This window comes from Microtus pennsylvanicus, chromosome 8 (genome assembly GCF_037038515.1).
Source record: "Microtus pennsylvanicus isolate mMicPen1 chromosome 8, mMicPen1.hap1, whole genome shotgun sequence".
Taxonomy (NCBI): domain Eukaryota; kingdom Metazoa; phylum Chordata; class Mammalia; order Rodentia; family Cricetidae; genus Microtus; species Microtus pennsylvanicus.
In genome coordinates this window covers 142,183-430,540 of record NC_134586.1, presented here as the reverse complement: position 1 = coordinate 430,540, position 288,358 = coordinate 142,183, and the positions used below count along the sequence as shown (strand labels likewise).

Below are 288,358 nucleotides of genomic sequence, written 5' to 3'. Positions count from 1 at the left end.
ATGGGGGTACAATATCGAGGCAGCTGGGGGTGACACTATAGCTGCATGGGTGTACACCAAAGTACAAAAAAAGGGGAGTAAATGAGAGAACCCCTTCCCATCCTATCATAATAAAAGACCCCCGTTCCAGCCTGTATCAAGGTTCAACTTAAGTCACCTACATAAGCTTAGAAAAACAAATTTTATAGAACCAAGAGGGGCTCTGCTGCGCTGAACAGGATATCTGTGGTCAGCTAGCTCTGTAGAAACTGGGCCGACAGGAAGTTAACCATTGTGACAGTCTGTCAAAATAACCAGAGAGCTGAATTTAGCTTTATCTAGATCTTACAGTTTCTTTTTATGAACCTGCAGAGGGACAAACAGCCCTGTCCTAAGCTCGACCCTAGCCCACCCAGCATATAGGAACCAATGAAATGCTTTTCGCTAGGCAGTCTCTTATGTAACTCCTGAACCCCCTATAAATGCATGATGTATTCTCAATCTGGTATGCTCATTCAGCTAGCTGCTCATCCAGCTGAGTTGGGTGAAGCATCCGCAGGTACCTGTGTGAATATTAAACTGCCTCTTGGGGGCTGGAGAGATGGCTCAGAGGTTAAGAGCATGGCTTACTCTACCAAAGGTCCTGAGTTCAATTCCCAGCAACCACATGGTGGCTCACAACCATCTGTAATGGGGTCTGGTGCCCTCTTCTGGCCTGCAGGCATAGACACAGACAGAATATTGCATACATAATAAATAAATAAATATTTTTTTTAAAAAATAAACTGCCTCTTGCTTTTGCATCCAGTGGACTGGTCTCGGTTCTTGGGTAAGGGGATTCCCAAGGTGTGAGACACCCTTTTAGGGGATCTTTCAGTACCATGGGATGACACTGGGGAGAACTCTGGGGAGACATTGAGGTGGGGGGGGAACCAGTCAGCTGGGAGGAACATGGAGCAGTGGGTAGGGGGCATGAGGTAGTCAGGGGGATGTCTAATAATCAAGAATAATGGGGAGACACTGAGGCATAGGAAATACACGCAGACAGCTAGGGGTGAGATATCGATGCAGCTTGAGGGGCCCAGAAGCAGTCCGACTCATTGTGTCCCATTCACCCCCCTATCACCTCAATTGTTTGTGGTCTCTCAGTTTACCTCAGGGGCCTCCTCTCCCAATGCTCACAACGTTGGGGAACCCTGAGGCAACAAGGGGAACACCCAGGCAGTTTGGAAAACACCAAAGTAGCTGGGGTGGGGGCATGGAGGCACCTGCAAGGGTTCACTGAGGCTGCATGTGGGATTCTTAGGCAGCGAGTGGCACACTGAGGTACTCAGGAGGAATACTGAACAGCCATGAGGGGACACTGAGGCAGCCCTGGGGGAAACTGTAGCAGCCATGGAAGACACTAAGGTGTTGAAGAACTTTTCTAAGAAGCCTGGATTCAGTCTGTAAAGAGTGCACCATTTCTAAATATGCCTCATTCTTAGCCCTATTGTCAAACCATATTTTTAAGAAGAAAATATTGAGGACAAGACTAAGCACTAGAAATAAAAATAGTGATGTAGAATGAAAGACCCCAGCTTAGCTGCTGTAATGCCATTTTGCAAAGCCTTCACACAAATAAATGTAAGTTCAAGGTAAAGTCAGTACTCCTAGGTGGTCAAACAGGATATCTGTGGTCAGATACCAGGCCTAGGAGGGGAACAAACAGTTCTGGGAAAAACTACATGTACCCTAGATAGGGCCAAGTCTGTTATTATTATCAGACCTTCATGTTTCCATGGAACTTATCCCCTAAATGAACCCATTGCCTCATTCGAACTGACCAATGAGATCCCTGTAACCATGCATTGCTTCTGTATGCCTGCTTTTGCTACCCTTTTCCTATAAAAAGACCTTCTCCCAGCCTGCAGGTGTGCAAGTCCTCCGAAAGGACTTTGCTGCCCACAGGTACCTGTGCCCACCCAATAAACCTCTTGCTAATTACAGCCTGTGGTCTTGACTGTTCCCTGGGTTAGGGGTCTCCTCCTGAGGGAAGGACCACTCTGAGGATCTTTCAAGAATAAGTATCATATACATCTTGTAAAACCTCACACATGGTGTAAGTGAAGAAGCTATTGAAACCTTGGACTGATGTGGGAGTGTCATATATCAATCTGTTGATTTCATTGGCTAAGCAATAAAGAAACTGCTAGGCCCATTTGATAACCCCACCCTTAGGTGGGTGGAGTAAACAGAACGGAAGGCTGGAAAAAAGAAGCTGAGTCAGTGAGTCGCCATGATTCTTCTATCCCAGGCAGATGCAGGTTAAGATCATTCCTGGTAAGCCAGCTCGTGGGCTATAGCAGATTATTAGAAATGGGCTAGTCCAGGTGCGAGAGCTAACCTAGAAGAGGCTATATAGAAACGGGCCAAGCGGTGTTTAAAAGAATACAGTTTCCGTGTAATTATTTTGGGTAAAGCTAGCCGTGGGGGCGGCCGGGTGCTGGGGACGCAGCCCTGCTGCTCCTATTTCAGCATTGGACGGTTAGATTGTCTGATATTCTGCTGTTGTGATCTAGCTGCCCTCACTTCCCCTGACCGACAGGGGAACTTCCTTGTGGTCTGTAACTGACAAGGATGTTTGTGTTCTTTCTGGCCAGTGGTTTTCCACAGAAGCAGTAAAGGTATAAAAGGCTTTTAGCTCAGGGCAAAATAAAGGTTGCTATTCTTCCACCCGAAAAGAAGCCTCTGTGTATCAATCCCGGTACCCTCCCAGGCTGCGCCACCAGTGCGGCAATTGCCCTTTTAAATCAGTAACTTATGAATTATATTTAGAATAATAAATCTCACCTGTGATTTAATTAGCTGGAGTAGGTGCAATAACCATTACCTGCCAGTAGGTGTCACTGTGCACTTGGAGCCACATGCTTGGTTTAAATCTGATTTTAGGTTAAATGATGAAAGATATGCTTAAATTAAGAAGTTGTTTAGTATAAATCACAGACTGTGTGGTCTGTGAAGTTCCTTGACTGTTCAACAGCCCCACAAGACAGTTGGCAGAGGGAGGCAGTGCTCCTGCTCAGGATAGAGGGCACATTGTCCAAGGCACTGGCGGAGATGGGCTGGGTGCAAGCTCCTCAGCTTTTTCTGCCCTGGCCTCCCGCATCTCTCTGCCTGCACTTCCTGAGCTACCGCTAGCGCAGAAAAAAACGGACCCCAAAGTCAACCAGTAGCTGCTAATCAGGGCCACTGTGAGGGAATTCTATGCCCTGTGGCTGACCAGGGCCACCAGAGACTCAAGTGGCCCCACAAACCAGGCGCCAGCTGTAGAAGTTAACTCAATTTGGGAAATAACCAGGCCTGCTTAAAGATAAACAATTATATTTTTACTTATTATAAGGGGAAACTCATGCCACAAGAATGGGAAGCCCAAGTTCCACTGTGTCCCACAGGAAACACCCAGAGAGAGCGAGCACCTGGTCTGCCCCAGTTTTTCTTCCTGGGCTCCTGGTAGCCATGCCTTAACTAGGTTCCACTTCTTAAAGATGATTGGTTAACAAAGCATCCCCCATCACAGTGGGGGAAACACGAAGGCAACTGAGGGGTAGGGAAGCTGGTACTGAGGCATTTGGTATGGAACACTGGCATCTGGTGAGACGTGGAGGTTCCCAGGAGGCACTGAGGCAGCATCAGGGACTCAGGAATCCTGCAGTACACTGAGGGACTTGGGAGAAATGCCAAAGTAGCCTGTGGTCTGCTAAAGAGGGTCACTGGGGCACAGTAAGGCAGCCTGGAGGAAAATACGGCAACTAGGGAAGACACCAAGTCAGTGGAGTGTAACACCAAGACAACCTGGGAGACACCGAGGTAGCCAGGAGAATACCAGGGGAGATGACAGGCACTGAAGTAGTCTCAGGGACACTAATGCATCTGGGAGAGACAAGAGGGAGCTGGGGGGGCACCAACGTGGCTGGGGTGGGGGAAACTGAGGTAGCTGGCAGAGGCACTAGGCAGCCTGGGGGACTACACGGGGGACACCAAAGCAGCATGGTGCTTACTGAGGCACTCAGGGGTGGGACATTTTTTCATCAAGGGGAGTACCATAGCAGCATTGGGGAACAGTTAGGCAGCCAGAGGGGACTCCCATGCAGCCTGAGGTAGACTGTTGCAGGTGGAGGAGTGCTGAGGCAAGGGTAGGAATGGGCTTGGGTCACTGAGGCAGACAGGGGAGGGAAACTGAGGCAGCCTGGAGGACATTGAGGTAGCCATGGGGCAGGAAATGTGGTAAGAGTCTAGCAGAGTCACTGTATAAAGGGTAAACATCAGAACAGTTTGGAGCAGGGAATTTTGGCACACACCTTTAATGTCAGCACTCTGGAGAAAAGAAGATCCTGAGTTGGTGTTCAGCCTGGTCTTCAAATTGAGTGCCAGTACAGTCAGGGCTGCAAAGAGAAAACCTGTCTTGAAAAACTGAAAACAAGGATAGCCTTGGAGAAAGGGCCAGAGCAGTGAATGTCCAGGGGCCCAGTCATTACATCAATGACCTCTGTTGAATGACCAGTTTACCATGAAAAGACACCTTCCACTGTTGAATGAGCTGTGGGCTGCATTTCTGCCACCCATCTCCCAGCTGCCTGGCTAGCTTATGCCCCAAAATAACACACAAACTGTATTCATATAAACACTGCTTGGCCCATTTCTATTACTGTGTGTAGCACCACGAGGTGGTGACTTATCTTGCCTAACCCATATTTAGTAATCTGTTAAGCACCAGTCTTACCGGGAAAGATTGAGCATGTCTGACCTGGTGGCTTGCTTCATCGCATCTGCCCTGGAGAGCAGAAGCATGGCGTCTGAGCTCACTTCCTCTTCCTCCCAGCATTCTGTTCTGTTTACTCCACCCACCTATGTTCTAACCTATCAGGCCAAGCAGTTTCTTTATTAATTAACCAATGACCTTTCTCCATCATTCAACCTTGGTGAAGCCAATGTACAATAAAGGTAACAGAACAAGTTATTTAAACAAACAAACAAACATACATACATACATATAAGCACAAAACCTTCCTGGGGTTAAAGAAAAAAAGAAAGTCTGGTGAAGCAGTGGATATTTTTTTTCATTCCAAGACAATTATATTTTTGTGTGTTTATGTATAATTATTTAATTTTACTTTTACATTTCCTCTCCTATTTTGTTTTTTTCTGACAAGGTTTCACTATGTAGTCCTGGCTGTCCTAGAACTTGCTCTGTAGATCAGGTTGGCCTGTAACTCAAAGAGACCCACCCACCTCTGCCTTCCAAGTGCTGGGATTAAAAGTGTACTTCACCACCACCTAGCTACATTTACTTTTCCTATCTATCTATCTATCTATCTATCTATCTATCTATCTATCTATCTATCTATCTATCCGTCTGTTTGTCCATCCATTCAACCATCTATCCATCCACCTATATCTATCATCTATATATCTGTTTGTATGTCTGTCTATATACATCTATCTGCCTATCTATATCTATCTATCTGTCTGTCTGTCTGTCTATCTATCTATCCACATATCTGTCTGTCTATTTATCTATCATCTATCTATTTATCATCTATCTGCCTGTCTATCTATCCATCTATTTATCGTCTATCTATCTATCTATCTATCTATCTATCTATCTATCTATCTATCTTTACTTATTTATTTATTCATTCATTCATCTATTATTTCCTCCCAACTCTGGCCTCCATACACAATTAAAAACATTAACCTGACATTAAAAAATAATAGATAGATAGATGATAGATAGATAGAGGATAGATAGATGATAGATGGATAGATAGATGAGAGAGAGAAACAGAGAGACAGAGAGATACAAGCAAAGGGGCTGGGGATGGAATGAAGCTTCAGGTGTTAGGTTGAAAAGCTGAGCTAATTTAGAGTTCTGTTCTCAGCAGTGTGTGTGTACACTGGGGTGCACACTTTTATTTCCAGTACACAGAACAAAGCAAGTTCTGGTGGTTGTTGGGACTTGGGGCAGCATGAGAAGAAGCCTAGATGCTGATTGCAAAGTGAGTATTTCTTTTTCTTTTTTAATAAATAAGATTAAAAAAGAGACTTGAATGGCATGAAGCTGCCTGGATACCAGGGCTTGGGGGTACCCTAGACCAGGGCTTATCCCTTCCTTCATAAGTGAGATCCCAAGCACGTGTCTCTTGTTTGTTTTATTCCAAGTTAATTATATTCATGTGTGTACTTATCTATTTTATTTTAACTGTATTATTTATCTTTATTTATCTATGCCTGTCCACTCCAATATCTCTGGCCTCTCTCAAGGTGCCTACCCTATTTTTGTGTTACAGAGAGATATTTACTTATTTATTTCTTGTACCTAGACTTGTGTGGGTTCTTGGATACCATACCTGAATAAACCTTTTTGTGGGGTGTGTCAGAGAAATGAGCATTAGAAACACTGGATTCAGCACAGTAGAGCACATATTGAATGCTGGGGTCATCTTCCAACAGCTGCTGTGGGGTGGGGTGGGAAGCTGGTCCTCCATTTCTAGCTCCTGAATGCTGGGATTACAGGCATGGGCCAGCACATCCAGTTTTTGCAGTACTGAGAGGATAGAATCCAGGGCTCCAGACACCCTAGTTTATATGCCAGATTCATAGGACTGCTGTCTCTCACTTGTTATTTTTATTCCAAGTCAATTAAATTTATGTTTTTTTAGATTAATTTCTTTTCATGTGCATTGCTGTTTTGACTGTGTGAAGGTGTCATGTCCCTTGAAACTGGAGAACAATCCACAGGGCTTGCTGGCTACTAGATAAAATGAAATCTAAATTAAAGAGTGAAGTAAAATCAAGTAAGCTAAAAAGACACATGAGCATGGAGTTGCCTCAGAAAGCTGAAAAGAACTGACTTTGGAAAGCAGCATGGAAGGAAGCAGCTTCTCCCCACCCCATCTGCTTATTTCCAGTGCCTGAGTGTTGGGGGTTGCAGATATTGACCAGCACACCAAGTTTTATGCAGTACAGATGACAGGACCAAGAACTTTGGGCACTTAGGCCAGGGCTCCCTCCTTCCCAATAAGCCAGGCCCCCAGTACTGCCTTCCTTTGTTTGTTTGATTCCAGGTTTATAGATTTTTTTTATTCAGTGAATTAGTTAGGACCAGGACCTATCTACATGGCCTGGGAAATTACTAGCTGGATCAGACCAGCCTCCAGTTCACAGAGGTCCACCTGCCTCTGTCTCCTGAATGATGGGATTCAAGGTGTACCACCACATCAGGCTTCCTTTTATTTCTGTAACTCCAGGAAGGTTTTCCACTCTGTTTTTAATTTCTTGTTCTGTTACTTTATTATACATTTAGTTAGTTGTTTGTTTTTGTTTGTATTTTGGTTTTTCAAGACAGGGTCTCTCTGTGTCACCCTGGCTGTTTTGGAACTCACTCAACACCAGGCTGGCCTGGAGTTCACAGAGATCCCCCTGGCTCTGTCTCCCAAGTGCTGGGATTAAAGGCACACACCACTGCCACCCGGCAAGAAATGTGGATTTACAGACAGGAAAAAACCAGCAGAACACAAAACAAAACCAAACAAAAAAACAGGAGGTCATGGGGACCGTATGGCAGAGCACCAACTGATTCCCTAGTTTAGCCACTGGTGATCACTCAGACCTGTGTTCTCCACATTCTGGAGGCTGAGGCCGAGTGTTGGAGGGCTACAGAGTGAGTTCTAGGATGGCCAGGGCTAAATAGAGAAATCCTGAGAAAAGAAGACAGACAGACAGACAGACTTTCGTTCAGTACCTAGGCTTCTTCTCATTCTACCCCTACCCCCACGGCTTTGTTCTGCGTGCTGTGGCAACACCACAGTTTATGCACTGCTGAGGCTAGAAGTTCTAGGGTCGCCCTAGACAAGCTCAGTTCTGGACCCAACACCACTGGATGCCTCATAACACTCCCAGTAGTTTTCCTTTGCTTTTATTTACTTTTTAAATGCCACGTTAACTGATCGTTTTAATTTTTATTATTTTTAATTCTGTGGGTAGCTTCACTCACATAAGTACAGGGGCCCAGAGAGGCAGAGCCATTGGGTTTTCTAGAGTGGGCAGGCATAAAAGAGAAAGAAAGAAAGAGACGTAGAATTAAAAAAAAACAAATATAATTAATTTGGAATAAAACAAACAAACAAACAAAAAACAACAACAAACAAAAAAAGCCAAGGTACAGCAGTACTGGAGACCTGACTTATGAGCGTAAGGGGAAGCCCTGGGTTACATTTTTAGTGCTGCATAATTGGGGTGTGCTGCTCCATTCCTGTAATCCTAGCACTCAGAAGCTGTGAGGAGAACCTAACCTTTTCCATACTGATAACTGTGGTTATCAGTACCAACGCCAATGTGGACCTTGATGATAATGTTCTTGAGTTACCCTGTGCTCTCTGTGCAACGTTGTCTGATTAGCCTCCTTCTGAATTTGTATTCTTCCTTTTAAAACTGAATTCAATTATTTACATTAGCCAGAGACCTACTGTTGAATTTGGCATAGATCTCCAGCCAATCTGGGACGGAGGGAAACCCCCTGCATTGTGTTCCTTCAGCTCACTGGGTCCAGTCATTCATTCTTCACTAGCCAATCAGAACCTTCCATGGACTGTCAGAAAGGAGGATTCTTCAGGGCTCCAGGCTCTAATCCTTTGCTGAGGGAGTCGGAAGTTGTCTGGTGTGCTAAACTGTGGGCTTCCCTGTGGGAGAGCGCAGGTCAGCTTGGCAACCGCGCCACGGTGAGTGAGCAGCTGCTGTCCCCAGACTGGAAGGAGTGGGAAGAGTGGCCGGCCATGGTGAATGAGTGGCCGCTTCCCCCAGAGTGGATAGAGTGGCCTGCTGCACTGCGGTAGCCGGTTTGACGGGTCCTTCCCCACCTGGGTGGGAATAAGTGGCCAGGCGCAGAATTCGGCATGTTTCTGCGTGGTCCGTCCCAGGGAATGGCCAGCAGCCTGTTTACCTTCACTCCACGGGCTGCATCTGTGTAGGGCATTGGGAGCAGCGGGACTGCGCTTAGGAAAAGTTTTGTTGATGTCATTGAAATGCCGGTGCCTGTGCTATTTGTATTGTTCCTAAGGGAGGCAGATTCGCCAAACTCGGAGAGCCCTGGTCTCTCTAGTATCTTCCAGAAGTTCTACATTTTTAACATCTAGGTTTAGGATCTGTCTGGAGTTAATTCTATGGAACTTGTAAACAGTGTCTCCTGTGTAGAGTAGCACTCCACTGCTAAACTGTGATGTGAAACAGTAGAATTGATGGTAATAAAATTAATGGTATAAGAATTCACCAATTCTTAGGAGCCAGTACGTCAAAACTAGAAGTAAATTAAGGGAGTGCTGCATCCCAAATACCCCAAAGTAGTATTCTAACCATGTCTGTTAGAGTTTAGTATGATAAGATGTGTTTGTTCACCAGAATTAGCTGGCCATCAGGAAATGATTCCCATAACAACAAGATAAACCGGATTTACAACCAGCTAAAAAGCCCACCTCTCCATCAAAGGCTTCTAACATGGTGCTTAAAGGGCCATTAAACAGTCACAACCAACATTAAGTCCCATGTGCCATGAAGATATATTAATTCTAGAAGAGCTGCGATTCCAAATGTTTTCTTGAAAAGTGGTTTTGAGTCAGTTTCCTATGTAGATTGAGGTGGACTTGAACCCTTTCTGGAACCCTTTAAATTCTTGGTTTGTAGCACCACACAGTTCTAAAATTACCAGTTTGAGTCACATAGTGGACTGTTCATTGCAGTAACAGGGAAAGGATTTGCATGTGGAGCATGGCTTCTCCCTTCAGACCAGAAGAGGAGGTACAGTGTACTGTGTACACCACAAGGGGAAACAGACTAGGTGATAGCTAGTTAGCTCACAGACAGTGAGCTAAAGAGGTCTCCATCATAAAGAAGGGTCTGATAGGGCAGGGTGAGTGACTTTCTGTGTAATTTAATGTAGGGTTAAGCCAGCCCCTTAGGGGCGGGCTTGCCTCGGGCAAATGTTTACTGATAAATGGGCTTGCAGGAGCCTGGTGTCCCTTTTCCTGCTTCCTGTGCTATGTGGGAACCTCGGTTCTGTAAGTTTATTTCTTCATTAAAGCTGTATATATTTCTTTACAATCTGCCTGCATTTATTTACGCCGCTACAATTTAATTCTTTGTATTAATTGCTTCCATGTTCATGAAGACAGACAAAATTGGTAGGTGTACAATTTAGGGGGGATAGCTTGCTTGAACTACTGAGTATTCACTTTTCAGTTAGGGAACTCTTCTACGCAGATATGTGCAGTCCTGGTTGACACAGACAAGTCAGCTCAGAGGTGGAGACTCAGGTCATTGCATTGGTGTTTCAGTTTACAGCAGGAAGCAGCTGACAGTTCCATACAGGACAAAGTCATATAATGTCTTACTAATAGCATTTTCTCTACCAAAGAAGTGCTTAGTCTTTTTCAAAGTCAGTATAGGTAAGTGTAATTCTCGTTATTTTATTATTTTAAAAAGTCAATTATTAGTATCATTTTTAAAATTTCATTTTCTTTAATGCATTACTGCTCTAATTTCTGTTTCCCAGTGTTTCCTGGTCATTAAGATTTTTATTCCATTTTTTCTTTAGTGCTATCTATTTATTTATTTGTATCACTTTAGAGCAGTGGTTCTTAACATGGGGGGGCTAAGGCTCCCTTTGAGGGATCAAATGACCTATCAAATGAATTACTTAAGACTATTGAAAAGCATAGATATTTATATTACAATTCATAACAGTAGCAAAATTACAGTTATAAAGTAACAGTGAAAACAATTTTATAGTTGGGGTGTGGTCACCACAACATGAGGAACTATATTAAAGGATCAAAGCATTCGGAAGGTTGAGGACAACTGGTTTAGATCATTGTCTCCTATATCTCAGGTTTGCCTTACACTTATTGAGAATTGCTTTGAACATTTAATCCTTCCTCTACTACACAGGCCTGGAAAGACAGTTCTTCATCTCCTTCCAGTCTGGGCCTTGACTGGTCTGTACAAAGGAAATATAGACCAATGAGTGAGTGTCCTCCAACTTCTCTGGCTTTTTGGGGAAGCTTAACAAACGAAAAGAGACATGTGTAAGAATTGAGTTCACTGACAAACTATAAAGCAGGTATAGTCATAGCACAGAAAGGGAGAGGCAAGAAGGAGGGTGAAAGTTTTCCTGCTTTGAAAGTAGTTGATATTAGCTATAGTGATATTTCTTTTTTTTTTCTTTTTTCTTTTTGGTTTTTCGAGATAGGCTTTCTCTGTGGTTTTGGAGCCTGTCCTGGAACTAGCTCTTGTAGACCAGGCTGGTCTCGAACTCACTGTAGTGATATTTCATTTGTATTTCAATAAATAGATAAAGCTTGTCTGAAGATCAGAAAGTAAAACAGCCCCACTGGCCTACCTTACCGACTAGCCAGTGGTAACACACACCTTTAATCCCAGTAACCACACTAGTTGCCATAGAATCAGGTTGGTGCATGCCTTTAATCCCAGTGGTGCACACCTTTAATCCCAGAACTAGAGAGGAATATAAAATGGGAGGAAATAGATCCCACGCAGTCTCATTCTGAGATTCATGGAGTCAGGATTTCCATTTTGAACTGAAGTAGAGGTAGGAGCTAGTAGCTGCCTATTTTACTTTTCTGACCTTCAGGTTGAGCCCCAATTTCTGTTCCTGGGTTTTTATTAACCATACAACAATTAGCAATGAGCAGTGAGGTAGTCAATTTTAAATGATCAATAAAAGTCCTGACTGGCCATTTCTCAGGTTCACAGAACAGACAAGCAAGAATCTGGATAAAGAACTGAACTTTTGTGAAAACGAATAACTGTAGTTACGCTAGTTCAATCAAAATAGAACTGGATAAAATGGTGTGCATTGCCTAACATGACTGTTTTCCCAGTTTAAGATGTATAACCTGAGAAATGGTATGAGCGTTACTTGGTGTGCTTTAATACAAATCCATTGTCTCTGGAGCACGTGGCTGTAAAGCCCGATTCAACTTTTTATCGTAATTTTTGGGATTATAGTTACATCATTTCTACTACTTTTCCTGCATCCAAGCCTTCCCATGGGCACTTCATTGTTTTCTAATCCATGGCCTCCTTTTGTTGAACAACAGGTACTGTTTGGATATGACTTGTGTTTGGCTGTAGGACCTCCCAGCTATGAAGCAAAGGGTTGGCTGGTCTGGACATTGAGTGTGTAATTAGATGTGAACACAAAGGACCCTGTGTCTTAGAAAAGGAACAGGATGTTCTCTGGGAGAATGGAAGATTCTACTAAGCTACACATTTCCCAGACTAGGTCCCTGTGTGACTTCGGGTAGAAGGGAAGAGCTGTGATGGCATGTGCTGTCTGAGGCATTTGATTCCTGTTCACCCAGTATGGTAAATGGTTAATGTCTGTAGCCCCAGTTGGGTAGTTCTAACTCTGGGAATGCTGAGCAATCAGGAGCACCAGTGGGGGGTAGCTTGAAGGTTCTTTCCAGGATTCTCCTTTATAAGATTCAACTGTTCTGCTGTAGAGAGCCTTAAGGAAAACCACAATCCATGCCATGGTGAGTATGGGGGCCTTTGACCCCAGATTAGGACCACTGACCCCAGAGCAAGTCTGCTGAGCTGTTAGAGCTGCTGGGAATGGGATGAACCATGGGCCAGACTGTGGTTCTCTTGGTCCATGTGTTGACCTGGGCAGTGACCCTGGACTTATGAGCCTTGCTGAGTGTAAATTATCTGAGTAGTGGGAGGCTCTGTTGTCCTGGCATGAGAGGCTAAGATGCTGGTAATATCACTGTCCAATGTGCATATCCAGGCACTGATTTTGGAGTGCAGTGGGAAGATAGATTGGAAAGTTGGAGGTCTGGTTTCTACAAATCTTGAACATTGCATTTGTCTTATAAATGTTACAGATAGTTTAGAAAGTGGTAGTAAGGAGGTGATGGGGACCATCCTTTAGCAATATATGATTAGAATGCTCTTAACTTTCTGCTACCACAGCCACAGATGGTGTGATTCAGGAAGTTCAGTTCCAGTGCCCAAAGGGAGTTTCTGAGCTGCAGAGGTTTCTCAGGTTAGCATGATGATGGGCAGGTGGTTAGGGCAGATGCCACATTTTGTGCCATAATCCATGTGGCAGAAAGCAGACATTAAATTACTTTCTATATTGTTTTGTGACTGGGTACCATTGGGGCTGGGTTTTCCTGAAACCATGGAGTGTAAGGGGCTGTAGAGCTATAGTAGGCTCTAGGGAAAATCACTTCCATTTGCAGAGAGGACTCTAGAGATCGGGCCTTTCTGTTTGGAAGAAATATCAATAACTGGAGGGTAAGAAATATAATAGTCTAAAGGTCACTTTGAGTTAATTTTGTGGGAGTTGTGAAGTGTGTGCTCATTAAATTTCTATATACATAGTATCATAGATAGCTAGGTAACATTGGTTACGATCACAGTTTTCCTGGGCGAGTTTCTGTAGAAGGGAGCTGTGGGCTGCGTTCCTGCCACCCGGCTCCCGGTCGCCTGGCTAGCTTATGCCCTGAAATAACAACACATAAATTGTATTTATTTAAGCACTGCCTGGCCCATTATATCTAGCCTCTTCTTGGCTAACTCTCATATCTTGCTTTTACCCATATCTAATAATCTGTGTAGCACCATGAGGTGGTGTCTTACCAGGAAGATTCTAGCCTACGTCCATCTTGGGTTGGAGCTTCATCAAGTCTGCTTCAGAGAGGAGAGGCATGGCGATTGCTTCACTTCCTCTCAGCATTCTTTTCTGTTTACTCTGCCTACCTAATTTTCTGTCCTATCAAGGGCCAAGGCAGTTTCTTCATTAACCAACAACATCAACTCAAAACAGAAGACTCCCATATCAAGAGTTCTTTAATCTTTTGATTAAAAGTAGACTGTATTTTTCTGCTTTTGTTCTTGGCTTGTTCTCTCTACCCCCTTAATTCTTTTATAAATATTGTACACATTCTTAACTATTATAGCTTTTGTGGTAAATATAGAAATCACATTTTGTCAATGTGTATACTATTTTTTAACAATCCCATTGAGCATCCTAAGTGTTTTCACTTTACATGCAGCTTTGGAATCAGATTTTCTGATATAAATGGCATTATATTCAATTTATGGTCCAAATTGAACATATATGAAATATCTAGAGGTCTTTACTTTAGACAAAAGGCAGTTTAGCCCAATGGTCAGCACTCGGCAGTCAAAGCGAAATGCAGAAGGACGTTGTTCTGCACGTGTCTGTCTTCTGTCTTCTTTGGAGGGAGCAGAGAGCAGCTGCTAGGAGCCAACCTGTCTCTATTGTTCTTGTGAAAATTTTTAATAATCAAATATTTAAATATCACATTCCCCAGATCTCTGAGCAGTTGAGGGCAAAAAACTGCTTATAATATAAGGTTAGTGGTGGAACTGACAATGGTAGAGAACATCTTAAGGGACTTAAAGGTACATAGCAGTTTAAAAGATATGTATTATTATGTATAGAAAGAGTGAACAGGAATTGGGCAATGTGGACGACTCTGATGGGCCCTATCAGAGACATGCCATTGCTCAAAACACATGTAACAAAGTTAACAGGAGGATTTTAGTGAAAACCGGGTGAGGAGGCAGGGTAAGACTGGGAGTAAAACTGGGAGAGTGTGGTCACGTGACCTGGCCCTCAGCCAAGATGGCAAAAAAGTCACCTGACCCATCTGGCCCTCAGCCAAGATGGCAACTGCCCCATGTTGTCTGCTCTATTGGTGAGCTGCCATGCCATAACAAAAGCCGCAGAGGGGAGGGGCAAAAGGCTGGAACCCCAAAAAACGGCCATTTAAAAATTTTTTAAGGTAGTTGGGGCCATTTTGGACAGAGACTGATAAGTGTGAGGCATTTAAAGCATGAGGCCAGAGTGATAGGTCTGGATGGCTTGGCTCCCATGGTCAAGGCTGTGAAAACACCCGCAAAAACCGTGGCACCTCAAGCCTACAATGAGAACGGCTCCCCGTTAAGGCAAGATGCAGATGGCATGAACACCCAGGCCCTGTGAACAGGCATCTGAGCTCACGGGGGAGGGGTGTGCTATAACCTGGCTGAATCGACTCCAGTCTCCTATGGGAGAGGGATTCCCAGGCAGGAGGGATTCATCCAAGGTCAGGCCGCACTGTAGAGGATGAACACCCAGACCCTGTGAACAGGCGTCTGAGCTGGCTAAGGCCAGCCGTCTCAGGAACAGGCTTAGCACAGGAGACAAGCTGAACTGAATGCCAGGGAAGGGAACAACCAAAACCCTGAAAACCAGCGGTTGGAGGTCTCCCATCCCTAGAAACCGCAAAGGGTTGCTGGGAGCTCAAAGGTCAATCCCTTGGGTTAAAAGAGATGGTTAAGCTGGCCAAGATGGAGACACTCACGATTAGTTGATTTGTTGTTTGGAGGAGCTGCATCCAGGCAGATGGAACACATGGGTCATTGTAGAGAAGGTTCTCAGGTCCTGATTCTGCCCCAGGAGGGAGCTCAGAGTCCCGGATGGCACCTAAAGCAGGAACCCCGGGTAGAAGTCCAGGGCACGTGATTACGTGACCACACTCTCCTGGTTTTACCCTGCCTCTTCACTCGGTTTTCACTAAACTCCTCATGCTAACTCTGTTAAATGTGTTTTGAGCAATGGTCAAATGTTTTGATAGGGCCCGTCAGAGGCGTCCGTATTGCCCAATTCTTGTTCACTCTCTCTATGTATAATAATTGTTCATTACATCTCATTTCAGACTACAAAACATAAGTCTTATATTTTAAACTGGTATGTACCTTTAAGTCTCTTAAGCTGTTCTCTACCATTGTCAGTTCTGCCACTAACCTTATATTACGAGCAGTTCTTTCCCTCTCTCTGCATTTTTACAAATGTGAATCTTACCTGTTGAGAGCCAGTGTGGTAAAGCTCAGACCCAACTTTCCAAACAAATTCTATACTATAGTTATACCTGATAAACAGCCCTCAACTGCTCAGAGAACTGGGGAATGTGATATTTAAGTATTTAATTATTAAAAACTTTTCACAACAACAAAAAAGAAACAGGTTGGCTCCTAGCAGCAGCTCTCTGCTCCCTCCAAAGAAGACAGAAGACAGACATGTGCAGAACAACGTCCTTCTGCATTTCGCTTTGACTGCCGAGTGCTGACCATTGGGCTAAACTGCCTTTTGTCTAAAGTAAAGACCTCTAGACGTGGACAGAATCGCTGGAATCGAAAGCCTAGCTGCTCAGGTCAAGGTAGGCCTGTCTTCCTACAGATTTCTTAGCCCACTTAGCTCTCTTCTGGAGCCTGGCAGGCCCTGCACTAAACAGCAAGGCTCAAGTGCAAACTTCAGTGACCATGGAGGACCCAAAAAAGAGTAGCTCTGGGTGCCAACCAAGTATGTTCTCTGTCATTTTTTAATCAGTAACTCAAGTAAAATCTTAGACTTCTCAAAGATCTCTGACAGTCTGACAGCTGAGAGGTTTTGTCAGGTTGAGGTTTTGCAAGGTGACCTCACCAAACAAATTTCAAATCAAATTTATCTCTTATGCCACAGTCATTATACGTCTAAACCTTCTGTTTTCACAAACCCAAGGAGTCCGCGTGAGTTCCAGGGAGCCAAATTAAGAAATCCACCTCAAACAGGTCAGATACATCCCCCTCAATTCCCTGGTCCTAACTTTTTTTTTCCTTAATTTAACTTTGTTCTTTGTTCTGCCAATACCTTAAACAGGATAAGAGATACCAGACATTCTCATGCCACAGACATCGGTCAGAAACAAAGAGACCAGCTATGCCAGGATGTTCCCAGCACCCAACCTTCTCTCGTGCCCCCCCCAAGACGACACCCACAATCAACTGGAAGCAGTCTTGACAGTTCGCTGCCCCAGTTCCTTTGGGCTGTGGTGCCTGGTCTCCTGCTTTTTATTATAAGGAAGAGCTGGGAATGTTGTGCTTTCCTGTCGCTTTAAGGGACAAGCCACGTCCACTCCCATTACCTCTGACCTGCCTGCCCACCATCTTGGGCCCTTCCTTTTCTGCTTCCTTGACTTGCGTGCTTTTTATTATAAGGAAGACCTGGGAATGTTATGGTTTTGGTCCCTTCAAGAGACAAGCCACACCCATTCTCCTCCCCATCCGCTGAGGCAGGCTGATCTTCAGCTTCCGGCCTGAGCTCGTCTTCTTTTCCATCTTCCTCTCAGAGAGGCAGCTTTGCTTCTGCCTCTCTCCCCACTTCTCTGCTTCTCTGTCTCTTCTCCTCTTCTCTCTCTCTCTCTCTCTCTCTCTCTCTCTCTCTCTCTCTCTCTCTCCCTCCCTCTCTCTCTGTCCCCCTTTTCACCCTTCCTCCTCCATAACCCCCTGAATAAACATTCAACCTCACCCTACATGTCGTATCTATGCATGTTTCTGTTTTCTGCCCGCCCGCCACGTGTCTCCCTGCCTGGAACCAGCCATTGCTCAGGGACCAGAAGCCGTCTCTGCCTGGGGCCCACTGCCTGCTGCCACATGGCCCGCCACCACTGCTCTGGGACCAGCAGCTGTCTCTGCCTGGGACTGGCTGCTCCCAGGGCCTGCTGTCTGCCGCCACATGGCCCGCCACCGCCACCGCTCAGGCCACCGCTCTGGGACCGGCAGCCATTTCTGCCTGGGACTGGCTGCTCCCAGAGCCCGCTGTCTGCCACCACATGGCCCACTACCACCATTTGGGACCTACAGCATTTCTGCTGCCTACTGCCATGGGGATCCTGCAGCATTTTTAAAAAAAGAATAACAGAAGGAACCTCAGATTCTTCCTTCATGTCTCTGTTATCAGTTGTCCACCAATGTGAGAATAAGTCAAAAGCTTTGCTTTATGTACTGTGGCTTCCTTTGAAGCCTTGAAGAATTCTTTCCTGCAGGGAGCCAGACAGAATCGCCATTACAAGACGGCGCTGACATCCTGTCTTGTTGGAAATAAACAATTCCATATATGGCTATGCCTTTGGGAGCTACATGTCCCCTGTTTCCTGCATGCGCGGTGTTGTAGAATCCTTGCGCCTATCCTGACACAGTCTAGTGTCAGCTGATGATGGCAGCCAATCACAGGGCGACCCGTGTGCCTACTCCCTATATAAGCAGCTGCTTTAGTGCTCTCGGGACCCCTCACTTCCTGCTCTCCCTCAACCAAGAGGCACTCCAATAAAGCGTGATCTGAGAAGAATCCTCGTGTGGTGGTTGTTCTTCCAAACTTCGGTCGCCGAGCAAGGGGCCGAAGAGGATTCAGAACTCAACATGCAGAGTGGTGACGTCGGTAAGTCTCTCCAAGTATGCTGAATGCGGGAGTTGATCCTTGAGTGTTTTGTCTTGTGTTCTTGGCGTTTGTGGTGTTTGTACTAGCCTGCTGTTTTTGGGTGTGCTGCCATCAGCCCTGCTGCAGCCTCAAGGAGGGAAACAATGTGGACATTCTGAGAGAGGGGTGGAGAGACCTGATTAAACACCAGGACAGTCTTTCAGAATCAGATTCAAAGGGAGAAGACTTGGATAGGCCTAAAAGAAAAAGGGAAACGGTAAAAAAAAAAAAGGATCCTGATGCAGTCCTCCCTAAAGGGGAGGCAAATGAAAAGGGGGGAGGTCCCCTCTATCTGGCGCTGGAGGAATTTGTGGGCCTGGATTTGTCAGATGAGGAGTTAGATCCTCAGGAGTAAGAAGAATCAAAAGAAACCGCTGCTAGTTATATGGGCAGCGGCGACCCCCAGCATATAATGTTTCAACAGGAGTAGGTGTGGGGCCATCAGCACCTTTGGGGCCTCATCCTCCCCCTGTGCCTCCTTCCTACTCGCAAGCGGGAGAAGGATGTAAAGAAAGTAGGGGATCTTTCAAGAGTTAAAGTTCTTATCATACAAGTTTTTCCATTTGTATGGCCTGCTCTTGCATGGGAGTCATATTGTTTCAGCTTGAGGTCCTTTCCTGATGCTAGGTGTGGCTTCAGGATGGCCTGCTGAGACTCAGGCCTCTTAATTAAGTTTATCAAGGGCCAGAGTTATACTCTAACAAGTGATAATGATTCACAGGCAGAGATGACGGGACTCAAACTTCTGTCCTGCTTGCTTAAAGTTACTCCAAGATATTTTGTGGTATTCACAGATATTTAAAAGGATGATGTCTCATTTATCCTAGGTGTAAAAGAGGTACATCTGGGTTATTTTCAGATTCTGGCTGTGATAGGGTGGTTCTGCTCTGGACAAGGCTGAGCACATGTCCTTGTGGTTTGGTTAAACAACTTTGTATTTAGGTCCAAAAGGAGTATTGCTGAGTTTTGAGGTAAATATTTGCCTAATTTTAAAAAATAGAATGAGGGTCCCTCGGTGCTGGGGAGACTCTCACTTGGGTCTCGGGATGGCGCGGCTCCCCCATAGCTCGCTGAAGGCCACCCTTGCTGAGGTTGCGTGCATGTGGCCTTGGTTGGCAGGGGAGGAGTTTGACCCCGAGTGACAGGGAGAAAGAATTTTTGAGGAAAGGGGCCACAGCCCAGTGGTCCAGGAGGGTCGTAAATTCCAAAAATCCTGTGGTGGTAGCAGGACAGCTCCAAGCCTCGGGACCACTCCCAAGGTCGTAATCAGCTAGTTCCTAAAACAGTAGTACCTGCAGGGGGAAACTCCCTGTTTCTCAAGATTATTCTCAAGATATGGTCTGGCTTTCTCCTGGGATTGTTCCTAAAATAGTGATAATCACAGTGGGGAGGCTCCCTGTTTCTCGGGATTGTTATCAAGATTGCAGTCTGGTTTTGTCTTAGGCTAGTTCCTGGTGCAGGGTTGCTGAACAGGCTAGTCCTGGATTTTTGGTTCTTCTCTTCCTGCTGGGAGAGTCTGATTTATCCAGGTTTTTCAATACTATGTGTGATCCAAAGGTGACTGTCGGTTTACACTTCCAGCAATGGAGTTTTTCCTTTACCCACATTTACTTAAGCATAAATTGTTAGCAGTAATTTTTAATCTTGGTCATTTTTACAAGAATAAGGTAAAATCTCAGAGTTTTGGTTTGCATTTCTCTGATGGCTAAAGGATGTTATATTTAAACATTTTTTAAGTGTCTCAGTCATGTTAAGTTTGTCTGTTGAGAGTTTTCAGTTTAGGTCTATAACAAATATTTTTATTGGATTAATTTTTAATAACTAATTTTCTGAGTTCTTCATATATTTTTGGAAGGGATTTATGATAAATAAAGATCTTTCCCCACTCTATAGTCTTATTATACAAAAAGTTTCTCAATTCAGGAGATATAATTTATGGTTTCTCACAATGTTTATGCCACTGAGGCTGTGTTTAAGATGTGGCAAAGTGTATTTCAAAAATTTTTCTCTGTGAGGTTCAACATAATTTTTATATGCTGTGGCCTTTGGTTCATTTAAACTTGAGTTTTGTACATGGAGATGGATATGGATCTATTTTCATTCTTCTACATGTTGGTGTCTAATGAGGCCAGCATTATTAGTCAAAATGCTTCCTTTTTCCATTTTTCTATCTGCAAGGCAGACTTAAAACTTAAAGAGGAGGATAGCTTACAAACTTTTGGTTGGATGTCCTATGGTTAAAGGCCTAGTTATGATATTCTTATGAGGGACCTTGAGCCGATAGATAAAATTCTTACAAAAAACAATGAGCCAGTTTCCAATAGAGAGCTTAAAACAGCTGCCTAACAGGTACTCAAGCAGGTAAAATATAAATCAACAGGTGAAGTATACAATAATCAACAAATACAATATATTAATTATGATTCAGCTATGGCAAGTATGTGTATTAAATGTAAAACTTATTCTACAACAGTTTTATAAAAAATGCTGTTTGTGGCTAAACCTTCCCAGTTTTGCCAGTTAAGATATTAAACTCTTAATTTAAAACAGTAGCCTGTCTGGTACAAAAGGGCAGGATAAAAGCTGGAAGATGGTTTGACAAAATATTGACTATGATCAATGTTTCTTATACTAAATAATAGATTCATTGATAATTTTAAGACTGATTCCTGGACAATTGCCTTTGCTCAATTCAAAGGCAAAAACAATAGTTTTTTCCCAGATGCTACAATTCACACAACTGTATTTTACTAATGTTATAGCAAAAAAATCCCTTAAAGGATTTTATGCTAAATTTTACAAATGGCTCTTCCAATGGAAGAACTGCATATATGGCTAATAAAAAAAATATATTGTGGAGCATAACAAGGCTCCTTGAAAGCAACCCATAAAAATTACAAACAGATCCTGATACAAATGGATCTGGCGTGATAACACCAAGCTGACCTTTGCTAGGGCAAGGTGGAAAAACCCTTGCAATGCATTATGAAAAAACCCGACCTATATATATTTGGGGTCAAGGATATGTTTATGCTTTTTTCACAGAAAGAATATAAAATCTGGGCCTGATGACTTCATGGCTGCGGACGTCCACAGAGGAGTTCCAGAGGCGACTGGGGAGAGGTCCTTGGTCAGGCCTTTCCTGCCCCCAAGGAAAGGAATGCCTGATAACAGAACCTGCTACTCGACTCTGCAGGGTGTTGTTCTGCCTCCAGAGTCCAGGGAGACCCACCTGAGATAATTGTTAGGATGTGCTTCAGATAGCTGAATCCAGCTCACCTCACTCAGGAATCCCACCTGCCCTAAAGCACAAATGCTAAACTGCCTCTGCAGTTTAAATTCTGGTTTGCTTTGGAGCTAAGGTGCAGACTAAACATCAGACTGCTGTAATCCTTGGGACACAAAACTCATTTTAATTAAAATATTAACCCCTCTTTACTTAAGAAAGGGGAAGATTGGGGTTCCTGTCACTGTTACCCAGAGACTGGAACTAGTGGTATTTGATGACAACAATGTCTGTCATTGTGCTCTTACTGAAACTGACCTAATGATATTTAGAACTGCTTATAGATGTTGGAAAAGGTTTGACACAAGCTATAAAGTGTTTGGGTTTAATGCATATGCTAAAACATTTTAGATTTTGATCCCTTTTACACTGCCCTAATGTTTGGCAGGCAGCACTCGTAATCTTATTGTGGAGTAGGCATTTAGGAAGGAGGATGTACCTTAGGCCACACTAAAAGGTGAATACTGGGTTTGGAAAATGCCCTTTCTTCTTGTCTGGAGATGGAGTTATTGGTGCCCAAATTATATCATAATATCTTTTATTTGAGGAGCTCCTCATAGTTTTTTCATTAATGATAGACACAGGGGCCCAATGACGGGAGTTAGTGTGGACCCTCACCTGAACAGCACACCATACAGAGGTTGTAGAAACCGGCTCAACATGGCATGGTGCCAGGCATGAGGAGTGCCCTCCACATGGCCTAAGACAGGGTGCCCTGTGGTCAAAGGCCTGCTTACTTTAGGTCTTGCTAGATACCTTTTATTTGAGGAGCTCCAAGGATGGGTGACTTGTGACAGGACATCCCCCAACCTAAGACAGGGTCCTGGGAATCCTAGGATGGGTAGGGGGAAAAAGACCTGGTCCCCACTCGACCTAAGAATCATAAGGTACCCCTCTGTTCCCAGGAGAGGTAAATTGTTTCACCATTTGAGAGGAGGGTCTCTCCTTGTCCCAGTCCCTTCTCCTTTAGATCTGACACCATGGTTGGACTCTGACCTGGTGCTCTCCACTTAACAGCTGCCTGTCTTTTATAAAAGGAAGAGGGATCTGTCAGAAGACATTTCCTCCTAAAATCATTACAGGAACCATCACCCTGGGGAGTCTGCAGATCTGTCAGGAGCCGTTTCCTCCTATTTTAATTGGTCCCAAGCCTGCCTTTCATCTAATAAGACAATAGTTAATAGAACAATATATGATACAGCCCCTGTATGTGTGTACCCTCCCTTTTTGTTTATTCTTTCTAATTCTTCCTTTTCTAATTACACCAATAAAACCTGCTGGATGTCTCAATGCTGGGACGCTGCTAGATATTCTAGAGCCTTAGTTGCCCATGTCCCTCGATGGGTGCCGGTCCCCATGGAAGTTCTGAGTACCATGACCCTATTTCGATCCAGAAGGGATTTTGGTATCACTGCAGCAATTATAGTTGCCATTTCTGCTAGTGCTGCTGCCACTACCATGGCAGGCTTAGCAATGGCAGCCTCGGTGCAAACGGGTACAGCACTTAACCAGCTCTCTGCTTCAGTGGCCCAGGCCTTGGATAACCAAGTATCCATGAATGCTCAATTGAAAGGAGGATTAACGGTGGTCAATCAGCGTATTGACCTGGTACAAGAACAAGTTGATGTCTTGTGGCAATTAGCACAATTGGGCTGTAAATGGAAGATGGCTGCCCTGTATGTTACCAGTGTTCAATACCATAATTTTACTAAAGCCCTGTCTAGTTATCTTTCAGGAAATTGTTCTGGACGACTTGATGCTACCTTGGAAGAATTGAGGAGGGCCGTGATAACCATCAATTCCACCCAAGTGGATCTCAGCATGGCAGAAGGAATGGCATCATGGATCGCCTCTGCTGTTTCCCATTTTAAGGAGTGGGTGGGCGTGAGCATGTTTTTGGCAAGCTGCCTGGGTAGCTGTGTGTTGTGTCTGTGGTTGGTTTGCCACCTTTGAGCCCAAACCAATAGGGACAAGATTGTTATCTCCCAGGCATTAGCTGACCTGGAATGTGGTTCCTCCCCTCAGATTTGGCTGTCGGCACTAAGAGACACTTAGGACTTCCATTATGCACAGCCTATGCACCCCATGGGATCTGTTGATCCATTGCACTTGGGTAGGTGTGTGGATGTAGGTTCCTGTGACACAGCCTTTGCACCCCTGGGGTTCCTTGAATACCCATTGCACAGGGGAAGGTGTGTCTATGAAGAATATCTTCCATCCTCGATCGACCAACACATCATGAGTTGGGGGTCAGATTGGATGACATTGGTCCTGCGCTCAGTGCTCACAAACAAAAAGGGGGAACTGCAGGGAGCCGGACAGAATCACCATTACAAGATGGCGCTGACATCCTGTCTTGTTGGAAATAAACAACTCCATATATGGCTATGTCTTTGGGAGCTACGTGTCCCCTGTTTCCCGCATGTGCAGTGTTTTAGAGTCCTTGCGCCTATCATGACGCAGTCTAGTGTCAGCTGATGATGGCAGCCAATCACAGGGCGACCCGTGTGCCTACTCCCTATATAAGCAGCTGCTTTAGTGCTCTCGGGCCCCTTGCTTCCTGCTCTCCCTCAACCAAGAGGCACTCCAATAAAGCGTGATCTGAGAAGAATCCTCGTGTGGTGGTTGTTCTTCCTCGCTGGTTGAGAATTTGGCCGCACTTTCCCACATTGATCCTCCTTTTGTACACTTGATAATGATTCCAATTCCTTGATTGGGTTCTCCATGGCCTCCATGAACAGGACAATAAATGATCAATAAATAGCCTTTGTTCCTATGAACCTCACTGATCTTGTATAGAAATGAGAGAAATATTCCGCCTTTTGGTCCCTGTAATGACATTAGAATAGCTTCTAAGAATGATTATTAAACACCTAGAAGATCAGTTTTATACTCGTTTTGTACTTTTAACTACATTATAATATTTCAAGAGTCAGACACAACTCAATAAACTTTCTTTGGCATACCTTTCAACCACTCCTTGAAGAAGTTGGAATCTGACCTTGCAAACTTTAATAAATAAATGATTCCTAAGTCTCATCCTTATGTACCTTAAACAACTTACTCAAACCTTCATAGCTTGTAAAACCTTTCCAGTCTTCTTTATCCTGGAGCTATCTAGTCATAATCATGTTCATAATCTAAGTCCTTTTTTACTATTGTCATTTACATATTTATATTTTTCTAACATGTTCTTTTATGGACTGCTTTCTTTTTGCTAATATCATAATAAGTAGGAACATTAACAAATATGTTTGTGATCTGTTGTGAGAATTTTCTCCCCCATGGAAGGGGCAGAAGCAATTTCTATCCCATAACCATAATTCCCAATGAAGATACAAAGTACAATTTCACCAAAGTCCATCCTGGGGAACCAACCAGTGAGTTTATTGAGCTTACTTACTGAGCATGGTTGAAAAGGTACATACAAGGGTTTTGATTCTGTGGTTGTTTGAATCAAAATGACCCCCAAAGTCCCATGGAGAGGCACTATTAGGAGGTGTGGCCTTGTTGAACTATGTCATAGTCACATTCTGCTGCCTGCTGATCTGGATGTAGAACACTCAGCTCTTTCTCCAGCACCATTTCTGCTTACATCCACCATGCTTTCTGCCATGAAGATAATGGACTAAATCCTCTGAAACTCTAAGCTAGCCTCAATCAAATGTTTTCCTTTATAAGTGTTGCTGTGGTCATGGTGTCTCTTCACAGCAATAGAAGCTCTAACTAAGATACCCAAAAGCAGTTACACAGGCACCTCTCCATCCAGTATGTACAATGGCTCTCCCATAGCTGCATATGTGGAGCTTACCTTTTCTCTACACTTCCACTGCCCATATATTCTCCCTGACACTACATTTCTCAGTGAACATATTAAGCCTGATAGCACTCAAGGTAAATTCCCACTTTCAAAGATGGCTTTCTCATAGGTGTATACACAGAATGTACATCCTCCCAAGTCTTTCCCAGGCTATGTACTCTAGTTCATCCCTAAAACCAGAAGGGCGCATGTCATTAGGGATGAATTGCATATAGTTGCCTGGAAAAGAGGCTGTGTACTCAGATGGAGGGGATACTTTCTTTCATGATGGAATATTAGCAATCAGTGAACCCGGTGGTGGTCATCCTTTGTAAGCAGTCACAGGTGATCACAGGAAGGTACCAATTGTTTGTCTTCAGATAGTGCTGAGTAACAACAAAAGAAAACTGAATAGAAACTGTATATGATAATGTAATAAATTAGTATTTCCTAGGTAGAAACTGTTCAACTAAACCTTAGATAAAACACAATACATTATTCATATGATACATGGCATTACTACTGAAAGACCTCCAGTGCTGGGGAGACTCTCACTCAAGTCTTGGGATAACATGACCCCCCCCACCCCAGTAACTCATGAGGGACCATCCTTGCTGCAATTACAGGAGGCTTTAATCGATGAGACAGGAACCAGTGCACTGGGGCTGAGACTCATAACCCACGCAGGGGAGGAGTTCGACCCTGAGTGACCGGGAGAAGAAGTTTTTAAGGGAAGAAACCACAGCCCCGTAATCCAAAATGGTCATAGAAAATTTTGAAAATCCAGTGATGGTCACAAGGGGGCAACTCCCTGCCTCTCAAGATCACTCTCAAGATTACAATCTAACTTTATCTTCAGCTAGTTCCTGAAACACAGTCACTGAACTGGCTAATCCTAGATTCCTGATTCTTCTCTTCCTGCTTAGATTTTTGGCTATTTTCTTCCTGCTGGGAGGGTCTGGATTTATCCAGGTATTTCACTACTATAATCATGCTTTTGGGTTTTAATGTATGTAGTTGATACCAAATACATAACAAAATATCATGGAATTGATCCAGTCCAGCACAACTAAGAAATCCCTCTTAAAACTGTGATGCTCCAGCTTACTCTAGATAGTTACACAGGCAGATTCTCTATCCTTTCTATGGGTGAGCATTTCATTTGCTTTTTTCACTACAGACATGTATACACAAAAGTTAAATAAACATTTACATCTTTGGATCAAAATCTCTAATAGTCCTGATTAACATACTACTTGTCTTTGGGTGTATTTCAGAGCTAGCCCTCCCTCAGCTAATTTCTATATTGTGTGGCTTACTCTCTAAGGATTGGTCAATCCTTTATATCACCAATTCTAGTCTTCTACATTGCGACTGAGTAGTGGAGTACTCAGTCCCCATGAGTACAGTACATGAGACCCCATTTACAACTTCCACAAATTAACTACAAATGGGCCTTACACCTAAATGTCAAGTGCTAAGTGCAGAACTTCTAGAAAATACTTGAAACTAGGCCTCTCTGACTTTGGCAACCTGCCTAGGCTTTGGGAGGTTTCTCTAAGGCAATGATGTATAGAGCAACAGCAGAGCTCTGTTTCTAATCTCAGGAATATGCTTGGGAGAGCTGGTAAAGATGTGGGGCCAGGGCCTTTGGAAAAGGGTTGTTTCAGATCCTCAGAACCCAAGACTTCACAGAAGGGTGAAAGCTGTGGTTATCAGTTCCAACACCACTGTGAACTTTGTTTATAATGTTCTTTGGTTTACCCAATGTTCTTCTTGTGCAACATTGTCTGATTGTATACTTCCTTTTAAAACCAAACCCATTGATTTAGATTAGCAAGAGACTTGCTGTTGAACTTGACTTAGATCTCCAGCCAATCTGGGATTTGTCTTTCTGTAGATTAGCAGCTAGTGCTGGGAATGCTGTGCTGTGTCCCTTCTGCTCATTTGGTTCTGTCACTCAGACCTCACTAGCCAATCAGATCCTCGACCAGTCAAATGGGAGGATCTTCCGGGAGCCAGGCTTCCGGTTTGGTGCTTCCTGAAGAAATCACAGTCTCTCTCATGCACTGTACCTTGTGATCCCTTGTGGGGATAAAGTTTGTCAGCTAGGCAGCTGCACCATGGTGAGTGAGTGGTTGCTCTCCAAAATGGGAGGAGAGGTGGGCCAAGGAGAGTAAGGGGCCAAAGTCCCCAGGTTGGGAGGATATGCCAGCCTTGGAGCACCTGGCTGCTCTTCCCACGTGGGGAGGAGTGGCTGGGCTTGGCGGGTGAGGTGCTGCTGTCCCCAATCTAGGTGGAGTGGCCTGCTGAGGCTTGTGACCAATGTGGTGAATTTTTCCCTGGCTGGGTGGGAGCCAGTGGACAAACAGAGTTTAGTGTATTCCTGTCTCATCCTAAGTAGTCCTAAGTGATCCTTGCAACTCCCGTGGCATCCTCTGAATAACTTCACTGCCTGGGTTGTGTCTGCACAGAGCAGAGCTTTGGGAGCTGCAAATGGTGGTGCCTGTAGTGCTTATGTTGTCGCATGTGGAGAGATATAACCAAATTTTCCAAACTCGGAGCCTACTGGTGTCTCCAGTCTCTTCAGAAGTTCTGCACTTTTATTTAGCATTTAGGTTTAGGATCCATCTGGAGTTAATTTTGTGGAGCTCGTAAATGGTTTCTCCTTTGTAGAGTATCACTCCACTGCTAAACTGTGAAGTAGGAGAGCATAATTGATAATAATAAGTGTTCAATTATTTTTTATTATTTTAAGAAGTCAATTAATGGTTGTCATATTTTAGATTTCATTTTCTTCAAAGTCATAACTGCTATAATCTTTGTTTGTATTTTCTAATGTTTCCCAGGTTTTGAATTTCATTTTATTTTAAGAGCTGTTTATTTATTCTTCTTTTTATTTATATCAGATTAGAGCAGTGATTCTCAACCTAGTGGGTCATGACTCATTTTGGTGGATCAAATGAACCTATCACAGGACAGGCCTAAGACCATCAAAAAGTACAGATATTTATATTATAATTCATAACAGCAAAATATAGTTATGAAGTATTAGTGAAAATCCTTTTACATGTGGGGAGATCACTGCATCTTGAGTAACTGTATTAAAGAGGCACAGCACTAGGAAGATTGAGAAAACTGGTTTAGATTAATGTCCCCTATAGCTCAGGATTACATCATACTATGTAAGTGAGAATTGCTGTGAAAACCTAATCCTGCCTTTGCTACATAGTGCTGCAAAAACAGTCCTGCAACTCCTACCAGGCTGGATCTTGACTGGTCTGTGTGAAGGAGAAATAGATCAGTGAATGAGTATCCTCCAACTTCTCTAGATTTTATTGTGAATTTACAAGTGAAGTGAGACCTGTGTAAGAATTGAGTTCACTGGTCAACTGTAAAGCCAGTGTAGTCACAACAGACAAAGGATGGGCAAGAAGGAGGATAAAAGCTTTCCTCCTATGACAGTAGTTGACATTAGCAGTGAGTAGTGAGGTAATCAATTTTAAATGTTCTATAAATGTGCTGACTTGCCATTCCGTGGGTCCACAGACCATGCATACAGGAATTTATATAAAGAGCTTAACTTATCATTAAACCAAATTCCTGTAGTTACAGTAGTTCAAGTAAAATAGAAGAGCTGCATAAAATGGTGTGGCCCTGTCTACCATAATTTATTTTCCAGGTTAAAATGTATACTCTGAGAGAAATGATGTGAGTAGTACTTGGTGAGCTCTAATACAAATCCCTGGTCTCTGGAGCACATGACCATAAAATCTGTTTCAACTTTTTAACAAAATTTTTCAGGATTATAAATACATTATTTCCACTATCTTTTTCTTGCCTCTAAGCCCTCCCATAGACCCTTTGTTGTGTTCTAATTCTCATGGCTTCTTTTTGTTTAACAACAATTACTGTTTTTGACCTGTGTTTGTTTGCAAGACCTCCCAGCTATGAAGTAAGGGGTTGGCTACTCTGGACCTTGAGTGTGTAATGGAAAGTGTACACATAGGACCATGTGCCTTGGAGGAGGAACAGGAAGTGCTCTTGGAAAATGGAAGATTTTACTAAACCACAAAATTTCCAGATTAGGATCTTGTCTGACCATAGTGTGGAAGGACAAACTTGGATGATTTTTGCTTTCTAAGACATTTGATTTCTGCTCACCCAGTAGGGTAACTGCCAATGTCTTGAAGCCCAGCTGGGTGGGCCTAGCTAATGAGGGACTCTGGTTGACAATTAGGAGCACCAGCAGGAGATAGTTTACAGGTTCTTTCCAGTATTGTATCCACATTCTCGTTCCTGTTCCCAAACCCTACCACAATATAATCCCTCAGTGTCTTCTAATTCATGGCACACTTTTCATTAAAGCAGTTGTAAATGTGACCTGTGTTTGGCTGCAAGATTTCCCAGGTATGAGGTGATTGGTTGACTGCAGTGCACTTTGAGTGTGTAATAGGATGTGCACACAAAGGGACCCTGTGGAAGGACAGAACAGGAAGTACTGTGCTATCTGAGTCATTTGATCTTTGATCACCCAGTAGTTGAGCTGACATTATTCTAAGGCCAAGTTGGGTGGCCCTACCCAAGGAGGAGTTCTGGAAAGTCTTAGCAATCAGGAACAATAGTGACAGGTAGCTTGCAGATTCTTTTCAGGATTCTTTTCTACTTTTATTGTAGTGAGTTTTTTTAAACTATACTGTTCTGTTTTTTAATGATTTATTTATTTTTATTGTGCATACAAAATTCTACCTCCATGTATGCCCACATGTCAAAAGAGGGCACCGGATCTCATTACAGTGTGAGCCACCATGTGGTTGCTGGGAATTGAACTCAGGACCTCTGGAAAAGCAGTCAGTGCTCTTAACCACTGAGACATCTCTCCAGCCCTAGGAATACCACAAGCTATGCCATGGTGAGTGTAGGGTGTTCAGAGAAGATCTGTTGAACTGTCATTTCTGCTGGGATTTGGATGGACCATGAACCAGGCTATGGTTTTGTTGCCCTATGTAATGACCTGGGCAGTGGTCTTTATCATCTGTGCCTCTCTGTATATGGATTTCCTGGGAAGAGTGACACTCTGCAGCCCTGGCATGGTAGAATATTATACTTGTAATATCACTGTCCAGTGTCCACACAGAGTCATGCTTTTGGTGTGCAGTGGGAAGACAGATTTGAAAACTGATAGTCTTATTTCTAGAAGTTCTGAATATTACATTCTACTTTCAAGTTTGTCTTATAAGTAATTTTAAATTTTAAAATATAAATATTTTAAATAATTTAAAAGCTGGTAGAACTATGGTGATGTTGATTGTCTTTTAGCAATACATGATTAGAATGCTTCTAACTTGTCTGCTACCACTAGCCACAACGATGTCGTTCAGTGATATTTAGTTCCAGGTGATAAAAAGAGTTTTTGAGCTGCAGAGGTTTCTTAGGTGTGTATGGTGTTGGGCAGGTAGATAGGGCAGAATCTGTATCTTGTGCTATAATCCATGTGACAGGAAGCAGAAATTATTCTATATTACTTTGGTATTGGGCATCAGTGGGGCTGGGTTTACCTGAAAACACAAGACCAAAGGGGCTTCAGAGCAGGAGGTCATCTCTTTTTACAGAGAGGGTTCTAGAGCATGGAGCCTCTCTGTTTGGAAGAAATACCAGTAGCTGTAGGGTCAGAAACAACAGTTTAATGGTCACTTTGAGGTAATTTTGTGAATGTTGTTAAGTCTTTATTTATTTAATTTCTCTACACATAGGTAGCTGGCTAACATTGTTCAAGGTCACATGTTTTCTAAGTTTCCTTTGATCTTTTGATTAATAGTTAATGATATTTTCCTGCCTATGTTCTTGTCTTTTTCTCTCTATGCTCTTTATTCTTTCTCAAATATTGTACACATTCTTGATTGTTGTAGCTTTGTGGTAATTTTTTCTCCCAAGATAGGGTTTCTCTGTAGCTTTGGAGCCTGTCCTGGAACTTGCTCTGTAGACCATCTGACTTGGATCTCACAGAGATCCACGTTTCTCTGCTGCCTGAGTGCTGAGATTAAAGTGTGCATCACCACAACCCAGCAAGAAGTCTTATTATGTCAATCTGTGTACTATTTTTTCATAATCCCACTGATTACTCTGGGTGTTTCCACTACGAGTATAGCTTTGTAATCAGTTTTCCTGTTATAAATTGTTGGGCATTATCATTGTAATGTATTCATTTATGATGCAAATTTCCCATACACACCGCTGCATCATGTTTCCAAGGGTCATTTATTTACTTCTTTATTTATTTTGGTTTTGTTGCTGTTATTGTTAATCTGAGAGACTTTTGGTTTATTTGATAAAAGGCATTATGGATGTTGGCAGATGGCTCATCACATATTCATTTTGGAGATGACCTATGTTCAGATACCTAACTCAAGTTGTTAGGCTCATAACTCTACGATTTCAGATCCAAAGCCATCTGAACCCTTCTTTTTGTATGTCACCTGCATACATATGGAAGATATTCTAATTCATGTACAAATATATACAAAAAATAACAATAAACTTGTTTTCAAAAGTACTTTGACTTATAAAGCAATTAGAGTAAAACAAGTTGCTTTAGGTGTACACTGATTCTTTAAAAAATCTGTTACCTTGCATTTTGTTTAAAAATGTTTTCATTTCCTCACTCTGCAGACTTACAGGCAATTATCAATCATGGGAAACAAATGGTGTCTACGTGGCCCTAGGATACATCCTATTCTTTACTATAAGATAATGAGATCCTTTTAGTAGTCAAAACTATTTACTATGAAGTTAAGACATGAGAAGGTTTCAAGTGAATCTCTCCAATTTTGGTGGAACATCCCTCCTCACCCAAGCCATTTTCTGTTATTGTTAAAGGAGAGAGAACTGAAGTCTATAGAATGAGTGCTGGTCAGTGATTTTTTAGAGTTCGATTTTGGTTGAAATCTTGTAGTTTTTATTTAAGAAAGCATAATATGTCTTTGTCATCTATGTTATTGATTTTATTAATTTAAGAATATTGTTCATTTTCTGGAAAATAATGGTCTCACTAACTTTGTATTCAAAAAATTTCTCATGTTATTAGTTCCTTGAGTTTTTATTGGTTTGGGAAGTTTCTGTGGAGAGACAGTTTTAGTTTTTTTCTTCTTTATCTTGTATGTTTGCCATTTTCCATTCTCTGGCATATCTACCTTCTTGTTTGTGTTTTTGCTGGTCAAGTGACTGATGTTATTAGTACATTGCCTTTAGATCTTTAACATATTTTTGTATATTATTGTCTTTTTCTCTTAATTAGCCTCAGCTATCAGCATGCCATAGCTTAGAGTAATCTGAGAAAACACCAATTGAGGGTATTCCTAGATCAGAATGTCTGATTAAGTTGTCTGAGAGAGATTGTGTTGGTTTTGATTGATATGGGAAGGTTTTTCCACTGTGTTGGCAATATCTCTGAGCAAGCAGCTCTGGGATAGATAGGAGAGCTAGCTAAGCACAAGACAGTGACAAAAGAAGAGAGAAAGTTAGAAAATAATGGTTTCACATGTTTTGCCTTTAGCTATTATTTTTAGCTTGAGTATCTGTTTTAAGCTCCCATAAGTAAGAATTGTGAAATAGGGTTAACAACCAAATAAACTTACTGAGTTTTGCTTTTGATTAGATAATTTAATAGCAGCAACAGAACAGAAATTTGGAACAAAAATGGGACTCAAGTGCTGCAAAGGACCTGGGAATGTTGACTGTTATAAGAATGCTAAAGATATCAGAAAACTGGACAAAAAGTCTAATCAGCTGTTCTTTTGGGACCTGGAAGATGGAAATGTTGAGAGTAATGGCAGAGAGTGGAGATCAAAGTCATAAAATTTTTGTGGGCTGTAAGCTCTGCAGGGAACCATGGAGTTGGCCTGACCTAACTTCCTTGAGAGACCTGTGTCATAGGTGTTTCAGGTTAAAGTCCATGGTTCCTGGGTCACAATATACCTCCCAGTTCCTGCCCTCAGACAGTGAAACATTCAGGCTGATTTGTGCTTCTTTGTATGATCCCTTAGTAGTCAAGGAATCATGAAAGTTTAACAGGACAATTCAATTTAAACATTAATCTTGTGTACACTGTATAGCTTGCAAATTTTATTATATCCTGGTATATACAGAGGCTGCTTGTTCATTTAACAAATGCCCAGACCTGCAATAAATATAAAAAATTATTTTAATTACAAGACTCCTTAGCCAATAGCTTAGGCTTTTTATTAAGTAACTCTTACATCTAAAATTAACCTATTTCTATTAATCTTTGTGTCATCACATGACTGTGGCCTACCAGTAAGTTTCCATCCAGCATCTGTCTCCTTCAGCAGCTACATGGCATCTCCCTGACTCTGTCTTCTTTTCTCCTTTATTTCTGCTTGGAATTTCTACTTGTTTTATTCTGTGAAGCCATAAGCCCAAAGTAGCTTCTTTATTAACTAATGGTAATAAAACATCTTCATAGCATACAGGGGGAATCCCACATCACCTCCTATTTTATGTCTAAATAAAAAGGAAGAGCCGGGCGGTGGTGGCGCACGCCTTTAATCCCAGCACTCGGGAGGCAGAGGCAGGCGGATCTCTGTGAGTTCGAGACCAGCCTGGTCTGGTCTACAGAGCTAGTTCCAGGACAGGCTCCAAAGCCACAGAGAAACCCTGTCTCGAAAAACCAAAAAAAAAAAAAACAAAAAAACCAAAAACCAAAAACAAAAAAATAAATAAAAAGGAAGGTTTCAATTTTGACATAGCAAGATTACATATAATGAAACCATTATCCAGCAAGAATTAGACTTGCAATATTTAGTCCCTTTACACTTGGCAAGTTAAGGAAAATACTATATCATCTATTCCATCTTTTCGAGTCTAAGGTTTTATGTCTAATTTTTTTTTTCGAGACAGGGTTTCTCTGTGGCTTTGGAGCCTGTCCTGGAACTAGCTCTGTAGACTAGGCTGGTCTCGAACTCACAGAGATCCACCTGCCTCTGCCTCCCGAGTGCTGAGATTAAAGGTGTGCGCCATCATCGCCCGGCTTCTAATCTTTTTTTTTATAATTATAAAACTGTCTCTTTCTTCAACTTCATCAAAGACTCCAGAAGGATATACTACTACCTAAGTAAACAGGAAGTACATTATAAGCAACTTCCAAAACTCTAGAATTGACAAAGACATCTTGCTGCCTGGACAGTCACCCAAAGTTCTTCTGTAACATTGGGGCATCCATCTCCAGCCTATAGGCCCATAGTGTATGGTAGACTTTTCCATGAAGCAGGAAATTTCAAAGACAGTTCTGCCTATATTGGCAGTTTGTTAGTCACCTTTTTTGTGGGTCCTGCAGAATGTCGGGCAGACTCTTGCATGGAGCAGGAACTTTGAATGACTTTCTCACCTTCTTTAGGCAACTTTAGCAATGATTTTTCTGTGGGTCCTGGATGTCTAGTTTATAAAACATACCATGAAGCAATTCCAGCAGAAGTTTCTTGCCCAAATGGCTAGTCACGTTGAAGGCAAATTCCATAATGAGATTCTTTAATGCCCATCAACCTCTCTGAAATAATAGGTGCTGCCAGAGGCAGACGTGGCTCACTGTCATGAAAAGTCCTAAGTTTTTAAAACATTTTAAATGCCATATTCTGTATGTCTTTGAAAGATTTAAAAATATCCATCCATCTGAAATATATCCCTATACTTCTAGAAAGCCTAACATGACTAAAAGTTTAACTGTTATAAAAGACTATTAATTTGTATTTCTTTTTATGTATTTATTTATTTTATTGAAAAATTTCTGCCTCCTCCCCACCTACAATTTCCTTCCCCCTACTCCATCTCCTCTCCCCTCCTTCTCCAGTCCAAAGAGAAGTCAGGGTTCTCTGCCCTGTGAAAAGTCCAAGGTCCTCTCCCCTCCATCCAGGTCTAGGAAGGTGAACATCCAAACAGTCTAGGCTCCCACACGGCCAGTTCATGCAGTAGGATCAAAACCCAGTGCCATTGTCCTTGGCTTCTCATCAGCCCTCATTGTCTGTCATGTTCAGAGAGTCCAGTTTTATTCCATGCTTATTCAGTCCCAGTCCAGCTGGCCTTGCTGAGCTCCCAGTAGATCAGCCTCACTGTCACAGTGGGTGGGTGCACCCCTTGCGGTCCTGACTCCTTGCTCATGCTCTCTCTCCTTCTGTTCCTCATTTGGACTTTGAGAGCTCAGTCCGGCTCCAGTGTGGGTCTCTTTCTCTATCTCCATCCATTGCCAGATGAAGGTTCTATGGTTATATGCAAGATATTCATCAGTATGGCTATAGGATAGGGCCATTTCAGGTTCTCTCTCCTCAGTTGCCAAAGGAACTAACTGGGGACATCTCCCTGGACACCTGCAAGCCCCTCTAGAGTCAAGTCTCTTGCCAACCCTAAGATGGCTCCCTTAATTAGGATATATACTTCCCTGCTCCCATATCCACCCTTCCTTTATCCCAACCATCCCATTCCTCCAAGCTCCCCCCATCCTCTGCTTCTCACTTTTCTCTCCCCATTTCCCCTTACCCCCATCCCACTCCACCCCCAAGTTCCCAATTTTTGCCCGGCAATCTTGTCTACTTCCGATACCCAGGAGGATGACTATATGTTTTTCTTTGGGTTCACCTTCTTATTTAGCTTCTCTAGGATCACAAATTATAGGCTCAACGTTCTTTATTTATGGCTAGAAACCAATTATGAGGGAGTACATCCCATGTTCATTGTTTTGGGTTTGGGTTACCTCACTAAGGATAGTGTTTTCTATTTCCATCCATTTGTATGCAAAATTTAAGATGTCATTGTTTTTTACTGCTAAGTAGTACTCTAATATGTATATATTCTACAATTTCGTCATCCATTCTTCCATTGAAGGGTATCTAGGTTGTTTCCAGGTTCTGGCTATTACAAATAATGCTGCTATGAACATAGTTGAACAAATACTTTTGCAATTTGATAGGGCATCTCTTGGGTATATTCCCAAGAGTGGTATTGCTGGGTCCAGGGGTAGGTTGATCCCGAATTTCCTGAGAAACTGCCACACTGCTTTTCAAAGTGGTTGCACAAGTTTGCATTCTCACCAGCAATGGATGAGTGTACCCCTTACTCCACAACCTCTCCAGCAAAGGCTATCATTGGTGTTTTTGATTTTAGCCATTCTGACAGGTGTAAGATGTTATCTCAGAGTTGTTTTGATTTGCATTTCGCTGATTGCTAAGGAGGTTAATTAAGCATGACCTTAAGTGCCTTTTGGCTATTTGAATTTCTTCTGTTGAATATTCTCTCTTCAGTTCAGTGCCCTATTTTAAAGTCTAGTTTCTTGAGTTTTTTATATATTTTGGAGATCAGACCTTTGTCTGTTGCAGTGTGGGTGAAGATCTTCTCCCTGTCAGTAGGTTGCCTTTTTGTCTTAGTGACAGTGTCCTTTGCTTTCCAGAGCTTCTCAGTTTCAGCAGGTCCCATTTATTCAATGTTGCCCTTAATGTCTGTGCTGCTGGGGTTATACTTAGGAAGTGATCTCCGGTGCCCATATGTTGTAGAGTACTTCCCACTTTCTCTTCTATCAGGTTCAGTGTGTTCAGATTGATATTGAGGTCTTTGATCCATTTGGACTTGAGTTTTGTGCATGGTGATAGATATGGAACTATTTTCATTCTTCTACAGGTTGACATCCAGTTATGCCAGCACCATTTGTTGAAGATGCTTTCTTTCTCCCATTTTGTACTTTCAGCTCCTTTATTGAAAATCAGGTATTCATAGGATTGAGGGTTAAAATCCAGGTCTTCTATTCAATTCCATTGGTCGACTTCTCTGTTTTTATGCCAATACCAAGCTGTTTTCAATACTGTTGCTCTGTAATAGAGTTTGAAGTCAGGGATTTTATTGCCACCGGAAGTTCCTTTATTGTATAAGATTGTTTTGGCTATCCTGGGTTTTTTGTTTTTCCATATAAAGTTGATTATTGTCCTCTCAAGATCTGTGAAGAATTTTGATGGGACCTTGATGGGGATTGCATTGAATCTATAAATTGCCTTTGGTAGAATTGCCATTTTTACTATGTTGATCCTCCCAATCCAAGAGCAAGTGAGAGCCTTCCATTTTCTGGTACCCTCTTCAATTTCTTTTTTCAAAGACTTAAAGTTCTTGTCAAATAGATCCTTCACTTCCTTGGTTAGAGTTACCCCAAGATATTTTATGTTATTTGTGGCTATCATGAAAGGTGAAGCTTCTCCGATTTCCCTCTCTGCTTCCTTATCTTTTGTGTATAGGAGGAGAACTGATTTTTTGGAGTTGATTTTGTATCCTGCCACATTACTAAAGGTGTTTATCAGCTGTAGGAGTTCTTTGGTGGAGTTTTTGGGGTTGCTTATGTAAACTATCATATCATCTGCAAATAACGAAAGTTTAACTTCTTCCTTTCCAATTCGAATTCCCTTGATCCCCTTATGTTGTCTTATTGCTCTTGCTAGAACTTCAAACACTATATTGAAGAGGCATGGAGAGAGTGGACAGCGTTGTCATGTTCCTGATTTTAGTGGGATGGTTTGAGTTTCTCTCCGTTTAATTTGAAGTTAGCTGTTGGCTTGCTGTAAATCGCTTTTATCATATTTAGGTATGACCCTTGTATCCCTAATCTCTCTAAGACCTTTATCATAAAGGCATGTTAAATTTTGTCAAATGCTTTTTCAGCATCTAATGAAATGATCATATGGTTTTTTTTCTTTCAGTTTATTTGTATGATGGATTACATTGATAGATTTTTGTATGCTGAACCAGTCCTGCATACCTGGGATGAAGCCTACTTGATCATAATGGATAATTTTTCTAATGTGTTCTTGGATTCGGTTTGCCAGTATTTTGTTGGCAATTGCTCTTCTGTTTCTATATTGTGACAAACATTAAAGAGTATAGGTATTAGGTCTTCTTGGAAGTTCTGGTAGAATTCTGCATTGAAACCATCTGGACCTGGACTTTTTTTTGGAAGGGAGGTTTTTGATAACAGCTTCTAATTCTTTGCAACTAACAGGTCTCTTTAGATTGTTCACCTGGTCCTGGTTTAACTTTGGTATATGGTACTTATTTAAAAACATGTCCATTTCTTTTACATTTTCCAATTTTGTGGCATACATGCTTTTGTAGTAAGATCTAATGATTCTCAGAATTTCCTCTGCGTCTGTAGTTATGTCCCCCTTTTCATTTCTGATCTTGTTAATTTGCATATTCTCATTCTGCCCTTTGATTAGTTTGGATAGGGGTTTATCAATCTTGTTGATTTTTCTCTAAGAACCTGCTTTTTGTTTCATTAATTTTTTGTATTGTTTTCTGTGTTTCTATTTTGTTGATTTCAGCCCTCAGTGTGATTATTTCCAGTCTTCTACTCCTCCTAGGTGAGTCTGTTTCTTTTTTTCCAGAGCTTTCACGTGGGCTGTTAAGTCTCCAATGTGTGCTCTCTCCATTTTTTCTAAGTGGGTACTTAGTTCTATGAACTTTCTTCTTAGCACTGATTTCATAGTGTCCCATAGGTTTGAGTATGTTGAGTATCTTCATTGAATTCAAGAAAGACTTTAATTTCTTTCTTTATTTCTTCCTTGATCCAGGTATGGTTCAGTAGTTGACTGTTCAGTTTCCATGAGTTTGTAGGCTTTCTGCGGGTAACATTGTTGTTGAAGTCTAACTTTAATCCATGGTGATCCGATAAGTCACAGTTGGTTACTAATATTTTTTTTGTAACTGTGTAAGTTTGCTTTGTTACCGAGTATGTGGTCAATTTTCGAGAAGGTTCCATGAGCTGCAGAGAAGAAGGAATATTCTTTCCTATTTGGGTGGAATGTTCTATAGATGTCTAAGTCCATTTGATTTATTACCTCCATTAATTCTCTTATTTCTCTGTTAGATTTCTGTCTGATTGCCCTGTCCATTGGTGAGAGAGGAGTGTTGAAGTCTCCTACTATTAGTGAGTGTGGTTTGATGACTGCCTTGAGTTTTAGTAATGTTTCTTTTACATAAGTGGGTGCTTTTATATTAGGGGCATAGATATTCAGGATTGAGACTTTATCCTGATGAATTGTTTCTGTTATGAGTGTTAAATGTTCTTCTCCATCTCTTCTGATTGATTTTAGTTTGAAGTCAACTTTGTTAGAAATTAGTATGGCCACATCTGCTTGTTTCTTAGGTCCATTTGCTTGATAAACCTTTTTTCCAGCCCTTTACTCTGAGTAGATGTCTGTCTTTGTGGTTGAGGTGTGTTTCTTGTAAACAGCAGAATTTTGGATCTTGTTTTCGTATCCAATCTCTTAGCCTGTGCCTTTTTGTAGGTGAGTTGAGCCCATTGATGTTAAGTGATATTAATGACCAGTGGTTGTTGACTCCGGTTATTGTTATTGTTTTTGGTAGTAGAGTTTGTGTGTTTCCCTTCTTTGAGTTGTGCTGGTCTCTAGATGTCTGAGTTATTGTGAGCAGTGTTGGCAATGCTGGATTCTTTGGGTTGTGATTTTCCTTCTATTACTTTCTGTAAGACTGGATTTGTGGCTACGTATTGTTTAAATTTGTTTTTATCCTGGAAAATTTTGTTTTCTCCATTTATAGTGAATGATAGCTTGGCTGGGTATAGTAGTCTGGGCTTGCATCCATGGTCTCTTAGTTTCTGCAGTACATCTATCCAGGACCTTCTGGCTTTCATGGTTTCCATAGAGAAGTCAGGTATAAGTCTGATAGGTTTACTTTCATAAGTAAGTTGACCTTTTTCCTTTGCAGCTCTTAATATTCTTTCTTTATTCTGTATGCTTTGTGTTTTGATTATTATATGGTGAGGAGATGTTTTTTTTTTTTGATCCAGTGTGTTCGGTGTTCTGTATGCTTTTTGAACTTTCATAGAAATGTTTTTCTTTAGGTTGGGAAAGTTTTCTTCTATAATTTTATTTATTTATTTATTTATTTATTTATTTATTTTTGGTTTTTCGGGACAGGGTTTCTCTGTGGTTTTGGAGCCTGTCCTGGAACTAGCTCTTGTAGACCAGGCTGGTCTCAAACTCACAGAGATCTGCCTGCCTCTACCTCCCAAGTGCTGGGATTAAATTTGTGCGCCACCACCGCCAGGCTTATAATTTTATTAAATATATTTTCTGGACCATTGATCTGTACTTTTCCTTCTTCTACCCCTATTATTCTTAGGTTTGGTCATTTTATTGTGTCCCAGATTTCCTGAATGTTTTGTGATGAGCATTTGTTGGATTTGCTGTTTTCTTTGATGAGTGCGTCCATTTTCTCTATGGTATCTTCAGTGTCTGAGATTCTTTCTTCTATCTCTTGTATTCTGTTGGTAATACTTGTCTCTGTAGTTCCTATTTCTTTACCCAGATTTTCCTTCTCCATCCTTCCCTTGGTTTGTGTTTTCTTCATTACCTCCATTTCATTCTTCAAGTCTTGAACTGTTTTCCTTACTTGTTTGATTGCTTTTTCTTGTTTCTCTTGTTTTTCTTGGGTATCTTTGAGAGGTTTATTCATTTCCTCTACCTTTTTGTTTGTCCATCTCTATTTCTTCATGGCAGTTTTTCACCTCCTGTTTAAGATCCTCTATTATTTTCATATAGTTCCATTTAAAGTTGATTTCTTCTATTTCTTCTGGAGTAGGGTGTTCGATTCTTCTTGTTTTCCGATCCCTAGATTCTGGTGATGTCATGTTGCCTTTCAGGTTGTTGCAGGAATTCTTGCATTGGCACCTGCCCATCACTTCCTTCAAATGAAGCCAGGAGAGGCCTGGTATCTTTGTCTAGTCTTTGCTGTGACTGATTCTCTGGGTGGATCTCCTCAGTGTAGAAGCAGGAACTGTTCCTGTCTGTATGGAACTCCTCAGCACCATCCAGATGGAACTCCTCAGCACTGAAACAGGGACGCCTGGTAGCCTAAGGGCCTGCGGACAAAAGGGCTAAGGTGGGGAACAAGGCGGTGTCGAGTATAACACAGGAAACCCTGCATCACAAGCTGAAGGTGCCCACACTTCCTTGCTGGGGACCTTCAGGCCTGCCTGGTAGGCAGGCACTCACCCCTCTGGGTGGGTAGCCTTGGTGCAGGAGCAGGAAACTGTTCCTGAGCCAAGGACCTTGCAGACAACAGGGCAGGTTTGGGGGGTCTAATTTGTATTTCTTAACTATACATTGCATCTTTAAATGAGCTGCACAAATATAATACCTTAAACAAGAACACACACACACATATATATGTATATATATATATAAAACAGTTGACTTTAAATTTTTATCATTAGGTCAAAATCTATACAAATCCAATGTATTATTATCTTTGTATCATGGCTCCTTTAAATGTAAACAAATGTTTATAAGCAATATTTGGGAATTTGGTAGTAGTTCTCTCCATACTGCTTCCTACTTTTTGTTTGTAGGGATCTCTGCATGGGCTTGCATCAGCCCCTGGAAGAAGCCTCTTTAATAACAAGTAGGCTAAACAGCAATCTATGATAATAGCAGAAAATAGTTATGAATCATTTCATTGATATTTTTTTCTTGGTCAACTGTATTTGGTTCTACCCCTGTTCTGAGCCATTCAATTTCTGGTTCCTGGCCATCTAGGCAGTGTCAGTTATGGACTTCCTCTCACAGTATGAGTTTCAAGTTAGACCAGTCATTTATTGGCCACTAAGAAAGCTCTAAGCCACCAGTGTCCCAGCATATCTTGCAGGTAGCACAAGTGTGGGTTGAATGTTTTGTGGCTGGCTTGGTGTCGCAGTTCCACTGGGAACCTTATGTGGTTACAGAAGATGGCTAGTTCAGCCTCCTCTTGAGTACTAGGAGTCCTCACTAGGGTTACCTTTATAGGTTCAGGAAAGTTTTCACTATACTGTTTCTACATCCCCTGTTAAAAGTTCCCCTATTCCAGTTATCTCTCCCTGTCTTCTCCCCAGCTGTCTTTTCTTCACTCACCTGATCCTTCCTGTTCCCATCCCCACCTGCCTCCACTGCACCCGTAAAATCTGTTTTATTTCTTCTTACCAATGAGATGCATTCATCTCCTGTAGAGCTGTTCTTGTTACTTAGCCGCTCTGTGTCTATGGATTGTACTGTGATTAACTGTGATTACTGTGATTATACTTTACTTAACTGGTAATATCCATCTATAAGTAAATACATACCATGTTTATCTATGTGATTCTGTGTTTCCTCACCTAGTATATTAAAGAACTGAAAAAACTAGACAACAACAAACCAAATAATCCAATTATAATGGGGAACACCTCTAAACAGAATTCTCAGTAAAGGAATCTAAAGTGAGTGAGAAACACCTGAAGACATGTTCTACATCCTTAGCCATTAGGGAAATGAATATCAAAACTACTTTGAGATTTCATCTTACAAGTCTTAGAACTGATAAGATCCATAACACAAGTGACAGCTAATGCTGGCAAGGACATATAGCAAGGGGATTCATTGCTGTCACAAGTGCAAACTTGTACAGCCAATGTAGAAATTAATATGCAGTCCTCAGGAAATTGGGAGTCAATCTACCTCAAGACAAATGTATACCACTCTTGAACATATACCCAAAAGATACTACCACAAGGACATTTGGTCAACTGTGTTCATAGTGGCTTTGTTCATAAAAGCCATAAACTGCTATATCTGGGAGAGATTGTGTTGATTGATGATTGATGTGTGATGGCTCCTCCACTTTGAGTGGCAATATCTCTAAGAAAGTGTGCTTGGGATACAAAAGGCACCAATCTGACTAGGCAAGAGAGAAAGCCATGAAACACTCCTTGTCCATGTATTTTTGCCTTCAACTATTAGCTTGCTTTTCTATCCTAAGCTCCCAAAATGATGAAGCCAAATTACCCCCACTCATTGTCTGAGCTGCTTTTCATTAAAAGATTTAATTGGAGATATATAAATGCAAGTTAGAACAAAAAATGGAGAACCAAAAGTAATATTGTTGCTAGACAGAACCTGGGAATGATGTCTCTTGGAAGAGTATAGAAGATATCAAAACTTTAAGTGGCAAAAAAAATTAGAAAGTAGTACACAGAATTAATTAGCTGTTCTTGTAGGATCAGAAAGATGGAAATGTTAAGAGAAATGACAGAAAGTGGAGATTGAAATCATAGAATTTCAGTTGAAATTGATTAAGCTAGAGGTTATTTGTGTGATATTTTGGCTCCAAAATATTTCTTTTTCTGCCTCTGACCTGGAAATTTAGTAAAGCAGAATTTAAAAATATGAGCTAATTCCTTAAATGGAATATTGAATGTGGTGGATGGTTATTACTGATGATTCATTCAAGACTACAGTAAAAAAAAACACCAAGTGGGGCAGAAATAAATGAAAATGAAAAGGCAGTTTATTATGGTAGTCAATTACTGGAACAGGCAGGGATTTTCAAGGATTTTATCACCATTATAGAGAAGGCCCTTGCTATAGAATGGAAGCCTAGCAAGGTGCTCTAAGGGTAAGACTCCATTCACATAAGCATTCAACTTATGGAAGGAGTAAGCACAGTGATTCTTAACCATAACCCTAAACGCATTTTTCTTCATTGGTTACCATGAGCCTATTGTGACCCAGGTCAGAATGTAATTGATTGAATGAAAACCTCTCATATAGGAAGATGTATTTGAGCATGTCCCTCTTCTTGTCAACTTTCATTTGATTGCTTGTGAATCCAGTAGGAGGAGGAGCCTTTCTGGATGAAATTCCTCATTAGACATGTGATATGAGTTTCTATAGCCTCAACCTATTCCCTGTTCTTTGTGCCTGCTATGTTGTGGTTGAAACTAATCAGTCAGCTTTCTTCTTTTGCTGTCATGACTTCCCTACCATTATAAACTCTATCACCAAATCACATAAGATTCAGCAAAATTAACTGCTATTTGATCCTAAGACAGTTTGGTAGCCTACAGTTTTCATTTTTGTTTGTTTATTTCTGAATACAAGATTTGTCTGTATAGCCCTAGTTGTCCTGCAAGTTGTTGTGTATACCAGGCTGGCTTCAAACTCAGAGATTCCCTGACCCTGATTCCCAAGTACTGGGATTAAAAGTGGGCCTTGATTTTTTTTTGTTTTTATATTGTTGTATGATGGTTTTGTTCCTATCAAGCATATACTGAGCTTCACCCATATCTTGAATTTTAAAATTTGACAGAGGGTATCATTATGTTTCCCAGGATGGCATGTATTCATGACATTGATACTGGTTGTGCTTTTTGAGTCATTGGATTGCAGGTGCATCACCTTCTTCCTTCCTGTTTTGTTTTGTTTGAATTTTTATTTTAATATGAGTATTTACTTGTACATGGATATGTACCATGTGAGTGCCTGATCCTTACATTGATTAAAAGATGGAACTAGGAACCCTGAACTTGGAATAATGAATAGTTGTGATCCCCCCATGTAATTCCTTGAGTCAGACCAGGAGTACTCTTTACTGTTGAAACATCTTTCCTGCTCAGTGTTGATTATTTGTAATCAACATATATATTTGATGCTTTCATTTGTCCAATTATAACTTTTTAAACATCCAGTGCCTTTTAGTAAAATCTTATTTATGTTGCAGTTTAAATTGAGACACTTCAGGTTTCTCATAGATGAATAAAGAGCTGGAGTAAATAGATAACTCTTTTCAGGAACTACAGCAAAACCTCTGAGTTCTTTCTATCTTTTATGTTTGTTTGATTGACTTTTAAATGGAAACAGATCCTTAATATATATTTATGGCTGTCCTAGAAGTGATTGCATGGACTAGGCCATTCAACTCAGAGGCAGATAGATATATGCCTCTGCCTTCTGAGTGCAAGGATTAAAGGCATGATTCAATACACCCAGCTTGCCTATCTTATTTTTCTTTTTTTGTTAGAAATTAATCATCCATACAATTTCTCTCATGTATACTCTGTACTGTTGATCTGTTTACTTATCTTTTATTGTTTGTTAATAGGCATTTCAAAGGGTTCATAAATTATAGAGGTGAATCTTCCATTCAGTTTGTTTCTAAAGTGACTTGGTAATTAAATTATGTCTATTTCATAGAAATAAGTATGGGGAGCACCAAAGTTATATGACTATACTGTCAAAGAAGTATACATTTGCAGTGTTGTCAAAGTCATGATTTCTGTTGTACAAATGTATGGAATATTTTAGAATGCAGTGACCTATGATGATGTACATATCGACTTCACTTTGGAAGAATGGACTTTGCTGGATCCTACCCAGAGGAGTCTCTACAAAGATGTGATGTTGGAAACCTACAGAAACCTTACTAGTATAGGTAAGACTGAATTATATTTCATGTTTTAAAATAAGGGGACAATTGTTCATTGGTAACTGGTGCTCTTTTGTAATATGATTGAGGAAGAAGAAGAATGAAATGAATAAATCAGGCACGGTTGTAAGGTTCAATGCAAATGGTAACTAATTTTTTTTACACATTTCAATATATAACATACATATTCTGGCATTATATTTTAGGATACAGTTGGGAAGACCATAATATTGAAGAACATTGTCAAAGTTCTAGAAGACATGAAAGGTAATTTTCATGTGTAAGCTGATAGAATTGTATCTCTGAAGAATTTGTAATGCATCCTATAAGCTTTAAACAAAAGCAGCAGTGTAAATACTAAAGTGCATTGATGATTTTTAAATTCTCACAAAATCATATACCTTAATTTCAGATAAGTGAACTGCATTTGCAAGCCATTCTTTTAAGAAGGAAGATAAGGAAACAATGTCTTAACCTATATTAAAATTTGAGTCATAATATGATGAGAGCTATATTGTAGAATTATCAATCCATTTATTTCATGTATATATATATATATAAAATATATACATATTGAAAAGGTGATAAGTATCTCTCTAAAACTCTATTATACTAATAGTCCATAGAAAAGGTAGTTTAACTCATATACTTGTGATTGTGCAAAGTTTAGTGAGGGGGCAGTTAAAGTCAACAGTCAAGGGGCAGCTGTTATGGAGAGGCCCTAATCTATACACCACAAGTCTATGAACATAAAGTCAAACTGTGTGAACTCAATGTGGAACCCTTATATTTGTTATTTTTCTTTTACTAGGTATATCATATGTTACTCTGGATACAAGCCACATGAGCATAGGGATGTGAAAATATATAACATACCTTTTTCTCAGAACAGTTAGAAGATATGGAGCAGTCCCCATGTTGAATATACTTGTTGAATTTGTTGGACAAGTATATAAGTAATTGGTTTTCTAGCCTCATTGTTAATATATCAGTAAGCTCACATCTCAGAAAAGCATCATGAGTACTAGGACTGTGTAAGTACTTCTGTTTGTCATAGTTCACTTACCAAATGTAGTATCACTCACAATATAGGAAACTTTATGAATGCAACAAGGGTGGTGAAGCTCTGAGATTTTTCAGTTCTCTTCAAATATGTAAAAATTCTCATATAGAAAAAAGATTCTGTAAATGTGAACCATGTAATAAAGGCTGTTATCTATTGTCTTCAGAGATGCAAAACAAGCCCTAATGAAGGGGAACAACAAGATTGTAAACATGGTGATAAATCCTTAAGATGTAATTTCTCTTTAAAATTGGACCAAATTGTAAAATTAATTCATACAGATAAACATATTCAACAATGAATGTGCTAATTCTTTCACATGTACCACTATCATTACAGGCATGAAAAAAGTCAATCAAGAGAGAAAACTTCTGTATATACTCAATGTGTTAAAGCCTTCACATGTGACAGTCATCTACACAGGCTTGAAAGAACACATACTAGATTGAAACCCTATAAACAAAACGAATGTGGTAAAGCGTTTTTACATCACAGTCCTCTTCAGATACATAAAAGAACAAATACTGGAGAGAAGGCCTGTGAATGTAATCAGTGTTGTAAAGTCTTTGCACATCACAGTCATCGACAAGTACATAAAAGAACACATACTGGAGAGAAACCCTATGAATGTAATCAGTGTGGAAAAGCCTTTTCACACCATTGTCATCTACAAGTACATAAAAGAACACATACTGGAGAGAAACCCTATGAATGTAATCAGTGTGGAAAAGCCTTTGCACGTCACAGTTATCTCCGAAAACATGAAAGAACCCATACTGGAGAGAAGCCCTATGAATGTAATCAATGTGGAAAAGCCTTTGCATGGCACGGTCATCTACAAGAACATAAAAGAACACATACTGGAGAGAAGCCCTATGAATGTAATCAGTGTGGAAAAGCCTTTGCATGTCACAGTTATCTCCGAAAACATAAAAGAAGCCATACTGGAGAGAAGCCCTATGAATGTAATCAGTGTGGAAAAGCCTTTGCACAACACAGCCATCTTCAATGTCATGAAAGAAGCCATACTGGAGAGAAGCCCTATGAATGTAATCAGTGTGGAAAAGCCTTTGCACAACACAGCCATCTTCAACGTCATGAAAGAAGCCATACTGGGAATAAGCCCTATGAATGTAATCAGCGTGGAAAAGCATTTTTACACCATGGTCATCTACAAGAACATAAAAGAACACATACTGGAGCGAAGCCCTATGAATGTAATCAGTGTGGAAAAGCCTTTGCACGACACAGCCATCTTCAACGTCATGAAAGAAGCCATACTGGAGAGAAGCCCTATGAATGTAATCAGTGTGGAAAAGCCTTTGCATGTCACAGTTATCTCCGAAAACATAAAAGAAGCCATACTGGAGAGAAGCCCTATGAATGTAATCAGTGTGGAAAAGCCTTTGTATGGCACAGTCATCTCCAAATACATGAAAGAAGTCATACTGGAGCGAAGCCCTATGAATGTAATCAGTGTGGAAAAGCCTTTGCACGACACAGCCATCTTCAACATCATGAAAGAACCCATACTGGATTGAAGCCCTATGAATGTAATCAGTGTGGAAAAGCCTTTGCACAACACAGCCATCTTCAATGTCATGAAAGAAGCCATACTGGAGAGAAGCCCTATAAATGTAATCAGTGTGGAAAAGCCTTTGCATGTCACAGTTATCTCCGACAACATGAAAGAACCCATACTGGAGAGAAGCCCTATGAATGTAATCAATGTGGAAAAGCCTTTGCATATCACAGTTATCTCCGAAAACATGAAAGAACCCACACTGGAGAGAAGCCCTATGAATGTAATCAGTGTGGAAAAGCCTTTGCATTGCACAGCAATCTTCAACGTCATGAAAGAAGCCATACTGGAGAGAAGCCCTATGAATGTAATCAGTGTGGAAAAGCCTTTGCACGTCACAGTCATCTCCAAATACATGAAAGAAGACATACTTGAGAGAAGCCCTATGAATGTAATCAATGTGGAAAAGCCTTTGCATGGCATGGTCATCTACAAGAACATAAAAGAAGCCATACTGGAGAGAAGCCGTATGAATGTAATCAGTGTGGAAAAGCCTTTGCATGGCACAGTTATCTCCGAAAACATGAAAGAAGCCATATTGGAGAGAAGCCCTATAAATGTAATCAGTGTGGAAAAGCCTTTGCATGGCACAGCCATCTTCAACGTCATGAAAGAAGCCATACTGGAGAGAAGCCCTATGAATGTAATCAGTGTGGAAAAGCCTTTGCATGTCACCGTAATCTCCGAATACATGAAAGAAGCCATATTGGAGAGAAATCTAATGAATGTAATTAGTGCGATAAAGCCTTTGCTTATAGCATAGTTATTTTGAAGGTGCCTCAATGCCTGTGTTATAGGAATGAATGCTTATAAGAGAGAAACTTTCATGTGTGAAAAAGTGTTTGTTTAAAGAGTTGTTTTAATTGTAATTGTGTGATGTCATTATATGTTTGTGTGAGTATGTAAAGTTTTCATGTTTGCTTCTGAGAATGTTTGACCCTCGGATCTTCTTGTAGCAAGAATTACAGGAAGTTGTCAAAAATTAGGCCTTGGTCCTAGGAATGAATATTTCTTAATTGCCCAGCTGTGTTTCTAGTGCTGTAAATATTTTAAAGCCTGTTTGTATCATGTTGAAGTCAAGAAATAGGGATAAACACATATGAGAGAAAAACTCTATTTCTGAACATGATTTTGTAAAGACGTTGGACATCACAGTTGTCTTCAGCTTCAAGAAAAAAAAACATTTTTCATTTATTTTTTGTAATATCCTTGAAGGAAGTCAATTAGAACCATGTTCACTGAAGACTGATGTTAGAGATCACTTCATTGTGGTTTCTACTTTGAAACATTTGAGGTAGATACTAAAATGTGCTTCATGTGTGACAAATTCATTTCTTGCCTCTAAGACTTTCCAGAAATTAGAAAAATCACAAATCTTGCTTTATTAAGAGTTGCTGTTTGAGTGTAGCCTTTGTTTGGCTTCAGAATATGTGAACTATGAGGGAAAGGGTACTGGAACATGCACACAAGGGACACCATATTTTGGAAGAGGAACAAGAAGTGCTCTGAGAGACTGGAAAAGTTTCTACTAAAATACCAATTTTTCAAACTAGAGCCCTGTGTTTCCCTAGGGTGTAATGGCAGAGCTGGGAAGGGCTGTGCTGGCTTAGTAATTTGATTTCTGCTCATCTAGTAAGGGAACTGCTACTGTCTTGAGGCTCAGCTGGGCAATTCTAGCTCTTGAGGGACTCTGGGCAAGCCTAGCAATCAGGAGCAACAGTGGGAAAGTAGATTGTGATCTATGAGAGAGCCAATAGGGAGCCATGTGAGTTGTTTTTCTTTTTCCCTAAATTGTATATTTGAGTTCTACCTCCAGTTCTTATCCCACTTTCCTCTGAAGAGGTAATACTAACTACCATTATGGGATTGGGGGAATGACTGTTCTGGTTTGTTTCAGCTGAATTTTTTTTAAATTTATTTATTATGTATACAGTATTTTCAGTATTCTGTCTGCATGTATTCATACAGGCCAGAAGAGCGCACCAGATCTCACAACAGATGGTTGTGAGCCACCATGTGGTTGCTGGGAATTGAACTCAGGACCTTTGGAAGAGCAGGCAGTGCTCTTAACCACTGAGCCATCTCTCCAGCCCCTCAGCTGAATTTTTTTTGGCATCAGGTGGTAGTATTATGGTACCCTTCCATAGAGCCTCTCATAAAGACCAAAGTCTCAGATGTAGACAGGAGTTGTCTGGGAAGCACTAACATATCCAAAGTCCATAAGACATTCTTGACGGACTCACAATAGCTTCTATCTGTTAGAGGTTTCCATTTAACTTCTACAGTTGGACTGAAGTGTGATGAGCCCACAACCAACTGTCACACCATTTTATACCTGTTTCATCAGCCAAAAGTCAGCATGATGCCCTCCCCATGTGACTTGTGGATAGGGAGAAGAGAGGTATTTAGTATCATTTAATTTGGAGGTTAAAACAAGCCTGAGCCTGTCCTTCTTTGCTGTGTGCAGGTGCTCTAGGAGCCAAGGTCTGATGTCTCACATCCGTACAGAATCTTTTTATCAAGAAAATATTACTGAGATTTGCTATCTAATTAATATCTCATGTAGACTTACATCTAATGTCTGTGGAGTGTGAACCGTTGTGTTGTTAGCAATCCTCTTTTCCTTTGATTAAAATTTCTTCTTGAGTACTGAAGGCCGATGCAGGTGTCGAAAATTAATCTTTCTTTCTGTGTTGTCAATGCCAGTTGAGCATCTACTCTTTAGAGGTCACTTGTGCTTGGAAGGAACCTCAGATTCTTCATGTCTCTCTGTTATCAGTTGTCCATCAATGTGAGGATAAGTCAAAAGCTTTTCTTTATGTACCGTGGCTGCCTGTGAAGCCTTGAAGAAATCTTTCCCACATTGATCCTCCTTTTGTACACTTGATAATGATTCCAATTCATTGATTGGGTTCTCCATGGCCTCCATGAACAGGACAATAAATGATCAATAAATAGCCTTTGTTCCTATGGACCTCACTGATCTTGTATAGAAATGAGAGAAATATTTCCCCTTTTGGTCCCTGTAATGATATTAGAATAGCCTCTAAGAATGATTATTTAACACTAGAAGATCAGTTTTATACTAGTTTTGTACTTTTAACTACTTTATAATACTTCAGGAGTCAGACACAACTCAATAAACTTTCTTTGGCATACCTTTCAACCACTCCTTGAAATAGTTGGAATCTGACCTTGCAAACTTTAATAAATAAATGATTCCTAAGTCTCATCCTTATGTACCTTAAACAACTTACTCAGACCTTCATAGCTTGTAAAACCTTTCCAGTCTTCTTTATCCTGGAGCCATCTAGTCTTAATCTTGTTCATACATCTAAGTTCGTTTTTACTATGGTCATTTACATATTTATGTTCTTCTAACATGTTCTTTTATGTACTTCTTCCTTTTTGCTAATATCATAATAAGTAGGAACATTAACAAATATGTTTGTGATCTGTTGTGAGAATTTTCTCCCCCATGGAAGGGGCAGAAGCAATTTCTATCCCATAACCATAATTCCCAATGAAGATACAAAGTACAATTTCACCAAAGTCCATCCTGGGGACCAACCAGTGAGTTTATTGAGCTTACTTACTGAGCATGGTTGAAAAGGTACATACAAGGGTTTTGATTCTGTGGTTGTTTGAATCAAAATGACCCCCAAAATCCCATGGAGAGGCACTATTAGGAGGTGTGGCCTTGTTGAACTATGCCATAATCACTTTCTGCTGCCTGCTGATCTGGATGTAGAACACTCAGCTCTTTCTCCATGCTTTCTGCCATGATGATAATGGACTAAATCCTCTGAAACTGCAAGCCAGGCCAAATCAAATATTTTCCCTTATAAGTGTTGCTGTGCTCATGGTGTCTCTTCACAGCAATAGAAGCTCTAACTAAGATACACAGAAGCAGCACAAGGCATGTCTCCATCCAGTATGTACAATGGCTCTCCCATAGCTGCATATGTGGAGCTTACCTTCTCTCTACACTTCCACTGCCCATATACTCTCCATTACAATATTTTTCTCAGTGGACATATGATGTAAGCCTTATAGCACTCAAGGTAAATTCCCACATTTTTTTTTTTTTTTGGTTTTTCGAGACAGGGTTTCTCTGTGGTTTTGGAGCCTGTCCTGGAACTAGCTCTTGTAGACCAGGCTGATCTTGAACTCACAAAGATCTGCCTGCCTCTGCCTCCCAAGTGCTGGGATTAAAGGCATGCGCCACCACCGCCCGGCTTAAATTCCCACTTTCAAAGATGGATTTCTCATAGGTGCTAACACAGAATCAAGATCCACTCAAATGGTTCCCTGGCTACATACTCTAGCTCATTCTTAAAACCACAAGGTCCCATGTCATTAGGGATGATTTGCATATAGTTGCCTGGAAAAGAGGCTGTGTACTAAGATCAAATGGGATGCTATTTTCTTGATGGAATATCAACATTCAGCAAAACTGATGGTGGTCATTCTTTGTAAGCAGCCATGGGTGATCATGGGAAGATACCAAACGTTTGTCTTAAGATAGTGCTGAGAAACAACAAATGAAAGAAAGCTGAATAGAAAGTGTATATGATAATGTAATAAATTTGTTTTTCCTCGGTATAAACTGTTCAACTAAACATTAGATAAACACAAGGTGTTATTCATATGATCCATGGCATCACTACTATAACCATGCTTTTGGGTTTTAAGGTAAGTATGTAGTTGATTCCAAGAAACAGCAAATACATAAGAAAATATCATGTAATTGATGTTTACAGCATCCAGTACAACTCAACTAAGAAATCCCTCTTAAAACTTTGATGCTCCAGCTTACTCTAGAGAGTTACACAGGCAGCCTCTTTATCCATTCTATGGGTGAGTATCTCATTTGCTCTTTTCACTACAGACATGAATAAATAAAAGTTAAATAAATATTTACATTTGAGCATCCAAATCTTTAATTGTCCTGATTAACATACTTCTTGTCTTTGGGGTATTTCTGAGGCAGCCCTACCTAAGCTAAATTCTACTTGGTGTGACTAACTCTCTCCTAAGCATTGGTCAATCCTTTATATCACCAATTCTAGTCTTCTACATTGTGACTTAGTACTGGAGTACTGCTCAGTACATGAGATGCCATTTACAACTTCCACAAATTAACTCCAAATGGACCTTACACTTAAATGTCAAGTGCTAAGTGCAGAACTTATAGAAAATACTTGAAACTAGGCCTCTCTGTCTTTGGCAACCTGCCTAGGCTTTGGGAGGTTTCTCTAAGGCAATGATGTATAGAGCAACAGCAGAGCTCTTTCTCTAATATCAGGAATATGCTTGGGAGAGCTGGTAAAGATGTGGGGCCAGGGCCTTTGGAAAAGGGTTGTTTCAGATCCTCAGAACCCTAGACTTTTCACAGAAGGATGGAAACTGTGGTTATCAGTTCCAGCACCTCTGTGGACTTTGTTTATAATGTTCTTGATTTACCCAATATTCCTCTTGTGCAACATTGCCTGATTAGCCTCTTTCTGAATTTGTATACTTCCTTTTAAAACCAAACCCATTGATTTACCTTTGCAAGAGACTTGCTGTTGAATTTGATGTAAATCTCCAGCCAATCTGAGATATGCCTGTCTTTATATTTGCAGCCAGTGCTGGGAATTCTGTGCTGTTTCCCTTCTGCTCACATGGTTCTGATACTAGACCTCACTAACTAATCAGAGCCTCTAGCAGACCCGACAGTCAAATGGGAGGGTTCTTGGAGCCAGCCTTCCAGTTTAGCCCTTCCTGAAGAAATCAGTCTCTTTCATGCACTGCGCCTTGGGCTCCCATGTGGGGAGAGAAGGTGTCAGCTCAGCAGCTTCTCCATGGTGAGTGTGGGGTTGCTTTCCACATAGGGGAGGTGTGGTGGCCCGAGATGTGTAAGAAGCTGCTGTCACCACGTGTGGAGGACTGACTGGGCTTGGTGAGTGAGGGGCCCGCTGTCCTCAAACTAAGTAGAGCAGCCTGCTGAGGCTTGTGGGTGGTGTGGTGGGGTGTGGTGGGTCCTTCCCTGGCTAGGTGGGAGGCAGTGGACAAACCCAGAGTTTAGTGTGTTCCTGCCTCATCCTAAGTAGCCCTAAGTGATCCTTGCAACTCCCCGCTGTCAGTCTCTAAAACTTCACTGCCTGGGCTGTGTCTGCACAGAGCAGAGCTTTGGGATCCACAAATGGTGGTGCCTGTAGTGCTTATGTTGTTGCATGTGGAGCCAAATTTTTCAAATTCGGAGACTACTGGTCTCTCCAGTCTCTTCAGAAGTTCTGCACTTTTAACATTTATGTTTAGGATCCATCTGTAGTTAATTTCGTGGAGCTCATAAATGGTTTCTCCTTTGTAGAGTATCACTCCACTGCTAAACTGTGAAGTAGGAGAGCATAATTGATAATTAAATTAATGGTATAAGAATTTACCAGTTCTTAGGAGACATTAAGTCACACAAAGTAGAATTTGAGTGAGGGAGGGCTGCATCCCAAATTCCCCAAAGATAAGTAGTATGCTAACCATGCCTGTTAGAGATTATTTTCATGAGATGCAAATGTTTGTTCACCAGGATTAATAAGCCAGTAAGGTACATTCCTTACATAACAAATGAAAGAACCATGATTTACAACCAGCCAAAAGACCTACTTCCCCATCAAAGACCTCTAACATGCTACTCAAGGGGCCATTACAGGCTCAGAACCTGTGTGCCATGAAAGTATAATAATTCTAGTACAGCTTCATTTTTCAGTTTTTAAAAAAGCAGTGTACAGTCAATGTCCCCTATACAGATTGAGGTGGACTTGAATTCTGTTTGTAACCCCACAGAGCATTGCCCTTGCTATCCTCTTGGTTAACCGCCATAAATTTTTGGATTACAAAAATGCTGCACCACAGAGTTCTAAAATTACCAGTTTGATTCATATTTGGGGTGTCCATTGCAATAACAATAAAAGGATTTGTGTGTGGATCATGGCTTCTCTCTTTAGACCAGAAGAGTAGGAACAGTGTACTGTGTACACTGGAAGGGGGAAAAACTGGACAATAACTAGATCACAGAATGAAGTTTAAGGGAGTGAGCTTCAGGGTTATCCATTACAAAGAAGGACCTGATTGGGCAGAGTGTGTGACTTTCTGTGTAATTTCCCATCATACATTATTTCTTGCACATGAATGAAGACAGACACTCGTGGGTGTATAGTTTAGGGAGGATAGCTTGAACTACCACATGTTTAGTTTCCAATTAGTGAACTCTCCCATGCAGATATGTTCACTCCTGGTTGACACAGTTAAGTCAGCTCAGATGTTTGAGACACAGGCCATTGGCTAACATTTTACATGGGACAAAGTCATGCATTCTCTTATTAATGGCATTCTCCCTATCAGGGAAGTGCCTACTCTGTTTCAAAGTCAGTATAACTAAGTGTTCAATTATTTTTTTTTATCATTTTAAGAAGTCAATTATTGGTTATCATATTTTAGATTTCATTTTATTCAAAGGCATTATTGCTATAATTTCTTTGTTTCTATTTTCCAATGTTTCCCAGTTTTTGAATTTCATTCTATTTTTAAGTGCTGTTTATTTATTCATCTATTTATATCAACCTGGTGGGCCATGGCTCTTTTTAGGGGGATCAAATGAACCTATCAGTACTGGCCTAAGACCATCAGAAAGTACAGATATTTATATTATAATTCATAACAGCAAAATATAGTTATGAAGTAGCAGCAAAAATAATTTTATAGGTGGGGGTCACTACATCATGAGTAACTGTATTAAAGAGTCACAGCACTAGGAAGATTAAAAAAACTGGTTTAGATCAATGTCTCCTATAGCTCAGGCTTACATCATACTATGTAACTGAGAATTGCTGTGAACACCTAATCCTGCCTTTGGTTCCTAGTGCTGCAAAAACAGTCCTGCAACTCCTACCAGGCTGGACCTTGACTGGTCTGTGTGAAGGAGGAATAGATCAGTGAATGAGTATCCTCCAACTTCTCTAGATTTTACTTGTGAATTTACAAGTGAAGTGGGATCTGTGTAAGACTTGAGTTCACTGACCAGTTGTAAAGCCAGTGTAGTCACAACAGGCAAAGGATTGGCAAGAAGAAGGGTAAAAACTTTCCTGCTGTGACAGTAGTTGACATTAGCAGTGAGTAGTGAGGTAATCAATTTTAAATGCTCCATAAATGTGCTTACTTGCCATTTCGTGGGTCCACAGACCATGCATACAAGAATCTATATAAAGAACTGAACTTACCATTAAACTTAATTACTATAGTGACAGTAGTTAAAGTAAAATAGAAGAGCTGGATAAAATGATATGGCCCTGCCTACTATGATTTATTTTCCAGGTTTTAGATGTATGCTCTGAGATAAATGATGTGAATAGTAGTTGTTCTGCTCTAATACAAATCCCAAGTCTCTGGAGCACATGGCCATAAAATCTGTTTCAACTTTTGAACAGAATTTTTCAGGATTATAAATACATTATTTCCACTATCTCTCTTCTGCCTCTAAGCCCTCCCATAGACCCTTTGTTGTGTTCTAGTTCTCATGGCTTCTTTTTGTTTAACAACAATTACTGTTTGAATGTGACCTGTGTTTGGTTGAAGGATCTCCCAGCTATGAAGTAAATGGTTGGATACACTGAACCTTGAGTGTGTAATGGAATATATACACAAAGGACTCTGTGCCTTGGAAGAGGAACAGGAAGTGTTCTGAGAGAATGGAAGGTTTTACTAAAGTACAAATTTTCCATATTAGGATCTTGTCTGACTATAATGTGGAAGGACAAACCTGGAGGATTTTTGCTTTCTAAGACATTTGATCTCTGCTCACCCAATAGGATAACTACTAATGACTTGAAGCCCACCTGGGTAGTCCTAGCTAATAAGGGACTCTGGTTAATTAGGAGCACCAATAGGAAGTAGTTTACAGGTTCTTTCCAGTAGTCTCTTGTTCTGCTCTAGAGAGTTGTAAGGAGAACCACAAGCCATTTCATGGTGAATGTAGGAGCCACTGTCCCCAGACCAGGAAGAGCAGGTTAACTGAGCTGTCAGAGCTTCTTGGACAGGGATGAGCCATGAGCCAGACAGGTTCTGTTTTCTTTGTGGTGACCTGGGTAGTGGTCCTTGGCCTCTGAACTTTGTTGAGTGTTGATTCCCAGGCGAGGAGGAGGCTCTGCCATCCTGGCATGGGAGACTATGAGCTTGTAATATTGTTTTAATCAGTGTGGTAAAGCCTTTGCATGGTACAGTCATCTTCAAAGTCATGAAAGAGGCCATACTAGAGAGAAAACCCTATGAAAATAATCAATGTGTTTAAAGCCTTTGCCTTTCATAGTAATCTCTGAAAACTTAAAAGAACCCATAATGTAGAGAAATATTATGTATGTAATTAGTGTGGTAAAGGTTTTGTTTAACATATTCATCTTCAAAAACATGAACTAACAAATGCTGGAGCTTCAGTCATAGCCAGACTTCTCAACAGTCAGGATTTCTTTCTCCTCAGCTGTAGATATCAGGAGACTTTCCCTCTACAGCTTCAGTTATAGCCAGACTTCTCAACAGTCAGGATTCCTTTCTTCTCATAGCTTTAGGAATCCAGGATATCTTTTCTCCACAGCTTCAGGAATAGCCTGACTTAATAACAGTCAGGGTAGCTTTACTAGCAGATGTAGATATCCAGGATTGCAGTTGAAGACTGCTTAGGCAGTGTCCCTAGCCATCTAGACCCAAAAAGTCACACTGAAAATATTCTAATGATAACACTGGCATGTTAGAATGGCTCAGAATAGCTATTGATTTAAGAACATAGTATGGATAGCTGACTTTCCCATAACATTTTTAAAATTTGTGTTCTATGTCCTTTGTATGTTAGAGGATTGTGGCATCAATACATGTTGTAATAGGAGCGGCGGGCTATGTTCCTGGCACCTGGCCGCCCACACGGCTAGCTTTATACCCGAAATAATTACACGGAAACTGTATTCTTTTAAACAATGCCTGGCCCATTAGCTTTAGCCTCTTACTGGCTAGTTCTCACATCTTGCTTTAACCCATTTCTAATAATGTGGGTAGCCCCACGAGGTGTGGCTTATCAGGAAAGATCTTAACTTGCATCTGTCTGGAGTGGGAGAATCATGGCTACTGACTGACTCAGCTTCTTTCTCCCAGCATTCTGTTCTGTTTACTCTGCCTATCTAAATTCTACCCTATCAGAGGGCCAAGCAGTTTCTTTATTAATTAACCAATGAAAGCAGCAAATAGATATAAGACCCACCTCCATTAAATACATCTTTTAAATGTATCTTTTAGATCATATATTAAGATCTATTTATCTTTTAAATCATACATTATAATATATTTTTAATTTGATACAAATGCATGATCTAAAAGATAGTTTTGTTCTGTAAATCTCCATCTGCCTAAGTGTCTATACTTGCATTCTCCTGTCCCTATTTAAACTGTTCAATGTATAACCTCAGGCAGGCCTGAACCCCAAAAAAGACTTAAGGATGGCAGCGTATGTGGAATGCAAAATCTGGGCCAGGTTGTCTCCCTTTTTAACATTAACCACCACTGATTGCATACTTTTATTAAAGGAATTTATGTCTCTTAAACTATAAGTGTGTGAATGATTTATCCCTGGGAAGGCATATTAATTCTAGAATAGCAGAACCTTCAGCATTGTAGAAAAATGTTTCTGAGACAAACATTTTTATGTTAGATCAGGTAGCCTTGATCCCACCCCATTGCTCCCCAGAGCAATGACCTGTTGTCCTTGTTATTAAACTAACAAAATTCTTAGATTAAAGAACTCAACCATCACTGAGCTTTAAAATTAAAAATTTGAGTCATGTAGTCAAATGTCCGTTTCAGTAACAGGGAAAGGATTTGTATGTGGAGCCTGGGTTCCACCTTCAGACCAGAATAGGAGGAATAGTTTATTGCATACATAGTAGGTACGCAAACAGCTGCTGGAGTCACCATTATGAAATAGGACTCGATTGTGACAGAATTAGTGATTTTTGTAATTTCTCAGCATGTGTTAATCTATGTTATGCATATGAATGCAGGCTAGATTTTGGGTATAGAATTCTGGAAGGTTGGCTTGAGTCAATAAATATTGACTTTCTAACAAGGGAACTCTCCTACGCTTATATGTCCAATCCTGCCTGTCATGATTATATCCATTAGCTGTAGCTGTGTGTTTCAGGTCACAGGTCTCAGCAGCTAACATTGCACATAGGGGAATGGTGAAGTAATACCTTTTTAATGTCAGTCTCTCTGCCAGGGAATGTTTTTCTCTTGTTCAAAGTCAGTATAACTTTGTGCTTTTAAATTATATTTATGTTTTTAAAAAAGATAATTGCTATTTTTACTTTTTAAATTTTATTTACTTTAAATGCATCACTGCTCTAATTTATTTGTTTCTATTCCTTATTGTTTTCAGCTCATTAAGAATTTCTTTCCATTTTTCTCAAATGCTGTTGATTATTTATTTCTGTCTCCTGTAGCTTTGGCTTACCTCACACTACGTAGTTGAGAATTGCTTTGAACACCTAATCCTGCTTCTGCTGTCCAGAAAGCAAGTTCTGCAAGTGTTTCAAGACTGGGCCTTAACCTCTCAGTGAGAAGGATAATATATGAGTAAATGAGTATCCTCCAGCGTCTCTGGATTTTATTGTGAACTTGCAAATAAAGAGGGACCCATGTAAGAATTGAGTTCACTGACAAACTGTAAAGCAGGTGTAGTACCAGCACAGAAAGGGATGGGCAAGAAGGAACATGAAAGTTTTCCTTCTCTAGACCATAGCTTACGTTAGAAATAAGCAGTGAGGTAATCAATTTTAGATGATTATTAAATGTTATGACTGGCCATTTCTTGCATCAACAGAGCAAGGAATCAAGAATCTGGATAAAGAACAGAACCCTAACCCTAACCCTATGTCCAGGTCTTATCCCACCTCCCTCTGAAGCAGTAACACTAACTGCCATTGTGTAATTGGGGCAGTGACTGATCTGGATTTCCTAGCTGGATTTGGGTTATCAGGTGACAATATTGTGATACCCTTCCAGAGAGACTCTTGTAAAGACCAAACTCCCATATGGAGACAGAAAAGGAATTCCTTTACTATTGTCTGGGAAGAACTAAAATGTCCAAAGTCCATAAGACATTCTTGATGTGCTCACATAGTCCCCCCGTCTATTAGATGTTTCCCTTTAACCTCTACAGCTGGTTTCCAGAGTGATGAACCCACAATCAACTTTCACATCCTTTTATAGCTGTTTTATCAGCCAAAAGTCAGCATGATGCCCTTCCCATGTAGTTTCTGAATAGAGAGAGAAAAGGTATTTAGCATCATTTAATTTGAATGTTAAAACAATAAATGCCCTATCCTTCTCTGCTGTGGGAAGGTGTTTCAGGAGCCAAGGTCTGATGTCTCACATCTGGACAACATCTTTTTATCAAGAAGAAAATATCGGTGAGATTTATTACTTAAATAACATCTCATGTAGACTTACATCTAATGTCTGTGGAGTGCAATCCCTTGTGTTGTTACCAATTCTCTTAGTCTTTGATTAAATTTTCTTCTTCAGTACTAAAGAACAATGCTGGTTGCCAAAATTAATCTTTCTCTGTTGTCAAGGCCAGTGGAGCAACTAACCTCAGAGGTCACTTGGGCTTGGAAGGAATCTCAGACTCTTCAAGTCTCTCTTTTATCATTTGTCCATCAATGTGAGAATAATGCAAAGACTTTGCTTTATGTACTGTGGCTTCCTTTGAAGCCTTGAGGAAATACTTCCCACATTGATCCTCATTTTGTAGACCTGATAATGTTTCAGATTCATTGAGTGGGTTTTTCATGGCCTTCATGGACTGGACAATAAGTGATCAATGGCCTTTGTTCCTAGGGACCTCATTGACCTTGTATGGAAAGGGGAGAAATAGTCCCCCTTTTGGACCCTCTTATGACATTAGAATAGTCTCTAAGAATGATTATTAAACACCTAGAAGATCAGTTTTACACCATTTTTGTACTATTAACTACTGTATAATATTTCAATAGCCAGATACAACCTAATAAATTTTGTTTGACATACATTTTAGCCAGTCCTTGAAATAGTTGATATCTGACCTTGCCAACTTTAATAAATAGATGATCTCTAAATCTCATTCATTATATACCTTAAACAACTTACTCAGACCCTCATAGCTTGCAAAAACCTTTTCAGTCTTGTTTATTCTGGAGCCACCCAATCATCATTATCTTCATATATTTAAGTCCTTTTTTTTCATTAAGGGCATTTACACATTTATGGTCTTCTAACATATTCTTTTATGTACTGCTTCCTTTTTCTAATATCATGAGAAATAGAAACATTGACAAATGTGTCTATGATCTGTCATGAGATTTTTATCCCCTGTGGAGGGGGAGGAAGCAATGTCTATCCCAGCTGTAAGTCCCAATGAAATTGCAAAGTACAATTTCACCAAAGTCCATTCTGGGGAACCAAGGAGTTTATTGAGCTTACTTACTGAACATGCTTGAAAAGATACTTAGAAGGATTTTGATACTGTAGTGGTTTTAGTCAAAATAACCCCCAATGCTGCATGAAGAGTGGCACTATTAGGAGGTCTGGCCTTGTTGGAGGAAGTATGTCATAGTCACTTTCTGCTGCCTGTTGATGTAGAACTCTAAGCTCTTTCTCCAGCACTGTGTCGGCCTGTATCCACCATGCTTCCTGCCATGATGATAATGCACTAAACCCTCTGAAACTGTAAGCCAGCCTCAATCAAATATTTTCCTTTATAATTTTTGCTGTGGTCATGGTGTCTCTTCACAGCAATAGAAACTCTAACTAAGATACCCAAAAGCAGCCACACAGGGATGGCTCTCTCATAGCTGTCATATGTGTAACTTATCTTCTCTCTACTCTTCTATGCCCATATACTCTCTATTATATTACTTTTCTCAGTGGATGTAGGAAGTAAGCATGATAGCACTTAAGGTAATTTTCCACTTTTAAAGATGGCTTTCCCATAGGTGCATACATGGAATCTATATCCTTCCAAGTCTTTGCCAGGCTGTTTATTCTCGTTCACCCTGATTACCACAAGGTAACATGTCATTAGTGATGAATTGCTTGCCTGGAAAAGAGGCTGTGTGTGCAGATGGAGAGGATACTTTCTTTCATGATGGAATATCCAGCAAACCTGGAGGTGGTCATCCTTTGTAAGCAGGCACAGCTGATCACAGGAAGGTGCCAACTGTTTGTCTTCAGATAGTGCTGAGCAACAAATAAATGAAAGCTGAATAGAAACTCTATAAGATAATGTAATAAATTAATAATTTCCTAGTTATAAACTGTTCAACTAAACCTTAGATAAAACACAAGACATTCTTCATATGATACATGGCATCACTACTATAACCGTGCTCTTGGATTTTAATGCGAGTAAGTAGTTGATACCAAGAAACAGCAAATACATTACATAACATCATCGAATGATGTTTACAGCATCCAGCACACCATAACTAAGAAATCCCTCTTAAAACTATGATGCTCCAGCTTACTCTAGAGAGTTCTTTACACAGGGGTCTATCCTCTCTATGGATGAGCATCTCATTTGTTGTTTTCACTACAGAGGTAAATAAACATTTACACCTTAGCATCCAAATCTCTAATAGTCCTGATTAACATACTACTTGTCTTTGGGGTATTTCAGAGGCAGCCTTCCCTCAGCTAAATTCTACTTGGTGTGACTCACTATCTCCTAAGCATTGGTCAATCCTTTATATCACTAATTCTACTCTTCTACATTGCGACTGAGTAGTGGAGTACTACGTAGTACATAAGATGCCATTTACAACTTCCACATATTAACTCCAAACAGACCTTAGTCCTAAACATCAAATGCTAAGTGCAGAACTACTAGAAGACACTTATGACTAGGTCTCTCTGAGTTTGGCAACCTGCCCAGGCTTTGGGAAGTTTCTCTAAGGCCCTGATGTATAGAGCAATAACAGACTTCCGTCTCTAATCTCAGGAATGGGTTTGGGAGAGCTGGTAAAGATGTAGGGCCAAGGCCTATGGAAAAGAGTTGTTTCCTATCCTCAGATCCTAGGACTTTTCACAGAAGGGTGGAAACTGTGGATATTGTTTATGATGTTCTTGGTTTATCCAATGCTCCTCTTGTGCAACATTGTCTGATTAGCCTCTTTCTGAATTTGTATACTTCCTTTAAAAATCAATTTACATTAACAAGAGACTTGCTGTTGAATTATAATTAGCCTCCAGTGCTGGGAATGCTGCCCTGTGTCCCTTCTGCTCACCTGGTTCTGTCATTCATACCTCACTATCCAATCAGAGCCTCCAGCAGACCCACCACTCAAATGGGAGGGTTCTTCTGGTAGCCAGGCTTCCCGTTTAGCACTTCTCTCCACAGACAGGAGAAGTAAGGGACCAATGTTTCCTGGCCGCGAGGTGTTTCCAGCTTTAGTATGAGGGAGTGGGGATGGGGTTGCTGTCCCCACATGCAGAGGATTGGCTGGGCTTGGCTGGTAAGGGGTCGCTGTCCCGAAACTAGAAGGAGCAGCCTGGTGAGGCTCGCTGCTGGTGTGGTGGGTCCTCTCTTGCCTGCGTGGGAGCCAGCGGACAGACAGTTTACTGTGTTCCTGCCTCGTCCTTCCTCATCCTATGTAGTTCTAAGTGATCCCTGCTGGCAGCTTCTGAATAACTTCAAGGTCTGGGCTGTGTCTGCACAGAGCAGAGCTTTGGGAGCCGCAAATGGTGGTGCCTGTAGTGCTTATATTGTCACATGTGGAGAGATATCACCAAATATTCCAAACTCGGAGACTCCTGGTCTCTTCTGGCTCTTCAGAAGTTATGCACTTTTAACATTTAGGTTTAGGATCCATCTGTAGTTAATTTTGTGGGGCTTGTAAAAGGTTTCTCCTGTGTAGAGTAGCATTCCGCTGCTAAACTGTGATGTAGAATAGTAGAATTGATTATAGAATTAATGGTATAAGGATTTACCAGTTCTTAGGAGACATTAAGTCACACAAAGTAGAATTTAAGTGAGGGAGGGCTGTTATTCTTTTTTAAAAAATACTGCTAGATCCCTGCAGCAGTAGGCAGCAGAAATGCTGTAGGTCCCAAATGGTGGTGGCGGGCCATGTGGTGGCAGGCAGCGGGCCCTAGGAACAGCCAGTCCCAGGCAGAGACAGCTGCTGGTCCCAGAGCAGTGGTGGTGGGCCATGTGGCAGCAGGCAGTGGGCCCCAGGCAGAGACGGCTGCTGATCCCAGAGCAATGGCTGGCTCCAGGCAGGGAGACACATGGCGGGCGGGCAGAAGACAGAAGCATGGATAGACACAACATGCAGGGTGAAGTTGAATGTTTATTCAGGGAGTTATGGAGGAGGAAGGGTGAAGGGGGGGACAGAGAGAGAGAGGGAGAGAGAGAGAAGAGGAGAAAGAGACAGAGAAGGGGGAAGCAGAGAAGTAGGGAGAGAGGCAGAAGCGAAGCTGCCTCTCCGAAAGGAAGATGGAAAAGAGAACGAGCTCAGGCTGGAAGCTGAAGATCAGCCTGCCTCAGCAGATGGGGAGGGGAATGGGTGTGGCTTGTCTCTTAAAGGGACCAAAACCATAACAAGGGCTGCATCCCAAATTCCCCAAAGATAAGTAGTACGCTAACCATGCCTAGTAAAGATTATTTTCATGAGATGCAATCGTTTGTTCACCAGGATTAATAAGCCAGTAAGGTACATTCCTATAACAAATGAGACAACCAGGATTTACAACCAGCCAAAAGACTCACTTCCCCATCAAAGACCTCTAACATGCTGCTGAAGGGGCCATTACAGGGTCACAACCTATGCGCCATGGAAGTATAATAATTCTAGAACAGCTGCATTTTTCAGCTTTTAGAAAAGCAATTTAGAGTCAATGTCCCCTATACTTATTTAGGTGGACCTGTATCCTGTCTGTAGCCACAAATGGCATTACCCTTGGTGCACCACAGAGCTCTAAAATTACCAATTTGAATCATATCGTGGTGCGTCCATTGCAATAACGATAAAAGGATTTGTGTGTGGAGCATGGCTTCTCCCTTCAGACCAGAAGAATAGGAACAGTGTACTCTGTACACTGAAAGGGGGAAAAACTAGACAATAACTAGATCACAGAATGAAGTTGAAGGGACTGAGCTTCAGGGTTATCCATTACAAAGAAGGACCTGATGGGGTACAGTGTGTGACTTTCTGTGTAATTTCCCATCATACATAATTTTTTTTCATGTGAGTGAAGACAGACACCAGTGGGTGTACAGTTTAGGGAGGAGAACTTGAACTCCTAAGTATCCATTTTCCAATTAGTGAACTCTCCCATGCATACATGTTCAATCTTGGTTGACACAGTTAATCAGCTCAGATGTTTGAGACACAGGCCATTGACTGTAACTCCATGTGTCAGCTTAGAGCACTCAGCAGCTAACATTTTACATGGGACAAAGTCACATTCTTTTATTAATGGCATTCTCCCTACCAGGGAAGTGCCTACTCTGTTTCAAAGTCAGTATAACTAAGTGTTCCATTATTTTTAATGTTTTTAGAAGTCAGCTATTGTTTTTCAGTTTTTAGATTTCATTTTCTTCAAAGGCATTATTGCTATAATCTCTTTGTTTCTATTTTCCAATGTTTCCCAGTTTTTGAATTATCAGTTTAGAGCACTGATTCTCAACCTGGTGGGTCATGACTCCTTTTGGAGTGATCAAATGTGCCTATCACAGGACTGGCCTAAGATCATCAGAAAGTACAGATATTTATATTATAATTCATAACAGTAGCAAAAAGAGAGTTACAAAGTAGCAGCAAAAATAATTTTATAGGTGGGGGTTCACTACATCATGAATAAATGTATTAAAGGGTCATAGCACTAGGAAGACTGAGAACAATTGGTTTAGATTAATGTCTCCTGTAGCTCAGGATTACATCATACTATGTAACTGAGAATTGCTGTGAACACCTAATCCTGCCTCTGCTACCCTGTGCTGCAAAGACAGTCCTGCAACTCCTACCAGGCTGGACCTTGACTGGTCTGTGTGAAGGAGGAATAGATCAGTGAATGAATATCCTCCAATTTCTGTAGATTTTATTGTGAATTTACAAGTGAAGTGGGACCTGTGTAAGACTTGAGTTCACTGACCAGTTGTAAAGCCAGTGTAGTCACATCAGAAGAAGGGATGGGCCAGAAAGAGGGTAAAAGCTTTCCTACTGTGACAATAGTTGACATTAGAGTAGTGAGGTAATCAATTTTAGATGTTCCATAAATGTTCTGTCTGGCCATTTTTTTGGTCAACAGACCATGTATTCATGAATCTATATAAAGAACTGAACTTATCATTAAACCAAATTACTATACTTACAGTAGTTCAGTAAAATAGAAGAGCCAGATAAAATGGTGTGGCCCTGCCTACCATGATTTATTTTCCAGGTTTTAGATGTATGCTCTGAGAGAAATGATGTGAATAGTACTTGGTCTGCTCTAATACAAAACCCTAGTCTCTGGAGCACATGACCATAGAGACTGTTTCAACTTTTGAACAGAAATTTTCAGGATTATAAATACATTATTCCCACTATCTCTTTCCTTCTTCTAAGCCCTCCCATAGACCCTTCACTGTGTTCTAATCCATGGCCTCTTTTTAACAATTACTGTTTGAATGTGATCTGTGTTTGGTTACAGGACCTCCCAGCTAGGAAGTAAATGGTTGGCTACACTGGACAATGAGTGTATAATTTAATGTGTACACATATGACTCTGTCCCTTGGTGGAAGAACAGGAAGTACTCTGAGTGAATAGAAGATTTTACTAAACTACAAATTAGGGTCTTGTCTCACCATAGTGTGGAAGGACAAACCTGGAGGACTTTTGCTCTCTGAGACATTTGATCTCTGTTCACCCAGTAGGTTAACTGCTAATGTCTTGAAGCCCAAATGGTTGATCCTAGCTAATGAAGGACTCAACTTGGTAATCAGGAGCACCAGTAGCTTACAGGTTCTTTAAAGTATTCTCTTTTTCTGCTGAAGGGAGCACTAGGAAGAGCAGGTTGGCTGAGCTATTAGCTGCTCAGAAAGCAATGGACCATGAGCCAGACAGCTTCTGTTAGTTTGTGTGGTGACCTGGGTAGTGGCCCTTGGCCTTTGAGCTTTGTTGAGTGTGAATTTCCTGGGGGATGGGGAGGCTTTGCCATACTGGCATGGGAGACTATGAACTTATAATGTTGTTGCCTTGTGCTATGTAATTTAAAATTGCTTTAAAAACCTAATCCTGCCTCTGCTGCCAATGCTGGGTAGGTAGTCCTGCAACTCCTTCAGGACTGGGCCTTGACTGGTCTGTGAAAAAGATAAATAGACCAGCTAATGAGTGACCTCCAGTAACTCTGTCTTTTAGTGTTGCTTATAAATGAAGAAGAATCTGTGCAAGAACTGAGTACATAGATCAAGTTTGAAGTTGGTAGATTCACAGTGCAGAAAGGGAGAGACAGGACAGTGGTTAAGAATTTTCCTACTTCAACAGTAGTTGAGATTAGCAGTGTTTAGCTATGTACTAATTACCTAATTAGGAATTAGGTAATAAACTTTAGATGCTCCATAAATGTTCCGGGTGGCCATTTCTTATTGTCCACAGGCCAGGGCAATCAAGAGTCTGGATAAAGATCTGACCTTGTCATAAAGCCAGATTGCTATAGTTACATTAGTTCAACCAAAATAGATCGGAGTAAAATATGGCCCTGCCTAACAGGATCGTTATTTTACTGGTTTTAAATATACACCCTGAGATAAAAGGGCTTTCCTGCTGTGGGGAACTGGCCCGGGCAGAAATTCCAACATGCAGGCCCCCCTCATGTTATAGAATGGGATCCACGTGGATAACTGCATCCACAGAAAGCCCGAGAAAGCTTGGGAAAGAATATAGTTAAGCATGTTTTCCTGGTAGCAGCAATTTCTCAGGTCTGCTTCCTAGAGGCAAGCAAGTACTGTCATCTAAGCGAGGCTTCCTGACTCAGCTTTAGCTGCAAAACCCTGCAGCTCTTTAAGAGGTCCTGCCATGAAACACTTAAACAGTGTTGATGAAAAGCTGAACAGATGCTTTGTGGTTTTCAGTCTTAGCAGAAAAAAAATTGCGCAGTTTTAAAATGTCAGCTTTCTGGGACGTCCTGCCAGGGCAAACTCTGATTCTTTCAGGCAGGCAGTCCGACTAAGAAAGCACTTGAGTATGGTCTGAGAACAGAATTCTGCAGCTTGTTTGCTGGCAGGGACCTTGAAACACTGTGGAGTTGTGGCAATGAACAAGGCTCTGGCTGGTTCCTCAGCCACAAGGCTGGAATCACAGAAAGCTAAGGAATGGGCTAGATCCAGCCATCAAAACCACGGCTTTAATCCTCTCCATAAAGACTCATGTGGTCAGAAAAAGAGAGATGTACAGTAAAGACAGATTCAAAGATGAAGAAATCCTCTAAATGGTTTACAGTGTGTTTAAAATATATGCAAGGTAAAGGTTAACGTTTTTAAAGTGGAAAAAAGAGAGTAGTTGGTTGTGGTAGTACACACCTCTAATCCCAACACGGGTGCCTGAGGTAGATTGATCTCTGTGACTTCAAGGTGTGGCAGGACACACCTTTAATTCCAATGCCTGGGAGGCAGGGGAAGACAGATCTCTGTGAGTTCAAGCACAGCCTGGTGTACAGAGTTATTCCAGGACAAAGATATACAGAGAACCTGTCTCAAAAAGTAAATATAAAAATAAAAGAAATAGAGGTTAAGTAAAGCCACATAAAGATGGAAAATACACAGAAAATATTGATACTGTATGTTATTATGTTCTCTTTGAATTGTTTTAATACTGGCCCTTCATGTTACAAAGCAGCATTACAAATATTATGGTTTCTGTGTGATTAGTTCAGGTCTGAACAGCTGGAAAGAAGCAAGCAGCCACTCATCCATTCTTTAGAGAAGGTAAGGCACATTGCTTTGTGGAAAGTCCAAGGCCCTCCCTAATATATCTAGGCTGATATTTAAGTTCTCAATTTTAGGGGGTCCCTTTATTTATTGTCGCTCTCAGTGTCTATGCTACTGGTGTTATATTAAAAAAGTAGTGTCTTCTGCCCATGCAATGAAGGCTACTTCACACTATCTCTTTGATCAGGTTTAGGGTAGTCAGATTTATATTGAGGTCTTTAATCCATTTGGACTTAAGTTTTGTGCATGGGTATAGATATGTATCTATTTTTATTCTTCCACATGTTGCCATCCAGTTATGCCAACACTATTTGATGATGATGCTTTTTTCCCATTGTATAATTTTAGCTTCTTTGGCAAAAATCAGGTGTTTATAGGTGTGTGGAGCAGTATCTGGGTCTTCGATTTGATTTCAGTGGTCAACGTCTCTGTTTTTATGCGAATACCAAGCTGTTTTCATTACTGTAGCTCTGTAATGGAGGTTGATGGATTGTGATACCTCCGGAAGTTCCTTTCCTATACAGGATTTTTTTTGGCTATCCTCGGTTTTTAATTTTTCCATATTAAGTTGATTATTGTTCTTTAAATGTCCATGATGAATTGTTTTGGTATTTTGATGTGAATTGCATTGAATATATAGAATGCTTTTGTTAAGATTGACATTTTTATTATGTTAATCTTATCTATCCAAGTACATGGGAGATTGATGGAGGAAGGTCATTGGCTAATAAAGGAACTGCGTTGGCCCATTTTATTGGTTAGAACATAGGTAGGTGGAGTAAACAGAACAGAATGCTGGGAGGAAGAGGAAGTGAGCTCAGACTCCACAGCTCTCCTCTCGGGAGCAGACTCCTCAGACAGACGCCATGCTCCCCTTGCCAGGCCAGACGCATGCAATGAAGCTCTGACCCAGGATGGACGTAGGCTAGAATCTTCCCGGTAAGTGCACCTAGGGGCGCTACACAGATGATCAGAAATGGGCTAGTCCAGGTGCGAGAATTAGCCTAGAAGAGGCTCGATAGTAATGGGCCAAGCAGTGTTTAAATGAATACAGTTTGTGTGTTGTTATTTTGGGCATAAGCTAGCCATGTGGGTAGCCGGGTGCCAGGGACACAGCCCTGCCGCTCCTATTACTACAGATGGTGCCCAGACGTGTGGATAACTGAGTCCACAGAAAGCCTGAGAAAGCTTGGAAAATAATAGAGTAAAGCATGTTTCTTGTGGCAATTTCTTGGGTCTGCTCTGCTTGCTAGAGGCAAGCAAGCATTCTCATCTAAGAGAGGCTTTCCTGACTTAGCTTTAGCTGCAAAACCCAGCTCACTAAGAGGTCCTGCCACGAAACACTTAAATGGTCTTGACGAAAAGCTGAATGCATGCTTTTCGGTTTTCAGCCATAACAGGAAAAAAGCTGCGCCGTTTAAAAATGCTGGCTTTCTGGGCTGTCCTGCCAGGGCAAAACCTGACTCTTTTACACAGGCGGTTTGTGTGGTTTGCAAGCACAGGCTGCTGAAGCTCACTTGCTGGCAGGGACCTTGAAATGCCGTAGAGTTGTGGCAGTAAACATGGCTACAGCCAGTACCTCAGCCACGAGGTTGGAAAGCTAAGGAATGGACTGGATCTAGCTGGCAAAGCCACGGCTTTAGTCCTACTGATATTGCTTAGTAAATTAAAGACTCATGTGGTCAGAAAAAGAGAGATATACAGTAAAGAGAGATTCAAAGACAAATAAAATTTCTAAATGGTTTACAGTGTGTTAAAAATATATACAGGCTAAAAGTTGAAGTTCTTAAAGTAACAAACAAAAAAGAGGAAGAGAGTTGTTGTGTGTGGTAGTACACACCTTTAATCCCAACACTTGGGAGGCAGAGGGAGATTGACCTCTGTGACTTCAAGGTGTGGTAGTACACGCCTTTAATCCCAGTGCCTAGAAGGCGGAGACAAACAGATCTCTGTGAGTTCAAGGTGTAGTAGAGGTACACCTTTAATCCCAATGCCTGGGAGGCAGAGACAGCCAGATCTCTGAGAGTTCAAGGACAGCCTGGTCTACAGAGTTACTTCAGGTCAAAAATACAGAGAACCTGTCTCAAAAAGCAAAAATTTAAAAGTAAAAATAAAAGAAATAGAAGTTAAAACAAAGCTGCACAAAGATGGAAAATACACAGAGAATCTTGATACTGTATGCTATTGTGCTCTGTTTGAATTGTTTGAATGCTGAGGAAGGAGCAACAGCTGCTAAAAGATATTTGCTTATAAATGCTGCTGAACTAATCCAACATAGATACTTTGAAAATTTGACTTTGAAATTTGGATCTAAGGACATGATGCTTTGGAAAGAAGTTTCTTATTTTGTTTTCACAGAGGATGAGACCCTGTTCATTTCTTCTATTCTGATTTGGTATGATGGAACACGCTCTCCTGAAGGGTTGGTGTGAACATCTTCAGAAAATTGCTTCGCTCAGCTGCCAACTGAGATGAAACTAGCACACAGGTTATACCATGAAAGACCTAATTAACGACGCCCCCATTCAGCAGGAAGCAGTTTGGAGAGAAAAAACTGTGCCCATGTTCCCAAATATGGTTTATAAACGTTCTTTAACACTTAAAGGGGGATATGATATAGATATGAATAATTTGTATTAGTAAAGTTTTTGCTTTATTGATAGAGATTTAAGGTCAATTTTGTTATATGTATATGTATTTCTGATCTTTATTAAGGTATTGTGATTGCGTAGTTCATTTAAAAATGTAATGTATATAGGTAGTTAATAGATAATCATAATAGTCAAGTTTGTAGTCATGTTAGTTAAGATTTTCTAGATGTGCATATATATATGTATATATATATATATATTAGATAGGCATTCTTCATATTTTTCAAAGATTATAGAATATGGCATTTTAAATGTTTTAATAACTTAGGACTTTTCATTTCAATGAGACACTCTGCTCCTGGCCGCACCAATCTACTTCAAGAGGAAGATGGGCATCGAAGAGGCTCGTTATGGAGTTTGATAGCCATTTGGGCAAGAAACTGCTCTTGCCTGGACTATTGCATAAACTGAATACAGAGAACCCACAGAGAGAGGACTGCTCAACTTGCCTAAAGGTGAGATGGTCTTTCAGGGGTTCCTGATTCATGAAAGAGTCTGCTAGACATTCTTCAGGACAAGCAGATAGTGACTGCCTTTGAAATTTCCTGCTTATGTGCTCCTTATGTAGCCTGTTAGCCATGTGGGCAAGAAACTGCTATGGAACCTGGATTGCTTGGTGGTATGTTGTATGAACTGGGCATTCAGATCCCATAGACAAATGACTGCTGAACTTGCCTAAACGTAAAACAGTCTTTCATTAAAATTTATACTAGACATTCTGCAGGACACAGAAGAAAGTGACTGACATGTTGCCAATATAGGAAGGACTGTCTTTGAAACTTCCTTCTTCATGAAACGTTTGTCTGATACTATGGGCCTCTATGCTTTTCAGTTTTTAGCCATAGCAGGAAAAAAGCTGCACCATTTTAAAATGCTGGCTTTCTGGGCCATCCTGCCAGGGCAAATTCTGACTCTTTCAGGCAGGCAGTCCAACTGAGTGTGGTATATGAGTGGAATATTGCAGCTTGCTTGCTGGCAGGGACCTTGAAATGGCATAGAGTTATGGCAATAAAAATGGCTATAGTTAATAACTCAGCCACGAGGCTCGAAAGCTAAGGAATGGGCTTGATCCAGCCATCAAAGCCATGGTTTTTGTCCTCTCCATAAAGACTCATGTGGTCAGAAAGAGAGAGAGAGATACAATAAAGAGAGATTCAAAGACAAAAAATATACCTCTAAATGTTTTACAGTGTGTTACAAATATATGCAGGCTAAAAGTTAAAGTTCTTAAAGTAAAAAAAAGATAGTAGTTGGGTGTGGTAGTACACACTTTTAATCCCAACATTAGGGAGGCAGAGGTAGATTGACCTGTAAGAGATGTAAAGGCCCACAAGCCATGCTATGGTGAATGTAGGAGCTACTGTCCTCAGACCAGGAAGAACAGGTTGGCTGAGCTGTCAGAGCTGCTTGGACAGGGATGAACCATGAGCCAGATAGATTCTTTTGTTCTTTGTGGTGACCTGGGTAGTGGCCCTTGGCCTCTGATATATGTTGAGTGTGGGGGAAGCACTGCCATCCTGTCATGGGAAACTATGAGCTTGTAATTTTGTTGCCTTATGCCATGTAATTGAGAATTTCTTTAAACACCTAATCCTGCCTCTGCTGCCCAGTGCCGGGTAGATTTCAGGACTGGGCTTTTAGTAGTCAGTGAGAAAGAAAAGTAAACCAGCTAATGAGTGACCTCCAGTCTCTCTGAATTTTAGTGTGTTATTATAGATGAAGAGGTATCTGTGTAAGAATTGAGTGCATAGACAAAGCTTGAAGCTGGTAGATTCACAGTACAGAAAGGGAGAGACAGGACAGTGGTTGAGAACTTTCCTACTTCAACAGTAGCTGAGATTAGCAATGTGAAACTAGGTAATCAGTTTTAGATGCTCCATAAATGTCCTGATGGTCATTTCTTGGTGTCCACAGACTAGGCAATCAAGAATCTTGACTGACCTCATTATGAAACCAAATTGCTACAGTGACAATAGATAAACCAAAATAGATCAGAGTGAAATGTTGTGGCCCTGCCTAACAGGACTGTTACTGGTTTTAGATATATACCCTCAGTTAAAAGTTTGAGATATCTTTGATGTGCTCTAATACAAATCCCTAGTTTTTGGAGCACATGGCCATAAATCCCGTTTCACCTTTTCAAATAATTTCTTGAGATTATAACTATATCATATCCACATTCTCTTTTCTGTCCCCAAGCCCTACCATGACCTGTCAGTGTTTTCCAACTGAGAGACTGCAATTTTAAAATACACTGATCTTGAAATTTAACCATCATTTTACTCTCACAGGATCCTTCAGAAAGAACATCGCCCCCATGACAACTGGAAGTAATTTTAGAGGATGATGTCCCCTCTCTCAAGAAAGTTGGTGCTCGGATTTAGGGACAATACTTAGGGGTTGCTTATAAATAGTATACAGTTGAGGGTTGGGAGAGGAATTTTATAAGCTCAGGGATCTTTTTTTAAAAAAAGAGGGAAAATTGGATAGATAATAACGGTATTTGTGAGTTATTGTTTATAGATAATTACATTGGTATAGATTTTTTGCATATGGACACAAAGTTAAATCATATTGAATATTGTATGCATGCTTGTAATATCATTGTCAAGTTACCAGCTCTATATGTTTAGAAATATGATTTAGTATATCCCTGAGCCCCATACTCTCAGACCCTGTTCAGTTTTCTTGATAGTCCCTATTTGATAGTTATTTTTCATCATTCAGTATTCAAACATCCAGGGTCGCCGGGTGATGGTGGTGCACGCCTTTAATCCCAGCACTGGGGAGGCAGAGGCAGGCAGATCTCTGTGAGTTCAAGACCAGCCTGGTCTACAGAGCTAGTTCCAGGACAGGCTCCAAAGCCACAGAGAAACCCTGTCTCGAAAAACAAACAAAACAAACAAACAAACAAAAGTACCAAAAAAATGAAACATCCAGGGTCCCTTGAATTTTTCAAAGATGAGTGTTTTCCTGTGGAGATAAGAACAGAACCCTGCCCCCATTGTTTTTTTCTTACCACCTGTATGATTATCATCATTGTGGATGCTGTCATTTCTCCTTTCCAATCTGTCATATCTCTTCTTCAAATCTAACCTTTATTAATTTTGATGGTACCCACAATTTTTCTTCTCCAAGGGAAATAAGAGCAAAACCCCATCCCCAATGTAGCACATCTCCTGGCTTCCATTGAGAGGTCAGCACATCCTTAATAAACTGGTTGATTTAGTTCAGCAGACTTTTCCATTATCCAATGTCTTCCTGAGGCTGTTGTTCCTTTCTCATTAGTGTTAAGAAAATTCAAGGTTAATAAGGCATTATGCAATCTATTTCTTGTGTCATTTCCCATGCCTTTCTGTTTATTTAACATATCGTTTATAGTTCTATTTGATCTTTCTATGACTGTTTGACCTGTAGGGTTGTATGGTATGAATCAATGAGTGTATTCTGAATTTGTAGTTATTTCCCAATTTTATTCTCATTATATTCTTGAGAGATTGTCTCAATAGTTATTTTACACTATCTTAAAATTAGAAAATAGAACCAATGAAATTAGCAATTGAGTACAAAATCAAAGAGTTAAAAAAGAGCAGTCAAATGTACATTTCATGTTATTTTTATATTTTTATTATTTTTTCTTTAAATTCTTGATTCACATTCTATATTGTTTTAATATGTGTACTTTAATTATTTTTATTTAATCTTTTTATCATGGCCCAAATAATACTACTATTTTAAAGTAAATTTGTGTGGAACATAGTATCCAATGCACACAATGACATTTTTCTACTCCCAAGTATTAAGAAAGTTGTGTTACTGTATTTAGTGACAGAGTCTTGGAATTTGGTCTTTTTCATGGTCACACTCACCTTTACTTTACTATAATTATGAAATGAAGGCTTTAAGATTGTTCTTCAAAATGCTGAACACCATCCAACAGTAGCTATAAGGATATTAATTTTAGAACCCCAACTTCAGATTAGAATCCTAGTTCTTCCATATGCAATTTCTTTTATCTTAGGTGCATTTCTTGGAATCTTATGCTCTTATTTCCTCACCTATGAGGTGAAAATATTAAGATACATTTTATAGATTTTTATCAGAATTATTGCAAGGAATATATAGGAAAACATAACACAATCAAACTAGAACAATACTATAAAAAGTATTTAGCCACTTGATAAACTCATGGAGAGTCATTACCAATATTACTCTTCAAGAGACCATAAACTCATGTTATCTATAGCAGTAATCCCAGGAAGGGTTTTCTATGTGCATGGACTAAACCTTTGATAATTTATGTATTTAAATCTTCCATGCATATGGAGTATACGGAAACTTTTTTTATAATTTGTCTGGATATTTTTCATTTGGTATTCCATAGCAAAAGCATGGTCTTTGATTTCAAAATCCTGTGTCCTACAAATTCTTTAAGAATTTAAACTTCAATTACAATGTGAGAGAAGTTTAATGCTTAAATGTCATAGACTTAAAATGAGAACGAAAAATAATATATAAATGTATTTGAAAAGCATTTAAAAATAATTATCATCATATGAGGAAAGTAAGAATCTTTTCTAGTTATCAATCCCACTATGAAACTTACCTTGTTCATCTTAGATGATTCTAATGTCTGGGAATATCCAAACACAATGTTATTTTCAAACTGAACTTCCATTGGAATAATTAACTTTAATGTGAAACATATGCCACAGTTAGAAAAAAAATCACTTAGATAACTTGATGTGAAATCAAATGTTGAGTCTTTGTTAATCAAAATCTTCTCTTCTAAAGTCTCAAAACAATGTTATACAAAATTCGATATTTGAATTTTAATATATTTATATAGAGAAATGATATTCAGTGCAAAACTGTTGTTCCCAAAGGGAAGAAGGCAGATAGTGTGGATGAAATAAATTAGACAGATCACTCTTTTCATGATGAATCCTGACCTAGAGAGATTAACAGCAAAAGCTTTTTACATCTTGAACTATACTGATATTTAAAGAGGACCAACAAAGATGCAGAGGCATTGACTTGTAACTGTTTCACCTGGGATTAATTATATCTTTTAATGGACAGGATTTGTCTTGGAAGCAGATATTCTGGAGAGAAATCATTGGAAAAAAATGTTGAGTAGGGAATTGTATTCACTGAGTTAGAATGAAAGCTTGTGACATCACTTTCTTATGTTATCTCAGATTAAGAAATCAAAATGCTGTATTGGTATCAAAGTGGCATAACTTCAAGTTGGAAAACTGTTCTAATTTTTATGAGTAACATCACAGAACCAGTTTCAATTTTCATATAAGTGTTAAAATTTCTCTGAAAATTAACTCTTTCTTGTTAAAGTAATGAGGCTATTAATGGAGCCTTAAAAGTACTTTTTTCCAAATGTTGGTTTTCTTTCAATCTATATCTTAATATATTTTATTAAAGTAGTCTAATTTAAGATTTACTAATTAATCTTCTTTTATATGTTCACAATATATCATAATGACAACAAGCACACTTAATAATAAATTTAGCATTCTGGCTAACTGCTTTTTTTATAATAAGAAACACCTACCCTCATGGCAAATTTCAAGTATGTGATATAGAATCATTAAGTACAGTCACTTGACTGTGCAGTCTCCAGAATTCATCTATCTTAAGTTCTTGGCAATTACCTTTCTACTCATATCATTGGCATGACTGTTTTCAGCACCTCTATATAAGTGAGAAACAATATTTGTATTTTACTTGATTTCTTTCACTTAACTTAATGCCCTCCAGGTCAACCAGTGTTAACTCAAATGGCGGTTTCCTTCATTTTAAAGATGGAACGGCATCACACACACACACACACACACACACACACACACACACACACACACACATCTGGAATCTTCTCTCTGCCACTCCATTCATACTTTGATGGACAATTAAACTGATTCCATATTTCATCAATTATAAATAGTGCTGAAACGATCATTTTCCAGATGGTTAAGCATGTTTAACACCTTCTTCAAATATTTATTTGTATTTATAACCCTTTTTTGAGAACAGCCTATTCAGTTCATTGATACATTTATTGATTAGGTAACTTTTCAATTTTGCATTTTTATATATTCTATATATTAGTCCTCTGATGCACAGTTTGCTGTAGGCTCTCTCTTCACTGTGCTGATAGTTTATCTTGCTTTGTGGAATTTTTTCTCTTTTTTTATTATTAATTTTTTAAAAAAAAATTATTGAGAAAAAGGAAAAAAAAGTTTCTGCCTCCTCCCAGCCTCCCATTTCCCTCCCCCTCCTCCCACTCTTCTCCCCCTCCCCCCACTCCTCTCCCCCTCCCTCTCCAGTCCAAAGAGCAGTCAGGGTTCCCTGCCCTGTGGAAATTAAAAATTTCTGCCTCCTCCCCGCCTCCTTTTTCCCTCCCCCTCCACCCAGTCCCCACGTCCCACTCCTCTCCTCCCTCTGTCTCCAGTCCAAAGAGCAGTCAGGGTTCCCTGCCCTGTGGGCAGTCCAAGGTCCTCCCACCTCCATCCAGGTCTAGGAAGGTGAGCATCCCAACTTCCTAGGCTCCCACAAAGCCTGTACATGCAGTAGGGTCAAAACTCAGTGCCATTGTCCTTGGCTTCTCAGCAGCCCTCATTGTCCACCATATTCAGTGAGTCTGGTTTTATCCCATGCATTTTCAGTCCCAGTCCAGCTGGCCTTGGTGATCTCCTAATAGATCAGCCCTACCGTCTCAGTGGGTGGATGCCCCCCTTGCAATCTTGACTTCCTTGCTCACGTTCTCCCTTCTTCTGTTCCTCATTTGGACTATGGGAGCTCAGTCTGGTGCTCCAATGTGGGTCTCTGTCTCTATCTCCATCCATCGCCAGATGAAGGTTCTATGGTGATATGCAAGATATTCATTAGTATGGCTATTGGATGGTTTATAATAAGGTGAATATGCTTAATGGCACCAAATAAACTTTGTAATTGAATTTGTTAAATATAGAGAGGACCATGAATGAGATTGGTGGTAAACAAAGGCACCAAAAGTTGACTTTTAACAATACAGTTGGAAGATTTGTTTTGCTTCATTGGTCTTTGAATTCAGAAGCATATTGCTGTTGTTTAAATTCAGAGACTGATAACATCAACAGAAATATGACTACATGTGATGGTTCAGTGAGTTTGACATCATCTCAGCAGCTACTGGAACCTTTTTTTTAATAGAGTTATTCTCTTCCATAACTCTGTTCATATATTCATACATAAATCTTTGGAGTGTGACTTTCTCAATTTCTACTTATTGAGAATACGGCACCTATCTTTAAGAATCAGTATCCTTTCTTTTTGTAGTGAAGATAAAATTTTCATGCTTCTCAGTTACACAGGACACCATGTGAGGTAGGCAATCATAATGATGAAAAACGGTGTCTCTGACTTTTAAAAAAATTCCTGTCCGGTAGCTAAGTGTCCTGTTTCATCTTGTTGACTAAATGGGCCATTAATGAAAATATCAAAATCCCTAATTCCTGGGTACTGTCATTTCAATCTTTAAGTAACAGTATCCTTTACCCTAATCACATTTTTTTTTGTGATAAGTCCACTCTCTGAATTATAAACTATACTTAAAACTACTCCGTAAACTAGGCCAGCATCAATGAAGCTATAATTAGCAAGAGAAATTTACAAAATTTTAATAAAGGGGCTTTCAAAAGTATAGCACTCAGGTCTTATCTTAAACTTCAATATACATACCAATTTAACACCCACCCAAGTGCGTTCCTAAAATAAGTCACTGCTAATGAAGTTTGTGGGCACCAAGAGGAAGTGTGCAGATGAACTTGACTCTGTTTCGGCAAGTATTTCAACAGAAACAATTATTAGTCCTTTGGGTACTTGAGAGGCCAAAACATTATCAGATCCTATATTATATCTGGAAGTCTATTTAAACAGTTGTTTAGAATCATGGAAGAAGGAATTCCACAGGTTTTGTGAGCCAATGATTAGAGACGTGATAACAAGATTTGTTTAAGAAACACTGCTTGTTCTCAGTGAGTTTATGCAAAGGTAACTTATAGGAAAACTTGAGTTAGGATTGAAAGAAATTCTCTCTACACAATGTTCAAAGGCTACTAAGAAGCAAAGCAGGTGCCTAGAGTGGTAAAGGAAATCAGATCCTTTCTAGCTATTCTATGCACTTACACATTTTATAATGCAATACACAAATGCTTTCTGCTTTAAAATATTTGGCCTTATTTCAAGTACTTTTAACTTGAAGTATATTTACATATTATAGAAACACATATGTTTATAAATATATCCCAGGAATAGCTTGTTTCAGAGTCTATTGTGACAATGGTAATAAAAATGAATGAAAATATGCACACTGGAGAACTGTCTAGAGAGATGTCAGTTCACAGAGTCTGTGGATAATTGTGCTGCATATATTCAAAGGAGAAGAAACAATAATTACACTAAAATTCAAACAAGGAAATCTCTATATTAAACTACACTGCATCGTTTCTTTACATACTTTAAGGTGATTCACTTGATTTGAACAATTTATTCTTACTGAAGTGGAACTTGTAATCTTATTGTGGATCCAAAACATAATATTTTGCTATGAAAATGAAAACATGAAACACAGTAACATTAAGTAATCTATAGGAATAATCAAGTAGGTGATACTGAGAATGGTTGAAGTCACTTTTAAATTACTATGCTCAGTAACGTCATTAAATAATCTGATTCTAAAGTCTTGTTTGTAACATCTTGAGGACTTTTCACCTTTTCCATTTTCCACACTGATAGTTTGAAGTTAGAACTTTAAGTTAAATACATTAAGAATGATTAATGACATAGTCCTCATATACAAGTCCAAAGAATAAAAGGGAACCACTCAGAGACTAAGCTTCTCTGAAAATCTAATGTATTTTCCTCACTCATATTGTGATTGAGGGACCTTGATACTGACCTCTCCATCCAGAATGTGGATGTTATGGGAAGGAAATTATGTCGCTTGTTTTTTGGCGGGTGTTGTGGAAAGGGGCAGAAAAGAGAAGAGAAAGAATAAAACCTCTCCTCTTTTGTAGAAACACTGCTATGCTAGTGAAAGTCCACGTGTATAAAAATTAAAAGAAAACATTTTTGGATAACATCAACATTTCCACCAGTTATCAATGAAAACTTTAAATTCACTGGTTTGATTGGGTGTATACCAAAAACAGAAAATCTATTTTCTTAGGCAGCCCTCTCCTAGACATGCTCACCTCGTGTAACTCTATTACAAACAGTGAGTGCCCAGCAAAATTTTACCTAATCCTGAACATAATCCTAAATGAGGAAATAGTTCAACATCTGGGAAAAATTTATGGAATACTGTGAAGACACAGAAGGACTTTGGAGCCTTTACATGTATACAAAGAGTGGGATCATGAAAGAAGGGATGTTGGAAGTCCGGCAGAAAAGCTGCTGTTCTAGAATTAATTATACTCAGTGAGCTGTAAAAAGATGTTCATTTGTCATCCAGAAAATAACTCTCCCTGCAGTTCTGTCTGTCCCTGGTTCCTGTACCTCATATAGTACAGAGGAATCATACAGGTGTCTTACATCCATTGAGGTGTTTGTTCTTTAGTGTCCCAATAAATTTCATGCACAGTGTGTTCCTAGATTTTAACATTCACAATCATGTGCAAATGTAGTTTCAAATAACTTGAGATTCATATTTTCCCACAAGAAAAAAAATAGTGAAGAAAGTCAAGTTTGAGATTATTCCTAGGGTTATTTTTTTAAGGTTGACACCTAACCTTCAGCCAGCAAGCATAATAAGATTTTGTTTGGTTGTGGTGTTATAATAAAGTATTAGTAGTAAGCTAACCTATTTCCCATCTTCAAAATTCTCTGCAAAGTGATATTAAGTATAAAAGTAAATGTAGCTTTTCTATTTCAGCAGTTACAACAATGAGATAACAAAGTATTTCAGTTTAGTTTTACAATAACATTAATGGGACACTATCTTTTTTTCAGATGACCATATGGCCACAGCCTGTACTAAACCAAAGAAAGGATGAACAATGTCACAGAATTCGTCCTCCTGGGCTTGACTCAAGATCCAGATCTGCAGAAACTCTTATTTATTGTGTGCTTAGTAATCTATGTGATTACACTGCCAGGTAACACGCTCATCTCAGTCACCATCTTCATCAGCCCGGCCCTGGCTACTCCCATGTACTTTTTTCTGTCCTACTTGTCCATCATAGATGGTTTCTACTCTTCTTCTATAGCACCTAAAATGATTTATGACCTGATCTCTGAGAAGAGCAGCATATTCTTCAATGGCTGCATGACTCAGCTTTTTGCTGAGCATTTTTTTGCTGCAGCTAAAATCATCTTGCTAATTTTCATGGCCTATGATTGCTATGTAGCCATTTGTAAGCCTTTGCATTACATAACCATCATGAGCCGACCTGTGTGTATATTCCTGGTGAGGGCTGCTGTAATCCTGGGATTCATCCATGGAGGAATACAGATTTTATTTATGGCCCAATTACCATTCTGTGGCCCAAATATCATTGACCACTTTATGTGTGATTTAATACCACTCCTCGAGTTGGCCTGCACTGACACTCACACTCTTGGGCCCCTGATTGCTGCCAACAGTGGGTCACTCTGTTTGCTCATTTTCTCTATGCTGGTTGCTTCCTATATAGCCATCCTTCACTCCCTGAGGAATCACAGTTCAGAAGGTCGTCGCAAGGCCCTGTCTACCTGTGCTTCTCATGTAACTGTCGTTGTCTTATTCTTTGTACCTTGTTCATACCTGTACCTAAGGCCTATGACGTCCTTCCCCACTGACAAAGCCGTGACTGTATTTTGTACCCTGGTGACACCTTTGTTGAACCCTTTAATCTATACCCTCAGAAATGAGGAGATTAAAAAGGCTATGAAGAAGCTCTGGGGTAAATGTGTAAAGCTGGAGATGCATAAATCTGGGGATTTGTGTGTTTAAAAATATCTAGAGCTGTTTTATGGACACTTGCTCTCCTTCTTAAATGATTAAAATGATGACAATGAATTATATCCTATCTGCACCAAATTTTCATTGAATAGTAATTATATCTCTGAATGGAGTTCAGTGTGACAATCCATGTAGATAAAATATATGTGAAATTATGGTGATAAACATTTCTATCCCATTCGATGACCACGGCTTCTTTGTGCTGTAAATCTTTAAACTCCTCTCTAGTTCTTTATAAAACATATAATAAATTGTTGTGAACCATGTTCAGCCCAGTGTTTAGTATGTCTTCCTCTGATATACATGTAGTTTGGTTTCTGTTATCCAACCTTACAATATTCCTTTGTTTTCTGTTCTCCTAGTATCTATGAGCACTATTCTGCTCTCAACTCTAATGGGATAAAACTTTATGGCTTTTGCATTCGAGCAAGAACTTCCAGCATTTGGCTTTCTGTGCTTGACTATTTCCCTTATATCACATCATCCATGGATAAATACAGATTTTATTCCTGGCTCAGTTACTATTTTTGGCCCAAATGTTATTGATCACTTTATATGTGATTTTATGCCACTTCAGGAATTGGCCTGCCCTGAAACTTCCTTGGACCACTGACTGCTGCCTATAGTGGGTCACTGTATTTACTCACTTTTTGTATGCTTATTGTGTCTTCTGTGGTCAATCTTCATTCCTTGTTCATTTTTTGAGGAATTACAGTTCTGAAGGGCATCACAAAACCCTCTCTACCTGCGTTTATCATGTCTCTGTTGTTGTCTTATTCTTTATACTTTGCTCATATTTGTTTGCAAGACCAGTGACCTCCTTTCCCATTGACAAAGTTGTGAGTGTGTTTTCCATACTAGTGATAACTCTGTTGAATCCTTTAAATTTTTTAAAATATTCATTTATTTATTATGTATACAATATTCTGTCTGTAGGCCAGAAGAGGGCACCAAACCTCATTACAGATGGTTGTGAGCCACCATGTGGTTGCTGGGAATTAAACTGATGACCTTTGGAAGAGCCGGCAATGCTATTAACCACTGAGCCATCTCTCCAGCCCGAATCCTTTAATTTTTATTCTCAAAAATGAATTCTCAACAGAAGAAGTTAAAATGGCCAAAAGACACTTAAGGTCATGCTCAACTTCCTTAGTGATCAGGGAAATGCAAATCAAGACAACTTTAAGATACCATCTTACACCTGTCAGAATGGCTAAAATCAAAAACACCAATGATAGCCTTTGCTGGAAAGTTTGTGGAGAAAGGGGTACACTCATCCATTGCTGGTGGGAATGCAAACTTGTGCAACCACTTTGAAAAGCAGTGTGGCGGTTTCTCAGGAAATTCGGGATCAACCTACCCCTGTTCCCAGCAATACCACTCTTGGGAATATACCCAAGAGATGCCCTATCATATTGCAAAAGCATTTGTTCAATTATGTTCATAGCAGCATTGTTTGTAATAGCCAGAACCTGGAAACAACCTAGATGCCCTTCAATGGAAGAATGGATGAAGAAAGTATGGAATATATACATATCAGAGTACTACTCAGCAGTAAAAAACAAGGACTTCTTGAATTTTGCTTGCAAATGGACGGAAATAGAAAACACTATTCTGAGTGAGGTAAGCCAGACCCAAAAAGAGGAATATGGGATGTACTCACTCATATTTGGTTTCTAACCATAAAGGACAATGAGCCTATAATTCATGATCCTAGAGAAGCTAAATAATAAGAAGGTGAACCCAAAGAAAAACATATAGGCATCCTCCTGAATATTAACCTCTATCAGGCAATGAAAGGAGACAGAGACAGAGACCCACATTGGAACACCGGACTGAAATCTCAAGCTCCAAATCAGGAGCAGAAGGAGAGAGAGCACGAGCAAGGAACTCAGGACAGCGAGGGGTGCACCCACACACTGAGTCAATGGGATGTTCTATCAGGAACTCACCAAGGCCAGCTGGCCTGGGTCTGGCATGGTATAAAACTGGACTCGCTGAACATAGCGGACAATGAGGACTACTGAGAACTCAAGAACAATGGCAATGGGTTTTTGATCCTACTGCACGTACTGGCTTTGTGGGAACCTAGGCAGTTTGGATGCTCACCTTACTAGACCTGGATGGAGGTGGGTGGTCCTTGGACTTCCCACAGGGCAGGGAACCCTGATTGGTCTTAGGGGTGACGAGGGAGGGGGACTTGATTGGGAGAGGGGGAGGGAAATGGGAGGTGGTGGCGGGGAGGAGGCAGAAATCTTTAATAAATAAATTAATAAAAATAAAAATAAATAAATAAATAAAGCAGAGATAATAGAAACCTAAAAAAAAAGAAGTCAAGAAGGTTGTTATGAATCTTCTTAGTCAAATAAGGTCAAACATTGGTTAAAGAAATCTAGTGATTTTCTGTGACATTTTATGTAGGTTTCTTTTCCACAAGTAATTTAAATTGACATAGTCAATTATACTCTGCACCAGAATTAGAGTATGGATAATTTACATATTAATGCAGTAGATGCAATGTAATAACACATTTTATAATAGGTATGATCATATCAGTATGATAAGAATTTCTATGGCATTATAGATTCCTCAATTTTTGGTGCTTAGAATTCTGATCTAGTTTTTTGTAATATATGAAATAAGTTATTATAAACTGTGATGACCTTAGTCTGTTTAGAATGTATTTCTTCTATTGAAACATATTTTGGAATTATTTTTAACCCAGATCTCTCTGTTCCTCCTCTTACTCACCCTTTCTAACCTGCCGTGACCTTTACTCTACTTTCAATTTCTATGAGATAAATGACAATTAATGTTGACCAGGATCCAGATTAAAGGGATCCCTTATTCACCTCGGTGGAATGGTAAACTAATATAGGCACTATAGAAATCATTTAGGGTTTGTAAAAAAAAAGATAAAACTAGAACAATATGAACTCCTGGACATTTACTCAAAGGACTCTAACCTACAACAGAGATATCTGTACATTGCTAAGAAATGGAATTCTCCAATGTGTTTATTGATTGGTAAATAAATATATATTAGAATTTTATTCCATGATGAAAAGATGAAACTAAACAATTTTTATAGAAATGGATGAATCTAGACTGAGGTAGGTAACCCAAGTCCAGAATGACAAATTTGATATGTTCTATCTTCTATGTGGATCCTAGCTTTAAATTTTCATATTTCTGTTATAATCCGTTTAGGGCCCTGAGCAAGAGAGGAATCAGACAAGGTGTGAAAAAGAAAGGGGCTTGGCGAGGAGGATACACAAAACACATATTATGTGAAAGCATGGGTACACATAGTAGGAACTGAAATGTTTAAATGGGGATTGGAGCAGGGATGAGGGAAAGTAGGAGAGGTGGGGAGGGATAAACAGACACTAAGAATGAGGAAAAATGATAGGAAACCTATGACTTTATGAACTAAATAAAAGGGACAAGTATATACCTGGGTCAAAGCCACTATTATTTTATTTTTTTCTTAATTTTATTTTCATTTTTGTTTGCTTTTTAAAAAAATTACTCATTTTATTATTTGAGATCATAACTATACCATTTCCTCCTTTCCTTTTATCACTTTAAACCCTCCCATATAATCTCCCTTCTCTCTTTCAAACTCACAACCTCTTTTTTTGTTATTAATTGCTGTTACATACATACATTCATATATAAACACATACATGTACATATATATTCCTAAATAAATACAAATTGTTCAATCTATGTAATGATTAGTGAACAGAAAGATTAGTAAGAACCAAAGAAAGAACAATAATGAAGGGTCACCGACATGACTGCCTAGTAATGTGCTGAACAAGGTCAATATCAATAGACAAATTCATGTGGACAGGGGAAGGCCCAGAGGACCCAGCCCTATACAAAAAACAACAGGCAATGAAGAAATACTTAAAACAGGAGAAATGGTATTCTCCAGGTGAGAGCACAACAATTCATTATCCAATACCAAATTATCAGTCTTGAAATAATACATACAAGTAACATAACTTTTAAACAACTTAAAAAGTAGATAACGCTGCTCTCAGAAGCCGTAGTTTGCTATACAAATTTCAGGACTCCATCAGTCTAGAGGGAACCAACACTATTGCTCTACTGAAGGAACATAGAAACAAAAATAATTCCAAATGATATTCTGATATAACTATAGATTTGTGCCTCACCTGTCATAAGAGAAGTTTCCTCCTGCAATAGGTGGTAATTAACACAGAGGCCAACAATTGAGCAACATACAGAGAATGAGAGACCTTAGAACACCCAGTCCTAAATGTGATGTCTTTAGGATTCAGAGAACTACATTACACAAGGGCAGGAAGATTGTTAGAGTTAAAGGGTTGAATAATATCAAAGAAGCAGTGTATTTTCAGATATAATAGTGCATATAACATACGAACACACAGAGACTGTGATAATACACACAGGTCCAACACAAGTACAAACCAGACAGAATCTCAGCACTCAGATGGGGAAGTCGGTATGAGCTCCCATTCACTACCTAGAAGATATTTCCAAATAATAACTGCTCATGAAATATTAGTTATTTCATGGGATTCCCACTGAGTACACAAAACACGTTTGAAAGAAGATTCCATGCTCAGCAGTAGACAATGAACTCAATGGTATTTTTGGAGATTATTTTTATTTCATTTTGCTTTTGGGGGGCATTATTTTATTAACCTTTATTGACATTTGCTTGTATATAATTGCTTTCAAAATTACGTCTTTATATGTGTTTGCCTCTGTACACACTTCTTGTGTTTCTGATTCCTTTTCTCTTTATTAACTATTTTTGTTTGTTAGTTCTTTTCTTAATCATTGTTTTTCTTTATTTACCTATTTGTTTTCTTGAAAGAAAGAAGGTATGATATTGGAAGGGTAGGAAAGTGGGGGAGGATCTGGGAGTAAAATATGTGATCAGAATATCTGTATAAGGACAACTTTATTTTCAATAAGAAAATAAGAACATCTGAAAAATGCTGGCAAGGATATGAAAAAATGGTGAACACCCATTAGCTGTTGGTGGAATTAAAAACTTCTGAAGTCAATTAGAAATTGGTGGGGAATATCTTTAAAAATTTAAAAGTAAGCCGGGTTGTGGTGGCGCACACTTTTAATCCCAGCACTCACTCGGGAAGCAGAGGCAGGCAGATCTCTGTGAGTTTGAGGCCAGCCTGGTCTACAAGAGCTAGTTCCATGTCAGGCTCCAAAGCCACAGAGAAACTCTGTCTCGAAAAACCAAAAAAAAAAAAAAAAAGAAAAAGAAAACATTTAAAAGTATATCTACCATGTGACTTAGCTATACCACTCTTTGGCATATATCCAAAGAACTCAATAGCCCATTTTCACAGATATCTGTTCAGCCTTGTTCATTGCTGTTTTGTTTATTTAACTAGAAAATGGAAACAATCTAAATTTTCTTCAACTCTTGGATTGGTAATAAATTTTATTCACATATGCACAATTTAATTCTATTCATCTTTAAAGAAAAATGCAATAATGGAATTTGTAGGTAAACATATGAAACTAGAAAATATCATATCAAGTGAGATAATCCTGACTCAGAAAGTCAATATCACATGGTCTCTTCTCTTCTTTGTGTATCTTAGCTCTGAATCTTTAGATATGACTGTATAGACTGGAGTATAAGAAGAAACCAGGGAAGTCAAAAGGGATCATGCAGAAGAGGGAGAGAAGGAACTTTAGAGAAGGGGATTTGAGTTATGTATTATGAAGGGAAAAATGGAGTTGGTGACTTAAGTGGGAAGGGGAAAAGAGGACAATGCATAGTGAGAGGTAGAGGGAAGGGTAAATAACATTAAGGTTGTGTGAAAAGCCATAGGAAACAAATTATTTTCTAGTTACTTAAAAAACATATATTATTATGCACACGCATACCTATGTAGTTAGATTGAAACTATGTGCCCTCTCCAGGGACCACAGACAATTTAACAAAAGCTCTAGTGCCAGTGACAGGTATGAGGAACTTCTCCTTGAGTTGTTGGTCAGGGAAAAGAATAGATTTCCCAAATAATACAAGTTATTGCTGTATTGCTGTTGTTCCTCAAATGACTTGAAGGGAAGACCCCATTGCTGAAAGCACCACATACTTTGGACACAGGACTTGGAGGACTCATGCTAGAACAGGAACAGAAGTCCCCTCCCTGGGGACTGGCTCTCAGTGTTTGAAGTTACTATGCAAGATACTGTAAGAGAAAAGTATGATCAGCCTGCCAAGATATTTCATTTGATGTAATAATGGCATTATTGTTTTGGCATATAACCAACAGTTGCCTAATTCAACTTAAGACCCACTCATTAGGAAAGATTTAAAGCTTGGCACTATTATCCTGGACAACTACCCATGGCTGGTAAGGTTATGGACCCTAGAGGAAAGTCTACTGCTTCTACTTTCTTAAACCAGTATAATCTCTAACAGGATTCCAAATAATTTTTAAAAACGTTTTATAGATTCTTTGTAGATGTCACATCATGCATTCTGAACCTATTTACCTCTGGCTCCTTTGCATTTGCCCTCTGCCCTTGCAAACTTCATCCCCCAAACAAAACAAAATTTAAAAGAGAAACCCAAACCAACCAACCAACAAATCAATCAAACAAACAAAAAAATTGCAGTGCAGAAGCTGTAGTATGGCCCAGTGAGTCATGCAGTATACCTTTTAGTCCATACATCTTTACTCGCAAGTGTTCATTGCTATGAGACATTGGTTTGGTTCAAGACTTAAACAGATACCTGTGTAGAAGAAGGGGTGGAAAAATTGTTAGAGTTCAAGGTGGCCAATAACCTCAAGAAGGTAGTGTTTTCCAGACAGGAAAAGGTAGATGCACAACTCACAGAGATTGTGTCAGCATGCTCATAACATCTGCACATACGCTTATGCTAGACAAAATCCCAGCATGGGCAGGGAGAGATGGCTATGAAGCCTCAATCCTCTCTAAAAAGCTACTGGTATTTGATTGCTGCTGGGTAAAGGAAAGTCAGTTTTCTTCAATGGAGTGACACCTGCTATAAGGACTACACTAGGGAAGGACCCATGCTAGGGACCAATACGAACCAAATTACATTTTTTTTTTGTTTATTTGCTTGAGAGAGAGAGAGAGAGAGAGAGAGAGAGAGAGAGAGAGAGAGAGAGAGAGAGGAGAGAGAGAGAGAGGAAGGGAGAGAGAGAGCGAGAGGGAGGAAGGGAGAGAGAATGAGTTGGACTCTTAAAATTAAGTGAGTAAAAAAGTAGGGAGAACCAGGAAGAAGTTGGGGGGAGGGGAATGGATATAATAAAATATATGAAATTGCCAAAGAACAAATAAAGGCTTAGGAGTTGAAGAGATGATTCATAGGTTAAGAACACTTTCTGTTTTTGCAGGGTACCTGAGTCCAGTTTGTGGCTCTCAAATCAGGCAACTTATAGCTGCTTATAACCCTAGTGCCTTGGGAATCATCATTGGTTGGGCTACTACAGGCACCTGCATAGGTGTGATTACACCTAAACTAGGCAGGCACACACACAAATAAAATTAAATCTTTTAAAAAATTAGAGCCTGTGATCTCCCCCTTTCTTGACTATTGTTAGGCATAGTCTTGTGTGGGCCCAGTACAGGTAGCTACATTTAGTGTGAGTTAATAATTGCAATTGTATGGATTCTAGGTAATGGTATTTTGTGCCTCTTTACCCTGTCTTCCAACTCTTAAAAACTTCACCTTTTCTGCAATGTTTTCTGAGCCTTATAGGGGTGATATTAATGCCTGTTTTGTGTTTGACTAAACATATTTGTCACTTACTCTGTGTCTTGAGCAGTCATGGGTGACTGCATTCTCTACCATTCATTGTAAGGTGAAGTTCCTCTGATTGAGACTGGGAACCACTTTTGTCTATGAGTATTTAGGTATTTAGACAGTTTGCTACTGTCATTTTGTTTATGCCTTTTTTATAAGTTTCTCACCTGGGCATGCTACCTCTTAAGATCTGGGCTCTTACCCAGGCTCACAATACCAATCCTTGATCCCCATTCTTCCCTGAGGAGTAAGCCTGGGCTTTAACCAAAGAGCAGTTGGTTACTCACACCACAGTCACTTTTAGCTATTTAAATAACACTCACTAAAGAATAACTTGAGAGGTAAATTCTTCAGACTCTGTTTTCAGGTTGATGATTAGCTCAGTGCTGTAGATGAATTTCTAACCTGTCTTATTCACCTTAAGAAGGATAGTAAGATGATGTGATTAGTGCTTGACATTTTGGCAATGGCTTTTAAAATTAATTGTCCTTCCCTTGTGAAAATGGCACAGGGTGGAGTTACTGCTATTATCAAGTTCATGCATTTATATTCTAAGAATTTAGCCTGAAAGTGCAAGATACTAGGATTTCTGGGCAGAGTCCTCATCAAAGGTAGTGTCTTTCCTCTCAGTCACACTCCACAGTTGCAACTGGAATCTGAGAGGAAGAAGTCTGACGCTCAAGGACCAACTATGCCACTCGGAGCTTCCCATCCATGCTCCAAGATTCTAAGTGAATGCTTGTAAACATTGGCTGCAGGAGGGTTCACACCTAGGGAATGCTTTCTCAGATGCTGGTACCTGGAAATCCATCTTGCTTGCTTTTTTTTTTATGATGACCTAGTTCCTAGTGTCCAGATTGCCAGTATTGGGCAAAGCACTGGATGAAAACTAGTAAACCTTATGATTTCTCTAAGTCTCACAGAGAACTAGGTGAATCAGTGCTGCAGGAACCATTCCTGTGTTTTCAACATCAGAGGCCAAGAATTTGAAGGAGGGTGGGGTGGGGATTTATGGGAGGATTTGGAGTGAGGAAAGGGAGGAAAAATATAAATAAGTTATAATCTCAAGAAATAAAAAATGAAAAACTTGTATTTAAACACAGTATCAGCATATCTACTCTTTGGGACAGTGCATCATTAGCTGAAATGAGAAATCTCAGATCTGCAGGTAACCTAAATATTGGTAAGTAGGATAAACATGGATTTTCTTTTCTTATTTTTAAATTATATTTTATGATTTTCTTTTTCTTATTTTTAAATTATATTTTATGATTTTCTTTTACATAAACACTGTTTTTAATAGTAAATTAACATGACAATTGTTCTGGTTGCACAAATTTTTCAATGAGGCAAATTCTGAAAGAGTCTATTTTAAGTATTGTTGCATTTATGGTAAGGGTATAGTTTTCAACTTTGTATGGAATCATGCGAACTGAGCCCTCTCCCTTGATAGTCTGTAAGAATGACCAAAGATATTTGTTTGTCGGTGTTTTCTTCTGTTCTTGTTGGGTGTGGGAAGACCTTTTGTATATGTATTGTTTTTGTTGATTAATGAATAAAGAAGTTCTTGGGCCTGAGGCAGGGCAGAATTGAGTTAGGCAGGAAAACTATACTGAATACTGGGAGAAAATAGGTGGAGTCAGAGAGACACCATGTTGCTGTGGAGACAGATGCCCAGTTTACTGATAAACAACAAGCCCCGTGGTAAAATACAAAACAATGGAAATGGGATAATTTAAGATATAAGATCTAACTAACAATATGCTTAAGTGCTTGACCAAGCAGTATTGTAATTAATATAATTTCTGTGTGATTATTTCAGATCTGGGTGACCGGGAACGAACAAGCAGCCTCTACCAACAGTTGTTAATCCTAAGGGCTATAATTATCAGATAATTCTATGTCCATTATCTCCAAATTTTCCTCTTTATTTTTTCTTGTTTCCTATCAGTTTTTTATTTCCCTATTTTCTTTCTTCTTTCTTGTTCTCATTTGTTCTGTTTTTCCGTTCCCCTATCCATACACATTACTTGCATTATCTTCAAGTATTTTACAGATTCTAGGCCAGCTCTGTAGTTACAAACACAAACTAAGCATTTATCTGTTTAATAAACTTGGTTTAATGTTTCTTCCAAGGTGGAAGAAAGGCTTTATCTATGGATTGGCATATGACTTTAACAAATGAATCCAGAAATGCATAACTTCAACGTAACTAAGAAAAACAATCAAATATGTTTTGTTGTGAAGGATGTTTTTGTTCTTCCTTTTAACAAGATGAACTTCCCTTTTGAAATTCATTCTTTTGTTTTTTTTTTTGTTTTTTTTTTGTTTTTATTTTTGGTTTTTCGAGACAGGGTTTTCTGTCTTTTTCAGAAAATCGAGGATTAATCCCATGACTAGCCCCTGCTTTCATTCATATTCTTTCTCTTTTAGGCATGTTCAGAGACTATTTTAGAAAAAAAAGTTTTCTTTATTAATACTGCAATGAGAACTAGAAAATTATGCAACAAATAAAATAGTAAATTAAACACAATTTTAATTCTAAGTTTAAGTATATTTTCTCTTTAGGTCTAAAACTGAAATATAAAATATTATGTAGTTATTAATAATAAAATCAGTACTCCAAAATAAACACCTGGAGTTTTAAGATAGTTGATCATTCTTTTTCTTAAATCATTTAAAATTTTCTTTTCTCTTTCCCACTTTCTTTCTCATTTGCCCCTTTTCTTTCCCTTTCTTTCAGTAAATCCTTTGAGCATTCATGTTTTTGCCAGTACTGGGACTATAACGAAAATAAGAGAAACTACACTGCAGTAAGCAGGACCTTTGCCATTAAGAACCCTACTGTTGAGTGTTGAGAGTTGAGCATGAGACTGTGTGACAGCTGCTGTAATGGACATTTATCACAACCTCTGAACTTACATACTGAAGAAACTAAGAAGCTCCCAGACAGGAAAGGTAGGAAAAAGAAGGCCCATGAAAGTATCTGTGTGTCCTTGATTCTTTTATAGAACATAAAACTAGAAAAATGGTATGTTTACAAACTTTCAGCTAAGACACATGGGTTTTTGTGTAGATTTTATGTGCTACATGGATTGTAGCCAATCCAGACCATAGATTGGCTATTAAAACTTTATGAATCACAGTGTTCTTGGTTGACTTTAAAAATAACCTTTTTTATCTGGACTAGAACTGAAAAAGCATGGGATAAAACCGGACTCTCTGAACAATGAGGACTGATGAGAAGCCAAAGACAATGGCACTGGGGTTTGGTCCTACTTCATGTTCTGGCTTTGTGGGAGCCTAGCCAGTTTGGATGCTCACCTTCCTAGACCTAGATGGAGGGGGGAGGACCTTGGACTTTCCACCTGACTGCTCTTCAGTCTGGAGAGGGAGGAGGAAAGGAGTGGGGGGAGGGGGAGTGGAGTGGGAGGAAGGGGAGGGAAATCGGAGGATGGGAGGAGGCAGAAAATTTTTTTTCCAAAAAAAAATAAATAAATAAAATAACATTTTTGACTAAACTTAAAAAATTGAAAACACCTGAAGAAATTATAAATAAAATAAACATTTTCACTGTTACATGTGTAACGTAAAAAAAGAAACAGTTGTTATGACATAGTACTTACTTTAAGTTTTTATTCTTCAGAATTTTATACTTGTATACAATTAAATATGTTCATATTTATCTCCTTCCCATATCCTCCTCAACAGGCTCCCTCCCAACTTTATAAATTTTTTATTACCCACTGAGTTCATTTAGTGGTTTTTCAAATGTAGGATGGTATGGGGCCAAAAGAAACCAAAAGCAAGAACTCAGTCAGAGTTTAAGTCTTGTGTCTCATTTATTTTTAGAACTTTCACTTGTCACTTCCTTTGAATTGATGGAGAAGATGAATAATATAACTGAATTCATCCTTATCGGCTTGACTCAAAATATGCAGCTTCAGATATTTTCATTTGTTGTGGTTTTCATTGTTTATCTCCTCACCCTGGTTGGCAACATGCTTATCATCGTCACTGTCAGCAGCAGCAGGGCCCTGGAATCTCCGATGTACTTCTTTCTCTCTTTCCTGTCTCTGATTGATGGCTGCTGCTCCTCATCCATGACTCCTAAGATGCTGGCTGACTCTTTCTCTGTGAGGAAAACCATTTCTTTCAGTGGATGTATGACTCAAGTCTTTGCTGAGCATTTTTTCAGTGCTGCTGAGATCATTCTTCTCTCAGTGATGGCTTATGATCTCTATGTGGCCATTTGTAAACCCCTGCACTACGCAATCATCATGAACAGATTTGTGTGTGGCCTCTTGGTGGGAGTAGCCTGGGCTGGAGGTTTTATTCATGTAACCATTCAGATCCTCTTCACGGTTTGGCTGCCTTTCTGTGGCCCCAATGTCATAGACCACTTTATGTGTGATCTGACCCCATTGTTGAAACTTGTCTGCATGGACACACATACTCTGGGTCTCTTTGTTGCTGCCAACAGTGGCTTCATCTGTCTACTAAACTTTGTACTTCTGATTATCTCTTATATAGTCATCTTAAATGCTCTGAAATCTCACAGCAAGGAGAGAAGGCGCAAAGCCCTCTCCACCTGGGTCTCTCATATCACTGTGGTCATCTTATTCTTCGTGCCTTGCATATTTGTGTATCTGCGCCCAGTAACAACCTTCTCTATTGATAAAGCTGTAGCTGTATTTTATACAATGATAGCTCCTATGTTAAACCCCTTAATTTATACCCTCAGAAATGCTGAGGTAAAAAAATGCTATGAAGAAATTCTGGGTCAAAAGTTGACTTCAATGGAAAAAGAATCACATAACATAAATCATCTTTCAAATGGTATAGAGAAAAATTACTCTTAAGATTCTGAGTTTGGTGAGCACCATATGTTAAAGTGTGTCACTATAATATGTCAAACATTCTGAGGAATAATTGAACATTAAATTATGATTATAAAAATATCCCACTTAGATTTATTCATTATTCATTTGCTTGCCAAACTTCAGTCTGCTCTGAGAGTTGGTTAAGGTTCTTGTTCAAGTGTATGGGCTAAGGACACAACTCTAGTAGTCTGAGGCTCAAGGGCTGTTGTTGACAGACATATCTTAATTTGTGGTAGGTTTTTATGGGTTTAACCAAGGAAATTCCCTATATATACACTTTGAGAATTAATATACTTGCCTATTAAAATATCACATTATTAAATAATCTTAGGTTATGTCTTTCATAGCAAAAACACTCCTTGCCACCTCCACACGTGGGAGAGCTGACCTTGGGGACATGAGAAGAGAAGAGAAGAGCTAGCTTGTCATGCCCCTCACCAAGTGTAGCAATCTGGAGAATAGATCCTGCACCTCACCCGGGCAAAACAATAGAGCTGGACTTGGTGTGAGTGCAGGTTAACTGAGCCTGAGGGTGTGAGAGCAGAACTGATCTCACTCATTTCTGTCTGCTCCATTGGGTGAGCTAGCTGGGGCAGTGCTGGAGAGTTTGCCTGGGTGGTAACAATGAGGGGAAGGCTGGCAGGCTGACAAATTCAGCTACCACTCAGGCCCAGAACCAGGACTACAAGGTAGCCCATTCTATAAACCTCATCTATAAACTGCTGGAGCATGTAAAGGGTCAGATCTGCAGACCCAAAGTTACAGGATCTCCATGACACAAGGCAACAATAGGATATTCAAGAGGAGTCCCAGTGAACTCTCAGTATCAGTGGTGTAGCAGAGACCAATGATTCATTGCAATGTATAAAGATGTATAGAATAAAGGGTATATATACTGTTTGACCCACTGGGCCACACTATTATTTCAATGCTGAGATTTTAAAAATTTATTTTGTGTTGTTTTTTGGCTTTTTAGTCTTTTTGTTTTATTTCTCAATTTTGTTTGGGGGGCTTACAAGGACTTAGGGTGGAAATGAGGGGGTAGGGAGATGAGTGGGATCAGGATATATTATGTGAAATCCACAACAAATCAATAAAAAGTTAAAAAAGAAAGTATCTCCCTAAAAATGATGATAATCACAAACTTGTCTTCTTGAATTGTAGAATAAAAGGCTGCATCCTTACTTCTATTTATTCTATAGTTAAAGTCCTATATCTTATAGGTCTTTGAATACTTATGTCAATCCATACTCACTGTTTAAATCACAACATACAACTTTAACATTTTTTTCAATAACATTTCACCATCGAGTATCTTATGTGCTTTATAAATTCTGTGAAATTAAAGACATTGGCTACTTCATCCACTACCTTGTTTGTAATACATAAACTTGGTATAACACAAACATTTGCTAAGTAAATGATCATCAAGTCCATTTGACACTGAAGAACAAATTCATTTTAAAAAGAGATATTTGATAAGTGCTTTGTTTATAACATTGATTACATTTCATTCTTGCTAATAAATAGAAATGGAGACATTAAGATCAGTTTAGTATACCATCCAAAGTTCTTATTTAATTACTCAGGATCATCTGTTGCAAATTTAAGTAGGAGGGGTTTATCATGTGTAACATATTGGCCTACAAAGCAACTGTAAGGCTGGAATTGCAAAGTGAAAAAACCATCAGGAATAACTTGCTGAGGTCCATTTGGTAGAGTAGGTTTTCTAGAGGATGTGTTGCTAGTGCTGAGATCTTGACCCTGTGCTCACAGACATATGTCTGAAGGTGTGCTGTTTTTCTGACCCAAGGATCACTCATCTCTACAGATTCATGCAGAACCCAACCACAGGTAATTATCTCCCAAGTCACTCACATTTAAAAAAAAAAGATAACGCAAAACAAATCTAAAACAAAACAAAGAAAATTACAGATTTGGACACTCTGTGTATCTGGCATGATGTAAAGAGTTCATATATTATATTGTGTTACCATAATGCCTTGTGCTACATTTTCTTTCTTACTTTTATTAGGAAGCCTCTCACATGCAATCTCTAGGTTTCAGAGAATTCGTTCATTTGTTGACTCTTAACACTCTCACTGCTCAACTCTCAGTTTCTCATACATGAAATTTAAGGGACACATTCAAACCATAGTACCCAATTTAGTATCACATATCACAATGGTTAGAGTTTAAAACGATTGACCAGTTCACAATAACATTATTATCATTCAATGTTTATAGTTTATATTGGAGCTCACTTGTGGTGGTGTATTTCATGGTTTTGGAAAAATGTACAATGATACACATCCTCTTTCATAGCATAACGCAGAGTACAGTGGTATATATCCACTATGTTAGTATTGTACAGAGTACAAAAAACACACCCACTACCATAGTCATACAGAGTACAATGGTCCATATCCACTATGTTAGTATTGTACAGAGTACAAAAAACACACCCACTACCATAGTCATACAGACTACAATGGTCCATATCCTCTATGTTAGTATTGTACAGAGTACAAAAAATACACCCACTACCATAGTCATACAGACTACAATGGTCCATATCCTCTATGATAGTATAATACAGAGTACAAAACCAAGCACATCCACTATCATGGCATTATACACAGTACAAAACACACATCATCTGTCCTAGCATCCTACAGAGTTGTTTCACTAAAGTGAACATCTCCTAAGCTACCCCAATTCACTTGTTTCTAGACTGATTACATCTGTTGATCTCTACTTCCTTCGAAGTTTTTCCTTTAAAAAATAGCAAGGAAAAGGAGTCAGGTCAGATCATCAATGGATGAATGGATAGTGAATATTGTACATATACACCATGAATTTTTATTTACCCATAAAGAAAAATGAAATTATGAAACATTTATGAAAATGGACAGGAACTGTAATAAATATTGAAAGTGACTCAGTCTTGGAAAGACAAGGATCACATGTTCTTTCTTATATGTGTGTCTTAGTTTCAGATATTTATATATGTGTACACGTGAGTGAGCATGGGCAAATTCCAGGAAATAGAAAGGAGTCATGAGAGCGTGGGAAAGCATACTTTAAGGGAAAAGTGATTAGGAAGGTTAAGGGAAACAAGGTGCAAAATTCAAAGGTGTCTAAATGATTTAAATAAGGCTTAAGGAGGGCAGGAATGGAGAAAGAAAGGAAGGGAAGGTCAAAAACAACTAAAGAATTATATGGAAATGTCATCAGGAAACATGCTAATTTGTAAACCAATTAAAAATAGAAAAAACTAAAAATGCTAAAAGTGGACTGAGACATTTCTCTTCTCATCTCCTTTCCTCTCTTCTTCCTAGTCTTGTTTTCTTTTCTTCCATTTCCTCCAGTCCTCCTCCCCCTCTTCTTTGTGGCTCCCTTCTATTTTGTTTATTTATTTATTTCTTCAAGGCTGGAGATCGAAACCATGGCATTGTTCTTGTGGTTTTCCAATGCTTTACTTTGCTGTATACTAAGCTTGCCATATCCTTTTACAATCATTGATCTGCCAACATATAAAAATGGTTCCCATCTCACCTATGAATTTCAGCTTAAGTATCACTTTTAAAATAATCTTTTATGCCGGGCAGTGGTCCCGCAGGCCTTTATTCCCAGCACTCGGGAGGCAGAGGCAGGCAGATCTCTGTGAGTTCGAGGCCAGCCTGGTCTACAAGAGCTAGTTTCAGGACAGGAACCAAAAAGCTATGGAGAAACCCTGTCTCAAAAATCCAAAAATAAAATAAAATAAAATAATCTTTTATAATTACCTTAGTCATAGTTTACCTCACCGTTTTCTGTCATAATACTTGAAATATTGTTTTATTAGCATAAAACCAATCATAGATTATAGTTGTATTTTAAAAGCTGCTTCCATTTTTATTTTAAGAAGCCACGACCTTGAAAGAGAGCAAGGAGAAGCATATGCGAGAGTTTGAGAGAGTATTCCACTTTGGAGGGGAGAGATATAATTATATTATAATCTCAAAGATAGACTAAAAGACCCTAAATTTGAGAAAGAAGAATTTAAAAAAGCACAAAAAGATATAAAGACAGTGCAAATAAGATTATATATATTTTTAATTTTGTCTGTCCTGGTAACTACTATGTATCTTGCTAATCACATAGGCTTTGAAACAAAATAGAGTCTGATAATAGCTCAAACAATTCATAGCTAAGAGTTAGCTTCTAAAAACAAATAAATACCTAAAAGTATATACAATTATACACCAAAACTTGTGCAAAACTCAAACGACTAAGTAAAAGGAAAAAACAATTGGCTCCAACAAACCATGAAAGTGATGAAAAAATTATCTTCACTACAAACAGTGAGCTGGGATAATATTTTAATCTTTACTGCCAATTGTCCTTCAAATTTTCTGAAAATATGTTTTTTTTTCCTTTTTATAACCCCCTGTCTCATGTGTCTGATAAATAGGATGGAATTTTTATATATAGATGTTCTTTTGAATATTAGTGGGAAGTCACAGCAAATCTTACTAAGAGTCAGTCTTGAATACACTCCAGATGCTACATTTCATGACACATGCAGCTGTCAGGTATAAAAACCTCCTGTGTTCTGGGAAGAGGATTCTGCAGTCTGTAGTCGTGATCCAGACACAGAGCAAGCAAGATGTGACTACCTCACTGGAAAGGTACTGAGCCACGTGGCTAACTCATATAAAAACTATGGGCTAATGTAAGTTATAAGAATTAGTAAATAAGAAGCCTCAGCTAACGGGCCAATCAGTTTATAATTAAAAAAAAACTCCTATGATCTTTGTTTCTGCCAGGAAGAATGTGCAGTTCTCCTTGTAACTTATATAATTACTCAGAAACACTTTCTTTTCCTAAAACATGATTTTCAAAAGGCATGTGAATGATTTCCTCCAGTTTCAAGTGGATGTATTTGTCAAGAGGAGAGGAGGTGGGTTAAACACATGGAGGGCAGCTATTTTTTTATTGAAGTTGTTAGAAAATAAGAAAGCAAAATCTTCCTTGTTATAAAGGTTAGTGGGATCTTATTATGTGGATGCAGGATTTACCTGAATTTATGTTATTCTAAAATCAGAACACTAATTTTTGTTTCCATCATGTAACTCATTTGAAGTAGTCCTACAATGTAAACAACAATTTTCTGAAATATTCAGAAGAGAAGAAAGCAAGCCACATGCCTTGAAAAATGTCTTCAAGAAATAATGTAACTTTTTTGACTTCTATGTGCATACCCAAATGGAAGAAGATATTTTATTGTCAAGTTAAAAGTCCCTTTCAAACTTCAAAGAAACTCTCAAAAGTTAAGAATTCAGTAATTAGTAGGGGAAACCAGACTTTACAACTGGGTAAACTTTTCACTGAATCTTACATCAATTGAGTTGATCACAATACATTGAGAAACCTTTTGCATGCAAAAAGTTACTGGGAAGATTGCATTAAACATGTAAATGAGTATAGTTTTGGAAAACCAAAGGAAATTGTTAGTGCTTGTTTCATGTCCTTAAAAGCTACAATTCCAACTTGGAAAGTAGAAGATTCATGCTGAAAAGTGATTCCTAAGCCAATACCAAGGTTCCTTTCCTTGAGCCTCTGGTGTACACCTTGTAGATAATGACTCTTTGTGTTGTCTGGAAGTCTATCTTGATCATTACAATAGCCACTTGTCAAATGCAGGTTGTATAGAATTCATTATTATTTTAGATGATGTGACCAGATTCTTTTCTCTAAAGTTAGTCTATCTGAAAGAATGAATGAAACTCGGGTCACATAAAGTGTTTTGGGCAAGGAACATCAATGGGACTTCATAAAATGATGAATATGTAACAAGAAAACAATGAAGGAGTAAAGGAAACTTTTAGAATTGGTATTGACATGTAAAAAAGATATTATTTAACTAGAGAAAATTAGAAGGAATGGATTCATTGTGAATAATTTTAAATTTATTTTGCAAGTACTCAATGAATATATAATTATATATTGACAGCAGTTTGAAAATGAAGGGAGAGAGACTACTGAAGACATACTATTTTGGAGTGCTTTACACATTTATAGGTTGGGAACAGGAGGGATACCTAATACACAAAAAGGAGTTGTCAATGATCTTGCTAGACATCTGAGATTCTGTTAGTTCTGGGCCACATATTGTGTTACATGAAATATTACAGTTTCATTGTTATCCCTTCCATATATGTATACATTAACGTTGAGGAGTTCAGAAGAAGACTTTATTTTGTGACAGAGTGTTGATACAGATAACCAAGTTAAATTCATTATGAAAGGTAACAATCCCTTATGAGTTGATGACTTTATTATAAAGGGAAATTTGAGTAAGCATGGTGACCCATTTTATAACTATAAAACTTGAGAGCTGGATGCAGGAGGATTTGGAGTTCAAGGTCATTCTCAGATACATAGTAAATTTGAAGTCAATCCTAGGCTACATGAGACTTGCCATAAAGTATAAATAAATAAAAAGGTAAGAAATTTTGGTACAGGGAGAGTACCAATTGAATTCACAGTTGGTAATGGATATGCCAGGGAAGAGTACAGAAGAAGATGGTTTCCTAATGGTCTGCTGAAGGACCCATCACTGGGTCTGCTTGGTTTTGAGTTTCTAGCATGCAGGGCTCTTAGACAACAAATCCCAGTTTGTGCTCATTTTAATTTCCTTTCCTTTTCTTTTTAACAGAAACTATAGCAAAAGAGCAATAATTTTGTAACTAAGAAAGTGTTGCTACAAAAGATATCTAAAGCAGCAGAAGTGGGTATTGGGAAGATGCTGGAACACTTTTGGGACTCATGAAAAAAACACCTGAACTCTTTTGAAGGAAGATACTGCTTGCTTGTAGAAGAATGGGCACGGAAAGGTGAATTTGCTGCGGGGAGAGAACTGAAAGTGGAAGCTTCAGAATGCAACCATATGCACATGCGCACACCCACCCCCACTACACCCTGAACAGAATGTTCTCAGAAGCATGGTTGGTAAGGTAGTTGTGGATGAGGTCTCAGATAGAAATGAAAAATGTTTTTAGAAACTGGAAGTAAGGGCCTGGAGGGATGATTGAGCCATTAAAGTCTAGTTTCACAAACAAAGTTACAAAAACAACTGGAAGGTGTTCATTGTTTTAAAACAAAAGATCTTTAACTAATACAGCTATTGACATATATTTGTAGTTCATTCTACTTTAATATGCAAATCACCCTAGTATTCAGAATTATATTTTGTGATTTCATATGGTGCATCTAGTCATGGAATTCCTTTCTGTTCTCTACTACTCTCTACCTCTCCTTTAAATCCACGTGAACTTGTTTCCTCTGAGAAGTATTCCTAGAAACTGGTTTATTAGAAATCCCAATACTGTGAATCTATAGTATGGCATAAATAAATGTTTATGTTGATACTTATTAACCAGTCTTTATCAACTGACCCCACCATTGCATATTAAATCACTTATCACTTAGGGCAGGGAACCTTGCTTTGAATGACTTAGAAATCAATATATTTATAACAGGGAACTTTACACAAACACATGTGGTATATATTTACTTAAATAGATGAATAAAGGAGCACTGATTTTATCATTCTCTAAAGATATTTTCATTGTTTTGTAGGTAAAAATCTTCTCATATATGAAATCAGAACCAATAAAAAAGTAAATGGAACCAAGGAGCAATGTAACTTACTTTGTCCTCTTGGGCCTCTCAGAGAATCCAAAGGTGCAGAAAGGACTTTTTGTTCTGTTCTTGCTCTCCTACATTTTGACCATGGTGGGAAATGTGCTCATTGTTATTACTGTAACTGTTAGTAACAGTCTGGGCTCACCAATGTATTTCTTCCTTGCTAGCTTGTCATTTGTGGATATCATTTATTCATCAGCCATTTCTCCCAAATTAATTTCAGATTTGTTCTTTGGTCAAAATACAATATCCTTTACATTTTGTATGACTCAGCTCTTCACAGAACACTTTTTTGGTGGATCAGAGGTCTTTCTTCTGTTGGCGATGGCCTATGATCGTTATGTGGCCATCTGTAAGCCCTTGCATTATTCGACTATCATGAAGCAATGGGTTTGTGTTGTGTTGTTGATATCATCTTGGATTGGAGGATTTTTTCACTCAGTAATTCAGCTCAGTACTATTTATGGACTCCCATTCTGTGGTCCTAATATCATTGATCATTTTATGTGTGACATGTACCCATTATTAAAGCTTGTTTGTATTGATACTTATGTTATTGGCCTCTTAGTGATGGCTAATGGAGGACTGATCTGCACAATTGTGTTTCTGCTTTTACTCGTCTCTTATGCTGTCATCCTGTACTCTCTAAGGAACCTTAGTCAGGAAGGGAGGTGGAAAGCTCTCTCCACCTGTGGCTCTCACATCATTGTAGTTGTCTCCTTTTTTATTCCCTGTATTTTCATGTATGCACGGCCTGCTAAAACTTTCCCCATTGATAAAATGTTGAGCGTGTTTTATACAGTCATTACCCCCATGATGAACCCCTTGATATACACTCTGAGAAACTCAGAGATGACAAGTGCTATGAAGAAGATCTGGAGAAGAAAAGTTATTTCAGGACAGAAATAAGTGAGTCTTCTTCAAGGGAGAGTGTCATCTGACTGTGATGTTGTTTCCTTATGATGCATATCTTCTGAATTCTGATGTTAACTTCCTTTACTTATAAAGCATTTCTTAAAACACAAGTTAATTAAAATGGTTTTGCTATTAATAAATTTCCATGCTATAACTTTCATAACATCTTGTTTATTATCATACCTTGACCGGCATAATACATCTATAGTAGGGCACCAATGAATAAGAAGTAATGAATTAGTAAGTGAACTCTTTATGGCATTGCACTGATTTTATCTGCATTTATAGTTTACACTGCCACATCTTGTTTAATTTTTAGCTTACTTTTTACATTGATTTATTTTTATAGTAGTTAAATATTTAAATATTATTAGACTCTTGCCACTATTTGATTTCACTTACGTTATATATAGAATTTTGGGTGTCATAATTTTAGAAAATGAAAATAGATAGTTCAATAGAAAAAGTTAGTAGAGATAAAACCTACAAAAGTGTTAAGAATGTAAAATCAGTTTACCTATCAGTCACCTGGATGCTTCCACTCACAGACTGAACTGTGATTAAAGATTCCCCAAGTAAGAATGCTCATCATTCATGAAAAGGATGAGCCTGCAGGACACAAGCTAAGTGAAAATCCAGAAATAGGAAGACAAATAATGCAAAAAGTTATTTCTATGTGGAATATAAAAGTCCTACTTACAGGAGCAGAAACAAATAAAGGATGTCATGGGCTGATTACACAGAATATGTTGGGAATATGGGTGTTTATTATGAAGGACTAATAATTTCCAGGGTCTAAAGTATACCACAGCATATATAGTTGATCATAACTTACTGCATACTTGAAATTTTGTAAGAAGGAAGATCTTGAATGTTCTTATAACAATAAAATTAAGGAAAAATTTTACCACGCAAGCGGATGGATGTGTTAATCAGCTTAATTGTGGTGAATTTTATATACTGCACATGAACTGCTCACCTCTTTCACAGTTCACCCTCTCATGTGTTTTAAATCCCTCGGCCACACATACTGCTACACTTTTGGCCAGTTAAAATGCTGAATAGTTTATTTGAATGGCTTTTGTTGTTAATTTTTTTCTTTAGAACATAGGATCCCTGTTAGTTTATCAATGCTCATGATAGTAGAGATTTAGCAAACCATTTGAATGACTGCCTTATAGAAATGATTAATTGAAAATGTTACAGCAACTTTTTTATTGACACATTTTAAGTAGAATTTTGATAACATTTTCCTTGATGGTTTATGTATATAAGTCTTGCCCAAATATTAGAAAATGCATGTCATTTTTGAGCAATCATGCCAAGCATATTATTTGTGTTTGTTTTCTTGTTCTGATCACAAAGCCTATTAGATATGTAGTATTATTGAACTTACTTTTTACATGCACAAGTACTCTTTCACTAAGGTTCAAAACCCTCCTCCAAATTCATTATCTTGAGATACCCATGACAGATGCTGAATTACAGAAGCCCAGCCTGTGTTCACACATGGTAGGTATGGTTACAAGTGGATGTTGGCAAGAATTTCTGACCTACTTACCTAAATTGAGAAAATTACCTTCATTTACACATATGCACTCATGATACAGTGCAGCATGGGACTTTGGGCTCACATTTTTTTATGAAGAAAACTTTAATGGGACAATCTATGAAATGGTAAGTTGTGTAGGTCACATCAATGTTATTTCTTTAAAAATTTAAATTACATTAAATGACATTTAAATTGCATCTCATTAAATTACATGTCTATCATATTTGTCAAAAATACATATTCATTTTGAGAACTTTAATGGGGAAATCTGTGAAATGGTAAGTTGTGTAGATCACATCAATGTTATTTCTTTAAAAATTTAAATTACATTAAATTATATTTAAATCACATTTAAGTTGCATAATATTAAATTACATGTCTATCATATCTGCCAAAAATACATACTCATTTTCCATGTGCTTATATACATATCTTTTTAATTTTTAACTTTGTTAAAGACACAATTTTAACTGACACAGAGATGGCTCAGCAGTCAAAGGCTCCTACCACCGAGCCTGGTAGATCTGAATTAAATTCCTGGGACTCACATGGTAGAAAGAGAGAAATGACTGTCACACACTGTCTTCTGACCTCTCTACATAAACAATGGCACATGCGCATATACACAAATAAATAAGTAAACACATTTATTTAATAAAAATTTAAGGTATTTTATATTTTATATAATTTCAGAATCAAATACAAATGCAATGTATATAAGTAAGACAATTTATACTGACAGTTCTTGGTAAGACTTTTAGTTTGAGTTATGAAGCAGGCTGCTGTGACCTTTGCTTTACGTGAATCCAAGTGCACATAGACATACATTTAGAAAAAATGGCTTTCATTAAGTATTGCTATATTTTGGGATTTGTCTTTTGATATAATGACAGAAATACTATAATATTTACTAAAGTAGCATAAATTTCAGTAGCCATAGCAAGATGCTATTCTTTGATCTGTCTTTGTTGACTCTTGATTGTGGCAATATTTTAAATTGATTTCAACTATCTGTTTTGAAAATTAACAAAGTTCTATGTCCAAATATACTCCTCAAACAGGAAAAAATACTAATATTATCTACAATATTTTGAAAGAGTATAGACTGAACCTTATGTCATCCTTCATATAAGTTTCCTGGCATAATATAAAGGAGAGAATAACAAAAACAAAAACAAATGCAAGGATTCTTCTTGCATACCTTTATCATGGCTTCCTACAGAATCACATTTTGTATATTTACTTTTCATTTCCTCTTTGTGTACCTTTACAGAGAATACATGCACCAGCAATAAATAAATGAAATAAAAATTTGAAAAAGAAATAAAATTGATATAAGCTTATTGAGTTTCACCACCTGTCCCAGTAAAGTTCTCTGTGTAGCAAAAGGGAACTCAGGGCGGCACTCTGCATCTGATCATGTGCACAGTATGGCAGGCATTCCTTTACATAAAACCGCTCCTGAATTTTTCTTTTTTTCTTTTATTATTATTATTATTACAAATTTTCACCTCCTCCCCTCCTCCCATTTATCTCCCCCTCCCCTCCCCCCTTCTTCTCCCTGTCCAGTCCAAAGAGGAGTCAGAAATCCCTGCCCTGTGGGAAGTCCAAGGTCTTCCCACCTCCATCCAGGTCTAGGAAGGTGAGCATCCAAACAGACTAGGTTCCCACAAAGCCAGTACATGGAGTAGAATCAAAACCCAGTGCCATTGTCCTTGGCTTCTCAGTCAGCCCTCCATGTCAGCCACGTTCAGAGAGTCCGGTTTGATCACATGCTCCATCAGTCCCAGTCCAGCTAGCCTTGGTGAGATCCCATTAGATCGGCCTCACCGTCACAGTGGGTGGGTGCACCCCTCGTGGTCCTGACTTCCTTGCTCATGTTCTCCCTCCTTCTGCTCCTCATTTGGACCTTGGGAGCTCAGTCCAGTGCTCCACTGTGGGTCTCTGTCTCTATCTCCATCCATCACCAGATGAAGGTTCTATGGTGATATGCAAGATATTCATCAGAGGGGCTATAGTATAGGGCCAGTTCAGGCTCTCTCTCCTCAGCTGCTCAAGGAAGAAGCTGGGGACATCTCCTTGGATACCTGTGAACCCCACTAACGTCTAGTCTCTTGCCAACCCTAAAATGGCTCCCTTAATTAAGATATCCACTTCCCTGCTCCCATACCCACTCCTCCTCCATCCCAACTGTCCCATTCCCCCAAGTTCTCCCCATCCTCCCCTTCTCACTTCTCTCTCCCCATCTCCCCTTACCTCCGTCCCACCCCCACCCCCAAGCTCTCAATTTTTGCTGGCAATCTTGTCTACTTTCAATATCCAGGAGGATAACTACATGGTTTTTTTTGGGGGGGGGGGCGTTCACCTTCCTATTAGCTCCTCTAGGGTCATGAATTATAGGCTCAATATCATTTATTTATGGCTAGAATCCACTAATGAGTGAATACATACCATATTCCTCTTTTTGGGTCTGGGTTACTTCACTCAGGATAGTGTTCTCTATTTCCATCCATTTGTGTGCAAAATTCAAGATAGCATTGTTTTTTACCAATGAGTAGTACTCTAATGCGTATATATTCCATACTTTATCCATTCTTTTCTTTCTTTCTTTTCTTTTTTTCCTCCTGGTACAAAAGCCCTTCTTTAATAGCACATGGAGGCTTAAATACCCAGCAGTCAAAGGTCAACAGGTGAAAATCCCATCCTCTGATTCTCTAGGCAAGGCACAGCTTTTAGTAACTTCAATTAGAAGGCTCTAGCAGCTAAAGGCCAGGACTTCAATTGGTCCCAACACTTAACTAGCAGAAAATATGTTTAAAGTATACTTTTGATAAAGACTGTTTTTAAAATACAGAAAGCTAATAGCCGGCATTCCAAATTAATATCACCTATGGAAATTTTGGCAGATATTTCACTAGAGAAATGATGCGGGATTACTAAACATGTGACAGCTCATTCATTGGCATTAAACATGATCACCTGTATAATTCACAAATAAACTGCTAAGTGATTATCATCAAATCCTTAAAAGAGTTAATATTTTAAAATATATGTTAGTAGTAGTAGTAGTAGTAGTAGTATTTGGTAGCAATCACTAATAGGAACAAATTCCCTGTTTAATTTGAATTAGATGATAACCTGGATATTAATCATACAAGGCACTAATAACAAGAACTCTAAATAAAAGCTATTGGCATATGCAAAACTCAGGGATTTTACATACATACCTGCATGCCGTAGGTATGTATGTAAATTTTTTGAAACAGTTTCTCTGAATAACTTTGGTGCCTGTCCTGAAACTATCTCTTTTTGACTAGACTTGCCTTAAAGAGATCCACCTTCCTCTACCTCCCAAGTTCTGGGATTAAAGGCCTGCACCATCACCACCTGTCTATTTCTCATAAGATAGTAAACAGTGCTGCGTGTGGTACCACATGTGTTTAATCCCAGGGATGGGGGGCCAAGGCAGACTGATCTTTGTGAATTCTAGTCCAGCCTGGTTCTAGGATAGGGTTAGTTCCAGGACAACTAGAAACCCTTGTCTCGAAAAAATAAGTAGAGAATAAACAGTGTAATAATAAACCAAAAAGTGATATTTTGAATGAATAATTAAAAAGCTGAGGAGTCCATATAAGTTCAAAAATTAGTAAACGAAATTAGTGTTACTGCTAAACTAAATTTACTCTCTGGGTCACAGTGAGTAAATACTAATGTATCTATGATAAATGATTAGAAACAAGAAATAAAAACCATCTAGAAAACATGAAAACATGATTTTTCTAAAGACTGATGCCTTGTTGTCTGAGTGAAAGATAATAACTACAATACTTCAGTATTACTAAGTATAAGTCTTTATGTTTTAAAAATTTAGAAATGTTTAAATTATTTTAGTATATTGTGTGTGTATGGGTGTGTCTGTGTCTCTTTGTCTGTATATGTGCTGTTTGTGTTTCTCTGTCTCTGGTTCCATGACTGTATATGTATGTTGTGTTTGTGTGTGTGTGTGTGTGTGTGTGTGTCTGTGTGTGTGGTTTGTGTGTTTGTAAGGTAGTTGTCTGTGTTTCAGAAACATTGAACTTTGCTTGGTTATAGCCCATGAAGCAGCTCCTAATCAAAAAAAAGAGCTTTTATGCCTACCCATCAGTAAAAACTTAGCTTTAAGCTGGAGCTTGTGAAATATAGCCAGATCATCATTTCCACTACTCTTCGATCCATGCTAAAAGTCAGCCAGTCTCTCTCTTAACATTATATTAAATCCACAAAGATACTAAATTCTACTATGTTTCAAAATGTTATTGGTTTTCTAAACTTCTTTATTTTAAAGACATTGTTTTCTACATATATAAATTTCTGTGAAAGGTATTTATATATTATTTTAAAGAACTGTACATAGTATTCAAATATACAGGAGCTGTGGTGTCATTTCCCAATGCAAACAATACATTTTTGGAAATTACTTTTACAAAATGATGATAATCAACTATGAAAAAATAAAAAATTGTATTAATTACTAATCATAACTCTTCACTTATTCATTTGTAATTCAGAGCTATTATAACTTCAATATAGAAGCCACTAGAATTACATGAATGGCTTAGAACACTTTTAGAATACATATGAGATAAGGTCATGATATTATCTTGAAAGGGAAGCTCCAAAGAAGATAAGACAACAAAATATGCTACTTTAGGCAAAATAATACTTTGGAGATTCAACAGGCATTTTGATTATTCCAAACTATACCTTTAAGTTGGAAAGGGCTTCAGCTTTGTATGAGCTTAGGTGGAAGCACATACAGGTAAGATTTGTTATAATTCTGTTATTATAATAACAGATACCATAATGTTATTCTTATTCAGGTCATATGCCACTCCTAGGCACACACTTTTGAAAATAACATCCTATAATTTCCAATTATGCATTGTCATATGTCATCCAGTTACAACACATGACACGGCTTTCTCACTGATTCTCACATGCACATTGACTCAAGGAAAATGCTATCTTTTACAATTTTCTTCTGTTTAATGACAAATTTTTCAGTTTGAATATTTTATAGATAAGAAAATACTCTTTACCCGATCTTACTCTTATATTTTCATTTTATGACCCTATTAAAGAGGTTGTTTTTTTAATAAAAAGCGTAAAAAAAGTGTGTTTCAGAGTACACAAATTGTTAATTTACTGGGAAGATATATTGCTAACTTCATTAGATAGATTTCCTTATACTTGAAATTTTCTGAAGTTTTAACCCTGAAACTCTTTGCCTTTTGTTCCATCGGTATAATTTGAAATATTTTCTTTCTTTCTTTTTTTTTTAGGATTTTATATTCTTTTTTGTTTTATTGAAAGAAAAAAAAAGAAATTCCCGCCTCCTCTCATCCTCCCATTTCCCTCCCCCTCCTCCCCGTCTTCTCCTCCTCCCCCCACTCCTCTTCCCCTCCCTCTCCAGTCCAAAGAGCAGTCAGGGTTCCCTGCCCTGTGGAAATTCCAAGGTCCTCCCCCCTCCATCCAGGTCTAGGAAGGTGAACATCCATACTGGCTAGGCTCCCACAAAGCCAGAACATGAAGTAGGATCAAAAGCCAGTGCCATTGTCTTTGGCTTCTCATCAGCCCTCATTGTCCGCCATGTTCAGAGTCTGGTTTTATCCCATGCTTTTTCAGTCACAGTCCAGCTGGCCTTGGTGAGCTCCCAATAGATCAGCCCCACTGTCTCAGTGGGTGGGTGCACCCTCGTGGTCCTGACTTCCTTGCTCATGTTCTCCCTCCTCTGCTCTTCATTGGGACCTTGGGAGCTCAGTCCAATGCTCCAGTGTGGGTCTCTGTCTCTATCTCCATTCATCGCCAGATGAAGGTTCTATGGTGATATGGAAGATATTCATCAGTATGTCTATAGGATAGGGTCATTTCAGGTTCCCTATCCTCAGCTGCCCAAGGAGCTAACTGGGGACATCGCCCTGGGCACCTGAGAACCCCTCTAGGTTCAAGTCTCTTGCCAACCCTAAGATGGCTCCCTTAATTAAGTTATGTGATTCCCTGCTCCTCTATCCAACCTTCCTTTCTCCCAATCACCCCGTTTCCCCAAGTTCCCCCCTTCTCCCCTTCTTACTTTTCTCTTCCCATCTCCCCTTACCCCCGTCCCACCCCACCCCCAAGTTCCCCCCTTCTCCCCTTCTTACTTTTCTCTTCCCATCTCCCCTTACCCCCGTCCCACCCCACCCCCAAGTTCCCAATTTTTTGCCCGGCAATCTTGTCTACTTCCCATACCCAATATAATAACTATATGTTTTTCTTTGGGTTCACCTTCTTATTTAGCTTCTCTAGGATCACGAATTATAGGCTCAATGTCATTTATTTATGGCTAGAAACCAATTATACATGATTGCATCCCATGTTCATCTTTTTGGGTCTGGGTTACATCACTCAGGATAGTGTTTTCTATTTCAATCCATTTGCATGCAAAATTCAAGATGTCATTGTTTTTTTTAACGCTGAGTAGTACTCTAATATGTATATATTCCACACTTTCTTCATCCATTCTTCCATTGAAGGGTATCTGTAGTAATATGAGCGGCGGCGGGGCTACGTCCCCAAAACCCCCAGCCGCCTGCCCGGCTAGCTTATGCCCCGAAATAATTACACAGACACTGTATTCATTTAAACACTGCTCTGGCCCATTCCTATCTAGCCTCTTCTAGGCTAATTCTCACATCCCGATCAACCCATCTCTAATCATCTGTGAGCACCGGTCTTACCGGGAAGATTCTAGCCTAAGTCCATCCTGGGTCAGAGCTGGGGCATGGCATCTCTCTGAAGTGTCTGCTCCGGAGAGGAGAGCTGCGGAGTCTGACCTCACTTCCTCTTCCTCCCAGCGTTCTGTTCTGTTTACTCCACCCACCTAAGGGTGGGCCTATCCAATGGGCCTAGCAGTTTCTTTATTGCTTAGCCAATGAAATCAACAGATTGACATATGACACTCCCACATCAGGTATCTAGGTTTTTCCAGGTTCTGGCTATTACAAATAATGCTGCTATGAACATAATTGAACAAATGCTTTTGTAATATGATAGGGCATCTCTTGGGTATATTCCCAAGAGTGGCATTGCTGGGTCCAGGGGTAGGTTGATCCCGAATTTCCTGAGAAACTGACACAATGCTTTCCAAAGTGGTTGTACAAGTTTGAATTCTCACCAGCAATGGATGAGTGTACCCCTTCCTCCACAACCTCTCCAGCAAAGGCTATCATTGGTGTTTTTGATTTTAGCCATTCTGACAGGTGTAAGATGTTATCTCAGAGTTGTTTTGACTTGCATTTCCCTGATTGCTAAGGAGGTTGAGCATGACCTTAAGTGTATTTTGGCCATTTGAACTTCTTCTGTTGAGAATTCTCTGTTCAGTTCAGTGCCCCATTTTTAAATTGGGTTAATTAGCATTTTAAAGTCTAGTTGCTTGAGTTCTTTATATGTTTTGGAGATCAGGCTTTTGTCTGTGGCGGGGTTGATGAAGATCTTCTCCCAGTCAGTAGGTTGCCTTTTTGTCTTAGTGACAGTGTCTTTTGCTTTACCGAAGCTTCTCAGTTTCAGGAGGTCCCATTTTTTTCAATGTTGCCCTTAATGTCTGTGCTGCTGGGGTTATACGTAGGAAGTGATCTCCTGTGCCCGTATGTTGTAGTGTACTTCCCACTTTTTCTTCTGCCAGGTTCAGTGTGTTCAGATTGATATTGAGGTCTTTAATCCATTTGGACTTGAGTTTTGTGCATGGTGATAGATATGGATCTATTTTTATTCTTCTACAGGTTGACATCCAGTTATGCCAGCACCATTTGTTGAAGATGCTTTCTTTCTTCCATTGTATACTTTTAGCTCCTTTATTGAAAATCAGGTGTTTATAGGTTTTGTGGGTTAAAATCCGTGTCTTCTATTCGATTGCACTTCTCTGTTGTTATGCCAATACCAAGCTGTTTTCAATACTGTAGCTCTGTAATAGAGTTTGAAGTCAGGGATGGTAATGCCTCCAGAAGTTCCTTTATTGTATAAGATTGCTTTGGCTATCCTGGGTTTTTTGTTTTTCCATATAAAGTTGATTATTGTCCTCTCAAGATCTGTGAAGAATTTTGATGGGACCTTGATTGGGATTGCATTAAATCTATAGATTGCCTTTGATAGAACTGCCAATTTTACTATGTTGATCCTCTTAATACAAGCGCATGGGAGATCCTTCCATTTTCTGGTGTCCTCTTCAATTTCTTTCTTCAATTCCTTAAAGTTCTTGTCAAATAGATCTTTCACTTCCTTGGTTAGATTTATCCCAAGATACTTTATGCTATTTGTGGCTATTGTAAAATGTTAAATTTCTCTTAATTCCCTCTCTGCTTCTCTATCCAATATGTATCCAAATATCTGGAGTATATGTTCTATCTCTATCGATGCCAGGCAAAATAAAAGTTTATATCAGAAGTGATGGAGGAAGGTCATTGGCTGATAAAGGAACTGCCTTGGCCCATTTTATTGGTTAGGACATAGGTAGGTGGAGTAAACAGAACAGAATGCTGGGAGGAAGAGGAAGTGAGCTCAGACTCGACAGCTCTCCTCTCTGGAGCAGACGCCTCAGAGAGACGCCATGCTCCCCGCTCCAGGGAAGATGCACGCTATGAAGCTCCGACTCAGGATGGACTTAGGCTAGAATCTTCCCGGTAAGACCGGTGCTATACAGATGATAAGAAATGGGCTAGTCCAGGTGCGAGAGTTAGCCTAGAAGAGGCTAGGTAGAAATGAGCCAAGCAGTGTTTAAATGAATACAGTTTGTGTGTTGTTATTTCGGGGCAAAAGCTAACTGAGCAGGCGGCTGGGGTGTTGGGGACGCAGCCCCGCCGCCCATACTACTACAAATGGTGCCCAACGTGGGGTTATTTTGTCCCCAACTCACAGAAAGCCCTTTGGCTCTGTCAATTTTAGGAAAACATCATTTTTTTTTATCTTTTTTTAAAAATTTCATGTTGTGTTATGAGCGGCGGGGCTGTGTCCCCGGCACCCAGCCACCTGCATGGCTAGCTTATGCCCCGAAATAATTACATGGAAACTGTATTCTTTTAAACACTGCTTGGCCCATTAGTTCCAGCCTTTTATTGGCTAACTCTTACATATTGATCTAACCTATTTCTAATAATCTGTGTAGCCCACGAGGTGGCTTACCAGGGAAGATCTTAACCTGCCGCTGTCTGGAGTGGGAGAATCATGGCGACTCCCTGACTCCCTGACTTAGTTTCTTTCTCTTAGCATTCTGTTCTGTTTTCTCTGCCTATCTAAATTCTACCCTATCAGAGGGCCAAGTAAGTTTCTTTATTACTTAACCAATGAAAGCAACAGATAAGATACAACACCCACCTCCATCATTTTTCCTTTTTCTGTTTAAACAAAAAAGAAAGGCTTTCATTTTAACATAGTAAGATTTTATATAACAAAGCAGTTATCAAGCAAGAATTACAGTTACAATACTTATATCTACTTTATCTTTTATTATAACTAAGGAAAACTATAACTATCCATTCTTTAAATCCATCAAAGACTCCAGAAGGATATAATATTACCTAAGCAAATAAAAAGTCCAAAACTCTAGAAATGACAGAGACATCTCGCTGTCTGGACAGTCACCCAAAGTTCCTCTGTACTGTTGGGGCATCCATCTTTGGCCAATAGGCCCATAGTATCCAGCAGACATTTTCATGAAGCATGAAATTTTAAAGGCAGTTTAGTCACTATCTGCTGTGTCCTGCAGAATGCTCGCAAACTCTTTCATGAATCAGGAACCCCGAAATACCATATCTTTAGGCAAGTTCAGCAGTCCTCTTTCTGTGGGTTCTTTGTGTCCAGTTTATGCATCAGTCCAGGCAAGAGCAGTTTCTTGCCCAAATGGCTATCAAACTCCATAAGGATCCTCATCAATGCCCATTGTCCTTTTGAAGTAGATTGGTGCTGCCAGGAACAGCCATGTCTTATTGTTATGAAAAACTCTAAGTTATTAAAATATTAAATGCCATATTCTGTAGTCTTTGAAAGATATGAAGAATGCCTATCTTACTGAAATATATCTCTATATATCTAGAAAATCTAACTAACATGACTACAAATTTGACTATTATAGATGATTATCCATTAGCAACCTATATTTCCTAATTATACATTACATTTTAAAAATGAACTACATAATCACAATACCTTAGTCAAGAACAGAAATACATATACATATAAGAAAATTGACCTTAAAATCCATACCAATGCAAATTATTCCTATCTATATCAATTTCATAGTGTGCAAGAATTTTTAAAATACAATCTTTTCTTTATATAGCTATTCCTGTTCATACTTCCTCCCCTCCTCCTGACCCACCCTTTCCCCACACCACTTACCCCATCCACTCCTCAGAAATGATTAGACATCCCAAGGGGAGTCAACAAAGTCTGACAGATCACTTTGATGTAGGAACAAGGTCTTCCCCACTATATCTAGGTTGAGTAAGGTATCCTTCCAAAAAGAATGTGTTCTAAGATGCCAATTTAAGCAATAGGAATAAATCCTGGTGCTACTGCCAGTGGCCCCATAGACTGCTCAAGCCTCACAACTGTTCCCCACATATAAATGGGCCTAGTTTGGTCCAAAGCAGGTTCCCTTGTTATTGGTCTAGAGTCAGTGAGTTCTCACTAGCTCAAGGCAGCTGTTTCTGTGGGTATCACCATCATGGTCTTGACCCTTCTGCTCATATTACCACTCCTCCCTCTCTTTGACTGGTCTCCAGAAGTTTGGCCCAGTGTTTATCCGTGGATCTCTGTATCTGCTTCCTTCAGTTGCTTGGATCAAGGCTCTATGATGACAATCAATCTTATTACAAGGGATGTCCAGTTTAGGCATCCTCTCTACTGTTGCTTACAGTCTTAGCTGGGGTCATCCTTGTGGATTCCTGGGAACTTCCCTAGTGCCATGCTTCTCGCTAGCCCTTTAATGGCTTCCTCAATCAAGATAGCTCTTTGGTTTCTCTCTCTCTCTCTTTGTCCTTCCCCCTTCTTGAGAATACTCTTCCCTCATCTCCTTCTCCTTCTTTTCTCCCTACTTTTTCCCTTTCCCCTTCCCTTCTCCCCCCACCCTTGACTCCAAGTTTCTCAGAAAATCTTGTCTGTTTCCTCTTCCCAGGGTGATCCATGTATATCTCTCTTAAGCTTCTCTTTTTTACCCAGTTTCTCTGGGATTATGTACTTTAGGCTATTTTTCCTTGGCTTTACATCTAATATTCACTAATGAGTACCTACCATGTTTGTGTATCTGGGTCTAGTTACCTCACCTAGGACAGTTTTTTTCTAGTTCCATCCATTCTCATGCAAATTTTAAGATACCATTGTTTTCTTACCAATAAGTAGTACTTCATTTTGTAAATGTACCACAACATTAAATTAAATGGAGAGAAACATAAAGTGATCCACTAAAATTGGGAACAAGAGAAGGCTGCCCACTCTTTCCTTATCTATTTAACATAGTACTTGAAGTACTAGCTAGAGCAATGAGACAACAAAAGATCAAAAGCATACAAATTGGAAAGGAATAAATCAAACCTTTACTATTTGCAAGGGCATGATAGTATGCATAAGTAACTCCAGAAATTCTACAAGGGAACTCCTACAGCTGTTAAATACTTTAGCAATGTGGCAGGATACAAGATTGACTCAAAAAATTAATAGCCCTCCTATATACAAACATTAAAGGGGCTGAGAAAGAAATCAGGAACATCACCATTTATAACAGCCACACATAACACAAAATATCCTGGGATAAAACTAACCAAAGAACTGAAAGACCTATATGCCATGAACTTTAAGTCTTTGAAGAAAGAAATTGAAAAGACATCAAGAAACAGAGTGATCATCTATGCTCTTAGATAGGTAAGATCAACACAGTAAAAATGGCAATTTTTACAGGTGCTTTTTTTTTGATTTTTGAGTCAGGGTTTCTCCATAGCTTTTTGGTTCCTGTCCTGGAACTAGCTCTTGTAGACCAGGCTGGCCTCGAACTCACAGAGATCTGCCTGCCTCTGCCTCCCGAGTGCTCGGATTAAAGGCGTGCGCCACCACCGCCCGACCTTTACAGATGCTTTTTACAAACCAGATAGATTTGATCCAATGGAATTGAATCAAAGACTGATATTAAGCCACACACTTATGAACACCTGATATCTGACAAAGAAGCTGAAATGATACAGTGGAAAAAAGAAGGCACCTTCAGGAAATGGTGCTGGCATAACTGGATGTCAATATGTAAAGAATGCAAATAGATTCATATCTATCCCCATGCATGGAACTCAACTCCAAATTGATCAAAGAACTCAACATAAATCTAGCCACAATGGACTTCATTGAAGAGAAAGTGGGAAGTAGCCTTGAATGCACGGGCACAGCAGATCACCTCCTAAATATAACACCAGTAGCACAGACACTGAGCACAACAATTAATTAACGGCACCACCTGAAGCTGAGCAGCTCCTGTAAGGCAAACAAGACAGTCACTAAGACAAAATGTCGGCCTACAGATTTGAAAAGGTCTTCACTAACCCCACATTGGACAGAGGACTGGTCTTCAAAATACATAAAATACTCAAGAGACTAAACAACTAATTACCAAATATTCTAATCAAAAAATGGTGCACAGATCTAAACAGAATTCTCAACTGAAGAATTGTAAATGACCAACAGACGTTTAAGGAAATGCTCAACATCCTAGGCCATCAGGGAAATGCAATGAAAACAACTCTGAGTTTCTATGTTAAGTCAGTCAGAATGGCTAAGATCAAAAACACCAATGATAGCTTAAGCTGGAGAGGATGAGGAGTAAAGGGAACATTCCTCCATTGCTGGTGGGAGTGCAAACTTGTACAGCCACTTTGGAAATCACTGACTGTTTCTCAGAATATTGGGAATCATTCTACCTCAAGACCCAACAATACTACTTTTGGTCGTATACCCAAAGGATGCACACTCATATCACAAGGACATTTGCTCAACTGTGTTTATAGCAGTATTATTTGTAGTAGCCAGATTCTGGAAACAACCCACGTGCCCCTCAACCAAAGAATCAATTTTTTTCTAATAGTAAAGATAGCTTAATATTGGATAGAAATTAAGGGATAAGATGAAAAGAATAAAGATCATTATATAAATAATCATACAGATTCAATGATTAATTTACAAATTTGTTTCCCCAAAAGTTAAAACACCAATTTTCAGCCCTAACAGATGCAAAAGGCTCAGTTATGGGACTTGGCAACTCAAGACTTTCTGAACTTATTGAGACCATGCTTTGTTGTAGTGTCCTTATCAACAGGGATCAAGGCTGCTAACATTTCATGCTGGTTTAATCATTGCTTGTCTTATGTAAATGCATCATAATGTGTAACTTATAGTCCTTATACATTACACTCTGGAAATTTTTTTTCACATCATAGGTTTTCCAAAGCATTTTGAAAGTCAGCTACTCATTTTTGGCAACATCTGAGGCCCTTATCTCTGGAGACTATGGAAGTGAATAAGCCTGTCCAAGAGACATTACTTCTTTTGAATTTGTTCCAAATATTTTAATTAGCTTATCTACTAAAATAGAGATGCCCACACAGCTAATATAAATTAAAAAACTATTTTCTAATTAAATGATCTAGCATCCTTTGAAAACTCAAAGACTGCCAAGCTGGAACATGCTGTCATTTGGTATTTAGTCCTTGAGATATTGTGTTTTTTCTTGTAGTGATTATCTTTGATTATGAAAATTTGTGGAAAGCTTTGATTTTCCTGGACCTTTGATATAAAAGGACATGTTTCAAAACAGGAAAAAAGGGGCCTTAGTGAGATTCTACTTCAAGTTCTTTAAAGAGAGAAGATTTCTTTTGCTCATTGAAATTCTTCATCATCAGTGTTTCAAAATTTAAATCACTACCTTTGCATTGTTAGGTACTAATATACTTATGAGGTGTTTCAAAATTTAAGTCACTACCTTTGCATTGTTAGGTACTAATATACTTATGAGGTATGTCAATCCTGTCATATCTCCTTAGAGCAAGAACTTGTTTGAGTGCTTCACTTCAGTGGACTGAAAATAGAAAAATTCATGTAGTTCATTTAGAGATTAATTTTTTGTGTGTTAGTAAACAATGAAATTGGACAAATTAATTTTCATTTATTCTATTAACTTTTGCATACTTGTGTAAATGTAGATTTTTTTGTAGATATTTTCTCAGAAGATGAGATTATCCAACTGTCTTTTATAGTAAGTGTTGATTTTATATTTAAAGGTTTTTTATTTTAGTTATTCACTTGGATATACTTACACCTCTCAAAAAGATGGAGAAAAAGGGAAGTATTAATGAAATGTGCTGGGTACTGTCACTTGATAATCTTTCTGTGTTTACTGCATCCCTCTAAGTTACCATGTGTTGTCAAAAGCACACAAGCACATAAAGAATTTGTAATCAATATATTAAAAAAACCCTTCATTTTCCAGAACAAAAATTAGACCTAAGATGTAAATTTATGATGGCAGAAAAAAACCACATAAATTAAATATTGCTTTGCTAATGTCTTAAAGGTCATGCATTCCCATAAGAAATGCATAAATTTGGACTATTAAACAAAATTACACAAAACCACATGAACAAAAACAGGATATACAAAGTATTTTTTTCTAAGGTGATTTGATACATTTTCTGTTTTACAAAATAACTAGTGAAATACATTTTATGTTTTAAAAAATAGAAATGGATTTATTCTTTTATTTTATCCCATCTCTTATGTGGAATGTATTAATAAAAATGTGTAACTATTGTTAGATACATTTAAATTAAGATATTTAGGATAGCATATTATTCCAAGTGGTCAGTATGTGGGGAAACAAATGTCTATTCAGTAGCTACTCTCTAATCTTTCTCTTTTAGCTAAACAGCAGAATCCATCTGTCATTTGGATGTATGCTTTGGTATGTAGCTAAAATTATTCAGTATGGTAGCATATATGTAAAGAACGATCCATAGGGCAAACCTCATTCACTTAGATTTATTATCTTGGTGTTGTAAAGTATTTTACTTAAAAATTAACAAGGTTAACTTTATTGTACTGACTTTCATAAGATCATTTTCGCATAAGTATATAATTCACTTTGAGCCTGTTTCCTCCATAAACATCTACTTGTGCTGATTTCACCCCACCACCTATCACTTATATTGTTTATTCAGATACATCTCACTTATACCCTTTATTCTATACACATACAATTTGACACTTCTTTGAAAATTTGGGATCAACAAATAAAAGACCATGCAATATTAGTGTTTCAAAGATGGATTTAATTTTCTTAATATAATCATATCTAGTTGCATTTGTATTCCTTTAAGTGACATAGAGTTGTTCTTCTTTATTGTTGAAAAGAGTTCTAGAACAATAAAACTATCTTTTATAAAAGCAATTAATGCCTGGCTTAATTATTGTTTTTTTTCTGGAAGTAATTATGAACAATTTGAATTTAAAGCATTCATATTCTCCATTTTTTATGGAATCAAATATGTAGTAATCTGTAGTCCAGTTTACATGGTTTAAGTATGATATGGCTGAAGGACTCTGCTCTCACTTTGTTTTGTAATAACTATATTGGTTTCTTGAAAATTTGTTCTGGTGGAACCCAATTCTGATTAAAGTTTTAAAGATGCTAAAACACATTAAATTAAGGTGTGGAAGTGGCAGAACTGTATGTTTTCCTACACTTATGCTCAACTATATGTGTGTTTTCATCAGTCTGAAGCTTCAAGACTGGCAACTGCAGATCTTCTATATAAGGTAACAGAAGAAATGTGCTTGAATTACATAGAAGTTTTATCACAGCTGACATCTGAAGCAAGTGAAGATATTGCATGTATCCTTAACCACTATCATACCATGTAGATGTGTTTACCTTTGCTCATTTCCAATTGAAACATAATCCTTTACAGGCAATGGTTATGAGCACATAAATGGAGTAGAATAAATAATTCCTAAAATACTTTTATACCTATGTCCTAAAAGTGAGGCAAATGACAGCATTACTAACAGCGATAATTCATATAAAGGCCACAAGTAGTGAGAAGATCTTGATGAAAACTCAAAAGTAAACAAAGCACTCTAGGATGCAGATATTGAAGATCCCTGTAAGATAACATAGGTAGTAAGTAGATGATCTGGACACTGTAACATAAGCACATGACCCAGGGTCCATAGAATTCTCCAATGTGTTACTCTCTTTTAAAGTGTGTTTGAGATTATTTGATTATACGGTATTGATAAAAGCCAGAATCCTTATTTAGTGTCATGTTCACATCCCATTTATTCCTGATTATCATTACTAAAGAAGTAGATATAATCTTAAAGATTGATTATGCAAGAAAACTTTGATAGCATCAGCATAAACCATACTGTAAGTATATAAGATTACAAGAAGGAATGCAAGCAAAAGATTCCTGTGATACACTGAAATGCAGCTGATATTTTAAGTCCTATGATCTCACAGAAAGTATCTAAATTGGAAAATTAAAAGCTAAGCCAACATTAATCGTAAAATACAAGCATATTTGCTGTCAGTGTCACAGACTACTTGGTTTTTTTGTAGAGAGGTTGCACCACTCTACTTCATTTGGCCAAATAGCAAGTGAAATATGTACATATTACAAATGACAGTGCTTTCTTATTTTTATTCATGGATGCTGTGTTTTGTGTGCTGTTTTTAAAAGAATGCATAATCAGTTAAGATATTTTAAACAGAAAAATTAAAAGTTCTGTAACCTCACATGTGTTTAAGCTCTACGAGATCAAATCTATTCTATTTCAGTTTCATGATGCTGTATTTCATGTGTGCATCTTAAAATTTCCAATGAATTTGTATATAGAGAAAAACACATAGGAATGCCTCACCTTTTAACACAGACTTTTGCTAGTTTGATATTGTGTACTACTGTACATGGCATTGAAAAACTGAATAGTTTCCCTGGATATTTTCCCTTCCACTCTTATGTTTTCTGTGAGTAAATGAATTTATATATCTCCTAAATGTCTAAAACTGACAAATGAGAGAAAATATAATACAGTTCCTTCTGATTCTGATTTAAACAGACCAATATTTTTCACTTGTATTTGTTTTTTGTCAAGTGATATATTTCACTTCTCTTTATTGGTGATAAAATTTAAGTGATATGCAAAATATTTTTAAAATATAAAACTATATTTCAAAAAGGCATATTCTTAATAATGGATAATACTATTATTTTTCATGAAGTGTGTAAACAGCCTGGTGTGGTAGAGCACACCTTTAATATCAGGACTCAGGAGGCAGAGGAAGGCAGATCTCTGTGAGTTTGAAGTCAGCCTGGTCTACAAGAGCTAGTTCCAGGGCAGGCTCCAAAGCTGTAGAGAAACCCAGACATGAAAACAAACAAACAAAAAAAACACACAAAAAAAAGAAAAACAAAATGAAAGCAGTCATACTATTCTCCAGTTTTTATAGAATCAACCCTTTGATAATGTACATTATGCATAAGTCCAGCATTATGTGGCCTATTAACCCTGTTTTTTCTCTATTATACTACTACATAATAATCGTATATGGCTAGAAGGTTTGATTTGGTGAAAACCAATGCTAATCAATACTGAAGCAACTGAATGTGTAGAAGTACAATGTAGAAGACAGAATTAAACATAAGTTATGTGATAACCCTGTGTTCCGTGACAGGCATGCCTATGGCAGTCGGGAACTTCAAGAATGACAAGGACAGATGTTTTGGCTCGGATGGCAGCATAAATGTGAAGGAGACATGTATAAGGTGCATCCCAACTGCTTTTACAGCCATCTTGACTCTGTACATGTCCTCTGGTACCAAGTCCTTGGACAAGAAATTTTCTTGATTGCTACTAGTTCAATCATATTTCTTCACAGGTAAATATTGATAATAATAGTACATATAATAAAACAAATTATTCCTAAAATGCATGATTTTAATCCAAATCCAGAAAATGGTTCATGAGACACATATGTGCTGTTTTTTCTAACCCAGACTATGCCGACATTCCTGTTAAGTGGACAAAAATCCTCATGACTTTTTTCTCAGCTGATGCTCACAGTGAACCATCCTAGAATAGTGATCACAGCCACCAGTGAGATGTCTGATGTTCTGGGCAGTGTTTAGGTGTTTCATAAGAATACCAACAGACACTCTAGGAGATGGATATTATTGAAGTCCCTGTGGTACAAATGTTGAAACAGAGGCAGAGGAGACTTACTAAGAAGGACAAGATCGGGATGACACAAACCGAGTGAACCTCATGCTGTAACCAGGTGGGGCTTCAGGGTCCACGGCTTTCCTCGCTGCTCTGACTGTGTCAAGTATTTCTCATATTCTGTCTTGCTACACCATGTACACTATAATGAAAGATATTACTCTGTCATAGTAGTTATTAAATTTTATTCTCCACTTAGTATCAGTCAGGAAACAGTGGTAAACTTGGAAATATTGTGCAAATGTGAAAAAGGGAGAGTATGACGGCAGCAGAGAAAAACAAGAGGTCAGAAGAAACAGTGCTTAGAGGCTGTGAGACTGGGAGAGACTGAAATATGGTCCAATCTCCTTGTTTTTCAGGATACAAACAGAGACATGCTGATAATTATGTTCAGAAAATGAACCCAACCAACACCTTTGCATTCTGTCTATACATTTACTTTGAGTGTTCTACTTTTGAAGATCCAGGCATTGATTTTCAATGTGAGAACCCTCAGCACCTAGGATGTATTAGGATAAACACTATGCCCCGTTTAGTGTTCACTCTCTCCTTTCTGTTTTCATATCCCTCTACATCTCTGCTTAGTTTTTCCTGAGAGTTCTGGAAAAATGTAAACGGTCTGCTGTTGCAGGACATGGTAAGAGCAATTGTTAGTTAAGGTTAAGTAAAAACTCTTGTGAAAAACCTGATGGTGGATGCAATTGTGTTACTGATTACTATAAATAAATAAATACAGTTCCACATGGAACTGTAACTACTAAAATGTGTGAGAGTCAGATGAATTAATTACTTCTGGTAAGGATGTGCTCAATAATATTTGAGGTATTTGGTGCAGTTCAAAATTTACTTAATTTCTAGATTGAATGAAATGTGTATGATGACCAAAATTATCTTGTGAGTTGTAGTTTCTATGCCCTTTAGCATGAATTTTTGAGAACCAACGTTACTATGGGTATTGCACAAATTCATATTTTAAAATATTCTCCACAGATATCACCAGCTCAACCTTTTTCTTTAATACTAGTAGATATATTTTAGTTTAATGACACAACTGCTTCTCAAGCTTCTTAAAGGAGAGAGCTTTAATCTGTGTGCTGCTATCAATGTCTGGGTGTAATGTGCTTTAAATAACCACATTTAAAAGTTTGGGGAACAGAGATACCTCTGTATACATTTTTGCCTAGAGAGTCACTAATATTGAGACAAACCTAGGACTTAGAGATTTATTGAGAGAAAATGACGGAACTTGTTTCAAGGGGAAGTTCTTTAAACGCCTACTATTGGTTCACTACTGTGTTCTAACAGAATGGGTTCATAGTCTTATTCACAGTTTGTGGCAGGCTCTGTTCTCCTGAGCTCCTTCTCTGGAAAAACCTGATAGAAGAATAAATGGGCCAGAACAACAATGTCACTGAATTTGTCCTGCTGGGCTTCACTCAGGATCCTGTGGGGCAAAAAGTATTGTTTGTTATGTTTTCAATCATCTACATTGTGACGATGGTGGGAAACCTGCTCATTGTGGCGACAGTGATTATCAGTCCCTCCTTGGGCTCCCCAATGTACTTCTTCCTTGCCTCTTTGTCACTCATGGACGCTGTTTATTCCACTGCCATCTCACCCAAGTTGATTGTAGATTTGCTCCGTGATAAGAAGACCATCTCCTTCACAGCATGCATAAGCCAGCTCTTTATAGAGCATTTATTTGGTGGTGTTGATATTGTCATTCTGGTAGCAATGGCTTATGATCGCTACGTGGCTATCTGTAAGCCCCTGCATTATTTGATTGTCATGAATCGACGGGTATGTATCCTTTTCTTAGTGATGGCCTGGGCAGGAGGGTTTGTACATGCTCTGTTTCAAGTTCTTGCTGTGTATAAACTTCCTTTCTGTGGTCCCAACATTATTGACCACTTTGGCTGTGACATATACCCACTATTGCTACTTGCATGCACGGATACCTACTTCATTGGCCTCTCTGTCATTGGCAATAACGGGGCCATGTGTATAGTGATCTTCATCCTCCTCCTTCTTTCCTATGGAATCATCCTAAGATCTCTCAAGAATCACAGTCAGGAAGGGAGGCGTAAAGCCCTGTCCACCTGCAGCTCCCATATCACTGTGGTTTTCCTCTTTTTTGTTCCCTGTATTTTCATGTATGTTAGACCTGTTTCTAGCTTTCCTGTTGATAAGGCCATTACTGTCTTTTATACAATTGTCACTCCCATGTTGAATCCTTTAATATATACTTTGAGAAACTCAGAGATGAAAATTTCTATGGAAAAACTCCTGCAAAAGTTATTAAGTCCCAATAGAATAAGACTTTCTTCTTGATGCTTCTCTTTGTAAACACTAGGCAACAATCATGAATGAATTCTAGTGGTATGTGTTTACATCTTGAACATTCACACTATCCCTTGCCATTGTGAAACTACTGAAATTGTGACTGTCCTTTGGAAATATTTTTCATTGTTGTGATTTTTCTAAAACAAATACTGTAGTTGTTTATTGTATCATTCATTTTCTATTCTATCTCTTTTAACATTTTTGATTAACTGCTTATTGTAGTTCATGTCAAATTTTCAATAAATAATTTGCTTTAAATTTTTTTCTACAAAATATTTAATCACTTTTTCTTCTTCCCTGTCTTTCCCAGTATCTTCTCCCTTCCTGTCTCAACCAACACCATGTTCTCATATTCTCTTTCTCTGTACGTTTCCCTCTCAAACCTCCCAAAAGTAAACGTAAAAAATTAATAAACAGAAACAAGAAGCAAAAGACCAACAAGATAAAAATGGAAAATGAAACAATTTGAAAGAACCCCTCCACAACACACAGACACCCACATGCACGTATGCATACATGCACACATACACACATGAAGCAAAACAAACCAAAACAAATCCATGGAGTTAATTTTCTGTTGGACAACTACTCTTGGGTATGAGCTCTGTGCTGGAGTATGGTAGATACACCTAGTGACATCCCATTGGAAAATATTGTTCTTCACCTCAGTAGGTATCAATTATAGGTAGTCTCTTGTTTAGATATGGGACTTGGTTTCTACTTTTTTTTCAGTACTGTGATATTGTGTAACTTGAATCTGTATAATTAGTGTGCATGCTGTCAGTCTCTATGAATCAATACATGCAACAGTGTATGGAAATCATTGCCCCATTAATTCATCTACTATGTCTGACTTTTATAATCTTTTCACCTCCTATTCTATGGAGATATTCCTTTTAGAACAAATGTGATATATTTAGTCCTAAATGGTTTTCTCAATATAATTTATTTGGTAGAAATCTTTAGGTTTTCATTTCAGCTAATTCTATATGGTCATTTGTACTACAAAATCTACTCTATTTGTAATTTTCTATACTGCTTTCATTTATTTGATTAATAAAAAATTCCCAATTAAATTTAGTTTGAAATAATTCTCTTTAAATGTTTTATAAATTAAGATACTTACAATTTGTGATATACTCATGATGTGTAAGCATTATATAGTGGTAAATTGACTTAATTTTTATTTTATTATCAATGACAGTATTTATTTCTGTGTGGTGAGAAACCTACAATCTACTTGCTATTCCTTGTTAATTGTGATATTTTTTCTTATTTTTTTTAATAATTGTTTCTTTTGGTTGCTCTAAAAGTATTTCCTTGTTTGATGGCATACCATGACCTGTATATTTTATGTTTATGTTCAAATGGATTTCTTTCCAGATCATTTAATTTAGTGAATTGGCCTTTTTCCCAATTTAATATTTTATTATTGTATTGTATTATATTGAAAAGCTGTAAAATATATCTACTAATTAATTTTATTTAAACAACATTCCACAATGACAATAGTCTTGGCTGGTGGTGTGTTAACTGTGTAGGTAGTTTAGAGAAGGGCTGTTCTTGAACTTAGTAAACTTTTTTGGGGGGATCAGGAAAAGCTAGGTTTCTGCAGGTTCAGAATCTCTCAATAGTCTTGTTCTCCATTTGTTTTCATCATTCAGAAGTTTTATATTTCTCCCTTGAGATTTTATAATTTGTGTTATTTTAAATAAACTTTTAAATTGATTTCTATCCTGCAGTTTTTAGTGATGGTGACAAATATGTAAGGAAGTTAAAGCATGAATTTAGACACTTTATCAAGAATCTTTATATAACATGTTGAAATTTCTGTTAATTCCTTGAATTGGCAAGATAAAAATGATATCACACTGAAATAAGTACTTTTGTTTCCATCAATTTCTTCTCAATATTTATAACATATTTCCTCATTATGCCTCTGTACCTCAAAGCTTTTAGAAGTGATTGAGAACTTACTTTGCTGTGGTGTTCTTAATTCAGGGAAGAAGGCTGCTGCCATTTCATGCTGTTTTAATCATTGCTTGCCTTATGCAAATGCATCAAGATGAGTATAGTTTCTATATGTTACACTTTGGAAATTTTCTTTTCATAGTATGTGTTTTCCAAATCATCTTGGGAGTCAGCTACTCATTGTTGGCAAGATCTGAGGCTCTTGACCCCAGGGACTACAGAAATGAAGATGCCTATTCAAGAGACATTGTTTCATTTGAATTTGTTCCACATATTCTAACTAGCTTATTTTCTATGATAGATGTGGCTACTCAGCTAGGATAAATGAACTATTTTACTAATTAAATTATCTAAAGACCTTTGACAACTCAAAGACTATCAAGTTTGTGTATGCTTTCATTTGACATTTTATCTTTGATTTGTTCTTATGTAATGTTTTTCTTTGATCATAAAATTTGTAGAATGTTATGGATTTCCTGGACCTTGTACATTCAAGGACATGTTTCTAAACAGGAAGAAAGATTCTTTGGTGATAGTCTACTTTGAAGTCATTAAAAGTAGAATATTTCCTTTACTCATTGAAATTCTTCATCACCAGTGTTTCAAAACTTAAATCTCTACTTGTGTATTGTTAGGTACTACTATATTTATGAGATATGTCTATAGTTATACTTTGTGTTTTAACAAATAAAGCTTGCTTGAAGATCAGAGTGCAGAGGCCAGGCAGTCTAACATGAGGGCCAGCTGTGGGAATTTCTGTCCTGCTTGGTTCCCACAGCCCTCAAGTCCCAAAGAAAATCACACAGTGAGTCTACATTAAGTTATAAACTGATTGTCCCATTAGCTCATGCTTCATATTAGTTCCTTTAATGGTTCCATTATTCTTATCTATGTTAGCCACATGACTCAGTACCTTTTCTCATCCAGGCAGGTTATTTCTTGCTTCTTTGGTGGTCTGGGCTAGACTGGGGGGAATGGACTTCCTCCTTTCTAGAATTCTCCTGTTCTCATGGCCCCGCCTCTACTTCCTGTCTGGTTGACCCACCTATGCTTCCTGCCTGGCCAATCAGTCTTTATTTAAAATATGATTGACAGAATACAGACAATTCTCCCCCCCCCACCAAGGCAGCGGTAGCACACTCCTTTAGAGTCAGATAGATCTCTGTAAGTTCAAGGCTACTCTAGTATAAAAGAGTCAAGTGGTGTTGTTGGCCCATACTTTTAATCCCAGTACATAAAGGTCACACACCTTTTATCCCAGCACTAAGGAGGTAGACACAGCAAGGGATATGGCTAGGCAGAGAAAGGGATATGAGTTGGGAGGAGACAAGAGAGGATGGAGTCTTGCAGTTAGTAAGAGAATGCAGTCTGAGGACAAAATCACCCTTTGGGTCTATGGATTCGGTAGAGGTAAAATATCTTTCTAGTGGCTGGCTGCACTAATTTTCTGATCTCTCAACATTTACCCACTAGTATCTTACTCTGAGATTTTATTAAGAACAATTAGAATTTGTGCTACAGATATCAAGCCTATTATATATCCTTGAGACAAGGCCTTTATGGAGTGTTTCACTTCAGTGACCTGAAAATAATTAGAGATCACCATTCTTGCACCAGCAAATAATTATGTTGGGCGAATAAATTTCTCTTCATTCTATTCATTGTTTACATAGTTATATAAACACAGATTCTTTGTTTTTCTCTGAATATATTTTCCCTGAAAATGAGACTATACAACTGTCTTTTACAGTAAGTGTTGATGTCATATTTAAGTGTTTCTTTATTTTATATATTCACTCAGAAACACATATACCTCACAAAGAAACTGATATAATTGGAGTTTGCCACTGTGCTGTTCTCTTTTCAAGTGTGTTTGAGGTTACTTGATGGTACGTCATGAATGGAAATCAGAGTCATTATTTAGTGTCGTGATCATATCCCATTTATTTTTTTCTTACATGCAGTTGAGTATAATATGAAAAACTGAGTGAGTAGCTCTGGTAGGTGTTTATACTTAGATGGAAAGGATATAGACCATTATGTCTACATATATTTCAATTCATATTTGAGTGATAATTTTAACCTCAAAAATGTATGCTCATTGACTTTTTCTTTCATTTACTAACAGAGAAAGCATCTTGATTAGACATGCTCTGGCAAATAATGCACTAGAATTTGCTGAAATTATCTAACTCATTACACAAATTAAAAATTTTCATTTTAGTGGAACCTATCACCTATTGTGATGACGTATTATCCATTCCTTTGTGACCCAGAAGAGCCAAGTTGGAAGTAAGCACATGGGAGCATCTACTCCCCGATGACTAAATAACAAGCTCAATAACAGAGAAAGCTCATAATCATTGTTAATTTTTAAAAAAATACTATTTTAGTGGAGTTATTAAATTAATATTATATAGTCATTAAAGAACTGACTAAACAAAATGAAAGTCATTATAGTCCTATCTCATAAATTAATGCCTCCATAAAAATTTTCCCTACCTATGAAACAGTAGGACCATTCTCTGCCAATATTACACCATAACTTGCAACTTCACAGACTACATTTTCAACTCTGCAACAAAAATGCAGCTGTGCAGATTCTCTCTGACCATCGGTGCAGGACTATGGTTTGCTAGGGTGATGTTATGAATGGGGACTAAGTTCCTTCCTCTTCAAGTGTGTCTTAGATGTTATTTGCTTTATTTAAATATTTCTTCAATCTTAGCTCATAGTATCTTCTTAAATATACCCGGACATTTGTTTTCATATAGAATTTTCAAATTAGTCACTCATTCTGTCAAAATTTAATGCTTTTATCCCTAGCAGTCTTTTCAAATAAGATGATTTCATTTGAATTAGTTCCAATTATCTAAACAAGCTTGTTTATTAAAAAAATAAACAAATAAATAGTGATGTGCAAAGAAAAGACATAGACAGTATTGTGAATATAAATGGAAAAATATTTTTCTGGTCAAAAGACCCAGGAAGCGTCTGGTATTTAACCCTTGATGTATCTGATCTTTATGCTTTTTTCATCATTATAACTATCTATGGATGATCTCAATTTCCTGGGGTCTTCTATATGCAGGGGAATGTTTTTATTAAGGAAGTACAGAAATTTTATCTGAGTGATAGAGACAGAAGACTTCTGGATGTCGTCATGAGAAATTTTTACCATTAATACTTCCGCAATCTAAACCACTATTTATTCCTGCTCAGTTCCTGGCATTTTTGGGAGACACATGGATGTATCTATACTTCATAAGTTCAAGACCTTTTGAGTGTCTTTAATACAAAAAAGGAATAATTCATATAATTGATTTTAGGGTTGTCAATTTTTAAATAAAATGACCATATAAAAAAGCTAACAATTTCTATTTATTAAGTGGGCATTTAATGCGCATGCAAACAATTTATTTTTGTATTTTTATAAAGAAGTTTGCTTAGAATGTGACAGTATCCACTTACCTATGAGACTAACTTTTGACAATATATATTATATTTAAATTTAGCTTGGATGTTCTTACATTTATCTAAAAACTAAGAAATAGAAAGTTTCGTGGAAGTTTGTTTTTCTGAAGGCTATTGGGGTTCTTTCCTTATATATTGAATGTGGATATCTTGCCATGTGCTCTGTGAAGTCACATAGGTACATAAAATAATTGCTGCCCTACCAGCAAAAGAACCTTTAAATTTTATAGAACAAAATAAGAACTGTGTTGTGAGTACATGAGATGATAAAACAGAATACAAACTAAAGATTCTTGTGATACACTGAAATGCAACTAATATTTTAATTCATATAGTATCATAGAAAGTATCTAAATTGGGAAAATTAAGATGCTACACAAAGAAATTAATCATAGAATACAAGTCTATTTGCTCTCAGTGTAACAGGCTACTTAGGTTTGTGTGAGGAGGTTGCATGGTATATTTTTATTTTCACTCTTATGTCTTCTCTGAGTTTAGGATTTTTAATAATTACTGAAAATGTAAAACTCAAAATGAGAGAAAATATAATAGTGTATCTTTTGATACTGAGTTGGTTAATATGTTTATTTTCACTTGTAGCTGTGTTTTATCAAGTGATATAACTTTATCCTCTATATGGGTGACAAAACTTCAGTGCTAGGCAAAGTAGTTTTTAAAATATAAGACTATTTTCCAAAAACGTCATGTTGTTAATAATGGATTATTCAATTAGTTTTCAAGAAATGTGTTAACAGTAGTTCTAAATGAAAGCAGTCACACTATTCTTCAGTGTTTGTAGAATTAACCCTTTTCATAATGTACATTATGCATAAGTCCAGCATTATGTGGCCTCTGTGCTCTGTTTTTCTCTATTATATAAATACTTACTTATATAAATACTTACTTAGGGTTCTGGAAGTTTTGATCTGATGAAAGATAATGCTAATCAATATTGAAGCAACTGAATGTGTAGAAGTACAATGTAGAAGACAGAATTGAACATAAGTTATGTGATAACCCTGTGTTCCGTGACAGGCATGCCTATGGCAGTCGGGAACTTCAAGAATGACAAGGACAGATGTTTTGGCTCGGATGGCAGCATAAATGTGAAGGAGACATGTATAAGGTGCATCCCAACTGCTTTTACAGCCATCCTGACTCTGCACATGTCCTCTGGTACCAAGTCCTTGGACAAGAAATTTTATTAGTTCAATCATATTTCTTCACAGGTAAATATTGATAACAATAGTACATATAATAAAACAAATTATACCTAAGATGTATGATTTTAATCCAAATCCCGAATATGGTTCATGAGACACACATGTGCTGTTTTTTCTAACCCAGACTATGCCGACATTCCTGTTAAGTGGACAGAAATCCTCATGACTTTTTTCTCAGCTGATGCTCACAGTGAACCATCCTAGAATAGTGATCACAGCCACCAGTGAGATGTCTGATGTTCTGGGCAGTGTTTAGGTGTTTCATAAGAATACCAACAGACACTCTAGGAGATGGATATTATTGAAGTCCCTGTGGTACAAATGTTGAAACAGAGGCAGAGGAGACTTACTAAGAAGGACAAGATCGGGATGACACAAACCGAGTGAACCTCATGCTGTAACCAGGTGGGGCTTCAGGGTCCACGGCTTTCCTCACTGCTCTGTCTCAAGTATTTCCCAGATTTTTTCTTAATAAACCATGTACAAGAAAAAGATATTATTCTGTCATAGTAGTTATTAAATTTTATTCTTCACTTAGTATCATTCAGGAGGCAGTAGTAAACTTGGAGATAGTGTGTAAATGTGAAAAAAGGAACAATGACAACAGAAGAGAAAGAGAAACAGTCAAAGAAATGTGGTATGGACCATTAGATGCTGTGAGACTGGGAAAGACTTTAAAATATTTAGCAATCCCCATTTTTTCAGAATGCAAGCAGAGACATGTTTGTAATTAAGTTTTAAAAGTGAACTCAACCAAGACCTTTATATTCTGGTTATGCATTTTCTTTGAATGTTCTGCTTTTCAGGATTCTCACTGCTATGTGAGGACCCTCAGCACCTAGGATGTATTACGATTAAAAGCCATGCCCAGTTTAGTACTCGCTTTCTCTGTTTCTCTTTTCCTCTCTCTCTCTCTCTCTCTCTCTCTCTCTCTCTCTCTCTCTCTCTCTCTCTCTCTCTCTCTCTCTGCCTAGATTTTTCTGAGATTTATGGGGGAAAATTTATGGTCTACTGTCAGATTTGTAAAAGCTAAAGAAAAACCACTTGAAAAAAAAACCGATGATGCATGTAATTGTGTTACTCATTTGTATAAATAATTATGAAATGGAACTGTAATTACTAAAATGTGTTAAAGTTACATGAAATAATTGCTGCAGGGAATTGGGTTCTCAATAATATTGGAAATATTTGGTGCAGTTCAAAATCTCCCTATTTTTTTTAGATCAAGTGAGATATGCGATGACTAAAATTATCTTGTGAGGTATAGTATCTAAGCCTAATAGTGCAATATAATAGCACTGACTTGGATCCTCAAGGAGAAGTGCTACTGTGGGTACTACACACATTCATTTAAAAAATATTATCCACAGATATTACCAGCTCAAAATATTGCTCTGTTTTACTTGATATACTTGCGTTTAATGCCACAATCATTTCTCAAGATTCTTAAAGGAGAGAGCTTTTCTCTGTTGATTTGCTACTATCAATGCCAAGGTGTAATGCGCTTTAAATAACTACATTTAAAGGTATGGGGGACAGAGATACCTCTGTCTAGAGTCATTGATGTTGAGATAAACCAGTAATTAAAGATTTATTAACAGAAACTGAATGGAATTTGTTTTAAGAAGCTCACAAGATATTTCCTAATGTCCACTACTGTTTAACTACTGCATCATGAAAGAATGGATTGACAGTATTGTTTACACTTTGTAGCAAGCACTGTTCTTCTGAGCCCCTTCTCTGAAATAAGCCTTATAGACGTATAAATGGGCCAGAACAACAATGTCACCGAATTTGTCCTGCTGGGCTTCACTCAGGATCCTGCGGGGCAAAAAGCATTATTTGTTATGTTTTTACTCATCTACATTGTGACGATGGTGGGAAACCTGCTCATTGTGGCGACAGTGATTATCAGTCCCTCCTTGGGCTCCCCAATGTACTTCTTCCTTGCCTCTTTGTCAGTCATGGATGCTGTTTATTCCACTGCCATCTCACCCAAGTTGATTGTAGATTTGCTCCGTGATAAGAAGACCATCTCCTTCACAGCATGTATAAGCCAGCTCTTTATAGAGCATTTATTTGGTGGTGTTGATATTGTCATTCTGGTAGCAATGGCCTATGATCGTTATGTGGCCATCTGTAAGCCCCTGCATTATATAATTATTATGAATCGACAGGTATGTATCCTTTTCTTAGTGATGGCCTGGGCAGGAGGGTTTGTACATGCTCTGATTCAAGTTCTTCCTGTGTATAAACTTCCTTTCTGTGGTCCCAATATCATTGACCACTTTGCCTGTGACATATACCCACTATTGCTACTTGCATGCACTGATACCTACTTCATTGGTCTCTCTGCCATTGTCAATAATGGGGCTATGTGTTTAGTGATCTTCATCCTCCTCCTTCTTTCCTATGGAATCATTTTAAGATCTCTAAAGATTCACAGTCAGGAAGGGAGGCGTAAAGCCCTGTTCACCTGTAGTTCCCATATCACTGTGGTTTTCCTCTTTTTTGTTCCCTGTATTTTCATGTATGTTAGACCAGTTTGTAGTTTCCCTGTTGATAAATCCATTACTGTGTTTTATACAATTGTGACTCCCATGTTGAATCCATTAATATATACTTTGAGAAACTCAGAGATAAAAAATTCTATGGACAAACTTTTCCAAAAACTATTAAGTCCCAATAGAATAAAATAACTACTTGCATTGTGAATGTAATTTGTAAATATTGGGTTTTTCTTGTGATTTTTAATAATTAGTGTAGTTTCTTATAGTATCATAATTTTGTTGTACTTTTTAACCATTTCTCATGAATTGCCTATTTCAGTTTATGTAAAATTTTGTATAATTTCTTTAAATTTTTTTATACATTGGATTTTCATCATGGTTTTTCTTCTCTTCCATCTCTTCTCAGATCTTTCCCCCTTCTCTTCTCATCCAACTTCATGTTCTCTCTCTCTCTCTCTCTCTCTCTCTCTCTCTCTCTCTATATATATATATATATATATATATATATATATATATATGTATGTATGTATGTATTTCCCCACTCTCTCTTTTTGAATTCCCTCTCTCAACTTTCCCATAACCAAACTTCAAAGAACCTTCAAAAATAAACAACCCAAAACCCAACAAGGTAAAAGGCCAAACCAAACCAAATGAACACCCCCACCAAACCCAATAAAACCAAAACCATCGAGTTCATTTTCTGTTGGTCAACAAACTCTTCTTGGGCATGAGTTCTGTCCTGGAGTGTGGTTACAACACCTAATAACTGTCCATTCAAAAAATATTTTCCTTTTTTTTCTCCCAGAAGGTATCAAGACGGCTTGTTTGTTAGGTATGGGAATTTGTGTCCACTTCTCTTTTCAATACTGGGATATTATGTAACTTGAATCTGTACAGGTAATGTGTATGCTGTCAATCTCTGTGAATCCATACCTGCAACAGTATATAAAAAACAATATTACTTGAATTCATCCATGGCCTCTGACTTTTACAATCTTTGCTCCTTTTCTTCTGCTTAGGTCCCTGAGCATTGAAGTATTAGATGGAAATATTCCATTTAAGACAAATATGATGTGCTTAGAAAACCTAAATGGATTTCTTGATATGTTCAGTTCAGTGGAATTCTTTAGGGTTTTCTTTCAACTAACTGTATATGTCATGTGTATTAATTTTTATTTATAGTTTTATCTATACAACTTTCATTTATTTTGATTAACAAAATATTCTAATTTGATTAAACTTTAGTTTGAAATAATTCTTTTAAAAATGTTTTTGCAGATTAATTAAGATACAATCTATGATCACAGTCAGGAAGGAAGGTGTAAAGCTCTGTCCACCTGCAGTTCCCACATCATGGTGGTTGTCCTCTTTTCTTCCTTGCATTTTCATGTATGCCAGACCTATTTATAACTTTTCTATTGATAAATTCATTGCTGTATTTTATACAATTTTCACTCCTATGCTAAATCCTTTAATATACACTTTGAGAAATTCAGAGATGAAAAATTATATGGAAAAATTCTGATGTAAAATGTTAGCTACAGATAGAATAGGAATGTCTTGTCACTGAACATGTAACTAAATGGACAAGAAGAACCAGTGAAAAAACTCCTAGCAAAAGAATGTATCAAAAAATTACAGACAATTAATTACCCCAAGACAATGAAAATTTTCCTCTCCTAGGGATTAGTTCCTTTACTGGTTGTATAGTGCTGAGTGGACAGCCCTGAAACTATACACACATAAACAGAAAAATGGATTAATCTAATTATATTTATATATTTCATGTATACATATTCATTTATACATGTATATTATGATACTAAAACCTCTAGGAGACTATTAACTTGAGAGTGGAGGGAATAGGATGTATTCAAAGGAAGGCATCTGGGAGCCACTGGAGGTAAGAATAGGGAGAGGTAAAGTGATATAATTACTTTTCAGCATACTTAAAGCATAAATAAAAGCAATATTCTACTCAATACATTTCTCTGAGATACCCTATAAATGTAAATTGTTTAAAAATAGTAAAGTAACATTTCATATTAGAATCAATTAAAAGTGAATTTCAGGAAATATACAAATTGCATGTGTTTTTCTCCCATAATGCAGAAAAATAGCTTACTTGAACATAATTTATCTCAGTTAATATTGAAAAAGGATTTAGCAGAAATTGTTCATTAATTTCAGTTGAGAAATAAAATAATTTCGAGAATGTAGGACTATTCACATTCATAAGAAAGGATTATGGTATATAGACATAGTATATAGCCTTTAAATCTGCTTTACTTTATGTGACATAATGAATTTAATTTCATGTGCTTATGCTAGAATTATATGCTTATATGGAATATCATTTTTTGCACTGCAATGTTACATTTTATGTGTAATTAATACTTTATTCATCTCTTTCCAAACTGGAATTCCTGTGTTGTTTCCAGGTACCTAACATTATGAATAAAGTATAAAATGTACCTGTGTATTCATAGCTAAATTTTCTTTAAACTTGGATAAATACTGAGTAGCAGAACTAGTTTTAGTGGCCAACGTACCTTTGACTTCATAAGAAACTGATTCTTCCATATTTGAGCTGGCACGAATTTATAGTTTCACAGGTTTATTTGTTTGTTTGTTTGGTTTTGGTTTTGGTTTTTTGAGACTGGGTTTCTCTGTAGTTTTAGAGCCTGTCTGGGAGCTAGCTCTTGTAGACCAGGCTGGCCTCAAACTCACAGAGATCTGCCTGGCTCTGTCTCTTGAGTGCTGGGATTAAAAGCATGCACCACCACCTTCTGACTCAGTTTTACATGTTTTTAATGTTTGTAACAACTTGATGTTGCTGAAGAATTTTTGGTTATTGTTTTTTATAGTGTACAAATGAAAGTGTTCACTATCATATTTTCAGACACATGTGTTATTGAATTTTGTTTATGTTTCTCCACAATAAAACCCTTCTCATGTCATCCTTCCTTGTGCTTGTACACTTCCTTCCCATCTGTGTCCCACTTCAAATATATATGTTAAATTTCGAAAATACATATTAGAAAATTCATGCTACATTTTATATTAATTTATCAAATGAACCCATCTTTTTTTTTCTTTTGAAGTCATTTAGAGTCCTTCCTCGCTAAAATTAATGATTGCTTGAGTCAGGATTTTGTGAATCTGAGAAACCCATTTGTTTTATTTATTTATTTATTTAATTTTCGAGACAGGGATTCTCCGTAGCTTTTGGTTCCTGTCCTGGAACTAGCTCTTGTAGACCAGGCTGGCCTCGAACTCACAGAGATCCGCCTGCCTCTGCCACCCGAGTGCTGGGATTAAAGGCGTGTGCCACCACCGCCCGGCTTACCCATTTGTTTAAAAGTCTGGCCTACTTGCATAAACTGATGATCTTCAGTTCCATTCATTTCCTTATAATTAAATCATCTGAAAAAAATGTCATTCTAACTACTGTATAGTGGCATCTTACATTTTTAATATTCTGATTATTATAATAGACTAGTAATAAACATGGGTGTTTTAGGGTTTCTGTTGCTATGATGAAACACCATGATCAAAATGCAAGTTGGGGAAGAAAGGGTTTATTTGGCTTACACTTCAACATTGCTGTTCATCACTGAAGGAAGTCAGGACAGGAACTCAAACAGGGCAGGATCCCAGAGGAAGGAGCTAATGCAGAGGCCATGCAGGGGTGCTGCTTACTGGGTTACTTCCCATGGCTTGTTCATCCCACCTTATTACAGAACCCAGGACCACCTCTCCAGGGATGGCACTACCCACCATGGGCTAGGCACTTCCTCCTTGATTACTAGATTGATTACTTACAGTTGGATATCATGGAGGCATTTCCTCAAATGTGGCTTCTTCTCTGAAGATTCTAGCTTGTGTCAAGTTCATACACAAATCAGCCAGTACAGTGGTGTGCAAGTATCTCTGTAATATGTTGATTTAGAATCTATATTCATGAGAAATCAATGAGAACAATTCCTAGGTAAATATCCGGAAAAAAGGAAGTTTTCTAAGGTAAATACATACCATACATTTCTAATGTAATATAATCTGCATGGCAGATTTTGTACCTGCGCACTGTTTAAGGATTCCTTTTTTTTGTGGGTCAACGTTAAAACATTTTCCATTTTATGTACTCTAATACTGGATAATATTAAAGTTAGCTAAAAATATGAATAGATTAATTATATGAGATTCAGTTGAAGCTAGCACTAGATTACAGTACTTGTTGACAGAATAGGTCTTAATTGAAAATCATGTTATGCCAACTTATGAATGCATTTTTGTTGTGTCACTAGTTACCTGAGGAACCAAAATTCCTCCATTTTGTTCATGCCTCCATTTTGTGCTTATGTAAGCTATTTCCCATAAAACATTCCGGTCCTGGGAATTTCTCTAGGGCCAGGTTTCTTGCTAACCCTATAATGGCTCCCTCAATTAAGATATCTCTGTCTTTGCTCTCATCTCTGTCCTTCCTCCTTCTTGACTATCCCATTCCCTCAAGTTCTCCTTACCCCTCCCGTTCTACCCTCCTCTGAACCAGTCTACCTGAGCTAATGGGAGCTCACCAACTTCAGACAGACTAGGAAGGAACAATCATAGGACTAAACTAGTCCCTCTGAATGTGGTTGACACTTGAATGACTGGGGCAGACTGAGGGGCCACTGGTAGTGGCACCAGGATTTATCTCTACTGCATGTACTGCCTTTTTGGGAACCCATTCTCTTTGGATGGATACCTTGCTCAGCCTAGATATAGTAGGGAGGGCCTTGGGCCTTCTTCCACAGCAATGTGCCTTACCCTCTCTGAGGACTGAATAGGAGTAAGCTGGGAAGCCAACAACACCCATAATAACACAAGCATCTAACAAGCCTCCACCAGCACAACTTAAAGAAGGGAAACATGTAAACACTACCACTAGAAAAAATAACCGGAGATAACAACCACTGGTCATTAATATCACTTAATATCAATGGACTCAATTCAACTATAAAAAGGCACAGGTTAAGAGAATGGCTATGAAAACAGGATCCAACATTCTGCTGTTTACAAGAAACACACCTCAACCACAAAGACAGACATTTACTTGAAGTAAAGGGTTGGGAAAAGGTTTTTCAATCAAATGGACCAAAGAAACAAGCGGGTGTGGCTATACTAATATCTAACAAAATTGATTTCAAACTAAAATCAATCAGAAGAGATGGAGAAGGACACTTTATATTCATTACAGGAACAATTCATCAGGAGGAAGTCTCAATCCTGAATATCTACACACCTAATATAAAAGCACCCACATATGTAAAAGAAACATTACTAGAACTCAAAGCATACATCAAATGCCAGACTCTAATAGTAGGAGATTTCAAACTCCTCTTTCACCAATGGACAGGTCAACCAGACAGAAACTTAACAGAGAAATAAGAGAACTAACAGATGTAATGAACCAAATGGACTTAACAGACATCTGTAGAACATTCCACCCAAACAGAAAAGAATATACCTTCTTTTCACCATCTCATGGAACCTTCTCAAAACTTGATCACATAATTGGTAACAAAGCAAACATCCATAGATACAAAAAAATTGTAGTAACCACCTGTATACTATCAGATCACCATGGAATAAGGTTAGAATTCAACAACAATTCTACCCCCAGAAAGCCTACAAACTCATGGAAACAGAACAGTCAACTACTGAACCACCCCTGGGTCAAGCAAGACATAAAGAAAAAAGTTAAAGTCTCCCTTGAATTCAATGAAAATAAAGACAAAACATACCCAAACCTATGGGACACTATGAAAGCAGTGCTAAGAGGAATGTTCATAGCACTAAGTGCTCATGATGACTTTATACCTTGGTAATTTTTACAAAATCAATTATGTGTTATATATATTTTACCATTTACATTGACAGATGACATTGTTGAGTAATTATTTTAGAAAAAATACATATAATATTTTGGATAGGTGGTATTATCTCATTTGGTAAGTTGAAAACACAACTTGTAATGAAGCTTACTTTTATGGGTACTTATGACATCAAAAATCCACTGTCTATCTAAGCACCATGTAACTTTTCACTAGTGCTGATAGAGAGCCAAGGCAAAACAACAGCAGTGGAAGCCTTTCAGGCACTGTTCATGTACTAAAAAATAATTGTGTTTTCCCTATATTCACTTTGCTGTTCATAAATCAATTCATAGTTTACTGAGATGAAATGAAGTAATTGAAACCATGAATATCCTTACAAGTTCCTCTGACACTGATTCAGATCTTAACTACAGCCTACAGTCTAACAGTGCAGAACTTAGACTGCCTGTCTTCTGAAGAGCTATGGTACCAGCTGCAGAAGTCTGAAGTTCTTTGTTTTCTAGCTTTGTACACAGAGTTCCTTGGTTGGAATGAGTTTTGCAAAGGAATGCCACACTGTGCTTGGATTTTAGAGGGAAGAATGGGCATTCTCTCTCCTTCAGAATGATCTAAATATTATTGGCAATAATAAATATTTGATAATTTACAACTCATGTTTTATAAATCATTGCAGAACAGAATATTTCTTTTCAAATTATAGGTTCCTAATAAATCAGACCCTATCTCATGGCAGAGTCTCTTTCCTCTAGGGACTTGACTAGAGAAGAAACCTCTTTGGAAGAGATTGCTGAATTTGAACTTGTTCCAAATATTCCAACAAATAGCTCTATTATGACCTGGTAGTCTCCTAACTTTAAATTAGTGATGATATAAAAGCCATGGGTTGTATTTGCTCATATAAATGGAGGGATTTTTCTTCAGGTAGAATGGCCCAAGGGCATTGTGAGAACCCTATTCCATCTAAGCTAGAGAATGCTATAGTTGGACTCCAGTCCTTGGACGAGCATGCTCTCTAGTTATATCAATGACTGCTGCCAGAAGTTTGTGTAAGATTTGAATTTCATGGTGAAACTGTGGAGATGTACAAGTAGGTCTTTTAATTTGGAAGTAAGAAGTATTTCCAGGAAGATAACACTTGAGAAGAAATTAGAATTCTGCTTATACTTGTGGAAAAATTTCTAACATATTCTTAGCTAAGAAGTTAAATTGAAACTTGGCTTGGTAAACAGAGAACCTAAAATTTTGGCAGTTAAATGTAAACACATCAATGGTAAGTCTTCACAGCAGAGTCTTTTTTGTTGTTTCTCAAGAAATAATCAAGGGAAAATTGTGGTTTTTTGATGTTGATAATTTTTTGTTTATTCATTTGAACTACCAAATAATTGTATATGTAAGGTTGATTTTGATTAACAGACTGAGTTTTACACAGCAATAAAATATATATCTTTATTTCTCCATGAAATTATGTTTCCTATCTGGTAAGAAATTTTATCTACAGCTCTATAGTACTTATTGATTTTAAATGATTTACATTATAGGTATTAACTTTGTACTTTTATACCTCTCTAGAAGAATGACTTTACGAGAAGTGGGTATAAAAATATTGAAGTAGTTACCAATTGTAATTATTTCTAGAAATACAAATAAATTATTCAATTATTTTATTATCACATCATAGCTACAAGAGAGATCTAACGACCTGAGTGAAAGAAGCATTAATTTTATTGACTCAGGATAAGACCCCAAATAAACATTTACAAAACAACTAGTTATGATTGCTAGATGCAAATCCCTGTGATATCTTAATATACAACTGATAGCTAAAAGACCATATATCCTCCCAGGGGGCAACTGAACTAAATAACCAATCTATCAAAACACAGAAATTAATTAGAATTATATTATAGTTGACATGTACTTATTTTCTGCATTGCCAACAACAATGGATATATGCCAAAATATAAAAATATATAACTATAAGTTTAGTATCTTACATTCTTCTTTATGAGATATTGTATTTTGCAAATATATTTACATTTACATGGAATTTGATTTAAATATGTGAATTAGAAAAAGTTATATCTTAACAACTATGCTACAATGTAAAAGATTCATTGTTTACCATGAACTTGAAGGTTTTGTGAGGTTTCATAAATGACCTGAGCAAGCAAGTTAGTATGTACTTAGAACCAAACTCATGCTCAAAATAGTACCTAACTGCTATTAACTAGACAGATACTTAAAATTATTATCATAAAATAATAGTGTGGCATTTTTGTGATTATATATTTCATTTTGAGAAAAATATTTTTCTTTTATATTTGATATTATAATTTAATTACAACATTTCTGCTTTTTCTTTTCTTTCCCTAAACCTTCCCAATACCCCTCCTTGTTCTTTGAGAAAAACATATTCTTAATAGCCTGTGTTAATTTTTCAAAAAACTTATTAAAGCTTTGTTTTGGAATCACGTTGAGACTATTATTCATTATTTGTGGCAAAAATTTTGACAATTGACACAATAAATTGTGGTTCATATACTAATATTTACTGAACTGTGTAAATAACTATACAATTAAATAGTAATCATGAATATCCATCTTACCCATACCAGAACTAAAGTTTGAGAAGAAATAAACATACATAAAATAGATTATAACACAAGGGGGACTGGAAATCATCACTTTACAGCTTTATGTCCTGCAATGGCTGTATGCTTCTCAGTCTGGTTCTTCAAGGATGGATCTGCAGAATGAGATGAAGCAATAATGTGAATGAGACTTGTAAAAGGTACATCACAGCTACCATCTAGTGAAATGTCAGATTCTTTCTGGACCCTATTTTATGTTTATCTTACCCTAGGAATTGCTTTTCTTATTTTATTTGCAGTCTTTCTTGGACTGAGCTTTTAACTCTAGGCTACAATTTGTGTGTGTGTGTCTGTGTAACTGTGTCTCAGCATAGTGTGCATATCTCTTCATATCCCTCTCCTAGTATCTATGTGGGAAGTCTACATATTTGCTTATATTTAAAATATGTAAATAAAAGTACATAAATACTATATATTATTACAAACATTTATACCAATGCAAATATATTTAAAAGATATAATTCTAACTTTAATCTAGAAATTAAATCATGGGTAATAGGCATAATATTTTTATATCTTGATTCACATTTATAATTATTAAATCAATTGAGACTTTTATTATTTATTCTAATTTAGTTTCACAGTAAAACTATGAGGAACACCAGGGGCACATTTTATTCATTTAGATTTTGCTAGGGCAGTGTTTAGGGTATTTTATGTTTATTTAAACAGAAGTTAGTGTTGTCATATTTCCCCTGGGAAAATCATGAAATCAATGCACAGAGAAGTTAATATATTTGCTCATGTCCACACAGGTAGTGAGTGAACCAGGAGCTATAGCATGCAGTGTATTCCAGAGTCTATGTTGTCCATTGGTGTAACTTTTTTACCTGGGCTTTGTACGCAATGAGTGGGAAACTTAGAGTTGTGATTTTTCTCACTGCAGTTATCATATCTCTGTGACTACCAGACAGCATTTTTAAGTATTATCAACTGATTTGGGAATTTTTATTTCATGATAAGATATAAGAAAGAAGACAAAGTCAATGAAAGGAAAATTCAGGGCCACACTCTCCGCAGTGTAGACTGCTTGAAAAGACAGGATTCTGATGTCATATAATTCAATCTTCATTTCTAATTGTGTTAATAAGAACATATTTCTATTTACATTTTGATTATATGACTCAAGCCCAAGACTTTTCACACTGAAACTATTTTTAAACTATTCCCTTGCTTGTGCTTGTTTTTTTTTAATTTACACACATGAGTTGTATTTTCAGTATTTTCTCCTATATGTAAATGTTACATATAAGGAAACTTTACATGGAAAATATTTTTTTTTACATGTTGAAACCACACTCCTCAATTTACTACTTATCTCTTCTTTCTATTTTGATTAGTTTCAGTTTTACTGAAGATGTGCTTAATAACTGCATAAACTCCTGTCATTTTTGTAATACCATTGCAGACCCTGTTCTTCTGAGCTTCCTATTGAGACACAATTGAAATATATTTAAATGGGACAGAGAAACAATGTCACAGAATTTATCCTTCTGGGTCTCATTCAGGATCCAACTGGACAAAAAGTATTGTTTGCCATGTTTTTGCTCATCTATCTTGTGACAATGGTGGGTAACCTGCTCATTGTGGGGACAGTGTTTGCCAGCCCCTCCTTGGACTCCCCAATGTACTTCTTCCTTGCTTATCTGTCAATCATGGATGCTGTCTATGCCACTTCCACATCACCCAAGTTGATTATGGACTTACTCGCTGACAAAAAGACTATCTCATTCACTGCTTGCATGGGCCAACTCTTTATTGAGCACTTATTTGGTGGTGCTGAAGTCTTCCTCCTGGTGGTGATGGCCTTTGATCGCTATGTGGCCATCTGTAAGCCCCTTCATTATCTGACCATCATGAATAGAAAGATTTGCATCCTTCTGTTGGTGATAGCCTGGGTTGGCGGGTTTGTCCACTCTTTGGTTCAACTTATTTTTGTGTCTAATCTCCCTTTTTGTGGACCCAATGCCATTGACCACTTTATCTGTGACATGTATCCACTATTGACACTAGCATGTAGTGACACTTACTTCATTGGTCTTACTGTGGTTGCCAACGGTGGAGCAATCTGTATGATCATTTTTATCCTTCTCCTAATCTCCTATGCATTCATTCTAAACACTCTTAAAAGCTACAGTCAGGAAGGGAGAAGAAAAGCCTTGTCCACCTGTGGTTCTCACATCACCGTTGTTGTTCTTTTTTTTGTTCCCTGCATTTTCATTTATGTTAGACCAGTGTCTAACTTTCCTATTGATAAATCAATAAGTGTGGTTTTTACAATTATTACTCCCATGTTAAATCCTTTAATATACACTCTGAGAAATTCAGAGATGAAAAATGCTATGCAAAAACTCTGGTATAAAAAATTAACTATAGGTAGAATAAGAGTGTATTCCCCACAATGAGCTCTTCTGTTCCTATTAAGTAATAAACAGGCAGTAGACTTTAACAAATGCTTTTGTTGTCTAAGTACTCTCTACTTGGTTTAGAACAGTATTTTTGTCCAGCACTTTAAAAAAATAGCAAACTATTTTTTTTAGAATGACTCTCACAGAGAATCTTGGAAGATTATGAAAATAGATGTACTTACGTAAGTAAAAATATAAAAAGTTGCTGTCCTTGAAAATATTTTAATTTTATTCCATATATATCAAAATTAAACTCACAAGAAAGTGTTTTTTCTACTTTAAGACTAAAAAACAAGTATCAACAGGGATACCAACAAATGACAAATTGGATGTGGAAAAGCCCATGAGGCCTCAATCCTATGCAAAGACCTACAGGCAGCAGAGTAAAGCTGAAAATCGGAAAGGTGGTGCTCATAGGAAAGCACACCTCAATTGTTTGTTCATGGCCAAATGGACAGCCCTGGAACATACAGTCAAGAAACATCATGGGGACTGAGAAGGTTATATTTAGGAATGTAGATGTATATATAAATATACATATAAACATGTTGAGAATTAATGAAAAACGAAGCCATCCTTGAAGGAGGGAGGAATATATGGGTGAGTGTGGAAGGAGGAAATGAAAGAGAATAATGAAATGAAATTACAATCTCAAAATAAAAGCAAAAATAATTCTAAAAATGAGAAACCAGTATCATTCATTTTAATAGGAAAATGCACCTAAAATTCACATTAAATTTCCTAAGTGGGTGGAAAGTGGAATAAGAGAGAAGAGAAACAAATATGATCAAAACATACATTAGAAAAAAATTAAAAATAAATTTAAAGATAGTGAGTTTAGAAGAGGTCAGGCATGTTTATGGTGCTAGAAAGAATTTCTAAATTAAAGTGTTCAGCCTTGGACACATACCTATGAAGAACAGTAATTGTACTCAGTAGGTGTGTGTGTATGTATGTATATATATATATATATATATATATATATATATATATATATATATATAATTTTTAGTGATATATATGTATAAATAGATACCGTAGACTGGGATGAGGCAAGGAAAATGTTTGAGGGAGTAGTTGGAATGAGAAGATAGTGTCCACATATGAATTTTTCAAATACAATAGTTTTTCAAACAAGTAATTTAAAAACAAGTGCTTATGCTACATGATTAAATTCCAGAAATGCATTGTTTATCTTAAGATTTCTCCATTTTGGTCACTATCTCTGCATTTTCAGATGATAACTTTTAGATAACACACATAGCATTGTATCTTACAATAAACATGAGTGGTTTAAGGTCTTGGTCTTGGACTCAAAGCTAACATGTGTGAGGCTTAGGCAAGAGAGTTCTGGAATCTTTAGACACTAGTCATATGTTAAAAATAATTACTTTCTCTTGATAACAATTATTCAGTTAACAATGGGACTGAAATTAAGAGAAAAAGTTACAATTCATCCAGACATAGAATTAAGACTTGATCACACACAAAACAACAACAAAAAACTCTCTTCAAATAAAATTGAAGAACTATATGATTCCTTGTCTATAAGAATTAAAATGGCAATTAGGGAAATAAAACCGACTTACATGGGCCACGAGGGGTGCACCCACCCACTGAGACAGTGGGGCTGATCTATTGGGAGCTCACCAAGGCCAGCTGGACTATGGCTGAAAAAGCATGGGATAAAACCGGACTCTCTGAACATGGCAAACAATGAGGGCTGATGAGAAGCCAAGGACATTGGCACGGGGTTTTGATCCTACTTCATGTTCTGGCTTTGTGGGAGCCTAGCCAGTTTGGATGCTCACCTTCCTAGACGTGGACGGAGGGGGGAGGACCTAGGACTTTCCACAGGGCAGGGAACCCTGACTGCTCTTTGGACTGGAGAGGGAGGGGGAGAGGAGTGGGAGGAGGGGAAGAAGGGTGGGAGGAGGGGGAGGGAAATGGGAGGCTGGGAGGAGGCTGAAACTTTTTTTTCCTTTTCTCAATAAAAAATAAATAAATAAATAAATAAATAAAACTCAAGTTCATATTAAAAAAATAAAACTGACTTACAATTCTAAGTTCTCTGTCTCTGTGGCTCAGAGTTCCTTTGATTATAATTGATTTGGGGGGCTGGGGAAATGCTTCAAGGGCAAGGATAGGATATGGAGGGACTGGGAGTTCAGTAGGATTAGGGTGTATGATGTGAAATACCCAAAGAATCAATATAAAATTATGTTTTCAAAATAGTTTTTTTTTAAAAGTTAATTGTAAGTGAATAAATAAAATGAAGAAACGACAAGCCCTTAAAACAATGAACTGCATAGTCAGATGGTCTCTGCTCCTCATGATTTTTGGTCAAGTCCCTCACACTGACTTTTTATGGTCAGGCTGAAAAGGTCAGCTTGATACCAACAAGTTGTTTCGAATAGCCATAGAGGTCCTGTCCTGCATGTTTGCACAGAAAGCAGTGAGAAAAAGGCAATGGAAGAATTGGTGAAGGGGCTGCAATGGAACTGTTTGACACACTGCACTTTTTGTCTTATGGAAATCTGAGGGGCCTTGTTCTAGCACTGAGTTCCTCAGACACAAAGGCGAGACTAATTCCTTAGCCGAGTAACTGTGCTCACACATGCCAGAAGAGGGCGCTGCTCCCTTTGGTGTCCACTCTGAAGAGGCACCACATAATACATATCAACAGGTGACCTTGGCAGAGTTCAGGCAAAGTAAGGGAGACAAAGTAAATGTACAAATGAAGCTATAAACGAAATGAAAAAGTTACAGATTATACAAAAGGTTTTCATATTTTAAGTAATAAAATACAAGTTGAATACTCAAATTTTACGGAGCTAGATACATAATTCTCATAACCCTTATAACCTGGGTCCTGATCAAAACCAGAATGGATAAGAATACATGTTGCTGAACTCAGTTATAAAACAGGGAGATCTGGCAGAGGCTATTTTATAGCTTTATGCTTTTCAATTTTATGCCTTCATTGGCTTCAAGGGCAGATATCCTGAATAAAATCCATAGACACTTCCTCAGTCATGTTCATTGTTGCTTTCTTTACAATAATAGAATATAGAAATAAAAAATGTCTTGCAACTGATTAATAGAGAAGAAATTTGTGGTACATATACACTTTGGAATACTACTGTTGTAAATAATGAATTCATAATCTTTATAAATAATATAATTGAACAAGAAAATATCATACTTGGTGGGATGACCCAGATCCAGAAAGACAAATGTCAATGCTATCTTTTAACTTAAGCTCTTAGAAATAAATCTTCATTTGCAAGTACTACAGATCCTGGAATAACTTCAGAAACCATGAATATAAAAGAGGCCACTGTCATGATGGGAGTTGCAATAGAGAACAGAATAGCAAAATATAAAATGTTCATTCAGAAAAATTGGAAAAGTGAAGCTTCTAGGGGAGAGGGAGTGAATGGAGATACATATATACAAAGGAAGAAGAAAAGTGAAATTAGAGTAATTATGTCTGAAAAAGTTGTAAGAAGGCATACTATTAACTATTTACCCAATGATAAATCCTATACTGCATGTACTTCTATGTATAAATATACATATGTGTAGTTTTGTGTGCTTGTTGCTGCTGCCTGATGTTCAGTCCCTATTTCCCAGGAGGCACAGGATGAGAAGACACATAGGTAATGGCATAGACTCCTTGAGATTTCAATACAGAAGCTCTTTATTGCAAACAGGTTGGGGATGAGGGAAATTAAGCTGCCACAGGAACGTGTCTGGTTGGTTCTTTTGAAACTGGCAGTCACTGACAGCATGTTGTGGTTGACTAGGAGTATGGGCCATTTGTTACTGAGCTTTTGATCCACTGACAGGTTTTCTTGGCCAATTTTGTTTACTCGTTGTGAGTTTCCATGTACTTGCTTATGCTTGTGCTATTGCCCCGCCGCACATATATAGTTTAAATGAGATTCTCTCATTTGATCGAATGGTACCCTCTCCAAGTATCAAAGACTCCCCTACTAAATCAACCCTTGTTTTGAGTTGTTGGTCATGGTTCTGTAAGAGACTTCCCAGAACATGAAGGCTATTGCTATTTTCCTTAGTTGTCCACCAGAGGTGGAAACTAAGTACACATTGCTGAAGACACTAGTGAAATTACCAAGAACTAGAACAGATACAAGACACACAATGGAACCCACTTAAAGAGTTTATTTAGAGAGAGAGAGAGAGATGCGTGCATGCATGAGGAAACTGGTGCAGAAAGAGAGTATGGAGTAGGTGTGTCCAGCTTTTAAAAGCTACCTAGTGCATGTATACAGGGGTTTATGTATCTGCATCATGTATAGATTGCACAACCATGCTAAACATAGATCATGTAGGACCTAGCGTTCCTGGGTGGCTATGTAAGTTGTCTGGATACTTGATGGCACATGAGTGGCCCTGAAACCCGGAAGTGCCATGCCCTTTAGGTGGCTATACGTTTTGCCAAAGTGATAGAAATGATAACATTTTACCCTTTCATTTATTACAAAAATTAATGGGGGGTTAAGGGTAGCCAGTGGGTGGCTTGTGGGCACTGGAGAGTCGGGGTGCTTGGCCACTTCCTGAGGTAGCTGGATGCTTTAGTGTTTTCTGAACTTTGTGGAACTTTCCAGCTGGCAGGTTGGACCTGACAAGATGCTGGCAAGGTAGAAGATTTTGTTTAGAAAAATTCTTATCCTGGTGATTGAGTAAGGACTGTCCCAAGATGAAAAATGGAGAAGAGCTCTCTAGAGTTCCTGAAGTGGAAGAGGGACTTGCCTAGATGTCCCAAGACCAGGGAAGAATTAAGTGATGCTTATCCTAGGCGAGTCTGGTCTATTCAGGTGGGTCCAATTTGACTCTCTGGAATGTTTAAATTTATAAAAAGAGATAAATTTTAGACACATTTAAAGTTCATGATATCCATGATAGTATAGTGTTGGAATAGCTTATCAGGATTTTATTGGTTAGTGTTAAGATTATGGACAATAATATAGTGAGAGAGAAGGGGAAAGAAAAAGGAATTATTAATTAGACCTTCTAGTGTTTTACCTGAACCAACCCTTAAGGCACTAGTTTCCTTTTAGCATCATTGTGATACCTTAACATCCAGAATGCAGTAAGAGACAATAGTAGCTTAGGAAAGTGGCACTAGTTTACAGAGTCCACTTCTTTGCAGAAAATAAATTTAATTTTTTGGGTTTTTTTTTTGGACAACAACAGCCCCACAGCTTTTTGACTCTCAATTTCACTAGCCCTCCTTGTTGTTCTTTTGATATTAGGTACTGAGAATTGTTTCTTAATGTTTCATAAGTGACAAACACATAATCTCTTTCTTTTATTCTAGAATGTTGCCAGATCTAGGTTATAGAAAATTACCATGAATCTTGAATATTTGGAGGCAATATATTATGCTAATATTCTCCATATATTTTTCTTACTGAAGCAAGCATAGTCCAAGATTGACTTGTTCTAGGTATCATATGTTCTATAAACACTCTTACTTTACTAAGATTAAAAGAGCATTAGTAGTTCCTTAAATTCAGTTTGGAGAAACTTAGGCAATTGCATCCATTAAACAACTTCATGTGATCAGTTCTTTCAAAAATTGTCAGTTTTCAATTTGTCTGAAAAATGAGGTAAATTCAGCATTTCCAAATGTTATTTTTTTTCTAAATACATTTCTTCTAGTCTATGTATTAGCTCATTATTCTGCAATGAAGTAATGATGACTTTATACCTTGATAATTTTTACAGAATTGAATATGATTCATGCATATTTCACCATTTATTCAATTGACTGGCAATATTGCTAAGTGTTTAACTTAGAAAGAATACAAATAATCTTTGAGATTCCTGGTTTTATTTCATTTGTTTGGTAAATTGAAAATGACAACTTATAATAGAGCTTGTTTATATGGGTATTTATGACGTCAAAAATCCAGTGCCTGTCTAAACCACCATAACTCAAACAGTGCAGAACTTAGCCTGCTTGTCTTCTGAAGAGCCACAGTACCAGCTGCAGAAGTCTGAAGTTCTGTGTTCTCTGGCTTTGTACACAGAGCTCCTTGGTTGTAATGAGTCTTACAGAGAAATGCCATGCTGTGCTTGGGTGTTGGAAAGGAGAATGGGTATGCTCTCTCCTTCAAAATGCTCTAAATATTATTGGCCTTACTAAATATTTGATAATTTACAATTCATGTTTCATCAGTCATTGAAGATCAAATTTTTCTTTTCATAGTATAGATTACTGACAAATCAGACCCTATCTCTTGGCAGAGTCTCTTTCCTCAAGAGACTTGACTAGGGAAGAAACCTCTTTGGAAGAGATTGCTGAATTTGAACTTGTTCCAAATATTCCAACAAATAGCTCTATTATGACCAGATAGTCTCTTAACTTTAAATTAGTGAATGATGTAAAAGCCGTAGGCTGTATCTGCTCATATAAATGGAGGGATTTTTCTTCAGGTAGAATGGCCCAAGGGCATTGTGAGAACCCCATTCCATATAAGCTAGATGATGCTCTTGAGGACTCCAGTCCTTGAACTAGCATGCTCTCTTGTTATATCAATGAATGCTACCAGAAAGTTGTGTAAGATTTAAATTTCCTGCTGGAAATGTGAAGATGTACAACTAAACTTTTTTTTTTTAATTCGGAAGGAAGAAGAAGTATTTCCTAGGAAGATGATATTTGAGAAGAAATTAAAAATCTACTTATACTTGTGGAAAGATTTCCATCATCTTCTTATCTAAGAAATTAAATTGAAGTTTGGATTGGTAAACAAAGCCCTAAAATTTAGGCAGTTAAATATAAACACACCAATTGTGAGTCCTCATAGCAGAGTCATTTTTTGTTGTATCACAAGAAATGATTAAGGGAAAAACTGTGTGTTTTTTAATGTTGCTAAATTTTATGTTTACATATTTCAGCCACCAAATCTATGTCATGTTGATTTCCACTAACAAACCAAGTTTTACATGGGAATAAAATATATATCCTTTTTTCTCCATGAAGTCATGTTTCCTATCAGGTAAGATTTTTATTTGTATTATTTTTGTATGATAATATATGATTTTACATTATAGGCATTTCCTTTGCACTTTTATACCTCTGTGGAAGAATGACTTAATGAGAAGCATGTGTAGAAATATTGAAAGAGTCATCAATTGCATCTAATTTTTTCATGTATTTTATTATAAGACCATAACTACAGGAAAGATCTAATTACCTGAATGAAAGAAGTATTAATTTTATTGAACCAGGACAAGACCCAAAATACACAGTTACAAAACAACTGAAAATGAATGCTAGGTGAAAATCTCTGTGATATCCTGAAATACAACTAATAGCAAAAAGATCATATATTCTCCCAGGGGCAACCTAATTGAATAACAAATCTACCAAAATACAGATATTAATTAGAAAATATCAGAGTCTGTTTTAGTATTATATTTGATAGATATTTATTTTCTGTATTGACAACAATTAAATATATATGTGTGTGTATATATATATATATATCAAACATACAGAAAACAAACCAATTTTGTACCTTATTTTCTTTATAGGATGCTATATTTTGCACAATATATTTACATGTAATTTGTTTTGGATATGTGAATTAAAAAATTATACTCCTTAACAATCATGCTATAGTATAAAAGACTACCAATGACCTTGAATGTTATATAAGGTTTCATAAAGGAACTGAGCAAGCAACTTAGTATGTACTAAGAAACAAACTCACGCTCAAAACAGTACCTATCTGCTGTTAACTAGATTGGTGTTCAAAATTATTATCATAAAACATTAGTGTGATATTTTTGTCAGTATATATTTTATTCTTAGAAAAATATATATTTCCTTTTATATTTGATATTATAATTTTGTAATATTTCTGTCTTCCCTTTCTCTCCCTAAAACTTCCCAATACACCTCCTTGCTCTTTGAGAAAAACATACTCTTAATAACCTGTGTTAATTTTTTAAAAGACATTGTGGCTTTCATTTGGAATCATGTTGATTCTGTTCTTCATTTCTTATGGAAAAAATAGACATAATAAACTATAGCTCAAATACTAATATTTACTGAACTGTGTAAATAACTATACAATTAAATAGTAATCATGAATCTCCATCTTACCCATACCAGAACTAAAGTTTGAGAAGAAATAAACATACATAAAATAGATTATAACACAAGGGGGACTGGAAACCATCACTTACAGCTTTATGTCCTGCAATGGGTGTATGCTTCTCAGTCTGGTTCTTCAAGGATGGATCTGCAGAATGAGATGAAGCAATAATATGAATGATACTTGTAAAAGGTACATCATAGCTACCATCTAGTGAAATGTCAGATTCTTTCTGGCCCCTATGTTATGTTTATCTTACCCTAGGAATTGCTTTTCTTATTTTATTTGCAGTCTTTCTTGGATTGGGCTTATAACTTGAGGCTACAATGTGTGTGTGTGTGTGTGTGTGTGTGTTGTGTGTGTGTGTGTGTATGTGTGTGTGTGTGTGACTACATATTTGCATAGTATGCACGTCTCTCTTTCATCCTTATCCTAGTATGTGTGAAGTCCACTTATTTGCTTCTATTTAAAATAGATAAATATTACACTTTGTTACAAATGTATTTATTCCAAACTAAATATATCTAACAGATATAATTCTAAAATTAATCTAAAATTGATTCAAGGGTAATAGATATATTTTTGCAACCTGATTTATATTTATAATTATTAAATTAATAGAGATTTTATTATTTATACTGATTCAGTTTCATAGTAAAAATATCAGGAACACTAGGGATGCATATTATTAATTTAAATTTTGCTAGATTTTATCATTGCTCAGGATATATTACGTTTATTTCAACAGAAGTTGGTGGTGTCATATTTCCCCTGGGAAAATCATGAAATTGATGCACAGAGAAGTTAACATATTTACTAATGTTCACACAGGTAGTGAGTGAATCTGGAAGTATTGCAGGCACACTGTAAATCAACCGTCCATGTTATCCCTTGCTGTATTGTTTTTACCTGGGCAGCTCACATTGTATTTACATTGCACACAATGACTTACATGGTACCGACATTGTACGCAAAGACTGGGAATCTCAAAGTTGTTATTTTGTCACCACAGTCATCACATCCTCGTGACTACTAGATAGCATCTTTCAAATAATATTAACTGATTTGTGAATTTTTATTTGGTGATAATATATAAGAAAGAAAACAGAATCATTGAAAAAAAACTTAGGACCACACTCTCAGCAATGTAGACTGCTTGGAAAGACAGGATTCTGATGTTGTTTAGTTCAATCTTTTTTATTTTTAACTGTGCAATAGAAACATATTTATATTTACACCTTGATAATGACTCAATCCATGACTTCTCACACTGATCTTAAAATTTTTCCTTGCCTGCTCTGGTTTTCACAATCTATGCAGATAAGTTCTATTTTCAATATTCTCCTATATGTAAATGTTACATAAAAGGAAATCTTACATGGAAAATATTTTTTCAGTTTCAGTTTTACTGAAGATGTGCTTAATAACTGCATAAACTCCTGTCATTTTTGTAATACCATTGCAGACCCTGTTCTTCTGAGCTTCCTATTGAGACACAATTGAAATATATTTAAATGGGACAGAGAAACAATGTCACAGAATTTATCCTTCTGGGTCTCATTCAGGATCCAACTGGACAAAAAGTATTGTTTGCCATGTTTTTGCTCATCTATCTTGTGACAATGGTGGGTAACCTGCTCATTGTGGGGACAGTGTTTGCCAGCCCCTCCTTGGACTCCCCAATGTACTTCTTCCTTGCTTATCTGTCAATCATGGATGCTGTCTATGCCACTTCCACATCACCCAAGTTGATTATGGACTTACTCGCTGACAAAAAGACTATCTCATTCACAGCTTGCATGGCTCAACTATTTACTGCACACTTATCTGGTGGTGCTGAGGTCTTCCTCTTGGTGGTGATGGCCTTTGATCGCTATGTGGCCATCTGTAAGCCCCTTCATTATCTGACCATCATGAATAGAAAGATTTGCATCCTTCTGTTGGTGATAGCCTGGGTTGGCGGGTTTGTCCACTCTTTGGTTCAACTTATTTTTGTGTCTAATCTCCCTTTTTGTGGACCCAATGTCATTGACCACTTTATCTGTGACATGTATCCACTATTGACACTAGCATGTAGTGACACTTACTTCATTGGTCTTACTGTGGTTGCCAACGGTGGAGCAATCTGTATGATCATTTTTATCCTTCTCCTAATCTCCTATGCATTCATTCTAAACACTCTTAAAAGCTACAGTCAGGAAGGGAGAAGAAAAGCCTTGTCCACCTGTGGTTCTCACATCACCGTTGTTGTTCTTTTTTTTGTTCCCTGCATTTTCATTTATGTTAGACCAGTGTCTAACTTTCCTATTGATAAATCAATAAGTGTGGTATTTACAGCTTTTACTCCCATGCTGAATCCTTTAATATACACCATGAGAAATTCAGAGATTAAAAATGCTATGCAAAAACTCTGGTGTAGAATGTAAAGTACTGGCAGGTTAAGTGTGCATTCCCCACACTGAGTACTTCTGTTACTATTCTTAAGTAATAAACAGGCCGTAGACTTTAACAAATTATTCTATTGTCCACTTATTCCCTACTTGGTCAATAACTATACTTTTGGCTAGCACTTTAAAAAATGACAAATTATTTTATTTTATTATGAATATTACAGAAAATCATGGACGATTATAAAGAGTTGTACTTATATAAGTAAATATATAAAACTATGCTGTTCTTGAAAATATTTTAGTGGTATTAACTTTATATCAAAATTTAACTCAAAAAATGAGCTTTCTACTTGAAAAACATGACAAACTGAATGTGGAATACCCCATGAGGCCTCAACTCTACAAAAAACTCCAGGCAGCTGAGTAAAGCTAAACACTGGAGAGCTGATGCTCCTCACAGAAGCATCACCTCAATTGCTTCTCCAGGACCAAATGGATAGCTTTGAAAATATGTACACAAGTAACACTATACAGAATGAGCAGTTTCCATTTAGGAATGCAGATATATTAACAGGATGACAATTAATGAGAAAAAGAGGCCATCCTTGAATTAATGAGATGAGGAGTATATGGTAGAGTTTAGAGGAAGACAAGGAAAGAGATAAAATTACAATCTCGAAAATAAAAACAAAATATAATTTAAAAATACATAAAAAAATGACCAATATCATTAATTTTAATAGGAAATCAATTTATTAAAATTCACATTAAATGTCCTAAATGGGTAGGAAGTAGAAGACTTTGGAGGAGAGAAAAAGAATATAATCAAAACATAGAATGAAAAAGCTATTTTAAAGTAAATTTAAAGAGAGTAATTTTAGAAGAGATCAAACATGTTTGGGTTCTAGAAGGAATGTCTAAATTAAAGTGTTCAGCCTTTGACAGATGCATATATATCACTAAAATAAATAGAAGCAATGAATTTGGGATAAGGCATGGAAGGAGTTTGAGGAAGGAGGGAGAAGTTGGAATGAGAAGATACAGTGTCCATGTATGACTTTTTCAAAATTCAATACAAATTTTAAAAAGAGTAATTTAAAAACAAATGCTTATGTTACATTTTTACTTTCCAGAAATGTATTATTCATCTGAAGATTGTTCCCTTTGGGTTACTATCTCTGCATTGTCAGCCCATATTTTTTAGATAACACATACAACATTGTATTTCACTATAAACATGAGTAGTATCAGGTGCCTTGGTCTTGTACTCAAGATTAACATGTGAGGCTTAGGCCAGAGAGAAGTACTGAAGTGTTTAGGCACTATTCATCTGTTGAATAACAATTATTTTTCTTGATAGCAATTATTCGGTTAACACTGAGCTGAAATTAAGAGAAAAAAATATAGTGCCTCCAGATATAGAATCAAGACTTGATTACATACAAAACAAAAAAACATGCTTAAATAAAATTGAGAAATTGTGATTGTCTTTGTAAGAATTAAAATAGTCCAAGAGGTGAGTAACCAATCATCACTCTCTAGGCCCTCCATAGTGGAGCAAAACTCCAGACCCCTCCCCCAACTGCCTAAGCTTCTCTAGCCAGCCAGCAGGAGAGTTTCCTGCAGTTAGGCTGCCCCAATGCACTCCATCTAATGGACCCTGCAAGCTACAAGCCCCATCTCACCCCAAAACTCTGTGGAAACTTAAGCCTCAGTGGACCTCTGAAACACAACGTGCTACTGCACAGAGAGGACCAAAAGGTGAGTGACCAGACACCCAGCTGGATACCCCACTCTCTAGGACCTACTTATGGGGGCAAAACCTGGGGCCTCACCCACCTGCCTCAGCTTCTCTAGCCAACCAGCAGGAGACTTTTCTGCAGAAAGGCTGCTCCAACATCCCAAACTGAAGAATGGTAGGGATAGAAGAAGAAGTACTCCAACTCAGAAGCACAGAAAATATATTCAACAAAATAGTAGAAGAAAACTTTTAGTTGCAAGAAGGCTATCCCTAAGAAGGACATCCCTATGAAGGACATCCCTATGAAGGTACAAGAAGCTTACAGAACACCAAATAGACTGGTTAAAAAAAAAGTATCCTCACAATATAATAGTCAAAATGCAAAACATACAGAATAAATAAAGAAAAGAGCTGCTAAGGAAAATATTCAAGTAACATATAAAAGCAGACTTATCAGAATTACACCAAACTTCTCAGTAGAAACCATGAAAGTCAGAAGGTCCTAGGCAGATGAGCTGCAGATACCAAGAGACCACGAATGCAAGCCCAGACTGCTATACCAAGCAAAGCTTTCACTCACCATCAAAGGAAAAAAAACAAGAGATTCCATGACAAAACCAGATTTAAACAATACCAACCCACAAACCCAGCCCCTACAGAAAGTACTAGAAGAAAACTCCAATCCAAGGAAGTTAACTACATCCACAAAAACACAAGCAACAGATAACCTCCCAAAAGCAAAACCCAAAGAAACAAAACAAGCTAAAATTATATAATGGGAAAAAAAGCATCTTCAACAAATGGTGCTGGCATAAGTAAATGTCAACATGTGGAAGAATGAAAATCCATATCTATCCCCATGCACAAAACTCAACTCCAAATGGATTAAGACAGCAATATAAAACTGACCACATTGAATCATGCATGGCCATGGGAGACTACTTTCTAAATATAACCTCAGTGGCAGAGACACTAGAAACAACAATAAATAGATCTTTCACATCCTTGGTCAGAGTTACCCCAAGATATTTTATGCTATTTACTCATTTAACATAGCGGACAATGAGGACTACTGAGAACTCAAGAACAACGGCAATGGGTTTCTGATCCTACTGCATGTACTGGCTTTGTAGGAGCCTAGGCAGTTTGGATGCTCAATTTACTAGACCTGGATGGAGGTGGGGGTTCCTTGGACTTCCCACAGGGCAGGCAACCCTGATTGCTCTTTGGGCTGAGGAGGGAGGGGGACTTGATTGGGGGAGGGGGAGGGAAATGGGAGGCGGTGGCGGGAAAGAGACAGAAATCTTTAATAAATAAATAAATTAAAAAAAGAAACAACAATAAACAAGCTGAGAAGCTTTGGTAAAGCAAAGGACACAGTCAATAAGACAAAGAGGCAGTCTACTGAATGGTAAAAGTTTTTCACCAACCCCACCTCAGACAGAGAACTGACATCCAAAATATATAAAGAACTCAAGAAATTATGCATCAAAGTTCCAAATAATCCAATTAAAAATGGAGTACAGAACTAAACAAAAAATTCTCAGCAGAAGAATCTCAAATGACCAAAAGACTCTTAAGGAAATGTTCAACATCCTTAGTCATCAGGGAAATGCAAATCAAAACAACTTTGAGATACCATTTTACACCAGTCTGAATGGCTATAATCAAAAACACCAATGATAGCTTATGCTGTAGAGAATATGGAGTAAGGGGAACACTTCTGCATTGCTGGGGAGAATGCAAAACTAATACAACCACTTTGGAAATCAGAATGGTGGTTTCTCAGAGAATTGAAAATCCACCTACCTCAGGACCCAGCAATACCACTCTTGGCCATATGTCCAAAAGATTCTCAACCATACTACAAGGACATTTGTTCAACTATGTTCCTAGCAGTGTTATTTGTAATAGCTAGAACCTGGAAACAACCTAAATGTCCCTCAGCCAAAGAATGGATAAAAAATATATGGCACATTTGAACAAGTAGAGTACTACTCAGTGGTATAAAACAATGAGATCTTGAAGTTTGCATACAAATAGATGGAAATAGAAATAAATCATCCTGTATAAGGTAATCCAGACCCAAAAAGATGAATATGGTATGTGCTCACTCATAAGTAAATACTAGCTATAAACAAAAGTATAGTTCATGATCCTAGAGAAGCTAAGTAACAAATTGAACCCTAAGAAAAACATGTATAGATCCACCTGAAAATTGAAATAGACAAGAGATCTCAGCAAAATTTGGGCCTGGGGGTGGGGTAGAATGGGGGATTAAAAGGGAAGAGGATAAGTGAAAGGGAATGGGCAGGAAAACTTGAAGGAATAAGGTAGTTGAGATGGAGGAAAGAAAGAGATGAGAGCAAGAGAAGGATATCTTGATTAAGGGAGTCATTATGGGGTTATCAAGAAACCTGAAACTAGAGAATTCCCAGGAATATACAAGGATGATCCCAGCTAAGACCATAAGTAATAGAGGAGAGGGTGCCCAACCTGGCCTTGTGTTGTAGTCAGACTGAGGAACATCTTAAATATCTCCATAAAACCCTCATCCAGCAATTTAGGTAAACAGAGGCAAAAACTCACAGCAGAGCACTGGGATGAGCTCCCAAAATTCAGTTGAACAGTGAGAGGAGTGAGAATATGAGCAAAGAGGTCAAGACCATGAGGGTACACCCACTATAACAGTCTACCTGAGCTAATCAGAACTCAACAATTCCAACCTGACAAGGAAGAAACAAGCATAGGTCCAAATTAATTCCTCTGAATGTTGATGATAGTTATATGGCTGGGGAAGACTGAGGGGCCACTGGCAGTGGCACCAGGTTTTATCTCTACTGCTTATACTGGCTTTTTGGGAACCTATTCTCTTTGGATGGATACCTTGCTCAGCCTAGATATAGTAGGGAGGTCCTTTTATATTCCCCAAAGCCATGTACTTTACCCTCTCTGTGGAGTGTATGGGGGTGTTGTGAAAGGCTAATTAGAAGGAATGGGAGGAGGGGAGGCTTTGGGAACTTGGATGGGTATGTATAATGAAAAAGATTGTTTTCTATTCTAATTAACAAAAATAAATTAAAATAAGAATTAAAATGGCAATTAGAGAATTATAACCAAATTACAATTCTATATTCCCTGACTCTGTGGCTCAGAGCTCCTATGTATTTAACTGATTTTTTTTTTGAGGAATTTGAGGGGATACTTCAAGGGTAAGTGGAGGACATGGACAGACTGGTTGGTGAGCAGGATTGGGATACATGATGGGAAATTCCCAAAGAATCAATATGAAATTGTTTTAAAAATAATTTTTATAAAGAAGTTAATCATAAGTAAATAAATAAATGAAAATGAACTGCATTGTTCAGATGGCCTCTGCTCCTTCTGATTCTTGGTCAAGTCCCTCAGAGCTACTTCTTATGATCAAGCTGGGAAATCAGTTTGATATCATCAACCTACTTTAGAATAACCATAGGTGTCCTGCCCTGCATGTTTGCAGAAGAAGCAGTGAGAAAATGTCGTGGTAGCACTGCTATTGAAGGAATTGGCAAAGGAGCTGCAGTGGACCTGTTTGACAGATGTGCCTTTTGTCTTATGTTGAAAATCTGAGAGACACTCTTCAAGCACTGAGCTCTGCAGACACAAAGGCAAGACTGATTCCCCCCAGAGAAATTGTGATAGCAACTACGAGAAGAGGGTGTTGTTTCCTCTGGTATCCACACTGAAGGGGCAACAGGGAGTGGTTTTACATATCTGCAGGTGGCCTAGGCAGGATTCAGACAAAGTGAAGGAGACAGAATAAGTAAAGGCAAATGTTAGGTCCCATTTGTGTTCTTATTTTAGATGTCAATACGCTTTTCACCATGGACTTTTTTCTTCAGAAATTTTGATTTTTACACAATAAGGAAAACAACCCTTTGTTTTACAAAGAAAGGGAGGCTGTTCCCAGTGTGGTTGGTCAAGAAAAGTGGAATGTTTCCTCAACAAAAATGGCAGGAAATTTTCTGTGATATATTGAAATTCAACCTAGCAAGAAATAACATATATTCCCCCTGGGGTAATCCAAATTAGACAAATGAAGCTAGAAACAAAATAAATTAGTTAAAATGTACAAAGACTTTTTATATTTCAAGCAATAAAATATTCATATTTTACTGAGCTTTATACATAATTCTCATAGCTTTTAAAACCTGTGTCCTGATCAAAACCAGAATGGATAAGAATACATGTTGCTAAACTAGGTTATAAAACAAGGAGAGTGGGTAGAGACTATCCTCTAGTCTTATTCTTTTCATCTTTATGCCTTCATCTGTCTATGGCTTCAAGGATAGATATCCTGAATGAAATGAAACAGTGATACGAAGGCCACACATATCTCGAATTCTTTCTGCTCATGGTTTTTTTTTTTTTTTTGTGCTACAAAATTTCTTTGTTGGGACTGCAAACTGGTGAAGCCACTATGAAAATCATTGTAGAGAACTCACAAAAAGTTAAAATTAAATCTACAATATGACCCAGTTGTACTACTCCTTGAATTATACCCATTTGATTCACAATCCGACACTACAGACATTTCCTCAGCCATGTTCATTGATGCTTTCTTCACAATAGTAGAATGTAGAAATAAGCTAAATGTCCTGTGACTGATCAATGGACAATAAAATTGTGGTACATATACGCTTTGGAAAACTATTCAGCTGTTAATAATGAAATCATGAAATTTATATGTAATATGATTGAGCAAGGAAATACCATATTGAGTCAGATCCGAAAAGACACATATCACATGTTTATCTCTTAATGGAAGCTCCTAGAAACAAATCTTCAGTTGTGAATACAGCTATAGATTCTGGACTAACTTCAGAAACCATGAAATATAAACGAGGCCACTGTCATGGTATGAGTTGCAATAGAGAGCAGAATAACAGCATATAAAATATCCATTCAGAAAAATTGGAAAAGTGGAGCTTCTAAGGAAGAGGGACGGGATTGAGATACATCTATACAAAGGAAGAAGAAAAGTAAAATTAGATTAATTATGCCTGAAAAGTTGTAAGTAATCATACTATTCACTACCTAAATAGAAATTCTATACTACACGTACTTTTATATATAAATATACATATAGTTTAAATAAAATTTTCTCATTTGGCCTAATGGTGCCCTCTCCAAGCATTAAAGACCACCTAATACAATACCCAATACTAGACCCTGTTTTGAGTTGTTGGTCAGGGTTCTTCAAGAGATGTCCAAAAGCATGAGGCCATTGTTATTTTCCTTGGTTGCCCACCAGAGATGGAAGCTAAGTCCTTATTGCTTCAGATTCAGAGCCAGAAGACCCTGAGCCAGGATGTGACATAAATACCTCCTTCTGAGGACTAGCTTTCATGGCACAACAGGAACCATGCATGCTTCCAAAGAAGGTGAAACAACCACCAATCCTACCTAGTTATGATGCCTATGAATCACACCAGTGGCAAGCATGCCATTACAACCCTAAGGGTGCATTAGTGGCATGCATACCTTAGCAGTAACCAATCAATATTTGATTGGACTTAAGAACTACTCAACAAGAGGGAAACCAAGACTTATGTTGAAAACTTAGCCAATTACTTGATTTTAGTGTAGTCAGGATCTTGGAGAGAAATCTACAACCACCACTACATTAACTAAACACAATCCATAAATATAGCCTGAATATTTGTCCTTGTACATGCAGATAAGTATTGTACTTGCAGGTAAGTTCATCCTAGGACTGAAAATCAAATTTCTGACATTTTTATAGATAATACTCAGTAAAATACACATTTACTTTACTTCCTTAGGGAATTTCAAATTTTCCCTCAAACTTGTTTCAGCTATTGCAAATACTCTGATCTGACTAAAATATTCACATCTAATCACACTATGTTGAGTCATGCAATCTCAGTTTTGCTAACCATTTTTGTTCTTTAAATTTCACTTTGTTCTTTAAATATCACTCATATTGACTAGATTTTCTCAAAAATAACACTTCTTCATTTTGATTCAGAATACATTTTCATTCAGAAAACCTATTTGAATGAAACTGAATACATGCCATTGTATGTAGAACTATGCCTTAATTGTACTCACTTATAAGTAGATATTAGCTGTAATGTAGAACATAATATCATGCTATGTTCCATAGTCCCAGAGAGCTAAGTAACAAGGAGGGTTTAAGGGGAGATGCCAATGATCTCCCTTTGAAGGGAACATAGAATGGATTTAGTGGGTAGACTGTGGTCAAGAAGGGTTGGGAACTAGAAGGATCAAGTGGATGGGGAAGTAAATACTGAGAGAAAAGACTGGACTTGTGGGAGCTTTTAGGGGCTATGTGAAAATCTAGTTCAAGGAAACTCCATGGAATCTACTAGAGTAATACTAGCAAAGACTCCTAGTCATGGGGACAAGGAGCCTGAGCCAGCCAAATTCTATAACCAAGCAAGGCCTTGATTAGAGTGACTGGGATACCAACCCAAATACAATGCCTTGGACCTACAGGTTATCCTGCCTACAGAGTGTTCTAGGACCAATGGGAACCTAGCAGAACTCACATCAAAGAAACCACAGAGACTTCAACTGATGGGAGCAGATGAAGAGTTCCACAGCCAAACAAAGTGAAAGCTTTGTTTTTAGGCAGAGCTTGAGAAGTTTTTTAGAGAAGGGGGAGGAAGGTTCAGAAGAACCAGAGGGTTGAGGGGCACTATAAGAACATGGCTCACAGAATCAATTGACTGAGACTAATGGGGGCTCACAGAAATCAGGAAGCCTGTAGGGGTCATGCCCCGGTCCTCTGCATTATGCTATGGTTGAGTAGCTTGGTCTTCTTGTGATATCCCTAACAGTGGGGGCAGAGGTGATGTTTTGACCTACTAATGGGAGCCTTTACTTCTTACTTGGTTGTCTCGTTTAATTTAAATATTTAATTTCCAGACTCCTCATAAATGAAGTTCATTAGTAGTTTACTGTTTTAATTTCTTTTGGCATAGTGAACGTCTTCAGCTGGACTCAAGGAAAAGTTATTTAAAAGCAAATGCTGTAGAAGTTCTCTATATTCAGTGAAATAATTGGTTTTTTTTAAGCAAAGTTTACTAATGGCAGTGGAATGCTCCTGAGGTCTAATTAATCAGAATGAAAAAAACCAGAGTTTGACTGCTAAGAGGGCACATTGGAAATACTTGATAAGCTCCAGAGAAAGGCATTATCCACAGGAGCAGTTATAATCAACGATGATTTTGCACTGTGGAGCTAGTTGACATTTTTAAGCTTATAGCTTTATGTCTTGAGGAACTAACAGATACCTAGGACTCAGGACATTGAGCTTGCCAGATGGATTGATAGGTGAGAGATTCATATTTTGTAAAGGAACCAAAATTATAGATATCTAAGAGTGCAAAAAAGTCGAAAATTGTATAATCACCCACTATCCCAATTATTCTAGGCTTCTCTGTTCTCAGAATTCCAAACACTATGGATAACTCTGCTAGGTTCACACCCATAGAAGTAAAAGTCTCTGGGGTCTTTCCCTATATTTTAATATATTTAAATTAGTAAAAATCGTACTACATATTGACTTTTCCATTCTAAATTCCCCTAATTAATATGATAATACAAGAGTTTTCCTGTTGTGTTCTAAAGATTAAAATAATCTTTTTATTGTTTTTTTTTTTTAACAATCTCATGTAACAGTGGCTGCTATAGAACTGCTATATGGTAGAGAGTGTTTTTGAGCTTCTGATATTTTTGCTTCCTTCTCCCAAGTTCTTGGCATGAAGGTATGAAAAACCCTGCCAGGACAAAACACTTCAATGAGAATTACATAGCATTCTAAGTGATCTGGAATATTTTACATACACATTTCTCTGATGTCGGATAATTCATATGATTTCTATTGAATCTCAATCTTTGATAACTCCACTTAAAATATTTCTTTAGAATATTTGTATTTTGGTTTTTGTTTGTTTTTATGAGACAGGGTTTCAGTGTGTAGCTGTAGCTGTCCTGGAACTCACTCTGTAAATAAGGTTAGCCAGAACTCAGAGAGAGCCACCTGCCTTTGCCTCCCAAGTGCTGGGATTAAAATTATAGGCCACCACTGCTTGGCTGAATGTTTGTCTTTTCAAAATATTTATTTTAGGGCTTATTTCTAGGGTTAATAGTGGAAAGTTGTAGAATAGAATTGAAACAGCTTCTATTGCTTCAAGGCAGGGTTCTCTATCTTTCTAATGCTTTAAGCATTTAATACAGTTCTTGTTGTTGTGATAAACATCAATCATTAAATTATTTCATTACTATATTATGCAATTTTGCTACTGCTATGAATTGTATTGTAAATATCTAATATGTAGGATTTCTGATTTATGGCCCCCAATATCAGAAATTGGGGGTTTTGGCTCACGTGTTGATGACTACTACTCTAAGTTAATACAAAGGTCATTGTATCACCTTGGGTATCTGACCTATTCTATGTCTAGACATGTTAACTCACAGTAAAAGATACAGCGATGCTCCAGAATGTCCTTCTCAAAAAATGTACCAAAATTTCACCTTGAACAATAAAAGCTAAAGCAAACTATCCTCTTAACATAGAAAATATGAAATGTATTTTTAGAGATAATGTTTTCTTTTCATTTTGTGAGGAAATTTATGCCTGAAAATCAAAATGTATTTCACATGTTCTTCAACTGATTCTATATTGTTATCCATAAGTTATTTATGGTGAATTATATGAGTAACTGGTAAAGAAGTAAGAATATGAAAATTAACACTGCATAGAAATAGGGGTGATGAAGATTTTCCCTAGATAGATGAACTGTGATGAAAAACATATCATGAAAGAAACCACTGCTGGCTATCAACATAGACATTTTCATAGTCTTTATTTAGGCAAATATATATATAATATCTAACAAATATTTGCGGAGTAGCTATCTAATAGATACTTGGTTACAGAAACTATCATATATGTTTGCATAAGCATTTTGCTTTATCTTAGGCAGTAGTGTTTCTTTTCCTTAGTAAATGTTTATGAATTAAAAAACCCAAAGTTGTTTTCCTAGTCTTTTAAAACTATAAATTTATTAAATATGATTATTCCAATACCAATTTATATATAATACATATATACACATATACATATTTAGTCATTATATACATTAAGAAGATTGTATTTCACTGCCTAGGAACACATATATATGTTAATGTATACACACATATATACTCATATATGTGTTTGTATATGTAACAACATTTAAAAAAAGAGGTCACGATAAAGAAATGTATGGGAAACATAATTTAAAGAATAAACAATATTTGTAGCCAATACTTAACTATCTGGAAAGTGAATAACACTGATTCTTAAAGATAATTAGCTTTGTAATAACCTTTAAATATATCAAAAATATTAAATTCACTTTGCCTTTAAAAGATTCATCATATTTCTTGAAGATTTTGCAGCATGGATGAGTAACTGGGTTGCCTAAGGTGATTGTGCTCTCTGATCCACTGACTGGGAAGCATTGTATCTTACAAACCAAGATGTATGAACTATGAGGTTCATCATGTATTTCCTCATTAAATAATATGTGGTAGACCCTGAAGGTGTTATGCCAGAAACTATACTAACAGACTGAGGAAATAGATATGTATAGCATATATGTTGCTGTAGATGTCATGGAATACATCTCTCCTACAATTTGTACATCTTACTAAAACAGAAGCCTTGCTAATCAGAGATATGCTTTGATCAGGTTTTTTAAAAGAATTAATCTTTCTTTATTATTTAGAATTTTATTGATGTATACAATGAAACATGATACTTCACCAAGTCAATCTTAATTTAATTGTGGCCACATGTTAACAACAACACAAAAGTGAATGGTTCTTACTCCTTCAGCTGCAATGCTGGTAGCTTCCCAGTAAGGGATGGGAACCTCCTTCCTATATGGAAGAAGTTTGGTTGGTTGTTCTTATGTTATGAAGGTAACCATGACTGGGATGAGTTAGTGACTATGATAACCATGTCTTTCATTCATTGTCACATCTATATGATCAAATGAAAATTCAGAAACTAATAATATTCTCTATGTGTGCAAGCAATTGGCAGCTTATAAAATGTGTCTCATAATGTGAAAATGCTCAGGCTCAGGGGTAAGCCAAGACACACAGAACACAAGAGCAACTCAGAAACATCACACAGACTGGAAATAGAGGATATATATGCATTTTTCCTGAAAATTAAACAGTAACTATTACCCTATAGATGTATTGTAGCTGATAGTATTGGTATGTGAAGAGAGTATGATGAGATGAATAAAGATGGAAGAAGCTATTGTGTTAGAATACAAAGAATGTGCTCCACAGTTACAGAAAGGCCTATTGCTGCAATATGAACATCAAACGATAATGCACTCAGAATTAACAACCTACCTTTATGCTTTTGTAGGGAATTCAGATCTTGAGAAGGTATTATTTCCTGAATGGAGCTCCACAGGCCTCCCAGTAATGTGACTGAATTTGTTCTCTTGGGTCTCACACAGAATCCACACTTGCAGAAAATACTGTTCATTGTCTTTTTGTTTGTTTTCCTATTTACCGTGTTGGCTAATCTACTCATTGTCATCACCATCTCCTTCAGCCGTACCCTTTCAGCTCCCATGTACTTCTTTCTCACTTACCTATCCATCATAGATGCTTTCTACACCTCTGTCACCACCCCAAAAATGATAATTGACTTGCTGTACCAGAGGAGGACAATATCCTTGGGTGGCTGCCTGATTCAGCTCTTTGTGGAGCACTTCCTGGGTGGAACAGAGATCATCCTCCTCATTGTGATGGCCTATGACCGCTATGTGGCCATATGCAAACCTCTGCATTACATGACCATTATGCGACGAGGGCTCTGCAGACTCCTGGTGGTGGTAGCTTGGGTTGGAGGGATCTTGCATGCCACCATGCAAATATTTTTTATGATCAATCTGCCCTTCTGTGGCCCTAATATCATTGATCACTTCATGTGTGATCTCTTCCCACTGTTAAAACTTGCTTGTAGAGACACACACACACTAGGCATGATAGTGGCTGCCAACAGTGGGGCCATGTGCTTGCTAATATTTACCATGCTCCTCATCTCATACATAGTGATCCTGCAGTCCTTGAAATCTCATAGTTCTGAAGGGAGACGCAAAGCCCTCTCCACCTGTGGCTCTCACTTCACTGTGGTTGTTCTCTTCTTTGTGCCTTGCATATTTACTTACATGCGCCCTGTGAACACCTACCAGGTGGACAAGCTGGTGACTGTGTTCTTTGCAATCCTTACTCCCATGCTAAATCCCATCATTTACACAGCAAGAAACACAGAGGTGAAGAATGCCATGAAGAGTTTGTTTGGGGGGAGAGTAACTTAGTCTTTTCAAAATGACCAGAAGGTGGTGATATATAGAAACAACTAGGATAATGTTTGTGATAAACTGTGAAAGAGAATTAAGAAGTTCCACAGATCATTAACAAATAGTAAAAACAAAACTTCCCATAACAACATTTTTTGGCCAGTTAATGTGGCAAGGCCTTCTATATGGCTTTACTAGTTTTAAATGTATATTTTGTTTTCATAGAGTCTGGGTTTCCAATAGAAAGCACCGAGTATACAACTTTAATGATTTTGGACTATGTTTTTCCTCTAGAGACTCATAAAAATTTATTTAATTTGTTCATATACTTGCTATGTGGGTAACATGGACTTTTTGGCAGAATTTCAAATACATCTTGCATAGACTGTGGTAGTACAAAAAGAACAGAAAAATATAAATTAGACATTTGAGGAATAATGAAAAACTTGTTGACATGTTTCTTACCTCACTTTTATCTGGTATTATTTATATAAAAATAATATAATGTGTTAACGTCAAGTATACAAAAGGAAGAAACAGTTTTTAACCAGTCTCTGTTCCCTGACATCAGGGTGAAATATAAGGCAGAAATTTTGAAACTTACTCTGAATTTGTTCTTATTTTCTCACATATTGTCATGGCTAATTTTTTTCTAAGATATAAAGGATAGATAATTTTTTCCCTCAACAGTACTGGAGTAGACATTTGTAACAATATGAGCAAATATTCTTCCATTTTACCACTGAAATATGCAAAATAATTTTCTCATGTCATTACTCTGTATGTATGTTGCAAATGTTTACATTAAATATATTATCATGTATCTGACACATTCACTTAGGTAGATGACACAAAATATAAAAAAGAAAGAGAAAACAAAAAAACCTGGTTATTTTAAAGACACTGTATCCATTTCACAATAAAGATAATTAAATCTGAGAAAGCTACTAATATGTTTTCCTCAAATCAAACATCAAGTCAACTGCAGGATCTACATTAGTTTCTAACTCTTACTCCTCCATTTGAGAATAAAAGCACAATAATTTGTGGTATGTTTATAAATAAAGATAAGGAATTGATGCATGCTCTTAGTTTTTCCTTTTGTCCTTGGAAGAAAATTGTCAGGTGTTTTTTTCTTTGTTTTTTTTTCCTCTCTTCCCACTTAAGCTATGTTAAGTAGCAAAGATCCTCTGTACCCATGAAAATCAAGTTGCTCCATATTATCATAAAAACACCTTTATGATTTCAATTTTCTTTCACTGTAGTATCTCCATTCATGCTTTCTACAAATACCCCTTCTCAATTTTACTGCTCAGGGAGATATTTCTTCCATAATTTGAACATCCAGTAATGTTAGACCTTGAACATTTATTTTTGGAGTGTGACTGCCTTGTTTACCTTAAAGTTTTAATATTGAATTCACTAGAAAAATGATATTTTTCCCACAGTGATCAAGCCTAGGAGCTTGATCATTAGCAGCACTTAATGTACTGAAATACATTATTCTGGTGATTAAAGTAAGCTGAGTGTAGTTTGCTTTGTTCTATGATTAGCTAGGAGTCATGAAAAGGCAGAAGAAGTAGTATTGAGAAAAACATCTTCTACTCTAAGACAGATGGATGATTTCAAGTAGAAAACCAAGGCTGATAACTATGTCCTAAGAGATATACCAACTTCTTAATGGATGAGAGAAAGATTATTTATATAATTTAAAATCAAAGTGAGAAAGTAAACAACTGAAGAGATGCAAACAAGCTCATTTGATTAACTTTTGCTCCTCATAAATAGTTTTAGGGAGTATTATGATATTCCTTAGTACATCAAGTGCATCTCAGAAATGGATGCCATATGATTATACTTAGTAAAGTAATAACATCCAAGTCCAGGGAGCAGTGTGGGTCAGAAATCTGGTAAGATTTGGGGTATGTAGAAGAATGAGGTTATTTAGATAGAGGGATTAGTTAAGAACAGGGTTAACAGGGGTAGAAGGGATTATAACAGAAGATGATGGTGTAAATATGATCACAATACATTATATATGTATAAAATTGTCAAAAATAAAAATAACCTAAAAGGAAGTGTGGTATTTTTTCCTAAAATTTATAAGAGAAATAATATTGGCATTTAGTGCGTAATTCAATAATAATCTTAAAAAGTAAGAGTACCAGTAAACAGATTAAAAATGTTAGGTACAGGGTACTAACTAATTAGGTAAGGCAAAATTAATTCCCTTTCCTTTATCCTTTTCAAGTTGGATAAACCAATGGACAAACTGTTCATGAAGAACATAAATTAGTTCTGGGTTAAGTAACTGAATAGCTTCTACTATGGTCTATGAACTTTGGTTGTTTTGGAGAGTATCATCTTGGCCTTGTTCCAGTTTATTTCTGCCTCTGAGGAACATTTCCTCAGTGCAGGGAAAGATGGGAAATTATTGGCAAAGTGATTAGATTCTCAGGCAGTGGAGACATGATCACATAAGAATGTGATTGAAATGAGGCAAACATGCACATATTAGAAATCTGTCTCTAACAAATTATACTCTGACCCTTTCCCCCACAAATTCATTGCCTAAGAGACAATATGCTAATAGTTCCTTCTAAAATTTGTTTGGGGGCAGTTTACTAATTAGGTCAGAATAGAAACAAATGGTAGGCATAGTGCTGTGGGTGATTTTTGTGAGGTATTTTGCTAGCTGCCTTTTTAAAAAACCTACATCAAAAATTTCAAGTCTTTTCCAAAAAACATATCTGTTTCCTACATAAGTACTGGGCTACTCAGAACATCTATCATTAATCTTCCTTTGAAGTCATGGGAAACTCTACTGCTAACAAAGTCACTTCCCCAAGCTTCCTTTTAAACTGAGATCCAAATGATGAGACCACCCCATGCAATCCAGTGGAAAGAGCAGTCTGAACAAAACAGAAAACCATGTTGATAAACAGGTGAAGTGAAGATGGAATAGAGCTGAGTACTAAGGAGAGGCAGCAAGGAATGGGGTGATGCCGTGAGCACAGGCTTTTTTCTTTTGATTCTTAAGTTCAGCAAGAGCAGAGTTATCAAAGATACATTCTCAGTTTACATCTAAAACACAAATCCAACATGGATTTGATAGCTTTACAAGCTGAAGATCAAAAATTTTTGGCAAATTGCTTGCCCTTTATGTATTAATGGTGGAGAATGGTATTTCATATTTTATACCAATCATTTAGCATAAAATACCCAGATTTAAATTTTATTATCCTTCCTTGTCTCAACGTGGAATATGATATTAATAATATGAAAATTTTGGTATGTGTAAGAACTTTATGTAGAACATATTTTCTTGTTCAATTATAAATTAAAAACATAGCAGAAGGAACATAATGAGATCCCTAACTTAACATATTCATAATCTTCTTGATAATTTTTAAAGTAAAATAAGGAGGCCTAGACTCTTACAATTATACACTTTAGAACTGCTCTGGACATTCATATGACCATTGTAACCTTAGAAATTCCAAAAATGTCTTCTTGTCATTGTTTTGTAGTTTTCCCTAACTTTACATTTTTTTTAATAATCTTGACCCATGAAGTAAATATTGATTAGCTTATAAATTATATGATCATATATTAGATCATGAAAATTAGGTAGTATTCATGATATGAATTGAAGTTAAAATAAATTAAGGATGCACATCCACTTTAATTGGAAGTAGAATGTCTACCTAACAATGTCTTGCAAAGGTCAAACTTAATACTACCCACTACCTATACTTGGTTCCCATTTCACTGAGATCTCAGCTCTAATATTTGAACCTCAGCTTGTCACTCAGATCTATCTCTTAATCTCATAAGTCAGATCTCAACAGATATCTGATGTGGGATTCACCTCTATATGCCGCGATTACCACTAATGAATAAAGAAACTGCCTTCACCTGTTGACATGGCAGAACTTAGGTAAGCAGGGAAAACTAAATTGAATGCTAGGAGAAAGAAGGAGGAGTTAAGAAGAAGCCATGGGTCTGAAAAAACCTGGGATAAAACCGAACTCGCTGAACTTAGCGGACAATGAGGACTACGGAGAACTCAAGAACAATGGCAGTGGGTTTTTGATCCTACTGCATGTACTGGCTTTGTGGGAACCTAGGCAGGTTGGATGCTCACCTTATTAGACCTGGATGGAGGTGGGTGGTCCTTGGACTTCCCACTGGGCAGGGAACCCTGATAGCTCTATGGGCTGACAAGGGAGGGGAACTTGATTGGGGGAGGTGGAGGGAAATGGGAGGAGGTGGTGGGGAAGAGACAGAAATTTTTAATAAATAAATAAATGGAAAAAAAACAAATCTCTACTATTCCAAAAAAAAGAAGAAGAAGCCATGTAGTCCTGCTGGAGACAGAAGCCAGAACTTTAGTCAGTAAGCCACAGACACATGAAGATATACAGAATAATAGAAATGGGTTAAGTTAATATGTGAGAGTTAGCCAATAAGAAGCTATAGCTAATGGTCCAAGCAATGATTTAAATAATATAGTTTCTATGTGATTATTTCAGGGCTAAGTGGCCAGGAACCAACAAGCAGCATCCTTTCAACAGATATTATTGACATACACTGTAAAAAATGAAATATTAATATTTAATAAAACTGCATATGGTACCGTTTATGTCCTCTTTCTTGACTGTTATGCTCTGGCTATAGGGATTTCATATTCTACAATCAATCTTTGTGACTAACTTACTGTGTATTGCCTGATACAAAGAACCAATATGTCAGAAACTTTTGCTCTCTTTCCTGAGCTTGAGGGACTATTTTCTTTGACTCCATACACTACTTGGAGGACTCATGTTGAAATTGTCTAAGGTTTTCTTCAGTAGGTAGCTTCTTCTGAATCATTATAACTGACTTCTACATCTCATCCTGGTTTTCTTTTGACTGAAGTTATCTCTAACCTGAAGAGTCTACCTTTGGAATCTACTGATTGTACCCACCATACTTGACTGCTATCCATAGGAAGCTGAATCAGTTTCTATAACCAGGATCATAATTGGGGAGTATAACTGGCATGATGGCCTCCACTTTGTTTATTTAATTAGATATTTTAGAAAGTTGTACTATAATAGTAGTGACAATGTCATCAGCATGGTGATTTTTATGTGATAAAGAATATGTTTAAAATTCTGGGATTCCATACTCCTTGTTGACTTTTGGAACTGACCTTATGTGTTGGGCCTGGTGAAATTTCACTTTTTGGTACTTTAACTGCAGTGCCAGTACTGACAGCACCACATCTACTCTGAGTAGTGGTAGTAAACTTTTTTTATCCTGTTAATCCTTCCACAAAATACCTATGGAGCTCATCACAATCCTTTACAAATTTATGCTAAATTTAGGTGGGTATCTGAAATTATCACCTTCAACTTCTTTTAAGAATATTGTTCTGAGTGAGTACATCCCATGGTCATCTTTTTGGGTCTGGGTTACCTAACTCAGTATAGTGTTTTCTATTTCCATCCATTTGCATGCAAAATTCGAGAAGTCATTGTTTTTTACCGCAGCGTAGTACTCTAATGTGTATATATTTCACACTTTCTTCATCCATTCTTCCATTGAAGGGCATCTAGGTTGTTTCCAGGTTCTGGCTATTACAAATAATACTGCTATGAACATAGTTGAACAAATGTTCTTGTCATATGATAGGGCATCTCTTGGGTATATTCCCAAGAGTGGTGTATTTCTGGGTCCAGGGGTAGGTTGATCCCGAATTTCCTGAGAAACCAAAACACTGATTTCCAAAGTGGTTGCACAAGATTGCATTCCCACCAGCAATGGATGAGGGTACCCCTTCTTCCACAGCCTCTGCAGCAAAGGCTATCATTGGAGTTTTTGATTTTAGCCATTCTGACAGGTGTAAGATGATATCTCAAAGTTGTTTTGATTTTGATTTCCCTGATCGCTAAGAAGGTTGAGCATGACCTTAAGATGAACATGGGATGTACTCACTCATAATTGGTTTCTAGCCATAAATAAGGGTCACGGAGTCTACAATTGGTGAACCTAAAGAAGCTAAGTAAGAAGATGAACCCAAGGAAAAGCATATAGTTATCCTCTTGGCAATGGGAAGTAGACAAAATTGCCGGGGAGAAAATTGGGATCTTGGGGGTGGGGTGGGATGGGGGTAAGGGGAGATGGGGAGAGAAAAGGGAGAAGGGGAGGATAGGGGGAACTTGGGGAAAAATGATGATTGGGATAAAGGAAGGTTGGATAGGGGAGCACGGAAGCACAATTCTTAGTTAAGGGAACCGCTTTAGGGTTGGCAAGAGACTTGAACCTAGAGTGGCTCCCAGGAGCCCAGGGCGATGTTCCCAGTTAGTTCCTTGGGCAGCTGAGGATAGGGAACCTGAAATGACCCTATCCTATAGCAATACTGATGAATATCTTGCATATCACCATAGAACCTTCATCTGGTGATGGATGGAGATAGAGACAGAGACCCACACTGGAGCACTGGACTGAGCTCCCAAGGTCCCAATGAGGAGCAGAAGGAGGGAGAACATGAGCAAGGAAGTCAGGACCACAAGGGGTGCACCCACCCACTGAGACAGTGGGGCTGATTTATTGGGAACTCACCAAGGCCAGCTGGACTGTGACTGAAAAAGCATGGGATAAAACCGGACTCTCTGAACATGGCGAACAATGAGGGCTTATGAGAAGCCAAGGACAATGGCTTGGGGTTTTGATCCTCCTTAATGTTCTGGCTTTGTGGGAGCCTAGCCAGTTTGGATGTTCACCCTCCTAGATATGGACGGAGGGGGGAGGACCTAGGACTTTCCACAGGGCAGGGAACCCTGACTGCTCTTTGGACTGGAGAGGGAGGGGGAGAGGAGTGGGGGGAGGGGCAGAAGGGTGGAAGGAGGGGGAGGGAAATGGGAGGCTGGGAGGAGGCGGAAACTTTTTTCCTTTTTTTCATTAAAATAAAAAAAAGAATATTGTTCTGCAATTCTGATTTGAACTTTTCCCACTAGCTGAATGGATGTTTTCTTTTGTTTCCTTTCAATATAATGAATGCCTGCCTTGATTTTGGTTCCTGTGATGAGGTCTTAAACTTGCATGACTAAGATGACTTTTTATTGCATGTCTTTACTTTATCTTTCATGTTGGTTTCAGAGTAGGTTAGACTATGTCATACACTCATATTTGGTGTATGAGTGCTGGGATTATAGTCTAAGTTCAAAGGAAGACATTGTTTAAAGCTAGATAATCACTACTGTGCTATGAAATTCCAAGTGATAACACTGATAAGACTTAAGGGGAAATATTGTTCTATTTGTATAAAAAATATTTTAATAAAAGTAGAAAATAAATAGTCTCTGGGAGAACTATTGAAAGTCAGTGAGGATGAGCAGCCTATTCTGTGCTGCAGTAACAATAGTCATTGAAGTGAAATAAATATGTAGAAGGAGGTTACATTTCAACAGGAACAAGTTCTGTGGAGAAAAACAAGAAATGGTTCCTAGGCCTGAGAAGTGAGAAATATACGTGGATAATAGGAATATGCTTTGCATCCTCTGATGGGACTGTTCATAACTACTTAACTCCTGATTTATACACAATTTTTGATAAGTTGGATACTCTCTTTTTTGTCTCCACAAAAAAATATTTTCATATAGAAATTGGTAAGGCAGTTCTAAAATTTATATATATATGAATAAATGTCATGGTAATAAAAACATATGACGATAATATACCATATGCATTCTATATACTGCTACTTTAATGCTTTCATAACTATTTGGTATACAATTACTGGTTGGTGTTCTTTTTCTGGTGAAGACTATTTTTTCCACTCACAGTATTTCTTAGCTGCCTGTAGTTCTTTGTATAGCACTAAGGCCACATGTTTTTTCAGTTGTTCTCTTTAGCATGTCTATTTTTATTTTTATTCAGTCCGTGTTTAGGCAGTCATGTTGGTGAAACTTCATGAGTACAGCTTCTGGAATTTCCAGGAAGCACAATCTCACAGCAAACTCTCAGATCCCCTGATTTATACAATCTTTTCTCTCCTTCTGTGAGACTCCTTGCGCCTTAGGTATAGGAACTATGATATAGATATAGCCACTGGGACTGGGCTCTACAAGTCTGCATTTTGATCGTGTTTTTCTGTAATGGTCTCCATCTGTTGCAAAGTGAAGATTACTTGATGAAGGGTGAGGCAGACTTATCTCTGGGTATAAGGACAGATATTTAGAATGCGTGTTGGATTATGCTGATTTGCTAATGAGGTCATTGTAGATTCCCTTCTAAGATCCAAGGTTTCATTAGCCTTTGTTATTTGTCCAGTTTTCGATTGCCAGGTATGACTTACATCTTTAAAACAGGTCTTTAGTCCAGTAGTGTCACTCATATCTTGGCAACAATCAAAAACTTTCTAACTAGACCAGTGTGGTGTTTCGTAACATCTGACCTATTTCATTTCAGATGTTTCATTTTAATCTAACTCAACTCCTTTCACTGAAATAGATAAACTAAGACAAGGAAGTCATAGGTACAGTAGAAAATATAGATGTTTCAAAGTAAACAGCAAGACTACAACATGCATTAGCAGTGTGATCATGCCAGGTACTAATTTTCATTAAGACACAATTGTGAATTTCAACTAATAAAAAACAAAACAAAGAAACCAATTCTCAGATTAATTCTGTAGACTGTTGATGAGATGATACTCTGGGCCTTAATTTTTTGTATGGATGACTCCAATTGTACCTTTCTTTGTGAGGCGTGAAAACTAAGTAGAGCGTAACATTGAAATAGAATAAATGAAATGTATTTCCTTCTATGGTCTTTTCTGAAATTTCCACTGAATTAAATACCAGTTTTCTCTCATGCTTCAGGCTCATACCTATAGTGGGAGAAACTATTTGTTTATTCCTGGCCTCTCAGACCCAAAATAATCACACAGAAACTTTGTCCAGCACTTACATCTTGAATTAACCATTTCTGTTAATCTGTGCTTCACCACAAGGTCTTGGCCTACTGGCAATGTCTTGGTGGGCTACAGCAGAGATGCCTGTCTCCTGTGCCAGCTACATGACTTCTTACTGACACTGCCTACTCTCTCTATATGTCTTCTCCAGCCTGACTGTATTCTGTTAAGTCATTGGCCAAAAGCAGCTTCTTTATTAGCCAATGGTATACAGAGTGCAATCCCACACCACCTCCCCTTTTCTGTCTAAATAAAAAAGAAGGTTTTAACTTTAACATAGTAAAATTACATATAATAAAACAGGTATGAAGCAACATTTATAGTTGCAATATTTATATATTCCTACTTCATCTTATATCTTAATAAAAGAAAACTATAGCTATCTATTCTTAAGCTCCATCAAAGACTCCAGAAAGAAATATTATTACCTAAGGAAACAGGAAGTACATTGCAAGCAACTTCTAAAACTCTAGAATTGATAGAGGTGTCTCATTGCTTGGACAGTCACCCAAAGTTCTTCTGAAACATGGGGGCACCTATCTTTAGCTTACAGGCCCATAGCATTTGGCAGACTATATCCACATGAAAACTGAGAGAGCTTGAAAAGGAATTCTGGAGGAAAAAAACAGAGTTTCGTCCACCTTCTTGGTAGACACATATTTTTTTTTGATTGTCTCTGATTGCTGGCAGCCAGCAGGGGCACCACATCTCCTTTAAGAGAGGGCTTCCTGACTCAGCATTGGCCATAAAGCCTTCATGGCTTCTTTAGGTATGACTTCCTGATTTGTGCTAGTTGCCAGAATAACTCTGGTTCTTTCAGAAGGACAAGCACTTAAATGGGGTCTGTTAGCAGTGTGTTGTAAATTCCTTAATGGTGACAGACCCATTGCCTCCCTGGAGCTAAGGTGTTATGCATGGCTCTCAGAGGTATTGAACATGCTTCTGCCATGTTGGACTGGGCAGAGCCAACATGCAGGGCCATTTACTTGGTCCTAGCCATGACCACTCAGCATTAAAAAAAAAGATGCTCCTGATCAGAAAAAAATTACAGACATACACAATAAAGACAGATTTAGATTAAAAAGACTTCTGAATGATTCACAGTGTTGGATAAATGTATATAGGCTTGGATAGAGAGAAAATGAGTATAGAGAGTTATAATATAAAAGAGTACAGACAGTCATAGATTAAAAGAGCAAAGATAAAAAAATAAATATTAAAAATGCAGGAAAATAATAGAGTAATAAAAATAAGCCACATAAAGATGGAATATATGCAGTGAGCCTGGATTATGTATATTACTGTTTTCTTTGAATTTTTTTTACTTGGATTAGCAAAGTAAAGAGAGATTTCATTGTACAGACTACTAAGCTAACCCAATATATTAAAGATGCTGCTTTGGAAAAGAGCATCTGCTTTTGTTTCCACAGAGGATAGAAAGCTGTGGATTCCTTACTGTCTAATATGGCTTGATCAAACAAGACCCCATGAAACAATGGCATAGATGGTCCAACATCCATGGTAGCTTCAGGACTGCTCACTGAGATGATTTAGCACACAGGATACCCCATAAAACATGAATAACAGTACCTCCAATCAAAATGAAGAGGTTTAGAGAACTACACCTAGATTCCCAAAATGATTGTTTAGAATTTTTTTTACATTTAAAGGGTTTATGCTATAGAGGTGAATACTTTGCATTGGTATGAATCTTGGTTTATTGATACAAATTTAAAGTCAATTTTAATATATGAATTTTTCTTTTTTGATTGAGGTATTGTGTTTGTGAAGTTCATTTAAAAATATAATGTATATTAAGAAATACAAGTAAATAGACATCTATAGTAGTCAAGCTTGTAGTCATGTTAGTTAAATTTTCTTGATGTACAGAGATATATTTCAGATGGGTATGTATTCCTCAAACGTTTGAAAGACTAACAGAATCTGACATTCAAAATGTTTTAAGAACTTAGGACTTTTTATAACAATGATGCTCATCTGCTCCTGTCATCACCAATCTACTTCAAGAGGATGATGGTCATTGAAAAGGCTTCTTATGTAGCTTGTTAGCCATGTGGGCAAGAAACTGCTATGGAACCTGGATTGCTTAGTGGTATGTTGTACGAACTGGGCATTCAGATCCCATAGACAAATGACTGCTGAACTTGCCTAAAGGTAAAACAATCTTTCATTAAAATTTATGCTAGACATTCTGCAGGACACAGAAGAAAGTGACTGACATGTTGCCACTATAGGAAGAACTGTCTTTGAAACTTCCTTCTTCATGAAAAGTTTGTCTGATACTATGGGCCTGAAGGCTGAAGATGGATGCCCCAACAGTACAGAAGAACTTTGGGTGACTCTCCAGGCAGCAAGATGACTTGGTCAATTATAGAGTTTTAGAAGTTGCTTACAGTGTGCTTCCTGTTTACTTAGGTATTATTATATCCTTCTGGAGTTTTTTAAGGTGTTGAAGAAATATAGTTATAATTATAAAATGTAGATTAGAAATAAAACTTTAAATTCACAAAAATAGGATAGATAATAAAGTATCTTCCTTAATTTGCCAAATGTATGTGGACTAAATATTGTGACTATAATTCTTTCTTGATAGCTTGATAACAGTTTTATTGTATGTAATCTTAAAGTTAAAGCCTTTCTTTGTATTTAGACAGGAAAAAAAAGAGGTGATGGGGATTCCCCTCTATATCCTGTGAATATGTTTTATTTTCATTGGTTAATAAAGAAATTGCTTTGAGCTTATGGCAGCCCAGAATAGAGCAATGTGGGAATTCCAAGCAGAGATAAAGGAGAAAAGAAGGCAGAGTCAGAGACACCATGTAGACACTGAAGGAGAAAGGTGTGCTCCTACCAAAACCTTAACATTAAACCATGAACATGGGGTAAAATATAAAATAATAGAAATGGGTCGATTTAAGATGTAAAACTAGTTAATAAAAAACCTGAGCTAATAGGCAAAGTTGTGCTTTAATTAATATAGTTTCTGCTGGAAAAGATAAAACTGTCTCCTACATCCTCCTCCACCTTTGGTTCTTTTGTTTTTGTTTTTGTTTTTTTTTTCTGAGACAGGGTTTCTCTGTAGCTTTGGAGCCTGTCTTGGCACTAGCTCTTGTAGACCAGGCTGGCCTCGAACTCACAGAGATCCACCTGCCTCTGCCTCCTGAGTGCTGGGATTAAAGGTGTGCGCCACCACCGTCCGGCCCCCACCTCTGGTTCTTAACATCCTTTATGCCTCTTCTTCCACAGTTTTCTTTCAGTTATGAGGGAAAGAATTTGATGGAGATGAAAAGTTTGGGCATGAGTGCTCCCAGATATCTCACAGTCTATATTATGTCATACTGAGGGTCTATACTTGTTCCCATATGCTACAGGAGGATGTACCTCTGACTATGGATGAACAAGGCACTGATCTATAAATATAGTAGAATAGCATTTTGATTCAATTATTTTATCATTTCTCCTCTTTTTTAGACCAGTACTATTTGGGTTGACCCTAGATACATGGACTATCTAGTATCATGTTTTTGGTCGCAAATAATGTTGGGTATTGGTTCCACTTGATTGAGTAGATCATAAGTCAAATCAGTTACTGGATGGTTATTCCCACAACCTGTGTGGCAATATTGTCTTAGCATATTTTTCAGGTAGGACATCATTATAGATCAAAGGGTTTGTGGCTGGTTTGTGTTTGTCTTTCTTCTAGTAGCAAGCAGAGTACCTTCCTGTACCAAAGACTGTACTTTATAAAGTCTAGAATGTAGGAGTAAAGGCTTTTTTATAAGTATCAGATAGACAAATCTATGTTCAATGCATGGTGTATGAGGTCCTTCTGTCTTTGTCTTACTTTCATTGGTTAATAAAGAAACTGCTTTGGGCCCTTGATAGGGAAGAACTTAGGTAGGGGGAGAAATTAAATGGAATGCTGGGAAGAAGGCAGAGTCAGAGAGATGGCATGGATCCGCTGGAGATAGTTGCTGGGAATTTTCCCCAGTAAATTTTCACCAGTTAGCCACTGCCACGTGGCAATACACAGATTAATAGAAATGGACTAAATTAAAATAAGAGTTAGCCAATAAGAAGTGAGCTCATAGGCCAAGCAGTAATTTCATTAATACAATTTCTATGTGGTTATTTCAGTTCTGGGCAGCCAGGACAAACAAGCGGCCTTCCTGTTACAAATGAGTTTTGAAAATGTCCTCAGTAATGCGTCATTCTGTCAATTTGCAGACAGAAACCTATTATCTTGGCAATTGCCTCAGTTGTTTGAGTATTCTCCATAAACCCCTTTGAACAACAACTCAGATGTAATCTAATCCCAGTTCTGGAAGCTTCATTTGATGGCAAGAGAACTGTAGAGTTGAGACTTTGTCTCCCTTTATTTGGCAATTGTATTTAGATTGCCTTCATATATGGATATATATTAGAAAGCCTCTACTATATTAGGTTTCCAGACCAACCCTCATATAGTCCTTAAGTTCAGTTCTCTATCCCCATATCCTCTCTCCTTCCCACTTGATCCTCCCATTCCAATTATTTCCATTCATCCATAATTATCTACTCGAATTACCTTTGCTAATGAGATCTATATCTGTTCAATATATTCTGTTACTATATATACCTACCCTCAGTGGTTCTATAGAATACAGTTTGGATATCATTTACTTAATAGCTATTATCTACATATAGGTAAATATATACCATATTTGTTTTCTGCATCTGGGAAACCTAACTCAAGATAACTTTTGTTTAGTGCCATCCATTTTGCTAATAATTTTATGATATAATTTTTTAATGGACAAATAATATTTCATTGAATAAATGTACCATATTTTTATTTTTCTTTTTATGAAATGTTATATTTAAATAAGAAAACAAACTTTTTTCCTTTTACATAACAATTCCAGTTCTCATTCCCTCCCTCTTCTGATTTCCTTCACTTTTCTCCCAACCCAACCACATACAAGTCTCAGACTGGGTAAGGCTCATTGCTACGGAGAATGTCCAAGGTCCTCCATACTATACCTAGGCTGAGCAAGGTATCCATCCAAAGAGAATGGATTCCAAAAGGCCAGTGTAAGCAGGAGGGATAAATCTTGGTGCCACTGCCGTAAATTCTGCAGTCTCCCCAGTCATACAAACGTCACTCTTTTCTATCAGATTCAGTGTGTTCAGACTGATATTGAGGTCTTTAATCCATTTGGACTTGAGTTTTGTGCATGGTGATAGATATGGCTCTATTTTTATCCTTAGTGTATAGGAAGGCAACTGATTTTTTGGAGTTGATCTTGTATCCTGCCACATTACTAAAGGTGTTTGTCAGCTGTAGGCATTCTTTGGTAGAGTTTTTGGGGTCTCTTATGTATACTATCATATCATCTGCAAATAAAGAAAGTTTAACTTCTTCCTTTCCAGTATGAGTCCCCTTGATCCCCTTATGTTGTCTTATTGCTATTGCTAGAACTTCAAGCACTACATTGAAGAGGTATGGAGAGAGTGGACACACTGAACCTGATAGAAGAGAAAGTGGGAATTACTCTACAACACATGGGCACAGGAGACCACTTCCTACATATAACCCCAGCAGCACAGACATTAGGGGCAACATTGAATAAATGGGACCTCCTGAGACTGAGAAGCTTCTGTAACGCAAAGGACACTGTCCCTAAGACAAAAAGGCAACCCACTGACTGGGAGAACATCTTCACCAACCCCGCAACTGACAAAGGTCTGATATCCAAAATATATAAAGAACTTAAGAAACTAGACTTTAAAATGCTAATTTACCCAATTATAAAATGGGGCACTGAGCTGAACAGAGAATTCTCAACAGAAGAAATTCAAATGGCCAAAAGACACTTAAAGGTCATGCTCAACTTCCTTAGAGATCAGGGAAATGCAAATCAAGACAACTTTAAGATACCATCTTACACCTGTCAGAGTGACTAAAATCAAAAACACCAATGATAGCGTTTGCTGGAGAGGTTGTGGAGTAAGGGGTACACTAATCCATTGCTGGTGGGAATGCAAACTTGTGCAACCACTTTGGAAATCAGTGTTTCGGTTTCTCAGGAAATTCAGGATCAACCTAACCCTGGACCCAGCAATACCACTCTTGGGAATATGCCCAAGAGATGCCCTATCATACAACAAAAGTATATGCTCAACTATGTTCATAGCAGCATTGTATGTAATAGCCAGAACCTGGAAACAACCTAGATGCCCTTCAATGGAAGAATGGATGAAGAAAGTGTGGAATATATACATATTAGAGTACTACTCAGCAGTAAAAAACAATGACTTCTTGAATTTTGCATGCAAATGGACGGAAATTGAAAACACTATACTGAGTGAGGTAACCCAGACCCAAAAAGAGGAACATAGGATGTACTCACTCATAATTAGTCTCTAGCCATAAATAAAGGACATTGAGCCTATAATTTTTCATCCTAGAGAAGCGATGAATGGAGACAGAGACAGAGTCCCACACTGGAGCACAGGACTGAAATCCCATGATCCAAATCAGGAGCAGAAGGAGAGAGAGCACGAATAAGGAACTCAGGATCGCGAGGGGTGCACCCACACACTGAGACAATGGGGATGTTCTATCGAGAACTCACCAAGGCCAGCTGGCCCGAGTCTGAAAAAGCATGGGGTAAAACCGGACTTGCTGAACATAGCGGACAATGAGGACTACTGAGAACTCAAGAACAGTGGCACTGGGTTTTGATCCTACTGTATGTACTAGCTTTGTGGGAGCCTAGGCTTTCTGGATGCTCACCTTACTAGACCTGGAAGGAGGTAGGATGTCCTTGGACTTCCCACAGGTCAGGGAACCCTGACTGCTCTTTGGGCTGATGAGGGAGGGGGAGTTGATTAGGGAAGGGGGAGGGAAATGGGAGGCGGTGGCGGGGAGGAGGCAGAAATCTTTAATAAATAATAAAAAAAAACAAATGTCACTCTCATTCAGAGGGTCTAGTTTGATCCTGTGCTGGTTGCTTCCCTGTCTGGCAGAAGTTGCTGAGTTCCCATTAGCTCAGGTAAACTTTCAGTCTGTGTCCCCATCATGGTCTTGATCTCTTTGCTCATATTCTCACTACTTCCACTCTTCAACTGGATTTTGAGTTTCAGCCCAGTACTCTGCTGTGGGTCTCTGCCTCTGTTTTCATCAGTTACTTGATGAAGGTTCTATGATGAATTTTAAGATATTCATCAATCTGACAACAGGTTAAGACCAGTTTGGGCACTCTCTCCTCTATTGCTTAGGGATTTAGCTGGGTTCATCCTTGTGGGTTCCTGAGAATTTCTCTAGTGTCAGATTTATTGCTAGCTGCTCTCATGTCTGTCCTTTGGTGTGAGAGGTTCTTCTGTATATTGCTGCTTTTACTTGTTATTGAATAAAGAAGCTGTTTTGGCCTGTGATATGGCAGAGTAGAGCTAGGTAGGAAAACTAAACTGAATGCTGGGACAAAGAAGGCAGAGTCAGTCAGATGCTATGTAGCTGCTGATGCAGGAGACAGACTCCGAAACTTTTCCAATAGAGCACGACCTTGTGGTTATTCACAGCTTAATGGAGATAGGTTAGTTTAGGATATATGAGCTACCTAGAAATATGCTTAAGCTACTAGCCAAACATTATTGCAAAAATATAGTTTCTGTGTGATTATTTTGGGTCTGAGCAGCTGCCAATGAACGAGTAGCCTCCATCAACATTGTTGTCTTTCACTAACATGACAGTGGCCAGCTTTATGCCCTCACCTTTATAAAAATTTAATTGCCAAAATTTTGCATTTAGTTTTAAATTTATAGAATCTCCAAATAAGTTTCTGAGAGAAAAACATAACATTCTGAGTAACTAATAAATATTTCTGTGTGTAAATAGACATATTATTCTTTGATGAATATGCAAATGTACCAGAAATAATCATGCTTCTTTTGTGGATGAGTGCAATCTTTTCTCAGCCCTCAAATAATATTGGGAAGCATCTCCAAACTAAATAATGGAGAAGTCCAAAGGAGAAAAAAACACTCTAATTCTTTGAGGACATAGAAATTCATAAATAAGTGGGAAAATAACAGCTCTCAAAATTATGTTTTAGAGGTCACAATAATGGAAAGTTTCCAAGCTCTGGGATGGGTGGGGCTACATGTTCTTGAATCACATGGAAAACTCTTTAAATTCTGCTTGCAAATAAAGAAAGAAAATTGAGCTTCTTTTGTTTCTCCTTGATAACCTGTTGCAGAAAGCATATGAGGGGCAGTGGTTTGCAGAAGATGCTCCTGTACTTTGTCCTAGATGAGAAAACAGATTAGAAATCGGTTTAGAGTTTGACCAGGTACTGAGTAAACCTACTCCGTATAAAACAGGACAGTGACATCACTAGAACTGTTAATGGATTGATTAACATGAGTGAGATTTATAATAATTTTATTTTATTATCAGAGGCTCTAGTGTGTAAATCATGTTTGCTCCGATCAATGATGGGAGAAGCAGGTAAAACAACATCTATGGAACCTGTAGGACAGGACTTGATGTATAATAAATATCCAATAAATACTAAAGCCTTTAAAAACTAATAAGAATCTTGAAGTAGGAGGCAAAGCAGCCATTCTTATAGGTTTAATGAAATTAATATTCTATTGAGATTTTATCTGTGAATGAAATTCAACTCAGAAATGCAGCAAGCATATAATTTACTTTTTTACTGCAATGGAATTATTTTCTAACATATTTTAATCCTATGGGACTTCCTCAATTTTAAGAATAAATAGTGAATTTTCAGAGAATATATCCTGAATCCTGATGCAGAATCATGGAATGCTGTCCTCTTTCTACTTACTAATATACAACACAGAATTTACGATGTCCATAATCACACACAGGACAACTTCATAAGAAGAGACATTAAGGTAAGAAAAATGTTACAAGTTAGATAGTGGAGTATTCTGAGTTAAATGTGTTCATTTGATGTTTGTAAATAATGTTAGGCTCCTGCCTTAGAATGTTCAGGAAAATTGAGCATCTGGAACCATGTGCTATGTTGGTGCTGGCCATGGATTAGTGTCTCCTTTAAATCAGATGAATTAGAAAGAAACCAGGAGAGGGTTCACGTACCCTCTAGAATGAACATCAGTGGAAACACAGAGATGGTGTCAGAGTCCTTCTCATTCAAGAAATATCAATACTATGACAATTGAAGCATTTGGGGCAATCATCAGAGTATCAGGAAAAGCCGAGAGAAGGTACTGAAATCTGAAGGGGTCAGGGGTCAGAGTTCCCAGATTGTCATGTAAAAGAACATTCTTACCTAAGTGGATAAGGAATAAATGCTTGATTCGTATAAATGTCTTCTATGCAAATTTTAGGTACTCTCCATTTTACTAATATACATAATTCACAATCTTGCATTATGTTATTTCTCTAATTCATTTCACCTTTATAGTAAGTTTATAGAGCTGAGATATTTAATAGAAAGTTTCCAAACATATTTATATTTTCAAAATCATTATTCATATTCTTTATAAAATAGTTTAATGAAAAAATCATTTTTGTTGCAATTTGAGTTATAATTGAAGATTGCATAATTTTTAAAGAGCAGGTTTTTATGTTAATGAAAATTTTATTTTCTATGTAGATGCTGGTTAAAATCATGCTGATATCAATATTGTCTATAATCACTGATGCATGTTTTGTAAAATGTGATTACATAACTGTATGGTAGACTTTCACAAGTCTCTGAGCTTGATCTGTGTTCCTGTCCCTATTTTATGTCAGAAGATATAGAGGTAGCTTAGTTTGTTTGGGGAAAATGTCTGCTACATGAACAAGCTGTCATTATTAGGTATCTGATAGTAGCAACTAAATATTTTAATGCGAATTTTTACTTTGCATAGTCTTAATTCACTATATTTGCTAAGGAAATAGGCAATAAGAATAATTAAATTAATAGAAGCTTTGTCTTTTTTTCGCTGTCCCAGTCAATTTGATTTTCTTGATACAATGAAGCTATTTGGAGCAGGAGTTCTGAGGGCAATGTTGTACATTTATCAGTGGTTGAAGGAGAGATGTTTAATGTTTGTGATTGTGCTGTGACCGGTTAAAATAATTCAAAATATTTAGATCTATAGGAACGTTAGTAAAATGTTCATCATTAGTGGTGATAGTACACTTAGAATTAGGAGTAGAATACCATTCTTCTGACTCTTTGGTATGCTCTTACCCCTGAATACTTTCTCCTTTCATACTGACAGCATTCATTTCATGTTTTCATGCTTTCTTAAGAATGATTTGAGAGACATATTTATCAAGTTCAAACACAGAAATGTCACTCCAAGTTTTGAGAATTTTTAGAATCTTAAGTAATGTGCTCCAAGCCACAAAACAAATAGCAAATCCTGTATTGGGTATGCTTGGGAGAGTCAGTAGCTGGTTTTCTGACTCATTTTTGCCATTTGATTTCTGTTTTCTCCTTAGGCTGGAGTAGCCAGACCCTGATTCATGTACTGGCATACTTTCCTTGAAGATACATAGGAAATGGCTGATGTCATGATCACTTTAACTTTGTTTTATCCTACTGTTACTTGGTGATAGTTTGTAAATAGTTTTAGAATTCATAGTTAAATACCCAAGAGAAATTAATCAGAGAATTGAAGACAGAAACTATTGTACATTTTGCATGTTTCTTAGTTTTATTTATAGTTGAAATGATTTCTATTAACTGAACGTGTAATTTATAAACATAGATTATTTTTAACTTCTACAGTAAACAATATTATTTTTGTTTATATTTTTAACAAAAGTTATAAACATGTCCATATTGTCATAAATATATGATTCTCTATTGCTACATGTAATTAATGAGTGCAAGCGCACAGCATTTTCATTTGTGTGAACAAGTGGAAATGAATGGAAATCTTCTACACATGTTTCTGTTTCCATTTCTATGTGTGCAGACCTCTAGGTTTTAACTATTCTATAATGTATCTCTACCTCAATCTGATTGATCTTCTACTACAACTATGTAAATTTTTTTGTAGTTTTTTGGTTTTTTTTTGTTTCTCAGTGAAATCAAATACTCAATGTAATTTTGTATCTAGCTGTACTAAGTCTTTGTTGATCTCAAAGTCATAAATTGGATTGACAAAAATATTTATCATTACCAAATTACATGCTCTCAATTGGACATTCATCTTCTCCTTGGAAACAATGAAAAACCAGAGTTTTGTAACTGAATTTGTCTTCCTGGGACTATCACAGAACCCAAATGTTCAAAAATTGATATTAATCATATGTTTATTTGTCTACATTGCAACTATCGGTGGCAACATGACGATTGTGGTGACCATTGTTTGCAGCCCTACACTGCTGGGCTCCCCCATGTATTTCTTTCTGGCTTTCCTGTCTTTACTGGATGCAAGCTTCTCCTCTGCCATGACACCCAAGATGATTGTAGATTGTGTCTATGAGAGAAAAACCATCTCCTTTGGAGGATGCATGATACAACTTTTTTTTGAACACTTCTTTGGTGGGGCTGAGATGATTGTTCTGACAGCCATGGCCTATGACCGCTATGTGGCCATTTGTAAGCCCTTACACTATTCTTCTATTATGACTCGGAGATTCTGTGGCATTCTGGTGGCAGTGGCCTGGGCAGGAGGCTTCTTACATTCCATTATACAAATTATCTTCACTTTGCAGCTGCCATTCTGTGGACCCAATGTCATTGATCATTTCATATGTGATTTATACCCATTGCTGGAGCTTGCCTGCATTGACACTCACATCTATGGTCTTTTGGTGGCTGCCAACAGTGGGTTTATCTGCATCATAATCTTTTCCTTGTTGCTTTTTTCCTATGGTTTTATCTTGCTTTCACTAAAATCCCACAGTTCTGAAAGACAATGGAAAGCTCTGTCCACTTGTGGGTCCCACATTGCTGTAGTGGTCTTATTCTTTATCCCATGCATATTTACATATGCAAGGCCTCCTACTTCTTTCTCCTTTGACAAAGTGGTAGCAATATTTTATACCATGCTATCCCCATTACTTAATCCAATGATTTATACTTTTAGAAATAAGGACATGAAGAATGCCATAAGGAAAATGTGGAAGAAATTGATAGTGCATTCAGATGAAAAATAAAATGTTTTATTTTAACAAAATTAGTATTAATAATAAAGAAGTCAAAATTATTGCACACAAACCACACTATGTTTATTACTTATAGATAATTAATGCAATTCTCCGGAACTGCCATTATTTTGGGTGTTAGAAAATGCTGTTTTCCCTTTTATATCAAGCATGCCCACTGAGTTGGAAACTCAATGTTCATGCGTATAAATTAAAGAGAATTGAATTTTATATTTAAAATCTTCTAATAAAAATGAAAACAATCAAGTCACCAGCTACAATGTCTCTATTAACTCCATGCTTTTAAAAAGTCTGCAGGAAATTCAAAATTTTATATACATTCTGATGAAATCTTGTTAAACCTATTTTCAGTACAAAGAAATTTCAATTTATATTAGTGATCTCAATAAGAGCTATAATTTGGAAAGGATAGAAAGAAAATCTTCACATAAATTCTATAGGTCCCCTGTTTCTCGTGACTTCAATATTTAATGGGAATCTCTTGCCATTTATTAAAGAATTTGAATCATGTCTTTATATCTTGAGAGATAATCTTTGGTTGGTTCATTTCTACCAGGGCATGTTTTCTTCTTGGGTTGAGAGATGTCTTATGCCAATCAGCCCTGGGAAAAGAAATGGAAAGACACCAGAATTATAGATAATCATCTCTTAGAAAAATAACCCAAAAGGATTCTAAAAAGAATTCTAGATATTCCACAGAACTAAACCAGCTAAGATCAACAGCAGATGTAGTAAGTTGACTCTTTCTGACCCCTACGATGCCATTAAACATTAGGACACCATAGAGTAAAATAGTTCTCAAAAGAGGATTGTATTTCAATTAATACACTGACTTTAATCTTCTTGACTTTTTTTGTTGTTCTTTCGAGACAGGATTTCTCTGTAGCTCTTGTAGACCAGGCTTGCCTCCAAGTCACAGAGATCTGCCTGCCTCTGCCTCCTGAGTGATTAAAGGCCTGTGCACCACCGCCTGATTCTTCTTGACTTTTTTATATAAACTAAAAACAATTTTATTTGAAGTTATCAATAAAGAAACCATCCTAGTTTCCACATGTCTGCTTATTGTAATCTCAGCACTTGGAAGGTAGAGACAGGAGATTCCCTATGAGTTTGAAACCATTCTGATCAACATAAAGACTTCTATGTCAGCCTCTGAAACAGAAACAGCCAGTCTTATGAAAAATAGAAAAAAAAGATAAATTGTACCTATAATTCCTTAAATTAATTCATCTAAGTTTGCATTGTGTTACAGTTCAAACTCTCCTACCATACCAATATTACTAAAGCTATACATTAATTGAGTAATACAAAAGAGGTACTAAATTATTTTATATTTTCCTTAGTACTTTGAGTTTTCACAGTCATGGCCCATGGCCAGCATGTGGCTATTTTCAAGCCCTTGAATTCCTCCTCCATCATGAACAGGGGACTCTGTTGTGGGTAGCCATATCTGGGGGATTTTAAAATTCCATCATATGCATTGTTATCACATTATAGTTGCTCTTCTGTGGGCACAATGTTATCATCATTTTTGGTTTGATTTGTACCAAATACTGCACAAAATTTCTAAGAATATGTAAAGTAAAAGGCAGAAATTATTTCATTTATTGTTGCGTTATGAAGTTCAAATGAATTAAGTTTTAAACCATTATCTGTGGAAAGAATATATGATGGAGGAAGGTCATTGGCTAATAAAGGAACTGCCTTGGCCCATTTTATTGGTTAGGACATAGGTAGGTGGAGTAAACAGAACAGAATGCCGGGAGGAAGAGGAAGTGAGCTCAGACTCCACAGCTCTCCTCTCGGGAGCAGACGCCTCAGAGAGACACCATGCCCTGCTCCTGGGCAAACATATGCGATGAAGCTCCAACCTAGAATCTTCCCGGTAAGACCGGTGCTCACAGATTATTAGAGATGGGTTGATCGGTATATAAGAATTAGCCAGTAAGGGCTAAAGCTAAAGGGCCAAGCAGTGTTTAAATGAATACAGTTTGTGTGTTGTTATTTCGGGGCAAAAGCTAGCCAAGCAGGCGGCTGGGGTGTTGGGGACGCAGCCCCGCCGCTCATATTACTACAAATATACATTTCAACAGACTCAGAAGTTTGTAATAAACCATGGGCACACTGGTGTACCTTTCCTTCACCTTTTTCAGGGTTTCCTAACAGTATAATATAAAAGGTCATAGTATAATATTTCAATGTACACATGTAATGTGTTTCATCATATTTCTCTTCTAAATTGCTCTAAATTTCACCTCACACAATTCTTCACACCTATTTGTAGAGAGCTGCATGGAGCCGCACCTGATGGTGCTGGATCCCGCCCTCCGCGATTCCCAAAGCGAGTGCTTTCTGTGATAATTAACTCCTGATATGGCTAAGGCCTGACTTATGCTATTATCATGCAATGATTGTCAGCTGCTTGCATTTGCGTGGACCTATGGGCAGTGCCCATGTGGCAATCCAGGGTTGGCGGCCTGTGCCTTTTTAAGGGCTGGAAGAGGTTTTCCTAGAGAGAGATAGAGAAAGAGAAAGAGAAGGAGAAAGTTTGCTGTGAAAAAGATCCTGAATAAAACTGCTGCAAGAAGAGCTCCGGTGTTGTGTCTTCCTTGCTGGTTGAGGTGGGCACGACAAGTGGTGGCCCGAACGGGGAACCTCCAAACCTCTCTCCGTGGAGCCCAGAACTTGCTGCAGTCAGGGGGTGCACTGGCATATCCTCAGGTAAGATTGAGGAATCGTGACAAAGGCGGGTTTTCTGCTCTCACCGATAGAAAAAGGGAGAGCAAGGTAGTAGAGCTGTGACAAGAGTGGACGGGTTAAAAGTAAGATTGTATGAATCTAACATTTGTTCAGATGGGCGCTTCACCTTTACATACAATTTTTTTAGCTCTTAACAAAGGAGTCAGATTAGTTTGGAAGCTAGTGTGGCGTTGCTTGAATGACTAAAGGTATAGTGAAGCAATAGAGAATAGCCAGGCCGCCTTAGAGATCCAACAGAGGAGAAAAGATCTGAGAGAGCAGGCTCTGAAAAGGCTATGTTTGACACTGGGTCAGGTAAAGGTACGAGGAAAAGGGACCCAGGAAAAGGAAAAACAGGATTATATCCTAGTCTGTCAGAACTGGAGGAGTCGGATATTTCCACTCACTCAATCTGATGATGATGACGATGAGGAAGAGGAGAGCTTTTATGTGGTCCCCCTTGAATCTATCCATAAATCTCTAGACAGGATAAAGATCAAGAGGAAAGAAAGGGAGAAACAGAAGCAAAAACACCTCGAAACTACAAGGAGGAATGTAACTCCTTCGGCCCCCCCTCTGTATCCTGAGGTCAAGGGAGCAGAAGGAGGGATTTCTTTCAGTCCTGGAGTATGGAAGGAGGTCAGAGAGGAAATGATGACCCAGAAAGTAGTTAGAATGATGACTGCTTTCCCAGTATTTCAAGATCAACAAGGTAACAGATATCATGAGCTGTTAGATTTCAAGGTTATCAAAACATTGGCTGAGACTGTCTGGACCTATGGAATTTCAGCCTCTTTTATGGTGGCTCAGGTAGAGGCTTTACATAGATATGCTATGACCCCATCTGACTGGATGAACCTTGCAAAGGCTTGCTTATCCCCTGGTCAATATTTGGATTGGAAAGCTTTTTTAATTGAATTTGTCAATGCACAGGCTGCAATAAATTTGGCAGCTGGAGGAGCTCAGGCAGTCTAGGATATGGACATGCTCCTTGGACAAGGTAGATTTGCCAATCAACAAAATGGATATCCTCCTCAGGTGTATGAGCAAATTAACAATCTTGCTACTCGAGCCTGGAAATCTCTGCCAAATAGAGGGGAAGTAAGGGGTAATCTAACGAAGATTATCCAAGGACCTACAGAGCCTTTTCCTGATTTTGTGGCCAGGGTGATAGAAGCGGCAGGAAAGATATTTGATGACCCTAATGCTGCCATGCCATTAATTAAACAGTTAGTGTTTGAGCAATGTACTAAGGAATGTAGGGCAGCTATCACTCCATATAAGAGCAGGGGGTTGGAATATTGGATGAGAGCATGTAAAGAGCTAGGAGGCCCGTTAACCAATTCTGGGCTAGCTGCTGCTGTACTTCGGCTAAGTAAAAATGGGAACAATATGGGAACTTGCTTTCAATGTGGCAAGGCAGGCCATATAAGGTGTAACTGCCCTCAAGGAGGAAGCACTCAGTAGGGACATGCCCAGGAAGCTGGAAATGGTCAACTCCCAATTCCAGGACTATGCCCCAGATGTAAAAAAGGAAGACATTGGGCGATTGGGTGAAGGTCAGTAAAAGATATTAATGGACAACCTCTAGTAAATGTTACTATGCCAAAAAAATGGACAGCTGGGCCGCCGGCTTCAGGGCCCCCAAATATATGGGGCAATGGAGGATCAGAGCAGAGAAGAGAGTCACGAGCAGTGGCCGACCTTCAGACACCCCAAGGACCATGGCGAGCTACTGCAGGTTCAGCAGGATTGGACCTTCGTGCCACCACCAGACTTGTATTAACCCCACAAATGGGAGTTCAGACAGTAGACTCTGATTTTCAGGGTCCTTTTCAACCTGGTACAGTGGGATTATTACTAGGGAGATCATCTATTACCGTAAGAGGATTACGTGTCCATCCTGGGATAATTGATCCAGACTATACAGGCAGTGTTAAAATCATGGTTGAGTCGCCTAAAGGCATTACCACGATTTCCCCAGGTGGTAGGATAGCTCAACTTGTTATTTTGCCTAGTCTACATGACAAACATCTAGCTAAAGACATTGAAAGAGGAGATAAGGGATTTGGTTCATCAGGTACAGACTTAACATTTTTATCCTTGGATTTGGACCAAAGGCCTATTTTACAACTAACTGTTAATGGAGTCAAGATCATAGGCCTTTTGGATACAGGGGCAGATAAAAGTATCATAGCCAGTAAAGATTGGCCATGAGGATGGCCTATACAGACCTCATCACACACTTTACAAGGATTAGGATATGCAGGTGCCCCTAATATTAGTGCTAACTTATTAAATTGGCGAGATACAGAGGGCCACTCTGGAGTAATTCAACCTTATGTTCTTGAACTCCCAGTATCATTATGGGGAAGAGATCTCATGAAATCTATGTGTTTTAAATTAAGTAATGAATATTCAGAAAAGGCTCAAACCATTATGAAAAATATGGGCTGCCATCCGAATTGGGAAGGTATTTACAAGGACAGAAAGATCCGATAGTGGCAGAACTAAGAAAACCCAGACAAGGGATGGGTTTTTCTTAGGGGCCGCTGGGGAAGGAATTGCCATTACTTGGAAAACAGAGGAGCCAGTGTGGGTTCCTCAGTGGCCTCTTTCCTCTGAGAAGCTCATGGCTGCCAATGATTTAATTATGGAACCCTTAACTCTGGGCCATATTAAACCATCCATTTCCTCCTGGAACACACTTATTTTTGTAATCATGAAAAAAATCGGGAAAGTGGCAACTATTACATGATTGGTGAGCTGTTAATAATCAAATGCAAGTCATGGGACCGGTGCAATACGGGTTGCCATTACTATCCTCTTTGCCTGCCTCCTGGCCTATTATTGTGATAGATATAAAAGATTGTTTTTTCTCCATCCATTTGTTTGATAAAGACAGTGAGAGATTTGCCTTTACAGTTTCGTCTCTTAATCATGAAGAACCAGACAAAAGATATGAGTGGGTTGTCTTGCCACAGGGAATGGCCAATAGTGCTACAATGTGTCAGCTGTATGTGGGGGAGGCTATTGCACCCCTGAGAGAAAAATCTCCCACTCTAAGATGCATTCATTATAGGGACGATATATTGCTGGCTGCCAAGAATGAACGAATGTTAGATCAGACCTATTGGAACTTATTAAGCTACTTGAAAGGAGAGGGCTGCATGTAGCCCCAGAAAAAGGTACAAAAAGATAAAATGTTTTTTTTTTAATTTATTTATTTATTAAAGATTTCTGTCTCTTCCCAGCCACCGCCTCCCATTTCCCTCCCCCTCCCCCAGTTAAGTCCCACCCCCCTCAGCCCGAAAAGCAATCAGGGTTCCCTGTCCTGTGGGAAGTCCAAGGAACCCCCACCTCCATCCAGGTCTAGTAAGTTGAGCATCCAAACTGCCTAGGCTCCCACAAAGCCAGTGCGTGCAGTAGGACCAGAAACCCATTGCCATTGTTCTTGAGTTCTCGGTAGTCCTCATTGTCCGCTATGTTCAGAGAGTCCAGTTTTATCCCAGGCTTTTCCAGACCCAGGCCAGCTGGTCTTGGTGAGTTCCCAGTAGAACATCCCCATTGTCTCAGTGTGTGGGTGCACCCCTTGCGGTCCTGAGTTCCTTGCTCGTGCTCTCTCTCCTTCTGCTCCTGATTTGGACCTTGAGATTTCAGTCCTGTGCTCCAATGTGGGTCTCTGTCTCTGTCTCCTTTCATCGCTTGCTGAAGGTTAATATTCAGGAGGATGCCTATATGTTTTTCTTTGGGTTCTCCTTATTTAGCTTCTCTAGGATCAGTAATTATAGGCTCAATGTCCTTGGTTTATGGCTAGAAACCAAATATGAGTGAGTACATCCCATGTTCCTCTTTTTGGGTCTGGCTTACCTCACTCAGGATAGTGTTTTCTATTTCCATCCATTTGCATGCAAAATTCAAGAAGTCCTTGTTTTTTATTGCTGAGTAGTACTCTAATATGTATATATTCCATACTTTCTTTATCCATTCTTCCATTGAAGGGTATCTAGGTTGTTTCCAGGTTCTGGCTATCACAAACAATGCTGCTATGAGCATCGTAGAGCATATACTTTTGTTGTATGATAAGGCCTCTCTTGGGTATATTCCCAAGAGTGGTATTGCTGGGTCCAGGGGTAAGTTGATCCCGAATTTCCTGAGAAACCGCCATACTGCTTTCCAAAGTGGTTGCACAAGATTGCATTCCCACCAGCAATGGATGAGTGTACCCCTTTCTCCACAACCTCTCCAACAAAGGCTATCATTGGTGTTTTTTATTTTAGCCATTCTGACAGGTGTAAGATGGTATCTTAAAGTTGTCTTGATTTGCATTTCCCTGATCGCTAAGGAAGTTGAGCATGACCTTAAGTGTCTTTTGGCCATTTGAAGTTCTTCTGTTGAGAATTCTTTGTTCAGCTCATTGCCCCATTTTATAATTGGGTTGATTAGCATTTTAAAGTCTAGTTTCTTGAGTTCTTTATATATTTTGGAGATCAGACCTTTGTCAGTTGCGGGGTTGGTGAAGATCTTCTCCCAGTTAGTGTGTTGCCTTTGTGTCTTAGCGACAGTGTCCTTTGCTTTACAGAAGTTTCTCAGACTCAGAAGGTCCCATTTATTCAATGTTGCCCCTAATGTCTGTGCTGCTGGGGTTATACATAAGAAGTGGTCCCCCATGCCCATTTGTTGTAGAGTACTTCCCACTTTCTCTGCTATCAGGTTCAGTGTGTTCAGACTGATATTGAGGTCTTTAATCCATTTGGACTTGAGTTTTGTGCATGGTGATAGATATGGATCTATTTTCATTCTTCTACAGGTTGACATCCAGTTTTGCCATTACAATTTGTTGAAGATGCTCTCTTTTTTCCATTGTATACTTTTAGCTCCTTTATCGAAAATCAGGTGTTCATAGGTTTGTTGGTTAATGTCAGGGTCTTCTATTCGATTCCATTGGTCGACTTCTCTGTTTTTATGCCAATACCAAGCTGTTTTCAATACTGTAGCTCTGTAGTAGAGTTTGAAGTCAGGGATGGTAATGCCTCCAGACACTCCTTTGTTGTATAAGATTGTTTTGGCTATCCTGGGTTTTTTGTTTTTCCATATAAAGTTGATTATTGTCTTCTCCAGATCTGTGAAGAATTTTGATGGGGTTTTGATGGGGATTGCATTGAATCTATAGATTGCTTTTGGTAGAATTGCCATTTTTACTATGTTGATCCTCCCAATCCAGGAGCAAGGAAGATATTTCCATTTTCTGGTGTCCTCTTCAATTTCTTTCTTCAAAGACTTAAAGTTCTTGTCAAATAGATCTTTCACATCCTTGGTTAGAGTTACCCCAAGATATTTTATGCTATTTGTGGCTATCGTGAAAGGTGATGCTTCTCTAATTTCCCTCTCTGTTTCCTTATCCTTAGTGTATAGGAAGGCCACTGGTTTTTGGAGTTGATCTTGTATCCTGCCACATTACTAAAGGTGTTTATCAGCTGTAGGAGTTCTTTGGTAGAGTTTTCGGGGTCGCTTATGTATACTATCATATCATCTAGAAATAACGAGAGCTTAACTTCTTATTTTCCGACACGAATCCCCTTGATCCCTTTATGTTGTCTTATTGCTCTTGCTAGAACTTCAACCACTATATTGAAGAGGTATGGAGAGAGTGGATATCCTTGTCGTGTTCCTGATTTTAGTGGGATTGCTTTAAGATTTTCTCCATTTAATTTGATGTTAGCTGTTGGCTTGCTGTAAATAGCTTTTATTATATTTACGTATGACCCTTGTATCCCTAATCTCTCCAAGACTTTTATCATAAAGGGGTGTTGAATTTTGTCAAATGCTTTTTCAGCATCTAATGAAATGATCATATGGTTTTTTTCTTTCAGTTTATTTATATGGTGGATTACATTGATAGATTTGCGTATGTTGAACCAGCCCTGCATCTCTGGGATGAAGCCTACTTGATCATAATGGATAATTTTTCTAATGTGTTCTTGGATTCAGTTTGCTAGTATTTTATTGAGAATTTTTGCGTCGATATTCATGAGTGAGATAGGCCTGTAATTTTCTTTCTTGTTTGGGTCTTTGTGTGGTTTTGGTATCAGGGTAACTGTAGCTTCATAAAAGGAATTTGGCAATGACTCTTCTGTTTCTATATTGTGAAATACATTAAGGAGTATAGGTATTAGCTCTTCTTGGAAGTTCTGGTAGAATTCTGCATTGAAACCATCTGGTCCTGGGCTTTTTTTGGAAGGTAGATTTTTGATAACGGTTTCTAGTTCTTTGCGACTAACAGGTCTATTTAGATCGTTCACCTAGTTTTGGTTTAGCTTTGGTATGTGGCACTTATCTAAAAAAAATGTCCATTTCTTTTGCATTTTCTAGTTTTGTGGCATACAGGCTTTTGCAGTAAGATCTAATGAGTCTCTGAATTTCCTCTGTGTCTGTGGTTATGTCCCTCTTTTCATTTCTGATCTTATTTATTTGCGTGTTCTCTCTCTGTCGTTTAATTAGTTTGGATAGGGGTTTGTCAATCTTGTTGATTTTCTCCAAGAACCAACTTTTTGTTTCATTGATTCTTTGGACTGTTTTCTGCGTTTCTATTTTGTTTATTTCCTCCCTCAGTTTGATTATTTCCAGTCTTCTACTCCTCCTGGGCGTGTCTGCTTCTTTTTTTTCTAAAGCTTTCAGGTGTGCTGTTTAGTCTCCGATGTATGCTTTCTCTGTTTTCTTTAAGTGGGCACTTAGTGCTATGAACTTTCCTCTTAGCACTGATTTCATAGTGTCCCATAGGTTTGAGTATGTTGTCCCTTTATTTTCATTAAATTCAAGGAAGACTCTAATTTCCTTCTTGATTTCTTCCTTGACCCAGGTGTGGTTCAGTAGTTGACTGTTCAGTTTCCATGAGTTTGTCGGCTTTCTAGAGGTAGGATTGTTGTTGAATTCTAACTTTAATCCGTGGTGATCTGATAAGACACAGGTGGACACTGATATTTTTTTGTATCTGTGGAGGTTTCCTTTGTTTCCGAGTATGTGGTCAATTTTCGAGAAGGTTCCATGGGCTGCAGAGAAGAAGGTATATTCTTTCCTATTTGGGTGGAATGTTGTATAGATGTCTGTTAAGTCCATTTGCTTCATTACCTCCAGTAGTTCTCTTACTTCTCTATATGGTTTCTGTCTGATTGACCTGTCCATTGCTGAGAGAGGTGTATTGAAGTCTCCTACTACTAGTGTGTGTGGTTTGATGTCTGCCTTGAGTTTTAGTAATATTTCTTTTACGTACGTGGGTGCTTTTATATTAGGGGCGTAAATATTCAGGATTGAGACGTCATCCTGACAAATTGTTCCTGTTATGAGTATAAAGTGTCCATCTCGATCTCTTCTGATTGATTTTAGTTTGAAGTCAGTTTTGTTAGAAATTAATATGGCCACACCTGCTTTTTTCTTAGGACCATTTGCTTGAAAGACCTTTTCCCAACCCTTTACTCTGAGTAGATGCCTGTCTTTGTGGTTGAGATGTGTTTCTTGCAAACAGCAGAATGTTGGATCGTGTTTTTGTATCCAATCTCTTAGCCTGTGCCTTTTTATAGGTGAATTGAGACCATTAATATTAAGTGATATTAATGACCAGTGGTTGTTTATGCCGGATATTCTTACTGTTTTTGGAAGTAGAATTTGTGTGTCTCCCTTCTTTGAGTTGTGCTAGTGAAGGGTCGCTAGATGCCTGAGTTATTGTAGGCAGTGTTGGCAATGTTGGATTCCTTGGGTTGCAGTTTTCCTTCTATTACTTTCTGTAGGGCTGGATTCATGGCTACATATTGTTTAAATTTCTTCTTATCCTGGAATGTCTTGATTTCTCCATTTATAGTGAACGAAAGCTTGGCTGGATATAGTAGTCTGGGCTTGCATCCATGGTCTCTTAGCTTCTGAAGTACTTCTATCCAGGACCTTCTGGCTTTCATTGTTTCCATAGAGAAATCAGGTGTTAGTCTGATCGGTTTACCTTTATAAGTTACTTGGCCTTTTTCCTTTGCAGCTCTTAGTATTCTTTCTTTAACCTGTATATTTTGTGTTTTGATTATTATATGGTGAGGGGATGTTTTCCTTTGATCCAGTCTATTTGGTGTTCTGTATGCTTCTTGAATATTCAAAGGAATATCTTTCTTTATGTTGGGAAAGTTTTCTTCCATAATTTTGTTCAAAATATTTTCTGGGCCTTTGAGCTGTGACTCTTCTCCTTCTTCTATTCCTATTATTCTTAGATTTGGTCTTTTTATTGTGTCCCATAATTCCTGAATGTTTTGTGATGAGAATTTGTTGGCTTTGCAGTTTTCTTTGATCAGAGCGTTTATTTTCTCTATGGTGTCCTCAGAATATGAGATTCTTTCTTCTATTTCTTGTAGTCTATTGATTGTGCTTGTTTCTGTAGGCTCTGCTCGTTGACCTAGATTTTCCATATCCAGCTAGTCCTCAGTTTGTGTTTTCTTCCTTGCTTCCATTTCAGTTTTCAATTCTTGAACTGTTTCCATTACCTGTTTGATCGTTCTTTCTTGGTTTCCCAGAGTATTATGTACGTATTTACCCATTTCTTCAAATTTTTAGTTATACTTCTCATCCATTTCTATAAGGGCATTTTTCACATGTTGTTTAAGGGACTCTACTGCTTTCATAAAGTCAATTTTTCCACTTCTTCTGTGATAGGGTGTTGGAGACCTTCTGTTGTAAGATCATTGGGTTCTGGTGTTTTCATGTTGTTTTTCAGATTATTGGGTGAATTCTTTCCTTGGCGCCTGCCCATCTCCTCCTATCGATGCTATCTAAAGGGTCTGTTAAAACTGGTTCAGGTTTCCCTGCTGGCCAGGGGCTCCTCTTACAAAATGCCCTTGCTCTGTTTCCTGGTTCCTGCCGGGGGGCCAAGATCCCTCTCACCCTTCAGAAGGGTCTTCAGGAATAGGACCCGGCTCCTCCTTTGCCAGGGACTTCCCCAACTGAAGGCCTACCTCTTTGGTTTAATTGTAGTGGGGCGATCTGTTCTTGGTGTTGTGCATGGTCCCTGCAGCCTGCTTCTGCTGCTGGGATGGTTCCTGCCGCCAGCAGCCTGTGTCCTCTGCTGCTGCTCCGATCCCAGCCAGTCCCAGTCAGTCCCCGCTGGCTGCGCTGGGCGTCCTCCGGCCGCCTTCTGCCGCCTGGTGTTTCTCAAAAAGATAAAGTTGTTAATTACTTAGAAGTAAGAGTTTGTGAGAAACAGATTATCCCTCAAAAGATAGAGTTAAGGAAAGATAGTTTAAAGACACTAAATGATTTTCAAAAACTGTTAGGTGATATAAATTGGATTAGATGTTATTTGAAGTTACCAAACTACGAGTTAAAGCTCCTGTATAGTGTTTTAAATGGAGACTCTGCTTTGGATTCTCCAAGGCAGTTGACTACTGCTGCACGAGAAGCATTTAAAAAGGTGGAAAACAGGTTACAAGATGCCTTCCTACAAAGGATACAAGAGGGTCAAGATATTGCTTTATGCATTCTTCCCTCATATTACCAGCCCACAGGACTCTTATGGCAGAGTGGACCATTGCTTTGGATATATCCTAAGATATCTCCAGCTAAATCTCTTGAGCATTATCCTACTGCTGTAGTGACTTTGGCATTAACCAGAATTTAGCAGTGCCTACAATATTTTGGGGTTGCCCCCACAACCATTATAGTGCCTTATTCCAATCAAGTAAAGATTTTATGTGCTACCTTAGATGAGTGGGCCATCTTGCATTGCTCCTATCCAGGGCCTATAGATTGTCACTATCCTAAACATCCATTGCTGACTTTCTTTAAGGAACACCCAGTGATATTTCCCAAAATTACTACTTTACAACCCATTCCAGAAGCCAGTGTTATTTTTACAGATGGATCTAAGACTGGTTGTGGTGCTTATATGGTAGATTCCTTGGAGCCTGTTATACATCAATTTTCTCCTGGAGCCCCTCAACAAGTTGAACTGGCGATTGTCATAGAAGTGTTTAAGGCCTGCCCTTTTGCATTCAATCTAATTTCAGATTCATGTTATGTTGTTAATGTCTTAAGATCCTTAGAATGTGCGGGACCCATTAGGTCTTCTAGTCCCATACATGTAGTACTTGTACAATTACAGCTTTTACTCTGGCAGCAAAAAAAATCCTTTTCTTGTACAACATATCCGTGCACATACGGGATTACCAGGTCCTTTAGCTGAGGGCAATGACTAAGTAGATTGTTGTACCAGACAAGAATGGATATTTCTCGCCTCTGCTTTACAGAGAGCATATAATTTTCATAAGGATTTTCATGTTAATGCCAAAACCCTACAACAAAAATTTAATATCTCTCTTGCTGATACACAGAAAGTGGTTGTAGATTGCCCATAATGTGCTGTTTATTGTCATCCTCAAACCTTGGGAATCAATCCACATGGATTACTCCCTCTTAAAATTTGGCAAATGGATGTTACACATATTTCAGAATTTGGCAAGCTGAAATATGTGCATGTTTCAGTTGATACATATTCTGGCATTATTCATGCCACATCCATGACAGGTGAAAAGGTGACTCAGGTGATTGCTCATTGTCTAGAAGCATGGGCAGCCTGGGGCAAGCCCCAACAATTAAAGACTAATAATGGTCCTGCTTATACTGGACAAAAATTCACCTCATTTTGTCAATGTATGGGTGTTCAATTGACACAAGGACTGCCATACAATCCACAAGGACAAGGCATTGTAGAACGTGCCCATCCATCTCTAAAGGAGATACTTCAAAAACAAAAAGGGGGAATAGGCCATGAGCAAACCCCTAAGAATAGACTTTCCTTAGCCTTATTTACTTTAAATTTTTTAAACTTGGATAACTCCATTCAGTCTGCCGCAGACAGGCATTCATGTCAGTCCAGTCCTTCAAAAGGAATGGTGACCTGGAAGGATGCTTTGACAGGGGTCTGGCATGGACCCGATCCCGTGCTGGCATGGGCATGAGGCGCTGTTTGTGTTTTTCCACAGGATCATCTGGACCCTATTTGGGTGCCAGAACGCCTGGTGAGGAAGGTGCAAGTGCAGATGGGGGCAGAAAAGGATGTTACGGATATGTCTGGGGATCCTGTGCCTGTTCCTCACACACTCAATGGAGAAAGTGATGGCGGAGCTGCGGTGGGGGATTCTGTCAGCCTTTCCCAAGCCGATGCCAGTTCGCCATGACCTGGATCATCATAGCCATGGATCATCTGAAGGAGTGGGCGGGAATAGGAGCCCTAACAGGCTTAATGGTGCTTGCCTCCCTGGTATGCCTATGGTGCATTTGTCACATAAGGGTTTCACAGCATCGCAATGCAGTTATGATCATTCAGGCCTTCACGGTCATTGAAGCAGAACAGTCCCCTCAAGCTTGGTTATCTATACTTGAGCACAGGATGCGAGGCTTGTGCATTGCACTTGAGGTCAGAGAAGTCAACCTCAAAAAGAGCAAGTCTGATTGCATGTGGGTTGGTGTCTAACTTCTACCTCTGTAAAAAGACACCAGACAGGTCTAGTGTTCTCTAAGTGGATGACACCTGGACAGACACTAGCACATGTTCCATTTTTAACAGAAATCAGATCTCTACACTTGCCTGTTGCTTTACAAAACAAAAAGGGGGGACTGTAGAGAGCTGCATAAAGCCGCACCTGATGGTGATGTGTGGAGAGCTGCGTGGAGCCACACCTGATGGTGCTGGATCCCACCCTCTGTGATTCCCAAAGCGAGTGCTTTCTGTGATAATCAACTCCTGATATGGCCTGACTCATGCTATTATCATGCAATGATCGTCAGCTGCTTGCATTTGCGTGGACCTATGGGCAGTGCCCACATGGCAATCCAGGGTTGGCGACCCGTGCCTTTTTAAGGGCTGGAAGAGGTTTGCCTAGAGAGAGAGAGAGAGAGAGAGAGAGAGAGAGAGAGAGAGAAAGACAGACAGAGAGAGAGAGAGAGAGAGAGAAAGACAGAGAGAGAGAGAGAGAGAGAGAGAGAGAGAGACAGAGAGAGAGAGAGAGACAGAGAGAGAGAAAGAGAAAGAGAAAGAGAAAGAGAAGGAGAAAGATTGCTGTGAAAAAGATCCTGAATAAAACTGCTGCAAGAAGAGCTCCGGTGTTACGTCTTCCTTGCTGGTCGAGGCTGGTGCGACACCTATTAATTTCCTTTTTATTGCCTTGTCCCTTTTATATCCCCTCTATCTACATACAAGATAAAAATCCAGGAGGTTTTTGAGCTGTGAAGTGACTTATCTTACTTCACTCATTGGTCTCCTGCTCCATTCATTTTCTTACAAATACCATTTTATTTCATTTTATGATTACATACAATTATGTTTTGTCTGTATTTATCACATTTTAAATTAATTGAACTGTTGGTACCCACCTGGATTGAGTCTCTAGTTTACCTATAGTGGATGTGTGGTAAGCTTGGGAATAAATTCCTCTTCATTGTAAATTTACTTTTGTTTACTGAATAGTCATTCAGTCCTATTGTGGTTAGATGTTATATGTTCTTAAATTTTATAGGAACTGTCATGCTGATTTTAATAAAATCTGAACACGTTCTTGCCAGCATAGAATAAGTCATTCTTCTGTCTGTCACAAATAAGTTTGTGGTCATTAAAAAAGTAAAACAATAGGTTTACTCAATGTGAGTATTAAAATATTTACATAAAAATCTTACAAGGTGAAGGAGATAAAACAACTTTGATGATTTTTCCTAAAAACAAATTTTATAGTATTTCATAGACAAGATCCATATTTGATATTGCTTCCATTTCTTGCCCTTTATTTACTTGGTCACAGGAGACTACTTCCTAAATATAATACCAGTAGCACAGAAACTGAGAGCAACAATAAATAAATGTGACATCCTGAAACCGAGAAGCTTCTGTAAAGTAAAAATCATAGTCAATCAGACAAAAAAGGAGCCTACTGAATGGGAAAAATCTTTACCAACCCCATATCAGACAAAGAATTGATCTCCAAAATATATAAAGAGCTCAAGAAATTAGACATCTAAATTCCAAATAATCCAATTAAAAATGGTATAAAGAATTAAACAGAAATCTCAACAGAAGAATCTCAAATGGCTGAAAGAAAATTAGGAAACTGTTAAAAATTGTTAGCTATCAGAGAAATGCAAATGACTCTGAGATACCATCTTACAAGAGTCAGAATTACTAAAATAAAAAATAACCAATGATAGCATATGCTGGAGAGGAAGTGGAGTAAGGAGAACACTCTTTCATTGCAGGTGGGAATGCAAACTTCTATAACCACTCTGGAAACCAGTATGCTGGTTTCATAGAGAACTGGAAATCAAGCTACCTCAGGACTCAGCAATACTCCTCTTGAACATATTCCCAAATTATTCTCAATTATATTACAAGGACATTTGTTCAACTATGTTCATAGCAGGATTATTTGTAATAGCTAGACTCTGGAAACACCCTACATACCCCTAAACTGAAGAATGAATAAAGAATATGTGGCACACTTACACAAGTGGAATACTACTCAGTGGTATAAAACAATGACACCTTGAAGTTTGCATGCAAATGGATGGAACCAGAAAAAAACCCTTTTGAGTGCAATAACCCTTACCTAGAATGATGAACATGGTATGTACTCACTCATAAGTGAATAAGTGAATATAATGCAAAGGATAATGAGCCTATGTTTATATTTATAATGGTAATATAAATATATACATTTTGGCATATCTCTCATCACACAACAGACACACATACATATATGAACACAAATAAAAACTTGCACTTAGAAAACTAAAAGTAAAGAATAAAGATGTTAACATTGCTTCAGACTGGTATGACATTTATTAACACATCCTGAAGACAGGAAATAGGTTTATAAAATACTTAAAAAAATTGGAGCGAAAAATTGTTTCTGAGGGCAAACACTTACTCTGAAATGACTATTCCATATTATTATGTGACAATTAAAGCATGTTTAACTTCATACTCTCCAGACTCCAATGGAAAATGGAGGTAATATTTGAATTGGAACTATTAGAATTCTTGGTATTCATGCTATTTTTTAGTTAAAAGCTTGATTGAAAAAAATAAAAGTGCTGTGGGATAATGCTTTTGCACATTGTAGTGATTTATCAACTGTATTGATTTAATAAAATTCTGAGTTTCCACTAGCCAGACAGAAAGTACAGGCTGGGAAACCAGACTAAGAGAATTCTGGAAAAAGGAAAGAGAGATGCAGTTGCCAGCCAGATGCAGAGGAAGCAAGAATAAAATGATTTAGAAAAGATAGAAAGCCTCTTGGGAATATACCCAAGAGAGGCCTTATCATACAACAAAAGTATATGCTCTACGATGTTCATAGCAGCATTGTTTGTGATAGCCAGAACCTAGAAACAACCTAGATGCCCTTCAATGAAAGAATGGATGAAGAAAGTATGGAATTTATACATATTAGAGTACTACTCAGCAATAAAAAACAAGGACTTCTTGAATTTTGCATGCAAATGGATGGAAATAGAAAACACTATCCTGAGTGAGGTAAGCCAGACCCAAAAAGAGGAACATGGGATGTACTCACTCATATTTGGTTTCTAGCCATAAACCAAGGACATTGAGCCTATAATTACTGATCCTAGAGAAGCTAAATAAGGAGAACCCAAAGAAAAACATATAGGCATCCTCCTGAATATTAACCTTCAGCAAGCGATGAAAGGAGACAGAGACAGAGACCCACATTGGAGCACAGGACTGAAATCTCAAGGTCCAAATCAGGAGCAGAAGGAGAGAGAGCACGAGCAAGGAACTCAGGACTGCGAGGGGTGCACCCACACACTGAGACAATGGGGATGTTCTACTGGGAACTCACCAAGACCAGCTGGCCTGGGTCTGGAAAAGCCTGGGATAAAACCGGACTCTCTGAACATAGCGGACAATGAGGACTACTGAGAATTCAAGAACAATGGCAATGGGTTTCTGATCCTACTGCACACACTGGCTTTGTGGGAGCCTAGGCAGTTTGGATGCTCAACTTACTAGACCTGGATGGAGGTGGGGGTTCCTTGGACTTCCCACAGGACAGGGAACCCTGATTGCTTTTCGGGCTGAGGGGGGGGGACTTAATTGGGGGAGGGGGAGGGAAATGGGAGGCGGTGGCAGGGAGGAGACAGAAATCTTTAATAAATAAATAAATTTAAAAAAAGTATTTAACTCTAAAAAATAAAGAAAAAAGAAATAAAATAGCCATCACCAATTGTCTTAAAAAAAAAAGAAAAGATAGAAAGCAAGATGGCTAAACATAGATAAGAATTACTTGTTAATTTAAGTTGTAAGAGCTAGCTAATAATAAGTATGAGTTAATAGGTCAGACACTTTATAATATAAACCTCTTGTGTCTCTTTGGGACTGAGTGACTATGGGACTGGGAAGAACAGACATTTCTGTCTACATAAATGTGTATTTAAAATTAGGAAAAGATAAATCTTTTCCAAGATAAAACAAATTTCTAAATCAGATTATGATATGTCATAACTTCAAAATGCAGAAAGAGATGCAAAAAGAGAGCCACACCTCTAGGTGTCCATGCATTGTCTACTTCAATGAGCTCTGTTCCCTGATTCTACAGAGAAATACCCATAAGCACCTCCTCTTCAAATACAAAAAAAGAGGAGTTTGACAATTTTTTTCATCAATACTAGTTATAACATACTGACATAGTGACAATATTAATCCAAAGGCAACAGACTTTAACCTAGGGATCCAGGGAGAAAAATTGCTCTCAAATAATAAATTAAAGAATAATAGCAAAAGAAAGTGACTCATAAAGACATCCTGCTATAATCACAGATCAGTGCTGTATTCAGCCATCACGAGAGAAGCTTCCTCCTTCAGTATATGGGAACAAATACGGAGAACCACTGCCAGATATTATGTAAGAGAGAGAAGGAGTCCTTGGAACATAAGACTTTAAATGGGATTTTTCCTTTAAATTATGTTCCTCGGTACTCAGAGAATGTTCCAGAAATGGAGGCTGAAAGAGTCTAAGAGCCAGATGGGTTTGAGAGTATCAAGGAAACAAGGCCCTCTAAATCTATATGAGCAAAGTTCATATAAACTCACAGAGGCTGAAGTAGAATTTTCAGGGACTTGCCTGGTTTTGTAACAGGTCCTCTGTCTATATAATATGACTTTCAGTTCAGTATTTGTATGGAATTACTAAGTGTGAGAAAGAATGAGTCCCTGATTCTTCAATTGTATTCTTTTACTTGTTGGCTTGTAATGTCCAATTTTGATTAGATAGTTCTATCTTAATCTAATTTATTTTGTTAAAAATGAATAAAAGTATAAATGAATGAATACCTAGATGCTAGGGTAAAAGCTACCAATGAAATATCATTTATATCTGCTGAAAGATGGAAAATCAATCTTCTCTAATGGAAGGATACTGGGTATATCAAGCACTTCCATGAAGCCTCATATTCAGGAGAACTTGAGCAAAATAAAATGGACTCTAGAGTTTTTTGCTGTGTATTTTATTTGTTTATAGTTTAGTGTTTTCACAGGTTTTCATCCCAGAAAGGGTTTCTTTGTGTATCTTTGGTTGCCCTGTACCTTTCTCAACAGATCATGCTGGACAGATCAGTCTGCATCTGCCACCTAAGTGCTGGTATTAAATGCACATGTCAGTATTGCCTGACTACATAGGCCCCTTTTTCTTAAAGAAAGAATTTAAAGTTGGGTGGATAGGAAGAGGGAGAGGATATTAAAAGCCTTGAGGCTGGGCAAGGATATGGTCAAATTTGAAAATTAGTTTTAAATAATTAAAGTGCAATAGTCAAAAATAAAATTAGTTTTTCAAAGTAATTTATTTCAATTAATTTTATGATATTAATATTCTCTATATGATGACCATACTCTGGATCTATGACATGCAGCAACTTTGAATGCTTGGGACAAAATTTAAGAATTCAGAAAGAAAACTGAATCATTTACTAAAGCTATACAAGGCCAAACTAAAGCTATACAAGGCCAAAAGGAAACCTTCATTGATGTTTTTTTTACAAAGACTGACTTCAATTGTAAATAGAATTATACCCAATTCAGAAGGTAGACAAACAATAATTGAATCTTCAGCTTTTGAAAATGCTAATTTACAATATAAAAGGGTAATTATGCCCTTAAAGTCAATATCAGTACCCATAGAGGAAAGGATCCAGAATACAGTCAGTTTTGAATCTTATAACTGTAATGATGCTTGAATGTAAGAGGTGATTTCAAGAGGCTTGAAGAAAAACAAAAACATCAACTACTTTAAATATGGTGAACAAGGTCACCTAAAAATGAGCTGTAAACAGGGCTTCCTAAAAACAATGTTTTTTTTTTCTAGGAATAATCCAAATAAAAGGTCCATTCCATCTGGAGTATACAGAAGGTATGACAAAGACAGATATTGGGCCAATGAATGTAGATTAATAAGAGACAGAAAGAGTAAATGTGTTTATTTGTTCTATGGTATCTTTAGTGTTTGAGATTTTTTTTCTTCTATCTCTTGTATTCTGTTGGTAATACTAGTCTCTGTAGCTCAATATCAATCTGAACACACTGAACCTGATAGAAGAGAAAGTGGGAAGTACTCTACAACATATGGGCACAGGAGATCACTTCCTATGTATAACCCCAACAGCACAGACATTAAGGGCAACATTGAATAAATGGGACCTCCTGAAACTGAGAAGCTTCTGGAAAGCAAAGGACACTCTCACTAAGACAAAAAGGCAACCTACTGACTGGGAGAAGATTTTCACCAACCCTGCAACAGACAAAGGTCTGATCTCCAAAATATATAAAAAAACTCAAGAAACTAGACTTAAAATGCTAATTAACCCAATTTAAAAATGGGGCACTGAACTGAACAGAAAATTCTCAACAGAAGAAATTCAAATGACCAAAAGACACTTAAAGTCATACTCAACCTCCTTAGCAATCAGGGAAATGCAAATTAAAACAACTTTGAGATACCATCTTACACCTGTCAGAATGGCTAAAATAAAAAACACCAAATGATAGCCTTTGCAAGAGAGGTTGTGGAGGAAGGGGTACACTCATGCATTGCTGGTGGGAATGCTAACTTGTCCAAACACTTTGGAAATCAGTGTGGCAATTTCTCAAGAAATTCGGGATCAACCTACCCCAAGACCCAGTAATACCACTCTTGGGAATATGCCCAAGAGATGCCCTATCATATGACAAAAGCATTTGTTCAACTATGTTCATAGCAGCATTATTTGTAATAGCCAGAACCTGGAAACAACCTAGGTGCCCTTCAATGGAAGAATGGATGAAGAAAGTGTGGAATACATACATATTAGAGTACTACCCAGCGGTAAAAAACAATGGCATCATAAATTTTGCATGCAAATGTATGGAAATAAAAAACACTATCCTGAGTGAGGTAACCCAAACCCAAAAAGATGAACATGGGATGTACTCACTCATAATTGGTTTCTAGCCATAAATAAAGGACATTGATCCTATATAAGCTATCATGATCCTAGATAAGCTAAAAAAGAAGGTGAACCCAAAGAAAAACATATCATCATCCTCCTGGATATGGAAAGTAGACAAGAATGCCGGGGAAAAAACTGGGAACTTGGGGGTGGGGTGGGATGGGGGTAAGGGGAAATGGGGAGAGAAAAGTGAAAAGGGGTGGATAGGGGGAGCTTGGGGGAATGGGACGTTTGGGATACAGGAAGGGTGGATATGAAAACAGGGAAGTACATAACCTAATTAAGGGAACCATCTTAGGGTTGGCAAGAGACTTGACTCTAGAAGGGCTCACAGGTGTCTAGGGAGCTGTCACCAGCTAGTTCCTTGGGCAACTGAGGAGAGGGAGCCTAAAATGACCCTATCCTATAGCCATACTGATGAATATCTTGCATATCACCATAGAATCTTCATCTGGCAATGGATGGAGATAGAGACAGAGACCTACATTGGAGCACTGGACTGAGCTCCCAAGGTCCAAATGAAGAACAGAAGGAGGGAGAACATGAGCAAGGAGTCAGGACCGCGAGGGGTGCACCCACCCACTGTGACAGTGGGGCTGATTTATTGGAAGCTCACCAATGCCAGCTGGACTAGGACTGAATAAGCATGGCAAAACTAGACTCTCTGAACATGGCGGACAATGAGGGCTGATAAGAAGCTAAGGACAATGGCACTGAGTTTTGGTCCTACTGCATGAACTGGCTTTGTGGGATGCTCACCTTACTGGACCTGGATGGAGGGGGGGGGACCTGGGACTTCCCACAGGTCAGGGAAACTGGACTGCTCTTCAGACTGGAGAGGGAGGGTGAATGGAGTTGGGGGAGGGGGAGAGAAGTTGGGGAAAGTGAAGAGGAGTGGGGGGAGGGGGAGGGAAATGGGAGGCGGGGAGGAGGGGGAAATTTTTTCAATAAAAAAATAAATAAAATAAAAAACATAAAAAAAAGAGTAAATGCTTGCCATTGGGAAATGCCTTGGGGATCCTCTCATGGGACCCCATGAAAAATTGATTCAATTATTTCCTATTACCATGGGGGATACTCTTTTCAAGCGCATTAAAAAGACTTAATACCTATTTTTAAAAAACTGTACTACTCTGGATAATGGAATAGCTTTTGAAAATATGACAAAAATTTCAGGAGAAACTATAAAAGGAAAGATCTCTCAAGCTCTTTGATAGGAAGGATCATAGTAAAAATGGCAATCCTATCAAAAGCAATCTATAGAATCAATGCAATCCCCATCAAAATCCCAACACAATTCTTCACAGACCTTGAGAGTACAATAATTAACTTCATATGGAAAAACAAAAAGCTCAGGATAGACAGAACAATCCTATACAATAAAGGAACTTCTGGAGGCATTACCATCCCAGACATCAAACTATATTACAGAGCTACAGTAATGAAAACAGCTTGGTATTGGCATATAAACAGAGATGTTGACCAATGGAATCAAGTTGAAGACCTGGATATTAATCCAAACATCTAGGAACAGCTGATTTTTGACAAAGAAGCTAAAATTATACAATGGAAAAAATAAAACATCTTCAACAAATGGTGCTGGCATAACTGGATGTCTACATGCATAAGGATGAAAATAAATCCATATCTATTGCCATGCACAAAACTCAAGTCCAAGTAGATTAAAGACTTCAATATAAATCTGACCATACTGAACCTGATAGACAAGAAAGTGGGAAGTAGCCTTCACTGCATGGGCACAGGAGACCACTTACCTGTAGTACAGACAATAAGAGCAACAATAAATAAATGGAACCTCCTGAAACTAAGAAGCTTCTGTAAAGCAAAGACAGAGTCAGTAAGATAAAACTGCAACCTACTGAATGAGAAAAGATCTTCACCAACCCCACATGAAAGGATTGATCTCCAAAATATCTAAAGAACTCAAGAAATTAGACATTAAATTTCTAAACAACCCAATTAAAATGGTGTACCGAACTAAACAGAGATTTTTCAACAGAAAAATTTCAAATGGTCAAAGGTACTTAAGGACATGTTCAACTTCCTTAGCTGTCAGAAAAATGCAAATCAAAACAACTTTGAGATACCATGTTACACCTGTCATAATGGATAAAATCAAAAACTCCAATGACAGCTTTTGCTGGAGAGGAAGTGGAGTAAGGGGAACACTCATTCATTGCTGGTGGCAATGCAAACTTGTGCAACTACTTTAGAAATCAGTGTGGCGGTTTCTCAGAAAGCTGGGAGTCAACCTACCTCAGGATCCAGCAATAACACTCTTGTGAATATACCCAAAAGATGCTCAATCATACTACAAAAGCATTTGTTCAACTATGTTCATAGCAGCATTATTTGTAATAGCCAGAACCTAAAAACAACCTAGATGGCCCTCAACTGAAAAATGGAAGAAGGATGTGTGGCACATCTCCACATTAGAGTACTACTCAGTGGTAAAAAAAACAATGATATCTTGAATTTTGCATGCAGATGTATGGAAATAGAAAACACTATCCTGAGTGAGATAACTCAGACCCAAAAATATGAATATGGTATGTACTCACTCATTAGTAGATACTAGCCATAAACAAAAAACATAGTCCATGATCCTATAGAAGCTAAGTAATAAGGTGAACCTGCAAAAAACCATATATAGATGCACCTGGAAATTAGAAGCAGACAAGATTGCCTGACAAAATTTGGGATCATAGGAGTGGGTGGTAAAAGGAAGGGGAGAAGGGGAAAAGGAGAAGTGAAGGGGAGGGTTGGGGAGAGCTTGATGGAATCGGATAGTTGAGATGGATGAAGGACAGATATAACAGCAAGGAAAGACATATCTTGATTCAGGGATCCATTTGGGGGTTAGCTAGAAACCTGGCTCTAGAAAAATTCCCAGGAATTCACAAGGATGACCCCAGCGAAGACTCTAAGCAATAGAGGAGAGGGTGTCTGAACTGGCCTTGCCCTTTAGTCAGACTGATGATTTTCTTAAATAGCACCATAGAACCTTTGTCCAACAGCAGATTGGAAACAGAGGCGGAGACCCACATCAAAGCACTGGACTAAGCTCTGAGGTCCAGTTGAAGAGCAGAAGTAGGGAGAGTATGAGCAAGGAAGTCAAGACCATGAGGGGTTCACCTACTGAGACAATGTGTCTGAGCCAATGGGAGCTCACTAACTCCAACAGGACTGGGAGTGAATGAGCATGGAATCAAACTAGTCCCTCTGAATGTAGTTGACAGATGGGGCAGACTGAGGGGCCAATGACAATAGCACTGGGATTTGTCTCTACTGCATGTACTGACTTATTTGGATCCTATTCTCTTTGGATGTATATCTTGCTCAACCTGGATAGAGTGGGGAGGGCTTTGGAATTTCCACAGGGTAGGTTGCCTTGTCTTCTCTTAAGATTGGAGGGGAGTAGGGGGAAAATGTGTAGACGGAGTGGAAGGGGAGTGGGAGGAGGGGAGGAAGTGGGAATTTGGATTGGTATTTTTTAAAGTAATAAAATGAAATAATAATAATCATAAAAAGCAAAAAAGACAATTATATAAAATGGGTATACGTAGTTTAAGTTACAAGTTACTTTTAAATTTTAGATTTAATAAAACACATTTTCAATAATTTCTTACATTTCTCCATCCTTTGTATTTTGTAAAGAAGTCATCAACATATCTATGCACATCTCAGCTTTTACTACATTAACTTTTTTTAAATTAAACACAATTTTGTACTTTCTACTTGAGTTTATTGTCCACTTTTTCTAAATTTTGTAAGGCAATTATTTCTAGACTGTTCTTATGTGATTATTTCACTGTAATTTATTGAAAATGTTGCCTTTGTTTTCTTCTGTTGTCTGTATAATCTCTAAGTTACATGTATGTAGGGTTATTTTGAGGTTCTCTTACACTGATCTGTTTTTTTAATAGCACCAAACTATGTATTACTATTATGCTCATTAATTCTTGAATGTGATTAATTCCTTGCTTCTAAATTGCTATTATTTCATTACTCTGGTACCTATACTAAATCCTTTGAATTCTCAGATAATCATTACAATCAGTTTGTTAACAGATAAAAATAAATTGCTAGGATATTCATTGGGATTGAAGTAAAATCTATAAATAAATTTGAGAAGAAATGACATCTTCAATATACTTAATTTTTATATCCATGATCACTAGCTGTTTTCCATTTAATTTGACTTTGATTTATCTCAATAGACTTGTGAATAAAATTTTATTTAAGTAGTTATATAAATAGTATTGCTTTACAATTTAAATTTAATTTTAAAATTTTCTTGACTAATATTCAGCTCATTAAATTTTCAATCAATAGATACTTCTTTTTAAATAACCTATAAAGTAATAAATTGTAGTGAGCCGGAAGGACCGCCATTACAAGATGGCGCCGACATCCTGTCTTGTTGGAAATATACAACTCCATATTTGGCTATGCCTTTGAGAGCTGCGTGTCCCCGCTTCCCGCATGCGCAGAGGATGAGGATCCTTGAGCCTATCCCGATGCGGTCTGATATCAGCTGTTGGTGGCAGCCAATCACAGGGCGACCCGTGTGCCAATTCCCTATTTAAGCAGCTGCCTCAGTGCCCTTCACCCCTTCGCTTCATGCTGTCTCTCCCCTTAGCTCCCTGTCCCTTTGCTTCATGCTCTCTCTCCCCTCCGCTTCCTGCCCCTCATTTCCTGCCCCTCTCGTTTCCTGCTCCCCATCAATCAAGGGTACTCCAGTAAAGCGTGTTCTGAGTAGAATCCTGATGTGGTGGTCATTCTTCCTCACTGGTCGAGAGGTCCACCACAATAAATGAGAAGAAAAAAGTAAGCAAACAAACTCAAGATTATAAATGTTCTTTTTTTAATCAAATACTATTTTACTCTTTGAGAATTTCATGTTATGTTCATGCAATGTATTTAATCATGTTTCTTACCCCAATGCCTCCCAGATCTTTGCTTACCTTCCAATACACGTTACTTTGCTTCTTCTTAAAACAAAACCTTAATTTTCAAGTTTATTTTTTGTTGCCCAAACATGGGTATGGATTTGTCCTAAAGAGTGGTTGAACTACACAAAATCTCGAGTTGAAAGAAAACTGACTTACTTTCACTCATCAGTTGTCAGGTACCAATATCTCTTTATTAAGAGTGTCCTCCATCCTGCTACTACCTCCATGCTGGGATGTTTGTCTGTCATTATTTTTTTCAGGGTGTGACAAGTGATGCAATTTAATATGTACTTTTTTTCTATTGGGTCTGGAAAACAGTTTCCTTATTTTCATCCATCACTCTGGCTGTTACAAGAAAGAACACACTCTTCCGTGGTGGTCCCTGAGACTTGTTGGAATGGGTGTGATGTAGCTATCTTTTTAGGGATAACAGTCCCCTCTCCCTGTTTTCCTATTTGCAAATTGACCATTTGTAGGTAAATGCATTAACAGTCATCCACTAATAACAAGTTTTTCTGATGAGAGCTGAAAACTGCACTAATCTAGGGTATAACAATAAGTAATTTAGGATCATTTGAATACTGTGTTCTTTTAACAGAATAATAGTAGGATTTCCCATATGGCTTATGACCTATCTGACCACTAGATATTGCCCTTTTTAAGTGTGAAGTATGGGTTCACTCTAACCACAAAGTCATGGGTTACTTGTGTACCTGTTACGCCACTATTGCATCTGGGGACATATGTTTGTCAGGTCAGTAATCAGTGAAGTTTTCAAATACTAGTGTTTGGTGAGACTGATGCTTATCTTTATTCTCTAAGAGCTTACCTCACACCTACTAAAACTGTGGGAACTAACCTTTACGGATGAGCCATTCTGAGATATATGAGACAGAGAAGGAGTATATCAGGAGCTGAAATAATACAGTTTTGTGGTATTGTATCTAAGAATCTGGTTTCATTATGCTTCTGTCCTGAAAAAAAGGTTCTACAGACTTGTCTGTAGGAACATCTTATGGAATCATTTTTTCAACTGAGGATGCTTCCTCTCCCATAATCCTAGATTGTGTTAAGTTGAATTAAACTAGCCAGAACACTATTATTACAAAAACATATACACTTATAAATAAAATATTTTTATTAGTGAATAGACTTTGCATATTTTCTTACTTACTGAATGATAGACACCTTGGAGAGAAAGTATTACAAGTAAATTCTGCAGAGAGACATTGTGTTTGATCCATTATAAAATAGTCTACTTTGTAGGACAATGTGAATAAAGTAATCACACACTAACTCAGAATTGAATATAATAAGGAGTTCTTTATTTAGGGGGGATTCACAGATCACAGCCCTCTGCATAAATGGTGAACAAGAACCAAATCCAGCAGTGAGGTGACAGAGGAGAGAGAGGGAGAGAGAGAACAGCCACATGAATGTGCACTTTTTAGTTCCCAAGGCCTCTCCCAACATGGTCCAACTTTGGCTATGATCTACAGCAAATTATAGACCATTGTCAGAGGTAGAAAAATTTTCAAAACCATCTTACCCTGTCTTGGCAAGTTGGTAAGTTTTGGCAGTCTTTTTTCTTGTATCTTGTTTGTTTGTCCAGTCTGGACTACTATGCATTCTTTCTGAAAACAATGGTATATATATATATATATATATATATATATATATATATATATATATATATATATATGGCCTTATTAAATTGAAAAGAGCACAACCTAATTTTGGATGGACATACAAATATTGTCAATTTTTGAACAAGTAAGAAAATTGTTAAATTGTTTCTTAGAATCTCATGGGATCAGAAAATTTTCAATTCCTAGGAGAACTAAGAATTTGTCTCACAGATTCATGATGTCTCAGAAACCTCTTTAAATTCCAGATGAAATGAGGTAGGGAAAATTTTGGATCTTTCAGTATGTTTTGCTCAGTAACAATGATGAACACAGATATAACATTCTCCATCTTTACTGTCAGAGCATTTTTTTCTGCTTAGATGTGGAAGAAACAGCCGGGAACAAGCAGAGACCATTTGGAAAGACTGAATGAAAGGGAGGCTATCTTCAGAATTTTTTAAAAAGTCATACTTGGTGAAGAAAAGTAAGCATATCATGTGCCTTTATGAGAGATTATTAATCTGTGATATAGTGATTTAGTATTTGGGTATTGTATGTAGCCTACTGTGTTTAGAAAGCCCTGTCCCTCTCACCTTTAAAGTATTTGTCCTTGCAACATTTTTGTAGATTCTGGTAGTCAGGTTACTACCTATCATTGTAGAAATATAACAAAAATTGGTGTTTTATTAATTTAATAAAATTTAAATAAATTTTAATTAATTTAATAAAATATAATATGTGTAGTGAGAGAATATAATAAATAATTTTAAAGTACCCATGGAGCATAAATAACTGCTGTTAGAGTGAAAACTTTGTCTATCCATCTGTTTGTCCAGAAAGTTCTTTTCACTAATTTTTAAGTATTTACTTTTTAAAGTAAATACTTTAAAGTTAATGATATTAAATATATTTCAAAATTTTATCTTCATATTAAAGTCAAACTGTTTAGAAATGCAGCACAAATTTGTTTTTCTATTATCTCTCAACAATACTTCGATTATCTAGACATATGTTAATTTTTAATCTAGTAACTCACAACCCTGAAACTTGCTTTGAAAGATACAACATTGATGTTATATAAAGAATCCTGAAACAAGAACATGATAAACTGAAGCATTACTACAATTAAATAGCTAAGAATATTGACTATAAAATGTTCCAGTTACACGAAAACACATTAATACATGTTACAGAGAAAGGATATAAGAAAGTTTGAATCAGCTCACAAGGTGAAGTCTTTGGATTTAATCATGTCTGCTTCAGTTCCTCAAAGCATAGAGTTCTTCACTGAAATCTTAGGATAACTAAGTGGGTGAAACTCTGACTTCCTTAGAGTTAGGATTCCATCTCAATTTCTCTCTTAAAATGAGCAGAATCACTAAGATATCAAAGAGGCTTCAGAAATTCCTCAGGAAGGACTTTATTTTTTTATTTTAAGGAAGGACTTTAAAAGAAAAAGAATATTTATTTTGCTTACATTCCAGAGATAACAGTTGAAAAAGTAAAGTTGAGACATGTAGGGAAATCAAGAGTAACACCGTGGACAGAGAAAAGACTAGTAATCTGAAGGGAGTGTAGTGTCCAGAAAATCAAGGAAATAAAAATGGTTAACTACAAACACAAGAAATGAAGCTTTCCTTGGCAGATAATAACTTTAGTTTAAAAATATGTTGGACTTACAGAATTTAGCATGTGGGACAATTTTATATAAAACTTCAATAAATTATTATCATTTTTAAAAAGTAGCTATTTATATTAATATATTTAAAAGTAAATATTGATAGTGGCAAACCCTCTATTCTCCTCACATGTGTCTCACAGTTAATGGAGACATTCTGTTATCTGAGGTCATATTGGCACTACAATTAGTTGTGCTGCTTAAATGAATGGTAAGCAAATAGTAGACAAGGTGGATGGTGGGCCAGGGAGGTTTATTTCCCCGGTTCTCTGCTTAGGAGATGGCTCAGTGACCATAGTTTCTGCTTTGTGCCCCCTTGTAAGGTAAGTTAGGATATTCAAGTGTATAGTTGCTATGGAAAAGTTCATAGAATATTTTAGGATAATTAAAGAGAAATTGAGTTGTATCTTAATGAGAATATGGATGTGAAACAAAAGAGAAATGACTTGGGAAAGGGTCAAGTCCAATGTGTGGTCAATAATGGAAAGATTATGACATAATGAAACAGTCCACATAAGATGCCTGAAAAGTTTACCCATTACTTCAGCTTTTGGTAATCGGAAGGATAGACTAAATGTGTGACATAGCTTTCAGAAATTGAGAAGAAATTAGATTTTATGGGTGTTATCTTGGTATTTAAATTTTCAGCTTTTTAAAAAATGACAGCATATTTTTTACTAATGGTGCGATGCCAAAAGTCTTCAAGGCGCTGCTTGACAATGCTCACAGAGATTATTGTAATTGGCTGCAGAACTCCTGCTTACATCTTTGACATGTTCAGAGCTTTAATTTCTTGCTGTTAAGGGTTCCTCACCAAAGCATAACCTGAGGCAATGTAATAATTCTTGTAGAACTTGATGTTAATAAGAATAAAATTTATGGTGGTTCACTAAGAGAAACAGCTGTGCCAAAAATTGAGTCTTTTTATAGAATTTATTTCTTAAGTGGTGTTAATATGCACAGAACACAATAATTATAGCAGAAAAGCTTAGGGAAAGTTTAGAAGGTGACAAACTATAACAAAATGATTAGGTTTTCATGATCTGCCTCAGAAACACAGAATTAGCATGGACAGGAAAAATTCATAACAATGTTTGGTACCCTCCTGAAAGCAAAGTAAATTTTAGGAATCTAGACTTTTAAAATTTTTTACAGGACTGTAATAAAGGCAGGTACCATACTGAAATGAGGGTTTATGACAAAGATACAACAGGAAATATTCTGAATTAGTGAACAACCTGGCACCTTGTCAGATCAGGACTTTTCTGATATTGTGGAATTAAAACAAAGCACAGCACTTCAGAAGTGAAAGGAAAGGATAATGGTCGTACATCAGATATAAAAGACAAACAGAAAAAGGAAAAGAAAAACTTCAACAAGGCGCTGAGAGACTGTGTTTTCCATAGGAAGGTCAGATATTCTTTATAGTACATTCATAGAATAATACAGGAGAATCTTGATACAACAGGTGGTAGAAAATAACTTCATAGAGACGTTCTGTCTAGTATTTCTATAATTGCAAGTCTTTACAATAATTATTTAAGGAAAAAGATATTGACTTAAAATGACTTTATCTTAATGTTATATTTTAGTTCTCATAAAATTTTTTGTTGACTCATTTTGAATCTTTGACTTTTTTATGCTTATGAAATGAAGGAAGACTATAAAAATTGTGTACCACGAAAAGGTTTATAATCAATGATTAAAGTATATGAGGAAATGATTTTGTGTATAAATAAAGCCTGTGAGAGACATAGGTTCTCAGAGGAGGTCAAGTCATACCAAAATGTGTTTTCTCTGTCCATCTCCCATAAAACAAAATTTAAAAGTATCTTGTTTCTTATTTATCCTTTGCTGCCCTTGCATCTAACCAATTCTGACCCTCCTCTCATGTAGAACTGGACTCTGGTACTGATGAATTTAAGTTCCCTTTTAGAAAATAGTATATATTTAAAATATCTATGAATGGTGATTTAATGTTCACCTTATTTTCTCACATAAACTTCTAAAAACATCACCTTTTTTGGAACTTAATTAGGGTTAAAGTTATAGAAACTTATGATCTTTGTAATAAGTCTTATTTACCTACCTCAACTCATATATTTTACATTGTTTTTATTTCACAGTTTTTTATATACTTCATTTTATTATAGTATAAAATTGTCTTATACTTATTTTAGAATAAAATTCTGGGACTGCAGTCCTATTTCAAAAATAACAACTGTTGCCAGGCAGTGGTGTCAAATGCCATTAATCCTAGCACTCTGGAGGCAGAGGCACGCAGATCTCTGTGAGTTCGAGACCATCCTGGTCTATAAGAGCTAGTTCCAGGACTGGCTCCAAAGCTGCAGAGAAATCCTGTCTCAAAAAAACAAAAAACAAAAACAAAACAAAAAACAAAACAAAACAAAACAAAATAATAACAACTGTCTACTGTCTTCACTGGTTCTTACAATCTTTTTGCCTCCTACTCTGAAAATTCCCTGAGTCCTGAGGGAATTAATTTGATGGATACATCCCATTTAGGGCAGAGTGTTCATATGTTTCTCATTCTACACATTGTCTCCCTGTGTATCTCTGTAATATGTTCCCATCTGCTGAATGAGAAAGATTCTCTGATTGTGGCTGAGAAAGGCTTCGATCTATGAGTATAGAAGAGTGCTATATGAGTCATTTGTGGCTATGTTCCTTTATGAGAACAATATTAGCTTTCCCCTAGGCCCTTGGTCTATCTAGACAGAATCTTGGCTTCCCAGGCAGTGGTTTGTATGGGTTCCAGCTCCTGAAGCTGGTCATAAATGCAATTAAAGATAGTTGGTCACTTCCACAAGCAATGTGTGAATGGTCAAAAGTCAGGTCACCACTGAAGAGTAGGGTATAAAAGTCACCCATTACCAGTGTATGAGTATCATTATAAGATTTAAGCTGCTGTACTCTTTCTTGTAAACTCGACTGTCCCTATGTGTTTAATGTATAGATGGTAAGAATTAAAATATCTTCTATATCTTCTTAGTGTAATTTTCCTTTGTTGTAGCGTCATTCCCATCTCTTCTGAAAAGCTTTGGTTTGAAGTCTACATTGTCAGATATTAAAATGGATTTTCTGTGCCTTTGGACTGGGTTTTTTCTACTTCTCTATTCCTATTACTGATACATCTGGTCTTTTCATAGTGTCTCAGATTCTCTCCATAATTTGTCCCTGGATTTTTTTTTTCAGATTTAGCATTTTCTTTGACAGAGCCGTTCCTTCCTTTCTTCTATCTTATATTCAATGCTTGAGATTTGCACTTCTGTCTCTTGTTTTCTATTAGTGAGGCTGGTTTCTGAGGTTCCTGTTTAAGTTCTTAACTTTTTCATTTCAATGTTTCTCTTAGTTTGGATTTTATCTTTCTACTGTTTTATTCATTGCCTTCTAATGTTTGATTGTGTTTTCATATATTTCTTCAAGGGATTTATTAATTTTCTCTTTAAGGACTTCAATTATCTCCATAAAGGCTCTTTTGAGGTCTTTGTCTTGTGCTTCAGCTACGTTGCATTTGTCAGGGCCTATTGTAGCAGGTTTTCTGGGATCTATTGGAGACAAATTATCATAGCTATTATTGATTTTTGTCTTTATATTGGGGTCTGAGATTATTGTAGTTCTTTGTGCTAATACGTTTTTTTCTTTGTTGGATGGGTGTTCCTTTCACTGGTATCAGTTCACCTCTCTAGTTCTCAGAAGAGTGGATATGGGTTGCCTGATAAGAATGCTTCTGAGATCATAGCAAGCAACATTCTGGGATTGAATGTATTTTTATGTATTAGAAGTTTATATTTAAGAACTGGAATGGAGCTGGGCAGTGGTGGCGCACGCCTTTAATCCCAGTACTCGGGAGGCAGAGACAGGAGGATCTCTGTGAGTTCGAGGCCAGCCTGGTCTACAAGAGCTAGTTCCAGGACAGGAACCAAAAAGCTACGGAGAAACCCTGTCTCAAAAAATCCAAAAAAAGAAAAAAGAAAAGAAAAAGGAAGAAAGAGAAAAAGAAAGAAAGAACTGGAATGGTTTATAAAGAGGTAGCTGAGGGGGGACAAGTAGAGGGAGGAAAGCAAGGTATGCCACCAGGATCTGCATAGGCCCATGTAAATGAGGACAGATAGTAAAGAGATGCTAAGGCAGGTGACCTGCAACAAACCTGGGATGAGACTGGAGGACTGGATTTAGAGGAAAAGAGAGTGAAGATTGCCTACCTGCTTCCTTTCACCAGTAGCTTCCTAAGGAAACCTTGTGGAAATTGCTGATGAAACAATGGAATGAGAGGACGAAATAAGCTATTAGTGAAGATCTTTGTGTTCTGCTACAGATAATTGCAGAAATGACATCAGGGCTGTAGTGGGTGGTTTACTACAGAGCTGGGTGTGAAGCTAATTGATTGGATTTGGAAAAAAATGAAGAAAGTGAAGATCATCTACCTGCTTCTCTGTAGGCAATCTGTATTTCACATTTTACATCTATTTCTACATTTCTAATTTTATCATTATTTTTATGTAATTTTTCAAGAAAGAACTTTCGATAGCCTTTTCAAAGAAATTTACTTGTCCAAGTGAAACCAAAACATTACAGAATTTTAAGAGTATAAAATATCCTGACCTCTGCCAAAGAAATGAATTAGGATCTAGACCTGAGGGGGAAAATAATCTCATAATTCTAGAGCAGTTTTTGTATTTTGTACAAATGCCATTCTATTAAAACATACTGAGTTTTACTTTGACATTTCATGCATGGGCACCACGCTCTGTGATCTTCTTACTTACTACAGTTCTTTTTTCATCTTGCTTTACTGTTGGATTTCAATTAATAAATTGTATAGTGAGTTTCTCAGTCTATCATAAATAAAGTTTGTCTGATCCAGTGACCTTATAAGGATAGTTTACTCTTGTTTCCTTGGCAATAGCCTGTGAAAAGATTTAGATTTTAGATTAGAGATTCTAGTAAGTAACTGTTCTGGGAACATTATGGAATGACTATTTGTTTAAAATTAAATATAGGCAGCATCATATGATAGACTCATTAGCTAGTAAATCCATTTCTGTTCTTTGTAAATTGCAGTCATCAAAATTATTTCACTTTTTTTCATATATAATTGCATTAATTTACTCATGGATTTGAAATAAAAATGCATATGTCCACATTATATTTTTATGTATGAATTTTATTTAGTTATATTTTTAAAGAAATTTCAGTTGTGTATGCAGGAGAGGTAACAGATTCTCTTTGAAAGCATGGCAAAGATGGAAAATGAATACATGAGATGGAATATTACCTTAGTGTCTAAAAAGATCATGTGACTATGAGTATCATTTTCAAAATTTCAATTTGACCCTTTTCATAATCCTTAAAGATGAGCATATAAGTGCTTTTTAAGTACGTTTTATAATCTCATACAAATCTTCAACTATATATATTATCAGCCTATCAAATAATTGTTGCTTAATAAGTAAACTATATAATTAAGTAGAAATAATTAAGTCTCAAGAGTCTAATTCAAATTCAAGGAATGGTTTATATGTTTCAGACATGTGCTGCTTGTGCTGCTACAAATATTTTTGTGTGAGGTTTTGATCCATAAACTTCTGAACATTTATCATTTACTGTTGCCCCATCAAGATGCCTCATTCACATGTAAAAAACAAACAAACAAAAACCTAATGCTCTGCTTTTGTATTAATGCAGAGAAAGAGAATAGAAAGAATATTCACCAGAACTTATGTATCCAGCAGCTGTAACTAAGCAAAAAAATCATTGTTCAACAAGTTAATTTCTTGAAGACCTCAAAGGTTTTGTCACATGTGCTACTTAAAATCCCAGGCTAATCATTTCTTGTTTCATCTTATAACTTAAAATATAGCATTGTACAAATAAAATTGTAATAATAACCTCCAGCAATACTGTTAATCAGGAGCCTTAGACCTGAGCAATAACATTTTCTTTACTTTTTTAAGCTTTATGGTCTTCTGTTTGTTATTTGGTATTTGTGTGATGATGGCAGTCTTCTCATATTACTTTGATCATACTTCAAACTGAAATAGATTTGAAATTTCAATTCTTCCAGTATATTCATTTTTGTAGTGCCACACACTTCCTACAGAAATTTCTTTTGTGAAGAATAACTCATTTGCAGGTACAATCTGCTTTGTATTGTACAACAAGTTTAATAAATAGCCAGCATGTTTATGTACAGCCAAAAGTACACTTTGCCTTTTCTCCTATTGATCTACAGGGCAGTGCTTTGACAGGTTCCGGGAGGCTTCTCAGCCCTGGCTCATTCCAAGAAGATTATAGAAATTATTGATTAATAAATTCTGGCTTATTGTTCATACCTGTGTTATAGTTTCAATACCATTTTATTATTTTGCTTGAAGGAAACTCAAAAGATTTATAAAAGTTGATAATTCAAAATATGAGTGATTTATTTCCACTAGTACAAGTAAATGTCTTTGCATTTGATACTTGAATTGTGAACACTTTTAAGTATTTAATAATTTATCTTTGCTTCAATACTTCAGGTTAAACAACTCTAATCATCAAAAATTTTTTCTAATTTTCAATTAAAATAGACCCAGACAAAGAATTTTTCATAAGGATCTACCATCTTTTGATGGTGACATTACAGATTTAGAAGCATCTTTTTTCTTATAACTGAAGATTTTTTTTTGTTAATAAAGTTTACTTTCACTGTCTTCTTACAAATCATGCAAAACCAGAGCATTGTCACTGAGTTCATACTCTTGGGGCTTTCACAGAATCCAAATGTGGAAAAAATACTTTTTGCTGCATTTTTGTTGATCTATCTTGCCACTGTTGGGGGCAACATAATAATTGTGGTCACCATCATCTTCAACCCTTTACTACTACGTTCCCCCATGTACTTTTTCTTGGCATTTCTGGCTTTCCTGGATGCATGTACTTCTTCTACGGTTACACCCAAGATAATTATAGACTGTTTTTATGAAAGGAAGACCATCTCTTTTGAATGTTGCATGACACAACTGTTTACAGTACACTTCTTCACAGGGGCAGAAGTAATTGTCTTGGCAGCCATGGCCTATGACCGCTATGTGGCCATTTGCAAGCCTCTTCATTATTCTTCCATCATGACACAAAGGCTCTGTGCTGGTTTAATGTTGGTATCTTGGGCAGGAGGCTTTTTGCATTCTATCATACAAATTATATTCACATTGCAGCTGCCTTTATGTGGAACCAATATTATTGATCACTACATGTGTGACTTGTTCCCATTACTGAAGCTTGCCTGCACTGACACACACATTTTTGTCCTTTTGGTGTTTGCCAACAGTGGGGCTATTTGTATTATAATCTTCTCATTATTGCTTGTCTCCTATGGTGTTATCTTGTTTTCTCTGAGAGCCCACAGTTCTGAAGGTCGATATAAAGCCCTCTCCACCTGTGGATCCCATATTACAGTTGTGTTTTTGTTCTTTGTCCCATGTATATTAATATATGCCAGACCTACATCTGCATTGTCTTTTGAGAAAAATATACTTATATTTGTCAATGTTTTGACACCATTGCTCAATCCTATGGTTTATACTTTCAGAAACAAGGAAATGATGAATGCCATCAGAAAAATGTGGAAGACATTTACAGTGGTTTCTGATAAATTTTAAAATATTCCACTTTCATTGGGTAAGAACCCTTACAATGGCAACATGACGATTTGAGAATACTTCCCAGAAAACTTCCTGCTATTACTAACATGGAAGCACATGTTTAATTTAGTATTGATGTGCACAGGAGAATTGTGATCCCAGAGTTTTGCTTCATTGTGAATTTATCTGAGGAACAGTGATTTCAAGGTTCAATGGAGATTTGTTTTAAGAAAATGTAGTAGAATACAATAGACGATCATAGTAACTGACTGTTTTTGGCTCTGTATCAATGTTAATACTCCTATATACTATTTATCTTTTACATATACTAACATGTTTTATAACGCTCACATGCACATACCTCATACACACCAACATAAAGAAGTACCCTTGAAACCTCAATCAAAAAAAATAAAGAAATCAATACTTTATTGGGCTAATACTATATTCTTCCCCTTACCGGGGAACTTCCTTGTGATCTGTAACTGACAAGGATGTTTGTGTTCTTCCTGGCCAGTGGTTTTCCACAGAAGCAGTAAAGGCATAAAAGGGTTTTAGCTCAGGGCAAAATAAAGGTTGCTATTCTTCCACCCGAAAAGAAGCCTCCGTGTCTCAATCCCGGCACCCTCCCAGGCTGTTCCACCAGTGTGGCAATTGCCCTTTTAGATCAGTAACTTATGAATTATATTTAGAATAATAAATCTCACTTGTGATTTAATTAGCTGGACTAGGTGCAATAACCATTACCTGCCAGTAGGTGTCACTGTGCACTTGGAGCCACATGCTTGGTTTAAATCTGATTTTAGGTTAAATGATGAAAGATATGCTTAAATTAAGAAGTTGTTTAGTATAAATCACAGACTGTGTGGTCTGTGAAGTTCCTTGACTGTTCAACAGCCCCACAAGACAGTTGGCAGAGGGAGGCAGTGCTCCTGCTCAGGATAGAGGGCACATTGTCCAAGGCACTGGCGGAGATGGGCTGGGTGCAAGCTCCTCAGCTTTTTCTGCCCTGGCCTCCCGCATCTCTCCGCCCACACTGCCTGAGCTACCGCTAGCGCAGAAAAAAACGGACCCCAAAGTCAACCAAGAGCGGCTAATCAGGGCCAATGTGAGGGAATTCTATGCCCTGTGGCTGACCAGAGCCACCAGAGACTCAAGTGGCCCCACAAACCAGGCGCCAGCTGTAGAAGTTAACTCAATTTGGGAAATAACCAGGCCTGCTTAAAGATAAACAATTATATTTTTACTTATTATAAGGGGAAACTCATGCCACAAGAATGGGAAGCCCAAGTTCCACTGTGTCCCACAGGAAACACCCAGAGAGAGCGAGCACCTGGTCTGCCCCAGTTTTTCTTCCTGGGCTCCAGGTAGCCCTGCCTTAACTAGGTTCCACTTCTTAAAGATGATTGGTTAACAAAGCTTCCCCCATCACAGTGGGGGAAACACGAAGGTAACTGAGGGGTAGGGAAGCTGGTACTGAGGCATTTGGTATGGAACACTGGCATCTGGTGTGACGTGGAGGTTCCCAGGAGGCACTGAGGCAGCATCAGGGACTCAGGAATCCTGCAGTACACTGAGGGACTTGGGAGAAATGCCAAAGTAGCCTGTGGTCTGCTAAAGAGGGTCACTGGGGCACAGTAAGGCAGCCTGGAGGAAAATACGGCAACTAGGGAAGACACCAAGTCAGTGGAGTGTAACACCAAGACAACCTGGGAGACACCGAGGTAGCCAGGAGAATACCAGGGGAGATGACAGGCACTGAAGTAGTCTCAGGGACACTAAGGCATCTGGGAGAGACAAGAGGGAGCTAGGGGGCACCAACATGGTTGGGGTGGGGGAAACTGAGGTAGCTGGCAGAGGCACTAGGCAGCCTGGGGTCTACACGGGGGACACCAAAGCAGCATGGTGCTTACTGAGGCACTCAGGCGTGGGACATTTTTTCATCAAGGGGAGTACCATAGCAGCATTGGGGAACAGTTAGGCAGCCAGAGGGGACTCCCATGCAGCCTGAGGTAGACTGTTGCAGGTGGAGGAGTGCTGAGGCAAGGGTAGGAATGGGCTTGGGTCACTGAGGCAGACAGGGGAGGGAAACTGAGGCAGCCTGGAGGACATTGAGGTAGCCATGGGGCAGGAAATGTGGTAAGAGTCTAGCAGAGTCACTGTATAAAGGGTAAACATCAGAACAGTTTGGAGCAGGGAATTTTGGCACACACCTTTAATGTCAGCACTCTGGAGAAAAGAAGATCCTGAGTTGGTGTTCAGCCTGGTCTTCAAATTGAGTGCCAGTACAGTTAGGGCTGCAAAGAGAAAACCTGTCTTGAAAAACTGAAAACAAAGAGAGCCTGGGAAAAAGGGCTAGAGCAGTGAATGTCCAGGGGCCCAGTCATTACATCAATGACCTCTGTTGAATGACCAGTTTACCATGAAAAGACACCTTCCACTGTTGAATGAGCTGTGGGCTGCATTCCTGCCACCCATCTCCCAGCTGCCTGGCTAGCTTATGCCCCAAAATAACACACAAACTGTATTCATATAAACGCTGCTTGGCCCATTTCTATTACTGTGTGTAGCACCACGAGGTGGTGACTTATCTTGCCTAACCCATATTTAGTAATCTGTTAAGCACCAGTCTTACCGGGAAAGATTCAGCATGTCTGACCTGGTGGCTTGCTTCATCGCATCTGCCCTGGAGAGCAGAAGCATGGCGTCTGAGCTCACTTCCTCTTCCTCCCAGCATTCTGTTCTGTTTACTCCACCCACCTATGTTCTAACCTATCAGGCCAAGCAGTATTTTTATTAATTAACCAATGACCTTCCTCCATCAGTCAACCTTGGTGAAGCCAATGTACAATAAAGGTAACAGAACAAGTTATTTAAACAAACATACATACATATAAGCACAAAACCTTCCTGGGGTTAAAGAAAAAAAGAAAGTATGGCAAAGCAGTGGATATTTTTTTCATTCCAAGACAATTATATTTTTGTGTGTTTATGTCTAATTATTTAATTTTACTTTTACATTTCCTCTCCTATTTTATTTTTTGTGGTTTTTTTGTGACAGGATTTCACTATGTAGTCCTGGCTGTCCTAGAACTTGCTCTGTAGATCAGGTTGGCCTGTAACTCACAGAGACCCACCCACCTCTGCCTTCCAAGTGCTGGGATTAAAAGGGTACATCACGACCACCTAGCTGCATTTACTTTTCCTATCTATCTATCTATCTATCTATCTATCTATCTATCTATCTATCTATCTATCTATCTATCAGTCTTTCTGTCCATCCATTCATCCATCTATCCATCCACCTACGTCTATCATCTATATATCTGTTTGTATGTCTGTCTGTCTATCTACATCTATCTGCCTATCTATATCTATCATCTATCTATCTATCTGTCTGTCTGTCTGTCTATCTATCTCTCTATCTATCCACCTATCTGTCTGTCTATTTATCTATCATCTATCTATTTATCATCTATCTGTCTATCTATCCATCTATTTATCATCTATCTGTCTATCTATCCATCTATCTATCATATCTATCTTTACTTATTTATTTATTCATTCATTCATCTATTATTTCCTCCCAACTCTGGCCTCCCTACACAATTAAAAACATTAACCTGACATTAAAAAATAATAGATAGATAGATGATAGATAGATAGATAGAGGATAGATAGATGATAGATGGATAGATAGATGAGAGAGAGAAACAGAGAGACAGAGAGATACAAGCAAAGGGGCTGGGGATGGAATGAAGCTTCAGGTGTTAGGTTGAAAAGCTGAGCTAATTTAGAGTTCTGTTCTCAGCAGTGTGTGCGTACACTGGGGTGCACACTTTTATTTTCAGTACTCAGAACAAAGCAAGTTCTGGTGGTTGTTGGGACTTGGGGCAGCATGAGAAGAAGCCTAGATGCTGATTGCAAAGTGAGTATTTCTTTGTCTTTTTTAATAAATAAAATTAAAAAAGAGACTTGAATGGCATGAAGCTGCCTGGATCCCAGGGCTCGGGGGTACCCTAGACCAGGGCTTATCCCTTCCTTCATAAGTGAGATCCCCAGCACGGCTGTCTCTTGTTTGTTTTATTCCAAGTTAATTATATTCATGTGTGTACTTATCTATTTTATTTTAACTGTATTGTTTATCTTTATTTATCTATGCCTGTCCACTCCAATGTCTCTGGCCTCTCTCAAGGTGCCTACCCTATTTTTGTGTTACAGAGAGATATTTACTTATTTATTTCTTGTACCTAGACTTGTGTGGGTTCTTGGATACCATACCTGAATAAACCTTTTTGTGGGGTGTGTCAGAGAAATGAGCATTAGAAACACTGGATTCAGCACAGTAGAGCACATATTGAATGCTGAGGTCATCTTCCAACAGCTGCTGTGGGGTGGGGTGGGAAGCTGGTCCTCCATTTCTAGCTCCTGAATGCTGGGATTACAGGCATGGGCCAGCACATCCAGTTTTTGCAGTACTGAGAGGATAGAATCGAGGGCTCCAGACACCCTAGTTTATATGCCAGATTCATAGGACTGCTGTCTCTCACTTGTTATTTTTATTCCAAGTCAATTAAATTTATGTTTTTTTAGATTAATTTCTTTTCATGTGCATTGCTGTTTTGACTGTGTGAAGGTGTCATGTCCCTTGAAACTGGAGAACAATCCACAGGGCTTGCTGGCTACTAGATAAAATGAAATCTAAATTAAAGAGTGAAGTAAAATCAAGTAAGCTAAAAAGACACATGAGCATGGAGTTGCCTCAGAAAGCTGAAAAGAACTGACTTTGGAAAGCAGCATGGAAGGAAGCAGCTTCTCCCCACCCCATCTGCTTATTTCCAGTGCCTGAGTGTTGGGGGTTGCAGATATTGACCAGCACACCAAGTTTTATGCAGTACAGATGACAGGACCAAGAACTTTGGGCACTTAGGCCAGGGCTCCCTCCTTCCCAATAAGCCAGGCCCCAGTACTGCCTTCCTTTGTTTGTTTGATTCCATGTTTATAGACTTTTTTATTCAGTGAATTAGTTAGGACCAGGACCTATCTACGTGGCCTGGGAAATTACTAGCTGGATCAGACCATCCTCCAATTCACAGAGGTCCACCTACCTCTGTCTCCTGAATGATGGGATTCAAGATGTTTACCACCACATCAGGCTTCCTTTTATTTCTGTAACTCCAGGAAGGTTTTCCACTCTGTTTTTAATTTCTTGTTCTGTTACTTTATTATACATTTAGTTAGTTGTTTGTTTTTGTTTGTATTTTGGTTTTTCAAGACAGGGTCTCTCTGTGTCACCCTGGCTGTTTTGGAACTCACTCAACACCAGGCTGGCCTGGAGTTCACAGAGATCCCCCTGGCTCTGTCTCCCAAGTGCTGGGATTAAAGGCACACACCACTGCCACCCGGCAAGAAATGTGGATTTACAGACAGGAAAAAACCAGCAGAACACAAAACAAAACCAAACAAAAAAACAGGAGGCCATGGGGACCGTATGGCAGAGCACCAACTGATTCCCTAGTTTAGCCACTGGTGATCACTCAGACCTGTGTTCTCCACATTCTGGAGGCTGAGGCTGAGTGTTGGTGGGTTACAGAGTGAGTTCTAGGATGGCCAGGGCTAAATAGAGAAATCCTGAGAAAAGAAGACAGACAGACAGACAGACTTTCGTTCAGTACCTAGGCTTCTTCTCATTCTACCCCTACCCCCACGGCTTTGTTCTGCGTGCTGTGGCAACACCACAGTTTATGCACTGCTGAGGCTAGAAGTTCTAGGGTCGCCCTAGACAAGCTCAGTTCTGGACCCAACACCACTGGATGTCTCATAACACTCCCAGTAGTTTTCCTTTGCTTTTATTTACTTTTTAAATGCCACGTTAACTGATCCTTTTAATTTTTATTATTTTTAATTCTGTGTGTAGCTTCACTCACATAAGTACAGGGGCCCAGAGAGGCAGAGCCATTGGGTTTTCTAGAGTGGGCAGGCATAAAAGAGAAAGAAAGAAAGAGAAGTAGAATTAAAAAAAAACAAATATAATTAATTTGGAATAAAACAAACAAACAAACAAAAAACAAACAAAAAACAACAACAAACAAAAAAAGCCAAGGTACAGCAGTACTGGAGACCTGACTTATGAGCGTAAGGGGAAGCCCTGGGTTACATTTTTAGTGCTGCATAATTGGGGTGTGCTGCTCCATTCCTGTAATCCTAGCACTCAGAAGCTGTGAGGAGAACCTAACCTTTTCCAACGCCAATGTGGACCTTGATGATAATGTTCTTGAGTTACCCTGTGCTCTCTGTGCAACGTTGTCTGATTAGCCTCCTTCTGAATTTGTATTCTTCCTTTTAAAACTGAATTCAGTTATTTACATTAGCCAGAGACCTACTGTTGAATTTGGCATAGATCTCCAGCCAATCTGGGACGGAGGGAAACCCCCTGCATTGTGTTCCTTCAGCTCACTGGGTCCAGTCATTCATACTTCACTAGCCAATCAGAACCTTCCATGGACTGTCAGAAAGGAGGATTCTTCAGGGCTCCAGGCTCTAATTTTTTGCTGAGGGAGTCGGAAGTTGTCTGGTGTGCTAAACTGTGGGCTTCCCTGTGGGAGAGTGCAGGTCAGCTTGGCAACCGCGCCACGGTGAGTGAGCAGCTGCTGTCCCCAGACTGGAAGGAGTGGGAAGAGTGGCCGGCCATGGTGAATGAGTGGCCGCTTCCCCCAGAGTGGATAGAGTGGCCTGCTGCACTGCGGTAGCCGGTTTGACGGGTCCTTCCCCACCTGGGTGGGAATAAGTGGCCAGGCGCAGAATTCGGCATGTTTCTGCGTGGTCCGTCCCAGGGAATGGCCAGCAGCCCGTTTACCTTCACTCCACGGGCTGCATCTGTGCAGGGCATTGGGAGCAGCGGGACTGCGCTTAGGAAAATTTTGTTGATGTCATTGAAATGCCGGTGCCTGTGCTATTTGTATTGTTCCTAAGGGAGGCAGATTCGCCAAACTCGGAGAGCCCTGGTCTCTCTAGTATCTTCCAGAAGTTCTACATTTTTAGCATCTAGGTTTAGGATCTGTCTGGAGTTAATTCTATGGAACTTGTAAACAGTGTCTCCTGTGTAGAGTAGCACTCCACTGCTAAACTGTGATGTGAAACAGTAGAATTGATGGTAATAAAATTAATGGTATAAGAATTCACCAATTCTTAGGAGCCAGTAAGTCAAAACTAGAAGTAAATTAAGGGAGTGCTGCATCCCAAATACCCCAAAGTAGTATTCTAACCATGTCTGTTAGAGTTTAGTATGATAAGATGTGTTTGTTCACCAGAATTAGCTGGCCATTAGGAAATGATTCCCATAACAACAAGATAAACCGGATTTACAACCAGCTAAAAAGCCCACCTCTCCATCAAAGGCTTCTAACATGGTGCTTAAAGGGCCATTAAACAGTCACAACCAACATTAAGTCCCATGTGCCATGAAGATATATTAATTCTAGAAGAGCTGCGATTCCAAATGTTTTCTTGAAAAGTGGTTTTGAGTCAGTTTCCTATGTAGATTGAGGTGGACTTGGACCCTTTCTGGAACCCTTTAAATTCTTGGTCTGTAGCACCACACAGTTCTAAAATTACCAGTTTGAGTCACATAGTGGACTGTTCATTGCAGTAACAGGGAAAGGATTTGCATGTGGAGCATGGCTTCTCCCTTCAGACCAGAAGAGGAGGTACAGTGTACTGTGTACACCACAAGGGGAAACAGACTAGGTGATAGCTAGTTAGCTCACAGACAGTGAGCTAAAGAGGTCTCCATCATAAAGAAGGGTCTGATAGGGCAGGGTGAGTGACTTTCTGTGTAATTTAATGTAGGGTTAAGCCAGCCCCTTAGGGGCGGGCTTGCCTCGGGCAAATGTTTACTGATAAATGGGCTTGCAGGAGCCTGGTGTCCCTTTTCCTGCTTCCTGTGCTATGTGGGAACCTCGGTTCTGTAAGTTTATTTCTTCATTAAAGCTGTATATATTTCTTTACAATCTGCCTGCATTTATTTACGCCGCTACAATTTAATTCTTTGTATTAATTGCTTCCATGTTCATGAAGACAGACAAAATTGGTAGGTGTACAATTTAGGGGGGATAGCTTGCTTGAACTACTGAGTATTCACTTTTCAGTTAGGGAACTCTTCTACGCAGATATGTGCAGTCCTGGTTGACACAGACAAGTCAGCTCAGAGGTGGAGACTCAGGTCATTGCATTGGTGTTTCAGTTTACAGCAGGAAGCAGCTGACAGTTCCATACAGGACAAAGTCATATAATGTCTTACTAATAGCATTTTCTCTACCAAAGAAGTGCTTAGTCTTTTTCAAAGTCAGTATAGGTAAGTGTAATTCTCGTTATTTTATTATTTTAAAAAGTCAATTATTAGTATCATTTTTAAAATTTCATTTTCTTTAATGCATTACTGCTCTAATTTCTGTTTCCCAGTGTTTCCTGATCATTAAGATTTTTATTCCATTTTTTCTTTAGTGCTATCTATTTATTTATTTGTATCACTTTAGAGCAGTGGTTCTTAACATGGGGGGGCTAAGGCTCCCTTTGAGGGATCAAATGACCTATCAAATGAATTACTTAAGACTATTGAAAAGCATAGATATTTATATTACAATTCATAACAGTAGCAAAATTACAGTTATAAAGTAACAGTGAAAACAATTTTATAGTTGGGGTGTGGTCACCACAACATGAGGAACTATATTAAAGGATCAAAGCATTCGGAAGGTTGAGGACAACTGGTTTAGATCATTGTCTCCTATATCTCAGGTTTGCCTTACACTTATTGAGAATTGCTTTGAACATTTAATCCTTCCTCTACTGCACAGGCCTGGAAAGACAGTCCTTCATCTCCTTCCAGTCTGGGCCTTGACTGGTCTGTACAAAGGAAATATAGACCAATGAGTGAGTGTCCTCCAACTTCTCTGGCTTTTTGGGGAAGCTTAACAAACGAAAAGAGACATGTGTAAGAATTGAGTTCACTGACAAACTATAAAGCAGGTATAGTCATAGCACAGAAAGGGAGAGGCAAGAAGGAGGGTGAAAGTTTTCCTGCTTTGAAAGTAGTTGATATTAGCTATAGTGATATTTCTTTTTTTTTCTTTTGTCTTTTTTCTTTTTGGTTTTTCGAGACAGGCTTTCTCTGTGGTTTTGGAGCCTGTCCTGGAACTAGCTCTTGTAGACCAGGCTGGTCTCGAACTCACTGTAGTGATATTTCATTTGTATTTCAATAAATAGATAAAGCTTGTCTGAAGATCAGAAAGTAAAACAGCCCCACTGGCCTACCTTACAGACTAGCCAGTGGTAACACACACCTTTAATCCCAGTAACCACACTAGTTGCCATAGAATCAGGTTGGTGCATGCCTTTAATCCCAGTGGTGCACACCTTTAATCCCAGAACTAGAGAGGAATATAAAATGGGAGGAAATAGATCCCACGCAGTCTCATTCTGAGATTCATGGAGTCAGGATTTCCATTTTGAACTGAAGTAGAGGTAGGAGCTAGTAGCTGCCTATTTTACTTTTCTGACCTTCAGGTTGAGCCCCAATTTCTGTTCCTGGGTTTTTATTAACCATACAACAATTAGCAATGAGCAGTGAGGTAGTCAATTTTAAATGATCAATAAAAGTCCTGACTGGCCATTTCTCAGGTTCACAGAACAGACAAGCAAGAATCTGGATAAAGAACTGAACTTTTGTGAAAACGAATAACTGTAGTTACGCTAGTTCAATCAAAATAGAACTGGATAAAATGGTGTGCATTGCCTAACATGACTGTTTTCCCAGTTTAAGATGTATAACCTGAGAAATGGTATGAGCGTTACTTGGTGTGCTTTAATACAAATCCATTGTCTCTGGAGCACGTGGCTGTAAAGCCCGATTCAACTTTTTATCGTAATTTTTGGGATTATAGTTACATCATTTCTACTACTTTTCCTGCATCCAAGCCTTCCCATGGGCACTTCATTGTTTTCTAATCCATGGCCTCCTTTTGTTGAACAACAGGTACTGTTTGGATGTGACTTGTGTTTGGCTGTAGGACCTCCCAGCTATGAAGCAAAGGGTTGGCTGGTCTGGACATTGAGTGTGTAATTAGATGTGAACACAAAGGACCCTGTGTCTTAGAAAAGGAACAGGATGTTCTCTGGGAGAATGGAAGATTCTACTAAGCTACACATTTCCCAGACTAGGTCCCTGTGTGACTTCGGGTAGAAGGGAAGAGCTGTGATGGCATGTGCTGTCTGAGGCATTTGATTCCTGTTCACCCAGTATGGTAAATGGTTAATGTCTGTAGCCCCAGTTGGGTAGTTCTAACTCTGGGAATGCTGAGCAATCAGGAGCACCAGTGGGGGGTAGCTTGAAGGTTCTTTCCAGGATTCTCCTTTATAAGATTCAACTGTTCTGCTGTAGAGAGCCTTAAGGAAAACCACAATCCATGCCATGGTGAGTATGGGGGCCTTTGACCCCAGATTAGGACCACTGACCCCAGAGCAAGTCTGCTGAGCTGTTAGAGCTGCTGGGAATGGGATGAACCATGGGCCAGACTGTGGTTCTCTTGGTCCATGTGTTGACCTGGGCAGTGACCCTGGACTTATGAGCCTTGCTGAGTGTAAATTATCTGAGTAGTGGGAGGCTCTGTTGTCCTGGCATGAGAGGCTAAGATGCTGGTAATATCACTGTCCAATGTGCATATCCAGGCACTGATTTTGGAGTGCAGTGGGAAGATAGATTGGAAAGTTGGAGGTCTGGTTTCTACAAATCTTGAACATTGCAGTTGTCTTATAAATGTTACAGATAGTTTAGAAAGTGGTAGTAAGGAGGTGATGGGGACCATCCTTTAGCAATATATGATTAGAATGCTCTTAACTTTCTGCTACCACAGCCACAGATGGTGTGATTCAGGAAGTTCAGTTCCAGTGCCCAAAGGGAGTTTCTGAGCTGCAGAGGTTTCTCAGGTTAGCATGATGATGGGCAGGTGGTTAGGGCAGATGCCACATTTTGTGCCATAATCCATGTGGCAGAAAGCAGACATTAAATTACTTTCTATATTGTTTTGTGACTGGGTACCATTGGGGCTGGGTTTTCCTGAAACCATGGAGTGTAAGGGGCTGTAGAGCTATAGTAGGCTCTAGGGAAAATCACTTCCATTTGCAGAGAGGACTCTAGAGATCGGGCCTTTCTGTTTGGAAGAAATATCAATAACTGGAGGGTAAGAAATATAATAGTCTAAAGGTCACTTTGAGTTAATTTTGTGGGAGTTGTGAAGTGTGTGCTCATTAAATTTCTATATACATAGTATCATAGATAGCTAGGTAACATTGGTTACGATCACAGTTTTCCTGGGCGAGTTTCTGTAGAAGGGAGCTGTGGGCTGCGTTCCTGCCACCCGGCTCCCGGTCGCCTGGCTAGCTTATGCCCTGAAATAACAACACATAAATTGTATTTATTTAAGCACTGCCTGGCCCATTATATCTAGCCTCTTCTTGGCTAACTCTCATATCTTGCTTTTACCCATATCTAATAATCTGTGTAGCACCATGAGGTGGTGTCTTACCAGGAAGATTCTAGCCTACGTCCATCTTGGGTTGGAGCTTCATCAAGTCTGCTTCAGAGAGGAGAGGCATGGCGATTGCTTCACTTCCTCTCAGCATTCTTTTCTGTTTACTCTGCCTACCTAATTTTCTGTCCTATCAAGGGCCAAGGCAGTTTCTTCATTAACCAACAACATCAACTCAAAACAGAAGACTCCCATATCAAGAGTTCTTTAATCTTTTGATTAAAAGTGGACTGTATTTTTCTGCTTTTGTTCTTGGCTTGTTCTCTCTACCCCCTTAATTCTTTTATAAATATTGTACACATTCTTAACTATTATAGCTTTTGTGGTAAATATAGAAATCACATTTTGTCAATGTGTATACTATTTTTTAACAATCCCATTGAGCATCCTAAGTGTTTTCACTTTACATGCAGCTTTGGAATCAGATTTTCTGATATAAATTGCATTATATTCAATTTATGGTCCAAATTGAACATATATGAAATATCTAGAGGTCTTTACTTTAGACAAAAGGCAGTTTAGCCCAATGGTCAGCACTCGGCAGTCAAAGCGAAATGCAGAAGGACGTTGTTCTGCACGTGTCTGTCTTCTGTCTTCTTTGGAGGGAGCAGAGAGCAGCTGCTAGGAGCCAACCTGTCTCTATTGTTCTTGTGAAAATTTTTAATAATCAAATATTTAAATATCACATTCCCCAGATCTCTGAGCAGTTGAGGGCAAAAAACTGCTTATAATATAAGGTTAGTGGTGGAACTGACAATGGTAGAGAACAGCTTAAGGGACTTAAAGGTACATAGCAGTTTAAATGATATGTATTATTATGTATAGAAAGAGTGAACAGGAATTGGGCAATGTGGACGACTCTGATGGGCCCTATCAGAGACATGCCATTGCTCAAAACACATGTAACAAAGTTAACAGGAGGATTTTAGTGAAAACCGGGTGAGGAGGCAGGGTAAGACTGGGAGTAAAACCGGGAGAGTGTGGTCACGTGACCTGGCCCTCAGCCAAGATGGCAAAAAAGTCACCTGACCCATCTGGCCCTCAGCCAAGATGGCAACTGCCCCATGTTGTCTGCTCTATTGGTGAGCTGCCATGCCATAACAAAAGCCGCAGAGGGGAGGGGCAAAAGGCTGGAACCCCAAAAAATGGCCATTTAAAAATTTTTTAAGGTAGTTGGGGCCATTTTGGACAGAGACTGATAAGTGTGAGGCATTTAAAGCATGAGGCCAGAGTGATAGGTCTGGATGGCTTGGCTCCCATGGTCAAGACTGTGAAAACACCCGCAAAAACCGTGGCACCTCAAGCCTACAATGAGAACGGCTCCCCGTTAAGGCACGATGCAGATGGCATGAACACCCTGGCCCTGTGAACAGGCATCTGAGCTCACGGGGGAGGGGTGTGCTATAACCTGGCTGAATCGACTCCAGTCTCTGATGGGAGAGGGATTCCCAGGCAGGAGGGATTCATCCAAGGTCAGGCCGCACTGTAGAGGATGAACACCCAGACCCTGTGAACAGGCGTCTGAGCTGGCTAAGGCCAGCCATCTCAGGAACAGGCTTAGCACAGGAGACAAGCTGAATTGAATGCCAGGGAAGGGAACAACCAAAACCCTGAAAACCAGCGGTTGGAGGTCTCCCATCCCTAGAAACCTCAAAGGGTTGCTGGGAGCTCAAAGGTCAATCCCTTGGGTTAAAAGAGATGGTTAAGCTGGCCGAGATGGAGACACTCACGATTAGTTGATTTGTTGTTTGGAGGAGCTGCATCCAGGCAGATGGAACACATGGGTCATTGTAGAGAAGGTTCTCAGGTCCTGATTCTGCCCCAGGAGGGAGCTCAGAGTCCCGGATGGCACCTAAAGTAGGAACCCCGGGTAGAAGTCCGGGGCACGTGATTACATGACCACACTCTCCTGGTTTTACCCTGCCTCTTCACTCGGTTTTCACTAAACTCCTCATGCTAACTCTGTTAAATGTGTTTTGAGCAATGGTCAAATGTTTTGATAGGGCCCGTCAGAGGCGTCCGTATTGCCCAATTCTTGTTCACTCTCTCTATGTATAATAATTGTTCATTACATCTCATTTCAGACTACAAAACATAAGTCTTATATTTTAAACTGGTATGTACCTTTAAGTCTCTTAAGCTGTTCTCTACCATTGTCAGTTCTGCCACTAACCTTATATTACGAGCAGTTCTTTCCCTCTCTCTGCATTTTTACAAATGTGAATCTTACCTGTTGAGAGCCAGTGTGGTAAAGCTCAGACCCAACTTTCCAAACAAATTCTATACTATAGTTATACCTGATAAACAGCCCTCAACTGCTCAGAGAACTGGGGAATGTGATATTTAAGTATTTAATTATTAAAAACTTTTTCACAACAACAAAAAAGAGACAGGTTGGCTCCTAGCAGCAGCTCTCTGCTCCCTCCAAAGAAGACAGAAGACAGACATGTGCAGAACAACGTCCTTCTGCATTTCGCTTTGACTGCCGAGTGCTGACCATTGGGCTAAACTGCCTTTTGTCTAAAGTAAAGACCTCTAGACGTGGACAGAATCGCTGGAATCGAAAGCCTAGCTGCTCAGGTCAAGGTAGGCCTGTCTTCCTACAGATTTCTTAGCCCACTTAGCTCTCTTCTGGAGCCTGGCAGGCCCTGCACTAAACAGCAAGGCTCAAGTGCAAACTTCAGCGACCATGGAGGACCCAAAAAAGAGTAGCTCTGGGTGCCAACCAAGTATGTTCTCTGTCATTTTTTAATCAGTAACTCAAGTAAAATCTTAGACTTCTCAAAGATCTCTGACAGTCTGACAGCTGAGAGGTTTTGTCAGGTTGAGGTTTTGCAAGGTGACCTCACCAAACAAATTTCAAATCAAATTTATCTCTTATGCCACAGTCATTATACGTCTAAACCTTCTGTTTTCACAAACCCAAGGAGTCCGCGTGAGTTCCAGGGAGCCAAATTAAGAAATCCACCTTAAACAGGTCAGATACATCCCCCTCAATTCCCTGGTCCTAACTTTTTTTTTCCTTAATTTAACTTTGTTCTTTGTTCTGCCAATACCTTAAACAGGATAAGAGATACCAGACATTCTCATGCCACAGACATCAGTCAGAAACAAAGAGACCAGCTATGCCAGGATGTTCCCAGCACCCAGCCTTCTCTCGTGCCCCCCCCCCCAAGACGACACCCACAATCAACCGGAAGCAGTCTTGACAGTTCGCTGCCCCAGTTCCTTTGGGCTGTGGTGCCTGGTCTCCTGCTTTTTATTATAAGGAAGAGCTGGGAATGTTGTGCTTTCCTGTCGCTTTAAGGGACAAGCCACGTCCACTCCCATTACCTCTGACCTGCCTGCCCACCATCTTGGGCCCTTCATTTTCTGCTTCCTTGACTTGCGTGCTTTTTATTATAAGGAAGACCTGGGAATGTTATGGTTTTGGTCCCTTCAAGAGACAAGCCACACCCATTCTCCTCCCCATCCGCTGAGGCAGGCTGATCTTCAGCTTCCGGCCTGAGCTCGTCTTCTTTTCCATCTTCCTCTCAGAGAGGCAGCTTCGCTTCTGCCTCTCTCCCCACTTCTCTGCTTCCCCCCTTCTCTGTCTCTTCTCCTCTTCTCTCTCTCTCTCTCTCTCTCTCTCTCTCTCTCTCTCTCCCTCCCTCTCTCTCTGTCCCCCTTTTCACCCTTCCTCCTCCATAACCCCCTGAATAAACATTCAACCTCACCCTACATGTCATGTCTATCCATGTTTCTGTTTTCTGCCCGCCCGCCACGTGTCTCCCTGCCTGGAACCAGCCATTGCTCAGGGACCAGAAGCCGTCTCTGCCTGGGGCCCACTGCCTGCTGCCACATGGCCCACCACCACTGCTCTGGGACCAGCAGCTGTCTCTGCCTGGGACTGGCTGCTCCCAGGGCCTGCTGTCTGCCGCCACATGGCCCGCCACCGCCACCGCTCAGGCCACTGCTCTGGGACCGGCAGCCATTTCTGCCTGGGACTGGCTGCTCCCAGAGCCCGCTGTCTGCCACCACATGGCCCACTACCACCATTTGGGACCTACAGCATTTCTGCTGCCTACTGCCGTGGGGATCCTGCAGCATTTTTAAAAAAAGAATAACAGAAGGAACCTCAGATTCTTCATGTCTCTGTTATCAGTTGTCCACCAATGTGAGGATAAGTCAAAAGCTTTGCTTTATGTACTGTGGCTTCCTTTGAAGCCTTGAAGAATTCTTTCCTGCAGGGAGCCAGACAGAATCGCCATTACAAGATGGCGCTGACATCCTGTCTTGTTGGAAATAAACAATTCCATATATGGCTATGCCTTTGGGAGCTACGTGTCCCCTGTTTCCCGCATGCGCGGTGTTTTAGAATCCTTGCGCCTATCCTGACGCAGTCTAGTGTCAGCTGATGATGGCAGCCAATCACAGGGCGACCCATGTGCCTACTCCCTATATAAGCAGCTGCTTTAGTGCTCTCGGGACCCCTGCTCTCCCTCAACCAAGAGGCACTCCAATAAAGCGTGATCTGAGAAGAATCCTCGTGTGGTGGTTGTTCTTCCAAACTTCGGTCGCCAAGCAAGGGGCCGAAGAGGATTCAGAACTCAACATCAGAGTGGTGACGCCGGCAAGTCTCTCCAAGTATGCTGAATGCGGGAGTTGATCCTTGAGTGTTTTGTCTTGTGTTCTTGGCGTTTGTGGTGTTTGTACTAGCCTGCTGTTTTTGGGTGTGCTGCCATCAGCCCTGCTGCAGCCTCAAGGAGGGAAACAATGTGGACATTCTGAGAGAGGGGTGGAGAGACCTGATTAAACACCAGGACAGTCTTTCAGAATCAGATTCAAAGGGAGAAGACTTGGATAGGCCTAAAAGAAAAAGGGAAACGGTAAAAAAAAAAAAGGATCCTGATGCAGTCCTCCCTAAAGGGGAGGCAAATGAAAAGGGGGGAGGTCCCCTCTATCTGGTGCTGGAGGAATTTGTGGGCCTGGATTTGTCAGATGAGGAGTTAGATCCTCAGGAGTAAGAAGAATCAAAAGAAACCGCTGCTAGTTATATGGGCGGCGGCGACCCCCAGCATATAATGTTTCAACAGGAGTAGGTGTGGGGCCATCAGCACCTTTGGGGCCTCATCCTCCCCCTGTGTCTCCTTCCTACTCGCAAGCGGGAGAAGGATGTAAAGAAAGTAGGGGATCTTTCAAGAGTTAAAGTTCTTATCATACAAGTTTTTCCATTTGTATGGCCTGCTCTTGCATGGGAGTCATATTGTTTCAGCTTGAGGTCCTTTCCTGATGCTAGGTGTGGCTTCAGGATGGCCTGCTGAGACTCAGGCCTCTTAATTAAGTTTATCAAGGGCCAGAGTTATACTCTAACAAGTGATAATGATTCACAGGCAGAGATGACGGGACTCAAACTTCTGTCCTGCTTGCTTAAAGTTACTCCAAGATATTTTGTGGTATTCACAGATATTTAAAAGGATGATGTCTCATTTATCCTAGGTGTAAAAGAGGTACATCTGGGTTATTTTCAGATTCTGGCTATGATAGGGTGGTTCTGCTCTGGACAAGGCTGAGCACATGTCCTTGTGGTTTGGTTAAACAACTTTGTATTTAGGTCCAAAAGGAGTATTGCTGAGTTTTGAGGTAAATATTTGCCTAATTTTAAAAAATAGACAGAATGAGGGTCCCTCGGTGCTGGGGAGACTCTCACTTGGGTCTCGGGATGGCGCGGCTCCCCCATAGCTCGCTGAAGGCCACCCTTGCTGAGGTCGCGTGCATGTGGCCTTGGTTGGCAGGGGAGGAGTTTGACCCCGAGTGACAGGGAGAAAGAATTTTTGAGGAAAGGGGCCACAGCCCAGTGGTCCAGGAGGGTCGTAAATTCCAAAAATCCTGTGGTGGTAGCAGGACAGCTCCAAGCCTCGGGACCACTCCCAAGGTCGTAATCAGCTAGTTCCTAAAACAGTAGTACCTGCAGGGGGAAACTCCCTGTTTCTCAAGATTATTCTCAAGATATGGTCTGGCTTTCTCCTGGGATTGTTCCTAAAATAGTGATAATCACAGTGGGGAGGCTCCCTGTTTCTCGGGATTGTTATCAAGATTACAGTCTGGTTTTGTCTTAGGCTAGTTCCTGGTGCAGGGTTGCTGAACAGGCTAGTCCTGGATTTTTGGTTCTTCTCTTCCTGCTGGGAGAGTCTGATTTATCCAGGTTTTTCAATACTATGTGTGATCCAAAGGTGACTGTCGGTTTACACTTCCAGCAATGGAGTTTTTCCTTTACCCACATTTACTTAAGCATAAATTGTTAGCAGTAATTTTTAATCTTGGTCATTTTTACAAGAATAAGGTAAAATCTCAGAGTTTTGGTTTGCATTTCTCTGATGGCTAAAGGATGTTATATTTAAACATTTTTTAAGTGTCTCAGTCATGTTAAGTTCGTCTGTTGAGAGTTTTCAGTTTAGGTCTATAACAAATATTTTTATTGGATTAATTTTTAATAACTAATTTTCTGAGTTCTTCATATATTTTTGGAAGGGATTTATGATAAATAAAGATCTTTCCCCACTCTATAGTCTTATTATACAAAAAGTTTCTCAATTCAGGAGATATAATTTATGGTTTCTCACAATGTTTATGCCACTGAGGCTGTGTTTAAGATGTGGCAAAGTGTATTTCAAAAATTTTTCTCTGTGAGGTTCAACATAATTTTTATATGCTGTGGCCTTTGGTTCATTTAAACTTGAGTTTTGTACATGGAGATGGATATGGATCTATTTTCATTCTTCTACATGTTGGTGTCTAATGAGGCCAGCATTATTAGTCAAAATGCTTCCTTTTTCCATTTTTCTATCTGCAAGGCAGACTTAAAACTTAAAGAGGAGGATAGCTTACAAACTTTTGGTTGGATGTCCTATGGTTAAAGGCCTAGTTATGATATTCTTATGAGGGACCTTGAGCCGATAGATAAAATTCTTACAAAAAACAATGAGCCAGTTTCCAATAGAGAGCTTAAAACAGCTGCCTAACAGGTACTCAAGCAGGTAAAATATAAATCAACAGGTGAAGTATACAATAATCAACAAATACAATATATTAATTATGATTCAGCTATGGCAAGTATGTGTATTAAATGTAAAACTTATTCTACAACAGTTTTATAAAAAAATGCTGTTTGTGGCTAAACCTTCCCAGTTTTGCCAGTTAAGATATTAAACTCTTAATTTAAAACAGTAGCCTGTCTGGTACAAAAGGGCAGGATAAAAGCTGGAAGATGGTTTGACAAAATATTGACTATGATCAATGTTTCTTATACTAAATAATAGATTCATTGATAATTTTAAGACTGATTCCTGGACAATTGCCTTTGCTCAATTCAAAGGCAAAAACAATAGTTTTTTCCCAGATGCTACAATTCACACAACTGTATTTTACTAATATTATAGCAAAAAAATCCCTTAAAGGATTTTATGCTAAATTTTACAAATGGCTCTTCCAATGGAAGAACTGCATATATGGCTAATAACAAAAATATATTGTGGAGCATAACAAGGCTCCTTGAAAGCAACCCATAAAAATTACAAACAGATCCTGATACAAATGGATCTGGCGTGATAACACCAAGCTGACCTTTGCTAGGGCAAGGTGGAAAAACCCTTGCAATGCATTATGAAAAAACCCGACCTATATATATTTGGGGTCAAGGATATGTTTATGCTTTTTTCACAGAAAGAATATAAAATCTGGGCCTGATGACTTCATGGCTGCGGACGTCCACAGAGGAGTTCCAGAGGCGACTGGGGAGAGGTCCTTGATCAGGCCTTTCCTGCCCCCAAGGAAAGGAATGCCTGATAACAGAACCTGCTACTCGACTCTGCAGGGTGTTGTTCTGCCTCCAGAGTCCAGGGAGACCCACCTGAGATAATTGTTAGGATGTGCTTCAGATAGCTGAATCCAGCTCACCTCACTCAGGAATCCCACCTGCCCTAAAGCACAAATGCTAAACTGCCTCTGCAGTTTAAATTCTGGTTTGCTTTGGAGCTAAGGTGCAGACTAAACATCAGACTGCTGTAATCCTTGGGACACAAAACTCATTTTAATTAAAATATTAACCCCTCTTTACTTAAGAAAGGGGAAGATTGGGGTTCCTGTCACTGTTACCCAGAGACTGGAACTAGTGGTATTTGATGACAACAATGTCTGTCATTGTGCTCTTACTGAAACTGACCTAATGATATTTAGAACTGCTTATAGATGTTGGAAAAGGTTTGACACAAGCTATAAAGTGTTTGGGTTTAATGCATATGCTAAAACATTTTAGATTTTGATCCCTTTTACACTGCCCTAATGTTTGGCAGGCAGCACTCGTAATCTTATTGTGGAGTAGGCATTTAGGAAGGAGGATGTACCTTAGGCCACACTAAAAGGTGAATACTGGGTTTGGAAAATGCCCTTTCTTCTTGTCTGGAGATGGAGTTATTGGTGCCCAAATTATATCATAATATCTTTTATTTGAGGAGCTCCTCATAGTTTTTTCATTAATGATAGACACAGGGGCCCAATGACGGGAGTTAGTGTGGACCCTCACCTGAACAGCACACCATACAGAGGTTGTAGAAACCGGCTCAACATGGCATGGTGCCAGGCATGAGGAGTGCCCTCCACATGGCCTAAGACAGGGTGCCCTGTGGTCAAAGGCCTGCTTACTTTAGGTCTTGCTAGATACCTTTTATTTGAGGAGCTCCAAGGATGGGTGACTTGTGACAGGACATCCCCCAACCTAAGACAGGGTCCTGGGAATCCTAGGATGGGTAGGGGGAAAAAGACCTGGTCCCCACTCGACCTAAGAATCATAAGGTACCCCTCTGTTCCCAGGAGAGGTATATTGTTTCACCATTTGAGAGGAGGGTCTCTCCTTGTCCCAGTCCCTTCTCCTTTAGATCTGACACCATGGTTGGACTCTGACCTGGTGCTCTCCACTTAACAGCTGCCTGTCTTTTATAAAAGGAAGAGGGATCTGTCAGAAGACATTTCCTCCTAAAATCATTACAGGAACCATCACCCTGGGGAGTCTGCAGATCTGTCAGGAGCCGTTTCCTCCTATTTTAATTGGTCCCAAGCCTGCCTTTCATCTAATAAGACAATAGTTAATAGAACAATATATGATACAGCCCCTGTATGTGTGTACCCTCCCTTTTTGTTTATTCTTTCTAATTCTTCCTTTTCTAATTACACCAATAAAACCTGCTGGATGTCTCAATGCTGGGACGCTGCTAGATATTCTAGAGCCTTAGTTGCCCATGTCCCTCGATGGGTGCCGGTCCCCATGGAAGTTCTGAGTACCATGACCCTATTTCGATCCAGAAGGGATTTTGGTATCACTGCAGCAATTATAGTTGCCATTTCTGCTAGTGCTGCTGCCACTACCATGGCAGGCTTAGCAATGGCAGCCTCGGTGCAAACGGGTACAGCACTTAACCAGCTCTCTGCTTCAGTGGCCCAGGCCTTGGATAACCAAGTATCCATGAATGCTCAATTGAAAGGAGGATTAACGGTGGTCAATCAGGGTATTGACCTGGTACAAGAACAAGTTGATGTCTTGTGGCAATTAGCACAATTGGGCTGTAAATGGAAGATGGCTGCCCTGTATGTTACCAGTGTTCAATACCATAATTTTACTAAAGCCCTGTCTAGTTATCTTTCAGGAAATTGTTCTGGACGACTTGATGCTACCTTGGAAGAATTGAGGAGGGCCATGATAACCATCAATTCCACCCAAGTGGATCTCAGCATGGCAGAAGGAATGGCATCATGGATCGCCTCTGCTTTTTCCCATTTTAAGGAGTGGGTGGGCGTGAGCATGTTTTTGGCAAGCTGCCTGGGTAGCTGTGTGTTGTGTCTGTGGTTGGTTTGCCACCTTTGAGCCCAAACCAATAGGGACAAGATTGTTATCTCCCAGGCATTAGCTGACCTGGAATGTGGTTCCTCCCCTCAGATTTGGCTGTCGGCACTAAGAGACACTTAGGACTTCCATCATGCACAGCCTATGCACCCCATGGGATCTGTTGATCCATTGCACTTGGGTAGGTGTGTGGATGTAGGTTCCTGTGACACAGCCTTTGCACCCCTGGGGTTCCTTGAATACCCATTGCACAGGGGAAGGTGTGTCTATGAAGAATATCTTCCATCCTCGATTGACCAACACATCATGAGGTGGGGGTCAGATTGGATGACGTTGGTCCTGCGCTCAGTGCTCACAAACAAAAAGGGGGAACTGCAGGGAGCCGGACAGAATCGCCATTACAAGATGGCGCTGACATCCTGTCTTGTTGGAAATAAACAACTCCATATATGGCTATGTCTTTGGGAGCTACGTGTCCCCTGTTTCCCGCATGTGCAGTGTTTTAGTGTCCTTGCGCCTATCATGACGCAGTCTAGTGTCAGCTGATGACGGCAGCCAATCACAGGGCGACCCGTGTGCCTGCTCCCTATATAAGCAGCTGCTTTAGTGCTCTCGGGACCCCTCGCTTCCTGCTCTCCCTCAACCAAGAGGCACTCCAATAAAGCATGATCTGAGAAGAATCCTCGTGTGGTGGTTGTTCTTCCTCGCTGGTCGAGAATTTGGCCGCACTTTCCCACATTGATCCTCCTTTTGTACACTTGATAATGATTCCAATTCCTTGATTGGGTTCTCCATAGCCTCCATGAACAGGACAATAAATGATCAATAAATAGCCTTTGTTCCTATGAACCTCACTGATATTGTATAGAAATGAGAGAAATATTCCGCCTTTTGGTCCCTGTAATGACATTAGAATAGCTTCTAAGAATGATTATTAAACACCTAGAAGATCAGTTTTATACTCGTTTTGTACTTTTAACTACATTATAATATTTCAAGAGTCAGACACAACTCAATAAACTTTCTTTGGCATACCTTTCAACCACTCCTTGAAGTAGTTGGAATCTGACCTTGCAAACTTTAATAAATAAATGATTCCTAAGTCTCATCCTTATGTACCTTAAACAACTTACTCAGACCTTCATAGCTTGTAAAACCTTTCCAGTCTTCTTTGTCCCGGAGCTATCTAGTCATAATCATGTTCATAATCTAAGTCCTTTTTTACTATTGTCATTTACATATTTATATTTTTCTAACATGTTCTTTTATGGACTGCTTTCTTTTTGCTAATATCATAATAAGTAGGAACATTAACAAATATGTTTGTGATCTGTTGTGAGAATTTTCTCCCCCATGGAAGGGGCAGAAGCAATTTCTATCCCATAACCATAATTCCCAATGAAGATACAAAGTACAGTTTCACCAAAGTCCATCCTGGGGAACCAACCAGTGAGTTTATTGAGCTTACTTACTGAGCATGGTTGAAAAGGTACATACAAGGGTTTTGATTCTGTGGTTGTTTGAATCAAAATGACCCCCAAAGTCCCATGGAGAGGCACTATTAGGAGGTGTGGCGTTGTTGAACTATGTCATAGTCACATTCTGCTGCCTGCTGATCTGGATGTAGAACACTCAGCTCTTTCTCCAGCACCATTTCTGCTTACATCCACCATGCTTTCTGCCATGAAGATAATGGACTAAATCCTCTGAAACTCTAAGCTAGCCTCAATCAAATGTTTTCCTTTATAAGTGTTGCTGTGGTCATGGTGTCTCTTCACAGCAATAGAAGCTCTAACTAAGATACCCAAAAGCAGTTACACAGGCACCTCTCCATCCAGTATGTACAATGGCTCTCCCATAGCTGCATATGTGGAGCTTACCTTCTCTCTACACTTCCACTGCCCATATATTCTCCCTGACACTACATTTCTCAGTGAACATATGAAGTAAGCCTGATAGCACTCAAGGTAAATTCCCACTTTCAAAGATGGCTTTCTCATAGGTGTATACACAGAATGTACATCCTCCCAAGTCTTTCCCAGGCTATGTACTCTAGTTCATCCCTAAAACCAGAAGGGCACATGTCATTAGGGATGAATTACATATAGTTGCCTGGAAAAGAGGCTGTGTACTCAGATGGAGGGGATACTTTCTTTCATGGTGGAATATTAACAATCAGTGAACCCGGTGGTGGTTATCCTTTGTAAGCAGTCACAGGTGATCACAGGAAGGTACCAATTGTTTGTCTTCAGATAGTGCCGAGTAACAACAAAAGAAAACTGAATAGAAACTGTATATGATAATGTAATAAATTAGTATTTCCTAGGTATAAACTGTTCAACTAAACCTTAGATAAAACACAATACATTATTCATATGATACATGGCATTACTACTGAAAGACCTCCAGTGCTGGGGAGACTCTCACTCAAGTCTTGGGATAACATGACCCCCCACCCCAGTAACTCATGAGGGACCATCCTTGCTGCAATCACAGGAGGCTTTAATCCATGAGATGGGAACCAGTGCACTGGGGCTGAGACTCATAACCCACGCAGGGGAAGAGTTCGACCCTGAGTGACGGGGAGAAGGAGTTTTTAAGGGAAGAAACCACAGCCCAGTAATCCAAAATGGTCATAGAAATTTCAAAAATCCAGTGATGGTCACAAGGGGGCAACTCCCTGCCTCTCAAGATCACTCTCAAGATTACAATCTAACTTTATCTTCAGCTAGTTCCTGAAAGAAACACAGTCACTGAACTGGCTAATCCTAGATTCCTGATTCTTCTCGTCCTGCTTAGATTTTTGGCTATTTTCTTCCTGCTGGGAGGGTCTGGATTTATCCAGGTATTTCACTATTATAACCATGCTTTTGGGTTTTAATGTATGTAGTTGATACCAAGAAACAGCAAATACATAACAAAATATCATGGAATTGATCCAGTCCAGCACAACTAAGAAATCCCTCTTAAAACTGTGATGCTCCGGCTTACTCTAGATAGTTACACAGGCAGATTCTCTATCCTTTCTATGGGTGAGCATCTCATTTGCTTTTTTCACTACAGACATGTATACACAAAAGTTAAATAAACATTTACATCTTTGGATCAAAATCTCTAATAGTCCTGATTAACATACTACTTGTCTTTGGGTGTATTTCAGAGCTAGCCCTCCCTCAGCTAATTTCTATATTGTGTGGCTTACTCTCTAAGGATTGGTCAATCCTTTATATCACCAATTCTAGTCTTCTACATTGCGACTGAGTAGTGGAGTACTCAGTCCCCATGAGTACAGTACATGAGACCCCATTTACAACTTCCACAAATTAACTCCAAATGGGCCTTACACCTAAATGTCAAGTGCTGAGTGCAGAACTTCTGGAAAATACTTGAAACTAGGCCTTTCTGACTTTGGCAACCTGCCTAGGCTTTGGGAGGTTTCTCTAAGGCAATGATGTATAGAGCAACAGCAGAGCTCTGTTTCTAATCTCAGGAATATGCTTGGGAGAGCTGGTAAAGATGTGGGGCCAGGGCCTTTGGAAAAAGGGTTGTTTCAGATCCTCAGAACCCAAGACTTCACAGAAGGGTGAAAGCTGTGGTTATCAGTTCCAACACCACTGTGAACTTTGTTTATAATGTTCTTTGGTTTACCCAATGTTCTTCTTGTGCAACATTGTCTGATTGTATACTTCCTTTTAAAACCAAACCCATTGATTTAGATTAGCAAGAGACTTGCTGTTGAACTTGACTTAGATCTCCAGCCAATCTGGGATTTGTCTTTCTGTAGATTAGCAGCTAGTGCTGGGAATGCTGTGCTGTGTCCCTTCTGCTCATCTGGTTCTGTCACTCAGACCTCACTAGCCAATCAGATCCTCGACCAGTCAAATGGGAGGATCTTCCGGGAGCCAGGCTTCCGGTTTGGTGCTTCCTGAAGAAATCACAGTCTCTCTCATGCACTGTGCCTTGTGATCCCTTGTGGGTTTAAAGTTTGTCAGCTCGGCAGCTGCACCATGGTGAGTGAGTGGTTGCTCTCCAAAATGGGAGGAGAGGTGGGCCAAGGAGAGTAAGGGGCCAAAGTCCCCAGGTTGGGAGGATATGCCAGCCTTGGAGCACCTGGCTGCTCTTCCCACGTGGGGAGGAGTGGCTGGGGTTGGCGGGTGAGGGGCTGCTGTCCCCAATCTAGTTGGAGTGGCCTGCTGAGGCTTGTGACCAATGTGGTGAATTTTTCCCTGGCTGGGTGGGAGCCAGTGGACAAACAGAGTTTAGTGTATTCCTGTCTCATCCTAAGTAGTCCTAAGTGATCCTTGCAACTCCCCGTGGCAGCCTCTGAATAACTTCACTGCCTGCACAGTTGTGTCTGCACAGAGCAGAGCTTTGGGAGCTGCAAATGGTGGTGCCTGTAGTGCTTATGTTGTCGCATGTGGAGAGATATAACCAAATTTTCCAAACTCGGAGCCTACTGGTGTCTCCAGTCTCTTCAGAAGTTCTGCACTTTTATTTAGCATTTAGGTTTAGGATCCATCTGGAGTTAATTTTGTGGAGCTCGTAAATGGTTTCTCCTTTGTAGAGTATCACTCCACTGCTAAACTGTGAAGTAGGAGAGCATAATTGATAATAATAAGTGTTCAATTATTTTTTATTATTTTAAGAAGTCAATTAATGGTTGTCATATTTTAGATTTCATTTTCTTCAAAGTCATAACTGCTATAATCATTGTTTGTATTTTCTAATGTTTCCCAGGTTTTGAATTTCATTTTATTTTAAGAGCTGTTTATTTATTCTTCTTTTTATTTATATCAGATTAGAGCAGTGATTCTCAACCTAGTGGGTCATGACTCATTTTGGTGGATCAAATGAACCTATCACAGGACAGGCCTAAGACCATCAAAAAGTACAGATATTTATATTATAATTCATAACAGCAAAATATAGTTATGAAGTAGTAGTGAAAATCCTTTTACATGTGGGGAGATCACTGCATCATGAGTAACTGTATTAAAGAGGCACAGCACTAGGAAGATAGATTAATGTCCCCTATAGCTCAGGATTACATCATACTATGTAAGTGAGAATTGCTGTGAAAACCTAATCCTGCCTCTGCTACATAGTGCTGCAAAAACAGTCCTGCAACTCCTACCAGGCTGGATCTTGACTGGTCTGTGTGAAGGAGAAATAGATCAGTGAATGAGTATCCTCCAACTTCTCTAGATTTTATTGTGAATTTACAAGTGAAGTGAGACCTGTGTAAGAATTGAGTTCACTGGTCAACTGTAAAGCCAGTGTAGTCACAACAGACAAAGGATGGGCAAGAAGGAGGATAAAAGCTTTCCTGCTGTGACAGTAGTTGACATTAGCAGTGAGTAGTGAGGTAATCAATTTTAAATGTTCTATAAATGTGCTGACTTGCCATTCCGTGGGTCCACAGACCATGCATACAGGAATTTATATAAAGAGCTTAACTTATCATTAAACCAAATTCCTGTAGTTACAGTAGTTCAAGTAAAATAGAAGAGCTGCATAAAATGGTGTGGCCCTGTCTACCATAATTTATTTTCCAGGTTTAAGATGTATACTCTGAGAGAAATGATGTGAGTAGTACTTGGTGAGCTCTAATACAAATCCCTGGTCTCTGGAGCACATGACCATAAAATCTGTTTCAACTTTTTAACAAAAATTTTCAAGATTATAAATACATTATTTCCACTATCTTTTTCTTGCCTCTAAGCCCTCCCATAGACCCTTTGCTGTGTTCTAATTCTCATGGCTTCTTTTTGTTTAACAACAATTACTGTTTTTGACCTGTGTTTGTTTGCAAGACCTCCCAGCTATGAAGTAAGGGGTTGGCTACTCTGGACCTTGAGTGTGTAATGGAAAGTGTACACATAGGACCATGTGCTATGGAGGAGGAACAGGAAGTGCTCTGGGAAAATGGAAGATTTTACTAAACCACAAAATTTCCAGATTAGGATCTTGTCTGACCATAGTGTGGAAGGACAAACTTGGATGATTTTTGCTTTCTAAGACATTTGATTTCTGCTCACCCAGTAGGGTAACTGCCAATGTCTTGAAGCCCAGCTGGGTGGGCCTAGCTAATGAGGGACTCTGGTTGACAATTAGGAGCACCAGCAGGAGATAGTTTACAGGTTCTTTCCAGTATTGTATCCACATTCTCGTTCCTGTTCCCAAACCCTACCACAATCTAATCCCTCAGTGTGTTCTAATTCATGGCACACTTTTCATTCAAGCAGTTGTAAATGTGACCTGTGTTTGGCTGCAAGATTTCCCAGGTATGAGGCGATTGGTTGACTGCAGTGCACTTTGAGTGTGTAATAGGATGTGTACACAAAGGGACCCTGTGGAAGGACAGAACAGGAAGTACTGTGCTATCTGAGTCATTTGATCTTTGATCACCCAGTAGTTGAGCTGACATTATTCTAAGGCCAAGTTGGGTGGCCCTACCCAAGGAGGGGTTCTGGAAAGTCTTAGCAATCAGGAACAATAGTGACAGGTAGCTTGCAGATTCTTTTCAGGATTCTTTTCTACTTTTATTGTAGTGAGTTTTTTTAAACTATACTGTTCTGTTTTTTAATGATTTATTTATTTTTATTGTGCATACAAAATTCTACCTCCATGTATGCCCACATGTCAAAAGAGGGCACCAGATCTCATTACAGTGTGAGCCACCATGTGGTTGCTGGGAATTGAACTCAGGACCTCTGGAAAAGCAGTCAGTGCTCTTAACCACTGAGACATCTCTCCAGCCCTAGGAATACCACAAGCTATGCCATGGTGAGTGTAGGGTGTTCAGAGAAGATCTGTTGAACTGTCATTTCTGCTGGGATTTGGATGGACCATGAGCCAGGCTGTGGTTTTGTTGCCCTATGTAATGACCTGGGCAGTGGTCTTTGTCATCTGTGCCTCTCTGTATATGGATTTCCTGGGAAGAGTGACACTCTGCAGCCCTGGCATGGTAGAATATTATACTTGTAATATCACTGTCCTGTGTCCACACAGAGTCATGCTTTTGGTGTGCAGTGGGAAGACAGATTTGAAAACTGACAGTCTTATTTCTAGAAGTTCTGAATATTACATTCTACTTTCAAGTTTGTCTTATAAATAATTTTAAATTTTAAAATATAAATATTTTAAATAATTTAAAAGCTGGTAGAACTATGGTGATGTTGATTGTCTTTTAGCAATACATGATTAGAATGCTTCTAACTTGTCTGCTACCACTAGCCACAATGATGTCGTTCAGTGATATTTAGTTCCAGGTGATAAAAAGAGTTTTTGAGCTGCAGAGGTTTCTTAGGTGTGTATGGTGTTGGGCAGGTAGATAGGGCAGAATCTGTATCTTGTGCTATAATCCATGTGACAGGAAGCAGAAATTATTCTATATTGCTTTGGTATTGGGCATCAGTGGGGCTGGGTTTACCTGAAAACACAAGACCGAAGGGGCTGCAGAGCAGGAGGTCATCTCTTTTTACAGAGAGGGTTCTAGAGCATGGAGCCTCTCTGTTTGGAAGAAATACCAGTAGCTGTAGGATCAGAAACAACAGTTTAATGGTCACTTTGAGGTAATTTTGTGAATGTTGTGAAGTCTTTATTTATTTAATTTCTCTACACATAGTTAGCTGGCTAACATTGTTCAAGGTCACATGTTTTCTAAGTTTCCTTTGATCTTTTGATTAATAGTTAATGATATTTTCCTGCCTATGTTCTTGTCTTTTTCTCTCTATGCTCTTTATTCTTTCTCAAATATTGTACACATTCTTGATTGTTGTAGCTTTGTGGTAATTTTTTCTCCCAAGATAGGGTTTCTCTGTAGCTTTGGAGCCTGTCCTGGAACTTGCTCTGTAGACCATCTGACTTGGATCTCACAGAGATCCACATTTCTCTGCTACCTGAGTGCTGAGATTAAAGTGTGCATCACCACAACCCAGCAAGAAGTCTTATTATGTCAATCTGTGTACTATTTTTTCATAATCCCACTGATTACTCTGGGTGTTTCCACTACGAGTATAGCTTTGTAATCAGTTTTCCTGTTATAAATTGTTGGGCATTATCATTGTAATGTATTCATTTATGATGCAAATTTCCCATACACACTGCTGCATCATGTTTCCAAGGGTCATTTATTTACTTCTTTATTTATTTTGGTTTTGTTGCTGTTATTGTTAATCTGAGAGACTTTTGGTTTATTTGATAAAAGGCATTATGGATGTTGGCAGATGGCTCATCACATATTCATTTTGGAGATGACCTATGTTCAGATACCTAACTCAAGTTGTTAGGCTCATAACTCTACGATTTCAGATCCAAAGCCATCTGAACCCTTCTTTTTGTATGTCACCTGCATACATATGGAAGATATTCTAATTCATGTACAAATATATACAAAAAATAACAATAAACTTGTTTTCAAAAGTACTTTGACTTATAAAGCAATTAGAGTAAAACAAGTTGCTTTAGGTGTACACTGATTCTTTAAAAAATCTGTTACCTTGCATTTTGTTTAAAAATGTTTTCATTTCCTCACTCTGCAGACTTACAGGCAATTATCAATCATGGGAAACAAATGGTGTCTACGTGGCCCTAGGATACATCCTATTCTTTACTATAAGATAATGAGATCCTTTTAGTAGTCAAAACTATTTTCTATGAAGTTAAGACATGAGAAGGTTTCAAGTGAATCTCTCCAATTTTGGTGGAACATCCCTCCTCACCCAAGCCATTTTCTGTTATTGTTAAAGGAGAGAGAACTGAAGTCTATAGAATGAGTGCTGGTCAGTGATTTTTTAGAGTTCGATTTTGGTTGAAATCTTGTAGTTTTTATTTAAGAAAGCATAATATGTCTTTGTCATCTATGTTATTGATTTTATTAATTTAAGAATATTGTTCATTTTCTGGAAAATAATGGTCTCACTAACTTTGTATTCAAAAAATTTCTCATGTTATTAGTTCCTTGAGTTTTTATTGGTTTGGGAAGTTTCTGTGGAGAGACAGTTTTAGTTTTTTTCTTCTTTATCTTGTATGTTTGCCATTTTCCATTCTCTGGCATATCTACCTTCTTGTTTGTGTTTTTGCTGGTCAAGTGACTGATGTTATTAGTACATTGCCTTTAGATCTTTAACATATTTTTGTATATTATTGTCTTTTTCTCTTAATTAGCCTCAGCTATCAGCATGCCATAGCTTAGAGTAATCTGAGAAAACACCAATTGAGGGTATTCCTAGATCAGAATGTCTGATTAAGTTGTCTGAGAGAGATTGTGTTGGTTTTGATTGATATGGGAAGGTTTTTCCACTGTGTTGGCAATATCTCTGAGCAAGCAGCTCTGGGATAGATAGGAGAGCTAGCTAAGCACAAGACAGTGACAAAAGAAGAGAGAAAGCTAGAAAATAATGGTTTCACATGTTTTGCCTTTAGCTATTATTTTTAGCTTGAGTATCTGTTTTAAGCTCCCATAAGTAAGAATTGTGAAATAGGGTTAACAACCAAATAAACTTACTGAGTTTTGCTTTTGATTAGATAATTTAATAGCAGCAACAGAACAGAAATTTGGAACAAAAATGGGACTCAAGTGCTGCAAAGGACCTGGGAATGTTGACTGTTATAAGAATGCTAAAGATATCAGAAAACTGGACAAAAAGTCTAATCAGCTGTTCTTTTGGGACCTGGAAGATGGAAATGTTGAGAGTAATGGCAGAGAGTGGAGATCAAAGTCATAAAATTTTTGTGGGCTGTAAGCTCTGCAGGGAACCATGGAGTTGGCCTGACCTAACTTCCTTGAGAGACCTGTGTCATAGGTGTTTCAGGTTAAAGTCCATGGTTCCTGGGTCACAATATACCTCCCAGTTCCTGGTAGACTGTTGCATTCCCTCAGACAGTGAAACATTCAGGCTGATTTGTGCTTCTTTGTATGATCCCTTAGTAGTCAAGGAATCATGAAAGTTTAACAGGACAATTCAATTTAAACATTAATCTTGTGTACACTGTATAGCTTGCAAATTTTATTATATCCTGGTATATACAGAGGCTGCTTGTTCATTTAACAGATGCCCAGACCTGCAATAAATATAAAAAATTATTTTAATTACAAGACTGCTTAGCCAATAGCTTAGGCTTTTTATTAAGTAACTCTTACATCTAAAATTAACCTATTTCTATTAATCTTTGTGTCATCACATGACTGTGGCCTACCAGTAAGTTTCCATCCAGCATCTGTCTCCTTCAGCAGTTCCATGGCATCTCCCTCACTCTGTCTTCTTTTCTCCTTTATTTCTGCTTGGAATTTCTACTTGTTTTATTCTGTGAAGCCATAAGCCCAAAGTAGCTTCTTTATTAACTAATGGTAATAAAACATCTTCATAGCATACAGGGGGAATCCCACATCACCTCCTATTTTATGGCTAAATAAAAAGGAAGGTTTCAATTTTGACATAGCAAGATTACATATAATGAAACCATTATCCAGCAAGAATTAGACTTGCAATATTTAGTCCCTTTACACTTGGCAAGTTAAGGAAAATACTATATCATCTATTCCATCTTTTCGAGTCTAAGGTTTTATGTCTAATCTTTTTTTTTTTTTGAGACAGGGTTTCTCTGTGGCTTTGGAGCCTGTCCTGGAACTAGCTCTGTAGACTAGGCTGGTCTCGAACTCACAGAGATCCACCTGCCTCTGCCTCCCGAGTGCTGAGATTAAAGGTGTGCGCCATCATCGCCCGGCTTCTAATCTTTTTTTTATAATTATAAAACTGTCTCTTTCTTCAACATCATCAAAGACTCCAGAAGGATATACTACTACCTAAGTAAACAGGAAGTACATTATAAGCAACTTCCAAAACTCTAGAATTGACAAAGACATCTTGCTGCCTGGACAGTCACCCAAAGTTCTTCTGTAACATTGGGGCATCCATTTCCAGCCTATAGGCCCATAGTGTCTGGCAGACTTTTCCATGAAGCAGGAAATTTCAAAGACAGTTCTGCCTATATTGGCAGTTTGTTAGTCACCTTTTTTGTGGGTCCTGCAGAATGTCGGGCAGACTCTTGCATGGAGCAGGAACTTTGAATGACTTTCTCACCTTCTTTAGGCAACTTTAGCAATGATTTTTCTGTGGGTCCTGGATGTCTAGTTTATAAAACATACCATGAAGCAATTCCAGCAGAAGTTTCTTGCCCAAATGGCTAGTCACATTGAAGGCAAATTCCATAATGAGTTTCTTTAATGCCCATCAACCTCGCTGAAGTAATAGGTGCTGCCAGAGGCAGACGTGGCTCACTGTCATGAAAAGTCCTAAGTTTTTAAAACATTTTAAATGCCATATTCTGTATGTCTTTGACAGATTTAAAAAATATCTATCCATCTGAAATATATCTCTATACTTCTAGAAAGCCTAACGTGACTAAAAGTTTAACTGTTATAAATGACTATCTATTAATTTGTATTTCGTTTTATGTATTTATTTATTTTATTGAAAAAATTTCTGCCTCCTCCTCACCTACCATTTTCCTCCCCCTCCTCCCTCTCCTCTCCCCTCCTTCTCCAGTCCAAAGAGCAGTCAGGGTTCCCTGCCCTGTGGGAAGTCCAAGGTCCTCCCCCCTCCATCCAGGTCTAGTAAGGTGAGCATCCAAACAGGCTAGGCTCCCACACGGCCAGTTAATGCAGTAGGATCAAAACCCAGTGCCATTGTCCTTGGTTTCTCATCAGCCCTCATTTTCTGTCATGTTCAGAGAGTCCGGTTTTATTCCATGCTTATTCAGTCCCAGTCCAGCTGGCCTTGGTGAGCTCGCAGTAGATCAGCCCCACTGTCACAGTGGGTGGGTGTACCCCTTGCAGTCCTGACTCCTTGCTCATGTTCTCTCTCCTGTTCCTCATTTGGACTTTGGGAGCTCAGTCTGGCTCCAATGTGGGTCTCTTTCTCTATCTCCATCCACTGCCAGATGAAGGTTCTATGGTTATATGCAAGATATTCATCAGTATGGCTATAGGATAGGGCCATTTCAGGTTCTCTCTCCTCAGTTGCCAAAGGAACTAACTGGGGACATCTCCCTGGACACCTGCAAGCCCATCTAGAGTCAAGTCTCTTGCCAACCCTAAGATGGCTCCCTTAATTAGGATATATACTTCCCTGAAGGCGTAAGTCACAAACAATGCCACAACAATTTGGAATTATGATTAATAGGGTGATATTTATTTAAAGGGGAAAAAATTACAGATCACTGTCAGCCCTCTGCGTAACCAGGAAGGAAGTCAAGTCACCGGCGGAGCAGGAAGTGAAGAGAGCGAGGAGAGGGAAGTGGCCGCTTTTTTAAAGGGAGAGAGACCACACCCCAAGGGGCTGGTATCTCAGCGGCGATAGGCTGGAGGAGTTGGAGGACCTCCCGTAACACCTCCCCCTTTTGTTTAAATAAGAGAGTTCTAAACCTACTATGAAATTATATACAATAAGTACAAATATCCTATTCTAACTAGCTTAGGTCTTGTGTAATAAATAACTTGGCCAAGTCATGAGAGAAAAGTAACTACATCTATATAGTCTTCAACCCCATCGAAGATCTGAGAAGGGAAATAATGTTACCTGGTTAATTAGGAAGTTCAGTAAAACAACTTCCAAAACATGCAACAAATCACAGAGACAACTAGCTACCTAGGCAATCACCCAAAGTCACATTAGCAGCGTTGAAGCAACCAACTTTGGCTAAGGCCTAACATAACTGACACACCATTTTCAAAGGCAAGCAACTTTCAAAACTATCTTACCCTGTCTTGGCAGGATAAGACAGCCCTGTTTTATCCATTGATGCACGCTCTGTATCTTGGTCAGTGGTTGAGGTATGGGCATTTCTTTGCCCCAAGGCCAGTTCTGCCAAAAGGAAAGGCTCCAGGTGGAGTGTCTTTGGTGCTCAACATTCTCTCGGGAATAGAGTGGTGTTGCCAGGAGCAATTGTGTCTCACTACCACAAAACTCTGAGATAGATTAAAGGCCATTTTCTACAGCTCTTTGAAGAAGTTGAAGACTATCTATCTATACTGAGTATAATCTCTATATATCTAAAGAACCTGATTAGTCTAATTATAAATGACAAACTTAGATGACTATTAGTCTATATAATTCTCAATATCTATCTAACTTAAAGATTAAGACAATAAACAACTGTGAAACAAATGAGGACAATGACCTCCAAATATAAACAATGTACAAATATACATTGCAGTAGGTAAATATATATCAATACACAAACATTATATAAGTATCTTAATCAGAGGTAGAAATGTACACAGCAATATGGTAAATATATACAATACAATATATGTCAATACATAAAAATGTTTTAAACAAGGTAGAAACATGCATGCATCCAATAGTCAATATAATTTAACTTTGTATCAATATACAAGAATCTATACCAATATATTTGTCTAAAAACAGTAACTCACAATTACAAATCTATTATCCCATCATCCCTCTTTTTTTTTTCTTTTTTCAAAATGATCCCTGAGCTTATAAAATTCCTCCCCCAACCCTCAATCGTATACTAATTATAATCAACCCCTAAATGATGTCCCTAAACCCAAGGGCAAACTTTACTGGGAGAGGGGACGTCGTCCTCTAGAATTACTTCCAGCTGTCATGGGGGCGACGTTCTTTCTGGGGGATCCTGTGAAAGTAAAATGATGGTTAAATTTCAAGATCAATGTCTTTTAAAATTGCCAATAGTCTCTGAGTATTTTGTGCAGGTCTGGCCAAAATGTTGTATAAGATGTGCACCATTTCAGCTAACCAAGTTGGAACTGTCTTGTGCAGCTGGTACCCAAAGCAGGTCTTGTTGTAGCGCTATCAGTATCATGACGTCATATCAACCAGGTGGAGTTGTTGTTATGGGGCCCCATCTTCTTCCTGGAAACTTCAAATGTCACTTCAGGAAAAACTCATTGTTCATTATGAAAAACTTAAGCATTAATCATATAGACATATATATATATATATATATATATATATATATATATATTCAATGAAAGACATGATAGATATATTCAATGAAAAGTATGATAGATATGAAGAAAAGCAAAGATGTTTTCTAAACTCATATTTCTTTCTGTCCCACATCATGGCTCTTGACATGAGACAGAAACTCCAGAAACTCTGGGTTTTTCTCTTACTAACAGGCTTGGAATTGGAGAGGGACTGAGCCAGAGTCCAACTTCAAAACCAGCTTTATAAATTTAGAAATATGGTTTAATATTACTTACACAACCCATTCAGTTTTCTTGATATTTCCTATCGGGCAGGTATTTTTCCATCTGTCAGTATCCAAACATCCAGGGTCCCTTGAATTTCTCAAAGATGAGTGTTTTCCTGTGGAGATAAGAACAGAACCCTGCCCCCATTCTATATGTTTTTCTTACCACCTGTATGAATATCATCATTGTGGATGAGTTGTCATTTCTCCTTTCCAAGAGGTTTCTCTTCTTCAAATCGAAACTATTAATTTTGATGGTATCCACAATTTTTCTTCTCCTGTGGAAACAAGAGCAAAACCCCTTCCCCAACGTAGCACATCTCCTGGCTTCCACTGAGAGGTCAGCACATCTTTGAAATAAATCGGTTGATTTAGTTCAGCAGACTTTTCCATTATCCAATGTCTCTCTGCTGCTGTCGTTCCTTTCTCATTAGCGTTAAGAAAATTCAAGGTAAATAAAGCATTATGTAATCTATTTCTGGGGGTATTTTCGGTCCCTTTCTGTTTGTTCAGCATATCCTTTATAGTATGATTTGATCTTTCTATAACTGCCTGACCTGTAGGATTATTTGGTATACCTGTAATATGTTTTATATTATAATAATCAAAAAAGCGTTTCATTTTCTTAGATACATATGCTGGACCATTATCTGTCTTTATTTGCGCAGGTATACCCATGATGGCCATAACTTCCAATAAATGTGTGATTACTGAATCAGCCTTTTCTGAGCTCAGGGCAGTAGCCCATTGAAAACCTGAATACGTGTCTATGGTGTGGTGTACATATTTTAATTTACCAAATTCTATAAAGTGGAACACATCCATCTGCCAGATTTCATTTCTCTTAGTGCCCTTTGGGTTACTCCCTGCAGGCAACGGTGTTTGATTATTGAAAGAACAAGTAGGACATCTCTTTATAATGTCCTTAGCTTGTTGCCAAGTAATGGAAAATTCTTTCTTTAGTCCTTTACTATTGACATGATGCTTCTTATGAAATTCTGAGGCCTGCAACACACTTCCAATCAATAATTGATCAATCTCAGCGTTGCCTTGGGCTAGAGGACCAGGCAGACCTGTATGGGACCGGATGTGTGTTATGTACATTGGACAAAGCCTGTTCCTGATTATGTCTTGTACCTGGATAAACAATGAAGTCAACTCTGTGTCATCTGGTATAAATTCAGCGGTTTCAATATGCAAGATAACTCTTTCTGCATATTGTGAATCTGTAACTATATTAAGAGGTTCTTTAAAATCCCTTAGCACCATAAGAATGGCATATAATTCTGCCTTCTGGACAGAATTATAAGGGCTTTGTTCCACCTTACTCAATTCATCTGACTTGTAACCTGCTTTCCCTGATTTATTTGCATCAGTATAGAACGTACGGGCTCCAGTTATTGGAGCATCACGTACAATTCTAGGAAGAATCCAAGAAGTTCTTTTTATGAGGTTAAGTCTACCACTTTTGGGATAGTTGCTATTAATTTCTCCCAAAAAATTAGCACAAGCTCTTTGCCACGGTTCATTGTCTTCCCATAACTTTTTTATTTCTTCAGTAGTAAAAGGCACTATAATTTCTGCTGGGTCTATACCTGCTAGTTGACGAAGTCTCAGCTTACCTTTTATAATTAATTCAGAGACTTTTTCCACATAAGTTTTTAATTTTTTACTTGGTTTATTAGGTATAAATATCCACTCTAAAATAATATCTTCCCTCTGCATTAGAATCCCTGTAGGAGAAATTCTGGAAGGCAATATGACTAGGATGCAGCTAAGATTTGGGTTCACCCTATCCACATGTGCCTCCTGTAATTTTTCCTCAATCATTGTCAGTTCCTTTTCTGCTTCAGCTGTCAGTTTTCTTGGACTATTCAAATCTTTATCACCATCTAAGGTTTTGTTTAAATGAACTATTAGATCAGGTGTTATCCCAACAGCTGGTCGTAGACTGGAAATGTCTCCTAACAATCTTTGGAAGTCATTAAGAGTCTTTAACCGGTCTCTCCTAATTTGTGCCTTTTGCGTTTTAATTTTCTCTAACCCTATTCTGTAACCTAGGTAATTAATAGAATTTCCTCTTTGAATCTTTTCAGGGGCAATTTGTAATCCCCACCTAGGCAAGACTTTCTTTACTTCTTCAAACATCCTTTCTAAAGTATCTTTATTTGAATCAGATAACAAGATGTCATCCATGTAATGATAAATAATGGACTTGGGGAATTGTTTACGAATTATTTCCAATGGCTTACTTACAAAATATTGGCACAGTGTAGGACTATTGAGCATACCCTGTGGGAGGACAGTCCATTGATATCTCCTATTGGGCTGAGAATTATTATAAGTAGGCACTGTGAAGGCAAATTTTTCTCTATCCTTTTCTTGTAACGGTATAGTGAAAAAACAATCTTTCAAATCAATAACTATAAGAGGCCATCCTTTTGGTAACAGAGAAGGCAAAGGAATTCCAGATTGTAGTGAGCCCATAGGTTGAATTACTTTGTTGACAGCTCTTAGATCTGTCACCATTCTCCATTTACCAGATTTCTTTTTTACAACAAACACAGGAGAATTCCAAGGGCTGGTTGATTCTTCAATGTGGTGAGCATCTAGTTGCTCCTGCACCAGCTGTTCCAATGCCTGTAGTTTATCTTCAGCTAGAGGCCACTGTTTGATCCATATTGGCTTCTCAGTTAGCCATTTTAAAGGTAGGGCTGTTGGTACCTCTAAAGGTTTGGTATTTGCTGTATGTTCTTGTACAGCCTGAATGGCTAGTGACCTTTTTCCATAATACCTCATCATATACTTCCCAGAATTATGAGTTCCTGGAACTACAGGAATGTTAATCTGGGTATTCCATTGCTGTAGCAGGTCACGGCCCCATAAATTTATGGCAATATTGGCTATATATGGCCTTAGTCTTCCTATTTGCCCTTCGGGCCCTATGCATTCAACCCATCTTTTGCTTTGTTTTACACGAGATAGGGTTCCAATTCCCAGGAACTGAACATCTACCTCTTGAAGAGGCCAATTCGGATGCCAAGATTCTGGGGTAATGATACTTACATCCGCACCTGTGTCTAATAAGCCTTCAATAAAAGTGCCATTTATACAGACTCTTAGCTTTGGTCTTTGATCATTAATAGAAGTCTGCCAAAATATACGTTTACTCTGTCCAACTGGGTTTTTTGACTCATCCTCCACATGGATTTCATCATTTAGACCAGTATTACTTTTTACAGCAGAAATTGGAGCTTTTAATTTTCTTGGTGAGGCACGTTCTCCACTGTGACTGGGAATGACTGGGCCACTGTTGGCTTGGGGGCCTGCGAGAGGCCCCTCAAGGAGTTTCCCGACGGTATCGGGTTGCCTTGTTTGTCTGTTGTTGACCTGCATTCATTGGACCAATGTCGGCCTTTACCGCATCTCCTACATATACCTGAAGGCCTAGGTCTCCTATCTTTGTCATTCCCAGAGGAGATAATATTCCTAGAAATTCTGTGCCTGCAATCCCTTTTCAGATGTCCTAATTTACCACAATTAAAACACCTGGCAGTTTGATGTCTCCTCATTGCTGTGGAAATCGCTTCTCCTACCCAAGATTCATCGTTATAGCTAAATGTCTCAACATTCATCGTATGCTGAATCCATTCATCCATAGGTGCTGATCTAGACTTTAAAGGCCCAATTATCTTTTTGCATTCTATGTTTGCATTCTCAAAAGCTAGAGATTCAAGAAGTATTCGTCTAGCTTCTGGGTCTGTTACCCCTATGTCCAGAGCCTTAATTAATCTTTGCAAAAAGTCAATAAAGGGTTCTCTCTGTCCCTGCCTAATTCTGGTATATGATTCAACCCTTTTTGCTGGATCTTGTATCCTATTCCAAGCATTTAAAGCTGCTTGGTGACATAGACACAGTACTTCATCATCATAAAGAGCTTGGACCTGTGGATCAGCATATTCTCCTGCACCAAGAATTTGATCTTGGGAAACCTCAATACCTTTTGCTCTTCCTTGCTGTTCCATATGTTTGGATTCTTCTCTGAAATAAATTCCAAACATCAAGGAAGGTCCATTATCTAAAACTGCAGACTCTAACTGATGGAAATCATGGGGGGTAGCTCTAGCATTAGAAGCCCAAGTCCTTATCATTTCCTTTACGTATGCAGAGTGCAAGCCAAAATTAACAATAGCTTGCTTAATTTCTTTTAGATCATTCATTGCTATTGGCGTCCATCTAGCTTCTCTGACTCCCTTTGAGCCTTTAGAAGTTGACGCTTTGTCAGAATTAAGTATAGGGTATGCTGCTAAAACCTTTGGTAAGCCAGTTCTAATAGCTGGTGTTGGCATTGTATCCTGTCCTTGTGCCTTATTACTCTGTTCACCAGCTCCAATCATTTCTTCAATCATTTCAAGTCTTTTTATTATTGTCTCTTTTGAATCCTTAATCTCCTGACCTGCATGAGTTTCTAGTAAAGATTGTATGGTTCTTAGGAGTGCCATGATCTTCCTAAATGATAGAATATGCAAAAGAATACTGAAACCTAGTAACCAGTAAATTAAGTTATCCCCATAGTCATATAAACCTTGCATGATATAACCCATTGTATTGGTAACCAGAACAGTAAAATTCGCGTTGGAAACGAGAACTGCCATATTACCTATTATCCAGCAGGTGGCGCTGTTGCCAAGTCTCGACGAAAACACGGTCCTGTTTCAGAGTCCGCCTAGTATTTGTTAAAAACTGGAAAATGTAAGTTGCTCAACAAAGTAAATGTAATTAAATCAATTCCAGAGATGGAACCAGAAACCTAGAATCCAGGGGTAGAGAAGAGCAATCTGGAAGCTACTTATGCCTCCACGTGACAGAGTCACCCTGAGGGGTTGCAGCTTTCAGCAACCGCGTGCTCTGGTTCATGCCACTTAAGAGCTGTGCTTGCAAGGGAGATTTGAAAACGACTCAGAAAAGAGCAAATCACGCGGGCAGAGACTACGCGGGCCTGTGGAGTTTAAATCCACAGGCAGCGACTGAGGAAGCAAGGGCTCCCGCCAAGCCGAACTTGCGGCCGCCAAGCCGAACTTGCGGCCGCCAAGCCGAACTCGTGGCTGCGAGCCGGGAGAGGTTCTAAAACCAAACGTTGGGCGCCAAATGAAGGCGTAAGTCACAAACAATGCCACAACAATTTGGGATTATGATTAATAGGGTGATATTTATTTAAAGGGGAAAAAACTTACAGATCACTGTCAGCCCTCTGCGTAACCAGGAAGGAAGTCAAGTCACCGGCGGAGCAGGAAGTGAAGAGAGAGAGAAGAGGGAAGTGGCCGCTTTTTTAAAGGGAGAGAGACCACACCCCAAGGGGCTGGTATCTCAGCGGCGATAGGCTGGAGGAGTGGGAGGACCTCCCGTAACACTTCCCTGCTTCCATATCCACCCTTCCTTTATCCCAACCATCACATTCCCCCAAGCTCCCCCCATCAACCGCTTCTCACTTTTCTCTCCCCATTTCCCCTTACCCCCATCCCACTCCACCCCCAAGTTCCCAATTTTTGCCTGGCAATTTTGTCTACTTCTGATACCCAGGAGGATGACTATATGTTTTTCTTTGGGTTCACCTTCTTATTTAGCTTCTCTGGGATCACAAATTATAGGCTCAGCGTTCTTTATTTATGGCTAGAAACCAATTATGAGGGAGTACATCCCATGTTCATTGTTTTGTGTCTGGGTTACCTCACTCAGGATAGTGTTTTCTATTTCCATCCATTTGCATGCAAAATTCAAGATATCATTGTTTTTTACTGCTAAGTAGTACTCTAATATGTATATATTCCACAATTTCGTCATCCATTCTTCCATTGAAGGGTATCTAGGTTGTTTCCAGGTTCTGGCTATTACAAATAATGCTGCTATGAACATAGTTGAACAAATACTTTTGTAATTTGATAGGGCATCTCTTGGGTATATTCCCAAGAGTGGTATTGCTGGGTCCAGGGGTAGGTTGATCCCGAATTTCCTGAGAAACTGCCACAATGCTTTCCAAAGTGGTTGCACAAGTTTGCATTCCCACCAGCAATGGATGAGTGTACCCCTTACTCCACAACCTCTCCAGCAAAGGCTATCATTGGTGTTTTTGATTTTAGCCATTCTGACAGGTGTAAGATGTTATCTCAGAGTTGTTTTGATTTGCATTTCCCTGATGGCTAAGGAGGTTAAGCATGACCTTAAGTACCTTTTGGCTATTTGAATTTCTTCTGTTGAATATTCTCTGTTCAGTTCCGTGCCCTATTTTAAAGTCTAGTTTCTTGAGTTTTTTATATATTTTGGAGATCAGACCTTTGTCTGTTGCAGTGTTGGTGAAGATCTTCTCCCTGTCAGTAGGTTGCCTTTTTGTCTTAGTGATAGTGTCCTTTGCTTTCCAGAAGCTTCTCAGTTTCAGGAGGTCCCATTTATTCAATGTTGCCCTTAATGTCTGTGCTGCTGGGGTTATACTTAGGAAGTGATCTCCGGTGCCCATATGTTGTAGAGTACTTCCCACTTTCTCTTCTATCAGGTTCAGTGTGTTCAGATTGATATTGAAGTCTTTGATCCATTTGGACTTGAGTTTTGTACATGGTGATAGATATGGAACTATTTTCATTCTTCTACAGGTTGACATCCAGTTATGCCAGCACCATTTGTTGAAGATGCTTTCTTTCTCCCATTTTGTACTTTCATCTCCTTTATTGAAAATCAGGTATTCATAGGATTGAGGGTTAAAATCCAGGTCTTCTATTCAATTCCATTGGTTGACTTCTCTGTTTTTATGCCAATACCAAGCTGTTTTCAATACTGTTGCTCTGTAATAGAGTTTGAAGTCAGGGATTTTATTGCCACCAGAAGTTCCTTTATTGTATAAGATTGTTTTGGCTATCCTGGGTTTTTTGTTTTTCCATATAAAGTTGATTATTGTCCTCTCAAGATCTGTGAAGAATTTTGATGGGACCTTGATGGGGATTGCATTGAATCTATAAATTGCCTTTGGTAGAATTGCCATTTTTACTATGTTGATCCTCCCAATCCAAGAGCAAGTGAGAGCCTTTCATTTTCTGGTACCCTCTTCAATTTCTTTCTTCAAAGACTTAAAGTTCTTGTCAAATAGATCCTTCACTTCCTTGGTTAGAGTTACCCCAAGATATTTTATGTTATTTGTGGCTATCATGAAAGGTGAAGCTTCTCCGATTTCCCTCTCTGCTTCCTTATCCTTTGTGTATAGGAGGAGAACTGATTTTTTGGAGTTGATTTTGTATCCTGCCACATTACTAAAGGTGTTTATCAGCTGTAGGAGTTCTTTGGTGGATTTTTTGGGGTTGCTTATGTAAACTATCATATCATCTGCAAATAACGAAAGTTTAACTTCTTCATTTCCAATTTGAATCCCCTTGATCCCCTTATGTTGTCTTATTGCTCTTGCTAGAACTTCAAACACTATATTGAAGAGGCATGGAGAGAGTGGACAGCGTTGTCATGTTCCTGATTTTAGTGGGATGGTTTGAGTTTCTCTCCGTTTAATTTGAAGTTAGCTGTTGGCTTGCTGTAAATCGCTTTTATCATATTTAGGTATGACCCTTGTATCCCTAATCTCTCCAAGACCTTTATCATAAAGGCATGTTAAATTTTGTCAAATGCTTTTTCAGCATCTAATGAAATGATCATATGGTTTTTTTTCTTTCAGTTTATTTGTATGATGGATTACATTGATAGATTTTTGTATGCTGAACCAGTCCTGCATACCTGGGATGAAGCCTACTTGATCATAATGGATAATTTTTCTAATGTGTTCTTGGATTCGGTTTGCCAGTATTTTGTTGGCAATTGCTCTTCTGATTCTATATTGTGACAAACATTAAAGAGTTTAGGTATTAGGTCTTCTTGGAAGTTCTGGTAGAATTCTGCATTGAAACCATCTGGACCTGGACTTTTTTTTGGAAGGGAGGATTTTGATAACAGCTTCTAATTCTTTGCAACTAACAGGTCTTTTTAGATTGTTCACCTGGTCCTGGTTTAACTTTGGTATATGGTACTTATCTAAAAACATGTCCATTTCTTTTACATTTTCCAATTTTGTGGCATACATGCTTTTGTAGTAAGATCTAATGATTCTCAGAATTTCCTCTGCGTCTGTAGTTATGTCCCCCTTTTCATTTCTGATCTTGTTAATTTGCATATTCTCATTCTGCCCTTTGATTAGTTTGGATAGGGGTTTATCAATCTTGTTGATTTTTCTCTAAGAATCTGCTTTTTGTTTCATTAATTTTTTGTATTGTTTTCTGTGTTTCTATTTTGTTGATTTCAGCCCTCAGTGTGATTATTTCCAGTCTTCTACTCCTCCTAGGTGAGTCTGTTTCTTTTTTTCCAGAGCTTTCACGTGGGCTGTTAAGTCTCCAATGTGTGCTCTCTCCATTTTTTCTAAGTGGGTACTTAGTTCTATGAACTTTCTTCTTAGCACTGATTTCATAGTGTCCCATAGGTTTGAGTATGTTGAGTATCTTCATTGAATTCAAGAAAGACTTTAATTTCTTTCTTTATTTCTTCCTTGATCCAGGTATGGTTCAGTAGTTGACTGTTCAGTTTCCATGAGTTTGTAGGCTTTCTGCAGGTAACATAGTTGTTGAAGTCTAACTTTAATTCATGGTGATCCGATAAGTCACAGTTGGTTACTAATATTTTTTTTGTAACTGTGTAAGTTTGCTTTGTTACCGAGTATGTGGTCAATTTTCGAGAAGGTTCCATGAGCTGCAGAGAAGAAGGAATATTCTTTCCTATTTGGGTGGAATGTTCTATAGATGTCTAAGTCCATTTGATTTATTACCTCCATTAATTCTCTTATTTCTCTGTTAGATTTCTGTCTGATTGCCCTGTCCATTGGTGAGAGAGGAGTGTTGAAGTCTCCTACTATTAGTGAGTGTGGTTTGATGACTGCCTTGAGTTTTAGTAATGTTTCTTTTACATAAGTGGGTGCTTTTATATTAGGGGCATAGATATTCAGGATTGAGACTTTATCCTGATGAATTGTTTCTGTTATGAGTGTTAAATGTTCGTCTCCATCTCTTCTGATTGATTTTAGTTTGAAGTCAACTTTGTTAGAAATTAGTATGGCCACATCTGCTTGTTTGTTAGGTCCATTTGCTTGATAAACCTTTTTTCCAGCCCTTTACTCTGAGTAGATGTCTGTCTTTGTGGTTGAGGTGTGTTTCTTGTAAACAGCACAATTTTGGATCTTGTTTTCGTATCCAATCTCTTAGCCTGTGCCTTTTTATAGGTGAGTTGAGCCCATTGATGTTAAGTGATATTAATGACCAGTGGTTGTTGACTCCAGTTATTGTTATTGTTTTTGGTAGTAGAGTTTGTGTGTTTCCCTTCTTTGAGTTTTGCTGGTCTCTAGATGTCTGAGTTATTGTGGGCAGTGTTGGCAATGCTGGATTCTTTGGGTTGTGATTTTCCTTCTATTACTTTCTGTAAGACTGGATTTGTGGCTACTTATTGTTTAAATTTGTTTTTATCCTGGAAAATTTTGTTTTCTCCATTTATAGTGAATGATAGCTTGGCTGGGTATAGTAGTCTGGGCTTGCATCCATGGTCTCTTAGTTTCTGCAGTACATCTATCCAGGACCTTCTGGCTTTCATGGTTTCCATAGAGAAGTCAGGTATAAGTCTGATAGGTTTACTTTCATAAGTAAGTTGACCTTTTTCCTTTTCAGCTCTTAATATTCTTTCTTTATTCTGTATGTTTTGTGTTTTGATTATTATATGGTGAGGAGATGTTTTTTTTTTTGATCCAGTGTGTTCGGTGTTCTGTATGCTTTTTGAACCTTCATAGGAATGTTTTTCTTTAGGTTGGGAAAGTTTTCTTCTATAATTTTATTTATTTATTTTTGGTTTTTCGGGTCAGGGTTTCTCTGTGGTTTTGGAGCCTGTCCTGGAACCAGCTCTTGTAGACCAGGCTGGTCTCAAACTCACAGAGATCTGCCTGCCTCTACCTCCCAAGTGCTGGGATTAAAAGTGTGCGCCACCACCGCCAGGCTTATAATTTTATTAAATATATTTTCTGGACCATTGATCTGTACTTTTCCTTCTTCTACCCCTATTATTCTTAGGTTTGGTCATTTTATTGTGTCCCAGATTTCCTGAATGTTTTGCGATGAGCATTTGTTGGATTTGCTGTTTTCTTTGATCAGTGCATTCATTTTCTCTGTGGTATCTTAGTGTCTGAGATTCTTTCTTCTATCTCTTGTATTCTGTTGGTAATACTTGTCTCTGTAGTTCCTGTTTCTTTACCCAGATTTTCCATCTCCATCCTTCCCTTGGTTTGTGTTTTCTTCATTACCTCCATTTCATTCTTCAAGTCTTGAACTGTTTTCCTTACTTGTTTGATTGCTTTTTCTTGTTTCTCTTGTTTTTCTTGGGTATCTTTGAGAGGTTTATTCATTTCCTCTACCTTTTTGTTTGTCCATCTCTATTTCTTCATGGCAGTTTTTCACCTCCTGTTTAAGATCCTCTATTATTTTCATATAGTTCCATTTAAAGTCGGTTTCTTCTATTTCTTCTGGAGTAGGGTGTTCGATTCTTCTTGTTTTGGGATCCCTAGATTCTGGTAATGTCTTGTTGCCTTTCAGGTTGTTGCAGGAATTCTTGCATTGGCACCTGCCCATCACTTCCTTCAAATGAAGCCAGGAGAGGCCTGGTATCTTTGTCTAGTCTTTGCTGTGACTGATTCTCTGGGTGGATCTCCTCAGTGTAGAAGCAGGAACTGTTCCTGTCTGTATGGAACTCCTCAGCACCATCCAGATGGAACTCCTCAGCACCATCCAGATGGAACTCCTCAGCACTGAAACAGGGATGCCTGGTAGCCTAAGGGCCTGCGGACAAAAGGGCTAAGGTGGGGAACAAGGCGGGGTCAAGTATAACACAGGAGACCCTGCATCACAAGCTGAAGGTGCCCACACTTCCTTGCTGGGGACCTTCAGGCCTGCCTGGTAGGCAGGCACTCACCCCTCTGGGTGGGTAGCCTTGGTGCAGGAGCAGGAAACTGTTCCTGAGCCAAGGACCTTGCAGACAACAGGGCAGGCTTGGGGGGGTCTAATTTGTATTTCTTAACTATACATTGCATCTTTAAATGAGCTGCACAAATATAATACCTTAAACAAGAACACACACACATATATATGTATATATGTATATATATATAAAACAGTTGACTTTACATTTTTATCATTAGGTCAAAATCTATACAAATCCAATGTATTATTATCTCTGTATCATGGCTCCTTTAAATGTAAACAAATGTTTATAAGCAATATTTGGGAATTTGGTAGTAGTTCTCTCCATACTGCTTCCTACTTTTTGTTTGTAGGGATCTCTGCATGGGCTTGCATCAGCCCCTGGAAGAAGCCTCTTTAATAACAAGTAGGGTAAACAGCAATCTATGATAATAGCAGAAAATAGTTATGAGTCATTTCATTGATATTTTTTTCTTGGTCAACTGTATTTGGTTCTACCCCTGTTCTGAGCCATTCAATTTCTGGTTCCTGGCCATCTAGGCAGTGTCAGTTATGGACTTCCTCTCACAGTATGAGTTTCAAGTTAGACCAGTCATTTATTGGCCACTAAGAAAGCTCTAAGCCACCAGTGTCCCAGCATATCTTGCAGGTAGTACAAGTGTGGGTTGAATGTTTTGTGGCTGGCTTGGTGTCGCAGTTCCACTGGGAACCTTATGTGGTTACAGAAGATGGCTAGTTCAGCCTCCTCTTGAGTACTAGGAGTCCTCACTAGGGTTACCTTTATAGGTTCAGGAAAGTTTTCATTATACTGTTTCTACATCCCCTGTTAAAAGTTCCCCTATTCCAGTTATCCCTCCCTGTCTTCTCCCCATCTGTCTTTTCTTCACTCACCTGATCCTTCCTGTTCCCATCCCCACCCGCCTCCACTGCACCCGTAAAATCTGTTTTATTTCTTCTTACCAAAGAGATGCATTCATCTCCTGTAGAGCTGTTCTTGTTACTTAGCCTCTCTGTGTCTATGGATTGTACTGTGATTAACTATGCTTACTGTGATTATACTTTACTTAACTGGTAATATCCACCTATAAGTAAATACATACCATGTTTATGTGATTCTGTGTTTCCTCACCTAGTATATTAAAGAACTGAAAAAACTAGACAACAATAAACCAAATAATCCAATTATAATGGGGAACACCTCTAAACAGAATTCTCAGTAAAGGAATCTAAAATGAGTGAGAAACACCTGAAGACATGTTCTACATCCTTAGCCATTAGGGAAATGAATATCAAAACTACTTTGAGATTTCATCTTACAAGTCTTAGAACTGATAAGATCCATAACACAAGTGACAGCTAATGCTGGCAAGGACATATAGCAAGGGGATTCATTGCTGTCACAAGTGCAAACTTGTACAGCCAATGTAGAAATTAATATGCAGTCCTCAGGAAATTGGGAGTCAATCTACCTCAAGACAAATGTATACCACTCTTGAACATATGCCCAAAAGATACTACCACAAGGACATTTGCTCAACTGTGTTTGTAGTGGCTTTGTTCATAAAAGCCATAAACTGCTATATCTGGGAGAGATTGTGTTGATTGATGATTGATGTGTGATGGCTCCTCCACTGTGAGTGGAAATATCTCTAAGAAACTGTGCTTGGGATACAAAAGGCACCAATCTGACTAGGCAAGAGAGAAAGCCATGAAACACTCCTTGTCCATGTATTTTTGCCTTCAACTATTAGCTTGCTTTTCTATCCTAAGCTCCCAAATTGCCCCCACTCATTGTCTGAGCTGCTTTTCATTAAAAGATTTAATTGGAGATATATAAATGCAAGTTAGAACAAAAAATGGAGAACCAAAAGTAATATTGTTGCTAGACAGAACCTGGGAATGATGTCTCTTGGAAGAGTATAGAAGATATCAAAACTTTAGGTGGCAAAAAAATTAGAAAGTAGTACACAGAATTAATTAGCTGTTCTTGTAGGATCAGAAAGATGGAAATGTTAAGAGAAATGACAGAAAGTGGAGATTGAAATCATAGAATTTCAGTTGAAATTGATTAAGCTAGAGGTTATTTGTGTGGTATTTTGGCTCCAAAATATTTCTTTTTCTGCCTCTGACCTGGAAATTTAGTAAAGCAGAATTTAAAAATATGAGCTAATTCCTTAAATGGAATATTGAATGTGGTGGATGGTTATTACTGATGATTCATTCAAGACTACAGTAAAATAACACCAAGTGGGGCAGAAATAAATGAAAATGAATAGGCAGTTTATTATGGTAGTCAATTACTGGAACAGGCAGGGATTTTCAAGGATTTTATCACCATTATAGAGAAGGCCCTTGCTATAGAATGGAAGCCTAGCAAGGTGCTCTAAGGGTAAGACTCCATTCACATAAGCATTCAACTTATGGAAGGAGTAAGCACAGTGATTCTTAACCATAACCCTAAACGCATTTTTCTTCATTGGTTACCATGAGCCTATTGTGACCCAGGTCAGAATGTAATTGAATGAAAACCTCTCATATAGGAAGATGTATTTGGACATGTCCCTCTTCTTGTCAACTTTCATTTGATTGCTTGTGAATCCAGTAGGAGGAGGAGCCTTTCTGGATGAAATTCCTCATTGGACATGTGATATGAGTTTCTATAGCCTCAACCTATTCCCTGTTCTTTGTGCCTGCTATGTTGTGGTTGAAACTAATCAGTCAGCTTTCTTCTTTTGCTGTCATGACTTCCCTACCATTATAAACTCTATCACCAAATCACATAAGATTCAGCAAAATTAACTGCTATTTGATCCTAAGACAGTTTGGTAGCCTGCAGTTTTCATTTTTGTTTGTTTATTTCTGAATACAAGATTTTTCTGTATAGCCCTAGATGTCCTGAAAGTTTCTGTGTATATCAGGCTGGCTTCAAACTCAGAGATCCCCTGACCCTGATTCCCAAGTCCTGGATTAAAAGTGGGCCTTGATTTTTTTGTTTTTATATTGTTGTATGATGGTTTTGTTCCTATCGAGCATATGCTGTTGTACTGAGCTTCACCCATATCTTGAATTTTAAAATTTGACAGAGGGTATCATTATGTTTCCCAGGATGGCATGTATTCATGACATTGATACTTGTTGTGCTTTCTGAGTCATTGGATTGCAGGCGCATCACCTTCTTCCTTCCTGTTTTGTTTTGTTTGAATTTTTATTTTAATATGAGTATTTACTTGTACATGGATATGTACCATGTGAGTGCCTGATCCTTACATTGACTTAAAGATGGAACTAGGAACCCTGAACTTGGAATAATGAATAGTTGTGATCCCCCCATGTAATTCCTTGAGTCAGACCAGGAGTACTCTTTACTGTTGAAACATCTTTCCTGCTCAGTGTTGATTATTTGTAATCAACATATATATTTGATGCTTTCATTTATCCATTTATAACTTTTTAAACATCCAGTGCCTTTTAGTAAAATCTTATTTATGTTGCAGTTTAAATTGAGACACTTCAGGTTTCTCATAGATGAATAAAGAGCTGGAGTAAATAGATAACTCTTTTCAGGAACTACAGCAAAAACCTCTGAGTTATTTCTATCTTTTATGTTTGTTTGATTGACTTTTAAATGGAAACAGATCCTTAATATATATTTATGGCTGTCCTAGAAGTGATTGCATGGACTAGGCCATTCAACTCAGAGGCAGATAGATATATGCCTCTGCCTTCTGAGTGCAAGGATTAAAGGCATGATTCAATACACCCAGCTTGCCTATCTTATTTTTCTTTTTTTGTAGTTAGAAATTAATCATCCATACAATTTCTCTCATGTGTCCTCTGTACTGTTGATCTGTTTACTTATCTTTTATTGTTTGTTAATAGGCATTTCAAAGGGTTCATAAATTACAGAGGTGAATCTTCCATTCAGTTTGTTTCTAAAGTGACTTGGTAATTAAATTATGTCTATTTCATAGAATAAGTATGGGGAGCACCAAAGTTATATGACTATACTGTCAAAGAAGTATACATTTGCAGTGTTGTCAAAGTCATGATTTCTGTTGTACAAATGTATGGAATATTTCAGAATGCAGTGACCTATGATGATGTACATATCGACTTCACTTGGGAAGAATGGACTTTGCTGGATCCTACCCAGAGGAGTCTCTACAAAGATGTGATGTTGGAAACCTACAGAAACCTTACTAGTATAGGTAAGACTGAATTATATTTCATGTTTTAAAATAAGGGGACAATTGTTCATTGGTAACTGGTGCTCTTTTGTAATATGATTGAGGAAGAAGAAGAATGAAATGAATAAATCAGGCATGGTTGTAAGGTTCAATGCAAATGGTAACTAATTTTTTTTTCACATTTCAATATATAACATACATTTTCTGGCATTATATTTTAGGATACAGTTGGGAAGACCATAATATTGAAGAACATTGTCAAAGTTCTAGAAGACATGAAAGGTAATTTTCATGTGTAAGCTGATAGAATTGTATCTCTGAAGAATTTGTAATGCATTCTATAAGCTTTAAACAAAAGAAACAGTGTAAATACTAAAGTGCATTGATGATTTTTAAATTCTCACAAAATCATATACCTTAATTTCAGATAAGTGAACTGCATTTGCAAGCCATTCTTTTAAGAAGGAAGATAAGGAAACAATGTCTTAACCTATATTAAAATTTGAGTCATAATATGATGAGAGCTATATTGTAGAATTATCAATCCATTTATTTCATGTATATATATATAATATATACATATTGAAAAGGTGATAAGTATCTCTCTAAAACTCTATTATACTAATAGTCCATAGAAAAGGTAGTTTAACTCATATACTTGTGACTGTGCAAAGTTTAGTGAGGGGGCAGTTAAAGTCAACAGTCAAGGGGCAGCTGTTATGGAGAGGCCTTAATCCATATACCACAAGTCTATGAACATAAAGTCAAACTGTGTGAACTCAATGTGGAAACCTTATATTTGTTATTTTTCTTTTACTAGGTATATCATATGTTACTCTGGATACAAGCCACATGAGCATAGGGATGTGAAAATATATAACATACCTTTTTCTCAGAACAGTTAGAAGATATGTAGCAGTCCCCATGTTGAATATACTTGTTGAATTTGTTGGACAAGTATATAAGTAATTGGTTTTCTAGCCTCATTGTTAATATATCAGTAAGCTCACATCTCAGAAAAGCATCATGAGTACTAGGACTGTGTAAGTACTTCTGTTTGTCATAGTTCACTTACCAAATGTAGTATCACTCACAATATAGGAAACTTTATGAATGCAACAAGGGTGGTGAAGCTCTGAGATTTTTCAGTTCTCTTCAAATATGTAAAAATTCTCATATAGAAAAAAGATTCTGTAAATGTGAACCATGTAATAAAGGCTGTTATCTATTGTCTTCAGAGATGCAAAACAAGCCCTAATGAAGGGGAACAACAAGATTGTAAACATGGTGATAAATCCTTAAGATGTAATTTCTCTTTAAAATTGGACCAAATTGTAAAATTAATTCATACAGATATAAATATTTAACAATGAATGTGCTAATTCTTTCACATGTACCACTATCATTACAGGCATGAAAAAAGTCAATCAAGAGAGAAAACTTCTGTATATAATCAATGTGTTAAAGCCTTCACATGTGACAGTCATCTACACAGGCTTGAAAGAACACATACTAGATTGAAACCCTATGAACAAAACGAATGTGGTAAAGCGTTTTTACATCACAGCCCTCTTCAGATACATAAAAGAACACATACTGGAGAGAAGGCCTGTGAATGTAATCAGTGTTGTAAAGTCTTTGCACATCACAGTCATCGACAAGTACATAAAAGAACACATACTGGAGAGAAACCCTATAAATGTAATCAGTGTGGAAAAGCCTTTTCACACCATTGTCATCTACAAGTACATAAAAGAACACATACTGGAGAGAAACCCTATAAATGTAATCAGTGTGGAAAAGCCTTTTCACAACATTGTCATCTACAAGTACATAAAAGAACACATACTGGAGAGAAGCCCTTTGAATGTAATCAGTGTGGAAAAGCCTTTGCATGGCACAGCAATCTTCAACGTCATGAAAGAAGTCATACTGGAGAGAAGCCCTATGAATGTAATCAGTGTGGAAAAGCCTTTGCATGGCACAGTTATCTCCGAAAACATGATAGAAGCCATACTGGAGAGAAGCCCTATGAATGTAATCAGTGTGGTAAAGCTTTTCTGTGTCAGAGTCATCTCCGAAAACATGAAAGAAGCCATACTGGAGAGAAGCCCTATGAATGTAATCAGTGTGGAAAAGCCTTTGCATGGCACAGCCTTCTTCAACGTCATGAAAGAAGCCATACTGGAGAGAAGCCCTATGAATGTAATCAGTATGGAAAAGCCTTTGCACGTCACAGTCATCTCCAAATACATGAAAGAAGCCATACTGGAGAGAAGCCCTATGAATGTAATCAGTGTGGAAAAGCCTTTGCACGTCACAGTAGTCTCCGAAAACATGAAAGAAGCCATACTGGAGAGAAGCCCTATGAATGTAATCAGTGTGGAAAAGCCTTTTCACACCATTGTCATCTACAAGAACATAAAAGAACACATACTGGAGAGAAGCCCTATAAATGTAATCAGTGTGGAAAAGCCTTTGCATGTCACAGTTATCTCCGAAAACATGATAGAAGCCATACTGGAGAGAAGCCCTATGAATGTAATCAGTGTGGTAAAGCTTTTCTGTGTCAGAGTCATCTCGGAAAACATGAAAGAAGCCATACTGGAGAGAAGCCCTATGAATGTAATCAGTGTGGAAAAGCCTTTTTACACCATTGTCATCTACAAGAACATAAAAGAACACATACTGGAGAGAAGCCCTATGAATGTAATCAATGTGGAAAAGCCTTTGCATATCACAGTTATCTCCGAAAACATGAAAGAACCCACACTGGAGAGAAGCCCTATGAATGTAATCAGTGTGGAAAAGCCTTTGCATGGCACAGCAATCTTCAATGTCATGAAAGAAGCCATACTGGGGAGAAGCCCTATGAATGTAGTCAGTGTGGAAAAGCCTTTGCACGACACAGCCATCTTCAATGTCATGAAAGAAGCCATACTGGAGAGAAGCCCTATGAATGTAATCAGTGTGGAAAAGCCTTTGCATGGCACAGCCATCTTCAACGTCATGAAAGAAGCCATACTGGGGAGAAGCCCTATGAATGTAATCAGTGTGGAAAAGCCTTTGCATGTCACAGCAATCTTCAACGTCATGAAAGAAGCCATACTGGAGAAAAGCCCTATGAATGTAATCAGTGTGGAAAAGCCTTTGCATGTCACAGCAATCTTCAACGTCATGAAAGAAGTCATACTGGAGAGAAGCCCTATGAATGTAATCAGTGTGGTAACGCTTTTGTGTGTCAGAGTCATCTCCGAATACATGAAAGAAGCCATATTGGAGAGAAATCTAATGAATGTAATTAGTGCGATAAAGCCTTTGCTTATAGCATAGTTATTTTGAAGGTGCCTCAATGCCTGTGTTATAGAAATGAATGCTTATAAGAGAGAAACTTTCATGTGTGAAAAAGTGTTTGTTTAAAGAGTTGTTTTAATTGTAATTGTGTGATGTCATTATATGATTGTGTGAGTATGTAAAGTTTTCATGTTTGCTTTTGAGAATGTTTGACCCTCGGATCTTCTTGTCGCAAGAATTACAGGAAGTTGTCAAAAATTAGGCCTTGATCCTAGGAATGAATATTTCTTAATTGCCCAGCTGTGTTTCTAGTGCTGTAATTATTTTAAAGCCTGTTTGTATCATGTTGAAGCCAAGAAATAGGGATAAACTCATATGAGAGAAAAACTCTATTTCTGAACATGATTTTGTAAAGATGTTGGACATCACAGTTGTCTTCAACTTCAAGGAAAAAAAAACATGTTTCATTTATTTATTTATTTGGTTTTTTTTTTTTTTGTTTTTCGAGACAGTTTCTCTGTAGCTTTGGTGCCTGTCCTGGAACTAGCTCTTGTAGACCAGGCTGGCCTCGAACTCCCAGAGATCCGCCTGCCTCTGCCTCCCGAGTGCTGGCATTAAAGGCGTGCACCACCACCACCCAAATGTGTAGCCCAGGCTGGCCTCGAACTCGTGATCCTCCTGCCTCTGCCTCCTTCAGCAAATCCTACTGGCGTGCCCCACCACAACCGGCTCATTTATTTTTTGTAATAGCCTTGAGGGACGTAAATTAGTTACCATGTTCACTGAAGACTGATGTTAGAGATCACTCCATTGTGGTTTCTACTTTGAAACATTTGAGGTAGATACTAAAATGTGATTCATGTGTGACAAATTGATTTCTTGCCTCTAAGACTTTCCAGAAATTAGAAAAATCACAAATCTTGCTTTATCCAGAGTTGCTGTTTGAGTGTAGCCTATGTTTGGCTTCAGAATTTGTGAACTATGAGGGAAAGGGTACTGGAACATGCACACAAGGGACACCATATTTTGGAAGAGGAACAAGAAGTGGTTTGAGAGACTGGAATAGTTTCTACTAAAATACCAATTTTTCAGACTAGAGCCCTGTGTTTCCCTAGGGTGTTGGACTCAGAGTGATGAGCCCACAACCAACTGTCACACCATTTTATACCTGTTTCATCAGCCAAAAGTCAGCATGATGCCCTCCGCATATGACTTCTGGATAGGGAGAAGAGAGGTATTTAGCCTCATTTAATTTGGAGGTTAAAACAAGCCTGAGCCTGTCCTTCTTTGCTGTGTGCAGGTGCTCTAGGAGCCAAGGTCTGATGTCTCACATCCGTACAGAATCTTTTTATCAAGAAAATATTACTGAGATTTGCTATCTAACTAACATCTCATGTAGACTTACATCTACTGTCTGTGGAGTGTCAACCGTTGTGTTGTTAGCAATCCTCTTATCCTTTGATTAAAATAATTACATGGAAACTGTATTCTTTTAATCACTGCTTGGCCCATTTCTATCTAGCCTCTTCTCGGCTAACTCTCGCACCTGGACTAGCCCATTTCTGATCATCTGTGTAGCCCACGAGGTGGCTTACCAAGGCGGTTCTAGCCTATGTCCATCCTGGGTCAGAGCTTCATAGCGTGTGCCTGGGAGAGCAGAGCATGGCATCTCTGCGAGGAGCTGCAAGGTTTCTGAGCTCACTTCCTCTTCCTCCCAGCATTTTGTTCTGTTTACTAACCTTGAAACACTTTGGAGTTGTTGCAATGAACAAGGCTCTGGCTGGTTCCTCAGCCACAAGGCTGGAATCACAGAAAGCTAAGGAATGGACTAGATCCAGCCATCAAAACCATGGCTTTAATCCTCTCCATAAAGACTCATGTGGTCAGAAAAAGAGAGATGTACAGTAAAGACAGATTCAAAGATGAAGAAAACCTCTAAATGGTTTACAGTGTGTTTAAAATATATGCAAGGTAAAGGTTAAAGTTTTTAAAGTGGAAAAAAGAGAGTAGTTGGTTGTGGTAGTACACACCTCTAATCCCAACACTTGGGTGCCTGAGGTAGATTGATCTCTGTGACTTCAAGGTGTGGCAGGACACACCTTTAATTCCAATGCCTGGGAGGCAGGGGAAGACAGATCTCTGTGAGTTCAAGCACAGCCTGGTGTACAGAGTTATTCCAGGACAAAGATATACAGAGAACCTGTCTCAAAAAGTAAATATAAAAATAAAAGAAATGGAGGTAAAGCCACATAAAGATAGAAAATACACAGAAAATATTGATACTGTATGTTATTATGTTCTCTTTGAATTGTTTTAATACTGGCCCTTCATGTTACAAAACAGCATTACAAATATTATGGTTTCTGTTTGATTAGTTCAGGTCTGAACAGCTTGGAAGAAGCAAGCAGCCACTCATCCATTCTTTAGAGAAGGTAAGGCACATTTCTTTGTGGAAGGTCCAAGGCCCTCCCTAATATATCTAGGCTGATATTTAAGTTCTCAGTTTTAGGGGGTCCCTTTATTTATTGTTGCTCTCAGTGTCTATGCTACTGGTGTTATATTTAAAAAAAGTAGTGTCTTCTGCCCATGCAGTGAAGGCTACTTCCCACTATCTCTTTGATCAGGTTTAGGGTAGTCAGATTTATATTGAGGTCTTTAATCCATTTGGACTTAAGTTTTGTGCATGGGTATAGATATGTATCTATTTTTATTCTTCCACATGTTGCCATCCAGTTATGCCAACACTATTTGATGACGATGCTTTTTTACCATTGTATAATTTTAGCTTCTTTGGCAAAAATCAGGTGTTCATAGGTGTGTGGAGCAGTATCTGGGTCTTCGATTTGATTTCAGTGGTCAACGTCTCTGTTTTTATGCCAATACCAAGCTGTTTTCATTACTGTAGCTCTGTAATGGAGGTTGATGGATTGTGATACCTCCAGAAGTTCCTTTCCTATACAGGATTGTTTCGGCTATCCCGGGTTTTTAATTTTTCCATATTAAGTTGATTATTGTTCTTTAAATGTCCATGATGAATTGTTTTGGTATTTTGATGTGAATTGCATTGAATCTATAGAATGCTTTTGGTACGATTGACATTTTTATTATGTTAATCTTATCTATCCAAGTACATGGGAGATCTTTCCATTTCCTGGTGTATTCTTCAATTTCTTTCTACAAAAACTTAAAGTTCATTTCATAAATGTCTAACTTCTTTGGTTAGTGTTACCCCAAGATATTTTATTTAATTTGTGGCTATTTCGAAAGGTAATGTTTCTCTGATTTCATTCTCAGCTCTTTTATCATTTGTTTATAGGAGAGCTACTGATTTTTTTGAGTTGATCTTGTGTCCTGACACATTACTGTAGGTATTTATCACCTGTAGAAGTTCCTCTGTAGAGTTTTTGGGGTCATTTATACATACTATCATATTGTCTGCAAATAACAAATGTTTGTCTTTTTCCTTTCCAATTTGAATCCCCTTGATCGCTTTTTTGTTTTCATATTGCTCTAGGCAGAACTTCAAGAACTATGTAGAATAGATATGGAGAGACTGGACAGCCTTGTCTTCTTCCTGATTTTAGTGGAATCACTTTTTCTCCCCATTTAATTTGATGCTGGCTGTCAGGTTGCTGTGTATTGCTTTATTATGTTTAGATATATTCCTTGTATGCCTGATCTCTCCAAGACCTTTGTCATGCATAGCTATTAGATTTTGTCAAATGCTTTTTCAAAATCTAATGAGTTGGTCATATGGATTTTTTCTTTCAGTTTATTTATATGATGGATTACATTGATAGATTTTTGTATGTTGTACCATCCCTGCATCTCTGGGATGAAGCTGACTTGATCATGGTGGATTTTTTATATGTTCTTTGATTTAGTTTGATGCATTTTTTGAGTATTTTTGCATCTATGTTCATAAGTGAAATTAGTTTGTAATTCTCTTTCTTGGTTGAGTCTTTGTGTGGTTTTGGTATCATGTTAACTGTAGTTTCATAACAAGAGTTTGGCAATGTTCCTTCTGTTTCTATTATGTGGAACCCTTTGAGGAATATAGGAAGTTCTGATAGAATTCTGCATTAAAACCATTTTCCCTTGGATATTTTTGTTTGTGAGGCTTTTGATGACAGCTTCTATTTCCTTACAGTTTATACATCTATTTAACTTGCTCACCTGTGCTTGATTTAATTGTCATATGGTACCTAACCAGAAAATTGTCCATTTCTTTTATGTTTTCTAATTTTGTGGAGTACAGGTTTTTGTAGTATTATCTAAGGATTTTCTGTATTTCCTTAGTGTTTGTTATTATGTCCCCCTTTTCACTTCTGATTGTGTTAATTTGGATGTTTTCTCTGTGCTTTTTTATTAGTTTGGATAAGGCTTTGTCTATCTTGTTGATTTCCTCCAAGAACCTGCTCTTTGTCTCATTGATTCTTTGTATTTTTAAAATTGTTTCTATTTAGTTTATTTCAGCCCTCTATTTTATTATTTTCTGTCTTCTGCTCCTTTTGGGCATGTCTACCTTTTGTTCTAGAGCTCTCATGTGTGGTGTTAAGTCACTAGTGTGAGCTTTCTGCATGTTACTCCATCCAGTATGTACAATGGCTCTCCCATAGCTGCATATGTGGAGCTTACCTTCTCTCTACACTTCCACTGCCCATATATTCTCCCTGACACTACATTTCTCAGTGAACATATTAAGCCTGATAGCACTCAAGGTAATTTCCCACTTTTAAAGATGGCTTTCTCATGGGTGCATGCACAGAATGTACATCTTTTCAAGTCTTTCTTAGGCAATGTACTCTAGCTCATTCCTAAAACCACAAGGTCACATGTCATTAGGGATGGATTGCATACAGTTGCCTGGAAAAGAGGTTGTATACTTAGATGGAGGGGATACTTTCTTTCATGATGGAATATTAACAGTCAGCAAATCTGGTGGTGGTCATCCTTTGTAAGCAGGAACAGTTGATCATAGGAAGGTGCCAATTGTTTGTCTTAAGATAGTGCTGAGCAACAACAAATAAAAGAAAACTGAATAGAAACTATATGACAATGTAATAAATTAGTATTTCCTAGGTACAAACTGTTCAACTAAACCTTAGATAAAACACAAGACATTATTTATATGATACATGGCATCACTATTATAACCTTTTGGATTTTAATGTAAGTATGTAGTTAATACCAAGAAACAGCAAATACATAACAAAATATGATGGAATTCATATTTATAGCATCCAGTACAACACAACTAAGAAATCCCTCTTAATACTATGATGCTTCAGCTTACTCTAGTCTACACAGGCAGACTCTCTATCCTTTTTATGGGTGAGCATTTGCTATTTTCACTACAGACATGTACACACAAAAGGTAAATAAACATTTACATCTTAGCATCTAAATTTCTTTTTTTTATTTTATTTATTTATTATGTATACAATATTCTGTCTGTGTGTATGCCTGCAGGCCGGAAGAGGGCA

General features: G+C 38.4%; 11 protein-coding genes and 2 long non-coding RNA genes across 14 annotated transcripts; all 13 read left to right on the top strand.

The window, feature by feature from the left end:
- Positions 1–10,959: 10,959 nt before the first annotated feature.
- LOC142855403 (uncharacterized) lies at positions 10,960–22,032 on the top strand. Its single transcript, XR_012911503.1, has 3 exons — positions 10,960–11,035; positions 16,748–18,304; positions 21,389–22,032. It is a non-coding gene; the product is annotated as an uncharacterized LOC142855403 (long non-coding RNA).
- A 23,577-nt stretch (positions 22,033–45,609) lies between these two features.
- On the top strand, positions 45,610–282,883 carry LOC142855783 (uncharacterized). The gene is given in 5 exon segments (XM_075982188.1): positions 45,610–45,714; positions 45,915–45,975; positions 47,111–49,023; positions 198,703–198,720; positions 281,241–282,883. Coding segments are annotated over 5 exon segments (3,669 nt in total). The 5' UTR covers positions 45,610–45,680.
- On the top strand, positions 82,073–83,017 carry LOC142855679 (olfactory receptor 4C45-like). Its single transcript, XM_075982130.1, has one exon. It carries the CDS (start codon positions 82,076–82,078, stop codon positions 83,015–83,017), a length of 942 nt encoding a protein of 313 aa, XP_075838245.1. The 5' UTR covers positions 82,073–82,075.
- Positions 94,721–95,701, top strand: LOC142855678 (olfactory receptor 4C12-like). The gene has a single exon (XM_075982129.1). The coding sequence runs from the start codon at positions 94,721–94,723 to the stop codon at positions 95,699–95,701; it is 981 nt and encodes a 326-aa protein (XP_075838244.1).
- Positions 103,394–104,323, top strand: LOC142855787 (olfactory receptor 4A47-like). The gene has a single exon (XM_075982192.1). The coding sequence runs from the start codon at positions 103,394–103,396 to the stop codon at positions 104,321–104,323; it is 930 nt and encodes a 309-aa protein (XP_075838307.1).
- Positions 125,595–126,536, top strand: LOC142855784 (olfactory receptor 4A5-like). The gene has a single exon (XM_075982189.1). The coding sequence runs from the start codon at positions 125,595–125,597 to the stop codon at positions 126,534–126,536; it is 942 nt and encodes a 313-aa protein (XP_075838304.1).
- On the top strand, positions 134,983–137,251 carry LOC142855786 (olfactory receptor 4A8-like). Its single transcript, XM_075982191.1, has 2 exons — positions 134,983–135,730; positions 137,100–137,251. Exons 1-2 carry the CDS (start codon positions 134,983–134,985, stop codon positions 137,249–137,251), a joined length of 900 nt encoding a protein of 299 aa, XP_075838306.1.
- On the top strand, positions 145,714–146,661 carry LOC142855400 (olfactory receptor 4A5-like). Its single transcript, XM_075981899.1, has one exon. It carries the CDS (start codon positions 145,714–145,716, stop codon positions 146,659–146,661), a length of 948 nt encoding a protein of 315 aa, XP_075838014.1.
- Positions 156,314–157,225, top strand: LOC142855791 (olfactory receptor 4A16-like). The gene has a single exon (XM_075982194.1). It carries the CDS (start codon positions 156,314–156,316, stop codon positions 157,223–157,225), a length of 912 nt encoding a protein of 303 aa, XP_075838309.1.
- LOC142855788 (olfactory receptor 4C3D-like) lies at positions 169,430–170,356 on the top strand. The gene has a single exon (XM_075982193.1). It carries the CDS (start codon positions 169,430–169,432, stop codon positions 170,354–170,356), a length of 927 nt encoding a protein of 308 aa, XP_075838308.1.
- On the top strand, positions 190,498–191,460 carry LOC142855792 (olfactory receptor 4C15-like). The gene has a single exon (XM_075982195.1). The coding sequence runs from the start codon at positions 190,525–190,527 to the stop codon at positions 191,458–191,460; it is 936 nt and encodes a 311-aa protein (XP_075838310.1). The 5' UTR covers positions 190,498–190,524.
- On the top strand, positions 227,738–228,673 carry LOC142855785 (olfactory receptor 4C15-like). Its single transcript, XM_075982190.1, has one exon. The coding sequence runs from the start codon at positions 227,738–227,740 to the stop codon at positions 228,671–228,673; it is 936 nt and encodes a 311-aa protein (XP_075838305.1).
- LOC142855793 (uncharacterized) lies at positions 235,216–243,834 on the top strand. 2 transcript variants are annotated; one of them, XR_012911544.1, is made up of 3 exons: positions 235,216–235,290; positions 237,511–237,586; positions 243,306–243,834. It is a non-coding gene; the product is annotated as an uncharacterized LOC142855793 (long non-coding RNA). The 2 variants fall into 2 exon arrangements; XR_012911543.1 differs by lacking the exon at positions 235,216–235,290 and adding an exon at positions 236,589–236,621.
- Positions 282,884–288,358: the final 5,475 nt, after the last annotated feature.

What these genes read in the sequence shown, in the direction of transcription:
- LOC142855679 (XM_075982130.1), top strand. Translation starts at nt 82,076, where the DNA reads ATGAACAATGTCACAGAATTCGTCCTCCTGGGCTTGACTCAAGATCCA.
- LOC142855678 (XM_075982129.1), top strand. Translation starts at nt 94,721, where the DNA reads ATGGAGAAGATGAATAATATAACTGAATTCATCCTTATCGGCTTGACT.
- LOC142855787 (XM_075982192.1), top strand. Translation starts at nt 103,394, where the DNA reads ATGGAACCAAGGAGCAATGTAACTTACTTTGTCCTCTTGGGCCTCTCA.
- LOC142855784 (XM_075982189.1), top strand. Translation starts at nt 125,595, where the DNA reads ATGGGCCAGAACAACAATGTCACTGAATTTGTCCTGCTGGGCTTCACT.
- LOC142855786 (XM_075982191.1), top strand. Translation starts at nt 134,983, where the DNA reads ATGGGCCAGAACAACAATGTCACCGAATTTGTCCTGCTGGGCTTCACT. An exon ending in TGTGGTTTTCCTCTTTTTTG is followed by an intron (nt 135,731 to 137,099) that starts TTCCCTGTATTT and finishes TGTCCTCTTTTC; the next exon opens with TTCCTTGCATTTTCATGTAT.
- LOC142855400 (XM_075981899.1), top strand. Translation starts at nt 145,714, where the DNA reads ATGGGACAGAGAAACAATGTCACAGAATTTATCCTTCTGGGTCTCATT.
- LOC142855791 (XM_075982194.1), top strand. Translation starts at nt 156,314, where the DNA reads ATGGGACAGAGAAACAATGTCACAGAATTTATCCTTCTGGGTCTCATT.
- LOC142855788 (XM_075982193.1), top strand. Translation starts at nt 169,430, where the DNA reads ATGGAGCTCCACAGGCCTCCCAGTAATGTGACTGAATTTGTTCTCTTG.
- LOC142855792 (XM_075982195.1), top strand. Translation starts at nt 190,525, where the DNA reads ATGAAAAACCAGAGTTTTGTAACTGAATTTGTCTTCCTGGGACTATCA.
- LOC142855785 (XM_075982190.1), top strand. Translation starts at nt 227,738, where the DNA reads ATGCAAAACCAGAGCATTGTCACTGAGTTCATACTCTTGGGGCTTTCA.